Below are 230,015 nucleotides of genomic sequence, written 5' to 3' on the forward strand. Positions count from 1 at the left end.
AACCAGATAGAAAATCAACAAAAAACAGTAGAGTTAAACTACACACTAGATCTAATAGACCTAACTGACATTTAAGAACATTCCACCCAACTGCTGCAGAACACACATTTCTTTCATCAGCCCATGGAATATTCTCCAGAATGGACTATATTGTAGGCCACAAAACACAGTAAAAATTTTCTTGAAACAAATGAAAATGGAAATACAACATATCAAAATCTATGGAGTACTGTAAAAGCAACGTCAAGAGGGAAGTTTACAGCAACAAATACCTATGTCAAAAAAGCAGAAAGACTTCAAATAAGTAATCTAATGATGCACCTCAAGGAACTAAATAAGCAAGAACAAACCAAACACAAAACTAGTAGAAGGAAAGAAATAATAGAGACCAGAACATGAGTAAATAAAATTGAGACTAAAAAATACAGACGATCAAGAAAATGAAAAGTTGGTGTTTTGAAAAGATAAAAACCAACAAACCTTTAGCCAGATTAAGAAAAAAAGAGAGAAGACCCAAATAAATAGAATCAAAGAAAAAAAAGGAAACATAACAATGAGACCTCAAAAATACAAAAATGTTATGAGACTATATGCCAAGAAATCAGAAAAACAAGAAGAAATGAATAAATTCCTTCACACATACAATCTATGAAGATTGAACCATGCATGAAGAAATAGAAAACCTCAACAAACGAATAATGACTAATGTGATTGAAGCCATAATAAAAAATCTCCCATCAACTCTAGAACAAATAGACCTAACAGACATTTATAGAACATTCTACCCAAAAACTACACAATATACATTCTTCTCATCAGCACATACAATGTTTTCCAAGATAGATCATATGTTATGCCACAAAACAAGTCTCAGCACATTTTTTAAACTTGAAATCATAGGCCAGGTGTGGTGGCTCAGCCTGTAATCCTAGCATTCTGGGAGGCTGAGGTGGGATAATCGCTTGAGGTCAAGAGTTTGATACCAGCCTAAGCAAGAGTGAGACCCTGCCTCTACTAAAAAAAAATTGAAAGACATTAGCCAGACTACAAAAAAATAGAAAAAAAAAAAGTTAGCTGGGCATGGTAGTCCACACACCTATAGTCCCAGCTACTCAGGAGGCTGAGGCAAAAGGATCACTTGAGCTCAGGAGTTTGAGGTTGCTGTGACCTGGCTGATGCCATGGCACTCTAGCCCAGGCAACAGAGCGAGACTATGTCTCAAAAATAAATAAATAAGTAAAGTTGAGGTCATAGCATATGTCTTCTCAGACCCAGCGGAATACAACTAGAAATTAGTTCCAAAACTACACAAATACATGCAAATTAAACAACCTGCTGCTGAAAATCCTTGGGTCAATGATGAAATAAAGAAGAAAATCAAAAATATTTTTAATTAAATGACAAAAATGACACAAGTTATCAAAATCGTTATGATACAGTAAAAGCAGTGCTAAAAGGGAATTCATAGCACTAAATGCCTACAGCAAAAAGATGGAAAGGTCACAAATTAACAACCTAACATCACACCTCAAGGAACTAGGAAAAGAAGAGTAAATCAGGTCGGGCATGGTGGCTCACGCCTGTAATCCTAGCACTCTGGGAGGACGAGGCAGGAGGATCGCTCGAGGTCAGGAGTTCGAGACCAGCCTGAGCAAGAGTGAGACCCCGTCTCTACTAAAAATAGAAAGAAATTATATGGACAACTAAAATATATATATACAAAAAATTAGCCGGGCATGGTGGTGCATGCCTGTAGTCCTAGCTACTCGGGAGGCTGAGGCAGTAGGATCGCTTAAGCCCAGGAGTTTGAGGTTGCTGTGAGCTAGACTGATGCCACGGCACTCACTCTAGCCCGGGCAACAGAGTGAGACTCTGTCTCAAAAAAAAAAAAAAAAAAAGAAATTAGCTGGACAACTAAAAATATATAGAAAAAATTAGCCAGGCATGGTGGTGCATGCCTGTAGTCCCAGCTACTTGGGAGGCTGAGGCAGGAGGATTGCTTGAGCCCAGGAGTTTGAGGTTGCTGTGAGCTAGGGTGATGCCATGGCACTCTAGCCCGGGAAACAGAGCGAGACTCTGTCTCAAAAAAAAAAAAAAAAAAAAAAAGGAAGAGTAAATCAAACCCAAAGCTAGCAGAAGAAAAGAAATAATGAAGTGCTGAGCAGAACTAAACAAAATTGAAACCAAGAAAACAATACAGAGGATCAATGAAATGAAAAGTTGGTTCTTTGAAAAGATAAACGAAATCAGACCACTAGCTAGATTAACTAAGAATAAAAAAGAACGGATTCAAATAAGGTCAATCAGAAATGAAAAAGGAGACATTACAATTGATCCAATAGAAATACAAAAAAGTCTCATGTGAGACTACTATGAAAACGTCTATGCACACAAACTAGAAAATCCAGAGGAAATGGATCAATTTTTGGAAATACATAACATCCCAAACTTGAATCTGGAAGAAGTAGAAATCCTTAACAGACCAATAAAGAGTAGCAAGATTAAAACAGTAATTTTTAAAAATCTCCCAACCAAAAAAAGAAGCCCTGGACCAGATGGATTCACAGCCAAATCCTACCATACCAACAAAGAAGGACTGGCACCTATGTTACCATCCCATAACATCAAGAAGGAGAGAATCCTCATTAACTCATTCTAAAGCCAGTGTCACTCTGATACCAAAGCCAGGAAAGGATACAACAACAACAAACAAACAAAAAAAAAAACTACAGACCAACATCCCTCAGGAACTAAGATGCCAAAATTCTCAACAAAATACTAGCAAACCAAATCCAACAGCACATCAAAAAGATAATTCACCATGATTAAGTGGGTTTCACCTCAGGGATGTAAGGAAGGTTTAATATACACAAATCAATAAATGTGACTCACCACATAAACAGAATTAAAAATAGAAACCATACAATCATCTCATAGATGCAGAAAAAGCATTTGATAAAATTCAGCACCCCTTCATGATTAAAAAGCCCTCAACAAACTAGGCATATAAGAACCATACCTCAAAATAATGAAAGCCATATTTGATAAACTCACAGCCAACATCATACAGAATGGGGTAAAGTTGAAAGCATTCCCTCTAAGAACTGGAACAAGATAAGGATGCCCACTGTCACCCCTTCTAGTCAACATAATACTGGAAGACCTAGCCAGAGAAAGAAGAGAGAAAGAAATAAAGAGCACTCAAATCGGAAAAGATCAAACTATCTCTGTCTTGATATGATATGATTGTAGATCTAGAAAACCCTAAAGACTCCCACAAAAGACTCCTAGAATTAATAAATAAATTCAGTAAAATCTCAAAATTAATGTGCAAAAATCAGTAGCATTCCTATACACTAAAAACAATCAATCTGAGAGTCAAATCAAGAACTCAATACCATTTACAACAGCTGCAAAGAAAATAAAATACCTAGTAAGATACATAAGCAAGGAGGTGAACAATCTCTACAAGGAGAACTATAAAACATTGATGAAAGAAACCATAGACAACACAAAAAAATGAAAAAACATCCCACACTCATGGATCAAAACAATCAATATTGTTAAAATGTCCATACTGCCCAAAGTGATTTATAGATTCAGTGCAATTCCCATTAAAATTCTAATGTCATTTTTCTCAGAATTAGAAAAACCAATCCTAAATTTCATACACAAACAAAAAGGACCTGAATAGCCAAAGCAATCCTAAGCAAAAATAACAAATCTGGAGGCATCACATTACCTGACTTAAAATTACACTACAAGGCGATAATAACCAAAACAGCATGGTAGTGGTATAAAACTGGACACAGATCGACAGAACTGAATAGAGAAACCATGAATAAAACCATATACTTATAACTAACTGACTTTTGACAAAGCAGACAAAAACAAACTGGGGAAAGGACAACTTATTCAAGAAATGGTGCCAGGAAAATTGGAGGGTCATATGCAGAAAAAAGAAACTGGATCCCTGTCTCATATTATATACAAAAATTAACTCAAGATTAATTAAAATCCTAAATGTAAGACCTAAAACCAAAAAGGTTCTAGAATAAAATGTAGGAAAAACTCGTCTAGTCATTGGCCTAGGTAAAGAATTTATGACTAAGACCTCAAAAAGCAAACACAGCAACAACAAAAATAAATAAATGGGACTTAATTGAACTAAAAAAAATTCTGCACAGAAAAGGCAATAATCAACAGAATAAATAGACAGCCTACAGAACAGGAGAAAATATTTGCAAACTACACATCTGACAAAGAACTAATATCTAGAATCTACAAGGAATTCAAATAAATAAACAAGAAAAAAGCAAATAATCCCCATTAAAAAGTGGACAAAAGACATGAACAAATTTTTTTCAAAAGAAGATAAACAAACGCCCAACAAACATGAAAAAATGTTCAACATCACTAATCATCAGGGAAATGCAAATAAAAACCACAATGAGATACCACCTTATTCCTGTCAGAATGGCCATTATTTAAAAGTCCAGGCCAGGCGCGGTGGCTCACGCCTGTAATCCTAGCACTCTGGGAGGCCAAGGCAGGAGGATTGCTCGAGGTCAGGAGTTCGAGACCAGCCTGAGCAAGAGTGAGACCCCATCTCTACTAAAAAATAGAAAGAAATTAACCAGACAACTAAAAATATGTAGAAAAAATTAGCCGGGCATGGTGGCGCATGCCTGTAGTCCCAGCTACTCGGGAGACTGAGACAGAAGGATTGCTTGAGTCCAAGAGTTTGAGGTTGCTGTGAGCTAGGCTGCAGCCACGGCACTCTAGCCCGGGCAACAGAGTGAGACTCTGTCTCAAAAACAAAAAAAAAAGTCCAAAAACAATAGATGCTGGCACAGGACGCATATACATTGTTGGTGGGACTATAAATTAGTACAACCTCTATGGAGAACAGTATGGAGATCCCTCAAAGAACTAAAAGTAGACCTACCATTTGATCCAGCAATCCCACTACTGGATATCTACCCAAAGGAAAAGAAGTCATTATCTCAAAAAGACACCTGCACGCAAATGTTTATCACAGTGCAATTCATAATTGCAAAGATAGAGAATCAACCTAAATGCCCATCAACTGAGGAGAGAGTGTGTGTGTGTGTGTGTGTGTGTGTGTATCACTCAGCCATATATACTACTTAGCCATAAAAAGGAATGAAATAATGTCTTTGCTGCAACTTGGATAGAACTAGAGACCATAATCCTAAGTGAAGTATCTCAGGAATGTAAAAACAAATACTGTGTGTTCTCACTAAACAATGGATATATATGGTCACCCAAAGTGGAACAATGGACATCAGAAACTAAGAAGGGGGAAGGGTGGTAGGGCATGAGGGATCGAAAACTCCCTATTAGTACAATGTACATTATTTAAGCAATGGATACATTAAAATCCCTGATTTTATCACCACTATACAATTCATCCATGTAACAAAAAATACTTATAGCCTCTAAATTTTTAAAAGGAAAATTAGTGTCAAAAAATAAAGTTTTTTAATTCAAAAAATAAAAAGTGTCCCATCAAAGAAAAGCCCAGGACTTCTTGTATTCACTGATGAATTCTGCCAAACATTTGAAGAACAACTAATACCAATCCTACTCAAACTCTTTTAAAAAATTGAAGAAGAGAGAATACTTTCAAACTCATTTTAGGAGACCAGCACCTCCCTGATACAAAACTAGACAAGAACACAGCAAATGAAAAGAAAAGAAAAAGGAGAGGAGGGGAGGGGAGGGGAGGGGAGGGGAGGGGAGGGGGAAAAAGAAAGGAAGGGAATGAAAGGGGAGGGAAGAAAGGAAGGGGAAGGAAGAAGGGAGGGGAGAAGGAAGGAGGGAGGGAGGGAGGGAGGAAAAGAAAACTACAGGCCAATATCACAGATGCACATTGATGCAAAATTCCTCAACAAAATACTAGCGAACCAAATTCAACAACACATTAAAAAGATCATTCACCATGATCAAGTGGGATTCATCCCAGAGATGGTTCAACACATGCAAATCAATAAACATGGTACATCATATCAATAGAATCAAGAACAAAAGCCATACAATATTTCAACAGATGCTGAAAAACCATTTGATAAAATTCAATATCCCTTTTTAATAATAAAATAGGCATAGAAGGAACACACCTCAAAATAATATAGACCACATATGACAAACCCACAGCTAATATCATACTACATGGGGAAAAATTGAAGACTTTTCTTCTAAGGACTGGAACCAGACAAGGCTGCCCACTTCACCACTGTTATTCAACAAAGTACTGGGAGTCCTGGCCAGAGCACTCAGGCAAGAGAAAAAATAAAGTGCATCCAAATTGGAAACGAAAATGTCAAATTTGCCTTATTCACAGACAACATGATCTTACACCTAGAGAAACGTAAAGACTCCACCAAAAACCTGTTAGAGCTGATAAACAACTTCAATAAAGTTGCAGAAAACAAATCAACATACAAAAATCAATAGCATTTATATATACCAACTGCAAAAAATCTGAAAAAGAAATCAAGAAAGCAATCCCCCTTACACTAGCTACAAAAAAGATAAAATACTATGAATCGATCTAACCAAAGAAGTAAAAGATCTATACAAGGAAAACTACAAAACTCTGATGAAAGAAAGAGAGGACACCAAAAAAATGGAAAGAAATTCCATGCGCATGGATTGGAACAATTAATATAGTTCAAATGTCATTACTATCCAAAGCAATTTACAGATTCAATGCAATCCCTATCAAAATACCAGTGGCATTCTTCACAGAAATAGAAAAAAATCCTAAAAGGTATATGGAACCACAAAATATCCCAAATAGTCAAAGCAACCCTAAGCAAAAAGAGCAAAACTGGAGACATCAAACTACCTGGCAAAATATATAAGACTACAAAGCTATGGTAACCAAAACAGCATGGTACTGAGGTAAAAACAGACACAGACCAATGGAACAGAATACAGGACCCAGATAAAAATCCATGCATTTACAACTAACTCATGTTTGACAGAGGTCCCAAGAACATACAATGGGGAAAGCATAGTCTTTTCAATAAATCATGTTGGTAAAACCAGATAACTATATGCAGAAGGATGAAACTAGACCCTTATCTCTTACTATATACAAAAACCAAATTGAAATGGATTAAAGACTTATATATAAGACCTGAAATTATGAAATTACTAGAAGAAAACATTGGGAAAATGTTCCAAGGCATTGGGCAAAGATTTTTTGTGTAAGACCCCAAAATCACAGGCAACCAGAGCAAAAAATCAACATTTGGGATGATATCAAGCAAAAAAGCTTCTGCACAGCAAACAATCAACAAAGTGAAGAGACAGCCCATAGAATGGGAAAAAATATTTGCAACCTATCCATCTGACAAGTGATTAATAATTGGAATACACAAATTAAAAATGTTTAAAATGTAAAAAGGGCTAGCTAAACTAAAAATGAAACTACAACATATCAAAATTAGTGGGATATAGCTAATGCAGTGCTTCAAGGAAATATATGGCATTATATTACTATATTAGAAAAAATAAAGGTCTCAAATCAATAATCTAAGCCTTCATCTTAAGAAACTAGCGAAAGAAAAGCAAAGATAAAGCCAAAAGAAAAAAAAAGCCAAAGCAAACAACAGGAAGGAAATAATAAATAGAAAAGCAGAAACCAATTAAATTGAAAGCAAAAAAAATAATAATAATAGTTGAGAAAATCACTAAAACCAAAAGCTGGTTCTTTGAAAAGATCAATGAAATGTGTATAATACTAATCAGATTAACAAGGATTAAAGAAGATAAAAGACATAAATTATTTATATCGGAAATTAAAGAGGAAATATTACTACAGACCTCACAGACAGGATAAGGTTAAGAAAGGAATATACAAACAGCTCTATACAAATAAATTCCACAACATAGATAAAAATGTATCCATACCTTGAGTGACACAATCTACCAAAACTCACTCAAGAAAAAAATAGATAACCTGGCATTCTCCTATTATGAAAGAAATTAAATTTGTTGTTTAAAACATTCCAACAAAAAACATCAGGCCCAGATGGTTTCAGCAGCAAATTCCACCAAACAAACATTTATACAAGAAACAACAACAGTCTACATAATCTCTTCCAGAAGTTGAAAAAGAAGGAAACACTTCCAAACTCATTTTATGAGATGATTCATTACTCTGATGCAAAAAGAAAGACAGAAAAAGAGAGTATAAGAAAGAAAAACTATAGGCCAATATCCCTCATGACTATAAATACAAAAATTCACAATAGAAAATAATAAAATAGATTCTAGCAATATATAAAAAGAGCAATATATAACAACCAAGAAATGCAAGGCTGTTTCAATATTTTAAAAATCAGTCAATGTAATTCACAATATTAACAGACTAAAAAAGAAAAATCACTTAATTATATCAACATATGCAAGAAAGCATTTAACAACATGAATCCATGCTTATGTTAAAACTCAGAACTGTACACACACAAAAAAGCTAATTTTAATACATGTAAATTTAAAAAATAAAACTGAAGTTTTTTAAAAAAAAGGCCCCAACAAATTTCTAAAGATTAAATAATTCAGAGCATGTTCTCTGACCACAATGGATTTAAGTTAGAACTAAATTACATAAAGATATTTAGAAAATCTCCAACTATAAATTAAATGATACAATTTAAATAATCCTTCAGCCAAAGATATCAAAATAAAAATTTATAGCTTTAATTGCATAAATTATAAAATAAAAAGGCTGAAAATAATTACTTAAGCTTCAATCTCAAGTTAGAGAAAAGAAAATAAACTGAAAGAAAGTAGAAAATATAGCAGAAATCAATGCAAGAGAAAACACACATATAACTGGGAAATTAATAAAGTTGGAGTTGATTCTTTGAAAATATGGATAAAATTTTAAGCCCTAACAAGAGTGACCAAAAAGGAGAGAGACAAAAACCAAATTGTCAACATCAATAATTTAAAAGGGGACATCTTTACAGACACCACAGCTGTCAAAAACAAAAGTGGATACCATAAACAACATACCAATAAATTTGACAATTTGGATTAAATATGCAAATTCTTCAAATAATATACCTTGTCAAACTGACAGGAAAAGAATATAAAAAATCTGCGTAGTCCAGTAAAGAAATGGAATTCAGCTAACCCTCTAACAAAGAACAATCCCAGAACCAGGTGGCTTCACTTCTGAATTCTTCCAAATCGTTAAGGAAGAAAGGATTACTAACATTACCCAATTTATTTCAGAAAACAGAAAAAGAGGAAGCACTGCCTGACTCTTATTATGAGGCCAGTATAAACCTAACAAAGATATTACAGGAAATTTTTTAAATATATAGACTCCACCAGGTGCAGTGGCTCCCGCCTGTAATCCCAGCACTCTATGAGGCCGAGGTGGGAGGATCGCTTGAGCCCAGGAGTTTGAGGTTGCTGTGAGCTATTAATGTGATAACCCCACGGCATTCTAGCTGGAGCAACACAGTGAGACTCTGTCTCAAAAATAAATAAAATATAAGCAAACATTTTCATGAACATGCAAAAATACTGCGCAAGATTTTAACAAGTCAAATCCAGCAATAAATTTTAAAGAGGTAACATATAGTAATCAACCAGTAAGGGATGATATATAACAACCAATCAGGGTTTATTTCAAGAATGCAAAAGCATTTCAACATTAAAAAAAAAAATCGGATTGATTCCTGAAGAATGAACTCTGTTCTTTTCTTTGCCCAAAAGAAAAAGAAAAAGAAAAGTTTGCCTTTTTAAGGGGGCCTGGTGAGTCACGCCTACAAATGATAAAAATCTCAGTACACAGGTTTTTATGATGGTGTTTACTTCCCAACCTGATTCCAGTATAGCATCACGTAAAAGATAGAAGACCCTTAAACATGCCTTTCAGCTGATTCCTGGTCTTTTGGACAAAACCTAACTCAGCCAATTGTCAACTAAAGAATCCCTAAACCCACCTGTGACTTGTGAGGTCCCACTTCAAGATGTCCCACCCTTTTTAGGCCAAACCCATGCATGCCCTTCATGTATTGAGTCATGATTCTACCTGTAATTCCTGTCTCCCTGAAAATGTATAACAATCAAACTGTAACCCAACCACAGTGAGTCCACTTACTCAAGACTCTTGAGCATGGCTCTGGGTCATGGTCCTCAAATTTGGCTCAGAATAAATCTCTTCAAATTATTTGAGAGTTTGGATTTTTCCATCCACAATTTCTGGCTGCCCAACGTGGGGCTCAGAGAAGATTCAGGACACCCAAAGGAGTTGCCTGGACCCGCAGCTAAGGTACCAGCACGGGCCCATTGAGGCCCCCAGCCCCCCGACTTCAAGCGTCTCCTGGGGCGGAACCTGGTCAGTCCCCCTGAGACCCGGGCCTCCCACTTTTGGGTGATGGTCCACATTTATTCTGAGCTGTCGGTTCTCTTCCAAGAAAGTTGTTGTCTGGGATCCTAATTTGATTTGGAAGTGCACTCTAAAGAGCTTTCTCTGTTGCCTTTTTCCTCTCAAAATCAATCTCAATTGGCTGGTCTGCACGTTTGCGCAAGGAACCGAACTGTTTGTAGCTAAATGAGAGACCGAGTTCCTCAGCTCCGAAGAAGACAAACGGAATTTTACTCCTCCCAGCCAAAAGGCAGCCCTGGGTGACTGGGGCCTGAGTGGGAGTTGCCTGGGGCGAGTGGCCCCATAGGGAACCCCCCAACAAATTAATTGAAAGAAGGCTCCTCCAGGAAACGCATACAAGAGCTGATCACTCGGTGTCTTGAGCCCTCTCGGAGGTGCTAGACCCCTGAAGAGAGAAACTGAGACACGTGAGAGGGCTGGACGACTCAGTGGTGAGACATAAGGAGCCCCACCCACAATCAGCACACTCTGATCCACGACACCAAACCCCAAACCACAGTTCAGTTCCTTCTTCTAAAAAACAAAAACCAAAAAAAGGGAAACAAATCCTCTAAGATTGAGGAAAGGCAGGAAGAACGACCCGCTGCAGGCACCCCAGCCGGCTTCATGCTTGACAGTTATGGCGCCTCCACTCGAAAGTATTTGTGTGAATGGGAAGACCTTGTTAGGGACGACCTAGGTCTGAGGTTTCCAAAATGGGGAACTTTTGATATTCCCAAATTGGTTTTCTTGCGTGCTTGCTGAACTACAGAAATGAGGCTCCCAAATTGAGGAAAAGGAATGGGGGTCATCCTCTAGCTGGCACTTGGATTCAACCAAAAGGGGGGATCATGAACTTGCCTCCCTCCAGGAAGTTAATAAGAAAATACATGAGACTGTCTCGGAATTAAAGAAACTAGCAGAAGCCACTTCTGAAATCGGGAAGACGCCAAAAACTGTCTCTCCTTCTGCTCCTCCTAACCCTCTGTTCTCTGAATTTCCTTGTCCAGATGATTTCATTCTCCCCCTCCTTCCTCTATTCCCTCACCTTAAACTGCAAAAGGACCAGACATAGCTAGAAAAGAAGATAAATAGTAGTTGCTCCTTTTAAAATAAAACCCACTGAGAGAGGGGACCCTAATGTATTGTGTACACCCTGGAAAACAGAGTTGAAAACCCTGGTGTCCGGACCCTACTCAAGACCCCCTTGGATTTGCTGGGGAATTCCAGTTAACACTGAAGACTATGATCCAGGGTTCTCTGACCTGTATCAGCTAATTGAGTTACGGGTCCCCCAAAACAGAGCCAAAGAATGGTTCAAGATAGCAGGTTGGAAGCAGCCTTTAGAAGATTTTGACAAGGTAGATGCAAATGGGAGAGAACAATGCAGGGAGCTTTGCAGCCGCCTCTGTGAAAATTTACCCAGATTTTCCTCAAAGTTATAGATCGGGCAAGGGTGCAACAATGTAAAATACGCCCAAATGAAACTATGCCTGACTTTTGTATCAGGTTTGAAAAAAATATTCAAACAATATTCAGGAATACCTCCCGAAAACTTTGAGCCGGGTAAAAGTGACACTTTACTAAATTCTGGATTTGTACAGGCTTAGATGATGAATTAGTGACCTTAGTAAAGAGAAATAATGTTGCCTGGGCTTCTCTGCCCACTAGCAACCTGGTCACCCCCCTGACCAGCTGTCACAAACGATCCTTAAGAAGCAAAAGGAAACAGCCTCTAAGATTATGAGCTTACAGCGGAAGCAAGGTAGTAACCAAGTGGGAAGGTCACAGGGGTTCAGCCCTCTGCAGAGATCGCAACAGGCCAAAGAGGAAGCAGTTTGCTACTATTGCAAAAAGAAGGGGCATCTTAAAAGAGATTGCAAGAAATTTAAACAGGTGCTTGCACAAAAGGAGCTGAAGATCCCAAAGGAAGGCACCAAAGGAACTTTAAAATCAGAATAGGGATGCTCCGAGGGAGTAGAGAGGATTTTCCCCCTACTTCTAGCAAACACCCTAGGAGAAATAGAAACATCCGTAAGTGGGGAAGACACCAGAGCCCTTGTGGACCCTGGTGCTTACACTGTCGGTCCTCAACCCTAACTCGATTAAAAACCCTCTCCCTTGGAGTAAAACAAAAGTTCAGATGGCAGGGGTTTCAAACTCCCCAGTTACTGCTTTTATCCCCTCCGATTTCAATTAGTGGAACTTACAGGGCGGCACCTTTTCCTTACGGTGGACAGTGACCCCGTACACCAGCTGGGACGGGATTTCTTAGAGACCCGTAATGCCCACATCCCATTTACACAGAAGAGAGAAACGATTCTCGGTTTAGGAGACACAGAAGACTTACAAAACCCACAGGTAATGTCCTGCTTGCTGAGGCTAATGGAGAATTTGAACAGGGATTTAGAGCCTTTCTTATGCAAAATATCAGGTTCTCTGTGGGTAAACTCTTCCATGGATATCAGAATAATCAAGCCTGCAGTTCCTATGGAGATAACCGTAGAGTCTAACCCCTGCCAAACATTAAGCAACACCCCTTAGGCCTGAAGCCTTACTAGGAAGCAAACCAATCATTCAGGACTACTCAGATAAAGGACTGGGAACACCCTACACCAGCCCTCGCAACACACCCATCTCCCAGTCAGAAGACCAAATGGGAAAGGCTGGAGGTTCAGTAAGGACCTAAGAGCCATAAATAGAGACTCCTAGGCATCCTGTGGTCCTTAACCCCCGCACTTTACTGTCCAGTATTCCTGTCACCGCCAGCCACTTCTCTGTCACTGACTCACGCAGTGCTTTCTTCAGCATTCCTGTAGGCCAAACAGTCGATATCTTTTTGCGTTCACTTGGGAAAATCACCCGTATACGTGAAAATCGCCTGTATACTAGCCTCAGGGTTACTCTGAGAGTCCTACTTATTTTTCTCAAGTATTAAAGGCAGATTTGGACGATACTGTATTCCCAGTAGATCCACCCTAATTCAGTATGTGGATGACCTGCTGTTGTGTTCCCCGCCCCCCACCCGCCGAGCGCATGCAGAGGAGACACTGTATACCTGCTACAACAGCTGGCTCTGAAGGGACCCAAAGTGTCCAGAGATAAATTGCAGTTTTGTCTCCCCCAAGTTAAATACCTAGGACACATGATTTCTGCAAAAGGACTTCTAGTAAACCCCTGAGAGAATCTCTGCCATCATGACCTTTGCTCAAAACAAAAAAGCAATTAAGAGGGCTCTTAAGGCTAATAGGCTATTGCAGGAGCTGAATTCCAAATTACTCATTAGTGGCTCAGCCCTTATACAAAAAACTAAAGTGTCACCAACCAGACCCAACGTGCTGGAGGGAAGGGAAAAACAACACATAGAGAACTTAAAACAGGCTCTTACCCAGGCACCTGCTTTAGGACACCCCAGCTATAGCCTTCTCTCTTTCCTTTTTGTACATGAAATAAGTGGACATGCTCTTGGAGCCTTAACTCAAAAACACGGTGACAATCACAGGCCAATTGGTTATTTGCAGCCAGCAGTTAAAACCAATAGCAAAAGGACACCCCCTTGTATGAGAGCTATATCGGCTGTGCCATTTTAGGTAAGAATGTTGAAGAATTTGTCCTGGGGGCCCCCACTAACCGTTTACGCCCCCATTTTTGTGGAATCTCCCTAAATTCTCACCACACTCCACACTGTTCTGCCAGTCGCCTCCCCTCCTATGAGGTGCTTTCGCCTTCTGCCCCTAACATCACCTTGAGGCGTTGTGACACTCTTAACCCTGCTGCTCGCCTCCCTCTTCCAGGTGAACAAAAGCAAGAGCGTGACTGCAGTCTGCTAATGGTATCTTACTCTCCTGGAGCAGATTTGCAGGAAACGCCTATCAGGAATGCTGAATTCATCTGGTCCACAGGTGGTTCTTATTTAGGGGACGATCACGGGCATTATCAGGCAGGACACGCCCACTTGCACAGCAGACATAACAGAAAGAGCCTCGCTCCAAGGAGTGAAATCAGCCCAGGTGGCTGAACTAATGGTGTTAACTAGAGCTTGCATCCTGGCTGAAGGGAAGGTAGCCAGTGTATACACTGATAACTGCTATGCCTTTGGCGTAGCCCGGGATTTTGGCACCCCATGGAAACAGAGAGGGTTTCTCACCTCATCTGGGCAACCTATACGAAATGGGTGTCAAGTCTCAGAGTTATAGAAGTAATCCAGATGCCAAAGCAACTGGCAATCATAGAAATTCCTGGGCATTCCAAGGGTAACACCGAAGAAGCTAAGGGAAACATCTAGCCGATGCCGCAGACAAGAACACTGCCTTAGGAAGGATGGCCTATTGTATACGAGAAGGCACCTTCCGACCCACCAATACCCTCACGAACATTCTTTTACAGGACCAACAGGCATCGACCCCCTCGAGAGAAACAAATCTGGCAGCAAAAGGGAGGTGTATTCAACCCAAGGAGAGAGCTGTGGCTGGGTCCTAACGAGAAACCATAGTTCCCTGAGGTGCACAATCTCCTCTCCTTCTGTTCATTCACAAAGTGACTCTCTGGGCCCCTGAGAAAATGATGTCATGGGGAAAGCAACATGTCAGGAAACCACCTCCCACAATAGCCCAGAAGGTATGTACTCGATGTACTATACCTCCAAACACAGCCCTGGCAAGCTCTTACGTGGCTCCCAAGGCCATTTTCCTTTGCCTACAGGACCATTTGAAGTTTGGCAACTGGACTTTATCCAGATGCCGCCATCCCTACATTGTAAATACGTGTTTTTCTTGGTTTGCATGTTCTCTCACTGGGTAGAAACATTTCCTCACCGGAGGGCTACTGTCTTAACAGTGGGCAAAATACTGTGGAAAGAATCATTCCAGTTTGGAGAATCCCTCTGAGCTACACAGTGATCGTGGGACTCACTTTACTGGACAAATTATTCAATCCATTTGCAGAATCTGGCCTGTAATACAATATTTCCATTGTTGCCTATCATCCCCAGTTGTCTGGGTTGGTAGAACGGACAAATGGCACAATAAAAACTCAATTAGCTAAGTTAACCGAGGCTTTAACCTCCCCTGGCCAAAAGCTCTCCCACTGGTTTTGCTTAACCTTAGATCCACTCCCTTTGGAAAACACTGTCTGTCACCTTATGAAATAGCAACAGGGAGACCTATGAGGCTGGACAAGGGCTTATATGAGCCGGCCTCACTCAAGGGGAAATATTACATTGCTGTCAGGAACTACTTAAAACTCTAACGAATAACACAAGCTGGTAACAGAGTCTTTCCACAGCGAACTCCTGGGGGCCGAAGACTCCGAGGACTGTGGATTACAGCCAGGTGACTTTGTTTACTGAAAAAGGCACCGACTACAAGACACCTTACAACCTCACTGGAAAGGACCTTATCAGGTGCTCGTAACTAACTCTTGTGCTGCAAAATTAAAGGGAGTCGCCTCTTGGATTCACATCTCACATCTAAAACGAGCACCCAACCACACCTGGACGTCCAAACTAATCTCTGACACCTGCCTGCAATTTCAGAAAACCTCTGAGGCTCAACCGGCCTCCAAAGCAACAACTGAAGTAGAACGTTCTTCCAGAGACGTCAGACGGGGCCAGTCCTCATGAACCCTGAAATAACCCTCATTCTCACCTCACTTGCTATGGAGTATGTTGCTGCAAACCCTGAATGCCTTAACCAAGACCCCCAGGAGGTTGTTTGGAATCTGTGAAATCTCCCTTGCTATAACTTTCTAAATGGTTATGGTTATGACTTTCCTTATCAAAATTAGCAAAATGTTTTACTTGATCACCCTCCTTCCCATGATTTCCTCTCTCTGCCTACCCACACTCCTCTCTCTTCAAACCTGAAACTTCTCCTGGTCGGTACACTGTAAACCTCGCTAACTTCCCTGCCATAGGGTTCACATCGTTCGCTGTGACATAGACCGGGATGAAACGAAGGCCGCTGAATGGAACAGTTCCACTGTAAACACTCCTGCCGGTGCCCCCTTTGCAGGGACCTCTATTATAAGGCTCTCATCAAATATGATGCCCTGCAAGAATATTTGCCAAATAATACCTCGGGAGGATTTCTGAGGGGGTCTAATCAGGTAGAACATTTCATAACAATAGACATTGGTGATGACAAACTCAGACAGCTGCCTGGGTGTGGCGGGAGGAAGCTGGCGGCTCCCCGTGTAAACTGCACAGCGTGAGCCGCCCCAGCGCCCCCAGCCCTGTGCTAGTGGCTGATGCCCTCGTCCAGCACCAGCCGCACCGACGCTGCCCACAAGGAACTGTTGACGGGAGCCAGTGGTGGACGGAAGTCCCCGACAGTACAGATCCCACCCTCAGGCAAGGTTGCCTCTGGGAAGCCTTATGGCACCCCAGACAGAGGCACACTTAGGTGTGACCGCCACCCTCCTGACAGTTGTCTGGGACACCCAGCCGTTCTGGGTTGACTGCATTTATCCAAATGGCACTGGGGCCATCAGCATACAAGGGCAACAGCATTCCTGGCGGGTACACCAAAACTGGCCACCCGGGAGACTAAAACGGGACCTCACTGGAGGAACTGGAACAGGGCTAGGTGTATTGGGACAAGCGGAATTCACGGCTACTGAGGAGACGTCCCCCAGAGAAGGACGCCCTCTCGAAAGTGGGCCACTAGATGGAATGCTATTCCAAGAAGGAGGAAGGGACGGGAAGCTGCCCTGAAGGGCAACGCAGCTCTCTTCAAGTGGATACACAGACCAGACAAACCCTGAAGACATACGCCCGGCCCAAAGGTGGGGGCGGGCGCGTTCGCTGACCCAGCAAGGGCCCGTGGCTCTTCTCCCGGGTGGCATCGGGAGCAGCAGTGACACAGCGGCCGCAGCACTTAAGGCTCAAATGACCGTTGATAAGTAAACAACTTTGAGTGTGATTGAAGAGCATGGTGGTGCATGCAGGGGCCTCTTGGCTGGTCAGGCTGCTTACTGCCTCCTGATTCTGCCTGTCACTCTCCTGGACCCCTACTCTCTAGTACTTCTGTGACATTATTGCTGTATTATCATTATACGTTCCTTGTAAATGCTATGCCAGATACAGGAAAAGGAGAAAACCCCAATCAAAGGCCCGGATCATGAGCGCTCGCAGAATAGATCTGGTCCAGGATGTTTTTCAGACTGAGCCCTAGGCCTGACTCTCTCTGGCCACTTTAATAATTGGCTACTAAATCAGGTCAAGTCATGTCCTTCCCCTAAAGATAAAACCCACCAACTTCGAAATTCTTGTCGCCAACACTGGGACCAAATACGCAACTCTAGGAACAAGCCTTCCCAGCACCATGGGACCTCCTGCTGGCTGCTGGCCTGCACGTGCATGCCATGGGATCATCTTTGGCCAACAGGGGAACTGAGGACTGAACTCTGATCTTTTCTTTGCTCCCCTCAAAAAACCCAAAATTTTTCCTTTCTAAGGGGGCCTGGTGAGTCACATCTATAAATGGTAAAATCTCAGTACCCAGGTTTTTATGATGGTGTTTACTTCCCAACTTGATTCCAGTATAGCATCACATGAAAGACAGAAGACCCTTACACACTCCTTTCAGCTGATTCTTGGTCTTTTGGACAAAACCTAACTCTTTCAGCCAGTTGTCAACTAAAGAATCCCTAAACCCACCTGTGACTTGTGAGGCCCCACTTTGAGATGTCCTGTCCTTTTCAGGCCAAACCAACGCATGCCCTGCATGTATTGATTTATGATTCTACCTGTAATTCCTGTCCCCCTGAAAATGTATCACAGTCAAACTGTAACCCAACCACAGCAAGTCCACTTGCTCAAGACTCTTGGGCTTGGCTCTGGGTCGTGCTCCTCAAATTTGGCTCAGAATAAATCTCTTCAAATTATTTCAGAGTTTGGACTTCTCTGTAACGGTTAATTCTAAGTGTCAACTTAGCTGAGACACGGGGTGCTCAGACATTGAGCCAAACATTATTCTAGGTGTGTCTGTGAGGTTGTCCCTGGACGACATTAACATCTGAACCGGGAGGCTGAGCAAAGCAACTTGCCCTCCCCAGGGGGGGCTGTGCCCAGTCACTCGAAGACTTGACCAGAGCAAAAAGACTGAATAAGAGGGAACTGCTCCTGCCTGGCCGCTTGGGCTGAGACGCTGGTCTTTTCAGGCCTTCAGCCTGGGACCGAAACATCAGCTCTTCCTGGGTCTTGAGCCTGCTGGCTTTGGGACCGTCGGATCTCCTGCTCGGGCTCAGACTCAGACTAAGCTCCGCTTCTGCTCCCCCAGGTCTCCGGCTCCCCCAGGTCTTCAGCGCCCCCGGGTCTCCGGCTGGCCCGCGCAAATCTTGGGATTCCTTGGCCTCCACATGAGCCAGTTCCATACAATAATTCAATCTGTGTGTGTGTGTGTGTGTGTGTGTGTGTGTATTAGTAGCATACGAGAGCTGTCTGGAAAGTACCCAGCCATTGTTAATATAAGGAGAATGGTTTGCACGACATTGATGTGACCGGACAGCCAAGGAGAGTGGACTGGGATGCGCATGCGTGAACAATGACAACTCGGGTACCAGTCAGTGGGGCACTAGGTGCTGCTGAGTGAGCGAGTGCTCTGTGTGGCCGTTGCATTAAAATGACTGAGCGACCAGAGCAAGGAATCTGCATCACATTTTGCGTGAAGCTTGCACATTCCTCCACGCAACTCTCCGGATGATTCAGAAGGCTTTCGGGGATGAGGCAATGAATATGTATGGCTCAAATGAAAGTGCGGCACAGACGCTTCCAAGATGTTCGAGAATCTGTTGAAAGTGACCCGTGTTCTGGAAGGCCTGCAAGAAGCAGAGCACCAGAGAATGTTGAACGTGTGCGGGTCAGGTTAAGAGACCCTGGGGGAACTGTGTGAGGCCCAGGGTACCTACCTTGAAGGGGACTGAGACGTCATTGTCCTATGAACAACGTTTCTTGTATTTTGTATCTTCTTCAATAAATGTCTCTGTTTTTCACATTACATGGCTGGATACTTCCTGGACAGACTTTATATATTTTTATATATTTATATATATATAAAGTTTATATATATACAAAGTCTGTCCAGGAAGTATCCAGCCATGTGATATGAGAAATAGAGGCACTTATTGAAGAAATATATATATAATTAGTTCTGTTCCTCTGGAAAACCCCAACTAATTCGCCACATTAACAGGAAAAAAAGGAGAAAAATCCCATGATCACCTCAATAGATGCAGAAAAAGCATTTAACAACATTAATGATTAATCTTAGAAAACTAAGAATAAAATGACACTTACATAATCTGATAAAGAAATCTATAGAAGCCATCACACAAATTGGTAAAATATGGAAAGTTTTTCCCCAGACATCGAGAACAAGACCAGGATGTCCATCATCATCACTTCTATTCAACATTGTACTGAAGTTCCAGATTGAAAGGAAAAATATGTAACTGTTATTATTTGCAGATAACATAACGGTACATTAGAAAATCCAAATTAATCTACCAACAAATGATTTTAAGTACTGAGTGAATTTATAAAGGCTGCTGGATACAGGTCAGCATGCAAAAACCAATTGTATTTCTACATGCCAGCCACAAACAGAACATAAAATGTTAGAAATTTAGAAAAGCATTAAAATCATAAAACACCTAAGAACAAATGTAACGAAAAATACACAAGACTTCTACACTGAAAGCTACAAAACATTATTAAGGGGAATTAACACCTTAATAAATAGAAGAATATACCATGTTAATCATTGAAAGTCTCAATATTTTTAGATGTCAATTCTCCCAAAAATCATCTAAAGATTTAATACAATCACATCAAATTTCCAGGTGAAATCATTTTTGGTGGAAAGATAAACTAATTCTGAAATATATATGAACATGCAAAGGTCCAAGAATAGCCAAGGTGATCTTGAAGAAGGAGGCAGAGGATAATGAGGAGGAGAAGAAAACTGGACGTCATTAAGACACTGGATATTGGTACAAGGATAGAGAAATAAATCAACAAAAAGTTTATAGAGATTCACACATATGCAGTCACCTGAGTTACCACAAGGTGGCACCAGAGAGCACTGGAAGCCTGATAATCTTACCAATAAACAGTGCTGTTAATCGGGTATTTATATGGAAAAAAATTATTTTCACCCCCTAACTCAGACCATGCCCAACAATCAAGTCCACACAGATTGCAGATCTAAATGTTAACAATGAGACGGAAAATATTTTTTAAAAAAATAAATAAATGTTCTCAATTTCTTTCGTTTTCAGTTTACTTGGCTTCTCCTCTTGTATTTATTATTTCCTTCCCTCGGTTTGCTTTGGATTTCTTTTGCTCTTCTTTTCCTAGTTTCCTAATGTAGAAACTTAGATCACTGATGTGAGACCTTTCTTTGTTTCTAATATAGGACTTTAATGTTGGAGATGCATAGGGGGAAACTTACAGGGCTTGAAGTGCCACGATGTCTGAAAATCACTTTCAAATGGTTCAGGGAAACATGTGCATGTCTAAAAAGAGTGAGAGAAGACAAATGTGGCAAAATGTGGAAACAGGTTAACAATCATGAAGAATTACAAAGGGATATTTGAATATTCCACTTTTCTGCAGATTTGGACATTTTTGTCCAGTCCCAATCAGAACATGTGGAGTGTGCACCTGTCCCGTGCACCGTGGCCTGTGCTTACGTGTCCCATCCACAGCTGGTAGGTGAGCGCCCAGCACCCAGACCCAGCTGGGCACGGGGGAGCCGGGAGCTCCAAGCAGGACCGAGTTGGTGCTGGGGCTCAGTGGAGGGGCAGACGCAGGGCGTCCAACCCACAGCGCGGATGGCCCCACCTCCGTCCGACCTTCTCACCAGCATCCCCGAGGTCACACCAGATCCGCAATCCCCTGTCTGTGGTCTGAAAAAGGCTCTGAAAATCAAGAAGTGTTTCCTAAGTTTGGCAACAAAACACATTTTGCAACAAAACGTGACCTGACGTGACACTGTTCATAGTCATTATTGGCCCCATTTCATGCTAGTAGTCACATATTTGGCTGCCGAAATACCGAGTGTGACCCTGCTGGGGTGTAACTACACAGTCCCCACAGTCCCCGGCTGGGGCCTCAGTACGAACTTGCCCGGCTGAAAGGAGGACTCCCTGAAATGCACGATCTCATTTCATCTTACTGACCCTCTGGGGTAGCTGCTATTTTATCCCCATTTCACAGATGAGGGAACTGAGGCACAGAGCGGGTGAGTGGCATGCTCAAGCTCTCAGGCAGCCTGCTGGCCTGGACCAGGGGCTGGGCACGGGGAGCCCTGACTGGGGTCCGGCCCGCGCTGCGTGATGGGCGAGGGGGCGCAGCACCCGACGCCTCCCCTTGCAGGGCCTGAGCGGCTCCCGCACTGCGTGGGGCCTTCTGCAGAGAAACAGAACCAAGGGGGAGATGTGCGCACGTGTACACACACACACACACACACACGGCTTCTCATGGGAAGCGGCTCTTGTGATGACAGAGGCGGAAAAGTCCCGCCAATGGCCATCTGCAAGCTGGGGACCCAGAAGAGCCTGTCGTGTGCCTTAGCTGGAGCCCGAAGGCTCCAGGAGCAGAAGTGCTACATCGCAGGGCAAGAGAAGACGGTGTCCCCACCGGGAAGAGGGGGAAAGAGTGTGCCTTCCTCCGCCTCCCCGTTCCACTGCGGAGGCCCTCAGGGGCGAGTGCGGATCTCCTTTGCTCGGGGCGCCCGAAACACCCACACAGACACACCCGGAAATAACGCGTCACTGGCTGTCGGGGCGTCCCGGGGCCCAGCCAAGGCTGCACTTCAATTAACCGTCACGGTCACACTCATGCTGCACCTGCGATGCGCGCCGCTGTCCACACACGTCCACCTGAGGACAATTTACACGTGAGGAACAAAACGCAAAACCCTGCCCTGTCCCACTCCGTCCCTGTGTCCTTCCAGACCCTCCAGGCACAGCCAGAAGCACCCTTTAAAGGAAGCCCGGGTGCCAGGGTGCAAAATCTCTCTCCCTCTCCCGTGGGCACGTGCAGGCCCGGCGAGAGCGCTGGCCCAGGCCCAGGCGCTCAGCGGAGCAGCCACGGCACGTGTCCACACACAGACTCACACAGGCGCACGGCACCTTTATTCTAACAGCCAGAAGCTGGAGATGGCCCCCCAGTGTCCCCCAGTGGGTGCATAAATAAACTGTGGTGTTTTCTTACAACGGACAATAAACAGGAACAAAGGGAAACAACAGCGCCCGTGAATCTCGAAATCCGTGTACGAGAGAAAGAGTCAGACAGAAATGGGAACCTCCTGTATGATCCCTTCACATAAAATGGAACTTGTCGTTAGTGACAAAAGGCAGATCAGTGGTTGCCTTGGCCCGAGGGCATGGGAGGGACACCAGGAACTTTGGGGTGACAGAACGTTCTGGATCTTGATCGGTCTCGTGGTTTCATGGATGTGCACATCTGTCAAACCTCATCAAACTAGGCCAGTTTACTTTTCATAACTTGCACCTCAGTAAAGTTGATTTTTAAAAGTTTTCTATTTTAATTTTTTAAATTTTATATTACGCATGTGTAATGCAATGTCAGGGCTCAGTAAGTGCTCCAAAAAGATTAAAGCAGAGTAAGGGGGCAGACAGTGGCAGACAGGGGAAGAGGTGTTGGGACAGGTGGCCAGGGAAGGCCACGCTGAGGACAGGACGTCCGGCAGAGGCCACGAGGAAACGAGAACTGGCCCGCGTGCATCCCGGGATGCTGCGGCTCTGACAAGGGAGCAGCAGGAGCAAAGGCCCTGGGGTGACACAGATGAGACCGGTGAGTCGCGCTCTAGGACAGAAAGGCCCATGGTGCGGGAAAGCCATGACAGAAGGTCAGAGGGGTGTGAGGCGGCTCCAGGCCAGGTGGGCAAGGGGTCACCGGGGGGCTGAGGAGAACAGAGACACGACCACAGTGTACTTAAGAGAGTGGACCCGAAAGGGCAGGGTGGAGCATCCGGCGGGGGGAGGGGGGGGCCGGGGCTCCTCCCATCACCACCCCCCACCTCAACACAGCCCAGGCCTCTCTGCTCCATTCACCTCGGCCCCCCTCGGCCCTCCTGTCCCTGGCCATACCCACACCCTACCCCACACCAGCCACTAGACTTGGCTCCATGCTTGAGAATGTTGTGTGTCTTGCTCTGTTGCTAACTAGCCTTCCCAATGGGCTGGAAAATGAGGTCCTGGCTCCCCGAGACTCAGGACCCTTGTGATGAGTGAGAAAAGAGCTGCTGGCAGCTGCCAGCTGCTACAGGGAAGAGGCAGAAACTGCTTGTCACAGAGCCAACAGGAGACAATGAATCCAGGACCTGGACACATGCTTTAGTGCTGGGTCAAGCCACACCTGAAGTCAGTGCCTGAGCCAGCACAGTCCTTGTATTAAGCCAGTTTGAGTTGGTTCTGTCCCTTGCAACAGCAGGCACAAACTCCCAGGGGCCAGGCCTTGCAGCCTTGGTCAGACTGGGTTATTCTGGAAGAACGTCAGCTCCTGAGGAGTGGGCGACTTACCCCACTGTCCCAGCCAGGGCACCCCACTGAGGGGAGACCTCCGGTGCCCTTGTGGGGTTCACAGCCTTGGGGGCTGGGTCTGACCCCCCAACACACGCAGGGGAGTGGGGCAGGACCCTCCCAGCAGGGCCTGCTGTCACCTAGATGCCCTAATCACTTGTAGTCCCCAGTCCAGGAGGGACCAGCTTTTGTTAATCCCCGTCTAGGGACCAGGGACAGGAGCTAGTTCTGAAGAGTCCAGACCAGGGTGGAAGTGAAGAGACCTGTGCAGTCAAACCCTCCTCTTTTCCACGGAGACTGCCTGCTGCAGAAGCCAAGCGGCTGAAATGGTGGAGGAGGGTGCACGGCCAGTTAACACCGGCAGGGCCAGTGAGTTCTAGAGCCACGTGTGAAAAATTACCTGGCAGGGTGCAACCGAGGGTGTAATAACAGACTCTGACCACCAGATGGCGCTCAATAATCATCTTTGATTTTAAGGTACTCTAAGCAGCACAACGCTTATTTTTCTTTAATTTTCTTATTTTATTTTTTTAAATTGACAAATAACAATGTATATATTCATGGGTTACATAGTGATGTTTTGATACATATAATATATGGTGATCAGATCAGGGTAATTAGCATATCCATCATCTTAAAACATTTATTGTTTCTTTGCATTGGAACATTCAATATCCTCCTCCTGGCTATTTGAAACCCTATACTACTGTTAACTATAGTCATCTTACGGCCGTATAGGACACTAGAACTTAGTCCTTCTATATAGCTGTAATTTTGTATCCTTTAACAAATCTCTTCCTACCTCTCTCACCCCCTCCCCTTCCCAGCCTCTGGTATCCTCTGCTCTACATTTTACTTCTAAGAGATCAACATGTCTTAGCTTCCACCTATGAGTGAAAACATGGGGTGTTCCACTCTCTGTTCCTGGCTTATTTCACTTAACATAGTGTCCTCCAGTTCCATCTATGTTGTTGTGAATAACAGGATTTCATTCTTTTTTATGGCTGAATAGTATTCCATAGCATATATACAGCACATTTTCTTTATCCATCCATCTGTCATTGGATACCTATGCTGATTCCATATTTTGGCTATTGTAAATAGTGCTGCAATAAACATGGGAATGTCAATGTCTCTCTGATATAAGGATTTCCTTTCCTTTGGATAAATTCCCAGTAGTGGGATTATTGGATCACACAGTAGCTCTACCTGTGGATTTTTGAGGGACCACCAAACTGTTCTCCATGATGGCTGTACTAGTTTGCATTCCCACCAATAGTGGATCATAGCTCCCTTTTCTCTGCACTTGTTATTTTCTGTCTTTTTGATAAAAGTCATCCTAACTGGAGTGAGAGGATAACTCATTATGGTTTTGATTTGCATTTCCCTGATAATTAGTGATGTTCATCTTTTTCACATATTTTTTGGCCATTTATATGTCTTCTTTAGGGAAATCTATGTTCAGAACATTTGCTCATTTTATAATCAGATTTTTTTTTTTTTTTTTTGCTGTTGAGATGTTTCAGCTCCTTGTAGATTGATTATATAAAGATGTTGATTTTATTTGATATTAATTCCTTGTTGGATTTGTAGTTTGAAAATATTTTCTTCCATTCTGTATGTTGTCTTTTCACTCTGTTGACTGTTTTCTTTGCTGTGCAGAAGCTTTTCAGTTTGATATAATCCCATTTGTTTATTTTTGCTTTTGTTGCCTAAGCTTTTAAGGCCTTATTCATAAAAGATTTTCTGAGACCAATGTCCTAAAGCATTTCCCCTATGTTTTCTTCTAGTATTTCTATCCTTTCAGGTCTTACATTTAGGCACCGGACCCATTTTGAGTTTATTTTGTATATTATTCTTCTCCATATGGATATTCAGTTTTCCCAGGACCATTTATTGAAGAAACTGTCCTTTGCCCAGTGAGTTTTCATGCCACCTTTGTCCAAAACCAGTTGGCTGTAGATACGTGGATTAATTTCTGGGTTCTCTATTCTGTTCCATTGGTCTATGTGTCTGCTTTTATGCTAGCTAGTACCATGCTGTTTTGGTTACTACAGGTTTGTATATACTTTGAGGTCTGGTAGTGTGATGCCTTCCATTTTGTTCTTTTTGCTCAGGATTGCTTTGGCTGTGTGGTTCCATACCAATTTAGGATTTTTTGTTTTTTCTATTTTTCTGTGAAGATTTTCGTCAGTATTTTGATAGGGATTATATTCAGTCTGGAGATTGCCTTGGGTAGTATTGTCATTTTATTAATATTAATTCTTCTAGCTCATGAGGATGGAATATCATCCCATTTGTTTTATCCTCTTCAATTTCTTTCATCAGTGCTTTGTAGTTTTCCTTGTAGAGGTCTTTTTTTCACCTCCTTGGCTAAATTTATTCCTAGGTATTCTCTTTTTTTCTTTTTTTTTTTTTTCTTTTTCAGCTACTATAAATAGGATTGCTTCTTGATCTCTTTTTCAGCTAGTTCATTGTTCATGTATAGAAACATTACTGGGCTTTGTGTATTAATTTTGTATCCTGCAACTTCACTGAATTTGTCTATCAGTTCTAAGAATTTTTTGGTATAGTCTTTAGGTTTTTCTATATATAAGATCATGTCATCCACAAACAGGGACAATTTGACTTCTTCCTTTCCAATTTGGATGCCCTTTATTTTTTTTCTCTTGCCTAATTGCTCTGGCAAGGACTTCTAGAACTATGTTGAATAAGAGTGGTGAGTGTGGACATCCTTGCCTTGTTTCAGTTCTTAGAGGAAAAGCTTCATTCAGTAAGATGTTAGCTGTGGGCTTGTTGTATATGGCCTTTATAGTGTGGAGGTACTTTTCTTCACTACCTAATTTATTAAGAGTTTTTAATCATAAGTGGATGTTGAATTTTATCAAAAGCTTTTTCTGCATCTATTGAGACGATCATATGGTTTTTTGTCCTTCATTCTATTGATGTGATGTATGACATTTATTGATTTGCATATGTTAAACCATCCTTGCATTCCTGGGATAAATCCCACTTGATCGTGATATATTATCTTTTTGATGTGTTCTTGGACTCAATTTGCTAGTATTTTGCTGAGGATTTTTGTGTCTATATTCATCAGGGATATTGGCCAGTAATTTTCTTTTTCTTTTCTTTTTTTTTTTTTTTTTTTTTTTTTGCCCTTGACTGCATTTGGATTCAGGGTTATGCTGGCCTGATAGAATGAGTTTAGAAGTTCATACCTCTTCAATTTTTTGGAATAGTTTGAAAAGAATTGGTAATAATTTTTCTTTAATAGTTCAGTAGAATTTAGACATAAAGCCATCAGGTCCAGGACTTTTCTTTATTGGAAGACTTATTACTGATTAATCTCTTTACTTATTATTGGTATGTTCAGGTTTTCTATTTCTTCTTGGCTCAATCTTGGTATGCACGTGTCCAGAAATTTATCTATTTCCTCTAGGTTTTCAAATTTATTATTGGATAGCTGTTCATAGTAGCATCTAATGATTCTTTGTATTTCCGTCGTATCTGTTCTGACATTTCCTTTTTCATTTCTGATTTATTTATTTGGGTCTTCTCTCTTTTTTTTAAGTCTAGCTATTGGATTGTCTATTTTGTTTATCTTTTCAAAAAACCAATCTTTTGTTTCATAGATCTTTTGTGTTTTTTAGTCTCAATTTTGTTTATTTCTGCTGTGATCTTTATTATTTATTTTCCTCTACTAATTTTGGGCTTGGCTTGTTCTTGCTTTTCTGTTTCCTTGAGGTGCATCATTGAGTTATTTATTTGAAATCTTTCCAATTTTTGATGTAGATATTTATTGCTAAAAACTTACCTCTTGATACTGCTTTTGCTGTGTCCCATAGGTTTTGGTATGTTGTGTTTCTATTTTCATTTGTTCCAAGGAACTTTACTTTCATTCTTAATTTCTTCTTTCACCCATTGGTCATTCAGGAGCATGTTGCTTAATTTCCATGAATTTGTGTCATTTAGAATGTTTCTCTTATTGTTGATGTCTAGTTTTACTCCATTGTGGTCAGATAAGATACTCGATATGATTTCAATGTGTTTAAATTTTTTGAGACTTATATTGTGTCCTAATGTATGGTCAATCTTGGAGAATGTTCCATGTGCGGATGGAAAAAAATGTGTATTCTGTAGCTGTTGGGTAAAATGTTCTGTAAATGTCTATTAGGTTCATTTGGTATATTATGCAGTTTAATTTCAATGTTTCCTTATTGATTTTCTGTCCAGATGATCTGTCCAATGCTGAGAGTGGGGTGTTGAAGTCCCCAACTATTATTGTACTGGGGTCTATGTCTCCCTTTAGATCTAATAATATTTGCTGTATATATCTGGGTGCTCTGGTGTTGGGTGCATGTATATTTATAATTGTTATATTCTGTTGCTGAGTCAATCTCTTTGTTATCATATAATGTCCTTTGTCTCTTTTTACAGCTGTGTAGTTACTTTAGCTGTAATCCATACTAGTGGTGTTTGTGAGTTCCCCAGTGGCTTGGGCTGAAAGAGTTTGTGGTGATAATTGTGCAGCTTTGCCAAAGGTGGGCTCACTAGGCTGCTTCTCAGGCCTGGAGCATGTGCGTGCACACAGTGGATCAGCCCACCTGGAGCCGGGCTTGCTGGGGTTGGGCCTAGGGGGCTGTTACTCTGGCCAGGAGCACAGGCACATGGTTGCTCAGCCTGCCGGGGGCGTGCCCACGGCAGGGAGCCCACAGGGCTATTTCTCAAGCCCGGTATGCAGACACATGTCTGCTCAGTTGGCCTGGGGCCATGTTTGCTGGGTGAAGCCTACAGGGCTACTTCTGAGGCCCAGGATATAGTCATACAGCTTCCTGGCTACCCTGGGGGCATGTCTGCTGCAGACAGGCACACAGGGCTATTTCTCAGGCCCATGACGTGGGTGCAGGGCTTCTCAGGAGGCCTGTCTGCCAGGGGTGGCCCATAGGGCTGCTTCTCAGGCCTGGGACACCCGTGCATGGCTGCACGGCTGGCCTGGAGGTATTTCTGCCAGAGGCAGCCTGCAGAGCTCTTCCTCAGGCTTCGATTGTGGGTGCAAGGCCACTGGGCAGGCCTGGAGTTTGTCTGCAGGGGATGGGGCACCTCATAGCACAGAAAACACATTGATCGCTTAGCACGTGCAAGCCACCGTTGCAAGCACTTCCTTCACTTCATTCTCACAACCACCCATGAGGTATTAGTTGTTGCCATTATACAGATGAAGAATCTGAGGTTCAGAGGGTTTGAATAACTTGCCTGAGGTCACACAGCAGTGACTCCTAAAGGCAAAATCAAATCCAGGCCTTGTCTCCGGAGGCTGTACTCTGCACCTACTATGCTGCTTCCTGTTTGACCTATATGATACCACATGCATTTAAGTCTATGTTCTAGCACATTCTCTCCCTGTATAAGAGGCCACATTTTAACCTGAAATGCTAGAGCCGAGCATGATGCAGCCCAGAGGGAAGCCATGGTGTGTGTGGTGCACAGTAGCGCCACCTGGCTCCCTCAGCCCTACCTACGCTAGCGTGCTCCTGACCACCAGAGATGGCCATCCTGGGCCACCCCAAGCCATTGCGTGGCCCATTTCAAGGGGAGAACTTGCTAGAACTCCACCTCTGAGCCATTGAAAAGGTATGTCCCAGGGTGAACCCAGAGAGGGGGCTCAGCAAACACAGGGTATCATCCAGGTAACTCAGGAGGTCCCAGGGCAGATCCAGGGGCCACTGGAAGGTCACCAGCTGAGGGGGACTCACAGCACCCACCAAGGAGCCGTCCCTGTTCTCCCAAGTCTGGCAGCTTCATACGGTGCTGGAGACCCAGCCCCGAGAAGCCCCCTGCCATGCCGCACGCCACATCCCGCGGCTTTGCAGAGCCTCACCAAAGAGCAGCGCTTCGTAACTACCAGAGCGAGGAGGGAGGTGAGAAGGAGGGAGAGAGGAAGGATGGCAGGAGGGAGTCTCAGACAGAGGGTGGAAGGTACACAAACTCCAAGGTCCATTTGGGGACCTGCAAGTGGCTCCAAGGTGCTGGAATGGGACGTGGCAAGTGCTTGCTGGGGAGTGAGTCTGGGCGGGAAGGGCCACCCGGGGAAGCTTGGGAAGGAGTCTGGGCTTTGAGCTGGAGCAGTGTGTACTTGTCCGGCTCACAAGAGCGGACGGTTACATTTTCAGGAATTTTGCAGATCAGTTGTTAAGCACAGCCATTATTAAAAATTAAATTACATTCAGAGCAAAGGTAATATATACTCAAAACTTAATCATTTTCTTATTATTGTCCTCCCTGGTTGTCTAGTGGGGAGGATTGGGCACTCATATTCTTTTATGACACTTTATTATTTTCTTTGCCGTTGGAGCTATTTCCATCTGTTGTATCTGCATAATAGAAATCCTGCCTAACAATGTGCTGCTGTGGTCTCTTCCCCACTGCAGGTTCAGCGACGCCAGGCTGGTAGTTTGAAACCGCCCATGGTGGGAATGTTTACACCATGGAAATTGGCAGATGCTGCAAATCAGGGCTTTTTATCCAGAGTCAGCGGGTAAACACTTGCCCCTCAGGGCACCGCTGTCTGTAGGGAACACCATGGTCAGGTCGCACTTTTAAAGATCTTAAGGGCGGGGGAGCCACGAGACGAGCGAGTAGAGGAGGGGAATGACTGGAGTGATGCCGCTTAGCAGCCTGCACCGGGCGTGTCTGAATCCCAAGTACGTTAGAGGAGCCGCCGGCTGCTGCCCAGACGCCGGAGACTAAGCCAGCCCAATTTGGGTCCTCTTGGTGGGCACCAAGGAGCACAGTTTAGACAACGGGCTCAACTTTTACACCACGGGAAGATAACGAGGAAGATAATGTCCCACCGCCCTGGACCCCGCCTGCCCTGGCACGTCTATCTTCTGCTTCCAACTGCTGCCCCGCAGCTATGCGACCGTCTGGGGGAAAGTCCTCTCATGGGCGGATGCCTCCTGTCGCTGCCCAGGTGCAGGGCAGCGGGCGGGCCTGGGGCAGCCGTGCAGGTCAGCAGTCCCAAGCTGCCCTCCCTGGTACTTCACTATCAGCTGAGGGGGCTGCAGGGAAGTGGGCCAGGGCAGAGGGCGGGGGGCAGCAGGGCAGAAGATGAGGACTGAGGTTTGGGTGTGCAAAGTTTCCACGTCATTAGCCACGCTGCGTGGACAGCCGGAGGTGGCTGGGAGGGGCACACGGGGACATCGCTGGCGTGCAGGTGAGAGCTGCAGGTGGGCGAGTGCAGATAACGAGGAGGACTGAGGCTGGGGAGAAGACGCTGAGAATGAGGGGGCGCTGGGGGAAGCCAAGGGCCCCCCAGACAGCTCGCTCCCTGGCGGAGACGGCGTGCCAGACAGAAGGGAGGACCTACCTGGGGGAGGCCTAGCTGGGGCCGCCTGCCAGTGCCCTGCACTGAGGCTCCAAAAGCCTCAGGTCTCACCAACACGCAGCCCACATCCGAGTTCCTCCTGTACTGGAATGAGGTCTCCCTGGCCCCATAATCTGACACCAGCCCCAGCTGGCCAACACCAGCCTCCAGGACCATCCCCCGGCCTGCCAGGCCAGCTGAGGCTGCAAGAGAGAGAGATCAGGCGTGAGCAAGAAGGAGACAAAGGATATGTGGGCCCAGATGTACCCTAGATGAACTGGCCTGGTCACCTAGGTCTGCCTACAGCCCTCGGGGAGGGACAGTGACCCAGGCTGAGCTCCCCCGTGGGAAGGCCAGGCCAGCGTGTGGGACCTGTCCCCATCCCCGTCAGTCAGCACAGGGAGCCGGGAAGCAAGAAGGGGGACATGGGACCTTCTGTGCCCACTGACCACACCTGCAGCCAATGCGGCCCAGCCGGGGACTCAGCTTCCACCAATGCAATCAGCATTTGTGCCCCGTGGGAGGCATTGGGGGAGGGTGTAGACTCAGAGCCGAGCTCGGGTCGGGAAGACCTCCTCCCCAACGAACATCTCCGGGGGAACCCAAACACCAAAGAGACAAGCAGAGCCACCCGACCTGAGTGTGGGGCCCAGAGTCCACCTGCTCCGCCTTTGCCACACCAGGAGTACCAGGTGCACAGCCGGAGAGAATGCCGGGAGCCCGCTCGCTCCTTAAACCCACCCTGTGAGGCCAATATCATTGCCCCACTATACAGAAGAGGAGACTGAGGTTCAGAGAGGTCAACTAACACACACAGCTTATGGGGAGCAGCCTCATCAGTCTCCACTGGGCTTGTTTACCTGCAGCGACTGCATGGGGTGCCAGGCATGGGGCTGGGACAGGTACCCCGTGGGTCAGCTCTTAGCGGCTCATCTGGTCACTGGATTTCTGTCACCAGGATCTGCGTTGAGCCTTCTAGATGGGTATAAAATAAAACAAAATGGGTATGCAGCCAATCAAAAAGATGCCAGCAACTCAAAGGAGGGAGAGTCCTGTGGTCTGAATATCTGTGTCCCCCAAAATTCACACGTGGAAATCCTGCCAAAGGAGGTGCCTTTGGAAGGTGGTTAGGTCTTAAGGGCGGAACCCTCCTGAAGGAGAGATTTCCCTTAGAAAAGAGCCCCAGAGAGCTGCACACTCTACCACGTGACCCAGAAAGCCGCCCGCACCACACACCGGATCTGCCAGCAGCTTGATCCTGGACTCCCCCGACCCCAGAACTGAGAGAAACAAATTTCTGTTGCTGATAAGCAGCCTCCAAAAATGAGACTCTAACAGAACCCAGCCCGGCGTCCGCTCCTGGGCAGAATGCCCAGCCTGTGCCACCTCTTCGGCTGGCCTGCAAGAAGTCTCCGTGCCAATGAGGAAAAGTGCCCCTGGCGGTGGCAGGGCCTGCAGAGGGAAGGGCCAGCCCCACACAGGGCCCCCCGTGGGTGATCACCACCCAGTGTGCGATCTTTGCTTTACTGTCTGACTTCCCTTTTAGGCCGTGGGCCGGGCGGGCAGGGCCAGGTCTGCTTTGCCCAGGGCGGGCTCCCTGGACACCCAGAAAATGCCTCCTCATGGTGGCAGCACACAGCATCCAGGGGGAGACACAGACCAAAACAAGTGACACGGCATCAGATCATAGCCCAAAGGAGAGCGAGAACATCTGTGAGTCCGCACTGATGCCAATGAACAATTGAATAAATAAACAGGAAGAGACAAATCTCCCATGAAGCACAATTCCAAATAATTTCTGCAGAAACTATTCCAGCGTGAGCTGTGCAGGGTGACTGTCACCCGGGAGGGCAGTGTGGAAGGGGCAGGGGACGGCGTGGGAGACTTTTCGTTTTGACAGAAGAAACCTGACAAGCATCGTCCAGCCGGTGGTCAGAGCCGACATCTACAGTGGTCAGTCGTGGTGGTGATGCCTGTCCTGACAGGATCCTCCCAAATCCCATCGCCCCAGGCTGATCACGAGAAAAACAGGAGACAAACCCCGAAGGAAGGATTTCGCACAGAGCGCTGGACCAGTAATCCTCAAAGCGGTCAAGTTCACCATAAGGCAAGTCTGAGACCCCGTCACAGCCAGGAGGAGCCCACGGAGACCTGATGAGTGATGTCAGGCAGTGTCCTGCATGGGATCCTGGAACAGGAAAAGGACATTAGGGAGAAACTAAGGAAAGCGGAATCAAGTGTGGACTTAATGGATTGATACTGGCTCAGTGACTGTGGCGAATGTACCGCGCTGATGTACGATGTTAGTGACAGGGCAAATCCCGCGGGGCGCACGGGTACTCTCTGCACTGTCTTCACAATAATTCTGTAGCCATAAAACTGTCCTAAAAGAAAGGGTCTATTTAAAAGTTTAAATTAAAAAAATAAAATGGGGACTAGCCAGGTCCCTAAAGAATGTTGAAAAACCCAAGAAATACGTGTCTATTAAATCCCACATCAAAATACATTCTGGATTCCAGATGGATGTAAGATTCAAACATATATATATATATATATATATATGTAATTTTTTAAATGAAACCATAGAAATACTAAAAGAAAGTGGAGGTAAATGTTTATATAATCTTAAAATGAAGAAATTCTTCCTACAGATCACTCTGAAGGCAAAACCCGCAAGAGATAGCTTTGACCACATAAATGTAGTATTGTACTCTGGACAGTCAGTATGAAAGAACAATACAGACACCAGTAGAAACAGCAAATAATTGCCTCACACTCACTGTATTCTAGGCCCTGTTTCAAGCACTGTATTAACTCATTGAATCCCCACAACACACCTATAAGCTATTAATAGTATCCCTAATTATAGATGAAGAAACGAAGGCTCCGGTAGGTGAAGAAATGTGTCCAGAGTCACAGGGCAGGAAGTGGGGGGCAGCGCGGCTAGGTCTGTGCTCTTACTGCAAAAGTAACAGACACCGCACAGACGAGGAAACGTGGGATCATTTCGTGAACCACAAAGATTATATCTTTATGATGGTAATATACATGTGCACTCTTACCCAGAAGAAAAAGACAAACACCTCGGTAGAAAAACAGTCAAAGGAAGCAATTTGCAAGGGCAATCCGCAAAGGAAGTTATTCAGTCAAAGCCTGTAAAAAAAAAAAAAAAAAGTCCAACCTCACCAGTTGTCAAAGAGACTCAAATTGAAACAGCACTTTCCACCCTGTCGAGTGACTAAGGTCCCGCGGTGAGATTTGCAAGCCAGGTTCCCTGGGAAGCAGACTCAGAGGTGGAGTCAGCGCAGCGGGATGTATACGGGGAGAGGCCTCGGCGTCCAAACCTGCAGAGGGAAGGGAAGCAGGAACGGACAGAGGGAGAAGGAAAATTTCCACAAAGACCCAGTGACAGCCGTGGCGATCCCACGGGGTGACTGAGCAGGAGGGGCCCACGAGCCTTTTCCTGAGTTGGGCAGAGATGGCCCCACATTGATATGTCATTGGATGAGGAGGCCCGGAAGGGGCCATGACTTCGGACAGTGTGGCCCTTGGCAGCTGAGCAGTCCCTGAAGTGACAAGTCCTTCTTGGAAGAGGGATCTGGGTGGCTCAGCACAGTGATGATATAGAAAAATGCATATTAAAAGTCATTGATGGCCAGGTGCAGTGGCTCACACCTGTAATCCTAGCACTCTGGGAGGCCGAGGCGGGCGGATCGTTTGAGCTCAGGAGTTCAAGACCAGCCTTAGCAAGAGCGAGACTCTGTCTCTACTAAAAATAGAAAGAAATTAGCTGGACAACTAAAAATATATATAGAATAAACTAGCCAGGCATGGTGGTGCATGCCTGTAGTCCCAGCTACTCGGGAGGCTGAGGCAGGAGGATTGCTTGAGCTCAGGAGTTTGAGGTTGCTGTGAGTTAGGCCGATGCCACGGCACTCTAGCCTAGGCAACAGAGTGAGACTCTGTCTCAAAAAAAAAGTCATTGATGGCTGGGCACAGTGGCTCATGCCTGTAACCTAGCCCTCTGGGAGGCTGAGGCGGGAGGATCACTTGAGCTCAGGAGTTGGAGACCAGCCTGAGCAAGAGTGAAACCCTGTCTCTCCTAAAATTAGAAAAAAAAAATTAGCCGGGCGTGGTGGTGCACACCTGTAGTCCCAGCTACAGGCTGAGGCAGGAGGATCACTTGAGCCCAGGAGTTTGAGGTTGCTGTGAGCTAGGCTGACACCATGGCACTCTAGCCCAGGCAACAGAGTGAGACTCTGTCTCAAAAAAAAAAGTCATCGATGTTAGGGAAATTTGAATCAAAATGACAATGAGATACCAGCTCATGTCCCTTAGGATGGCTACTATCAAAAAAGCAGAAAATAGTAAGTGTTGGTGAGGATGTGGAGAAACTGGACCCCTTGTGCTCTGTTGGTGGGAATGTAAAGTGATGCAGCCACTGTGGAAAGCAGTATGGGGGTTCCTCAAAAACTTAAAAATAGAATTATTATATGATCCAGCAATTCCACTTCTGAGTAGATACCCAAAACAATTGAAAGCAGGGACTCAAAGAGGTATTTGTACACCCATGTTCATAGCAAAGTTATTCACAGTAGCTAAAATGTGGCAGGAACCCAAAGTATCTGTGGACGGATGAATTGATGAGCAAAACGTGGTCTATGAACACAATGGATGTTACTCAGCCTCACGGAAGAGGAAACTCTGCAATATGCTACACCAGGATGAGCCCAGAGAACATCATGTGGAATAAAATAATGCAGTCGCAAAAAGGAAAGTACTTTTTGATTCCACTTATATTAATGTAAGATACCCAGAGTCGTCAAAATCCTGGACAGAAAGTAGAATAATGGCTGTCAGGGTTGGGGGTATGGGGCATGGAGAGTTAGTGTTTAATGGGTATAGAGTTTCACTTTTACAAGATGAAAAGAGTTATGGAAATCACTGGTGGTGACGTTTGCACAATGTTATGAACTGTACACTTTAAAATGGTTAAGATGGCAAATTTTGTTATGTGCATTCTACTACAATAAAAAAATTGAAAAAATAAGTCATTGAGATGTGCAACCCATTTCCTCCAGAATCCATGACAGGGGTTCAAAAGGTGTTAGGGTTCTGAGTAATTCTGATGAGATCCCCATTCCTCCCTCCCCCGCCCCCACCCCCAGCTCTCACATCCCTCCACACCACTGCTTTGGAGACCACCAGGACCTGTCCAGTGATGCCCTACACCCAGAAGTCTGCTGCAGGAACCGGTGTGTACCAGCTTGCGAGAGCTCATTGTCCACTATTTAAGTATTCTGTCAGCCTGTTGTTAAACCATTGGTAGCTTGAAATGTACCGTGGTAGGAGTATTTACACCATGGAAATGGGCAAGTGCTACAAGTCAGGCCGAGAAGAGTGCTGTTAAGTCAGCACACAGTTCTCCTCGTTCACCGAAGATGCCCAGGACCCCCAGGTCATCCTTTTCCTCCAGCCCCAATCCCCATGAGGCTGTGCTTACCTCCTAACCCAATGCCATCCTCCCTCCCTCCTCCACCCAGAAGCCCTCGCTGTGCCCTCTGGAACTTGAAATGCACCGTTAGCAAAGACCCATTCCTGTGCCTCCGCTCCACCTTCTCTCTCCGACTGGAACCCGGCTCGGCAGCATCCTCCTGGTTCCCCATGGCTGCTTCCAGATTGTCATCCCTGCCACCCTCCCCCAACCCTCCAGCTTGGAAGCTCCTGCGCTCAAACTCTACCCTCTGCCCCCCTTCCTGGTTGCAGCTATCTGCAGACTTCGGTCTCCTCTGCCTTGTTCCTAGAAGACGTTCACTCCTGGCTCGTGTCCGCCTCTCTAAATCACTCCATCCTAATTCTAATCTCCACAGAGATGGTCCTCTCTGTTCCTCAACCTCCGGTTCTCCCAAGATCTCATCTTCCCCCTGCTCGGCCACTCTCTCTCTGTCATTCCCTGGACCTGTGCTGTTCAGTAGCATGGCCACGAGCCACTTGAAATGAGGCAGGTCCAAAATGAGATGCAGCGTCAGTGTAAATTACAGACCAGGTTCCGAAGTCTTAGTGCAGGAAAAAAGGTAAAATATTTCATTAATAATCTTGTAACACTGATAACATGTTAAGTTGACACTTAGGATGTATTGGGTTAAAGAAAATATATTATTTAAATTAATTTTGCTTGTTTCTTTTTACTCTCTTAATGTGGCTACTAAAAAATGTTATGTATATGGCTCGCATGTGTGGCTCATGTATTTCTACTGCACACAGCGCTGCTCTACACCTTGCCGTCACCAACCATCCTTTCGTGACCTCAGTTTCAGCTCTCCACTTCCTGATCGCCAGCTCTCAGCTTTCCAACTCGCTGCCACGGGCACCCCGAGCTCTTTCAGACGCAGTGGGACCTACAGTCCACTCATTGGTCTTTCCGCCTTGCAGAGGTCCCTGCTCTACTTTAATGTCCTCATGTCCCGTCCTCCTGTTTGGAGCCCACGGTCCGTCACTGCAGCCCATCTCTTAGCGCACATCTTCTGCTCCCTGGCCTCTCTCTCGTGTCACCATACTCACTCCAACCTGGCCAATTACAGCACCATGCTGTCACCTGTTACGCTGAACGGGGCTGAAGGAAAACACACAACCATGGTGGCTGGTCCCACTTTAACTCTTGAGTGCCAGACTCAAGCACTCCGTGAATGTGACTAGCAATCCTACTCCATTTCCATTCTGTTCTCAGACCCCAACCCCTGCCTCCCATTTCGAGTCATGGCACTCAGTGGCTGGCTTCGTGGCCTATTTCCCTGGGGAGTGGAGACCGTCGGGGAGACGCTGACGGGGTCCCCCCACATGGGCCCACCCGCCTGCCCCGCCCTACGTTGGCTGCGCCACAGGCCGACCCTTCCCTTGTGCGCTGGCTTCCCCCACTTCAGCCACTCCCACCACCGCCACCCGTTGTCTATTGGATCATTCCCATTAACTCCCCTTATAAAATTCAATTAATTAGTTAATTAATTAAAATGTTAAAAACTTGATCTCTCGCCCCCTTTCTGCCCCCCTTTACAGCAAGACTCTTGCAAGTATCAATTCTTGCTGTCCTTAATTCCTCTCTTCCCGCTTTCCTTTGAACCCATTGCAGTCAGGCTTTGCCTCCTACGGCCACATGGAACACTCCAGTGGCTCCCCTGTTTCAGCTGGACAAAAGCCAAAGACCTCACGGTGGCCCACAAGACCCTACCTGATCCGACACCCTTATCAGTCGCTCCCTGGCAGCCACCCTTCCGTGGGGCAGCCCGTGCCAACTACTCTGCAGCCAACATCAGGGGAAACCTGGAGAATGTGTGTGGACCCAAGGATCCCTTCTTCCTGGCTACCAAGAGAACCCCAGAATCCTACAGCTGACCCCCAAATGCCCTGACGCAATCTGGAAGAGAGGAGGGACAATGGGAGCAGTCAGGAACCTGATTGGTCAAGCATTTTCGCCTAACAATCATGAGTTTCTTAAAGAACCGGTTAAATTTTTGCATTAGACCTAGCTCACTAGACTGGACTCTTTTCCCCCACCTTATCCAGCCGAGGTTACCTCTCAAGCAAGGTCAAATTAATTAAGCAGTAAAACAAAGATGCTCTATTGTCTTTACACGTCTGATGTATTGTGAGTGATTTGGCGACCCTGCTACACGCACAGTGAAAAGGATGGCAGAATATAGACCAAAATATCCATAGCACTTACTAATGAGTGATGACATTAGAAGGGATTTTCTTCTTCATATTCTGTTATTTTCTGATTTTTTTGACAATGAATATGAACTAATTTTAGAATTGGAAGCGTATGTTCAATTTTAAAAGAAAACAAAAACTTTTACTCCCAAACAAGATGGAGCAATAGAGACTGGATTTACTCTTCTGCGGAAAATAACCAAAATAAACTGGACCAAATATGTGAAACAACAGCTCTCAGGACACTGGATACCAGGCAACAAAACACAATGATTTCTGAGACGGTGGAAACTAATGAAGTGAGCTCCACAATTACCCTAGCTTACTTCCTCGAGAGCAGCGTGATGCCAAAAAGACCCAGGGGAAGTTTGGGGTGCCAGTTCTGTTCACTTTCTTGACTGGTGAAGGTTCACACTTGGGGGATGATGCTGAGAGACCTGGGGGCTGCCTGCCCTCTGCAAAGCTCATGGTTGGGGGAGGTGGTCTGGAGGCAGGTTTGGGGAGATGGCAGCGGAGGGAATTGGGGCCCAGCCACTGTTTGGGTTAAAAGGCCAGAGTTACTTATTTCTAAGGGGCCCGAGCCCGAGCCTGTCCATGGATTAGGGCCAAACTCCCCTCCTTGCACCCTGTACATGCGTCTGCAGCTCCTGGTGACCTTTCACTTCCTCCCAGAGGCAGTGATCCAAAAGAACCAAAACCTGGTCCCTGGTGCTTTTAGCAATGGCTTAGACCAGGGGTTCTCTAACTTCGGGGCACAACTGCACGGAAGGAGGGGAAGCTTGCTAAACATGCAGGTGTCTGGTCCCCTCTCAGGCCTGTGGAAAAAAAGCTCTGGAGTAGACTCAGAAATCTATCTTCTAACAAGCTCTCCCATGAGATTTTAACACACACAAATGTTTCCACAACCCTTTCTTGGAACCTGCATGACCATGACCGTGTCACAGGGCTGTCCGTGAACACAAGGCAGAAACAGCCTTTCCCTTAAATCTCCCCAAATGGTGGCTTAGAGGAGCCAGAGGCAGCAATGCTAAACAATACACTGAAGAGTAGCCTTAATGGAGGCATTTCTGGCCTGAGTCACAGCCCAGGGGGGTGGCGGGAAAAGTGTGAAGCAAGGTGGGCTTCCCAGCACCCTCGTTGCACAGCAGGGACTGGTCAACCTCAGCCAGGCCAGAGCAGCTCTGGGGAGCTGGGGCCGCTGCCCACTCAGAACACCTGTATGGGCCGGGCGCGGTGGCTCACGCCTGTAATCCTAGCACTCTGGGAGGCCAAGGCGGGTGGATCGTTTGAGCTCAGGAGTTCGAGACCAGCCTGAGCACGAGCGAGACCTTGTCTCTACTAAAAAATAGAAAGAAATTAGCTGGACAACTGAAAATATATAGAAAAATTTAGCTGGGCATGGTGGCTCATGCCTGTAGTCCCAGCTACTCAGGAGGCTGAGGCAGGCGGATCGCTTGAGCCCAGGAGTTTGAGGTTGCTATGAGCTAGGCTGACGCCACGGCACTCTAGCCTGGGCAACAGAGTGAGCCTCTGTCTCAAAAAAGAAAAAAAAAGAACACCTGTATGGCAGAAGCATCACATTTTCTCCCCCTTCCTCATTTAAATGCTTTTGAGGAGTGGGAGGAAGCAGAGGCCGGAACCATAGCCTTTGCCCTCTGAAAGCAAAAGACCAGCAGCCTGGGGAGCGATGAGGCGGGTGTAGAAGCAGAGACTTCTAGTGGCTTTGACTCACCAGACGGTTCCCACTGACAGGCACCAGCTGCGACATTGGCAGTGGCCAGGACACAGCAAGGAGCACACAGAGAGTGGTGGACACCACCACTTCCTGTCCTGCACCCCACCTAGGTGGAAAGCGACACCCCCACTGCTTGGCCTCTGCACCCTGACGTTGCTCATCACACAGGAAGACCATGGTGTCACAGCAAGGCCTCAGACTTTGCATCCAACAGCTTTGTCATTTATGAGCTCAGAGGCGGATTTCCTGGGCAGCTAATGGAGCTCACCTGCAGAGCCCCTCTCCCAAGCCTTCAATCTCATTTTGTATTCACAATTTTGTACTCTTTTCCTTCAGGGGGCAGCCAAATTTAAAATCTGTAAGCCCCACAAGACCTGATCCACCCCCAAGAGGGCAGGAGACCCCCGACGGCTCAAGGATGATAATGACCACCTTGTAGGCTTATCCTAAGGACTACAAGACTGAGCAACATGCCACACACCCAGATGCAACCCTGTCACAGTGCCCTGACATCATCACCAGAGAGACGTGGCATCACCCTTGACCACGAGGACGTTGTCATTGGACTTCTCTCTGAAACTCCGGACTCTGGAGGTAAAAGCACGGTGCGGGACTCCCTTTGCCAGCACATCTTAGCAGCTTTTTGAGGCAAAGCATTTCAATATTTAGACACGGTGCTTTTCCGATGGGTGCTGAGATCTAAATAATAAAAACTCAGTCTGCAAAGAGAGAATAGAAACCAGCAGCAGCTTTATTATTTCGCAGACTGTCTGTCTCAGGTAAACATGCCTAATAATATCTGCTTAACTAATGCACAGCGCATCGTCCGCGAGGCCTGGGCTCAAGGATGTTCTGTGTTTCTATAGCATCCTACACCCACCCAGCTCAGAGAGCACGGCTGGAAGGCAGTGGGGCAGAGGTAATTGTCCAGCTGCTGACACGTGGCATGCAGAGTGACACGTGCGTGTTGAAGCATGCCACATGTGAGCAACTGGCCGAGGTCACCTGGTTTGCTTGCTCGGCTCACATCCTGCGAGCACCATGTACATTCTGTTCCAGTTGCTTATTGCTGCCCGATAGATCACCCAGAGCTAAGTGGCTCCAAATGGCATGGAGCATTTTGTAACAAGCATTGCATTCCTATTTCCCCTGGCTCTGGGCTGTCCTGGATCCAGATCTCCCAGCCGCGGGCAGTCAGTGGCTCGGGTTAGAGTCGCGGGAAGGCTCCCTCACCACACGGCTGGCCATGGTGATGCCTGCTGGCTGGGATCCCAGCTGGGGGTGCCAGCCTCAGTGTGTGCACTGGGCTCCCTCCTAGCATGGCGGATGGGTTCTGAGCCCCAGCGGCCTGAGAGAGGTGGGCAGAAGTGTATCACCATTTATGGCCTCACCTCAGCAGTCACACAGTGTCACTTCCATGTGATGGGCCTGCCCAGTTTCAAGGAAAGGGAACATAGTTCCCCCTTTCAACAGGAGCAGTATCACTGTCACGTCATGGAAAGAACATGCAGGATGGGAGGCCTTGCTTGGGCCACTTTAGAAAGTGAAATCCGCCACACATAGCTTCCAACTAAGAATAGTAAATCATTATGTTTTCCTTAAATTTAGTCTCTAAGGGGGCCTGCTAGGAGATTCTTTGTGAATCGAGTTGTCCTCACTGTGTTATGAACGTATGACGAATGAGCATGCATTTCTCGAATAATGGTAATCCACGATTCCAACTTTTCATTATTCAGATTAATCTTCCCACTTTCGCAGTGAAAGTGGGTATTCCGAATTTGGGGGCAGATTCATCCCCCAGGTAATTCTTGCTGCTCCTGAGGCTGAGTAGATTTGCTCCCCACGAGATGGCATTTCTCCGGACACCTGGGTTCGTTTTTCTACGTCTCTGTAAGCATAGGAAACAGACCACAGTTGAGAGCCACAGGCAGCAACTTGGGCTATTTGGGCGTCAAATCAGCAGAGACGTGGCGAGAAAGGAGAGGAGGCGTGTGCACAGCATGCTCTCGCGGTGAGGCCGCTCCGTGCTCCACTGAGCTGCCCCAGGTGTGGGAGAGCCACACAGCATGGCCCAGAGTGACAGTGAGTGTCCCGTAACCAGCACCAGGCTACGTGCCAAGGCCATTCACTCCCCACGGAAACTCGTGTGAGCTCATTTTTTTTTAGGCTAGTTTCTGGTCTTTCAGCAACAGGGCTGTGTCAGAATTCATGCATTTGTCTAAGTCGGATCCTCAGCACACCACGCTCACGGGTGTGTGAAGAGGTGTCATCACTGCAGGGAGGGATGGGTGCAGTGGGGCAGAGGGGAGAAGAGGCGCTAAGGGAGCCCAAGAAAGGTCCCTGAGCCAGGTGACAGAGAAGGAAGCCCAAGGAGAGTGAACCCCGGAGGGGGTGAGAGGCTCTGCGAAGCCCCGCAGCAGGGGTGGGGTTTGTGGACTCCAAGGACACTGCAGGTGGTGTTACCCAGGCTGGGATGGGGGAGGGGGAAGTGGCAGCCACATGGCCAGGCCTGAAGAGCCACGCCAGGGGGTGGAACTTCATCCTCGAGGCCCCGGGAGCTCTTGAAGTACCGTGATCAGATTTGGGTTTAACGGGTGGTCTGGCTGCTGGGGGCAGTGGGCCCAGGGGAGAAGGGCGTGGATTCGGGGAGGGTGCAATGACCCCTTCAGAAGCTGCAGGGTTCTGGGGTGAGGAGCCCCGGCAAGCATCACAGCTGGCGTGCTTAAATGCACCCACAAAGAAAGAAAAGATTCTTTTCATCTGAAGAAGTCAAGCCCTTTACCTGATCAGGCCCCCGAGTGGAGTGTCGTGGCGAGTGGCAAGAGCGTTGGAATGAGAGAGCAGTCACACCCCACCCTCAGGAACAGTAATCATCTCCTGCAGCCGCTCGCTTTGTGGGCTCCAGATTGACGGACAGCGCAAGTCGCTCTCAATTAACCCGACGGTGCCATACGCTGGCGCCTCATACCCTGTGGTCCACAGTGTACAGGCAATTAGTAATCAGCGTTATTTCTGTAAACCGATGGAATTCCTGAAAAACAACTCTTGTAATCACCACTCTCACACCCTTTTCTCTTTGAAAGCTAGAGCCCCTCCTTTGTTTTCCGGAGCACTTCCCAAGGTCACTTGGGGCCGGGCTGCAGCCCTCAACCTTGGCCCAAATAGACCCTCAACCTATATTATTAATAATTTTGCCTCAGTTTCTTCCTTTATGTCAACACCACAATCTAAATTTGAAATGCAATTCCTCTGCGCTATAAGATGTATCTGAATGATTTCTTTTAAATTTGCTTTTGAAATTATTTGGCTGCGAGTAACACATTTCATTCATTGCCTCTTAGCTGTGATTTATTGATAATCACTGCGCACATCCACAGGCTCACCCCACACCTTCGTGAGGCTGGGGCAAGAGGACAGCTGGAGGCGGATCCCACATCTGTAAGGGTCTCGCATGCGTGGCTGTGGACGTCCCAGCCCTCACGGCCAAGCTCCATCCATCCTGCCCCTTATGCAGCTCCCGCACCCAACGCCACCCCTCCCCACCCCACCTCAGGTCCAGGGGTGAGCATTCCAGAAGTGTGGTCTACCTGAGGGAACACCCAGGGAAGAGGTCTGCAGTCCCTGGAAAAAGGCTTAGGGTTTGTGGGTAAGGACCCCAGATACACCGTGTGAGTTCCAGGCAGGCCTGTGCCCTTGGCCCTCCCAGGGAAGTGGCTCTGCTGGAGGTGGTGGGCCGGAGTGGAGCCCTCAGAGGCGTGGAGCCCTGGGGATAGCCCCCAAATGCTCACAGTTAAGGGTGGTATTTTATCCTCAGGGATCCTTGCAAAGCAGAAAAATCTAACCCAGCAATTGTTTTCAAGGTAGCTGTATGTTAATACTCAATTTAACCAAGTAATAGAATTGACATAAAATCCGCTTGGCCCATATGTGTTTTCCCCACCCCTGACTTCTGTGGAGGCCCCTGAGATGCTCGGGTCGGTGCCTAGTGGATGCGGCTGCCTGGCGGGACCAGCTGGGAGGCTGATGCTGCTTCCCAGGAGAGGGCAGGGGCTGAGCAGCCGCCCTGGGGTTTTGCCCCATGCTGCTCAGAACTGCCGCTCCCCTGATGGGTCGCAAGCACTGGGCAGGAAGCTGCCGTGCCTCACGCTCTTCTGCCCGTGTCCCCGGGCTGCACATGGGTGCAGGAGAGTGGAGGGAAGAAGGAACCCTGTGGCTCCCGCCCTGGACCCCACTCGGGTGGCCGGGGGTGCTCCTGGCGGGCTGGGCGGGACCTCCCCCAGAGGCCCGTAGGCCAACCTGGACTCCGGGAAACACCCGGCTCACTTAGCTGGGCTTTCCTAGAGGGCCGCCCGGGATTCATTTCTCCCAGGGCTTTCATCACACTTGGAAAGTCCCTTCTGTCTCCTGTTTTAACACCTCTGGGAAAACTCTCAGCCGCCCAGAATCCTGACTTTGAACTTTGCCGAGACTTCCAGCACTAGAGATTCAGGGAGTGACCTCTTTTCCCAATATGCTCTGCCCCCACCCCCACCTTTGGACTCTTAGCCCATCCTCTTCCCCCTTCCCCTTTAGTTTACCTGCTCACCTCTCCCTCAACCCCAAATCACACGTTTGAGAACCTGACCACAAAGCATTTCAGCCTTGCAAAATACCGTTTCAACAGTCTTGATTTTGCCATGAGCTCATGGGAAGGGATCTTGAGCACTGACTGCATTGGCCCCACCTGGGGGCCTCCTCCCAGCGGCGCACGCCCCCTCCAGGCGCCTCCTCACGCTGCGCTGTTGTGGTCCCTTTGACCTGTCCGTCCCGTCCTCGTGGGGGGGGCCTCAGGAGACAGAGGAAGCCAAAGACTGCAGTGGGCCAGCCGAGTCCTGTGGCCGCAAACTCTCTTTAAACTCTCTTGGCCCGTGATACAAGGTAACCTCCCAGTTTTCATTAAATTATGTCCCACCAAAAACAATATGTTGAACTTCTAACCATCAGCACCTCAGAGCGTGGCCTTCTTTAGGTACGGGGTCTTTACAGAGGTTATCAAGGCACAGGCAGGCCATTAGAATGGCCCTGACACAATATGACTGGTGTCCCTATAAATGGGGACACTTTGGGAACAGAAACAGGCAGGCACAGAGGGAAGGTGTGATGGAGACACAGGGAGAAGACGGCCATCTACCGGCCGCACAACCCTCGGAAGGAGCCAACCTGCCAGCACCTCGACCTTGGACTTCCAGCCTCCAGAACTGGGAGACAATAAATGTCAGTGGCTTAAGGCCCTCAGTCCTAGCACCTTTCACAGCAGCTCTAGGAACAAATCCTGCCTGTTGACCTGCCGAGATGAGACAGCCCCGTGGACGTGCCGTGTGAGGGGCAAGTGCCACCGACTCCTTCCCGCCACGGGCGCTCGCTGAGCACCAGGAGCGTGGGGGGCCCGGGCCTGCGCGCTTTTGTAACGTCCTTCCTTTGCTTCCTTTGCTTCCAGGGGTTCTTCTGACAGCCACCTTGTGAGGAGAACCCATGTCAGACTGCGACGGTCCTCAGAGTCCCTGGCTAATCGTAAGCACATAGTAGGTACTCAGTAAATACCTAAAGCATTGATTTAATGTGGATTTGGAATAGTCACAAATTATTTGCTGTGCAAATCTCTGTGTGGGTGTGCTGAATATTGCATAGTCTTCAGCAACATCCAGAAAAACTCATCATAGTTTGAGCCCAAAATAACCTCATTTATTTCGCACCACAACAGGCTTGCCCTGCTCTGAAGGGAGTGGGACACTGGGCCTGAAGTGACGGCATTTTGTTTGCTTTTGTGGCCTCATCCCACCTTGCATGGGTGCAGGTCATGACTGTGGACAGTGTGGGGAGGGGAGGCTACATTTTCTGGGTGTAGCCAGCTGCGGATAAAAGGCATGGCCTGCAATGCATCATGCAGGTCACTTCAAACTGGCCTTCCGAGAGTTCTGCGTTATTTGAAAGGAAGGGGAGGAGAGAAAGGGGCAAGGGGGGAGGGGAAGGTTAACAGGAGGGGAAGGGCCGAGGGGAGAGGGAGAAAGAAAGGAAGGAGGAAAGAAAGAGAACATATTTGGGGTGAAATCAGTCCCTGCAATGTGTGGACATCGTGTGGTGCTGGGCAGAAGGGTTTTCAGCACGACAAGAACAAGAATGCCAAGTGCATAAATTATAATGCCGTCTTTTCCCTGCGAACAGTGAATAATTATAGATGCCAAGTGTCTCAGTGAAAATCTGCTGGGCATATGGCCCCTTTCTGCCTTCATGCCACTTTTCTTTGCTCTTCCAGGGTCCAAAGAAACCAGAGTGAATCAGCACCTGGCCACAATACACTGACCTCTGAGAAATGAGGGCGTGTTTTCAAGTTCCAGCCGGACACACTTCCGTGTTTGATTCAAAACACGTTTACTGAGAGCCTCAAATACACCACGTGCCATGGGAATACAGGAAGGGCCTGTCACACAAGGAGTGTACAGCCTAGCCTGACAGTCCAGCTCCACAATCGTTTATTGAGTGACTACTGTATACCAGGCACTGAGCTAGGGTGGGGGTGAAGGTGGGGGCACCAAGACAAATGTTCCAACCTACCTGTCCCCAGGGGGATTGTAGATTCATGGGGAGAGAGATTTACTAAACTGGAGGTTTAGTATGGTCACATTTGTGTCGATTAAAAAATATATCCGCATAAGAAAACTGGAAGAACATACACAAAATGAGAACAGTGGTTGTCTTTAGAGGACGGGATTGTGAATTTTTTAAACTTTTCTTTCTCTTGTTTGCCTGTGCTTGGTAATTTTCCAGCAGTGAATATTTTACTTTTAGAGTGAGTTAACTTTGGAAAAAAGTAACAAGCTCTTCCCCTTCACATCAAAGCTGATTCAAACAGTAGTTTGTGAAACTCGGTAGTACCATGCTGGTTGGTATCGTCTCAGCAGCAGAATGAGCCCAAAAGTGATGAGAACATGCAATTATCCAGGTCAACAAGAGCTACAATATGTAAGGGACAAAATAGCCCAAGCCAACTTTACGTCCAGCCGAGACCACTGCAAAAGCTGAAAACCAGCATCCCATGCTGCCCACACTCGCACATGTGGCCCCCACCCGTGAGCCAGAGCTTCCATGGCCTGAGTCAGATGTGGTTTATGCCTCAGGGCCTTTGAACCAGCTGGTCCTTAGGTTGCAACGCTCCTTCCCAATGTATTAAGGGGCTGAGTCCTTCATCGGGTCTCAGTTCAAATTCTGCCTTCTCAGAGAAACCTTCTCTGATCATTGTAGCTAAAGGAGCCAACACCCCTCCCAGACACTCCATAGAGTCTAATCCAGCACTGTCCACAGATGATGAGAATTCTCTATCTGTGCTGTCCAGTGCTCTAGCCACTAGCCACATGTGGCTACTGAACACTTGAAATATGGCTAGTCTTACTCAATAATTGAATTTTAAATTTTATTTCATTTCAATGAATTTTAATTTTAAAGTCCACATGGCTAGCGGCCACTGCATACGGACAGCCAGTGGTTAACTGGCCAACCGTTACCCATTCGCTTTTGTTTTTGTGGCATATCACTATCTGAAATGGTCTCACTCATCTGTTTGGTTACAAATCCACTGTTTGTCTCCCTTCCCCACCTTCCTGCATTGGAATGTAGGTTCTATATGGGAAGGGGCTTGTCTGCTCTAATCCCAATTCCAAAAACACACAATAGGAGTATAACAAATGGTGAATGAATAATAAAAGGCAGACTTTATAGACTATTATCTTTATTTTGGTAGTTAGATCTTGTATCACATAGCTATCACCAAACATGCTGCATAACAAAAACAGCCCAAAACTCAGTGACTTAAAAGAAGCATCTTTTAGGCCAGGTGCTGTGGCTCATGCCTGTAATTCTAGCACTGTGAGAGGCTGAGGCGAGAGGATTGCTTGAGGCCAGAAATTTGAGACCAGCCTGAGCAAGAGCAAGACCCCATCTCTACAAAAAATAGAAAACTTAGCTGGGCATGGTAGAGTGCACCTGTAGTCCCAGCTACTTGGGAGGATCACTTGAGCCCAGGAGTTCGAGGTTGCTATGAGCTATGATGATGCCACTGTACTCTAGTAGGGGTGACAGCATGACTCTGTCTCAAATAAAAAAAAAAGGAAAGAAACATCTTTTAATCTCCCAGAAGTGTGGGTTACCTGAGGGTGACCTGACGGTCGCTGGCTGAGGCTGGGATCACTTGCATATCGGCTGCTGCCTGGGGTGGCTTCATGGCTTCGTGGCTTCGTGGGGGTGGCCATGCTCCAAGGACCATCACCTGGGCGTGTTCTCCCCATGGTGATGGCAGAAGCACAAAGGCAGACGAAATCCCGTAGGCCTCTCAAAGCCCAGGCTTGAAACTGAAATGCCATCACTTCTGTGGGGAGTGGGCTCTGTGGCTAGTGAGTGCCCTGAGTAGGCTTTGGGGAGTTGAAAGAAGGTGGGGGGTGGGGGCGGGGGCATGCCGCTGCAGCGAGAACGTGGCCGAGAACACGGCGAGTGCTTATATACGGCTCAGAACGATAGTAGCAATATGCCATGGGAAAGCGTGATCACGTGGGTTCACATAGGAGATAACACCTTGGTTACACAACCGTGCTGACTCACGCCTCTCGGAAGGTCTGCGGAAGACATGCCAGCAATTACTTTGATTTGGCCTAGGAAACCTACTGCCTATACAAATGAATTTCCCTTACAACTTCTGCCTTGTTCCACTGGCCCATGAGAGTCCATGGCCGAACCCAAAGTCACGGGGCCCTGCAAAATCACACGGTAGAGGGCATGGATACAGTGGGAGGGAAGAATGGGGGCCTTTGATGCAATCTACCATTAGGGTTTTTGGTTGCCAGGATGGTAACTCTGAGTAGCTCAAGAAATTGACAGTCCATCGTGAAGGTGTGCAGAGGAGGGAGAGCCCAGGGCAGGGGCTACCACAGGGTCCCCTCTGGGGACCACGAGCTGGAGGGCAGGTGGGCTAAGCCAGCTCCAGGAGCCTCTGCATCTGGGACTATTTCCAACATGTCTGGGATTTCAGTTCCTCTCCCACCTGGCTTCTCTGTCTGCTCATCTCCACATCTCTCCTCTTATGCTCTGCCCCTCATAGCTTGGCCTTGATGTGGCCAGAGTGGCCTCTCCAGCCCCTGTACCTTCTGGTCCCTCTGCTCTAGCTTCCTTGGCTCTCTGCCACACTCTCTCCGACTCTCTCTATTACAATGGGTTCAGCACAACTTCTTCCACCTGGACCTATACTAAATGCTGCCCAGACCACAGATTGGCTCCCCTTATATTAAATTTCCTACCTCTGGGCCAATTATAATAGCTGTGGCTGCAGGATAAGGTGGCACCAAACGTCTCTGAGAACAAAGCAGAACCCATGGGGGACACGTCCAGCAGTCATGAGCCAGCAAAGCAAAAGAAATGCTGGTACCCGTCGTAAGGGTGAAATAACTCCCATCCAAAAGGCCAAGAAATGGCAGAGCATGGGCACTGGGTGTCTGCTGTTGTTTTGTTTGTCCTGCACCTCTTCCTTTGTAATTCCATGTAATTCACGGGACTGGGGGCTGCCAAACATGGCTCCCATTCCCCTCTCGCCCCCAGCTTTCTAGAGAGCCTCAACCCCAAGCTAGAGCACCCAGGGTGGAGTTGCTGGACTTGAGTCCTTCAGGGAGCAACACGCTGGAACAACTGCCCTGGACCTCCTACCACGGAGATCCTGGGCCTGCTCTCATCTCTGTCCTTGGCAAAGCCTGGCTGTTTGCACTCCCTGGCACTCTCCCAGCAAACCTCCAGTTTTCACTTAAGTTAACGTGGGTGGTTCCTGTTTCTTGGAACCAAAGAACTCCAAGCAAAATCATGTGGACGCTTGGGACAGAGATAACCTAGAATGAAAGATGGCAAAGGTTGGAGAGAGAAATCACACGTTAAACAGTCATATTTCTATCTTAAGGTGAATGGGCTATAAATTCTTCTTATATATCAGGTTTGCATTAGGACCACTTAGGTAGGAAAGAAATGTGCCAAGGGAGATTAGGATCACCCAGAGAAAACTTTCCCTTGCTTCACAGTTTCGACCAGGGCCAGCATCTGGAGGCAGCATTTAAAAAACTGAGGGCACTGTGTGCCTCCAGATGTGTTGCCCTGAGAACGACACAAGAATACATCACCTCCAGTTGACCAAAAGAAACATCAGACAACAAAAATGAGGAATGTTCTGTTAAAAAGGGGAGGGCGGGCTGATCTCTTTTAAAATGCCAATGTTATAAAAAACGAAGACAGGCTGTAGAAATGTTCCAGATGGAAGGAGGCTAAAGAGACATGAAAATTTAGTTAATACCTGAACTTAGGTTGGGTTCTCTACTGGAGAGCAAAAAAATGCTATAAAAGCTAGTATTAGGTCCACTGATGAAATTGGAATGTGGGCAGATTAGTTTTGTATCAATGTAAATTCATACATTGTGCTTATATAGGAGAATGGCCCTATTCTTAGAAAACACAAACTCAAAGTATTTAGGAAGTGGCCTGATAGAATCAACTACTCTCAAATGGCTCAGAAAAAAATTATGCACATAGATAGAAAGTGATCACACAAATGGGGCGAAATGTTAATAATAGAGAGACTTTGAAAAGTTCATGGAAAATGGAAATAAAAGATAAAATTTAAACTATTTCTTTCTGAGTGTTTTTTTTTTCAGTCTTTTTTTATTCTTATTTCAGCATATTGTGGGGGTACAAAAGTTTAGGTTACGTATATTGCCCTTGCCCCCCCCCCTGAGTCAGAGCTTCAAACGTGTCCATCCCCTAGACAGTGTGCATCGCACTCATTATGTAGGTATACACCCATCCCCTCCCCCACCACATCTGCCCGACACCCGATCAATGTTATTCCTAAATGTGCTCTTCGGTGATGATCAGTGAAACCAATTTGATGGTGAGTACATGTGGTGCTTATTTTTCCATTCTTGGGATACTTCACTTAGTAGAATGGGTTCCAACTCTTTCCAGGAAAATACAAGAGGTGCTGTATCACCATTGTTTCTTATAGCTGAGCAGTAGTACTCCATGGTATACATATACCACATTTTATTAATCCACTCAAAAAATATAAACTATTTCTTAACATAAGCTCCATCAAGGTCAAGACACTTTTGTAAGTGATGACACCAGTCCGTCCCTAAGGAACTGAGGGTCCCGGGAGTTTAACCCGGCCAGTGCAGACGCTTTCACCTTAGTCACTGAAGAACAGCAGGTGCCCTTTCAATATTTCTGAAGATCAGGAAACAAAAAGAAGTCAGAAGGAGCCAAATCAGGACTGTAAGATGATGCCTAATGATTTCCTATCAAAACTCTCATAAAATTGCCCTTGTTTGATGAGAGGAACACGCAGGAGCCCTGTGGCGGTAGAGAGGGACTCTCTGGCGAAGCTCTCCTGGGTGTTTTCGTGCTAAAGCTTTGGCTAATTTTCTCAAACCACTTTCGTAATAAGCCCTCCAGAAAGTCAAAAAGCAAAATGCCTTGAGCATCCCAAAAAGCTGTTGCATGAGCTTTGCTCTTGACAGATCCGCTTGTGCTGCGACTGGACGCGTCCAGCTCTCGCCAGCCGCTGCTGTGACGGTGGTTTGTCTTCAGGATCGTGCTGGGAAAGCCGCGTTTCACCTCCTGTTACAAGTCTTTGGAGAAACGCTTCAGCATCTTGATCTCGCTTGTTTAAAATTTCTGTCAAAAGCTCTGCTGTCATCTGCAGCTGATCTGGGAGCAACTTTAGCTGAGTTTGCTCAGCTTTAGTGTTTCAGTCAGAATTGTGTGAGCTGAACCAATTGGGATGCCTGTGGTGTTGGCTGTTGTTTTTTCTGCTCATGTCAGTCTTCTTCAATCAGAGCACGAACAAGATTAATTTTTTCCTTGCAAATTGATGTGGATGATCTGCCGGGGCGGACTTCATCTTCAGCATTGTCCTGTCACTTCTTAAAACGAGTTATCCATCTGTGAACCGCTGATTTCTTTGAGGGCATTGTCCCCGGAAGCTTTTCATAAAGCATCAGTGATTTCACCATTATTCCACCGAAGCTTCGCCATAAATCCGATATTTGTACTTGCTTCAATTTTAGTAGAATTCATGTTGCTCTGATAGGGCTTTTTTCAAAATGATGTCTTATCCTTCTTAGTGCCTCCAATGAGACCCCTGTTATGACATGTTATGACAAGTTAATATGAGTTTGTTTTGGTACAAAATAAATTTTAAATCCACGCATAGTTTTTTCATGATACGTATTTTCTATGAACTTTTTGAAGACTCCCCTGAGCATAGGGTGTATGAGTGTTCTTCATACTATTTTTATTTTTGCAACTTTTTGTAAATTGGAAAGTATTTCCAAATACAAATTTAAAGGAAAAAAGCTGAAGGTGTTTATAGAATGGCTTTGATGGATTAAAATATAACTAGCTTTTAATATTTGTATCTTGTTTTCAAGGTAAGTCACTGATCCACACAGGCACACACATACACACAGTAACCATTGATTAAATGGCAGCAGGTTTTATTGATATTGTTACTGTTCTTTGAGCAACTTATAACCACATGCCAGGCATTCTCATATATCTTTTAAGGCTTACAACGGTCTGAGGGCTGGCTATGATCATTTCCATCTCACATGTGAAGGCCAAGCTTTAGTATAGGCGTCTGTCACACCACAGTTCAGATGTGCTCTGGTGGACTCATCCCATGGCCCAAGGAAAACAACAGTGAGAAACACTTATTCCCTGAACTCTTTGTGAGACACTAGGAGCCCAAGGCAGAGAGGCAGCCCTGCCCTGAGACTGGGAAGCAGACCAATGCAGAGAGGGATGGGGTCCAGGACCCCACGGGCATCTGATGCCTGGGTGTCCACATGCTGTGGCCCAGGGTGCAGCTGCAGGCCACCATGACTGAGGAAGGCCCTGTGTGCCTTCCAGAAGCTTCTCAGAACTCAGAGGACCCAGAGAGGAGAGGTGGAAAAAGACAGGCAGGTACCAGATGGTACAGAGAGGGCAATAACAATGACCCCCTCCACCACCACTGTAGCTATTACCACGCACCAGACACAGGCCACTACAGGATTGGGGGCCCAGTGCAAAATGAGCGTGCAGGCCCTTTGTTTAAAAATCTTAAAATTTCAAGATGGTAATATCTAAACATTAAACAAAGTGTGGGACCCTTCTGAGCACAGTGCCCTGTGCCACTGCAGAGGTCACAGGCCCCTGGAGCTGACTCTGACCAGACACTGTGCTGGGAACTTAATATCATTTATTTCTCATCTTACAAAGCCCTTTGAGGGGGACAGTTTTATCTTGATTAAATTGATAAGGAAGATGAGCCTCAAGGTGATTAAGTGAACAAGACACAGCTGGCAGGGCTCAGTAAAGAAAAGATAGATAGATGATTGGATAGATGGATGGATGGATGGATAGATGAATGAAATGGATGAATGATGGATGGATGGATGGATGGATGCTTGGATAGATGAATGAATAAATGAATGATGGATGGATGGATGGATGAATGGATGGTTGGATAAATGAATGGATGAATGATGGATGGATGGATATATGGATGAATGGATGGATGAATGATGGATGAAGGGATGGATGAGTGAATGGATGGATGAGTGAATGGATGGATGGATGGGTGGATGAATGGATGGATGAATGATGGATGAATGGATGGATGAGTGAATGGATGGATGGATGGCTGGATGAATGGATGAATGGATGTATGTATGTATGGATGGATGGTTGGATAGATGAATGAATGGATGAATGATGGATGAATGGATGGATGAATGGATGTATAGATGAAAGTGGCAGACAGCTCTAGATTCAAAGCCAGTGTTCTTTTCACTAGACAAATTCACATGAGGGATGCCCCTGAGGACACTAGAAGGTAGTTGGGCCAGAGTCAGTGGAATGAGTCTGACAGTTTTTCTGATCTTGCTTTATGTCCAGGTTCACATGGTTCTGGAAAACCACAGAAACTCAGCCTGGCAAACTTGCTCAAGACGGCACAGTCAGCAAGTGGCAGAACCTGGATTTGTATAGGACCCTCTTCACTGATTTGCTGATCTTCCCATGAAATCACAGCTGCCAGGACCTGTAGACACCCCTACCTAGGAGCTCACCCATCTGTTGTTAGTCCTAAATTCATTTACTGTAAGTTAAAACTTATTTATAAGCCTGCAGAACATGCTATTACATACCCGAAATGGTAACAAATCTTCTTTATCTTTACATGTGGATTTGATATCTGGAAAAGCCAAAAGTAATGTGCCAATTTGGGTAAGGTAGAGGTTAATATCTGGGTTTGCTTGGGGGTTTTGTTGCTGTTCAAGAAGAAAATTAACTATTGCAATAAAGTAATAATGACAAACTATAGCAACAATGTCATCAAAACTTAACATTCCAAAAAGAAGTTATAAAAATATTCTGAGAAAAGCATATGGTTATAAAAGGTATATCACCTTCCAAAGTAAAGAACTATTCCTCTAAAAGGAAATCTGTTGGGATGTAAAATCATAACATTAATTCTAAAAAGGCAATTAGAATCAGTAATCAAAACCCTTACAACAATGAAAAGCCCAGGATGACTAGATGGCTTCACTGGTGAATTCTACCAAACATTTAAAGAAGAATTAACACCAATCTCCTTCAAACTCCTCCAAAAAATTGAAGAGGAGGAAACACTTCCTAGTTCATTCTATGAAGTTAGCATAATACCAAAGTCCGATAAAGACACTACAACAAAAGAAAACAACAGACCACTATCCTTGAAGAATATCAATTCAACAATCCCCAATAAAATACTAGCAAACAGATATCAATAGCACATTAAAAGGATTATACACCATGAACAGGTGATATTTATTCCTGGAATGCAAGAATGGTTCAACAAGCAAAAATCAATCAATGTAACATACCACATTACAGAATGAAGGGGGAAAAAAACACACGATCATTTCAATTGACACAGAAAAAGCATTTGATAAAATTCAACACACTTTCATGACAAAAACACTCAACAAACTTGGATGAGAAGGAAACTACTTCAACATAATAAAGGTTATATGTGAAAGCCAACAGCTAACATTATACCCAATGGTGAAAGACTGAAAGTTTTTCCTCTGATATAAGAAACAAAACAAAGATGCTCGTTTTTCCACTTTTATTCAACATAGTACTGGAAGTCCTTCCCAGAACAATTAAGGAAGGAAGGAAGGAAAGAGAGAGAGAGAGAGAGAGAAAGCAAGAAAGGAAAGCAAGAGAGAAAGCAAGCAAGCAAGAAAGAAAGAGAAAGAAATCAAGAAAAAGAAAGCAAGCAAACAAGAAAGAAAGAAAGAGGAGGGAAGAAGGAAGGAAGGAAGGAAGGAAAGAAAGAAGGAAAGGAAGGGTCCAGCACAGTGGCTCATGCCTGTAATCCTGGCACTCTGGGAGGCCAATGCAGGAGGATCGCTTGAGCTCAGGAGTTGGAGACCAGCCTGAGCAAGAGCAAGACCCCGTCTCTACTAAAAATAGAAAGAAATTATATGGACAGCTAAAAATATATATAGAAAAAATTAGCCGGGCATGGTGGTGCATGCCTGTAGTCCCAGCCACCTGGGAGGCTGAGGCAGGAGGATCGCTTGAGCCCAGGAGTTTGAGGTTGCTGTGAGCTAGGGTAATGCCACGGGACTCTAGCCCAGGCAAGAGAGTGAGACTCTGTCTCAAAAAAAAAAAAAAAAAAAAAGAAAAAGAAAGGAAGGAAAGAAAGGCATCCAAATTAGAAAGGAAGAAATAAAATTATTATATTTCTGTTTGCAGATGATAAGATTCCCCAAAAACAACCTGTGAGAACGAATCAATGAATTCAGCAAAGTTCCAGGATACAAAATCAACATGTAAAAATCAGTTGTGTTTCTTACACTAACAATGAACAATCTAAAAAGGAAATTAAAGAAGCAATTCCATTTACAATAGCATAAAAAAGAATAAAATATTAATTCCCAGAAATAAACTTAACCAAGGAAGCAAAAGACATATATGCTGAAAATTATAAAATGTTGCTGAAAGAAATTAACGAAGACAAATAAACATAAAGATATCCTGTGCTCATATATTTAGAAGGCTTAATATTGTTCTAGTGTCAATACTACCCAAGTGACCTACAGATTTAATGCAATCTATATCAAAATCCCAATGGTACCTTTTGCAGAAGAAAAATCCATCTTACAATTCATATGGAATTTCAAGGAATACTGAATACCCACAATGATCTTGAAAAAGAAGAACAAAGTTGAAGGCCTCAGACTTCCTGATTTTGAAATATATTACAAAGCTACAGAAATCAAAACAGTATGGTACTGGCATAAAGTTAGACAGGTAGACCAATGGGATAGATAGAGAGCCCAGAAATAAACTGTTGTATATATGGTCAAATAATTTTTGAAAAAGAGGCTAAGACCAATCAATGGGGAAAGGACAGTCTCTTCAACAAATGTTGCTGGGAAAATTAAATGTCCACATGCAAAAGAATGAAGTTGAACCCTCACTTTATGCCACATACAAAAATTGATTCAAAATGGATCAAAGATCTAAATGTAAGAGCTGAAACTATAAAACTGTTAGAAGAAAACATAGGGGGAATGCTTCATGACATTGGATTTAGCAATGATTTCTTGGATATGACACGAAAGCACAGGCAACAAAAGTAAAAATAGATAAGTTGGACTACATCAAAATTCAAAACATCTGTGCATCAAAGGACACAATTAATGGAGTAAAAAGGCAACCCATGGAATCGGAGAAAATATTTGCAAATCATATATCTAATTAGGGATTAATACTCAGAATATGTAAAGAATTCCTACAACACAACAACAAGAAAAAAAACCCAATTTAAAAATGAACTTGAATAGGCATTTCTCCAAAAAGGATATATCAATAGGCAACAAACATATGAAAAGATACTCAACATCACTAATCACTAGGGAAATGCAAATCAAAACCACAATAAGATAGCACCTCACACCGATTAGGACGGCTACTATGAAAAAATAATAACAAGTGTTAACGAGGATGTGGAGAAATTGAAACTGTGTACCCTGTTGGTGGGAATATAAAATGGTGCAGCCTCTGTGGAACATATTCATAGTAGAGTGGTTTTTAAAAAATTAAAAATAGAATTACCATATGATCCAACAATTCCACTTTTGAGTTTATACCCAACGGAATTGAAAGCTGGGTCTCAAAGCGATATTTGTACACCCATGTTCATAGCAGCATTATTTACAATAGCCAAGAGGTGGAAGCCCCCCAAGTCTCCATCTACAGATAAATATATAAACAATATGTTACAATACGTGGATATACATACAAATAGAATACTATTCTGCCTCAAAAAAGGAACTACCACATGGATGAACCTTGAGGACATTACACCAAGTGAACTAAGCCAGTCACAAAAAAAGAAATACTGTATAATTCCATTTATTTGAGGTACCTAGAGCAGTCAAAGTGCAGAGACAGAAAGTAGAATGGTGGCTTCCAGGGGCTGGGGAGGGGGCAATAGGGAGTTTTGTCCAGTGGGTATAGATTTCAGTTTGGGAAGATGAAAAAGTTCTAGAGATGGATGTTGGTGATGGTTGCACAAAAATGTGAATGTACTTAGTGCCTCAGAACTATACACTTAAAAATGGTTAAGATGGTAAATTTTATGTTACATGTATTTTGCCACAATTTTTTAAAATTTAAAGGCAGTCCCATTACTTCTCCATTATACCTCGGGTGCTGGTTCATGCAGAAAGGCAGTCTTTTCAGGTCTCCTGGGACGAAGCGGTACCGGAAGAGAATCCTGCCCACTGGAGCAGGAGGCTGCTCTCTTCTTCCGAAGATGTAGTCGAAGTTTCTCTTTCTCCGCATGAAGGGCAGGAAAGATAACAATGACGTGTGTGTGTTTAAAGTGCATTCAGCACACTGTAGAGTTCCCTCCAGATGGAGAATGTCTTCTTAAATGATGTCTGTGGGCATAGTTCTGGCATTCACAGCCATCATCTTCTGTAACACTCTTAGCCACCATACAGGGCGGGGCAGGCTGCCCAGGGTTTCTCAGCACGAGTGACCTTGGGCAGAGGATTCTTTGTTGTGGGGCTGTCCTGGGCAGTGGGGGATGGTCAGCGGCATCCCTGGCTTCTAATCACTAGATGCCAGTAGCATCCTCCCTGCAACCCAGTCTTGACAACCAAAAATGTCTCCTATTTGAGAACCACTTGTTGAAAAGGCTTGAGACACAGTCTACACACAAACCCATCATCTAATTCCAATCTCCCGTCCCACCATGATACCAGATTATTCTCCACTTGAGGCCCCCTCGACAGCCACTCCCCATCCTTCTCTGCCCTGCTCCCTGCCCTGGAGTAGGACGTCAGGCATGCCTCCCTGGGCTTCCTGGCCCTCTGGCTCCAGGTGGGTCAAGGACCAGGAGGCACTATTGAGGGTGAGGAGGGGAGAAGAGCACAGTTGGCCTGTTTCTCACCCACCTGGGCCTCCCTCCCTGCACACTGGGGGTCTGCCAATGCCCAATTCCCGCCGGCTCTGGCAGCACCTTTGCCTCCGTCCGCCAGTTAGACACAGCTCCCGCAGCACAGGCCCTCAGCCCTTTGCTTGGTCCTTGCATGCTTCTCTGCATAGACCTTCCAATAATTGATTTCCAGTTAAACCCTTCTGATGGGGCCATCTATTCCTGCCTTTAAAACCAATAACCCCAAACTTAAGACAAGACCTGAAAGTCAACACTTCAACATGCTGTGGCTAATTATCAATGCCTTCCATTCCAGCAAGCTCTCTGCCACTCCATTTGAATGCACCCTCCACTCTCGGCAACCTCCTAATCCTGCTCACTAATGCTCTTACCGTATTCTTCCCGCGCTACCTTGGGCTAGGTTATTTCTGTCCCATCTTATCCCCTCCACTGGACTTAGGGATTCGGGAGGAAAAAGAAAGGGATTGTCTTTTACTCTGTTCATATGAAAATGAATTATTTTTGTGTTGGGTCCCATTTTTCTTCAATACTTGGATACAAAATTTTTTTTTTTTTTTTTTTTTTTTTTTGAGACAGAGTCTCACTCTGTTGCCCAGGCTAGAGTGAGTGCCGTGGCGTCAGCCTAGCTCACAGCAACCTCAAACTCCTGGGCTCAAGCAATCCTCCTGCCTCAGCCTCCCGAGTAGCTGGGACTACAGGCATGCGCCACTATGCCCGGCTAATTTTTCTATATATATATTTTTAGTTGTCCATATAATTTTTTTTTCTATTTTTAGTAGAGACGGGGTCTCGCTCTTGCTCAGGCTGGTCTCGAACTCCTGACCTTGAGTGATCCGCCCGCCTCGGCCTCCCAGAGTGCTAGGATTACAGGCGTGAGCCACCGCGCCCGGCCACAAAATTTTTATTAAGGTATTTCTTAGAACTTTCTTTTGAACTTTCATAGATTGCTTTTAGAATGATCTACAGAATTTTCAGTTTTTAGGACTTTCACAAATTCCTACTTTGTGGTTTTCATAGGAAAAGTACTCTAGACCCATTACTGCAGCACTGGGTGGTGCTTATTCCCAGGTGTTGGGGACTGACCAGCTCATGGCATTTATCAAAGCTCTTCAGGGGCCAAGCAAGAGTCTTTGCTTAGTCTAACAGAGCTCTCTGGGTGCCCTTGGGCCTGACAGTAATAATTTTTGGATGTGTCCTTGGATTCCCCAGAACTGAACGGCATCGCACATCAAATCATTGTCCACTCGCTGGCAACGAGACTCACTGAGTACTCATTACGTGCCTGGCCCTGTGATCACCACTCTTGATATATGGATAATCAATTTCAATGTAATCCCACTGAAATGTACTCTCCACCCCAAATCTGCAGGCAAATTCGTAGTGGAGGGAGTACAGTGCACGAATAAATTCAAATTCAGTAAGAAATGTGCGTTTAATGACATTTTGGTGGAAATGAAGTGACAAAAGTTGTGTGGAGTACATGAGTTGAGCTTCTAGTGTGGGGGAGGCCTTGTGGATGGCCTGAAAGGAACTCACTGTCCACTCCAGGTAGCTCCTCTCCAGGAGAGGTAAAGAGGAGGGGCTAGGAGCCGGGGGGTCTGGAGGCACAGACAGAGAGGGTCCCCACAAGACTTGGGGGATATGACAGCCAAAGTAAGGTGGCACAAGGTCAGAGAACAAGAAGTCTGGGATGTTGCCCAAACCATGAGAAGCGTTGGAATCAGTTTCTTCAAACGCTAGGCACTGAGAAACACAACACCTGAGACATGATCACCACCCCTTCACTGCCCCTCGCAAGCTCAGCCAAAAATCTATTTGATCATTAAGTATGAAATGTCTGATTTTGAATCAAGAGTGTAGATTATTATATCTCAAACAAGAAGCAGTACAATTACTCAAAGTATGCTCCTAAACTATTGACACAGTTTTGCCATCTTAATGGCGGCTTGTTTGTGCCAGCAGTGAAGAAGTCTGGAGAGCGAGTGGTGATGAAATCACCAAAGGCATTTTCCACAGCTTGTTGAGAACTGAATATTTTTCCTTGCAAGGTTTAGTGAATACAGTGGATGACAGAGAGTTTCCAAGTCCAGCTTCTATAGTTTGATCAGCACTGTTTGTGCGACATGTGGTCGAGCGTTGTCTTGCAAGAGGATTGGCCTGTCTCTGTTGACCAATCTCAGCTGCTTAATCACAAGCACCCTCATCATTTGATCCAAATGGTTACAGTAGACATCCACTATAGTTGATTGACCAGGTTTCATGAAGCTATAGTGGATGAAACCAGCACTGGACCATCAAACAGACACCATTAGTTTTTTTTGATGAATATTTGGTTTTGGACTGTGCTTTGGCACTTCATCTTTATCTAACCATTGTGCAGAACACTTGTGATTGTCAAAAAGAATCCATTTTTCATCACAAGTAACAATACAGTGTAGACATGGTTCGCCTTTATGTCGTGACAGCAAAGAAAAGCAAGCTTCGAGTCGATTTCTCTTCTGACGCTCGTTTAATTCATGTGATACCCATCTATCCAGCTTCTTTACCTTGATGATTTGTTTCAAATGGTCCCATATTGTTGGAATAGAAACATCAAACCTTGCTGCTAATTCACGTGTAGGTTGAGATGGATTCACTTCCACTACAGCTTTCAGCTCATCATTATCCACCTTGGTCTCAGGTCACCCACATGGTTCATTTTCAAGATTAAAATCACCAGAACAGAACTTCTCAAACCATCAGCATACTGTGGGTTCATTAGCCCCTTCCCAAACACTTTAACATTTCAAGCTGTCTGCCCTGCATTGGTTCCACGACAGAACTCATATTCAGAAATAACTCCCAAACTTTTTACTTACTCATGGTTTCACAAAAATTGCTCTAAAAAAATGCAAAAGAAAATCACAAGCCAAAACATGCATTTGAAAGACTCAGGATGTGCCTTCACAATAAAACAAGAGGTGTCAAAGTGAAATGTCAGACATATTAACTGTCAAAACTTACTACTTAAGGAAATTGGACATTTCATACTTAATAACCTAATACGTATGCAAGATTGCTTTGATGGCCAGGGAGCCCAGCCGAGCAAGAAGGATATGAAGAGAGCTGAGCCCATAGGGCGGTGTCCTGAGAGCCTGGACAGAAGGCTTCCTGGGGCAGGGAGACCAAAGCTGCAGCCTGCCAGGCAGAGAGGCTTCACACCAGCCTCAGAGGAGACGTTGAGGGCAAGGCCAGCTGCGCCATAGGCGTCTTCATAGAGAGACAGTGGGAAGGGGTTTCTGAGGGAGGGGTGTAAGGGTGGGGGGTCTGAAGAAAAGTTTTGTGTGATATGAGCAATGCCTTTATGAACGCAGGTGGCACCATCACGGAAGATGTGCACACGCCCACACACATGCGCACACATGAGTATGAACACACGTACATGCACACCCACACACCGTCTCTTGATAACCTCTTCTGTCTTTTTCTTTCTTTTTTTTTTTTTCCTTTGCCAACAGCATTTCCAGAAGCAGAGATAACCTCTTCTGAATCCCTTCTTTTGAGAGCGGGAGCTATATCTATCCTTAGCATTCCTGTAAATGCCACAGCACGCAGTACATTGCACAGTACCCTGTGTCCTCTGAGTGGTCAGTAACTGTCCACTAAGATTGGTTATGGGATGGCCCTCTCTAATGTGAGCAAATGAAAACCAGCTCAAGGGCCAGCAGGGTACACGTGCAGATGTAGAGGTGACGTCCTTGAGGTAGATTTCTCCGGTTACTATGGTTTCAAGGCCACTGGGTGGTAACGAGGCAACTTTTCCGGTATCTTGTCCCTATGCTTTCCCTGAAACTCAAAATGACCTAATAAATACCTAACTTAACACACAACTAGACATCTATGCTGTATTTCCAGTTGCCAACTTGGACACCTGTACCTGCATTTTCCAGACATGGGTCGAACTCAACATGTCGAAAACTGAAATCACGTTCCCGTGCAAATTCGTTCTCCACTTGCACCCCCACCCTCACCATTCACTGTGTTGTCCAAAATACAAACATGAGCCTTTTGTCCTCTATTCTGCCTCTCTGCTGCCTCAGCCATCCTTCCTCCTGTCACTGCTGTGAGACGCTTCACCAGCAGGTACAGAAACCATCACTAGATCCTGACTGCTCTTTTTGCCTCCTGTTTTCTCCCCACCTTCAACCCCTTCTCCACACTCCTGCCACAGATGTCTTTTAGAATCCAAATGAGGGTACATCACTCTCCAGGTACATATCCACCAGTCATCCTGAAACACATTCGAAACGAAGTCCAATTCCTTGGCAAGCCATACCTGTCTTAACCCAGAGCCTCTGTTCCTCGGTCTCACCTCTGGCCATAACAAGACACCCTGTGCTGTGCTCTTTCATGTTTTCCAGCCTGATCACCCTCACCCCAGTCCTTGTAGACGTGCCGTGCCTCATGTCCTGTCCTTTTGACTGCTGGCTTCCTTCTGTTTCCATCCAAACAAGAGAATTGCTTGAAGACAAGGGTATTGCCTTGTTCCCCGCGAAATCTCTTGCACCATGCGTTGCACACAGCGAGTATCCAACAAATGTGCGTTGAGTGAATGAATGGTGTGTAGCACGGGATCAGGAGATGCAATTACAAGGATGCTGGTGGCACAGACTTACCTTGGAGAAGCCCCTCAGCCTCCTTAGAGGTTTATGGCCATAAACCAGAGGTTTCAGAGCTACTCCTTTTTGATACGGATTTATACAGGGTTGATTAAATTGATAGCATACATTTTATTTTGAAAGTGTTATTAAGTTAACTAGGTCATTGTTCCATCCCCCAATGTTTTATAACTATTTGTTTCAGAGAAACCGTTAACCCACTTAAAAGACTAATCAAAAAACCATTTCTTCTGCAAAAATAGCTGTTTGAGGTTGTCCTGGTTACCTGCAGATATTCGTCTAAGAGCACGCTGACACTGAGGCAGAACTTACTTTCAGGACCTCCCACAACACTCCTCACTTTAGATCTTTCTCTTTTTTTCTGTCTTTCAGCTATCCCATTGCAGAGCGCACAGAACAACCGAAAACGCCTTGGCCGGCAATTTTCAAGAGCAAAACCCGGGGCTAAGGGAACGCAGGGATTGTTAAGAACCCAGTTAACACGCAGTTCCCTAACCTCCGCGGGCGAGGCACCAATGCCCCTCGCACGTGAAGTCCGGTCGCTGCTCGGGTGCCGCCACCTGACGCGTCTCCGCGACCCCTGCCGCCCGCCGCCGTCTCCAGGCGACCCGGGCCCCAGCGGGCCGCGGAAGTGGCGTGTTAAAAAGTTCGGCTTTCTCCCTTGGAGAACTCCTCTCCCCGAGCTATTAGCGAGGTGAGAGAAACCGGTGACTCGGTCGTCACGCAGTGACCTCCCCACCCGCCTAGGATCAAGCCAAATTAAAGAACAATAAAATCCTATTGGCGCGGCGGGTCTTCGGGGGTGGGCCTAGCGGGAGGGGAGGGGCCTCGCGAGAGGGGAGGGGCCTCGCGGGAAGGCGGGCCGAGGGCGGGGCCTAGCGGGTCCCGCGAAAACGCCGCTCGCGTGGTCCGCGACTTCGGCTACAGAGGCGGCGGCGAGGCAGGGAGGCCGCCGTTCGCGCCCCGTCGGCTACAGAAGTTGTTGCCACAGATTGCCAATGTGCATTCTCTACGTTTCCTTCGTCTCCTGCTCTTTCTGTCGCGCACGTCCACAGCGGGCCACAGCCCTGTCGCCGCAAGTGCGGCCACCCCCCCCCAACCTCAGCTGGGCACACACGGCCACCCCGCCACCCTGCCACCCTCAGCCCCCGGCCAGCCCGAGAGTGACGCGAGCCGGAGCGTCGCGGCAGGGGTGCGTGAACAGACCGCGCGAAGCGGGCGGGAGGGCGGGAGAGCGTTGGGGCATGTGACGGCCCGTTGGCCAATGGCAGGGCGCCGTTGAGGGCGGCGGGGGCGGGGCCGGGCTTGGGGGCGGGGCGAGCGGTGGGAGGCGGGCCGGGGGCGGGGCGGCGGGCCGAAGGAGGGGCGGGCCGGGGCGGGTCGGGGGAGGGGCGCACAGACGCCGCCGCCGCTGCAGCCGCCGCCGCCGCCGCCGCGGCTGCCGCAGCCTGTGGGAGCCTGGAAAAGGGGAAGCGAGAGCGAGCGAACGACTCAGTCCCTGGGCGGCGGCAGCGGTGGCGGGGGCGGCAGCGGTGGCCGGGGGGGCGCGACGGCCGGGGCGGGGGCGCTGCTGCTGCTGGGGGCCAGCGGCGGCAGGGGCGGCGGCGGCCGGCACCAGCCATGCCGAATAAAAACAAGAAGGAGAAAGTGAGTCCCGGGCCCGGGCCGCGGGACGGCCGGGGGCGGGGGGGAGCGGGCGGCGGGAGGACTGCCCGGGAGGAGGGGCGCGGCGGGGCGCCGGCGTCCGGGTCGGGCCCTCGCCCTCCCGCCCCGACGCCGCGGGCTCCGGGCCCCCGAGGACGCCCGGGCCACACCGAGCGCCCCCGGGCCTCCCTCTCTCCCTCACGGCCGGTGGGGGCGGGGAGCGGCGGGATGCTACCGGAGCTGCGGGGGCGCAGGCCGGGGCCGCTGGGACCTGCCGGGCGGGCCGGGGCCAGGCGTGGAGGGAGGCGCGGCCGGGGGTGGGGGGCGTGGGCGGCCGCCCCCGAACAGCGCGCGCGGCGGGCCTGAGGGGCAGGTGCGGCGCCGAGGTGGTCGACCCAGCCTCGCAGTCGCCTGGGAAGGGGCTTCAGGGGTGGGTGCTGCAGACGCCTGGGGAGGACCTGGACGGGGAAAAGGGGGCGGGAGTGGACCCTGCTTAATGCTTATAAAAAAATTTTATGCTGCTCCAGAGAGAAGCTCCGGGGCTCCAAAATACTGTTGTTATCCTGGGTGGCGGCGGTGGTGATGCCTGTGTGCGAGTGTGCTGCGTTTGCATTGGGGGGGGGGGTTGTGTTTTTGCTTCAGGTGAAGCTCTGTAGCAAAATCCTCACTCATAGGGTTTAGGGTGGGAGGGAAGAGAAGGATGCGATGTGGATCTTTCCAAATACCAAGAGCACTGTGTAAAATTGGGTTTATCAGTTTCTGCTTAAAGTTTTCAACCCCAAATACAGAGGAAGAAAATGAGGAGAAGCTGAATTGTGGAGGGGGGAGCGTTGCAATATTGTATCTCTAAACAATATGATAGAGAATTTCTTGATGGTATTGATTAAAACTATCAGAAACTCTAGTTAAATTTATAAATCAGTTTATAACTGCATTTGGTTTATTTGATGTTTAGCAGTCTAAAAATTGAGAAGACTAATTGATTTTGTTTGATGTTTCCCAGGAAACACCAAAAGCAGGGAAAAGTGGGAAAAGTTCGAAAGAAGGACAAGACGCAGTAGAACCAGAGGTAACTGTCCTCAAATATTCACTTTGTTTTTCGTGAACACCTTTTAACTTAGATTAGAAACACTGAGGGTGATAAAACACAAGGTCCTCCAAAATGTTTTCTCTATTTGAGGTTTTTTTGTGGCATCTTTCATAACTTTCCATTTTAGTTATTTAGGAATTTACTATTGTGCTTAGGAAAAATGTTAATGATTTTATGAAAATTGTACTTGTCTGTGGAGCTAGTATTTTTAAATTTATTCCCCACACTTCAAACCTAACCGCCCTGCTGTGTATAACTGGTCTTGTTGGGTCTCTCACTGGAGTTCCTCCAGTTGCTTTTGCTCTAGGATCCTCCCCCACTTCCTTTGCACGCTGCCAGGTGGTTGGTTCTCTTTCTTCCATCACCCTGTTCTCCTTCATGCCACCTAGGCTGCTGGAATCCTGGATTAGCTCCCTGTTTCTGTTGATGTCTGGCCCCTTGGACTCTGCCCAATAATGTCGGCATTTTTTTTTTTTACCTAACTAGTTATGGTATTTTCGTACAATCTTCTATCATCTTTCACATTCTCTCTGTCTCTCTGCGTTGACCACCTGTGAATTTTTTTTTTGGTTCTTGACTTTGAGCCCACTTAAGGAACAACTGGAATGCTTAGTAAAGATTGCCTCTACTTCATGAAGTTGAAGTTATTCCTTGACACTGTTGTGCCTTCAGAGGATTTGCAGAGGCACCACTTTCCTTTGCCTTTGCTTCCTTGTGACTAATTGTCATTGAACTAGAGTACCTAGGGCCCAGGGTCCAGGAGCTGTATGGCAGAGCTGAAAGGTCTTTTTGAATCCGTGGGTAGCAGAGAGCTTAAGGGAGGTGTCAGGTCTCCAAAGCTGGAGCATTAAGGTCCCAGTCTTACCACAAATGACATTAATTTGTGTCAGACTCCTTCCTGTAAGCCAAATTAGTATGAGTTAAATTCTGTCTGGGGAACACAGTTAAGTGGGGATTATCTGCAGTAGACTTTTTTTTCCTAGCCCCAGGTTATCTTTTTCCTATCATTTGGTATATTCTAAGCCTCCCTCTTCTTCAGCAGGTGGTTTATTCCAGCAAATCTGTTGCCCTCCCCAAAGCAAAAAGCAGAAATGCAAAAGGTTCCTTAAATGTCAGTAGTTAGGATCATTTGTGCTAGTCTGTTTCTACCCTTTCTTTATAGCAAACAACCAAGTTTTACTATGGCATGCTTGGATTTAACTTGCTTCTGTGTCACCTTTGATTTAGATGGAGATGAAATTTATGAATAGTTGCTCTGCGGGGGTGTATGGTGTATGTTTTTTGGGGTTTGTTCATCTTTCATTAAAACTGCTAAGACTTCCTACTTCTCCCTAAACCTTTCTTGCTAACATACCTATATCCTCTTACCATTAGGGTCACAATGGAATACCAATGTGTATGTTTCATTTATTCCTCTTTTAGTGGAAAGAACTTGGCTGTGTGGACAGATAATGTTTAAATCAGAAAAGTCTATCAGTAATTCAAAGACACCAAAACCACTACTGTGTAAAATTCGTGTTTGTATGGTAGCTTGGGTTCCTAAACTGCCAGTTGCATAAGACTCTTGTGGTGTGGCCTACAGTGTCTTGAGTGTGATGCCCCACTTGTCTTTTTGTATTTTTTCTAGTGCTACTGTCTAAGAGCTGGAGTCACAGAGCTTGAAATTGCTACTGAAAAATACCGCTTCCTCATAAGGATACCAGAGGCAACATGGCATGTTAAGCATGACATTTGGCAGATCACTGTGTAAATTATTTTTCAGGAGTACAAATTGAGGCATTTCTGTTTGTCTGAATTTTGAGTTGACCCTTAACTTTTTTTATTGTTGTTTTTCTCCCCTCAGTCTTCAGCTTACTTGTTCAGCTTCTAGTTCCACCCACTTACCAAATATGATTGCCTCACACAGGTGAATTAAACCATTATTGCACACTTTTTCCTTTTCCTCTCTCTGTGTTACTCTTAACTTGAATATTTTAACCTGAATGGTTTAAATGGGTTTGATATTCCCATGCTGCTCGCAAGCCTTTCTAATGTCATATCACCTTCACAACCAGCAGTTGCTCCTGTTACCCTGTGAACTCACCTATGTTGGAACAGTTACCACGCCCGGGGCTTCACAGCCTTGACAGATGTACCGGGCAGGTACCCATCCAGGGCAGAGTAGCCAGAAGGTTTGAAATAATCCCGACAGAGAAACCTTTAAGAACTTGGCCTGGTTGACTTAATGTACTACCTCAAGTATGTGAAAGGTCTTCATAATAAAATCCTGGCTGGCTATCATCTAGCCTCAGAGGAAACATCAACACTGCGGCTTACCGTGCAGAGCACTTTTTGGTTCGAACGAGGGAACATTTGATGGCGTGGTTTTTTAGTAAGGAAGATGAAGTCCTGGAGTAAGGGACAGGATGGAGAATATTTCAGCCTGAAGGTTAGAAAATAAAAATGGTGATTCTTGCTTTGCCATAAATGATGTCACCTAACTTCTGTGATCCTATTTCCTCATCTGTAAATGACCTGAAGAGTTTAAGATTTGGCCATTGTTAGTGTATAGGACAGATTAGGCTTGACACTTCTTGAAAGAAATTTTCCGTGCAAGGTGTATGGCAGGATATCTTTCAATGTAACAGAATATTGTTAAAAGTCATAACTGCTGCTGTGCAACTTTTGCCTTATTCTAGAAATTTCTAGTCCTTGAACGACATGTATTGGTACATTTTTATCTTACTCTCTTTCAAATAGAATGTTTAAGTTTGACTTATTGCTTATGCACATGTGTCCTGCAAATAAAAGTTTTTCTGCCCAGTACTTACTGCTGGTTTATTTCATAGCACATCTTCAAGGAATGAGGCCACAAATGGGCTCTTGGGTTACTTGAAGTTGGAAAATTCTGTGAAGATTGACAGAACTCAGCATCTGTTTTCAGTGTAGCATTCAAATCTGTGGAAACACAAGTAGTAGGCACATTTTATGAGTATTTAGAATCTTAATAAATTGCTTGGAGATTCCTGAAGTCCATTTTGTAGGATCAGATCATAGGATGGTGGTGTTTCTTTTACATTTGTGTACTGTGTCCAAAATTACATTTTTAAAAGTGTTAATGCTTTTTGTAAAGTGATTTGTTTTAAGCACATTAAAGGTTGTTTGAGTATTGTTCTCATGGTCATGTGTTTTACATATCCTGCTTCAGCTTAGTTTTGTTTGAAAGTCTCTACAGCAACTCTTACATAATTTCTATTGCCGAAAAGAAAGCTGAACAATCCTCTCTCCGACTTGTTAGCTTATTTTGACACCTTCCACCTTTAGTGATAACTTCTTTTTTCTAATCTGTCCTTTGAGTTCCACTGCCACCACCCCCTGGTGTTCTAGAGCTGGGGATCCTGGGACTTGCCTTGGGTCACATAGGTGCTAGATGGAGGAGTAATTTTTTAGAAATTAAAACTGAAATTTTAAAAATACTTATCTAATAATAGCATATCCATTAAATGTCAACATAAATAACATTTTTATGAAAAATATCCTTTCAGAAAATAGTTTTTGACTTTCTGTTCACTGACTCTGCAGCAGGAGTTTTAACCTGAGGAAGTTGGAGGAGGACAGTGAAAGGTGCTTTGTTAGGCTGTGTCTCCATGGAGGAGAGTCCCTGACTTTGCTCCCACAGCAGACCAGAAGCCACTGTCTGTAAGCTCACTTCTGAGCCGCAGACTTGCCTCACTTTCCATCATTCTCGTCCCAACTATTTTGCATACAACCCTAGACTGAACTTCAGTGAGTCCCAAAGATGACCAGAGAAGTGCTTTAAAAATATTTTTGGAAATTTATATGTAATTATTATGTAGGATATGGAATTCCTTGCTTTTAATTGCCATGTCTTGGTTTACTTTTCTCCAAGCTGCCCCATGGTCTTTGCTGAAGGTCCAGGTGCATAGGAAAGATGGATGCGCTGCAGAGAGGACCATCAGCTGCAGATCACAGAGCTTTGGCGTGGGTGTGGTTAGGAGGCTGCCCTGAGCTTACTGCCCTTGGGGCATGAGGACGTAGTGGTTCTTCCTGAAGCTGCCCCGTCTCTAGCCCCCACTCTGTCCCAGGTTACAAAGCTGCACAGTTGGTAGACCCCAAATACCTCCCATGTGACCTCTACTGCTCTAGGCCAAGGGTCCCCATCTCATCTCAGCACTTGACATATGGGTCCACATATTTTGTGGTAGCACTATCCTGTGCTTTGTAGGATGTTCACCAGCATCCTTGGCCTCACTTACTAGATTTGGTATCCCTCCACCCGCTCTGGGTGTGACAACCAAAATGCCACCAGACATTGTGTAACGTCTCCTGGAGGACAAATTCACCCCCTGAGCCACTGCTCTGAAAAGACCCCTCCACAGAAATCGTATGTTTGCTTGCAAATCACACCTGGCACATACTTGTCTGAGCGTAGTATTGCCTTTAGAATGGCAGTGCTCAAGCAGAAGGGGGTCAGTCATTCCTTTACACTCTTCCAAATTATTGAAGACCCCCAAGAGCTTTTATTTAGGTGGGTTATATCTATCTACTGATATTTTTCATTTTAAAAAGTAAAATCTTTGAGATATTAATTCATCCAATAACACCTATTACATGTTAACAAAAATAACATTTGTATAAAACTATTTTTTAAAAATTTGCTGAGAAGAGTGGCATTGCTCTAAATTTTTGCAAATCTCTTAATGTCTGGCTCCATAGAAGGTAGCTGGCTATCTAGCCGTCTGCTCCTGCATGAAAGCTGTTTTGATTTCATATGAGTAGCCTGTGAAAAACACATAATGATGGTTAATAGGGCAGATTGTACCATAGTGTTATGAAAACAGTTTTGACCTTGTGGACCCCTGAAAGGGGCTAAGGGATCCCACCTGGGCTCCCTGGAACACACTTTGAGAACCACCGTTTTAGAATAATGCTCCCGTTCTTTGCTGGCTATCTGAATCCTTTCATATTTTTAGCTCCAACCCAAGTTCTTCTATTCTGAAATTTAAGTGAAGCTTTTTCTCACCATCTTGGACCATATTTTTTCCAACTTTTAAATTTGTATGGTAGTTCCTTACTATGCCAATTATTTGCTGTGCAGATGGTCATTTTACCATCTTGGACAATATTTGCTTACCTGCACCTTGCCTCCTTAACTAGATTAAGCCATTGAAGAAAGCCATTTAACTTGATTCTTCTTTGCCCTTGCCATATATATTAGGACCTAGAGTCTGGAAATATTTGGTCAGTGGATTTTAAAAGTGCTCAGGAAAAAAGCTTCAACTGAATTAGGTTGCTGATTTTTCTGATACTATAAATTAGCAAAAAAAAAAAAAAATCGTTAACTGGCTTATTTCCTTATCATTTTTTGATCCCGTAAGGGAATTTTAATGCAAAATTTTCATTGAGTACAATTTGTTTTAAATAAATAGCATTATACTAAAGTAGAAGATTATGGTACCTAATGTCTTTTTCTAATGTCTTATGAATGTTTTAAGAAGTAGAGGCCTGGTGCAGTGGCTCACACCTGTAATCCTAGCACTCTGGGAGGCCAAGGTGGGATGATCACTTGAGGTCAGGAGTTTGAGACCAGTAAGAGCAAGACCCCGTCTCTACCAAAAATAGAAAAAACTAGCCAGCATGGCGGTGTGCACCTATAGTCCCAGCTACTTGAGAGGCTGAGGCAGGAGGATTGCTTGAGCCCACGAGTTTGAGGTTGCTATGAGCTAGGCTGGCACTCTAGCCTGGCACTCTAGCCTGGACAACTAAGACTCTGGCTCCAAAAAAAAAAAGAAGTAGAGTATTTCTTTTTTTCTTAGTTCACTTTTACATAGTAGAAAAACGTATAGTCTCGTAAGATGTTAGGAAAAAGGTCAGTGGTAAAAAGTATGGTCCCATAAGATCTTATTTTAATTAAAGCATTTCAAAATAAGATTTCCATTTAAATACAGTGATGTGTCACTTAATGACGGGGATCTATTCTGAGAACCGTGTCATTAGACAATGTCATCTTTATGCAGACATCAAGGAGTGGACTTACACAAACCTAGACAATACAGCCTAGCCTACACACCTAGGCTGTATGTTATAGGCTGTTGTTCCCAGCCTACAAACCTGTACAGCATGTTACTGTACTGAATATTGCAGGCAGTTGTAGCACAATCGTTAGAATTTGTGTATGTAAACATAGAAGAGGTATAGTAAAAATATGGTATTATAATCCAATGGGACCACTGTCATTGACCAAAGCAGCATTATATGGCACAGACTGTATAACTTTTCCTTGTGATTGTTGATGCTTTATGTTTCTTTTCTTTTATTTATTTATTTATTTATTTGAGACAGAGTCTCACTCTGTTGCCCAGGCTAGAGTGCCGTGGCATCAGCCTAGCTCAAGGAGCCTCAAACTCCTGGGCTCAAGCAATCCTCCTGCCTTAGCCTCCCTGGTAGCTGGAACTACAGTCATGTGCCACCATGCCTGGCTCATTTTTTCTATATATATTTTTAGTTGTCCATATAATTTCTTTGTATTTTTAGTAGAGATGGGGTCTCGCTCTTGCTCAGGCTGGTCTCGAACTCCTGAGCTTAAACGATCCACCCGCTTTGGCCTCCCAGAGTGCTAGGATTACAGGCGTGAGCCACCACGCCCGGCCTATATTTCTTAATTTAAATTTACTTTGAGAATGTTTTCTCAGTAGAACATAAGTTACATATATTTTTTAATATTTTTTGTAAGTTATATAGATATATACAGATAATAGTTTTGTTTTGAATACCTCTTGTTCTGTGCTAGCACTTTGTTGAGGATTAGGGAGATAGAAAGAATAACGTAGCCCTAACCTGTTAGAACTTAGGTATTGGGTGTTCCTGTTCTTTGTGAAGTTCTTTGTTGCTTCTGGACATTGTACTTGGGAGTAACTTGGGCCCCCAGTCAGTCAAATCTTGTAGCTGCTGAATGGATGAGGGCCCATTTCACGTGAAGAGCCACCTGGAGCTTTGGGTGAGAAAATCAGATGCTTTAAAACATCTAAGTAGACACAGACCATTAAATTATGGAGTTTCAGAAAGTGCGTTGGACCTCAGGTATGTGTTGTAGTTAGAGCCAGCAGATGAGGTCAGTCAGCATTCCTCTCCCTCGTTGTTAAAAGATTTGTTACTCTGAGGCCGGGCGCAGTGGCTCACGCCTGTAATCTTAGCACTCTGGGAGGCTGAGGCGGGTGGATCGCTCAAGGTCAGGAGTTCGAGACCAGCCTGAGCAAGAGCAAGACCTCGTCTCTACTAAAAATAGAAAGAAATTATCTGGCCAACTAAAATATATATGGAAAAAATTAGCCGGGCATGGTGGCGCATGCCTGTAGTCCCAGCTACTTGGAAGGCTGAGGCAGTAGGATTGCTTAAGCCCAGGAGTTTGAGGTTGCTGTGAGCTAGGCTGACGCCATGGCACTCACTCTAGCCAGGGCAACAAAGCGAGACTCTGTCTCAAAAAAAAAAAAGCTTTGTTACTCTGTATGCAGTTCTAGAAAGAGTTCCTCAAGTGAATCATATGAAATCTACAGTTTTCAGGTTCATGAAAGAAGCTCAGAGTTCCTATGCTAACACAGCTGCAGGGTGGATGCAAACCTGTAGCCCTGCTGTATAATGGTGGAGAGGTTTCCACCTGCATTTGTGGAGGAGCTGAGTGAGTCAGTCTGCCACCAGCATGAATCGTGGTGATGTTTTCCTAAATCACAGGGAAAATTCATCTGGAAGATTTCAATTATAAAAATGGATTTCAATTATAAAAATGGTCTCCAGTGTTTCCTTAAACAGTGGGCACCTGTCAAAGGTCAGGGTATGGTGTCTGGTTTGGTACAACATTATAGCTAATTGTCTTGCATTTTCCTATCAGCATATTGTGTTAAGCAGAGACTTCCCAGTGCCTTGCTTCTTGGACAGGTTTGAGAACAACTGATGCAATGAATTAATGCCTCCCTGAGCCAAATGATATTGTCATCTTCTTTTTCTCCACCTGGGGGAGTGAGAGAACAAGCCTAGAAATTAAGCTCTCCAGAAAAAAAAATGATTTTAATTTGAGGACATTGGATTTTCCTTCAGTTTATGTATCTTTTTTTTTAAATAGAAAGTTTAGCATGGCCCTAAAGAAATTAGTTTCAGACACCCTTCAGCCTACAGGTATTAGCTGTGACCCAGTACTCGTTTTGCCCAGGAGTAATATCAAAATACCTGGGCTCTGAAGGGGTTAGGTCTGCCCTGGCCGGGATATTAGCTATTTGCCACATGTAGCTATTTTTAATTTAAATTTAAATTAATGAAAATTCAAATTTAATTATATAAAAAATTCAGTTTCTTGGTTGGACTAGCCACATTTCAAGTGCTCGGGAGCCATATGTGGCTGGTGGCTACTCTGCTGGCCAGCAGATGTAGAACATTTCCAGCTTCATAGAAAGTTCTGTTGGACAGAGCTGCCTTAGACCCAACAGTGTTTTCCACAGTAGTTCTAATGTGAGTGTATCTAACTTAATTTCACTTCCTTTGTTAGCTGTCACTCTTCTTAATATGAAATACCAAATTTAAGGTTAAATATAAAGGAAAAGAAGACATATAAATTGACAAAAGAGAAGGAAATAGATAAAACTAGGCAAAGGAAGGTGAGAAGAAAAGGGAGTATGGTGGTAAGACGGGAAGGAGGCCCTGCTCCCCACCTGTGGCATGGGGGCCTACACCTGACACACAGAAGGAAACTCCAGTCCCCGTGGAGTAGGGCCAAGAGAGACCCGAGAGGAGTCACAACCTTTTGTCCTTCCAGTCTTCATAGACATTTTCTCTTTACTCGTTTGTTTTTGGGTGAAAACACACATGGTTAAAAAATAAAGTAGTATAGAAATCGACAGTTTTCCCCTTCCCCTTCCATTCTCAGGCCTGCTCCACCATCCGCTGGTTATGAACCGCCCCACCGTCTGATGCAGGAAGCAGCGTCATGTGGCAGAGGCTGGGCTCTGGAGTCAGGTGCCCTTTCTGCCCCCTGGAGGGATCTTACTGCCTCTCAGTGTCATTTTCCTCCTTTATCTTGTCCATTCTGTTTGGCATTACAGGCTTCCGTCCAGGGCATGCCTTCATTCATGATCGTGTCGCGGGCACATTCTGAGATCCTGCCCTGTGCTAAGTGCCATCGTGGGTGCAGAGGCCCTGTACACACAGAGTTTGCCTTCAGTGAGGGCACAAAAGTGGAGCGCTGTGATGCAGGCATTTTTTTAAGGGGTGCTAGTGACATTGGATGTGAGAGCATCTTACACGTTGCAGAGCAATGGCCTTGGGCTCTCAACACCGTGGTGAAACCAAAACTGTGCTCCATGGTTCCAGATACCCCTGGTGGGGCAGGAACCTCTCCAGCAGCATCTCTGCTGCAGCCCAGGAGGCGGCTTTAGGCGGTTAGCGAGGGCCTCACCACGGAGATGGCGGGAAAGGTGAGACCTGAATGTCACGAAGGAGCTGGCAGTGCAAACCTCTAGGAAATGACGTTCATTCAGCCACAGGCAGCAGCTAGTGCAAAGCCCCCGTGGAGGACATGAGCTTAGTGTGCCCACCACCACCAGTTGACTGAAGAGAAGTGAGGGTGGGGAGAATGGGAGGGATGAAGTCAGGGGCTGGGCACAACAAGGTGGAGTAGGGTCTTGTAAGCAGCCATCAGCAAGGCTTGGGGTTTATAAAAATGAAGGGTGCTGGGAAGCCATTGGGGTGTTTTAAGCAGAGAAGTGAGATGATCTGACTTACACAGTTAAAAAGACCTCGCTAGCTCCTGTGTGGAGAACGGGGCAAGAGTGGAACAAGGACGCCGACCGGAAGACTTTGCTTCCCCGGATGAATGGTTGCTTGGTTCACACACACAAAGGTGGGCACCAGCACAGCCGTCTGTGGCTCTGGGCCTGGGTGGGCTTGTCAGCCGACTGCTGCTATGGAGCTCTTAGCTGGGAGCTGGTTCTTGTGGCGTATCACCCCCGATGACCAGAACGCAGAGAGCTTTGCTTTGAGGGGCTGGCTTCTGTATAGCAGCCTTAGTTTTTCCTAGACAGTTTGGTTTCTAAGAAAGGGGGCTATGGACAGATCAGACAAAAAAGTAATCTCCTCCCCTTCAGCCCCGTACCTCACTCCTGTCCTCTGCCTCACCCTGAGTCTCCAAGTCCATTGCCGCTGGGGATTCTGTTTGGCAGATCGACTGCCTTCTCCCTCCAGCTCCACAACCCCCTGCCCCTGGGTTTCCAGGTGGAAGTTGCATCTGTTGAATACTCCTATCCGGAGAAGCACCAGTGACTGCCTGTGCAGATCTTTTTATTATTGGAGGTCATGACTTCCCTAGGCCTTTGTTATCACTTGTAATGGGGGCTCTGGAGTGTGCCAATAAGTGTGAGTGCATGGTCGACCTTGCTCCAGGGACTCTCTCCTGTTCTTCCTTTGACTTGTTGGCCTAGCACAGGTGTTAGCAAATCTTTTTCTGTAAAAGGCCAGATAGTAAATATTCTTAGCTTTGCGGGCCATGGTCTCTGCTACAGCTACTCAATTGCTGTTGTAGCAAGAGACCAAATGTTTACAATAGGCATGGTTGTGTTCTAATAAAACTTTATTTACAAAATAGGCAGGGGGCCAGATGTAGCCCATGGGCTGTAGCTTCCCAGCTCTGGCCTAGTGGAATCTAAATCAGGTTTAGTACTGAGAGAAACTTTCGACAAGAGACTGGGCATGTTGCTACCTCGGTCGTCTCTGTCTTTAGGTCCTTATCTGAAACTAACAGCGGTTATGCTCTGTGAAAGAGGTGTCTCTTGTGTTTGACTCCATTCACCATCAGAAGTTACTGAGAGAACTGTGATTTGGCCCTGCCCAACTGAACAGTAAATGTCTTACATCTAGCTGTGAATTTTTAGAATCGCAGTGTTTGAGTGAAAGAAAAGAGCTGCTTCTTTAGTATAGTAATGCCATATATGGGAAAACATCTAGAAGTGAGGCTTTGACACAAATCCAGTTGCCTGTTTTGCTGTTTGAATGAAATACTTAAAGGTAAAGAGACTAACAAATATCCGTATATCTGCTGCTCAGATTTTTTTTTTTTACTCCAAAGTTATTGGGTCACTGTTGCCCGGCTGCCTCGCCAGTTGTGAGGCAGGAGCGACAGGGAGGACACTTGGACATAAAGGCTTGATGTGTCTCGTGTTAGAAAAGGGAAGGGGCACTTTTTCATGAGCACGAGGGATGCCCCTGGCATCTTGTTCTCTCTACTTTAGCAACTGCTGCCATGCTTGTTGGCTGCTGAGGAAGACTTGGGAGAGGGCCTTGTGCCCCTGAGGCAAGCAATGCCCTTTGCCCTGCACCTCCCTGTGGGCCTAGCAGGGGGACCAGGCTGGGGGCTGCGGCTCACCTACCTGGCTGGGCACCTGAGCCCCAAAGCGGTGGGGTCATAGGCCTGTCCGGGCAGTGCCTCGCCTCGCCACGTGGACTGGCCGCTTCATCTTCCCTCCTCTTAAGACACCCCCAGCCAGTGACTTCAGAATTCCAGAACCCCACACCGTCAGACACATTATTACCCGGGGCCCATGTGTCACTTCAGTAAAGAGTCCTTGGGAAGGAAGGGGAGGGGACAGCCTCCACTTTATTGGTGTAGCTTCCATTTGAAAGGCCAAAGAGCATCTCAAACAACATTTCAGCTCATGGGCCACCCACATTCTTCCTGGAAAACACAGCTGCTCATTGTGCAGCTACTCGGTGTGCAGCTACTTTGTAGACAGGTGGGGGACACACAGGGTCCTCAGGGACCACCGGCTTTCAGTGGCTTCCAAGTGAAGGGGAAAAATCAGCTATTTCGATGTGAGTTTGACAAACAATACAGAGTTTGATAAATAATTTCCCATCATTAAGCAGCTGAAGTAAATCGTAGGGCAACTATCACCTCACTGAATGAATAGATAGAAAGAAAATTACCTGTAGCCTCCATTCCAGAAGAGTGACAAAAAAGGTAGAATCAAGTCTTTTTTGGATTTTACCCAAGTCAGGTAGCTAAACAGTATCATACTTCTTTACAGAGATTTCTTATAATCTGAAGAGAGATATCCCGTTTTTGTTCTAGAAGTAAACACCTAAACTAAGGAAGCACACCTATTGTTTCTCACTTAATACTCAGCCAACATTTCAGAAGGAAACGTCATCCCCATTAGCAGTCACTCTTCACTGTCCCCTCCTGCAGCCCCTGGCAGCCACTAATCTAGTCTCTCTATGGGTTTGCCTACTGTGGATATTTCATATACATGAACTCATGCAATATGTGGCCCTCTGTGGCTGGCTTCTTGCACTTAACATAATGCTTTCAAAGTCCATCTGTGTTACGGCATGTGTTAATACTTCATTCCTTTTTATGGATGAGTAAGACTCTCTAGTTTGGATATATCACATTTTGTGTCATCACTTGAAATATGGGTTTTTTCCACATTTTGTCTGTTGTGAATAATGCTGCTATGGACATTTGTATACCAGTTTTTGTTTAAACATCTGTTTTCAGTTCTTTTCAGTGTATCCCTAAGAGTGAGATTGCTGGGTTGTAGGGTAGTTTTATGTTTAAGTTACTGAGGAACCACCAAACTGTTTTCCCCATCAGCTGCCCCATTTTAAATTCTCACCAGCAATGAACAAGGGTTTTAGTTTCTCCACATTCTCAGTAACACTTGTTACTTTTCATTTTTAAAAATTATAGGCCTCCTAGTGGGTGTGAAGTCGTATGCTGTTGTAGTTTTCATTTGCGTTGCCCTAATGGCTAAAGATATTGAGCATCTTTTCTTGTGCTTGTTGGCCATTTGTATACCTTCTTTGGTGAAATGTCTGTTCAAGTCCTTGCCCAATTTTTAATTTTGTTATCTTTCTGTTATTGAACTATTAGAGTTCTTTACATATTCTGCATACTAGACGCTTAGTAGATATATAATTTGCAGCATTTTCTCCCATTCTGTGGGTTATCTTTTCACTTTCTTGATGGTGTCCTTAGATACACAAAAGTGTTTAATTTTTATGAAGTCCAGTTTATCTATTTTCCTTCTAGTTGCTTGTACTTTTGGTGTCATATCTAAGAAACCAGTGTCAAATCCAAGGTCATGAAGATTTACCTTTGTATTCTTCTACGAGTTTTATGGTTTTAGCTCTTATATTTAGGTCTTTGATCCATTTTGAATTAATTTTTACAAGTGGTGTGAGGTAGGGGTCCAACTACATGCTTTTTCCACACCACTATCCAGGTGTCTTAATGCCATTTATTGAAGAAACTATTCTTTTCCCATGGAATGGTCTGGGCTCTCAGTTCTACTCCATTGATCTATACGTCTGTCCTTCTGCCCGTACCACTGTATCTTGATCAAAATGCTCTTTTGAAAGATCTTTAAAGGGATACAAAAATAGGTGTTGTCTGGGAGGACAGTAGTTTGGTATTGCTGGACCATAAAGTCTGTGTTTATGTTGGAAGCAGTTGCGTGAAGGCTGGGGTTAAGGAGCTGAGAGGCAACAGTATAAGGAAAAGTGAGCAAGCCCTTGAGCCTTTGCCTACACATGACGGGGAGAAGAGCCACAGTCCTTGCTCCCGAAAAGCTTAACGTCTCTCTGTAGAAGCAGACTTGTGATTCAAGGCCTGAGAGAAGTGTAAGGGAACTACCTTAAGAAGAATGTCAAGGAGAGGGCTGCATCTGACTGCGTGGGTGAGGAGTAGGGAAAACAAATAGAAGTGGCATTTGCGCTAGGATGTCCTTCAGAAGCTTCGTGCTTGGCGTAGGGGAGTGTCTTGGAAGGGGAAGAGGGCATTTTATGTTGAAGGAACAGGCACAGAAACAGGACATGGTCAAAAAACTTCTGAGAATCGGAGAGTAGCCTGGCATTCCTGAAATAGTGTGTGTGGAGAGATTAGTCCTGGAAAAGTAGCTTTAGGAGAGACAGTGGCTGGCCTTGAATACCATGCAAAGGAGTTTGAACTTTCTCCTATGGGCAGGAGGGAGCCACTGAAGTCTTTTGAGCAAGGGAGTAGTCTGATACAGGTTTAGAAAGGTAAATTTGATAACAGCATAAGAATATGATTGGGTGAAAGAGCAGGAAAGCTGTGTTCCACTTGTCTAGACTAAGCGTAATGAAGTGAAGCCAGAGAGAATTTAAAATTTGTTTTTATTATTTTTTTCTTCTGTGTATTTTCACATACATAGAAGGTAAGATAATAGCATGATGAACCCCAGGCCCCCACCACAGAGCTTTGACAGTCATCAGCACGAGGCCAGTGCTGTTTTATCTGGCCCTCACCTCCATACAGATGGCCCTCTCCTTACACTAGATTATCGTGCAGCAAATTTCAGCCCTCATGTTTTATTCCTAAGTCTCAAATATGTGGGAGCCTTCAATGAGGACTCTTTGGCAGAATCAAAACACTATTGCCACACCTAAAAAAATTAAGAATAATTTCGTACTATCAGCAGTAAGTGTTCAAATCTCTGCTTCTGCCTCCTCCCTTTTTTTAGTTGGTTTGGGTCCTGAATTGAACTGAGTCCTGATATCCAAATAATAACATCTGTTACACTGCACTGGATTTCTCTTCATCTGTATAGGTTTCTCCTCCCTTTTTTCTCCTTGCAGTTTAGTTGTTAAAGAAATCAAGTGGTTCACACTCAATTTGAAGAATGTGGTAGTAAACCAAGGGCAATTTTTCCTACCAGGGTACATTTGGCAATGTTTGGAGACATTTTTGGTTGTCATAGCTTGCAGTAGAAGGCTGCTTACATCTGGTAGGCAGAGGCCAGGGATGCTGTGAACATCCCACAGGGCACAGCACAGCCCCTGCAACAAAGGATTACCTGAGCCAAAATGTCAGCAGTGCTACATGGAGAAATCTGTTCTCGCTTCTCCTATATTCTGTGTTTTGCATATCACATCCCTATGGCTTAACATGTTCCCTTCTTCCTTGTATTTCCTATGAACTGGTGGTTAGACCTCAAGGCTTGATCAGATTCAGGCTGGACTTTTTGGAGGTAAAAATACTTCTTAAGTGGTGTAGCGCATGGTATCACATAATCTCTGGCACATAAATGGTGGCAGGTTGATCTATCCATTATAAAATTGCGGAAGGGAAGAATTTTGAAAGACACTGGAGAGTGGAATTGCTCAGGTGTGGGGTCTGAGGGAAGGGAAAGGCAAGTTTGGCTACAGCTCTCCTGCATGATCTCAGGTCGTCGCCCATACTCTGAACCCTGGTTTGCTGTCTGTAAGATGAGGATGCTGCGACTTTGTGGGAGTGCCTGCAGGATGGACTGAGGTCAGGAAATAGCTGCTCCCCAGCGCCCTGAGGACGGCCATGGCACAGAAGGGCACTAGACATATATTCTGCGGAGTGCATGGAGGGAGGCAGGGTCTGCCCGTGGGGGAGGAGTCTGTGTGCGCAGTGCTCCTTGGGGCGCCCACTCTGCATGTCTTGTTGGCCACTGGTGTTGGGGCTGAGGAGGAGCGTCTGTCAACAGCTGCTGTGTGTGCATATCTGGGTGCCCTGCTTTGCCCTCTGTTCAGTGATGCTTTCAGATCCTTCTCACTCTCCTCAAGCCTCAGCCCTTCTGTCACTTCCCTGCTTACGGACATCTTGGTAGCTGACCTCAGCCACCAGGTGATTCAGCCCACTTTGGGCCATCAGGTTAGCAGGTGTCCTGTGGCCATCAGACCCATCCTTTTCTTCCTCTGTTGTCACTGTAGTCCTGTCAGATCCTTGCCCTGTGCTCAGCTCTTCTGTCAGCAGTGTCCCTCCTGCCAGCATCCAGATGTCCCCAAACCTTCCCCATCTTCAGCAATCAGAGCCCCTTCTCTGAGCCTGCTCCTTCCTCTGGGACCCTAACTCTCTTCTTTTCTTCCCAACCAAATTTTTCAAAAGTGTTGGTGGTCCTCATGGTCTTCCTACTGAATCCCGTCACTTCTTCAGACACCACTCCACAAAACTGACTCACCCACCAGCCACCACAACCTCCTTGTTGTTCCATGACCTGGGAGACTCTTGGTCTTTGAGTGGCATCATGGCGTAGTTGGCTTCCTTCCTTCCTTCCTGAGAAACCTGCTTCCCTTGCTTCCAGGAAGGACCTGACATTCTCGCCTCCCCATGGCTTCCTCCTTCCTTCGCTGCTGGTGCTCCTGCTGCTCCTCAGCCCCTGTCCTCTCCTGCTCCTGCTCCTGCTCACCTCCTCTCTCCTTCCTCAGCTTCCTCTGCCAGGCATTCTGTTCAGTCCCAGGACTTCAGAAACCACTTAGATACCAAATGCCCATCTCCAGCTCAGATGGATTTCCCAAGTGCCCGCTGGGTGGCAGGCAGGACCCCTCCTAGGTGCTGAGACACAGTGGGGCAGACAGAGGAGGACGGGCCACACACAACTCTTCCTGTCTCCAGGGCAGGGTAGCACAGACAGTAACCAAGAAAGCAGATGCAGAAAAAGAAGTTCAGCTGCTGACTCACGTCATAGGAAAATAGAAGCACTTCTGGAAGGGTGGGGAGAGAGGTAGTTTTGGACTCCTCATCTTGTCATGCTGGAGTTGCTGTGCAGGTGCCTCGGACTCACCATATTCATACCGAACTTCTCCCTCCTCATATTTCTTTCCTATCTTAGTGACTCATGCCACCATCCACCTGTCTGCCGAAGCCAGAAGTCTGGGAGTTCTCACCAGTTCCCTCTTCTCCCCCATCCCACACATCCACTCTGTCATCCAGCACTCCTGATTTTACCCCTAAATATCTCTGCTCTGCCCCACTTTCTGCATTTACCTGCCGCTGTCCTGGTCCAAGCCACACGGTCTTCTCTTGTTTAGCCTACCAGACAGGACCTTCCAATGTCCCCTCCAGTGTGCAGTCCACACTGCACCTCACTGGTCTTTTAAAAAGGAAGATCTGTTCAGGATGTTGCTCTGCTCAGGCCGGGGGGGGGAGGGGGGGGGCGGGGGTTGAGAATTGGCAGGGTCCAAGGAGAGTAGCCAGTGGCATGGAGACTGTAGGTCTGGGGACAGCTTCTTACTTTCTCAGATAGTGGAAACCTTTCCTTGACATGTTTCCCTCCAGTGTACTGTGAATACCTATGGACTTGATTTCTGTTTTACAGGTTAGTCAGTTCACCAAATCCTAGTCTTATAAGCTTGGTTACGTAAGATGCACAGTTCATCCCTCAATTGTTTATCAAGGTCGTTGTTGTGCAGCACTGGGTTTGGTATTATAGAAAAATAAAAAGGAGATAGAAATTTTAATCTGCTGAACACATGTATATATAATTTAACATTTAAAACAGAGACACTTCCTAGAAGTAGCTCTTTGTGACTATGAAACAAATACCAGGGTTTTTCTAGGGGCATCGAGAGAGAGCTGAGCAGGAGAGTTTTCACTGGGTGGATTCCATGGAGGAGGTAAGTTATGGGTGGGGTTTTTAGGGCAGAAAGACCCATGCTTTCATGATCAGATGGAAAGAATGACAGACATCAAGGTCAGAGCCCAAGAAAGCACGTCTTGAGGAGGAAGCCACAGACTGCAGGAGGGAAGGGAACCCAGGCCCCTCACTCCCAAGTCACAGTTCTGTCTGTTGTTCCAGGCTGTCAGTCACCTTAGAAAACTCTTTCCAAGCATTCTTAACCACCTTATTAAAAAATAAATCAGCTCTTACTGCTTAGTGAAAATTTGATTCAAGAACGAGAACAAATCAGTTTGGGACTGGAGTGGGTATGTCTTGTTCTCCTTGGCCTCACGTAGTTGAACTAGGCATGATGGATTTGTGTCTCCAGGATGGAGTTTGGCAGCCTTTTAAAGAGCACATGTGCAGAAACAAACTCCTCTTGTTTGGGCAGAATGCCTAAAGGATCTTGATGGTCAACACTTAGCGGCACCAGCTGCCGGCCGTCACTGCTGGGCGATGGTGGCAGCATGCAGCTGTTTACTGTGTCTGTTGGTTGTTGCCCAGAGAGCCCTTCAGCTGGGGGGCCCAGAACACATTCCACGGGGTCCCATGGCACACTCATCTGCTTAGGCCTGTGTGGATAACAGGAACCCCGTGGCTCTGTTGCAGGTGCTATGTGCCCTTAGACCCTCCTCCACCGCTTCTGAGTGTTTCACAAGGCAGCATTGCAGGTCATCTGTGTGGTCGTTGGACAGCCCTAGTTGTTGCGATACAGTCTGGAAATGAGCACGCAAATCAGGAGCCTAGAGGCAAATGCAAGGAGAGAACAGCTAGAAAGTGGAGCATTTCTGGAGGCCCTAGGGGAAAGCACTTTTCTACAGCCGTCACTGATTTCTGAGGGCTGAGTGGTGAGCTAGCAGGGAAAACGTATCATTTATGGGGTATTCAACTGCGGCTTAAAAGAACAAACTTAATATCTTACAGTTGTATAGATGAGACATCTAAAATGGGGCTGAAATTAAGGTGTCAGCAGGGCCACGCTCCCTCTAGAGGCTATGGAGGAGACTCCATCTCCTGCCATTCGCACCTGCAGAGACTGCCTGCCTTCCTTGGCTCTTGGCTCCTTCCTGCGTCTTGAGAGCAGCGGTGTGGCATCTCCAGATCTCCCTCTGCCTCCGTCATCTCATTGCCTTCTCTTGTCTGAGCCTCCCACCCCTCTGTTCCCAGGCCCTGTGTGATTGCCTTGGGCTCACCTGGATCATCCAGGATGATCCAGTGATCCCCCATTTCAAGATCCTTAACTTAATCACACCTGCAAAGTCCCTTTTGCCAAGTAAGGTCACATATTCCCAGGTTCCAGGGATTAAGATGTGAACATCTTTGAGGGGGGTCAGCCTACCACATCAACCTTTGTGGTAAATATTTAGAAATCAAAAGTTTGACGGAAGCTATAAGAAATTAGGTATATCTATAAATCTCTCAAAGTCTAGCATTACTAGAGGTGGAACATAAGTGCCACACTCCAGCAACTCTAAGGAATGGTGTTGTCTACAGTAGAGTGCGGGGGACTGTCCCACATTATGTTTTTGCATATGGTTTTTCTATATTTTAGTTGGGCTATAAAATACAACCATTGTACATATTCATTTGTTTTTGTTTTTGTTTTTGAAGCCAATTTCCAGCAGGAAAAACAGCCTTGTTGCTGTCTCGTCTACAGTACCTTCTAAAATAAAAGTACCAATCTCTCAGCCCATAGCGAAGAAAGACAAACGGCAAAATTCTTCAAGGTTTAGTGCAAGCAGCAATAGAGAACTTCAAAAACTATCATCTTTAAAAGGTAATTTTTTTGTCTTTTAAAGGCTAAATTTTGGCTTTTGGGGGGAAGGAATAATGTTTTGATCATTTGACGGTTTCTTATATCTTGCTGTGTTTGTATTTTGCAGAATCATCATCTGTATTAGAGGTTTTTGTAGACTGAATGTCATTAACTTATTTATTCAACCAACATTTTAAATTCCAGAGCTATTTAAGATAAAAATGTAATAACTAATGTATTATTCGTATATACACTAAGAAAACAGGAAAAACTGGAAATCTTTTCATATTATATTAAGCTAGCCAGCTTTTTTCTAAAAATTGACTCTTATTTGTCTTAGAACTCTATCAATTCAGAAAGGAGTTATTACAAGTCAGTAATTGTAAAAATTATAGCAGAATTTCTTCATTTTTCTAACGTGTGAGAGGTAAGACCTATAGCTATAGCACTTTATGGACATTCTTCGTTACGAATCGTTTGAGGCTTACCTCTGTTCAGGGGTTCTTTATTTGAAATAAGTCAGGGAAAAGTGCTCTTTACTTTAAATTTCCCCCCAGATGGCACAGTTACCTGTTTCCATCTGAGAGTGTTTAATCCCTAAAAGTCTTCGTTTAGGGGATTTTGAGGTTGAGGTACTTTTAAAACCTTATCAAAGAAAACAGGATAAGGAAGCTAAAGTCAAATGTCAACCTCTTAAAACCTTTATATTTACTAAAATATAAGATTAGTATGCTAAACATCAGACATTTTTCATACATTAAATTTATAATAATGAGTGTTTTACAGTTAATTTGCATTGAGTATGAATTCAGTGAGAGCAGGAAGTTTGTCTCCTTTATAGCTTTATTCCCCGTGCCTTCCATGCTATAGGATATATAGCAGGAACTCGGGGCAGATGTGCAGGTGGAGGGGAGGGAAGGTTGGGTGGGTGGACTTATGGGTGAGGGGATGAATTTTCTGCCCTTCACTTGCTAGAAATCCAGGCTTCCCACTCACTCCATTTTACAGAGCTTGTATTTGGCTATTTGGTTTACCTTTGTGGTAGATCACATACACACAAAATCATTTTTGATGAGTCTTTCTCTTCCCAAATAGTCCATGCTTTCTGATGCTGTTCATTCACTTATCAAATATGTATTAGCCCCCATGAAAGTGTTTCTAGGTACTGGTGGTACAGAATTAAACAAAACCAAGCCCCTGCTCTCCTGGAGTGAACAGCCCAGCGGGGAGACAGTGAGGACAGGAATACGTACACGCCTCTTCCTTCTGTTGCCTTCAGGAAGCCCAATAATTTGGATGTCTGGGATGGAAAAAGCTTTGCATAACCATTCTTGACCTTCATGGGCCAAGCCTGTTCCAGCTGGAGCTTGGTTCTTGTCATGATACAGGCACGTTGGGCATGCACCCCGCCTCTTTCGTGTGCAGGACACAGCCCGTGGAAGTACTAGTGCAGGCCTGAGTACACTTCCTCTACCTCTTCTGAGGAGTCTGCACAAGCCTCTTTCTCCAGGCCATCTGTTCAACATCTGCTTTCTATTCTCAACTTCCTTTTCCTCCATTTCTCATTATATCTAGTAAGAATGGCATGCAACATACTCCCACTGACACTTTCCCTGTTCCCCAAAAGGGTAAATTCTACATAGTAAATCCACATGTCCTGGAGAATTTCACATTGATCAAGCTAATTCCCTTCACTGGTCTTGTTTGATAATTCTTTCTTGGCTTTTCTAAAATAGTGTTTCTGTATATATGCTAAAATAATTTCATCTAGTTCAGAAACAATAGGAATTGATTAGAATTACCTTAAAGTTATATTTTAATTTGGGGAAGATTGACAGTTTTATGATACTCTTTTTCTATCTAAGAAAATAGTATATTGCCTCCATTTTTCTGAGTCTTGTTTTCTTATAAGATTTTATGGCTTTCTTGTAAATTTCTAACTTTCCACTAAATTTATTCCTAAATACTTTATAGTTTTTGTCACTCTGATGACTGGGTTATAATTTTTCCATTTCTGCTTCTAATTGGTTCTAGCTATTCTCATGAAAAGATAATTGGTTTTTAAATATTACACCATCACCTTATCAAATTTTCTTATTAATCTTAGTAATTTTTTACTAGAATCTGCACATATAGTCCTGTCATTTGTAATTAGGTTCTTTTATCTCTCTTCCAATATTTATACCAATATATACTTGTTATTTTAATTTTATTATAACACTAGCTAGAACCAATAAAACATAGATAACAGAGGTGAAAGCATGCATTCCTGCTTTCTCTCATTTTAGGAACTGGCTTCAACACTTCTCATTTAATGGAAAAGTGGCTCTTGGTTTCTGATAAATGGTCCTTACCAGGCTGCTGGTGTTCCACAGTCCACACTAGCATGGGCCTCACCCATGCAGGCTGGTGGGTGCCATGCCAGTGTGTGATGGTTGTGCACTGCTGCTGAATTTTATCAAATGCTGTATGATTTTTCTCCTTAAGGCCTTAATATTATAATTGCTGTGGTGTTAGATTTTTTTCTCATTTTGAACTATCTTTGCTTTACTGGAATAGACCTCAATTTTGTCATGGTGAATTTTATACAGTGCCTAGTTTGATTTATTAATTTTCTTTAGAATCTTTGCTTCTGTATTTAACTGTAGAAGTGGTCTGTAGTTTTCTTCCTTTTTTGTACTACTGTATTTTATCAAATCTTTTTTTTTTTTTTTTGAAACAGAGTCTCGCTCTGTTGCCCGGGCTAGAGTGAGTGCCATGGTGTCCTCCTAGCTCATAGCAACCTCAAACTCCTGGGCTCAAGCAATCCTTCTGCCTCAGCCTCCCGAGTAGCTGGGACTATAGGCATGCGCCACCATGCCCTGCTAATTTTTTCTGTATATTTTTAGTTGTCCATATAATTTCTTTCTATTTTTAGTAGAGACAGGGTCTCACTCTCGCTCAGGCTAGTCTCGAACTCCTGAGCTCAAAGGATCCGCCCGCCTCGGCCTCCCAAGTGCTAGGATTACAGGCGTGAGCCACCACACCTGGCCTATCAAATCTTAAGATGCATTGACACTGGCACATTGTGATCTCTCCCAGGCGTGGTCTCCATAAGGTTTTCCTGCTGCTCTCCGACGCTGCCGTCTCATGACAGGGATTGTAAGATGCACCCAGATTTCAAAATAATAAAATGTGAATGTGCCCATGAAATAGCATTAAAAGAGTGACTTAGAACTCAGCTGGGCCTAATGCTTTTCTCTATGGTAAATCTGTAGCTTCTTCCATAGTGGATCCATTTAGACTATGTCATGTGTTACCTCATACATGATATTGTTTGGTGAACTTTTTAATCTCTTCCACATCTGTGGTGCTCATGTCTCTTTATGAATTCATGTATTCTTTTGACTATTTCGTTTGTGTTCAGTATCATTCATCTCCACTTTTATCTTTAATTATCCTATTTCTTTTATCCTTTTCTTCATTTAGTAAGTTGAATAGAGTTCACTTATTTTTAGTTTGCTTTTTAATAATGAAAGAATTTAAAGCCATGTATTCCTTCTGAGTATAACTTCAAGCCCATCCCTTGATTTTTTTTTTCCTAACCTTTCAAATCATAGATTTTTCTTTTTTAAAATTTTGTTGAGGCATAATTTACATAGCTTAAAATTTACCCATTGTAAGTGGAAATTTTGATTGTTTTAATAAATGTGTAGAACTGTGCAACCATCACTACAATCCCATTTTAGAATATTTCCAGAATCCTTCAAAAGTTACATCATGCCCATTAGCATCAATTCCTGCTCCCATCCCCAGCTGCAGGCAACCACTGGTCTGCTTGCTGTCTCTAGATTTGCTTTTTCTGGACAGTTCATGTAAGTAAAATTGTACAATATGTAGTCTTTCATATCTGGCTCTTTTGCCTGGTATAATGTATGTGAGGCTTATCCATGTTGATTACCTTGTTTCTTTTTAATGCTGAATAATATTCAATCATATGGATATTGTTTTATGTATCCATTCACCAGTTAATGGACATTGGGTTGTTTTTTAACTATTACAAATAATGCAACTGTGAACATTTACATGTAAGTCTTTGTGTGAACATATATTTTCATTTCTCTTGGGTAGATGCCTAGGAGTGGAATTGCCAGCTTGTATGGTAAGTTTATGTTTAGCTTTTAAGGAAACTGCCAAACTGTTTTCCAAAATAGTTGCACCATTTTACACTGCAGCCAGCAATGTATAAGGGCTCCAGTGTGTCCGCATTTTGGCCAATTTTATTATTGTCTGTCTTTCTGCTTATAGTCTTTCTTGGTGTCTCACTATGGTTTTCATTTGCATTGCCCCAGTGAATGGAGACATTAAGCATCTTTTCATGTGTCTATTAGCCGTTTGTATATCTTCTTTGATGAGACATCTATTCATATCTTTTGTCTATTTTTAAGTTAGTCATCGTCTTGTTATTGAATTGTAACCGTTCTTTATCCTGGATATGAGTCCTTTATTTTATCATAAAATATAATAAAAATAAATCATTATAAAGGTTTGAAATACAAAATACACCCACAGTTTTTTATTATTATAGCCAGAAGACATAAAATTACCGTCTTAAATTGCTATCAAAGTTTCTAAACACTTACTTTCAATTTCTGTTACCTCATTGATAATCTTCAGGTTTGTCTGTCTGTGTTAAGCCCTTCTGTTGAGCTTTTAATTTCAGATGTATTTTTTTCATTTCTGGAAGTTCTTTTTGGTTTTCTTTAATCTGCAGTGTCATTTTAAAATATTTTCCTATTCTATTGCACATGCTGTCAAACTTGTCATTTCTTTAAGTATAGTAATAGTAAGCACAGCTGTTTTATGGCCTGTGTCAGGTAGTACCAATATCTGAAGTCTTTGTTATGTTTTGTTCATGATGTCTTATTTCTTTGTGTACCTGATGATTTTTTTATTGTATGCTGGTCATTGTATTCAAATATTTGAAATAAATTGAAACCTAGAATGAAAGTATCATATTCAACAGGAATTTGTTTTTGTTTTGCCAGACACTGGGGGCAGTGCCAGTCTGGGAGTATCTTAAACCACAATACTGACTTGTTAAATTAGCCCAGCGTTCTGCAGAATATCCTACTTGTTGCCTGTGAGTCCTGTAAAGAAAACCTTTTTGGCTGAAATACATCAAAGGTGATGCCGTGTAACTCAGGAGATTGTGTCATTATTGTGGCAGATGGCATAATCTCTGGTTGCCTATCCGAAGGGGTGCTAAATCTTAAATTTTACCACTGAATTAAGGCGATGACAGATTGATCTCTCCACTGAACAATTACGTTTCCCTTTGCAATTCAGAAAGTACTAGTGATACTCTGCTGTGTATATTTTGGCATCCTGCCAGTGTCTATTCCCCTCAACCATATGCTGATGTTTTAAATACCAGTTGATAAGCCTTGCCTGAGTCAATAGTTTCGCTAGAGAGTTTAGCATTTAGCATTCTTTTGAAAGCAGTGATTTTCCTTCCCAACTGGAGATATTTGGTTATCCTAAAATATGGTTCCTACTGGAAAAGCAGGATAAGCTTAATTCTTTGTCTTTTGGTGACCAGTTTCCCTCACATGGTGACAACTTAAGCTTTTTTTCTGGCTTTCTCTTTAATAACATTATGGACTACTGTCATTGATTTAGGTGTGTTTTAATGTACTAAAATTATTACTCTTCTGGTGTTCAAATGCCTAATTTCAACCATTGAGTGTCCCTTGGACTAGCTGATAGTCTATGAGGCTTTTTACATAGCCTCATTTGTTTTTGCTTCCTTGATTTCTGACACAGTGAGGTATCCCCAAGGCTTACTTTGCATTTTCCTTGTCCCAAACTTGGAATCAGCATTTTTCAAAGAGCCCTGGTTCCTTTCATTAGGGAATGATATTAGAGACCAAAATCTAGGTAGTAGGAGTGCTCATTGCTACTGGACTGATTAACAGTTTTAAGTGCTTTCAATGGAGGGAGCTCAAATATAAATTATTTTAGTCATGCATTCATATTGATATTTTCAGTTCAATTTTAATATTATAGTGTTTTCACTTTTTTTCTTGTATTTTCAGAGTTTTATGTCTTTGTCTTACACTGAAAATCTTGATTTCTAACATCATTGATGTAATTATGGCTACATTTTACTAAAATAATTTGTGACAATACTGACATTATTACAAACAATTGGAACTTTAAATTGGCTCATCTCATTGCAGAAAAAGCTGTTGGCATTTTTATTTTACTTATTTATTTTTTTAGAGATGGGGTCTTGCTGTGTTGCCTGGGCAGTTCTTGAACTCCTGGACTCAAGCAATCCTCCTGTCTCAGCCTCCCAAGTCGCTGAGACTACAGGCATGCACCCTGTCGCCCGGCTACTGTTGGCATTTTATTGGGATCCCGTTACATTTTTAAAATATCTGAGGAAGGGTTGGCATCTTATGATGTGTGCTTCCTCTTATCTAAGAGTATGTTGTGTCTTCCTGTTTTCCAAGTCCAATTTCATGTCCTTTAGGGTGTTTTTAAGTTTTCTTCATGTGGGTTTTGCACATTTCTTATTAAGTTAATGCCCAGATAGTCTACCATTGTTGCTATTGTAAATAGGAGTCTTCTCTTCCATTGTGTTTTCCAAATAGTTATTAATTATTTATATGAAGGCTATGGATTTTGGGGTCTTGCTTTCATATCCTGCTCGCTTACCAAATTATCTTATGTTTGCAGTGGTTTTTCAGTTGATTCTTTTGGGTGTTTCAGGTATCTGATCAGATCATCTACACATAAAGATAATTTCAGCTCTTTGTTTTTCATTGTATACCTCTCATGTCTTTCTCTGGAGTTGACTGATATTTCCAGTAAAATGTTACGTAATAGTGGTAAGAGTACTACTTGTCTTGTTTCTGACATTAGTGGAAATGAGCAGCATGATTTTTAACAACCAGTTATTATTTCATTCCTTGAATACCCCAGTTTTTTTATCTATTATAAACAATGCTGCTAAGTAAATCTTCTGTTATCATTGTTGTTCACATCTTTGAACCTTTCCTTAAGCTGGATTCAAAGAAAGGAAATACTGGATCAAAAGAGTATGAGTTTTCAAAAACCTTTGCTGGCTGTTGTCCAGACACTTTCCAGAGAGGCGGCCCTGCGTCCACTCCTACCCTGAGTGTGTGTGATGCTCGTCCCCTTATACCTCTCCAGCACTGGCATCAATAAAAGCTTTAGTCGCTTGTTACATGGAAAACAGTATTTCATTTTTTAGTTTTTTTTTAACAGTGCAGTTGAATATATCTTCAGACCTGTTGATTGAAAGATTTTTCTGAATTAATTGCTTCATTTAACATTTTTGGTCTAGAAGGTAGAAGTGTTAAATGTTAAATGAAGAGACAAGCTTTTTAAAAGATACTTATGGGAGGAGTAAATTAATCATGGACTTTGTTTCTTGAAGCCATTCTCCCTGTTTTAGAAAGAATGGCCTGACAGAAGTCAAAGTTATAGTGGAATAATGTCATTTATCAACTCACGAGAGGTCTTGAGGCAGAGGACTTGCTAAGTACTTGGCCTTTTGTGAAAGAACTTGTTACATTATTATTTGGAAAATTTACTTGGATTTTTTAAAATTGGCTTTTGAATCGCAGTTAAATATTTTATATTTCTTGCTCTTCTTTTGTAAAAATGCACTATTTCACCCCCATTCAAAACAGTTTATTTTCTGGTAAAAGTGAAAATGTTGCCATAAAAGTGGGGTTTGGCTGCTTAAAAATGAATTACACAAGTATATAGGACCTTTGGCCTCTTGCTATTGAAGAATTATAAAGACATCGTGTGAGGAGGTCACCAGAGTGCCTGCTCTTACTCTAGTCGGCTTAGAAAGAACTGGACAGGGGATCTGTGCTTTCATTAGTCTTTGTTTCTCTCCCGTGCTTTGATTTTGTATCTTCCTGTGACTACCCACAATAATGAGAAGACACAGCCCCGGGCTTGGTAAGGCAGGTGCCAGTTCCCACCGGCCATCTGTACTGTTGAGAGTAAGGGGAGAGAGTCAGAACAATGACCAGGGGTGGCCCTTGCCCTCGGGGAGCTAGAGGCCCCAGAGCCACCATGGCATTCTAGCTCCAGCCCCTTGTAAGGAATTCTTGCTATTGAAGAATTATAAAGACATAGTGTGAGGAGGTCACCAGAGTGCCTGCTCTTACTCTAGTCGGCTTAGAAAGAGCCGTAAGGAATTGAGAGCTGGTCGCCTATCAGACAGCCTGAGCCTGGCCCCTCCAGCACACCCTTCTCTCCACTGCCTGGGAGCCACAAACGTGGCCTTGACGTCACTCTGGATTCAAGCTCAACTCTCTCTGGGGAGCACCAGGGTTTGGTTTCCAGCTGCTAGCTGTAATTTCACTTTAGTGTTTAGCTCAGACTTCCCCATACCTTGCCTGGATTTCCCCCAGCACCTTACATTCAGCTCATATATAATATCTCTTAATATCTCTCACTCACTCATATACACAGAGGCCACTCCCTGGACATACTCATCCTCTGTGCAGTCTAGCACCCTGCTGCTCCTGCCTTCTCAAGTATTTCCTGAACTTCCCTGGCTCAAGCCTTCCTTATCTTTTTTTTAAATTGTGGTGAAATGTACATAGCATAATATTTATTATTTTAACCATTCATAAGTGTACAATTCAGTGGTATTAAATACATTCATGATGCTGTATAACCTTCACTGCTATCTACACCCAAAATTTTTTCATCTTCCCCTAACAGAAACTCCATGAAACAGTAAGGCTTCCCTCTCCCGTCCCCCAACCCCCGGTAACCTCTATTCTACTTTCTGTATCTGTGGTTTTGCCTACTGTAGGAACCTCATTCAAATGGAATCATACAGTATTTGTTCTTCTGTATCTGGCTTATTTCACTAAACATAATGTCCTCGAGGTCCACCCATGTTGTAACATGTGCCATAACTTTGCTGAATGGTATTCCATGTGTGGACGGACCACAGTTTGCTTATCCATGCATCAGTGGTGGACACTGGGTTGCAGAACACACTGTACATCTTATACCACTCACTACTCACATTAACTCTTATGTGTGTTTCCCATTCTAGCATCTGCCAAGGATCCAGAAAACACACAGTACGTTCACTGAGGAAATGAAAAGCCCTCCGGGCTCCAGCCTGTCCTTTTCCTTCTCCCTCAGTTTCCACAGAGATGGAAACCACTCTCTCAGGGTGGCCAGAACCCATCCAGGCTCAAGGGTCCCTTCACCTCACTCCCCCTCAGACTTCGTGGAAAATGAAGTTTATGACTCACTTGACCAACTGCATGGGTTGGTAAGAGTGTAGGCAAATTAAACAAAACAATTAGCATGAAAGCACTCCGATGTATGCATGCTTTACGTACTTTGTGTTGGTTTCCTGTGTTCTCAGAAAAAGGAGTGTGAGCACTTGCTTTATTTATATGGTTTTCCAGCCTCGCTGCAGGGAGTAGAAAAGTAAGCCAAGGCCTCAGGACACAGCACTTAGGGTGGATTTCACTTCTTCTGTTCCACATCCCTATCCTGAGCTTCCCTGTGGACAAGCTCATCACTCAGAGGACTCACTCATGTTAACAGAGCACAAGTGCCTGTCCACTTGTCCTTGGTATTGACAAGCACAAGTTCCCTGGAAACCTTTGAACGTAGTTGGATATTAGGAATCTTTATCTGTCTCAGGGAAAAGTCTATTTTAACCTGTAAGTGAAGCCAAATTTTTTAGGTTAGATTTCTCACTCAACAAAGCATATATCATCCATGCTTACATAGTTTCCAATTTAAAAAAACAAATAGTGCTGGCCGGCACCCTGTCAGTGCACTGTGGTTATGATGCCACAGGTCTCTCGGTTCAAAAAACCAGCTTTTTGTTAATTACTGTAAAACTTCTTCACTAAAATACAAGCATATTTAATTTGCCTACAAAATTGCTGGAGGAGGTAAAAAATAAAAATAAAACCTTCAGTTGAATTTAGAAATGAAAATTTGAAAGTTTTATTTGGAATTACTATCTGGAAATAACATCAGTGGGATGTATTTACAGGCAGTTTGTTTTAAGTAAAGAATGAAACAGTGATGGGGGACCCAGACAATAAAGAATAATTCCTTTTCAAACCTTCATTTTTGTATAATGCAAAGATTACTGTGTTTATGGTATTTGGTGAGAGGCCTGTGGGTCTGTGTGCCCACGTTCAGTTGTGCAGGCACTCTGGACTGAACCAGCAAGGCACCCTTCCTTGGTACTGGCTCCAACCCTTCACCGTGCGGCCACGGCCTCAGGAAAGGTTCAAAGGTTCTGTGCTGTTGTGAGGCCAGCACAGAAGGCAGGTAGGCCTGACCACAGGTGGTGAAAGGTGTCCACTCCTGCGGCAAGTGTGTCGTGGGAAGCCTGGAAAGGGATCTGTATTCGGAGGAATGGGAATTGCTGTTCTCGAAGGGATGCGATGGTATATCCCTCTTAACTATGTGCTGCAGGGTAGCGGTGTGAAGAGTAGCAAGGGGGTTTTGTAAGATCAGAACTAGGTGCCATGCCCGATTCATTCATTCATTCAGTATATTTGATGGGTGCCAGGAATTATCTAGGGACTGGGCTGAGGGAGAGAGCCACAGAACCAGGAGGTAAGAGGAAGCCTGCTCGGAAGGGGTTAGTCTAAGTAGAAATCCCTTAAGTGGCTCTGCTGCAGCCCCACATTGCAGCTGGAGGGATCTGTCTGAAACGCTGTTGGTGGACAGCTCAGGTTTTTCGAGTGGGACGGTGCCCACTGCTTCCTGCATTTTGCGTGTGGTGGCCAGAGCTACATTTACTTGTATCCTGCCTCAGCTGGAGCTGCTCCCTCCTGGGCTGTCCACTTCAACTCCGTAGGGGGAGTGTCCTCCATACACGATGTTTACTCTTCTTAATGGGAGGAGGTGGGGATACATCCCGTTTTACAGGTGAGGAAAGATGCAGCCTGGGGTTATTCAAGGCAGCCTCTTTCCCTGTACTGAGCTGTCCTCCCTGCTCGGGGAGGTGATGAAAACATTAAAGCCTCTTCTGCGTTGCATTTGCCGAGAGCTTGTTTCATCAATGGAGAAAGTGCTCCGGAGACCACGTGAGCCCTGTAGCTTAGATGAGCATATAGACTCAGATGCAAAGGTAAAAATTTAGGCAACTCATAACTGATTGAGACAAGGAGTCAACATCCTCTAATCTGTGGGTTCAGTTTTTCATGCCTCATTTCAGCTAATTTCTGTTTGTGTATTTTTGCATACATGATCTCATTTATGTATCACAATAAATCTTTTCTATCAGATTTCCTCGGCTCCCATCACAGCCTTTTCTCTATTCTTAACCTATACCTGAGGCAGCACTCATTGAGGGATTCTCCCTGCTGTAATTTAACCTATATCTCTTTTTAAAAATTATTTTAAAACATTGTTATATTTAATTCTCATGAAAGTAATATGTGCTTGTTTTAGCAACACTGAAGGATATAAGGAAGTTTCAGAAATAATCACATGGATCAATCCCACTAGTATCCAGAAGAAAGGAAATCAGTATGTTGAAGAGATACCTGCACTCACATGTTTATTGCAGCACTATTCACAGCAGCCAAGATTTAGAATCAACCTAAGTGTCCATCAGCAGATGAATAAATAAAGAAAATGTGGTATATGTATACAGTGGAATATCATTCATCCATAAAAAAGAGTAAAATCCTGTCATTTGCAGCAACATGGATAAAACTGGAGGTCATTGTGTTAGGTGAAATAAGCCAGGCACAGAAAGACAAATACCACACGTTCTCACTCATGTGGGAGCTAAAAAAGTGGATATTGTGGAGGTAGAGAGCAGAATGGTGGTTACCAGAAACTGGGGAGGGGAAGGGAGAGAAGGGGATGAAGAGAAGTTGGTTAAGAGGTACAAAAATATAGTTGGATAGAAGGAGTAAGTTCTAGTATTTGAGAGCACAGTAGGGAAATATAGTTCACAGCAATTTGTTGTATATTTCCAAATAGCTAGAAGAGAAGAATTGTAATGTTCCCAATACAAAGAAAAGATAAATGAGGCCGGGCGCGGTGGCTCACGCCTGTAATCCCAACACTCTGGGAGGCCAAGGTGGGCGGATCATTTGAGCTCAGGAGTTCGAGACCAGCCTTAGCAAGAGCGAGACCCCATCTCTACTAAAAATAGAAAGAAATTATATGGACAGCTAAAAATATATATAGAAAAAATTAGCCGGGCATGGTGGTGCATGCCTGTAGTCCCAGCTACTCGGGAGGCTGAGACAGGAGGATCCCTTGAGCTCAGGAGTTTGAGGTTTCTGTGAGCTAGGCTGACGCCACGGCACTCACTCTAGCCTGGGCAACAGAGTGAGACTCTGTCTCAAAAAAAAAAAAAAAGATAAATGAAGTGATGGATATCCCAGTTATCCTGATTTGATCATTCTTTTCAGATTGTATACCTGTATCAAGATATCACTCGTACCCCAAAATGTGTACAACTATTATATATCAATAAAAAAGGAAAAATCCATAGCCATACCTCCCCATGATGACCACTGTTGATATTTTGGAAGTGATTCTTTTTATGATCATGCTATTTCTGAAAAGTTTTATACTGCTTTTTTCACTTATGTTTTCTTTATATAAATGTATAAGTATTTTTGGTGGATGGATGCATAATATTTCACTGGATGTATGGGATAATCCCTTTGACATTAAGGTAGTTTCCAGTATTTTAGAACCATAAATAAAGTATGATACTGTCAAAAAGAATAAAATAGTTAGAAATCAACTTATCAAGGAAGTAAAAGACTTGTACACTGAAAACTACAAAACTTTGCTGAAAGAAATTAAAGATGACACCAAAAAATGGAAAGACTTTTATGGATTGGAAGACTTAATATTAAGATGTCAGTACTATCCAAAGCAATCAACAGATTCAATGCAATCCCTATTAAAACTTTTACCATGTTTTTTTCCAGAAATAGAAAAATTCATCCTAAGATTCATAGTGAATCTCAAGGGATCAACATAGCCACACAATCTTGAAAAAGAAGACTAAAGTTAGAGGACTCACACTTTCTGATTTTAAAACTTACAACAAAGCTGCAGTAATCAAGACAGTATATCATTGGCATAAAGACAGACATATAGACCAATGGCATAGAATAGAAAGCCCAGAAATAAACCCTCACATAGATGGTCAAATGATTTTTGACAAGGGTGCCAAGACCATTCAGCGGGGAAAGACAGTCTTTTCAACAAATGGTGTTGGGAAAACTGGATAACCACATGCTAAAGAATGAAGTGGGTCACTTACTTCATACCACATACAAAAATTAAAATGGATCACCACGATCTAAACGAAAGAGCTAAAACTATAAAACTCTTAGAAGAAAACAGGGGGAAAGCTTCATGACGTTGGATTAGATGGTGATTTCTTGGATATGACACCAAAAGCACAGGCAACAAAAGTAAAAATAGGTATGAAGTGGACTACATCAAAATTTAAAACTTCTCTGCATCAGAGGATACAATCAGCAAAGTGAAAAGGCAAGTCACAGAAAGGGAGAACGTATTTGCAAATTGTGTATCGGATAAGGAGTTAACATCCAAAATATATACAGAACTCCTGCAGCAACAAAAATCTGATTTTTAAATTGTGTGAAGGATGTGAATGGACATTTTTCCGAAGTATATATACAAATGACCAATAAGCGTAGGAAAAGATGTTCAATGTCACTAATCATTAGAGAAGTGCAAATCAAAACTACAATGAAATACTTCACATTCGTTAGGATGGCTGCTATTTAAAAAATTACAAATGTTGGTGAGGTCATGGAGAAATTGGAACTATTGTGCTCTGTTGGTGGGAATGTAAAATGGTGCAGCCACTGGGGAAAACAGTGTGGCAGTTCTTCAAAAAATCAAAAACAAAACTACCATATGATCCAGCAATTTCACTTCTGGTTATACACCCGAAAGAATCGAAAGCAGGGATGTGAGCAGATGTTTGTGCACTTATGCTCATAGCGGCATTAGTCACAATAGCCAACAGGTGGAAGCAACCCAAGTGTCACCGACAGATGGATGGATAAACAGCTGTACTATATACCAATGGAATATTATTCAGCCTTAAAAGGGAAGTGAATTTTAACACTTGCTATAACATGGATGAATCTTGAGGGCGTTATGCTGAGTGAAATAAGCCAGTCACAAAAGGACAAATACTGTGTGATTCCACTTGTATTAGTATCTAGAGAAGTCAAATTCATAGAAACAGAAAGTAGAATGGTGGTTGCCAGGGGTTGGGGAGTTATTGTTTAATGGGCACAAAGTTTCAGTTTTGCAAGATGAGAAGAGTTCTGTGGATGGATGGTGGTAATGACTGTACAACAGTGTGAATGTACTTAATGCCACTCAACTATATGCTTAAAAATGGTTAAAATGATAAATTTTATGTGTGTTTCAGCACAATTTTTTAAATGATTATTTTAAGAAATGTGATGCTCATTTGTGGCACTTCTAGAATAGATTCCCAGAAGTAAAATTACTTAGACAAAGAATCTTGATACATAGTGCCAAATTATTTTCTGAAAGAATCAGAACAATTTATAGATTTTTTTTTTTGGCAAGGTTACATCATACTTGTACCAGTATTGAGTAATTACCATTTTAAAAAACGGTAATTTAAATTGCTGAGTGATAGGTTAAAAAATACTTTTTGATACAGTTATTGATTATGTATAGTTCTTTTGAGAAACAAATCATTTAAACACCAAGGTCTCAGTGTTTTTCTAATCAATTATAGTAATACTATTAACTCCTTGCATTTATAGTATTTATATTTCCTTTTACTTGTTTTTTGGAGGGAACATACAGACATTTGTAATTTTTTAATATAGGCAATATCCCTTAGGGATTTGTTCAGTGGTTTTTAAATGTCCTTTTTTAGCTTGAGAATTGATACTTTCCTTTTCTTCTAAAGGCTATGGGATTTGGAAGTGTAGTTTTTGGGTTTTTTTGTTTGTGTTTTTTTTTAGCTCACTGCTGCCTCCAACTCCTGGGCTCAAGTGATCCTCCCACCTCAGTCACCTTAGTGGTCGGGGCTACAGGCGCGCCCCACCACGCCTGGCTAATTTCTTAATTTTTTTGTAGAAATGGGGTCTCACTATGTTGCCCAGGCTGGTCTCAAACTCCTGGCCTCAAGTGATCCTCCCGCTTTAGCCTTCCAAAGTGCTGGGATTACAGGTGTTAGCCACCGTGCCTGACCTTGATTTTTTTTTTTTTATTTAACTGTTTAATCCATCTCAGATTTTGTTTTGGTGTGAGGTAAAAAGACTTAAATTGACTCTGTCTTACATGTGGTTAACCAGTTGGCTGCCCCAAGATTGCCAAGCAATTATCTAATTCTTTCCCTTTCCCTTGATTTGGCATTCATTCTTTATCATGGTGTTACATTTATGTAAATATGTTTATCGGTTTGAGAGCTATTGCTTCTGTTCCATTAACCTACCTCTTGTGCCCAATCACACTGACATTAATTCATACAGCTTTAGAGTTGGCAGGACTGGCCTTTCTCATTAGTGTTCTCATTCTTCTTGCTTTTTATTTTTCCAGGTGAACTTTAGAATTGTTTTGTCAAGCACCTAGGAAAATAAAGAGGCCCACCTGCATTTTCATTGAAAATGCTTTAAACCTGTAAATCAGTTTGGGGAAAAAGTAACATCAGCATGTTTACGGTATTTATATTTCCAATTCAGAAATATACCTTATCTTTGTTTGCCTTTTTTTGCTATATTATTTATACCTTAGAGTATGCTTTATCAGTGACAGCCACATCATATTTTTGGAGTTCTAAAGAACTACTTTATATGCATAAGGTTTCAAAAGAACATGGTGGAAAATCATTAATAGAGATCCTTTGATCTGAGATCATTAGGAAAAATACATCAGAAAGTGTCTTCACTTTTTCTTTGACTTCAATTCTGTATATTATATATAAACCTCCTTGGAGTCTTTCCGTCTATTCCAACTTATCAGTGTAGTCTTAGGATAGGCACATGGTCCCATCTCATCTCGTATGAAATATTAAATCACTGGCAGGCCTCTGTCTCTTGAAAGCCCAGATTTGCAATAAGAATCTCCTTACCAAGCCCCCAAACACTTCGTTCCTAATTGTGTCTGAGGCATCTGGCATCACTCCTTGCATTAGGAGGTGATGGTGAGTGTTAGCGCCATTGTCACCATCAGCATGGCTACATGGTGGTAGTCCGCTCCAGACAGACACAACCTAGGGGTCAGTGGCAAAGTGCCAGGAAGCGTGCAGCAGTGTCGAGATTCGTGTTGCCTGACTGACAGCACATGCTCTTTTTGTTGAACTATGTCTGCTATTTGGTAGCAGCAGACCAGAGCAGGGGTGAAACCAGCAGTGTGGTGAGGTGGTGAGAGGCTGATCAGGTGGCACCCCCTCACCATGGCTAGTGAGAAATGGTCTCATGCCAGCCATGGAATCCAGCAGTGTCTTTTGCCTCCAGGGAAAGGGGGGCAGGGGTGGGGTTTGCCTTGCTTTTATCTATTTATATATTTCAATGGCTATTAATGCACATAATAAAAACTAAATTCTTACTAGTGAGGGAGGATTTAGCCAGCACCCTAAATGGTTGTAGCAGTTCATTCATGTATTGGAATGTGTGGCGTGCTCAGCCCCAGATGTAACTGCTAACTCATTTGTGTCAGGTGTTTCTTACTATTTGAATTCTGTTTAGGAACTAAAGGGCTTTGTATTCTTATTCATGAGTGGGACAAATGAGTGGGGGTTGTGTGAGAAATTTATTTAAAAAGAGGGGCCATAGTTTGGACAGACTTTCTTACTTGTGTGAAGAAGTGAGAAATTTTTTTCAGTTCTACCTGCCAAAGAGATTTTTCTTATAGTTTATTCATTTCCTTTTGTAGCTACTGATAATACTTCTTTTTGTAGGAACTCATCTTACCTCCCTCTACCCCATGGGACCCTATGATACTCCAGTTCAAAAATGATGTTTTGTCTCCTTAGAATAGCTTTTTACATTAACCTTTTTTGATGATGGGAAATTAAGATCTGAGTAATCTGAGTAGCTTTTGGTAATAATCCCATAAAAATAAACGAAACATCTTTTAAACAAAATATCTACAACTTGAAAGTGTCTAGTATGTCAACATCTTTATGATACAAAAATAAACACACTGCATTTCATTTTATTCCTTTTTTCCTTTTACTCCCATGGCCAGGTGATATAAATACCTTCGTTTGTAGCACTTTCTAACTATTGAATATAAAGCAGTTTCATTTTTCTAAACTTAATTTTTCAGGAAAAAATAACTCTCCAGAGAAAACAGTGTTTGGGGATTACAAGTTCATAACTTGCCCTATTAATAGTAGGGGAAGTTGAACAAGAGTCCAAACTAATGAACTAGAATTGTATGATATTGGAATAGCCATTTGCTTTTAAAAACTGGGTTGCCAGAGTACTACCTATGATGCAGACATTAAAGTAATTAGAACTAGAAAGTAAAAGATGGACAGGAGGGTATAAAATACCATTGAATTTGGGGTACCAGTTAAGGAAATGCTAAAGTTAAAGTTCATAGAGACGTGTACGCACATGCTTTTTTTGGAAGCTCTCTCGGAATCATTTGTTTGCAGTCTCGCCAAGGTTATGGCCTCAGTCCTGTCCCCTAAGAGATGGGATCTTTGCCTGAAAGTTACTGAGAAATGAAGACTGCAGAAAGCCGGAAAATGTCCAAGCTTTTAGTGCACACTGACAGCCAAACAGAACGCTCTTTCCGTTTGCAGTTTTTTTTTTTTTTAGTGTCATTTTAAGTTGCAGCTTCTGGCCAATCAGCGAGCTCCATGCCTGCTGACATCACGAACCAGCCAGTTCCCTCCAGCTGCAGAGAGCTTCAGTTTGTCTTTTTTTTTTAAACTAAAATGGAGGCTGGTTTCTTGCCTTAAGGAGTCCATTGCCTTTCCCGCTGGAGTCTAGATGTTGACATGTAATAAAGCGGGCAGCAGGATGGTGGTGGATGCGGCCAACTCCAATGGGCCTTTCCAGCCCGTGGCCCTTCTCCATATTCGAGGTAAGTTATTGTGTGTTTCACTGAATCGGAACCTTCCGTGGGTAGTTAATAAATGGCTATTGTGCTTCAGATAAGAAAAGCAGGAAGTCCTTTCCAGCAGAATTCACTCCATTTCGCTGCAGACTTAACCAGAGGAGGTTGGGTGTGTCACTGCCGATTGGCATTTTACGAACTACTTACAGAATGTGAGGCTTGAGAGAGGCCTTGCATGCATAGTTCGAAGCTGGTTTTTCTGCTTTCTGCTCGCTCTCCCATCCCCCTTTCAAAGCTGTGCTGATGTCAAAGGATGTGAAGTCACTGGCCGGGGAAGGCATTGGGTGGGGTGGGAGGAGAGGCGGGCCCACCAAGCCTGGCCAAGTTGTGCGTACGCAGAGTTTCTGTTACATCTGTGCTGCTTAATGCTCCAAAGGTTTTACTGGGGACACATCTCTGAATTAAATATGAGTTGCAGTCAGAAAATATGCAGAATTGATTAGAAAAGAACTTTCCTTAAAAGAATTGTTTTCATTCTTGCCATGGAGCCTAAAACAGAAATATGCTCGTGTTTTGAAATATTGAAATCTATTGTGGGTCATAATTTTTGAAGTATTGGCTTTTTCGTGGAATATTAGGAAATATTTTGCATTTAAATAGGCTCTATATTGCCATTTGACTTTAAAATTAATAATTACAGTTTGTCTATCCTATGGTTTATACATATTCTGGGTTTAAAACTTAGCTTAAAAACACAGTTACTATAATGATTAATAGTAGTTATACGTTAAACTATAGATATAATGGTAGTAGCATACTTAGTTGATATTTTAAGATATTTGTTATAAGAAGTTTTGGTCATAATTGGGTGAAATAGAAAAATGGATTTTACGCTTCATCAAATCACTTTAAAATTTATAATATCACAGTTGTGCCCTAACAAAAGTTTTAACTTTCAGAATCTCCTTTAAGGACCTGTGTTAGGGGAGGGTGGAGGCAAGATTTCCGGGTGACTAATAGCCTCTATGACTAAAATGCCGGGCAAGATCTTTCAGATCCTAGGGTGTACCCAGGGAAGATAAAAGCACATGAATGCCCAGTCTGTCAGAGTGAAATGGGTGTTGCTTTTCTCTCCAAACTATCTTTAATGAAGTTGGTGGAAATCAACTTTCACAAATTGTAGGACAGGCTATGAATTTATTGTTTCTGTAATACACCCAATAAAAAGCCAAGGTTGACTACGGATAACATTTACATATTTTAGTTGCAGGAACCAAATGTGCAAGAATAAAATATAATTGCTTGGATTTAAGTTAGTTCTTAAACACCAACTAGTTAGCAATAAGATAATTTTATTGCATGTAAAATGTAAATTTTCATAGTTTTAAGATATCTTCTTATAAATAACAAATCATTTTGGTTTGTGAATTTTCTGGTTTTTATTAGACAGTTAATGTATTAGTCATTTTTTGAATTATGGATTTATTCTAAAATAGAATCTTTTAATTTTATATCTTAAACCACACTGGCTTTTTTTTTTTTTTAATTCCAAGACCTTATTATGGCCAGTGTAGATTTTTTTGCTGTTGGTTAGGTGGTTGGTTGTTTGCTACATAATTGTGAAGAGAAAAACTAGTGAAGTGTATTAACCTGAAAGAGACTTGGGTTTTTAAGAAGGGGTAACCTTTAGGACTTAAGACTAACTTCTAATTCAAACAGTGGAAGTAATTTTGAATTTCAAAACTTGGGCGGGCAGATCGTTTGAGACCAGCCTGAGCAAGACCGAGACCCCGTCTCTGCTAAAAATAGAAAGAAATTAGATGGACAACTAAAAATATATATAGAAAAAATTAGCTGGGCATGGTGGCGCATGCCTGTAGTCCCAGCTACTCGGGAGGCTGAGACAGGAGGATCGCTTGAGCCCAGGAGTTTGAGGTTGCTGTGAGCTAGGCTGACGCCACGGCACTCACTCTAGCCTGGGCAACAAAGTGAGACTCTGGCTCAAAAAAAAAAAAAAAAAAAAAAATCTTGGAGAACTGCTTCATTTACTCATAAGGACTTTTTGGAGCAAACATGTTAATGTGAGATTTAGCAAAATTTGTTTTATTTTCTAGGCTTTTATTCTTAGTTTAACATCCAGTTAGCATTTCTGTGTGCCAAGTGCTGAGGGTCATTAAAAATGACTAAGTTACAGCCTCTGCCGCAAAGGAGCTAATGGTTCCGTGGGAGAGACCCACCAAGGAGCTCAGGTACCGGAGGGACAGAGCAGGAACTCACGAGGAGGGTGCTCTGGAGAGAGCAGGCGCTGATGTCGAGATGCTGGGCAGGGGAAGGAACCAGAGCAGCTCCACCCTGGGCTGCCTGGCTCACTCGGATGGGGTGGGCTGCACTGTCCTTCCCACCTGCACAGAAGAGAAAGTAGCTTACCTGGGGGGTCACAAAGCCCGGAAGTGGTGGAGCCAGAATCCAAACCCAGACAGCTGTTTTGAATCTTTTTTTTTTTTTTTTTAACTTATTTTAAAATAGAAATTTTGGCTGTTTGAAGAACATTTTGCTACAGGATTACCGTAGTTTTTTCTTAATGTCCTATCGTCTGTTCGGTTCAGTGGCCTCTTTTTGTATAACAGTTTTGTGCCTGGGGTTCATTTCTTACTTGTTTTACTAGTATTTGTTGATCCGAACCACGTGCCAGGCAGGTCCTACCTTGGAGTGGGAGCAAGTGCTGTGGCTCAGCTTTCACAGCGTGTGCGGTCCACGGGGGTGGGGGCAGCCAGTAAACAGATGGGCGAACGCGATCACTCCACTGAGTGGTGGTCCCAGTCGATTTGACAGTTATTGTCTACCATAGTCTGGCATTTGTAATTTATATGGTGAATTAGTATTTCCTGAAAAGTTCAGGTGTGAAAGGGACATATTTTTTGAAACATAGTGTAAATCTTTCTGTCTGTACAAGGAGAGAGAGTCATCTGGAACTTGATGGCTGTAAATTTAGCTTGATGCCTTAAATTCTGTACGTCCAGTACTGCCCAAGAGAACTGTCCAGGAAGTGGAAATGTTCTCTGTGCTGTCCACTAAGGTGGCCACTGGCCACATAAGACTGTGGAGCACTTAAAATGTGCAACTGAGAAACTGAATTTTTAATGTTATTTTAAACTTAAATAGACACACGTCTGGTGGTTACTGTATTGGACAGTACGGATCCAAGCTGGAATTGGCAAACCTTTTTGGAGAAGGGCCAGATTGTAAATATTTTTGGCTTTGTGGGTGAAAGGAGCCATAGACAGTAAACAAATAGGCATAACTGTACTCCGGTAAGCCTTACTACAAAAACAGGTGACAGGCTGGATTTGGCCTATGGGCCATAGGTTACCAACCCTGTTCTAGACTATTCCCTGGATTTTTGGTTGCCTGTTAAGAATAATAAAACTTAATCAGCTGGAGTGCTTCCTCCTGCACTGTCAGGTGTGATGCTGGGAGGGGGCTTGGTACCATGCCCTTGTCCCCCCCTCCAGCTCTCCAGCTCACGCTTGCTTCAAGAGCTGGGTTTAAAGCAGTGACAGCCAGGCCAGCAAGATATTAGTGGCCAAAAAGGAAGTGAGCAGTCTTGCACTCTTCCAGCTGGCCTTTATTCTGGGTCTCAAGAAAGTTATTAACTGCTCTCATCTTGTTCTAATCATTAGTAAACTTACCCGGTTGATGAGCTACCTTTGAAAGTCTCAGAAGTAGCTCCAGCCTGGTGGGAAGCTGGAAAGCAAATCATTTTTTTTTTTATGTAAGCCATTTTTCCTGAGAAGTGGAGGTCAAATTATGGGAGAGTTTATTTTCTCACAGTACTTCCTGGGGCACCTTCGTGGAAGATCTTTACCTTTCCAATAAAAATTCAGAGAAAAATGTGGAAGTCAGGCCTTTCATTTCCTGCTGCACTAAATCTAGTGACTTGCCCTATATTAATAAAATTAATAACTATACACAGTGCATGTGGGCTACTAAATTTAGAACATGCCTACATGATGTGAAGTCAGTAAGTGCTGGTAAGGACGTGGTACCTGCTGTTACCTTTATTCCCAGAAACTAGGAAGGAAAAAATATCTGAATGATGACCAAACATAAAAGACCCTTCAAAAGATCAAACCAGTGATTTTTTTTCTCTCTGAGTAGTGCATCAGCTCAAAGCAAGATTTTTACTTCACAGACGTCTATTTACTGTGTAACTGTAGCTCTCTGTAAAGTTACTTTATAGAAATACACCCTTAAACCTTAATCTGTAGTGGTCCGGTATGTAATGTTGTTTCTTTTGTATTCCTGGTGGTGTGGAATGTAACCAAAGTAACAGATAACTCTCTAGGGGTGGGGGGTAGGGGAGTGTATCTGTAAAGTCCGTATACCTTTTTGTTAATTAGTCTTATTTACCCTTGAACTTGGGTATAATAATGTCTGCTTAAGAGGTTTTTGCCTTGCAGCAAAATGCATCTCCTAGAATTTTTTCATTAAAATATGTTAACTGTGTAGAGAAATGAGAGAAAATAAAGAGGTAAGGCATTAGTCAAGAAAAGGGTGTATGTTTTTAAACCCAGGAAAAGGACAGACAGAACAAAGACAAAGTGGTTTTGGTACATCATACTTCTAGTTCTGCATGTCAAATACAATTGCAAGGTTGTTCTTTTTTAATCCTACAGCCCTTTGCCAATTGTAACAAGCTTTTGTGAACACTCATTTTTTTGTTCCTCCCAGCACTCCTGCCTGACAGGTGAGCAAGACAAGTCCTCTTGTTTCTCCTCCCCAAGGTCACACAGCCTGGAGGGCCCAGTCCAGGGCTGCTGCCCACTCTGTGCCAGCTGCATGGTCCCGAAGCTGTGCTGGGGGCTATCCCAGAAGGGAAGCAGCATTTATTGAGCACCTTTAGTGTGCTGGGCCAGGGCCATGTCCTCTCTCTGTTCTCTCTTCGAATCTGCCCAGCACTGTGAGGCAGGATTATCCCCATTTTTTCCTGGAAGAGAAAGGGGACCCCTGTTGCCCAGGGCTGCAGAGAAGGTAGTGAGACATGGTTTGAGCCTCAGGCTGACAGCAAAGCTCATCTTCTTTCCTCTGCAAACATCAGAGTGTTGAGAGACAGTGGCAAAAGCTCCGATATCATGTGTACCTTTTGGTTTTTATTGTTTTCTGTACAGTATAATATATTTGAGTGTATGAAGTTGAAAATTCATTTCAGGTTTGAATAGGAGTGTTAAGGTTTACGCTCATTCATTCTTGGTGTCCCGGGAGAAAGTTGGTAATCTTCCTCGCTGTCCCATTTCACTTACCAAGTCTGCCAGGTACTAATTGTTGGCTTAGAATTCTTATCTCCTCCACAAAATCCCGAGTGTCCTGTTGAACTTGTTCTCTCTCATGACACCTAGATTATAAGCTTCAGTCAGTGTCAGTGGATTGAAAATAAAAAGTTATTCCTCTGAGTGATCGTTCAGATAATAGCTATCTGGTGTATTTCTTAATTAATTACTTGACCAATGGAATAGTACTTACCAAGCTCATGAGAAGCTGTGCAAGGTGACTGTTGGAAGAGTGGACACAGGTAACCACTCCACTCTGGGCCTTTCCCTTTCTGACCGGAAGTTTTACCAACAAGTGGAAAACTTTTTAAAATGGTGTTGTTTATCCCACTGATGTACTTTTTAAAAAGTCTTTTCTTTTTAGTCTTGGAAAGGCATTGGCTAAAGTGCACGGGGACAAACTAGTACTACTACAGTAAATAAAATCTGGTTTTATTTTAGGCCCTTGAATTATTCGTAAACCAAAAGCCCTTCTGTTTTTTAAAAATGACTAAAGAGATATAATGATTAAATACAGTGAGTGGATCTAGATCAGATCTTTGTTCTAAAAAATACAAAATCAAACCTATTGGAGACATTTTGGGGGCAGTTGGAGAAGTAGAGTACAGAATGATACTGGATGCTGCAGAATGGTGGTTAATTTTCTAGGTGCAGTAAAGGTGTTGTAATTTTGTGGGACTAATCTTATTCTTAGGGAATACAGACTGGAGTATTTACAAGTATCATGATCTCTGCAACTTCAAATGGTAAAGAGTAAAATAACTATAAAGCAAATGTGCTGAAGTATAAACAGTTGCTGAATCTAGGGAAGTAGATATACAAGTATTCATTGAAATTCTACATAGATTTAAACTTTTTCGTAATATTTGAGGAAAATATCTTTTTTAATAGGGCTATTTTGCTTTCTTATAATTTGCATATTTACTGGCGAGGGAAATATCTTTTAAAAGGTTCTGGTTTAGAAAAAGTGCAAAGGAAGTGTAATAACTTCGAAATTGTTTCCTAAGTAGTGGGCAGTGGTCTTTTGTGTCTCAGTTTTTGCCAGGCAGTGCTGGCCCTCTGGTTACCAACTCACGGTGGGCATAGCCTGTCTTACCAAACAGTGTTTTGGTAGTGTATATCTTTTTTGATGTTCATGGGCATTTTTACTGATCTTTTAGAGTGTGAGTGCTTTTAAGGCACACTGGAAGATAAAACCAAGGTTGCTTCTCAACTTGAAAAGCAGGGGCTTAGTGGTTAAGGGCAGGACCTGGAGCTGAACCCCACCCACCACGGGCCAGCTGACCCATCTTGGGCACACAATTCACTCTGTGCCTAGAAATGGAATATGAAATGGGAATGATAATATGACCGACCTCTTTGTGTGTTTTGAGAGTTAAATGAGTTCATACACGTTAAGTGCTTAAAATGGTGCCTGGAGTGTTGTAAGACTCTCAGAGTGTTAGTGGTGGTGGTGGTTATCCCTTTTGTAGGTCATATGTGGCACTTTGAAGCCCAGCAACTTAACCACAATCTATTTTATTTTCCTACAGCTGTATTACTTACATTTGTTCATTTTGAAGCTTATCTGTCCCTCTGTCTCTCTCATATACTGAGCCTTTTCGTCTCTTGCACTTTGCTTGGCATTTCACCACCTGAAAGAAATTAGCATCCTCAGTACTCCTGGAGTTTGTACCATGTTGTATAGTAGATTGTGCATAAACTTACCTACCAAGAGGATCCCAAGCACCATGTCCATGGCCATGTTCAGAGTAGACTTACTGGTCCCCATTCAGTCTCTCTTTGTTCTCATGGTCCAGTCTGTGAAGACTAGAGTGAAATAAGAAATTGGGATTTGTATACATGCCCTTTCCTCATTTTTTAACTCTTTTGAAGAAAAGAATTTTAACATAGCATTCATAAGAAATTTTATTTTTAAAAGTTAGAGATATCTGTGATTAATCCCAAATAGAGTCGCTTGATGTGTCATTTCCTTTTAGTTGTTTTTAAATGCAGATGTTGCTTTAATTAGATAGCATTTGAACCAAGTGGGGTCTCAACTGTAACCTTATATCTTATTTTAAATTTTAATGTTGTGGTATTTTTAATAAATTTGAGCTGTTAACATTGATTAGGTTTCTTTCAGTCTCTGTCATTGATGTATGTGAACTTGTTATATATAATGCAGCTGAATTTTTATCTGCTGGTTGTGTTACTCATGAGCAGTGTGTTCTAATTACACTATTTTAATTTATAAAATTATGAGAATAATAATATTTTACTCTAGGGAACAAGCCCAGTTATTCCTAAGTTGCTGATTCTTTATTCTTGGTAGACTTCAAGGAAGAGGCGGGGAGTGTACATACTTGTATATTTACATTTGTAGACAATTTCTGCACGTGTACAATTAGGAATGTTTTTTTCCCCCCAGCTTTATATCGTAGGTCAGGCTTATCAAGGGGTAGCTAACCACTTTCTGAGAACTCTGAAGCCATGAGATGCCCTTGGTCTTGGGGTGCTCTGTGGCCCCTGGAGTTGCAGAGCTACTTTCATGGGTTCTGCAAGGCCATGACTGTCTCATGCGAAGACCAAGATGTAGTCTGCCTCTTTCACCGTGTGGACGTTTGCCCTGGTGGTGCAGAGGCCGTGAGGGTAAAACGGCTCTTTCCACAGAGCAAGACAGTGGTGTCCAGCCAGCCAGACACCAGTCTGACCCAAGAATATCCTTGATGAAGAATGAAATTATTAGCTTCATTTAATCTCAGCTCTGTGTATACTTTTTAATTTTGTGTGATGAAATGCAAAGTTCACATAAAGCCCTTCTAGCATGTTGGAGTGCAGTGGCCGTCTTAAAGAAAAGCTGCCGTGCAGTTGTGAGCCAAAATAGCCACTTTTGCCAGGAACATCATTTCTACTTGACAGAACAAAAGGCAGGCAAACTGTGATTATTAAGATTTGAATATTTGGCACATATTTTTTCAAAAATCTGTGAAGTGAGTTTATCAATTCAAGAGAAACAACTGTGACACTATTTTTTGCCCATCATAAAATTTGAGCTTTCAAGCAAAATTTGAATTTTGGAAAACTTATACCTGCCAGTTGTGAGTGTGATCACTTCCAGTGCCACAGACTCTCCCACTGAGATAGGTGGTGATGTTAACAAATGAGGTTTCTTGACGTATGCGGTGGAAGATTTGCACAGCTCGTGCACCAGTGTGTTCCAAATGCCTAATAAATGATGCTACAAAACGTGCATGGGCAGTAGAGCCATTCCTAGTGTAAGACACAGCCGCTGCATGTTAATGTCACTGAAAAGGTCATCAAGATGGTTTCAGATGCCACATGGCACCTGAACTTTAAGAAACTGTCACTTGTTGAATCTTAGCGTTGATTCAAAGAAAAATACCACAATTTTTGGAAAAGGCTGTTGAAGTACCTCCCTTTTTCAACTAAACTTGTCTGTGTGAGCCTGCGGTAGTTTTTTTCCCCATATACTTCAACCAAAATATTAATCACAGCAAATTGAATACAGAGGCAGATAGGCAAATCTACCTGTCTTCTGTTAAGTCAGACATTAAAGATCATGTAAAGCTGTAAAGCAGTGCCATTTTCTCGCTAATTTTTTGAAAATAAAGTTATTTTCATAATGATGTAACTTAACATGAAATGAGCTTATTGCTATTGTAAATGAATTAATAAGTAAATATTTTTAAAATTCTTTAATATGGTCGGTATCAATGGATATAACCCCGTAATCAAAGCTCTTTGGGGTCTTTCCTACTTTCTAATAGTGTAAATGGGTCCTGACACCAAAAAAATGGAAAATCCTTGGCCTAGGAAATCTCTCTAGTATGGGTTGAATGTGTCTCTGACCCTGTTTTTACCAGGCTTCTGTGGTTTTTCTCTCTTCCCCTTGAGGGGGAAAAAGAATCACAAACTAGTCAATCAGTTTAACCATGTAACTGGTCCCTCGGGCCTAGTGAGAAGTGAGAGCATCTAGGACCCCGGCCCACCGGAGCCTCCCTTCTGCCTTGGTCAGTTTCCTTCTGGCTTTTCCACATCTTCTTTTAAGATCCATTTTCAATTAATTTACATGTGAGTATAGGTACCTTTACATTTTTTCTTAATTGCAAATAAAACTAAAATTTTCCCTGATCTTATCCCCCAAATTGGTCTGCTGTCCCCCACGTCTCAAAGTGACTGTCCTTGGGAATTTACTATATGTCATTTCAGACCTTTCTCTCTTTCTCTCTCCCCCCTCCTCTTTTCTCTTCTCTTCTCTCCTCTTCTCTTCTCCCTTGTGTTTATTTATTTATATAAATAATATAAATATGTATTTATTCACAAAGTATACAGTATTTTTTATTTCTTCATTTCTTAAGGAAAAAAAAAATGTAACATAACAGCAGTTTTCGAAACCAAAACCTTTTTATGAGTTTTTAGTATCTTGATAGCTCTCATACAATTCATGATGCTCTGAGCGGGTGTTACATCGGTCTATGCTGTATGGTACTCTGTGTACACACATTGCACACACTTAGCGTGGTCTCCCCTGTTTTTTTGTTAATTTGATTTAAACTTTCAGACTAGACAAGTATTTGGAAGGAGGAGGCCAGTGGGGCATCTGGCACGTCTGTGACTATCCCAGGGGCTGTTGCAGACACGCAGTCCCACAGCCTCACGCATGAGGTGCTCTGTGCTCATTTTACAGGTGTCAGAATGACCAAATGACCAAGCCAGAGTGAAACCTCACATTGTTCAATTTTAGAATGGAGTCCCTTCCTGCTCCACCAAAGCTGCTGGAAATGTGGGAATGCTTCTCAATTCTTGGACCTGGTCCTGAGGAGACATTTTACTTTAGAGAGCATCATTGGCCCTTTTAAAAATATTTTACTGTATGTTGAAAACATTGAAGTCTTGTTAATTTACTGAACACACACACACACACACACACACACACATCTCTTCCGAAGTTATTAGATCACATCATAAAGGAATCTGGAGCTATCAGATCCAGGTCTAAGGCCTAATAGTATCATTTACTGGGGTCCTGATTAAGTCACCATACCTTCCTGAATTTCCGAATATATTTGTTTAAGAATGCATTTGATTAAATTATTTTTGAGGGCATTGAAGAAAGGAGCTTGGATTGACATTCCAATCTAATATCCCTGGAGAGAAAAAAACGAGAATGAGCAAATTTCTCCTTTTATTTTATCGTTAGGAGAAATGCTCTGCCAGGGGAGAACTTGAGTACTGTCCAGTGGGGTTTGTTTTTTTTTTTTTTTTTTTCAAGAATCTAGTAAATTCAGCTACTTTTCCTTTACAATAAAGCCACAGATGACATTATATTGATAAGTGTTTTTATTACTCTGAAACAGTGGTTAACTTAAATTTAAGCCAAAGTTAAATTTATAATAGTCTGAAGTTTTTTACTTATTTTCCTCTCTTCCCTACTTGTTCCCCTTAAATCTCCATTCTCACTTTGTCTCATTTATATTCCAGATGAGGCCACCGGGTACTGACACTGACCTTTAGTAAGGCATGTAAACTTTCATGGGGGAGGGGAGTGGCTTCTCTTATTCAAATAGTGCAATGTCAGTGGCTATACATCATGCATTTTTTACTTCCAAATTTTATGCATTATTTAAATAACTTTCAAAATACTGATCTTGAATTTTTGCATTTCATTTTTGTGTGAGTTGGAGTTACCATTATCCAATTAAATGAACATAGACTAGCCAGCCTACATAGATTGGAAAAATATCTTTTGGTGGCGTGTGTGTGTATGTGCGTACATGTGTTTACATATTAACTTACAAAAACCAGTGCAGTCTTACAGTCTTGTTTAGTATAACATATGGGCTTAAACATTTGCTTATTTGAGCCTCTTCACCCTTTATTTTTAAAAAGGAGAGCCTTTAAGTGAAATGTAGGCTAAACTTGGAACCTCCAAAATAATTTTTAACACTACACTTCAGATTTAAATGTTCAAATAAATTAAGGAAAGTTTAAGAAGCATGTTCGGTAAAGAGTTCTTTGGCAGGAAACAGGGACTTATCAGCCAAGCTAATAGCCTTAACTATGGCATCCATAGTAACTAAAACACGCCGCCTCTGTAAATATTTATATCAGTTAGCAGTGCTGCAAAACCTGGGCAGAGCAACTCAAGCTAATGTAATTAAAGCACCAGCCACCAAGGTTTGATTTCTTTCTTATTATCTGGTACCCCAAGCATTACCACCATTCATCTCTTCTAGAGTTTTTCAAAATTGTTTAGTCTTAAGAAAAACAATTTTAAAAGACCAGTTTACTAGGAGCAATTTCGGTATCTCCGCCGCAGCATGATAGATACCCAAGTGAGAATGGGTAGGCTGTTATTGTTTGTCATTAGCACCCGGGAACCTTTTTAATCTTCAAAGCTCCTTGCAAGGGTTCATTAGCCAACATCCTCTTTCCTGTGAGGTAGTAAACAAATATTATTGGACCCATTTTTATAGTTGTGGAAACCAAAGCAGAGAGGTTCCCCAACTTGCCTGAGGTCCCAGCAGGAGTTGGTGACAGAGACAGCACAAGCACTTGAGTTTTGGGCTCACCTCTCTGAACGTGCATCGGAGCCTGCTCTTGCAAGTTTCCTTATCACACTTTCTGCTTCTGCTCTAAGTTTTTTATAGTGGTGTAGAGTGCCCTGCAGCCGAAACCAGGTTAGTTGATCTCATGGTGTCATCTAGAAAAACAAGAGATGCAGATTCTGGGTCATGAAGGTAAGGCTGTACCTTGGGGGTTTGTGGTTATGGGTGAAATTAACTCAGCTGAGCCTTAAGTTGTCTAGCTAGGCACAGTATCCACCCGCTCCGTAGTGTAGCCTGTAAGCTCCTGTTGAACATAGACTCCGTGACTGGCTTTCTGCCTGATTTAAGAATCTCGCACATCCTGAGAGATTCATGTTCAAGCTGCATTTTAAACATAGCTGCCATGAGTATTTCAGTGCCAAACATAAACTTACTATTGGTAAAGAGTCTCAATGAGTACTTCTTAGAATTTAATACAAAATTAGATATAATCTTTCTATTGGTAGTGATATAGTATGGAGCTCTTGGGAGGGCAGGGTGAGAGGCATTCTTTATCTGAAAACTGATTTTGTTTTAGTATAGGCATTTATCTAAGAGAAACAGTTGTAAAGCAGAAATATTTCTTGATGTATACAATTGAGGTGATATTTACATTGTAGTAAAAAAAAAAAAAAACCTATGGGCTCATGTTCCTGATTTTAATAAAGCTCTGCAAATATTTCCTTCCTCATTATTTGCTTTTAAATATTCTGTGTTTGTGTTGTTAATTTAAATGTTGGTAGTATAGCAAGCCTATGTCCTTTATTGTGCCAAATAAGGTTAAAATTAAGACTAAAAAATTTTAGTTAACTGAATTCATTTCAAACAGAAAGAAAACTTGATGGAATATACCTAACACAGAAAGAACAAAATTTAGTTTTGACTTTCTGCCTTATATCCACCTAAAGCTTTATATCACTCGTTAGACTAATACTTGATTCACGAGCTTGGTTGTTGGCCTGTGCTCTGTGCTAAGAATCAGCCGTGTTACAGGTGTGTAGATGTATGTCTGTACTGGCTTCAGGAGCAGAAGGCAGCTTGCTGGGGCTCAGCAAAATACTTTAGCTGAAGTTAAATAAACTAACTGGTGGCCTCAGAATGCAGTTGGGGAGATGGGGTGACTCAGCCCACTGGGGGGGTATGTTGAGGATGGGCGTGGCTATGTGGTGAGAGAAATCCTGGGAAAGGGCCTGTGTGGACCAACAAAAGGAGAGTGGCACAGAGCAGCTAAGTGGAAGACAGAGTGTAGGGTGACGTGCCAATCTTGGCATCACACAAGGGGAAGTTGGACTGAGAAGACCTATTATGGTCCCAGGATGAAACTCAAAGATAAAGAAACTGAAAGAGATACCTTTGGTGGGTGATAGGATAGGAGGGTTTTCCCCATGTGTTTGTGTGTGTGTGTGTGTGTGTGTGTATATGTGTAAATTGTGTGAATGTATCACCTATTCAAAAAAACTAAATATAAAGAATGCATAGCATCAAAAGTGGCACATATACTGGTGATCGCATCAAGGTGTTGCTATGATTTCAGCCAGTTCACTGGCTAGAAAACAGTTTTAAAAGGCCAAGATCATGGGTTGAGATTTGAGACTGGGCCAAAAGGTAACTTTCCTAGTCCTTATCATAGAGTACACACTCTCAGCCTCTGCCCAGCCTGTTGGAAGTGCACGCCCTCATTCTTGAGGCCAACAGAGCATAAGAATGTAGGTGGATTATGCAGATCAGTCATCACTCAACTTCCTAACCAGGGCCTCATTCAGATTATATCGTTCTGGTTTTACTGACCTTTCCTTTTTGCATTTCATTTAGTTGAATGAACCCGTTTTGCTGTATGTCAGATATTGTCACTGTGTGGTTAGCCATGTTCGTTTTTTGTAGGTGAGTGGTAAGGCTGTCAAAACCAGATCTGCTGAAAACCAGAACGTTCAGTGTCATCTTCATCACAGAAGGTTATCAGAAATTTCTGGGACAGGAAGGGAAATTTAAGAAGGAAGTTGGGGAAGGTAGGGCCTCATGGCTTTGGTTTTCCTGGTGGCACAAGAGAGGAGGCCTCTGTGGTGATTTGACGGAGAAGCCTGACTGGGAAGCATGAAGAATGAAGATTGGTGAAGGTGTGTGGTGGCCCGAAAGGTGTGGTCAAAGGTGGCAATCACGCCTGTCACAGCAGAGGCCTTGTGTACTCTGGGTACCAGGCCCTTTCACATGTGTGCTTTGCAAATATTTTTCCCATTCTGTGGGTTGTCTTTTTCACTCTCTTGATACGGTCATTTGCAACAAAAAGTTTTTAATTTGGATGAAGACCAGTTTATCCAACACCTGTGCTTTTGTTGTCATATCTAAGAAACCATTGTCAAATCCAAAGATTGAAGAGTTTTATATTAGCTCTTACATTTAAGTTTTTGATCCATTTTGAGTTAGTTTTTGTATATGGTATGAGATAAGGGTTCGACTTCATTTGCATGTGAATATCCAGTTTTCCCAGCACCATTTGTTTAAAAAACTGTCCTTTCCCCCCATTGAGTGGACTTGTCACACTTGTCAAAAATCAGTGGACCATAAATAGGAGGGTTTATGTCTGAATTCTCTATTCTTTTCCATTTGGTGTATATGTCTGTCCTTATGTCTGTGTTATACTGTATTGATGACTGTAGCTTTGTTGTAAGCTTCAAAATCAGGAAGTGTGAGTTCTCCAATTTTGTTTTTCTTTTTCAAAATTGCTTTAGTACTTTGAGTCTCTTGCATTTCCATATGAACTTTAGGATCAGCTTACCAGTGCTCTTGTTTCTTGCCCCTAATTCTGTAGCCCTCCCTGATGTATCGCCTAGATCAGGACAGTGCCACCTGGCATTGCCCCAGTAGCTCTGAGGGTGAGGAGAGAACCCATCCTCTCGGCAGTCTGGGCCTTAGCCTGAAATGGTTGACTAAGAGCCCCCAAAATGTTTAAATTTCTAAAGTCTCAGGTTTTATCATTAAAAGCTATTTGAATTTAGTATTCTGTTTTATAATTTTTACACTTTAGTGTAAAAATGTTTAACATTATTTAACTAAATGGAAAGCTGATATTCTAGGAAGTATGTTTATCCTAGGAGTTTATCCTGTGGCTTTATGTGCCCTTCAGAATGCATACCCCAGTTTATAAGGCCAACTTGGGGAGAAATCTGCCTACTAGAGTCCTCATGTTTGTAAAGGTGGTTTCCTTAACTGTCTGCCATCTGACCTCTCCTGACCAGCCAAGCAGAACTAAAGAGGGAGGGACAGCGTTTGTCTGCTGCCATGTCCCCCCATGAGGGCAAGGTGGCCTTACCTGACTCGTGTGTTGCTTTCTCTTAGAGAACTGCTGTCCTTTCATATTGATTCATGAGATAGATTGGGATCTCATCAATCTTGGCCATCAAAAAGATTTAACTCTTACAGAATGAAATCCATTCTGTTCCCTAAGTTATCTTTTTTGGGGAAATCAAGTTCTTGGCCAGACTCAGTTGTACTAAAGGTGGTGGTTCAGCATCAGTCCTTACCAAACACCTGTGCTGCTCTAAGACTTTTACCTGTCTAAGGCAAAAATAAGGTTGATGTCATGTGGGTTTTCCATAAAGTTAAATTTATTCAATTACAGGACTGTCGTTTATTCTAAGATTGTCCTTTTTGGTATTAAAAATGTCTTTTCTGGGTTTTTTTTTTTTACTTTTAATGATCTTATTTGTCAGGGTGAAAACCCAGTGTCAGTCCTCAAGATTCTTTGTGAAATGTTACTAGTCTGTGAAATCCTAACTCCAGAACATCATTTAAGACCACAAATCCCAGATTTTTACCTTGTTTACACTTGAACTTACCACATAATACTTCAAATGGTTTATGTAACGTAAAAGCCCATTTTTTTATTCCTTTCATATGAAATATTCAGAGTAGGCAGATCTATAGAGACAGAAAGCAGATGGAGATTGCTGGGTGGGGCGGAGAGACATGGGGAGCGATTACTTACAGGGTGCAGGTGTTCTTCTGGGGTGATGAAAAAGTTTTGAAACTGGGGGGATGGGGGTTGCACAACATTGTGAATGTACTAAATGCCACTAAAGTGTACGCTTTAAAATGGTTCATTGTTGTTATATGAATTTTACCTCAGTTTTTTTTGAAAAGCCCATTTTATTCAATGGTGTAATTGTACATAAGAAGACTGGAAGGTGTGGGGGGAGTGCTGTATTCAGATGGGACAAATCCAGGTGAGTGTTCTATGTGTGCTCACACACATGCGTACGTGTGCACATACACGGATGTGTTATTACTTTGTGTCTCTAAGTGTGATCGTTAAGAGCTGATTAGGTAGACAAACTTTTCTTCTGCGTTGGGACAGCAGAAAGATTTAACGCTCAGCTGGGACTCAAAGTTATTCTTTATCTCACCTCAGCGGTAGTTTTTTTTCAACCTTTCACACTGAAAAGTTGAAGTGTCAGAAATACCCTCAGGATAGATCTGAATACAGTGTCTCTTACTTTGAGTCCAGCGGTTTGTTCTTCGTAGTTAGTGGAACTCTGGCCATCACGCACTGAAGGCAAGCAGCTGCGTTCTGTCTGTAAACTTGAAATTGGAACATGGCATTTGCCCTCCTCTTCTCATTTCCTCCGCCCACAAGAAAGAAAGGAAAGGAAAAGAAAAAAAAAATGCATTATTTTTAGGTAAGAATTCTTATTGTGAGTTCTGAGCCCAGCATTGTTTTCACACTTTCTTTCTCTCCTGCTGTCTCCTTTGGTCTCCTAACCTGCAGAAGGAAACCACAGCCTGCAAAGGCGGGGTTAGGGCCCCCTGGACTGGCTGTTCTGGGGCAACCTGAACACTCATCACTGTTTAGGTTTCTTTGTTTCCTGAGATAATCGAGCTTGTTGCCTCAACTTCAGTTAAAGTACTGATTGTGCTTTACCTTTAACAGAACATTAAGATCAATAATTCAAAATAATAGTCCATGAAGTTGGATGTTCTTTAAGGAAGATGATTTTTCCCCTTAACCTTGACTCTGTGCTTGTAAATGTGTTGTGTTTTGTCAGTGTTCAGATGGTTTCCGTGCATTGACCCTGATCACAGAGGGAACAGGCAGTCTGAAGCACCTGATCATGCAGGGAAGGAACGAGACATCTAATTCAGCATGGTGGCATTTCCTGCTCCCAAGGCATCCTTAGGTGGTGCCTTTCAATTATATTTCTTTGAGTGAGCCACTTAGTCCCACTTTGGTTGTTTCTGTTGTTTTTGTTGTTGTCGTTTTTGCAGTATTTTTTGCAGTTACTCCTAGAAACTGAACACTCTTTTAGTGTCCACAGTGGCAAAAAAAAAAAAAAGTTTTCAGAAATTGTATGTATTTAGTCCTCTGTTACCAAAGTTAATTGCTTGGCTTTCTTGCCTAGTAAGAACTAGAAATGAAATCAGGACATGGATGGTATTTTCAGAACCTCAGGTTGTGTGAACTACTGTTTCTGTAAAGAAAACATCTGATTTATTTAAGCCTCTATTCAAGGCAGAAGTTCTTACTTAGATAGCTTTATGCCTGAAAGGAAAACTGAAGTATAATTCTTAAAAATGCCAAATTGTTCTCCCACTTGTTCTTCAAGACTCAATATGCTCTAGTCAATAGGGGAGAGAGAATTTCCAAATTCATTAATTCAGGTTCCTGTTACCGACTCATATTTTACATCCCCTATAAAGCTATATTTCAATGAGATCTTCAGTTATCACAAGTAGAGTTTTGTAGGATTTATGAGCTGTACACTGCTGTCTCCAAACAAGACACAAGGTTTCACTTAAACTAACAAAGGATGATCTAGCTCAGAATTGTAAACAAATTCTGAGTTGTGGTTTTGATAGTTGTGACCTGACTCAGTCCCACTTTGAGGCTAATAGCAGCAAGGATTGGTCCAAATCAGTATAAATCAGAGCAACACAAAATTCACCCAAGGTGTAGCAGCTGATGGAATAGGACTGGCTGTGGACAGCACCTGAAGTGGATATCGAGGCTGACTTTGGTCTCTGCTCTAAACATACCTCTGTGAAATGTATCCTGGACCATTCTAAGTACCATTCTAATAATGGTACGTAGTTACCTTTTAAGTGTGTCATTCTATTAAAAGACACCTGCAGCTTCTATTAAGGTGGGTCAAATATAAGATACTTCAGTTTAAAGATATAAAGGGAAAGTTCAATTCTGTATAGCAAGAAATAACAAAGACAAGCAAGAAAGCCTGCCCTCAGGGAATTTGCAGACTAAAAAGAACGTAAATATCTATAATAATAAGTGAAGTGAAAGTGTGACTAGAGGTCCATGGTGCTGCAGGGATGAGAGGATGAAGAGATTGCCTCCAGTTAGAGAGTGATAAATAAGTGTCACCATCAGCATGGCATGTGCAGGAGTTGGCCTTACCGTGTTTTCATTCAGCAAACATCTATGAGCACTTTTGTGTCCAATTCTGTCATACACCAGTGAAAAATTATAAACTAACAATCCACATGCAAATAACAACATTGAGTGTCACATGCAGAAATAGCAGCTGGGCAGGGATGTTAGCAGTGTACCTGGGGAGGAAAGAGGTGTGTTGGTTTTGGGGTTTTTCTGTTTTGTTATTTTGGGGTTTTGTTTGTTTTTTTTTTTTTTTACCATAAATGAAATGTGATCCTTCTTGATATGTTCATGTGTATGATATGTCGACATTGATATCTTAATGTATAAAACATGCTTATATTTTTATATGACACTTTTTGGCTATTTCTAGAAAAGACTTTGATACAGCTTAAACTACTAGAGATACATGCAACAGTATACTAAAGGGAAAAAAGTAACTAGAAGCCAATTAGGAGGACAAATTCAACTTTTCAACGGAGCTATTCAACAGTTTCAGAAAAATTTTTTACGCTATGAATTGGCCGATGGGCGTAGTGTCTTTTTAATCTTCCTTCTGTAATAGTTTGTGGTACTAAAACCATTGCAGGTGCCTAAAGGAAGATGCTTATCTGTTTGATGGACACACCACCTCATTGTAGTACACTCCTTTAGTAGTAAAAGAATTACAGTTGACCCTTGAACAACATAGGTATGAACTGCAAGGATCCACTTATGTGGATTTTTTTCAAGCAAATACACGGGATGTGAAACCTGCATATCCAGAGGGTGACTCTTCATATACACAGGCTCTGCAGGGCCTACTTCAGGAATTGAGTACACACAGGTTAGGGTATACATGAGAGTCCTGGAACCAGTCCCCAAATATACTGTAGTCCGTTATTACACTGGCTAAAGTTGAGTTTAATTTGTCCAAAGACATTCTTTTAGCAGCAATATTATGATGTAGATTTGAAGGCAAAACTTAAAAGGATCAATGGATAGCCTGGGATTGTAGAGACAGTCTTAACACTAGGCTCCTAAATAGTATTTCATTTGTAAAACCAAAGACTGGAATTAGCCAAGACTGAGAGAGATTGGTCTGTCTGTCCTCTCAATGAGAAGGAACAGAACAACAGAGGTAAAATGATTTTCCTGCTCCTCACTCAGGATAATAGTTGGAGATTTCAAATCCTGTACTTTGTGGAGTAGTAACAGTCAACATAGAAATCTATAAATTAGGCAAAATAGAGGATTTCTTGTTTTGTTCTTTCCTTTATACTATGGGCTAGCCCAGGATTCCTCCGAGTGTGATGAGTACCCAACACTGCTGATGGCACAAAAGGTGATTTTAATTGATTCTGAGTTGAACATTATTTTATTTATTCATTATGTATTGATGAGTCTGAAAATACTGAATTAGCTCACCAAATCTGTGATTTCTTGGGCCATTATTGCTTAGGACAGAGCTTAGTAAAAAGTGCATCATTTAAAGCAAAACACCAAATAAATAATAGCACAACTTACCCACAGATTGGTGAAAATCTTGCAGGTGTTTGTGCGTGACTGGGTTCGTTCTGAGAGACTGTTCTAAAGACGCCTTCCAGGCTCTTCCCCAGGGTTGCAGCAGCAGAGACTCACTCGTGCTTGCTCAGGTGAAGGCAGCAAAGGAGGGACTCCAAGCAGAGGAACCAGGGTGATGGGACGTCGGCGGCCTGAGGGGCGTGGTTCCAGCAGCACGACTGACCCCCTGCCCCCAGCTCCCACTTGTGTCATTTCTCTGCGCATCTCTGCGCTTTTGCTTGGTGACACAGTACATTTACCAGTTGTGTGACCTCAAGCAAGTTACTTAACTGGTGAGTAACTGTTCTTCATCTGTAAAATGGAAATAATAACAGTTTCTCCCTCACAGAATAGCCGTGGATATTCAATGAGATCAAGAATGTGAGCACTTGGCCCAGTATCTGTAACATACTGAACCAATAATGTTAGCACAGACGATGATTAGATCTGCCTGATTCTTCCCATGTTTCCATGTTCATATTCCAATTAGTGAAAACTGGTTGTTGGTAGCTTCAGTTTTTAGGAGAAAAACTTAAGACTTGACCAAAACATTGCCTGCTATCAAGTTGTTTATTCTTGCTCCAAGCTACCTGGGAGCCAGGTCCAGGTGTTAAAAACATGGGCACCTAGGTCTGCCCCTCGGCCAGCTGTGGCCAGTGGGCACTGGGTGCTGCTGTTAACACGGCCAGTGTCAGGGTTTTAATTCGAGTAAGCAAGGAGGTGGAGCTCCTCAGCCGTCCTGGTAATGAGGAGTCTTGCCCAATATGTCTTGGCCAGCTCGGTCTGATTTGGTCAGATGTTTTAAGAAGATAGAGTTACTGAAGAGTCCTAGACTCTTAAGTTTGGCAGAAGTTGTTAGAGGATCACAAAGTTGCTTAAAATGACTAATTTAATTATGTGGTTTGATAATTCTTCAGCAACTACCACCTTAGGTGAACCACTGTTCTTAATTTTGCATTCATTTCTGCTTCTAATCATCTAGACCCAAAAAGCTCCTCCTTTGGAGTTTTGCAAAGGATGCATTTCACTCAGTCTCTTTTTTGAGAGGACATAGAGAGGACGAGGACCCGAGTTTGGGTTCCACCTCTCCTATCCTAATCACCAACCCAATTAACTGTTCCAAAACTTTTCTCACAGCATTATAAGAATCAGGCAATGTGAAATTTTCTAATATGGCTAGGGCTAGGGGTTTTTACTTCCCACCTGTCTTTATTGAATCTAAAGTTTTAACGGGGTCTGTTTCTCTGGTGACCAAATGTGGTCCAGCCAGAACAGATTATATCCCGTGTGAAGAGTCACGTGAGAATCTGAGCAGGGTGCTCTGTGGTTACTTGGACCAGACACACGTCTGTGGAACTGAGAAGCCCTTTACTTGGGCCTGTTCTCCCGTCCCCACGCACAGGCCACTGGGGCCATGTGTGAGGTTAGAAGCAGTGACAGCCATACTGAGGATCAGCTGCAGGAGGAAGCGGCTTCTCAAGCTAAACAAAAAGCCTTCTCAAAAAATGGATATCAGACGATCCCCTTGATTTGGCATCTAAGCCTGAGTTATCCCACAGGCCGCCAGCAGGTTCACTGGGGCAGGCGTTTTCCTCTTCAGCTCAGGGGCTGTTTGGGCAGAAATGGTTCAGGAAGTTCTCCCAGACTCAGTCTCTGGAGGTGAAACTCACAGGCCCATCGCCAGTCCTGGCATCCGAGTCTTTTAAAATTATGAGGTCATGTGATGTGTGCTTGAAGCTCAAGGGCTGTCAAGTTGCTCGAGGACATTCATACTGAGGATTTATGCATTAAAATATTAATTTGGTCTTATCAGATCAAATTAGATTCTGGATGGGGATGAGAGAAGTGAATCTTCATTATATGCTGGGAAAGTGAGAAATCAGCCCTCTAATTGACTGCCACTACTCTTGCCTCGCCCAGGATGACTTTGCCAAAAAGCTATGAGAAAAAGGCCTCAAATCTTGAAGATTCACTTTGTTACATCCGGCTCATTTGTGAGCCTGTGATGATAAATAAAGCCTCAAAGAAAAGTTAGGTCTGACTGGATCTTCTGCTTTGCTTCCTCTGCTTGCCAGAGTGCGGGAGAAGCACTTCTCACTCCCAGGAGTGTATTCAGAGCACATCCACCGTAAGGGAGAAGGGGTTGGAGTCTCTGGTTGCAGCCCCTTGACCGCTTGACAACCCCAGCACTGGTGGGCTGGACGTTGGGCCGTTCCCCCAGCCCGGGCAGTCTAAGGAAGTGAAGCTGAGAGCCCCTTTGTGGCCGCAGCTTGGGGGGAGGTGGGCGAGGGAAGCGTAGAGGGTGCTGGTGTTGAGCTGGGCGGTGAGTTATGCCCAGGGACTGATGCAGCCTGAACTCCACAGTCACTTCCTGAGTAGTCAAGAGAATTAAGTAGTGGGAAAAGTTGACGATGACGTGGGTGTTTGGTTGGTGATAGTGTTATTCAGTCAGACTTGCAGTTAAGGCAATACCTCGGTTGATGCCAGCCTGCCTGCTGATCTGTGATACCGGCTAAGGGGACTCTGGCCCATGTCAAAGTGATATTAGGAACCATTGACTTCAATTCAGATTTTGTCACTGAGGAATTTAAAGGTCTTAGAAGAAATATTTTTGCTAAGTCTTCTGAGGTCTCCTGGGGGACAGACACAGTCTTCATCCTGACGAGGAATGTGAGACCTCTCTTCTCCCTGTACGGGGCAGGTAGCAGGTGGGACCGCCTTGCCAGTGTGACAGTGCCAGGGCAGAGGCAGCAGCTGGCCCCTCCCAGGCTGCTGCTTGTTCCCACAGGTCACCAGGAGGCTCTGAAGCTACCCTGCCTGGGCTCAGGCACTGGCTCTGTCACTTCTGAGCCATGTCACCTTAACCTCTGTGGATCTCTTTCCTCATTGGTGTAATGGGGTCCATCATGGCCCCTCAGCGCGTTGTTGGAGGAGTAATGGGTGTAGAAAAGTTACCATAACACCTAGTATGTAGAAAACAATGGTGAGCTATTATTATTCCTTAAAAGAATTAAAAGTGAAAATAGTCGGAAAAATTAATAAGATAAAATACAATGGGAAATTAAATTTTTTTAATTATTTAAGGAAATTCCTCAATTGGCAAGCAGCAATAAATAAGAAACTTATGCTTCCTGGCAGCTGAAGTGGACTGAAGTGAAGGCTGTGAAGCTGGACAGAGTTTTGGCTGAGCCGAGGCTGGGAGTCCCTGACCTTCAGTAACAGCCACCAAGGGAGAGGCGGGGAGAGCGAGCTGGCACTCAGGCCGGAACACAGCAGCCCCCAGAGCCTGAGCAAAGCCGCCAGCCTTCCTCCCCTCCCCTCCCCTCCTTTCTCTACTCCCGATCTGTCAGCCTGCAGACTAAAATCATGGCCACTGGAATCACACACACTGTTACAGCTAGTTTTTTTTTTTTTTTTAATTGTAAATGAGTCATTCTCTTATTTTGGAAATTTATATCTCATGCCAAGATCTGAAAATGGTTCTTTTTCAAAATAATGTTTAGACTAAATGAATTTTTTAAATATAATATCTCAGTTTTAAACATCTGGGGTTTTGCATGCATTTTTCTAGGCTAGCAAAACTTAAAGATTATTTCCATAATTTTAAAAGTTACATGTACCTTTATGTATGTATAACTCTGTATAACAAATTAAACAGTTCTTCTAACTTCAGCTTTAAATTCTAAAAGGGGGTGAGTATCATATAAAAGAGTATTAAAAATAAACAGGCAGTAAAGATGTTAGGCAGATGCAAAAGAAAAGCAGGGTACATGACGTTAATACTGGGCAATGTGGAATTCAAGGCACAGAAATAATAAATGAAATGGATTACTTCATCATGCTGAAGCAGATGGTCCATAGCATGACATAACTGTCATGGACTTATGTGGCCTAGATGATTTAGCATCAAAACATACCACGCAAGAACTACAGGGAATATAAGACAAAATTGGTAAACACAGTGGTGGTGGGAGATGTGCCTGACTTCTCGGCCCTTGGCAGGCCATGAGGTGGGTGCAGGTTATCGCCGTGACCCGGTAGAGACTTTTAAGTTTGATCGCTAGGAAATAGGTACTCATGGTATAAGTTTCTAAATTTAATACATAATAGTTTACAGAGAAAATTGCTCCAATTACCAAAAAGTTGAAGTAGGTAGAAACCATATTCTCTCATCAAAATGCAATAAAAATAGAAATAGACGCAGAGGTAGCGACCAGCCATCCCCAGGAGGCCCTCTGGGCAAAGAGGGAGTTGCCGGCCGGGCTGCCGCTCTGCTAGTTCCTTCTTCGCATCCACTGTTAGTCCCTGAGTTGTCCCCACAGACATCTAAAGCAGCCTGCAGCCATTCATTCAGGCGCAGCGCTCTGTTTTGTTTTTTTTTTTTTTCTTTCCTGAAATTATTTTGTTTATTGATTTTTTTTTTTTTTTTACTTGTCTTCCCCACTGAGGTGAAACATCCATAAAAGCAGGGACAGTATTTGTTTTGTTGAAAGCTTTATTCTCAACATCCAGAACACTAGGACTCGTAGACTTTGAACAAATATCGTTAAATGAGTAACAGCTGATAAAAACAGTAATAATGCATGTGATGCACCATTCTAAGCACTGTACGTTCATTATCTCACTCCTTACAATCCCCCTTTGAACAGGGTGCTGTCATCGTCCCCTTCCACAGATGGGGGCATCCTGGGGCATAGACTCAGTAGCTTGCCCCAGAATTGACAGCCGGCAAGTAGGAGGACTGAGCTTGAGCCCAGGCTGTCTGACTTGGCCTGTGCTCTCTTGTACAGAACCACCGTTGCGTACAAATGAGTGAAAAAATAAAATAAGGTGACGGCTTACAGAGTTAATGTGTAAACATCATTATTAAATAAGAATGAAAAGAAATTATTTAAATACTAAAAAGATAGAAAAGGACCAAAATAAATTGAAGAATTACTGTATTCTTTAAAGACAAAGCAGAAATGAATCAGTTGGCAGGGGAGGGAAGAAAGAATGAAACCCAAGAGCTAGTTTTGGAAGTGGGGCAGGCAGCAGAGTAAGGAGAAGGAAGATAAAATAGGTAGACCTCTCAGCAGCCTAGTGAGAAAAGGGAGAGAAATCGTAGTACGTAGTAAGTAGTAATGGCTCCAGGAAAATAAACATGAACATCTCAATAAATGCGAGGATAACATTTGGTAAAATTCAACTTCCGTTCCTGATTTGTGGTTTGTTTGATTGTTTTTTAGTTTTTTGAAATAATTTCAAAATTATAGAAAAGTCGCAAGAATGGTATAAAGAATTGTGTTTGTTGAGATTTCACCCACTTGTCAACATTTTGCCATGTTTGCTGTTGTTTCTCTCATACACTGTGTATATTTATGTTGTAATAAGCATGGGGGTTTTACCAGGCCCTCCCACCTTCAGGGCCCTGAGCTACTTGGTTGGTGTTTTCCTCCCTCCTTGTGTGTTTTCCTCCCTCCCAAACAGCCGTGCTTCCCATCGCCAGGTGCTCCGCAGCAGACAGAGCCCTGGGAAAGGAGAAGGCAGCCCCAGATCAGAGCTTTTCCCTTTGGGTTTCTGTCGTCCTTTCTTCCTGGTCTCGTAAGTCTTCACTATTTTTCAAGTTCATTGATACCTCTAAGCAGATTTTTTTAAAAGAATACTTTCTGAAGCCTTTCTTATTGCCCCAGTGGGAGGGTTGGCTGTAACCTACTCTGCCATTACCAGAAACAAAGTCTCTGGTAGTACAGAAAACCCACTCTCCTGAGTAGAGCCCTCCAGTTAGTGATCTCAGGTGGCAAAGGGGCCTGGAGGGCAGCCCTTGGACTTCCCACCAGTCTTCCTTCTCTTGGCCCTCTGGCACCCCTGCTCCACAGCACCTGTGGCCACCCTCATCTGAGCCTGGAGGGCTTTGCCAGCACACGCCAGGTTACCTCTCCTTCCCACAGCCGCACCAGTGTCCTGCCATCCCTCTCTCCTGGGTGCCCGGCCAGCCACCCGCCCCACCTGCTCTCCGCCTGGAGATCCCGTTGTCCTGAAGGTGTAAGCCCTTTACACAATTCAGTATCTCTTTAGGGAGGTTTTAGGAGGGAGCGGACTAGATCAATGTATTCCATGCTCCATCTGTAATCATAAAGTAAAGCATTTTTTGAGACGTAATTTTTTATAAAGAACACCATGAGAAGACTGATGGATTTATTGAGTTGTAGCACATATGTACAGTGCAATTTCAAACAACTAAAAAGGATGTTGATCTGCGTACTGCTGTGTAGGGCATCCTGGACATAGGAGTGAGTGAGACAGAGAACAGACGAGCGTGTGAAGCTTGACTCTCAGTGGTGTGTTTGTGGGATCCGGCGCACCTGCGAGCGCAGAGGGACCCCCCCACCCCGGGCAGGTGTGCGGCACAGTGCCCGCAGTGAAAGGGTTGTCCTTGCATACATTAATATTTGGATTCTTTTTATTTTACGAGGAACATGTATCATTGTTCTAAAGACAAAATTTTTCAAAAATAAGTAAACATGTTTGTATCATATGTTAGCAATTGAATACTAAGTTGCAGTTTCATTTAAAGATCAGAGAGAAAGATTTCATTTATAGGTGTGAGCCCTTAGGTTTTTATATGTTTCTCCCTCTACTATCCACCTTGTAAGTTACTTTCCTGGATTTAAAAATATATATATGTCACGCTGTTCTTTCCTCTGTTTCTGTTTAGAGACCCTGTTGTATTTTCCTTTTTTCTCCTCTCTAGGATTTGCTACTGGCACTTGAGTTCCTGAAAGAAGCATGCTTTCACGGTCTCATAGAGCCAGAATGAACTTTATTTTTCAAAGGTAGAAACTGAGGCCCAAAGGCTCAAGCAGCTGGTCATTGCTACAGCATCCCTGCTGCCCTAGTCTGCTTGCCACGTCTGGTTTTTATTTCTCTTCTTACCTATGTGAGCTTGCAGCACCACCACAATCCTTTGTAAACCTATCAAACTTTAAGGGTATTTTTCCATTCAAATCTAGTTATACCACAAACTGACAATACTAAGGTGTTGGTGAACTTATCAAGGAGACTGCCCCCGACCCCGTACCCTAGTGGGCGCATGTGTAATAATTGGAGTTGGGTTTCATTCAGCCCCTTTCAGCCAACATTCGAATAGCTCCTGTTGCTGTGCTTTGTCAGGACAGTCACATAATTGTGTTATGCAGAACCAGACACCGTCAAATTGAGATTCTGCCTTTCATTAGGTACAAATTGAGTTACTTAGTGCAGTACATTAGTGGCCTGCTTGGAAATGCCTGGAGAAGATGAAAAATGTTGCTTCCGTTACATTTTTGAAGGACGGGAGAGTAACAGCATTGAGTGGTAGATGCTGTTAAGTCACTTGGCTTATGCTTAACAGAGAACAAAAACAACTAACATTTACTGAGGACACACTCAATTTCAAGGATTACTCTGAGCACATCTCTTAATTCACAGCAACCCCAGTAGGCACAATTTTCCAGCTGAAACTAAGGCCCAAAAAGACCAACTTTTCTGTCCAGGATCACTAAGGCATTGTAGTAAAGGCTAGAGCTGGGATCCAACCCACATGTTTCAGCTTTTCACCCAAGTTCTTCCTGCCTTTATTCTGCTGCCTCCTGTCTTAGAGGCTTACCAAAATGAAGGGGCAACTGTGCTTCATGGTGGCCCCAAAGTGCCAGGACCTTAAGTTGTTTTAACTATAAAACTTGGACCACAAAGAACAAGAAGTACGTGTACGGAAACAGAATTTAGAAGACTACAGAGGGAGATTTCCCCAAATGGCACCACCTCAGATCACCAAATTCATCTACAATTTGAGGCTTCAGCACTGGAGGATGCAGGGGCAGCACACTGATGTCCAGACACTCTCCCACGCTGTGCCTCTGCACACCTAAGCTCACTACAGATGGTCAGACTTCACCTGAGGAAGTAGGGCGAGAGGACTGGGTTGCCCATGGTTAATATGGTGGTTTTTTGGTAACAAACCTTCCAGTCTCAAATATAAAGAGCAGCAGAGAGTAACACAAAGGATTGCCCGTGGTTCTTGGGAGGCCTGTTGAGCGGACCCCTTTGAGGCCAGCTGGGGCAGTGGGGCCAGTTCAGGGAGCTGGGCCCCCAGGGTGGGTGGACAGTGGGAGGCTGGCATCATGCAGGCCCCTACAGACCAGGCAGACTTCGTCTGGAAGGAGGAGCACACTCCTTCAGAGACCACTGAGATCACGGCTCCCCCTCCAAGCTTTCTGGCAGTGCTTGGCATCCCCTGGAAGTCAGCTCTGCCTGCAGTGTGCCACCTCTTGCCATTCCTCCTAGGGAGTCTGGCTTTTCTTCCCAGATGCAGGGACTGCTCACAGAGGCCCTCATACCAGCAGGTTTCCCTCTTGCCAAACCCTGCTGCATCAAGAAAACAGGAATTAAATGGAAGTGTACGTATATATGATTCTAAGCATAATCTCAGTTTCCTGTGCAATTTGGGATCAAATGTATAGAAAAGGATCGGCTAAGTGTCTTTCAACACTTACCTAAACACTAGAATGTTTCTCATTTTAACCAATAATAAAAATTTTGGATATTTAGGTAACATTCTTCTCTAGTGAAAAAAATGAACCTTCTAGCCAACTTCTTGATTAGCCCACTAACTGTATTACAGTTGTGTAATTTAAGGAGCACGAAGCCTTTGTAAAGTGGCAAATGGCACGTGTGTTCTAAACTCAAAGTTTCTTAGTACCTGTGCCCGCATTGACAAGGAATGACAGGGCGGGGTGCCAACAGGTGTTGATTTGCTCTCCTGGTTGGTGAGCTGCCACCGCAGTTTCCTAAAGAAATGGAAGCAACCCGGTTTTTGGCCCCCAGTGGTAGTGTACCTGTGTGCCCTCATCAGTGGACCTATCTAGACCTGCTGGTGACAAGGACGTGGGGGAGTGTTGTATTGGGGAGCTGTGTGTCACCACTAATTACCATCTGAGGGCACACCTGGCGTGGGGTGAGCATGGCACCGCGTGGCAGCATGCTTATTTTCTATCCCAGAATTATCCTCCAGGTCACAGATCTATGTCCACCACTCCCCCAGGTAAGCTTCAGCGCCCTGGAGAATTGGCGCTGTGGCGCCTGCTCATACCTGGCCCAGGTAGACAGACCTACCTCAGCCCAGGTCCCTGTAGGAAGAACCTTCCAGTTTTTCTCAGGGTATCTTATTATATCAAGCAGTTAATCTTTCTCTTTATATTAGTAATTTATCACTTCAGACAGTAACATAACAGGCTTAAGAAATGTAGGATTTAGTTTTCCGTATATTTAATGCTTCAGAATTTTTTTCCTACCCCTCCACACTGGGGATCCCATTCCAGTGGTGGCACCTGCCACCCAACTTGAGGGTCCCCTGTCTAGGAGGAGTACCCATCCCCCAGGGGATGCCCCACAGCTCCAGTCGGCTCCTCTCAGCAGGAAGCAGGCTGCTCCATGTGGACATCATGGGCTGTGAGCACCTGCGATGGTGGTGGCATATCAGCATCATTAGTTCACGTGACACAGTTGTTGAGCACCTGTCATTTGCTGGACACTGAGCTAAGGGCTGGGGAGACAGCAGAGGCTAGAAGGGATGGAGGTGGAGAGTGCTGCACCCCCCTCTTCTTCATGTCCTCTCCAAACAGCAGCCACAATGACAGCAACGAGGCCAAATTCAGTGTCAGGGACAGGAACGCGTCAGAAAGCCTCCGGGAAAGCTTGTCCAAGTCTCCAGGTAGGGCACAGGCCACTCTCCGCCATCATGAGCTCTGCTGGGCCCTGAAGGGACCCTTTGGAGACAGGAAGTACTGTCTGAGTCATTACCAACTGATAGCTCTGATGCTTTTAGCATCTTAGCAGTGATGAGTTGATAGCCAGGTGAGATGAGACTGGAACCCAGTGTAGGTTAATACCAGTACCAGATAACTAATCCAAATCTTAGCAGGTGGAGTGGTGGGCATGTGGTGGGTTTGGAGAGGCTGACAGCTCTCAGGAGTGGCCAGCGCACTCCAGCACTGGTTTCTGCCTGTCCCACCTCCCAGAGAGTGGATACGTACACCGTCCTGCCTTGGTGGTTCCTGGTGTCATGGTGCCTCTGTTACCACTTCATGGCCCTGGTTCCCAGGCTGCCTCTGTGAGACTGGAGCCCCAGGTGGCAGCCAAGGCTCTGCAGGTCCTGGCACACAGGTCCTCAAGGCTTGTTTGATTATGTCCTTTATTGATCCCTCTTGCTGCCAGCGCTGGGTGGACATCATGTGTGAAGGAGAAGCCCAAGATTCATAGCAAGAGAGCTTCTGTCCAAAAAGAAGCACTCGTACCTACTCTATTAGGTCATTAAATATGAAATATCTGATTTCGAATCAAAAGTGTAGTTTATTATATCTCAAACAAGAAGCAGTACAATTAATCAAAGTATGTGGCTAAACTGTCAACACAGTTTTGCCATCTTAATGTTAGCTTATTATGCCAGCAGCGAAGAAACCTGGAGAGTGAGTGGTGATGAAATCGTGAAAGGCATTTTCCACAGGTTGTTGAGAGTTGAATATTTTTCCTTGCAAGAAGTGGTCTAAAGCCTGGAAGAAGTGGTAGTCAGTTGGTGCAAGGTCTGGTGAATATGGTGGATGACAGAGAGTTTCCAAGTCCAGCTTCTGTAGTTTGAGCAGCGTTGTTTGTGCGACATGTGGTTGAGCATTGTCTTGCAAGAGGATTGACCTGTCTCTGTTGACCAATCTTGGCTGCTTAATCATAAGCACCCTCATCATTTCATCCAGTTGGTTGCAGTAGACATCCGCTGTAATTGATTGACCAGATTTCGTGAAGCTGTAGTGGATAATACCAGCGCTGGACCACCAAACAGATATCATTAGCGTTTTTTTTTTATGAGATGAAGTGCCTGTTTTGGCACTTCATCTTTATCCAGCCATTGTGCTGAACACTTGTGATTGTCAAAAAGAATCCATTTTTCATCATACTGTGTAGAAATGGTTCACCTTTATGTTGTGACAGCAAAGAAAGGTAAGCTTCAAGACAATTTCTCTTCTGATGCTGGTTTAATTCATGTGGTACCCATCTATCCAGCTTCTTTACCTTGCTGATTTGTTTCAATTGGTCCAATATTGTTGGATAATAATGTCAGATTTTCTGCTAATTCACACGGAGGTTGAGATGGATTTGCTTCCACTACAGCTTTCAGCTCATCATTGTCCACCTTGGTCTCAGGTCACCCACATGGCTCATTTTCAAGATTAAAATCACCAGAATGGGGTAGGCGTAGTGGCTCAGGCATGCATGTAATCCTAGCACTCTGGGAGGCTGAGGTAGGAGGATTTGCTTGAGGTCAGGAGTTCGAGACCAGCCTGAGCAAGAGGGAGACCCTGTCTCTACTAAAAATAGAAAAAATTAGTCAGGCATGGTGGCGTGAGCCTGTAGTCCCAGCTACTTGAGAGGCTGAGGCAGGAGGATCACTTGAGCCCAGGAATTTGAGGTTGCTGTGAGTTAGGCTGACATCACGGCACTCTGGCCCAGGCAACAGAGTGAGACTCTGTATCAAAAAAAAAAATCACTAGAATGGAACTTCTCAAACCATCAACATGCTGTGCCTTCATTAATTACATCCTTCCCAAACATTTTGTTGATATTTCAAGCTCTGCACTTCATTGGTTCCACCATGGAATTCATATTAAAAAACAACATAAGTTTTTGACTTTACTCATGGTTTCACAAAAATTGCTCTAAAAAAAATTTGAAAGATAATCATAAGCCAAAATGTGTGTTTGAAAGACTGAGGATGTACCGTCACAGTAAACATAAAAGAAGCAGTGTCAAAGTGAAATGTCAGAGATATAACTGTCAAACTTAGCACTTAAGGAAATCAGACATTCCATACTTAATAACCTATTAATAACAGAGACACAGAGAAGGGAGGTAGAGAACATAAAACAAAAACTGAAAAAAAAAAAAAGGTGTATTTTTTCCACAACTCTATACGGTTTTGTCCACTGGTAAAGATATTGAAAGTTCTGGATCTTCTTTGGCAAATATAATAACAGCTGTTACTTTTCCTGAGGTGGTACCTGCTCTTGTTCTTTAGGTAAATGAGCTGCTAAGTTGCTGGAGCTGTTGGCCACTAGGTGCAGTAATATTTAATATTTCACCAAAAATGCTGGTGTAAATGGATGATGAAGTGATATGGGCTCCACCAAAGGTGTCCATTTACTGATCTGTACTCTGAGTGTCCAGCCTTGTTCCCCAGGAGGCTGTCTAGAACTAGCCTCTTGAGTAGGGAATATGGCCTGTATCAGCAAATACTGCTGTGTTGGATTAATATCTTCATCCAAGGAGTTGTTTGACCTGTCTTAATCTTCCTCTATGAAAGCCAAATCTTCTAATTTAGCTAGTATCTATTGATTTCCTATTATGTATTGCCTGTACCAGGAGTCGGCACACGTTTCTGAATATACATGTGTGTCCACAAGAGATTTTATAGCTTAAGGAAACTGAGGCTTAAAACGATTTCATGCTTTACCGTGTTCTGATTTGGCAGAATCTAGACTAGAAGTCAAGTTTCTTCCATGTGACCTTCTCTGAAAAATCCACTTACCTTAATAGCTTTTCTGAGGAAACCAGTCTCTCCTGGCCTCTTATCTCGGTCTGACCTGGCTCCATGCCGGCGGCCCTCGACCCCACCCTGCCCTTCCCCACCCATTCCCTGGCAGAGGCTGCCAGTTCTCATAGGCAAAAAACATGAATGAACTAGAACTTGGCTTCAGCCACTACTTTTTGAAATGAAAACATCTGCCTTATTAAACTACACTGTAATTCCATGAGGAAGGGGTGGTGATTGGGGGTCAGTGGTAGCAAGTTTGGAGGAGAGTGAATATCACCGCTTTCTTCATATGCAAGTAACGGCAGGCTAAGCAATCAGAAAAGCCCAAAGAGAGGACCCCACATGTTTTAAGATAGTAGCAGCTCAGATTTGGGGGGAACCCCAGACTGTGCCCTGTGGCTAACAGATCTTTTTCTACAGGAAGGAGGATATAAACTTGGTAAATATGTGTAGCAAAGCTGAGTAAACCACAGATTTGGAATCTGTAAAGGGAACATTCATAGTGAGTGGATTGTAAGCTACAGGTTGTCTCTCCAACTGGGTGTAAAACGAGAATATCAATGTAGACACCACAGGCCAGCCTCACTTTACCAGATTTATATCCAAATTAGTTTAGCTGGCAGCACTTTGATCTTGCCCAAATTCCACCCACAGGGAATGGAAGAAGGACAGTTCAATATCCTAGTGACAGGAAAGACTGCTCACTGGTGATTTCTCATAGAACACCACCAAACAAAACATAGTTGCAGTTAGACAGCGTGCTCAAGCCAGTGACCACTTAGGATAGGGACAGCACCGTTCAAAGTCTTGTCTGCTTCATATGACCAGGTGGTTACTTCAACTTTATATGAGTAGTCCAGACAGAACATGAAGGGGGCGGGGGGCGGGGGGGCGAAGATTGGCTATATTTGAAAGAAATAATACCCATTTAGAAACCTGAGCAGAGACACAGTATGTATAGTGAAGTTAAATGAACATACCTCATCAAATCTAAGACACTATTGATTGTAGGTCAAGCTACTTCTTAAAAATTACCAAGAAAGAAAAAGTGAAAGATGTAATTTGATTTTAAGGACATTAATATGGAAAATGTACATATTGGAATGGGTAAAATAGGATACTTGCACTTTGAAATTAAGGAAGATTTATTGTAAACTTCAGGAGTCATCAACCAACTTAAGACAATTTAAGAGGGTTAATTCAATTTTGAAATTATGTAGGTGCCGAGGGTCAGGATAGAAGTTAGTCTTGTCACTTCACATATATAAAAGTGAATATTTCATTGTTATGTTTATCATGCTTTCAAGTTGTAGAAGTTTGGGTTCACAGAGTAAGAGATAATTGTTGCTAGAGGTGGCCGCCTGCCAGGCCGGCGCCCAGGGAAGCAGAGCTTGGGTAGGCGATTGCCTCGGGAGAGGACTGAGGACTGGGCGCGTAGGCTGTAGCTCAGGCCTTTCTCTTTTGAAGTAGATCTTCCTGCTTCTGGCATCTTAATTTCAGTTCATCTGCGCGTCTTCAGAACAGATCTTTCTTATTCCCAGATCAAGCTGTATCACTCATCTGCTTAAAAATCCTCTATGATTCAAATCTATCTTCGGTACTTCCAGATTTTTCTGTCAAGGTACCTCTGACTACAGGGATTCCAGAGAGGAGAAATGCTTATTGAGAGAAGAGGGTTTCTCTGAGGACCTGGGTTTTATGTAGATTATGTTCCGCTCTGATACATGTGGCATTATTTTGGTGTAAATATGTTTGAATTTATGGTACCTCTCAGTTAAATTGCCTGAATTTATTTCCCTCAGAAATTTTTTTCAGCAGATATCTGAGGTCCCACTATTTGCTAGCCAGTTTTAGATGCTGAGGATAAAACAGTAAACAAGACAAAGTCCTCCTCTATAAAAATTTACAATTAAGTATCCAGTGTGATTAATCTAGGGGTATGTAAAATGTAATCAAGTATTATCCTCATTCAAGGTGCCGTCTTTTTGAGGAAAATTGGTTTTCCAGGAGAATGCACCCTGTATAATCTGTCCTGTTAACATCAGGGCCCTCTGATTTGAGCAGTGAGCACCTCTAGAGACTCTTCCCCATGAAGGGGGCCCTTCAGTGCCTCCACCCCGGGCGTCAGCCTCTCCTTAACTGTGCAGCTCCTGTCTCCCTAAGCCTTCTTCCCCTGACACAATCAGTCACCTCCTCTGCGTCCCCATGGTGTCTCTGCTATAGCATGTCTCACTTCTCCCATATTTTGGTCATTTTTCTTTTAGATTAAGTATTGTGTTTTAATGTATCTCTGTCATCAATGCCTAGTCCAGTACCTGGCACATATGTGTTGGGTACGTTTTACCTTGACTTCCTGATGTCACAAGCTGTGTCCTCAAGGTTGGGGCCCACTCTGAGACCTTAGTTCTTATGTCCCAATTACTCCCACAGATGCTGAAGATCTGTGAAACAAGTCATACGGCAGTTTTTAGTTTATACATTTGGCATCATAATTGCTGATCTTTAAGAGAAAGAGAATCTTTCTATAAATAGGAAAAAATTAGAGATCACTTACATCTTTATACTGATTGGAAAAATTTTTCAATAAAAGATATTCAGACCTTACATTATTCCACATGAAACACTACATAGAAGAATGTTAGAAAACATGTTGAGATTTTGTGTATGTGCGTGTGCGTGTGTTTTCTGGTCCCAGGTAGACCTAGGTTGGTTTGGAGGTTGTCAGTCTTGACCCATCTAAAGCTGGGTTGGAAACAACCAACGTCTGCACACGCAGATTGCACGCCTGGAGTGGCCCTGGGGGAGCTACCCAGCTGGCAACAGTGGTCACCAGTGGGGAGAATAGGTGGAGGGTGGGGGTGTGGAGGACGGAGACTCTTTTTTTTTTTTTTTTTTTTTTTTTTGAGACAGAGTCTCACTCTGTCTCTCCTGCTGGAGTGCAGTGGTGTCATCATAGCTCACTGCAACCTCAAACTCCTGGGCTCAAGCAATCCTCCTGCCTCAGCCTCCCAAGTAGCTGGGACTACAGGCATGCATCACAACTCCCGGCTAATTTTTCTATTTTTAGTAGAGACGGAGTCTGGCCCTTGCTCAGGCTGTTCTCAAACTTCTGAGCTCAAGCAATCCTCCTGCCTCAGCCCCCCAGAGTGCTAGGATTACAGGTGTGAGCCACTCTACTCGGCTACTATGTGCTTTTAATTTTTCTTTTCTTTTTTTTTTTTTTGCCATATGCATGTATCTAGCCTTTTTTATTTGAATTATAATGCACCCACAGAAGCATACAAATCAAATGTAAAGTGTAATGAATGATTATAAAGCAAATATCCATGTAACCACCACCCAGACCAGGCACCCGGAAAAGCCGCCTGGAGGTCTTTTTTAGTTTTAGGGATGCCTATTTCTGTACTGTATATGAATGCAGTCATACTGACTAAATCCCTTTCATTTGCCTCTTTCATGCAACAGTATTTTTTAAGTCTTACTCATATTGTGTAGCTACATTTCATCTCCCTAGTTTTGGAATATTATATATGCTCCAGTGTATTTATCTAATCCACCACTGATGGACATTTGGGTTGTTTGCAGTGTAGACTGTTAGGACAGTGCTGCTTCAAGCATTCTTTTTCCTCTGTTGTGGAGCACGTGTGTATGAGTTTCATGAGGTGGTGAGCCCAGGAGTGCAGGTCTGGCACATGTGTCTTCAATGCCAGTTGACAATGCACAGCTCCTCGGCCCGTAAGGGGCCAGTGCACTCCAGCCACGGCACAGCTTCTCGCAGCAGTTTAGGGTTGGCCAGGCTCTTAGGGGTCTAGTGGTATCTTGTTGTGGTTTTAATTTGCATTTCTCTGGTTACCAATGAGAGTGATGATCCTTTCATATGAGATTAGCAATTTGGATATATTTTGTATGAACCTGGTTAAGGCTTTTGTCTATCTTTCTATTGGTACTCTAAATTTTCCTTTCCTTTTTTTTTTTTTTTTTTTTTTTGAGACAGAGTCTCACTCTGTTGCGCGGGCTGGAGTGCCATGGTGTTAGCCTAGCTCACAGCAACCTCAGACTCCTGGGCTTAAGCAATCCTCCTGCCTCAGCCTCCCAGGTAGCTGGGACTACAAGCATGTGCCACCATGCCCAGCTAATTTTTCTATATATATTTTTAGCTGTCCCTATAATTTCTTTCTATTTTTAGTAGAGACAGGGTCTCACTCTTGCTCAGGCTGGTCTCGAACTCCCGAGCTCAAACGATCCACCCGCCTCAGCCTCCCAGAGTGCTAGGATTGATTACAGGCGTGAGCCACTGCGCCCGGCCTAGTGATTACTGTTTTTTATGTCTAAAAAGGTCCTTCTCTATTTCTTTCCTTACATAAGACTTTATCCTATATTATTTTTTAAAGGTATTAGAGTTTTGCCTTTCAGATTTAAGTCTGAAACCCACCAGGACTTTATTGTTTATTGTGTATTCTTGTTCATCCTTTTATAGACAATACAGTGTGTGCCCAGCACCACATGTTGAAAGGCTGGCCTTTCTTCACTGTTCTGCAGTCCAGTTCTGTCACAAATCCAGTGTCCGTATATGCACAAGTCTGTCTCTGGGCTTTCTTCTCTGTGGTGACACAGAGCTTGGCTGTTTTCATTAATTAAGCTTTACAGGAAGTCTTAATTTCTGGAACAGCAAGTCCTCCCACCTCGTTCCTCCCCAAGAGTGTCTTGGGTAGTGTTGGTCCTTTACATTCCACAGATGTTTCAGAATCCACTTATCCAATTCCACAGAAGTGTCTCTTGGGATATGGATTAGGAGAGCATGGAATCTATGGGCCATTTCTTACTTGGGTAAATGTTATTCACAGACTCTTAGAGCAAGCGTCAAGCTCTGCAGGAACCTGTAAAAGCTCTGCCTGAGATTGGAGGAGGCGAAGGGGCTGCTCCCGTCAGCCCTGCTCGGGAGGTCCCAGCCAGCGCAGTCAGGCCAGAGAGAGAAGGGTGTCAGGACTTGCAGATGAAAGAAAAACCAAAGGGCTTAACAGATATATTATCAGAATTCATAGGAGTTAAGCAAGGTAGCTAAATATAAAAATCATACCCCAAAATCTTTTTTTCTGTATTGTAACAGCAGTTAAAAAATTAAATCTTCTTCAAGATACCATTTACGGTAGCGTCAAAACATAGCAATTACCTAAGAATAAATCGAAAAATATTTAGCACATATTAAGAAGAAAATTACAAAACTTTATTGAGAGACATTTAAGGAGAACTTGAGTAATTGGAGAACTATTCCATGAGTGTGGATTGTAAGGTTCAATATCACAGAGACTTCAGTTCTCCCCCAGTCTGTATGGGATATACAGAGGGCCGTGAATAGACAAAACGTGAAAAGGAGACAGTGACGGAATCTTAATTAGGTAGTAAGGCTTACAGGTCTCTAGGAACTCAGGCTCCACGGTGGCCGACAGAAGGGAGACCTACCTGCACGGACACACATCTACGACGTGGGAAACAGTGGAAGCAGCAGGGGAGATGGTCACGTGTAAAAATGGCATGTGAATTTTCTCTTTAAAAAACAAAATGATACTGCCGAGCTTTTGTTTTCTTAGTGGGAGAAACTTGTCATCTGCTAAGTTTCTTCTTATGAGACATAGAACCAAGCAGAATTTAGTATATATATTAATGAAGGATCCTAAATTTGCTCCAGATTGTTAGTACTTGAATTCAACTTTGTTCCCACTCATTTCGTACTCAGAATAAAAATATTTGAAAGACAAGACGGCTCCATAGCTAAGGACTGGCTCTTACCTTTGGAGAGTTTGCTCGTTTGTTTCTGTTTTGCATAAGATCTCACTTGTCTGTGGACTCACGACCTGCACGGCCCCTCATCAGATCCTGGGAGCAGCGTGCTTGGCCTGTGTCACCCGGTGACCTCTGTGTTTGCAAGTTGGGCTGCTTTTTGCTTAGCGAATGTTCCGTGAGTGACTGGGAAGTAGTTGCCACCCCCGTGTGCCTGCACCTTTGGAGGCATCTTTTGAGTTACCACTCTCTAGGCTGGCAGTTTTTCGGCTCTATCTCATTGTTCCATTGGGTAACATTTGTTTGGAAGAAGCCGTCATCTGTATACCAAAAAGTCCTGGTTCTGCTGTCTTTCTGCAGCTGCCATGCTGAAAGTTGGTCCTTTATTGTATCTTAGAGCATTTCTTTTAACCATTGAGATTTGCCATGTGGAAGTGGGCTGGCCTTTTTTTTAAATCATTTTCCTACCTACAGAGTTCACATGATGCCTCTCAACACACAGTGACAATTTGGTGATTTAGCCTTATCACATCATATTCTGTGGTTTGGTGGCTAAATGTATATGTCACAGCTCTCAGTCCCTTCTGTAATTGAGGCACACATTGCTAGCAACATCTGTGAAATTGGTTATGATATCATTAGCCATTTGGGGCTCATTTATAAAGCCTGCAGTGGCTCCTCACTGCCTAGAAGTGGTCTCCAAACTCTTGTTCGCACCTGCACAGCAATAAAACAGTCTCAAGCACACACCTCCACTGTGTATAAATTTGTATCTTAAATATTAATATATCTTATTCTTTGTAGAAGAGGAAAAATATAAGTAGACACTCTGCTGTTTTCTTCCTACATCCTAGTGGCTCATCTTGAGTAACCCCGGGGGGTTCACCGTCAACTCTAAAGATCGTGATCAGTGGAACAAGTCCACTTCCTTTGTAACTCTGGTGCCATGCAATGTAAAAATGCCACCCTCTCCCACTCTCGGGACCAGGGATGTGTATAAAGCTAGGAATGGGGTGCTCCCATCCTACTTTATTTTGTTGTTGTTGTTGTTGTTGTTTGTTTGTTTGTTTTCTTGAGACAGAGTCTTGCCTGGGCTAGAGTGAGTGCCATGGCGTCAGCCTTGCTCACAGAAACCTCAAACTCCTGGGCTTAAGCGATCCTACTGCCTCAGCCTCCCGAGTAGCTGGGACCAGAGGCATGCGCCACCATGCCCGGCTAATTTTTTTCTATATATATTTTAGTTGTCCATATAATTTCTTTCTATTTTTAGTAGAGACGGGGTCTCGCTCTTGCTCAGGCTGGTCTCGAACTCCTGACCTCGAGCGATCCACCAGCCTCGGCCTCCCAGAGTGCTAGGATTACAGGCGTGAGCCACCGCACCCGGCCCACATCCTACTTTAAAAGTAACCTTTGTTAAGGATTTTGTCACTGATTAATAACAGGCTTCCCTTTAGTAAATAAGTTTTTAAAACAATAATACATTCTTATCTCCACCTTCTTTCTGTTACAGGTGCCCTGTCCTCCACTCCTCTCCCACTACAAGTTTTGCATGAGTATGTTCATACATTTTGCTCCTGGTATTATTAAGAATTTATCTTGAGGCCAGGTGCAGTGGCTCATGCCTGTAATCCTAGCACGCTGGGAAGCCGTGGTGGTAGGATTGCTTGAAGCCAGGAGTTCAAGACCAGCCTGAGCAAGAGTGAAAATAGAAAAATTAGCCAGGCATGGTGGCACATGCCTGTATTCCCAACTACTCAGGAGACTGAGGCAGGAGGATCACTCAGGCCCAAGAATTGGAGGTTGTAGTGAGCTATGATGATGCCACTATACTCTAGCCTGGGCAACAGAGGGAGACTCTATCTCAAAAAAAAAAAAAAAAGAATTTATCTTGAAATAATTGAGAGCTATCTAAAAGTTGACTAACAAATTAATGAAAATAGTGGGGGAGCTGAAATTATACAAATATAAAAGTGTTTGTGATAATATTTATACCATTGAAAATCAGAATACATAAAGGTATAAAGCATATTCTTCCACCACCTCCACCTGTTTTTATTTTCCAATGGTACAGGCCTATTAACACAGCAGAAAATAAGATTTTTTAAATATATCGACCAGGAAGAGGCTAAATTATATTAAAAAAATATGGAAATATTTGATAGGACCTAAAGATGCAAGGTTTTTTTACTTTTATATTCAATTTGATTGTTGCAGTTTAAAAAAAAATGGTAAAATTGTAAAAATAGCCAAATGAGATTTTTTTTTTTTTTTTAAGAGGCGGAGTCACCCAGGCCGGAGTGCAGTGGCACTGTCATAGCTCACTGTAACCTCAAAATCCAGGGTTAAATCTATCCTCCCACCCTCATGCTCCAAAATAGCTGGGACTACAGACAGATGCCACCATACCTGGCTAATTTTTTAAAAAATTATTTTTATAGAGATGGGGTCTCGCTGTGTTCCCCAGGCTGGTCTTGAACTCCTGGGCTCAAGCAATCCTCCTGCCTTGGCCTCCCAAAGTGCTGGGATTATAGGCATGAGCCACTGCACCTGGCCCCAGATGAGATTCTTCAAAAAAGAGCTCATGAGATTATAATCACAAACCTATTTATAGACTATAAACAAAAATAGTACAGTAACACCTTAACTGTTTGGAACCCTGGAAGAATTGATACAATTCCAGATAGTTGAGATTTGCTTGCCTTTTAGAAGCATTTTGGATAAAAATTTTCTGAAAAACAATGTTTTACTCTGCTCTTCCTTCTGAATTGTAATAGATTTGTTTTTGTGTTTTGATGACAACGTAGTCTTTATTCTGAATATCAGTCATTGTCCTGTGTTTAAAAAGTGATGATGCCTTCGGGGCATTTTCAGGTGTGTGAGACTTATTCGACTCCATCCTGAATGATCCCAACATCCTTTTGAGTTTCAGTTCCCTAAACAAGGTGTATTTTACTCTTATATCTACTCTGCCGCTAAATAGCACCTCGGCCTCAGACAAGCTGTTTGAACTCTCAGTGTTTGTGTCCTCACCTCCAGATGAGTATAACAGTACCAGCTTGATACTGCTGTTAGTAGAATTCAGTGAGGACATGTTCTTAAAGGACTTAACTGGCCACTTCTTAGAAGCCAAGCTGTGAGTAGGTCCTGAATTAGGGGTGTCAGGGTGGCTCTTAGTTCTCCGTAATGTCAAGAGTGTGAGAATGCCAGACAGTTCCAAATATACAGGCTATGACTGCAGATAAGAGCCTAAATTAGAGTATGAACAAAGGTGTAGAATTGATGAGAATTGAAGGCAAGCAAGAAGATAATTCAGAAAATTAACCTTTCCATTGGAAAAGGCTGGGTATTTGAATGTTAAGAGTCCCGAACATTGTAACGAGGGTTGCTCACCTCAAATGATTGAACAGTCACTGGGTACTCAGAGTGTTTAGGAATCAAATTTTTGCTCTCATGGTCTCTTAAGTATCCTGTAAGCAGTAAACTCACTCCCATCACCCTGCTTGTGTGCTGCTTATCTCTGCATGCAGTGTAGGAAATCAGGAAACCAGAGTGTCCCATGAAATGGGTCAATTCAGATAGCGCTGTCTGTCTGTGTGCCTGCTACTTGCAAGGCTTGATGTTGGGCCTTAGGGGACACAGAGAACTAAAAGATGTAATCATGTGGTACGTTCCCTCCAAAAGCATCTAGTTGGGGGGGTAAGAAATACTAAGCAGATAGCTAATTGTTTACAGCCCGGGAAGTGCCAGACAACTTGCTCAGAGTGATGAATCTTATCTAACTAGGAAGTCAAGAGAGGCCTTGTAGAAGAAACCTAAGCAGGAAGTTGACAATTAGTAGGGCTAGGAAAGGACTAGAGGAGCACAGAGACAGCAGGAGTGGAATGAAAGGAAACCCCAGGGGCCACCCAGCCACTCCCTGGAGTAAGGCTGGCGTGGGCAGCAGGTCTTGGGACCCCTGACACTCCTAACAATTACATAGGACCCCAGAGAGCCTCTGTTGATGTGAGTACGGCTATAGATATTGACTGTATTCAAACAAACTACAGAAAATTTTTAAACATGTGTTTATTAAATTCATTACAATATAATAACCTGTTACATGTTAATAGAAATAACAGATTTTTATGAAAATAGCCATGTTTCCAAAACAAATTTAGCAAAAAAAGTGGCATTGTTTTATGTTTTTACAGATCTCTGTAATAATGTCCAGCTTAATGGGCGATCACTGGACTCTCTTGTCTGCTGTGCGCTTGGTCTGTTGCCGTATGTTGCTGTGGCTGACGTGCAGGAAGACATGGTTGGGAAAGGAAGGAGTATTGTAACAGTCTTTTCAGACAGTTGTGGACATATGCTTTGCTATTTCACCAAAACTTAACAAGTGGATAGTTTCTTTTTTTTTTTTTTTTTTTGTTGAGACAGAGTCTCACTTTGTTGCCCAGGCTAGAGTGAGTGCCGTGGCGTCAGCTTAGCTCACAGCAACCTCAGACTCCTCGGCTTAAGCGATCCTACTGCCTCAGCCTCCCGAGTAGCTGGGACTACAGGCATGTGCCACTATGCCCGGCTAATTTTTTCTATATAGATTTTTAGTTGTCCATATGATGTCTTTCTATTTTTAGTAGAGACGGGGTCTCGCTCTTGCTCAGGCTGGTCTCGAACTCCTGACCTCGAGCAATCCACCAGCCTCGGCCTCCCAGAGTGCTAGGATTACAGGCGTGAGCCACCGCGCCCGACCTACAAGTGGATAGTTTCTTAAAGGAATGTGCAATGTGGCCTCTGAAACCCTATTAGTGAGAGCTTTCTATACATTTTATTCCATGAAAATCCAGTGGTCCACCTTGCACTTCGAATGGCTCTTTTGCCCTTGAATGGTATTATAACACCATTTGTCAGTCATTTGGGAAATACTGGCTCACTGAGTTTTACAAATCTTCAACACATTTTGGTATTATCAATAAATCCCATTCATTAATATCACCACCGGTCTCATCTTCAGCCAAGAAAGCTGTCAAGTTCATACAGGCAGATAAAGGTTTTCCAAACTTCCCAGAATACTGGGCAGTCATACAGAGCTTTGAGTTCAGTCTCATCATTGCCAGCCCTGCTGTGATTATCTAAACCTGTTTCTTTATTTCTGTTGTTATTATAAAGACTGAATGGGGGGGAAAAAGTCTTTTGATATTTATAAATTTTTAGGATGATACCTGGCCCAGGTAAGCACTCACTAATAATAGTTATTGTTATCATTGCTGTTTCTAAATTACTATCATCATTAATATCATTAGTCATCATGTGATATGTGTTGAGTATGAACGAGAACGGAAGAAAATGTGCTTTGTCGAACACTAACATGGTGACTCTTTTTGAATGTTTGCAAGGAACAGTTAGTTTTGACAATCTTCAGACTAATGCCAGTTACTCAGTGCTTGTCAGCTGACCAGAGTGGACGACCACTGTGCCCTTTCCCTGTTGTAAGTCTAGAGCCAAAAGGAAGGATCCTTCCCTCTGGTCTTTTTTACCTTGGACTGTATACCTACCTTCTGTGGTGATCACATCGTGCAGATGTGCCCGTGCCTCTAACCCCAGCCTGGGGCCTCATTGTCTGCCTCTTGTTCCATTGCCCAGCACAGTGCCTGGTACGTGATTGTTGGTGCTCAGCATTTGTTAGAGGGAATTTATTTTGAACAATACTTGCAATGTGGTTTGAAAGAGTTAAAAAGCATAGAAACTTCATCATACTAAACATATGATCCAAGCAGCTATTTTTTTCTTTTCATTTTCTTCAAGTGATGTTTAACCTCTATTCACCCAACCCCATCTCTTTTTTCTTGAATCCCTATTAATTCAAAATAAAAATAGAATAAAGCTTAAAAAAGTGTTTCACGGTAACTTTGGATTAAGCATTTTTGCAATCAATATACTTTGCTTCCTGCTTTTCAGATGTTCCTCCTGCTGATCAAGAGAAGCTTTTTATCCAGAAATTACGTCAGTGTTGTGTCCTCTTTGACTTTGTTTCCGATCCACTAAGTGACCTAAAGTGGAAGGAAGTAAAAAGAGCTGCTTTAAGTGAAATGGTAGAATATATCACCCATAATCGGAATGTGATCACAGAGCCTATTTACCCAGAAGTAGTCCATATGGTAAGTCATTACAGTTGTTGTTTGTTTGTTTGTTTTGTTTCTGTGACAGGGTCTTGATCTTTTGACCAGGCTGCAGTGCAGTGGTGCAGTCCTAGCTCACTGCAACCTCAAACTCCTGTCTCCAGTGATCCTCCCACCCTGGCCTCCCACCGTGCTGGGATTACAGGTGTGCGCCACCGCACCCAGCCTTTAGTGATTACAGTTTAACTAATGTGTTCCAACACTGTTGACAAACAGGTCTCTGATAGTCTTAAGACAAGCTGAGACACCTGAGCCTAACACAACACTACCCAGTATAAACATCCTTCTGTTCCAAAATCTGTACTTGTGCCCTGAAGAATGAAAATTTCCTTTGTAATCAGCTGGATTACAGTGATGGATAATAGTAAGGGAACTCAGTTGCCATCTGGGGGCCAGTCTAAGTGGTTTATATTTATTAACTCATTTAATCCTCACAACTACCCTATGGGGTAAAAATGTTAGAACTTGTATTTATTTTATCCTCTTTAAACTTCTTTTTGTAGCATATTAAACATTAATATAATAGTGCCCTTATACAGTTTAGAAGTAAATATTTTGTCCCTATATGTTCAGGAAAATTCTAATGATGGAGTGGAGTTAAAATATTGATGGGACCAAGCTGATACCAGAACAGTCCATGTTAATTGGCTGAAGTGGCCTCCATCTGTCAGTGCTGGTGTCAGGACAGTATGTCCTGATTGGCTGAGACAGTCTGTCATCCTTCAGTTTGTTTTATTCAGCCCCCACCAAATCTGAGCCCTCAGAAGTCTCATACTTTACAGCCTAGTCCCAGGCATTTGCAGCTGTTCTTACTGTATCTCATTGTGACCCCCGTCAGCACCACCTGGAAACATTTCATGCAATGCTGTTTCCAAAACTCTTACTGTTTGACACCAAACTCCAGTTTTCTGTTGAGTTTTTTTTTTTTAATTGTTGATATTTTATCTGCCTTTGAAAGTAGTATACCTCATTTATTGGGAGTCATTATTTAATATAACATTTTAAATCCTGATTTTCATTGAACTGTTTCTTAAGTTACTGATTGTTTTTTCCAAAGCTATGTATTTCAGAATTGACTAAACTTGTTGACATAAGATACTTTATTTCTTACTTTAGTATGTTTGCTAAGTCCAGAATTTATCAGTATGGCCACTGTGACGGTGAGGGCCATGTGGGCTAATCTCCCCAGACTTGTGCCTGGATAGTTACAGGTATTAACTGAGCAGAAAATAAATACCCTAAAACCTTGCCCATTAAGACTAAGGGTACTTGGGGAATATCTTTTTTTCTTTCCTTAATTTCAACTCTCAATTACTTTGGAAGGCCACCCCAGCCCCAGAATCATAAAGAAAAGTCTCTGATATATTCTAGTACTTTCATAATTTTGTTCTTCACATTACATTTTATAATCCTCTTGAAACTTTTTTTTCCTGGTATAGGTGGGGACTAGAACTTCATTTTTTTTTTAATTGTCTTCTAAAATTGTTGAAAAATGTTTTGTCCCTATATCATGTATCGAATTCCATTCCCCCTTGATTTAAAATGCTTCTTTATTATGTGTTAATTTTATTTTCTTTTTAAGTTAAATTTATTTCTTGGTATATATTAAATTTATAAGTATATAAATTTATTATGTATTAAATTTACATGTATGGAAGGATTTTCTTTATTTTTAAGGAGTCTTGGCTGCCAGCAGTCTCTGATTCCCACTCTTTAACCTGAGAGGGAAGAGTCTTCAAAGAACGAGGAAGCTTCATTTGGCCTCGTTTGGGTCAAGTGCCCACCCTTGAACCAAGTGTGCTCCCAGCTGTTCGATTCGTCTCATTGTATTTCACAGTAGCAGTGTGCATCACCAGCACCACTTAGGGTACTTGAAAGCCCTTGACATTATTTTTTTAGATTAAATAAGCATTACTTCTCCTCTCTGTTATAACTGTTTCCTAACTAGATTCTCCTCCTGCTGTCTTAACTTTGTTTCCCATTCCTGAACATCAGGCCAGACCTCAAAGGGTTGCACAGTGTTCTCTCAAGCATTTAACAGATACTCACTGAGCATCCACTGCGGGCCAGGCACTTTTTTAGGTGAGGAAATAAGAATAGTAAACAAGATTTCTCACTCCTAAAGCTTTCATTTGCATATGGGAGACAAGCATAAAATTAAGCAACCAATAATACATCATTTTAGCTTATGGTAATACTATACAGAAAAGTAATCCAGGCTAAGTGGCTGGAGTTGCAAGACTGTGCCCATGTGGGCAAAAAAGTGCAGAGAGAAAACTTCTGTGTGATGAATTAGGTTGTCCCATGAAAATATGTGCCCATGAGATGCTTCTCTGTAGCCACTGAGAGAGCAAAGGACAGTCACTCTGTCCTTTCCACTCTGATTTGAGATAAGTGCAGAAGAGAACATTGCCTTTCCCTGTCCTTTATTTGTTTGGAGCTTTGGAGGTAGAATAGAGGGTAGGAACAGACTGGAATTTTTGTTTTATTTTTGTTTTGTTATAGAGTCAGAGGGCATTGATGAAAGGTACCATGAAAGAAGAAAGGGAGTATGTGGTGGGGGTGGTACTTGGCCATGGTTTATGACCCTCTCAGATGTAGAGTATAGGGAATTCAGGCAACCAGTAGTAGCAATGCCTGGACCCGGTGTGACAGGCAGAAAAGCCCCCGGCCTTGTTCATTCTGATGAGAAGCTCTGCAGCTCTGAGCCCCCTGGTAGGCTCCCCGCGTAAGCAGCACTTGCCTGTCCTGCCTGAAGTACTGCCTGTTCTTTTGTTTGTTTCTTTGTGGGGGTGGGGGGTTATGTGTAATTTGGCCATAGTATTCTTAGAGACATTAATTTACACTTACTTTGAAGAATCCAAAGCTCTGAAGATGTTGTACTACTAACGCCGCTACGTTTAAGCATATTGCCTATTTGACTCGACTGCTATATGGTTTTTTAACAGATTTCTTGAGATATTACTCACATACCTTACAATTCACCTATTTGAAATGTATAATTACATGGTTTTTAATATGAATATACGATTGTGCAACCATTATCACATCTAGTTTTAGAACACTTTCATACTCCTTTAAGACAGTGTCACTGTCATTCTTCCCTACACCATTACCCTTGCCCCGCACCCCTCCCCCCAAACCCTGAGCAACCACTGATATACTTTCTGTCTCTATAGATTTGCCTATTCTGGAGATTTCACATAAATGGAATTATATAATATGTAGTCTTCTCTGTCTGGCTTCTTTGACTTAGCATAATGTTTTCAAGGTTCATCCATGTTGTAGCCTGTATCAGCGTTTCATTCTTTTTTATATACCACATTTTATTTATCCATTCATCTATTGATGGACGTTGGATTGTTTCCATTTTTGGCTGTTAAGAATAATGCTGCTATGAACATTCACATACAAGTGTCTGTGTGGATGTATGTTTTCAGTTCTCTTGGATATATATACAGGAGTAGAGTTGCTGGGTCAGATGGTAATTTTAACATTTTGAAGAAGTGCCAGGGTGTTTTCAAGTGGCTGTACCATCCATCTTACATTCCTATCAGCTGTGTATGGAGGTTCTAATTTCTTCATGTTTTCAACACTTGTTATTATTTGTCATTTTTATTATAGCCATTCTAGCAGGTGTGAAGTGTATCTCACTGTGGTTTTGATTTGCATTTCCCTGACAACTAATTATGTTGAGCATCTTTTCACACGTGCTGTTTGTTTTTACACATCATAGACTTTAGACCTAGAATTTAACAGAACCTTACAGATCATCTAGCCTGACCCTTTTCTTTTCTAGATTAAAAAAAAAAAAACAAAAAAAAAAACCTTAAGAGAGATGAAGGTAAAAAGGAGCAATACCCAGGGGAGATAACTCTTGGCATTTAGTTTCTCAGGCCTAAATTATAGAAAATATTTCAGACATGTTTTAAATACAACCAACCAACTTTTTAAAATTAAATTATCCAGGCCGGGCGCGGTGGCTCACGCCTGTAATCCTAGCACTCTGGGAGGCCGAGGTGGGCGGATCGTTTGAGCTCAGGAGTTCGAGACCAGCCTGAGCAAGAGCGAGACCCCACCTCTACCAAAAAATAGAAAGAAATTATATGGACAGCTAAAAATATATATAGAAAAAATTAGCCGGGCATGGTGGCGCATGCCTGTAGTCCCAGCTACTCGGGAGGCTGAGACAGGAGGATCGCTTGAGCTCAGGAGTTTGAGGTTGCTGTGAGCTAGGCTGACGCCACGGCACTCACTCTAGCCTGGGCAACAGAGTGAGACTGTCAAAAAAAAAAAAAAAAAATTAAATTATCCAGTTAGTCTGTTTCTCAGGCATGGACATTTTTCTAATAGAATAGTGATAGCAAAATCAATTATCTGGCCGGGTGTGGTGGCTCTCACGCCTATAGTCCCAGCTACTCAGGCGGTTGAGTTAGGAGGATTGCTTGAGCCCAGGAGTTTGAGGTTGCACTGAGCTATGAGATGATGCCACTGCACTCTAGCTCAGGTGACAAAGTGAGACCGTTTCTCAAAAAAGGGGTGGGGGGGGCAGAAACTGCCTTGTTAACAGTCTTTAAGGAGTTAAGTTTTGGGGTTGGACCCTTTCAAAATCTGAAATGGACATATGTACCAATTTTTACATATGATTTCATAGGATTCACATCCCTTAGAGCCCATAATAGTAGACCCCCAAATTAAGAACTATAGATTCTTTTTTCTTATCTTCTAAATCAGTGTTCTCATCAACCACATCAGTGGGTCTCAGATTCCTGGTCCCTTTCAAAGGGTCTGTGAAGTCAAAACTACTTTCATAATAATACTGAGACTTTATTGGACTTTTTCACTGTGTTGACATTTGTACTGGTGATGCAAAATCGATAGTAGCTATAATTTCTGGCACCTTAGCAAGAAGCAAGGTGGTGGCACCAGACTGACCTAGTGTGTTTACAACCACATACCCACAGTAAAAAACACAAAGGGGCAGTTTCACTTAATGGTTTAGGTCAGCAGTCCCCAACCCCCAGTCCACAGCCCAGTACCAGTCCGAGACCATGGAACAATGAAACCAGTCCCTGCTGCCAAAAAAGTTGGGGACTGCTGGTTTTAGATGAAGCAATAGAATATATTGATTTTTATTATATCACAACCCTTGCGCACACATCCTTTTACTACTCTGTGTGATGCAATGTGAAGTTTGCTTAAAGCACTTTGGCTGCATGCTCATGTAGTTGTCAGGAGGGAAAACACTTGTGCAATTAGGTTGCATGCTGAATGTGCCGCTTTTTGCATGGAACATTGTTTTTACCCGAAAAATGACAGACAAACTGAGTTATTCAGACTTGAATATTTAGCAGGCATTTTCTCCAAAAAAATAAGCAAAATAAGAGTGTCACTTTAAGGAAAATAATGACAATATTTGTTGTCTGTGATAAAATTTCAACTTTCTAGGGACATTTTGAATAATTTGTATCCACCAGGGTGAGCTTCAGCTTCCCAGTGCTGCAGATTGAGCACCCACTGCTGAGCTCAGTGGTGATGTGTATAAATCAGACTTTTTAATAAATAGGATAAAACGAGTCACAACTTGGAAGAGCTGTGTAACTCAGTGAACCAGTATTTTCCAAGTGATCAATTAATGTTGTTACAAAATGCTTCGTGGGCAAGAGAGCCATTCAGAGTGCAAGGCCCACCACTGGATTTGAACGTGAGAGAAGTACAGACCCTCGTTGATAAGATCACAGCATCCACACAGGAGCTCACCTTTAATAAACTACCACTGGTCGAGTTTTGGTGTAGTATCAAAGTCCACCGGTATCTGAAGGGCTGTTAAATACTCCTCCCTTTTCAACCGCATGTCTGTGTGAGACCAGAGTTCTTCCTGTATTTCCACTAAAACACCGTTCTGAACACAGAAGCAGCTGTGACGGTCCAGCTGCTTTCTATTAAACCACACACACATTAAAGAGATTTGCAAAAGTATAAAGCAGTGCCACTCTTCTCAGTTTGTTTTTGTTTTGGGAAATATAGTTATTTTTGCCCTTTCGCGCCCTTCTTTTTGCTCTGCCTTTGCTGTGACAGTGGCTCTGGTCGTATGTATCAGTGTGACGTATGTATCATGCTCTGTAAACCTATATCTGTAAACCTATAATCCTATTTTTCTCTCCTCAATACACCTCATTTTCGAGCTTGCAAAAAAAAAAAGAAATATAGTTATTTTTCACAAATGTGTGTTATTTATATTAAGACATAATGGATTTAGTATTTTTTAAATTTCTCTGGTTAATTTCTAATACAGTCTGTATCAGTAGATATAACTCCATAAATAAAAGCTCTTTAGAGTCCTCAGTAATTTTTAGACATTTAATGGGGTCCTGAGGCCAAAAAAGTTCGAGGACTACTCTTCTGAAATGGTGCCACTCAAAGGCTGCAGCCTCAGCCCTGGAGGCTTGTTAGCAATGTAGGTTCTTGGGTCCCACCCAGACCTGCTGAATCACTCTTGGGGGATGGGCTGCAGTGCTCTGTGTTTTCACATATTCTCCAGGTCATTCTTAAGCGTCCCAAAAATTTAAGAATAACAGTTTTGAATAATCTTCCTACATTGCCTCATCTTTGGATTGCTCTTGCATTTCTTCCACTGAATTTAGTTAGCACAATGCCTTTTCCTAGGCTCAATAAATGTTCATTTGATAAGGAGTTTTCTGCATGGACTTGGGCGTTAAGACTAGTCTTAATAATCATAGGTGAATATAACCTGAAGATGAGAAAAGGAATTGGTTACATCAATAGTTGAATGAGTTGAATGGCTCAGAGGTACTTCACATCAAAATAGACCTCTCTAGAATTACCCAGATCTATTGTGCTGAATTATAATACTAAGAAGGCAGCCTGGTATACTCACTAACTCATTCAAGAAATGTGTATTAATATTGCCTACGTGCTGGATTTCAAGCACCGTGCTACCTCTAAGGGATAGGGTGTAAGACATTAATAATATAGACTCTACCCTTACAGAGTCCACCCTTACTTGTTTGAGAGATGAGACAAGACAGCAGGCAGGTCCAGTACAGAGGGCCGTATGCTACAACAGCAGTCAGCCTAGGGTCTGGAGAGAGCAAATGCATGGGCACCCTAACCCGTTGTCGGGGCACCCCAGAGAAGTGGTATCTACACTGGCAGCCAAGGCTCCAGTACTCACTGGCTCAGTGAAAGCAAAATAGAGGTGGAGAGGGGAGTGTGCCTAGCAGATGAAACAGCCCCTCCAAAGCCCAGAGACCAGAAAAAGTAAGGTGTGTTTGGGTTTGAGCAAAGCTTGGAGCTCCCCATTGGGTGGGGCTGGAGTCTAGATTCTGGGGAGCTTGATGGAACCTGAGAAATTGAGGTTGTGCCTGCAGGGCTGGGGCCACCCGGTTTGTTCTGGCTGCAGCATGAAGAATAGCTGGGAAGGGATATAAAAATGGAGGTGTAAGGTCAGGCGCAGTGGCTCACGCCTGTAATCCTAGCACTCTGGAAGGCTGAGGCAGGAGTATCACTTGAGGTCAGAAGTTCAAGACCAGCCTGAGCAAGACTGCAACCCTGTCTCTACAAAAAATAGAAAAATTAGCCAGATGTGGTCCCAGCTACACAGAGGGCTGAGGCAGGAGGGTCGCTTAAGCCCAGGAGTTGGAGGTTGCAGTGAGCTATGATGACACCACTGCACTCCAGCTGGGGCAACAGAGGGAGACTGTTTTAAAAAAAAAGAAAAGAAAAGAAAAAATGGAGGTGTGAAGGGACTGGTTTGGTGGCTGCTGGAGCATTTCAGGGGAGCAGTGGTGGAATGAGCCAAGTGGCTGTGAGGGCGAGAGAAATAGGCAAAGGCAAGAGACGGTGAGAAGGTACAAACGAGATTTGGTGGTAGATTTGATTGAGGTATCTGGGGAGAGGAGCCAAGACCCAGGTTTCAGACTTTGGCAAGGGGAGTGTTGATTCGAGGAAAAGAGCATGGGCCTTGGTGTAAGTCAGTCCTGGGTTTGAATCTTATCCATTATTCAGAGTTCTTTGGGTTACGAGTGGCAGACACCCAATTCACTATTGTTCACACTCACAGGTAAGTTAATCGGGCAGACACTGGGGCAGCTCACAGGCTCACTCCCCACTTACAAGGACAGCTTCTCTCTCATGTCCCATGTGCCCTGCTCTTTCTGTGCAACCTTCCTTCTCCCAGGCATCTCTCTATGATGGTGGCGTCCAGCCACAGAGGAAAGAGTGGCCCTTGCTGGCACTTGCCAGAACGTGTGATGCCAATGTGTCACTTGCCCATCCCTGAGCCCATTGCCATAGCTAGGGAGGTGGGGTACTATGACTGTGCCCCAGGCTGGGTCCTGTGCCCATGAAGCCACGTGGTGTTGGGGAGAAAGAATACCCCAAGAGAAGAGGAAGGATGTACTCTTCTGGGCAGAGGAAACAGTCGTGTCTATACCAACTTTCCATCTACCGATTGTGTTACTCTAGGCAAATGGCTTGGTTCTACAAGCTTCAGTTAGTGCAGTAGACAGATAGATGGCTGTAATGTCTTCTGCCTTGCAGAGCAGTTAGCATGAAAGAGGAAGCACATGGAAGCTGGATAGCCCCCATGACAAAGTTGTTGTTCAAGTATCCTCTACCTTCTCCGCTCACTGCCCTCAGAAGTGGGCCAGAAAGGACAGCATCCAAGCTTTTTTAGAACATTTACCCGGTGGATGCCTAAAGGCGTCCTCCTTGCTTCAGATCAGTATAGGTCTTACTTCTAATTCTTGCTCCTGACTCTGGATACCTTGAGATTATTTAACTTCTCTGCTTGCTTATTTAGAAAGTTATCATGCTGTGGAACTACTTCATAGAGAGTTGGTTAGATTAGTTTAAGTAGTGATTGGAGGATTAAAAATACATAGTCTGAAATGTTTCATGTTTATAACATATAAATAAATTCATAGAAATAAAATCATACTTGAAGAGAGAGCAAGTTGTGAAATCCCATACACAGTACAGGTACACAACTCTACAGTATCATTCACACCATAGACTGATTCATTGAAATTTTTGAAAATTTTAATGACCATATACCACATTTGTCATCAAAAATCAATAAAGTTATGTTTTTCTTTCTAAAAACAAAAAGAACTCCAAACTATCTGTATGTAATAGTAGTACTGGTCTTATGAGGGCTCATGTAGGGTTTCCAAGGAAAATGAGTTCATCACATTATTTTAGTCTGTACCATCTGTAAATGATTAGACATTGACTTGCAGGTTTTATCAGCGTGAGACTTTTTCTTAGGATCTCTTGTCTGGGTCCTTGGGGAAGGTTTCAAACCCCAGATCCCTAGGATGGTTGTCTTGTGCTTCACTTAAGGACTGATATTGGACACTTTCCTTCTTCCATTTTTATGTCTGATATTTATAGCATGTTCTGGAAAGCATTACTTGTTGTAAGGGCGATGATAGTTTGGAAATGGGAGAGGAAAGAATGTTTTGAATTAAACAGGATAGTATGTTAACCAATGGAATATCAAATAGCCTACAAATTTATTTCAAGTGAGGATTTAAATCATATGTTCCCCTTTTTGCTTAGTAGTTTTGCCAAAGTTACAATAACATAGGTCAGAGAACTGACATCGATGACAAGCTACAGGTAGGTTAAAAAATAAAGCACTTTATGAAACCCAGAGAATGATTTTTCTACTTTAAATATCAGTAAGCCATTTTTTAGGGATTTATTCTTATATTTTGAGAAGATTTTCCTTTGATGTTGTTAAATTGTAAAAGAAATGCATGCTTATTTGTATTCCTCAGGGAGTTGATAAATGCATATAGTCACGTAACCCCCACTACAATTAAAATATGCAACAGTTTCTTTATCCTCCCAAAATATGGCTTCATGTCCTACCTGTATAGTCAGAGCTTTCCCCTTACTCTCTGTCTCTGGCTGGCACTCATCCTTTCTCTAGCCCATCATTGTGTCTTTTCCAGAATGTCACATAAGCAGATTCAGACAATATGTAGCCTTTGAGTCTGGCTTCTTTCACTTAGCATAGGGCATTTGAGACTCACCCATGTTGTTGCATGTATCAGTAGTTTGTTACTATTGTTCAGTGTCATATCATTATGTAGAAGTACCACAGTTTTATCCATTTCCTAGTCGAGGGATACTTGGGCTGTCTCCAGTTTGGGGCAATAAAGCTGCTATAAATATTCATATACAAGTTTTGGACATAGTCTTCTATTTAACTTGGGTAAACATAAGAATGGGATTACTAGGTCTTATGGTATGTGTATGTTTAACTTTCTAAGAAACTGCCAAACTGTTTTCCAAAGTGGCTGCAGCATTTTTGCACTCCCACCAGCAGTGTATGAAGAGTTCTAGTTGCTCCACATCCTTGACAACATTTGGTGGTGTTAGTCCTTTTATGCCATTTTGGTTTTAATTTGCATTTCCCTAATGACTAATGATGCTAAACATTTTTTTTCTGTGCTTGTCATTTGTATATCTTCCTTGGTGAAGTGTCTATTGATATCTTTTGCCCATTTTTTAATTAAGAGGAGTTTTTTTAATTGTATTTGGAGACTTCTTTACTATATCTGGATACGGATTCTTTGCTGGATGTATGATTTGCAAATATTTTCTCTCAGTCTGTAGCTTGTGTTTTTATTTCCTGACAGTATCTTTTATAGAGCACAAGTTTTTAATTTAGCTGAAGTCCAATTTTTGTTTTGTTTCTTTTTTTTTTTTGAGACGGAGTCTCACTCTGTTGCCCAGGCTAGAGTCATCATAGTTCACTGTAACCCCAAACTCCTGGGCTCGAGCAACCTTCCTGCCTCAGCTTCCCAAGTAGCTGGGACTACAGGCGTGCACCACTATACCTGGCTAATTTTTCTATTTTTTGTAGAGACAGCATCTTGCTCTTGCTCAGGATGATCTAGTACTCCTGGCCTCAAGCAGTCCTCCTGCCTCAGCCTCCCAAAGTACTAGGATTACAGGCATGAGCCACTATACCCAGCCTTTGTTTCTTTTATCAGTGGTGGTTTTAGTGTCATATCTAAGAAGTCTTTGCCTAACCCAAGCTCACAAAGATTTTTATATTTTCTTCATAGTTTTATATTTAGGTCTATGATCCATTTTGACTTGAGGTTCCATTTTTGGCATATGGATGTCTGTGTTTTCTATTTGTTGAAAACTATTTGTTAAATAGACTGACCAATCTCCATTGAACTGCTTTTGTGCCTTTGCCCAAATTTAATTGATCAGTTTTGACTGGGCATGGTGTCTCACACCTGTAATCATAGCACTTAGGAAGGCCAGGAGTTTGGGGACCAGCCTGGGCAACACAGCAAGACCCCATCTCTATAATAATAATAATACAAATTGACCAGTTTTGTGAGTCTGTTTATAGGCTTTTATTCTGTTGCATTTATCTATGGATCTCTGTGGCTGCCAATACCATACTGTCTTCATTACTGTTGCTTTATAGTAAATTTCAAGATCATATTGTGTGTATCTTCCAACCTTGTTCTTTTTCAAAATTGTTTTGGCGGCCGGGCGTGGTGGCTCACGCCTGTAATCCTAGCACTCTGGGAGGCCGAGGCGGGTGGATTGCTCAAGGTCAGGAGTTCGAGACCAGCCTGAGCGAGACCTCGTCTCTACTAAAAATGGAAAGACATTATATGGACAACTAAAAATCTATATAGAAAAAATTAGCCGGGCATAGTGGCGCATGCCTGTAGTCCCAGCTACTCGGGAGGCTGAGGCAGTAGGATCGCTTAAGCCGAGGAGTCTGAGGTTGCTGTGAGCTAAGCTGACGCCACGGCACTCACTCTAGCCTGGACAACAAAGTGAGACTCTGTCTCAACAAAAAAAAAAAAAAAAAAAAAAAATTGTTTTGGCTATTCTAGTTATTTTACCTTCGCATGTAAATTTTAAATTCAGCTTGTAATTATCTACAAAATATTCTTAAGGGGTTTTGATGCAATTGGGTTAAATATGTAGATTTGGAGTGCATTGACATTTTAATAATATAAACCATGAACTGTCTCCTTATTTTGGTCTTCCTTTTTTCGTAGTTGTCAGCAGACAGATGCTATAGATATTTGTTTTGTTTTCTTTGAAACAGGGTCTGCCTCTGTTGCCCAGGCTAGAGTGTATATGTCATCATAGCTGACTGCAACATCGAACTCCTGGGCTCAAGCCATCCTCCCACTTCAGCCTCTCAAGTAGCTGGGACTACAGCTGCATACCACCACATCCATCTAATTTTTTAAATTTTTTATAGAGATGGAGTATCACTATGTTGCCCAGGCTGGTCTCAAATTCCTGGCCTCAAGCAATCCTCCTGCCTCGGCCTCCTGAAGTGCTGGGATTGTAGGTGTGAGCCACCATGCCCAGTTGCTATACATATTTTTAAGACTCAAAAATTAGTATTTTATTTTTTGGTGACATTATAAATAGGGCTGTTTATTTTCTATTTGTAATTGTTTATTGTCTTTTTTTCTTACAGTTCTATCAGGTTTTTCTTCATATTATTCAGTGCATAAGTATTTAGTATCTTCTTGTTGCGTTGACTGTTTTATCATTATAGAATGACTCTCCTTATTCTTGGTAACATTATTTGCTCTGAAATCTACTTTGTCTGATATTAATATAGTCACTCCAGCTCTACTAGTGTTAGCACGGTATGTCTTTTTCCTTCCTTTTGCTTTTAACCAATTTGTACCTTTATACTTAAAGTGGGTTTATTTTAAGCAGCTTATAGGTGGATCTTGCTCTTTCATTCAGACAGTCTATCTTTTGATTAGGGTTTTCAGACCATTTACTTTCAATGTGATTATTGATATAGTTGGGTTTAAATCTGCTACCTTGCAGTATATTTTGTCTGTTTGTCCCATCTGTTTTTTGTTTACCCTTCCTTTTTTTCTGCTTTCTTTTGGATCAATTGAACACTTTATGAACAGGACTGTCTTTAATATTTCTTGTAGTGCAGGTCTACTGATAATTATTTCAGCTTTTTTTTTTTTTTTTTTTTTTTGAGACAGAGTCTCACTCTGTTGCCCAGGCTAGAGTGAGTGCCGTGGCGTCAGCCTAGCTCACAGCAACCTCAAACTCCTGAGCTCAAGCGATCCTCCTGTCTCAGCCTCCCGAGTAGCTGGGACTACAGGCATGTGCCACCATGCCCGGCTAATTTTTTCTATATATATTTTTTAGCTGTCCATATAATTTCTTTCTATTTTTAGTAGAGGTGGGGTCTCGCTCTTGCTCAGGCTGATCTCGAACTCCTGAGCTCAAACGATCCGCCCACCTCGGCCTCCCAGAGAGCTAGGATTACAGGCGTGAGCCACCGCGCCGGGCCAATTATTTCAGCTTCTGTATGTCTGAAAAATTTTTCTTTTGCCTTTAGTTTTGAAAGATAAGCTTGCTGAGTGTAGAATCCACATCAACAGTTTTTTATCCTTTAAAATTTTTTAAATTCAGGCACAGTGGCTCACACCTATAATGCCAGCACTTTGGGAGGCCCAGGTGAGAGGATTGCTCAGGGCCAGGAGTTTGAGACCAGCCTAGGCAACATGGCAAGACCTTGTCTCTACAAAAATTTAAAAATTAGCTGAGTATGATGGTGCGCACTGAAGTAGGAGGGTCACTTGAGCCCAGGAGTTCGAGGGTACAGTGAACTATGATCACGCCACTGCGCTCCAGCCTGGGACACAGAACAAGACCCTAGCTCAAAAAAAAGAAAAAAAATTAAATGAATAAATAAAAATTTTGCTTGCCTGTTGTCTTGCTTGCATTATTTCTGATGAGAAATCTGCTGCCATTCTTTTCTTTGTTCCTTTGGGCATGATGTACCTTTTTTCCCCTTTGGGTGCTTTCAAGATTTTCTCTTTCATTTCTCTTTTTAAGCCATTGATTATATGTCGTGGCACAGTTTCCTTCATTTTCCTTGTGTTTAGAGTTTGTTTGTAGTTTTTATCAAATTGGGAAAACTGGTTAGCCATTATCTTTTCAAATATTGTTTTTTATCTCCTCCCCCATCTCCTGTCCTTTAGGGACCCTGATGACTGTATTAGGCTTCTTAGAGTTATCCCACAGCTCACTGGAGCTCTCATTCTTTTCATTCTTTTTTGTTCCCCCTCTGTTTCATTTGGATAGTTTTCTTTGCTGTCTTCAAGTTCTCTAATATTTTCTGCTGTGTCTCCACTGTTGTTAACTCCCATCCAGTAAATTTTTCATTTCACACATTGGTTTTTCTTTTTTAAGTAAGTAATCAGGTTTACTTTAAGCAAGTGGAGACCTTTGGATCAGATATTGTTGTTGTCATCTCTAGTGGTTTGATTTGTGTCTTTTTTTAATATCTTCCATGTCTCCACCTAACTTTTTGGACACATAGATAGAATACCATTTTGATATCCTCGTTTTTTTAATTCTAACATGTATCTTGGTTTCACATCAGTTCAAATGATTGTTTTTTTTTTCTTATAAATCATATTTTCCTGCTTCTTTGCATGTCTGGTAATTTTTAATTGGATGTCTGACATTGAATTTTGCCTTGTTGAGTTACATGTTTCTCCTAATATTCTCGAGAATTCTTTTTTTTTTTTTTTTTTTGAAACAGAGTCTCGCTTTGTTGCCCGGGCTAGAGTGAGTGCCGTGGCATCAGCCTAGCTCACAGCAACCTCAAACTCCTGGGCTTAAGCGATCCTACTGCCTCAGCCTCCGGAGTAGCTGGGACTACAGGCATGCGCCACCATGCCCAGCTAATTTTTTCTGTATATACTTTTAGTTGGCCAGATAATTTTTTTCTATTTTTAGTAGAGACAGGGTCTCGCTCTTGCTCGGGCTGATCTCGAACTCCTGACCTCGAGCGATCCACCCACCTTGGCCTCCCAGAGTGCTAGGATTACAGGTGTGAGCCACCGCACCCGGCCTTACTAATATTCTTGAGAATTCTTTGGGGCTGCAATTAAGTTACTTGGAAACAGTTTCATCCTTTTAGTTCTTGTCTTTTAAAATATTTTAGGCAGGACTAAAGTCATATTAATTCCAGGGCTAATTATTCCCCACTACAGAGATTAGATTTTTCTGATTATGAATCCACTGCCCCATGAATTATGAATTTTTCCAGTCTGATTAGTGGAAACAAGTCACTGTTCCCAGCCCTGAGCAACTACTGCTAATCCTTTCGGGGTAGTTCTTTTCCTAGCCTCTAATGATTTCCTCTCACAAATATGCTGATCCGTACTCTGCTGAATAGTTGGGAGGGACCTCTACAAATCTCTGGGGTTCTCCCTGTGTGCAGCTCTCTCCTCTGTGGGACTCTGCCTTGCAAATTCTAACCACCTTTGACTGCTGAGCTCCACTCAAGTTCTCTCTCTCTGCACTGCAACCTGGAAATCTATCAAGGCAGCAAGCTGGGGCATGTAGGGTTCACCTCATTTGTTCCCGTCTCTCATTATCCTTCATTGCCTGGAATCCAGTGTCTTGAAGACCATAATTTCATATATTTTTGTACAGGTTTTCAGTTGTTTCAGGCAGTAGGGTAAACCCTATTTCTGGTATCCATCTTGTTTGGAAGCATAAGCCTCTGCTTCATTCATAATAGATACTGAATAAACATTTCACTCCATCCACACAGGTGATCCAGCAATGATTATAAAAACTGTAGTGATCACAGATAATTTGCATAATTTATAATGCTATAATTTTCTACATCAGTTGGCAGTTAGGGGACATGGCGTGAAAATGGTTGTTTGTACACACATGACCGGGAAGCAGTAAGTGCGTTCACTCTGAAACGTCCCTTCTCAGTGTATTTATATCATGTGAGATGCAGAGTATATTGTTTTACTATTCTACAGCATTCCTAAATTTTTTCATACTTTACTGCAGAAAAATTAAAATCCGAATATGTGGTAAAACAAATATATTAGAACGTTAATGGTAAAATCTAGGTGATAGCTAGTCTTTTTGTGTTCCGTGCTATACTGCCTCCCTAGCTATTCACTATAATATTCTTTTGACTTTTGTGCATTGAAATTTTCATAATAAAATACGGGGAATACATTTTTCAGAATCCATATAAAATCCATATAAAATAAACTTTGGCCCAGAGAAAATAAGAAAAACTGCCAAATATAATGTTATCTTTGTATGACACTAATTGAATTGAGTTGTAAGTATTAAAAATTATTGCTTATCATGTATAAATAAATTTTCTTAAACTCAGAAACAAAAATTAAAAAATAAACTCATACACATTATAAATGACCATTATATTTTCATGCTTATCTGAAGTAAAGTAGTATTGTACATTTAGTTGTGAAATAGTCATAAAAATTAAGACATACATTGTTTGAAAAGTTGAGACTAAATTTCCTTTGTTAAGTATTCTATAAAGATTCATAGGCTTTTATTTCATGATATCTTAAACTGTTATTTAAGAACATACTTGATTACAAAAATAGCAAGTTATTCAAAATAAGAATTTTAAATGTAGTTCTTTTCTTAAATCTCATATTCTGGCATCTGTTTGGAGGTAAAATTGCATTCTTTGAAAGCAGCCTTTGCCGTGAAGAAAGCGGCAATGCAGGTTTGTGGAAAAGAAGGCTCTGCTCTCACCGCACATACTTGCTGGGTGCTCATTCTGTGCCAGGCAGCGTGATGGGTCCTGGGGTGTGGAGGAAGACATTAAACCAAGAATTCCCCAACCACCTCGTTATATTTGAGATAAATACTCCAAAGAAAATGTACAACATCGTAGAAGAGCTTAAAATTCGGGACCCAATTAGGACCGTAATTGCATTCCAGCTGAGACCTAAAGGTTTAATCAGACGGTTTTCACAGTTTTCAGATAATTATATGGTGTTACAGTTAATAAAGTGACTGATAGGTGCTTTTCCCAGAAGATCTCAGCAAGTATCCGAGGACCTACTAGGTGCCAGGCACTGTGGTAGGTGCTGGGATGCAGCGGTATGCAAAATGCAGGTTTAAATTCCCCGGGATGACAGCTGAGTTCTGGTAACATGAAAGCTACTTGAACTCACTTTACAAATGAGGAAGGGGACAGTTTTTCCTTCTAAGATTGCTACTAGGATTTTTACTATTCCACCTAAATGTTAAATTAAGTTCACTGAGTTCATCAAAACTTCAGTTAGGTTTATGTTTAAGATTGCGTTCAGTGTATAAATTGCTCTGCGAAGTTACATCTTTGCAACATGATGTCATCCCACACTGGAGAATGCACGTTTCCTCCACTAGTTCAGGTGTTTGGTGCCCTTTGTTAGAAGTTTATGCTTTCTCCAGTAAGGCCTTATAACTAGGCTGTTATTTAATTCCTGGGCACTTGATGGGTTTTGTGCCTGTATATGTGCGGTCTTCCTATCTGTTATATTTTTTGGTTGCTTATTGTTGATGGACATGTCATTGCTGTTAGTTTTTTATTTTTGTTTTTTTCATCTGGTGGCCTAGTTGTGATAGTCTATTGCCTGTGTTTGTTTTCCAGATATATCATTTGCAAACAAATGATAATTTTATATTTAAAATAAAATAATGTGGAGGGACTTGCCTCACCCTTTCCAGAAATGCTGGAACCTAATATTTCTATCACAGGAGGAAGAGTGTTCTGCAGTAACATAATTTGGCCTTTGGTGAATCCACCTGTTATAAATCCCGTTCACATGAATAAAACTGATATAATTAGTAATAGTAGAATAGCCCCTCTGGTTTCAAACGGAGAACTGTGAATGATCAAACCTTTCTTTCCTGTTGCCTTCAAAGTTATTAATAGATTATCAGTGTTGTTTTTTGGAGTGTATCCCCTCATATCTTCAAAATCTTTATATGTTACACTGTGCTGCAGTTATGTCACAGCAGAAATATTTTATTACTTCGCCCATTAGTAATGAATAATACAGGTATAGAGAGGCTGCATGATCTTGCTGAATTGTAAGAATTTTCTGTAAAGTTGCTTCTCAGACCATTTGGTTTGCATTTAATTCGATAAATTTAGCAATTTGGAGAACATCTGCGGGGCTGATTGAAGTACTGGAAGTGGAAATGTTAAGAAAGCTGTAAAAGCAGGTGTTTCCTAATGTTACACAGAGTCAGCCCCTGGCACAGATGGGGCTGCGTGAATCACATGCACACATACGTGCACGCTTTTGTGCGTGCCGTCATCATCCTGAGGAGGTCAGAGAAACCGTCACAAACGTGGGAGATGCTGGGTAATGGTTACTGTTTATGCAAGTGCTTTTCTGTGCATTTTATGTGATCCTCAGAACATCCCAGTGCTAGAAAAGGATTTACTCTTGTCAACAGATGAGAAAAGTCAAGACTCGGGTAGGCTTTTCAGTATAAGGTCCTGCTTCTAGGTAAGAAGAGGTTGTAGGGGAACCAGGCACAGTGGCACACCTGTAGTCTCAACTACTCGGGAGGCTGAGGTGGGATTATCACGTGAGGCTAGGAGCTCAAGGGCAGCCTGGACAACACAGTGAGACTCCATCTCTTAAAAAAAGAAGAGGAGAAGGAGGATGTGGTGTGACTCTGCTCCCACTATGCCATGCCACCTCTCTCTGTAGAACGTGGTTCCTGTCTCCGTGTCTGTGCCTCAGTGTGTGTGCTCGGGACTGCTATGTTTCAGCTAAGAGATTATTATGATTAAGATGAATCTGTGTGATCCAAATGAGACCTAAGACTTTTAGACCTCAAACTCCCTTTGGTGTTCATGGCATGATGTGGACAGAGATGGTTTCTGTGGCTTCCTCACACCGGCCCCCGCACATCCAGGTAGCACGGAGCTGACATTTGCGCCCTGACATCAGCACCGCACAGTTCTGTACCTGTGGCTCCTGCCCCTAATTTGGCCCCTGAAGCTTTTGTACTAAGAAATGTTGGCCAGGTTAGAAACGAAGAATAATTTGAGGTGTCAGATTGTTTGCCTTCTCATCCTCTTTTTCCCCAGATATTAGTTTTTAATATATTTAACCTCTTCTAGAGATGAGCACTAAATTATTATAATGTAATGTGGTAAGAAATGTAGGTGAAGTTATAAGTGCAAGATTTTTTTCTTACATGTAAGAAATAACTTATAATTGGTTAAAGTTGGCCAATAAAGAAACTTCTTGGATCTAAGCCAGTCATCAGTCAAGGATATCATCTTCATCTCCTCAGGCTGCCGTAACAAAATACCACAGACTGGGAGGCCTAACCACAGACGTTTATTTTCTCTCAGTTCTGGAGGCTGGAAAGTCTAAGGCCAAGGCTCGAGCAGGTTTGGTTCCCGACGAGGGCTCTCTTCCTGGCTTGCAGATGGCAGCTTTGTCCTCACATGGCCTTTCCTCTGAGCACGTGCACGCGTTGGCTCTGGTGTCTCTCTAAGGACGCTGATCCTGTGGGAACAGGGCTCCGCCCTTCTGACTTCATTTAACTTTAATTACTTCCTTTGAGGTCCCATCTCCAAACAAAGCCACACTGGGTGTTAAGACTTCAACATACGAACTTAGGGGGAGGCACAGTTAGTCCCTAACAGATCCTGAAAAAAGAGGACTTTTCATTTAGAGCAAGGTGGCATAGGTCACCTTTCAAGCTCCTGCCTTGGCACGTCGGAGTCAGTGAACGTGCAGGTGTTCAAGATGGCCGTAGCTCATGGGCCAGGGCTGCTCAGCCCTGTGCAGTGGGGCTGCAACCTGAAACCGTAATCCCTAACTTCACCGCTAGTAGAAAGAACCAGTGCATTAAGAAATCTCAACTAACTGGGTGTATCAGTCAGGGTTCTTCCAGAGAAACAGCAGAAGGGGGATTTGGGATTTCAAGGCATTGCCCTATGCAGGTGTGTGTCCAACTGCGCGAGTCTCGGTTCCACAGGACAGGCAACAGATGGGAGACTCGGCCGTTGCCAGCACGGTAGTGCAGGGGCGGCAGCTCTTCTTCCTCAGGGAATCTGCAGGCCTTTCAGCTGATTGAATGAGGCCCAGCCATGTTATCGAGGGTAATCTTTACTTAAAGTCAGTTCATAATCGATGTTAACCACATCTACAAGATACCTTTGCGGAGCACTCATATCAGAGTTGGACTGAATAGCTGGATGCTGTAGCCTCACTGCATTGGCACATGAGACTAGCCATCACACTGAGGATACGTTGTATTTTTTTTCAGCTATTGCCTTTAAACGTGATCTGTGAAATCACACCTTGCACCCCCTAAATACATCTTGGACAAAACTGCTTAACTTTTTAATCATCTGTGGTTACAGAAGCCCAATCTGGTTTAAAGCTTTAACCTCAGGCTCTCTCTCCGAGAGGCATCTGCACCTCTCCCTGAAGGCACCTGGCCAGTGAGGGACTTGAAGTGAGAAAGGAGGGGAAGCAGGGATGGCTCTGAGCACCTCTTGCCCACCCTCCTCTTGGGTTTTGAGCAGAACCCAGAGCAAGGCTGGGCACAGTGGCTCACGCCTGCAATCCTAGCACTCTGGGAGGCTGAGGCGGGAGGATCGCTTGAGCTCGGGAGTTCAAGACCAGCCTGAGCAAGAGAGAGACCCTGTCTCTACTAAAAATAGAAAAAATTAGTCGGGTGTTGTGGCTCCTGTAGTCCCAACTACTTGGGAGGCTGAGGCAGGAGGATCACTTGAGCCTAGGAGTTTGAGGTTGCTGTGAGCTAGGCTGACACTATGACAGTCTAGCCTGGGCGACACAGTAAGACTCTGTCTCAAAAAAAAAAAAAAAAAAAAAAAAGAACCCAGAGCAGAGGGAGGGGTGCTGCCTATGTGTCTGCCGTGGTGCTACCTGTGGCCTCTACAGTGGGGCAGCCTCTTCTTCCATGGTATGTCTGTGACTTTTGGACAGTGTTCAGCTTCACTGAAGATCCTTTCCCGGCGGCAGCCATCTCCCTTTCCCCCAAACCTCCAGCCTCCTCTCTGGGTGAGCTGGCCCCTCCTCTGACAGTTTCCTGGGTGGCCCCACGGCTCCAGCTCTGGCCTCTGAGTCCCTGACATGCAGCCCCAGGAACCTCAGCGGCAGTGACCTGTGGCTTCCTTCCAGGTATGCTGCACCACAGTTCCTGAGGGCCTTGATGTCACAGACTTCTCCTGAAAGTCTCCTACCGGATGTGGCCTGTGCTCACAGACACCTCTGCCACCCAGAGTCCGTGCCCGGGCTCTGCCTTCCTACGCTGCACTCTGTTCCCATTGGTACCAAGTGGAGCCTGTGGCTCTAACCCACCAAAACCATCTTTCTTGAAGGTGACCCTAGCTGGAAACTGCCCCCGGCCCCGATAATTTGGCTTTGGGGGAGAAAGTAAAAAACCCCAGTTCATGAATGTTACATTCCCCATAAGGGCTGAAGACAATTCCAACCTTCCTCTCCCCGCCCCCCCCCCCCATGCTTTCATCCCCAGGAAGGTATGGAGAGCACAGGGTGGCGGCTGGCGATGACAGGGCCAGTTCTGTTGCCTCTCTGCAAGCTCTGTGAAGAAATGGTGGCCCACTCAAAGTCGCTGTGCGTGGCCTTCCTTAGTGGTTTCCTTAGTGGCCTTTCCTTAGCATCTTCTGTTCTCATCTGTGGGCTTTGGGATCAGGCTGCCTAGAACAGTCTCCTCACTGCTCTCGTCCCCTGTCTGTTCCGAGTGCCAGTGACTGAGGAAGGGCCATCTACCTCTGAACCACCTGTTGTTTGAGAGGCCTCTTACAGGGCCCTGAACACACACCAGAGGAGAGGACTGAGCCCCAGAGAGCAAAAATTCCAGAGATTATACACCAGTGAGAGCCAGGTTGACACTCAGGGTTTTAGATTCCAAAGTTTTTTCTTACTCATTATGTCTTAGGAACATTACTCATATTTTTACTAAGAACTTTTGTTTCATTAATTGTTTCTGGATGTTCAACCTCTTTTCATCCTTCCTCTCCTGTCCTTCTGCATCCATTGCAGTTGCTCTTTGCATCAGGCCCTTTCTCAGACGGTGCAGAGTGTAAACGTTTGGTGCTCAGAGCTTTTATAGCTGATGGCTTCATGACGATGTTAAGCGTTGGAGTTCAGTATCAATAACAGTAAAGAAAGGAACAAAAGGGGTAACACTGAGTATTAGCTTGGTTTTTGCAAGACTGGATATCTGAGTGGCCAGGGTTTCCCTGGACTCTCTGTAGATATCTTCTCATTGTTGCGGTGGTGTCAGATTTAATCTTCCATGTCAGATGTTTTGATCTTTTGCTTTTAGAGTGGTGGGGCAGGGGCTTTTGTGGTGAGCTTGTTCACCAGAGCCGAGTTCTGTAACTGGCATGTGATGGCGTCAAAGATTTCATAAGGTAACTGATCAAATTTAGACCTGGTACAAAAGAAAAACAGGTGATAAATTGATGATACGGAAAAACTAAACTTTTAGGTTTATGTCATTGATCTATCAGTATATATAGTGCAAATTCAAACAGATAGGGAGAAACGTAGCCACAGTGCCTGGAGGCACAACTAGGCCATCTTCCAATGGTTCTCTCCGTGCTGAGCAGTCCTTCCCTGGAAATGATCCTGGCCACCCACGCAAAAGTTGCCCCATCTTGACTCTTGCTCTTCTCATCATTGCTGATTACAGAGGATCTCGGGCCCATCTCACGTGGGTCATCTCTGGGCCACGAGGCACGTGCTGTTTTCTTACCATTTTCAGTTGCCTGATCTCTGCTTTTCTCATCTTACCCTTTTCTTACTATCACCTGGAACATTCTCCTTGCTTTTACACTCAGTGGATATAAGACCTCAGAAGTCATTGCCATGCCATCAGCATTTGTTGGTGTTGGTTATCTTTTAAAGTTTGGCAGTTAAGAGTCCAAACAACTTTGGTGATCACCTGTCCAAGGTGCTCTGCCTCCTGCTAAAGTTTTGATGCAGACTCTCTTTGGGGACCCACGCTGCTTCTGTGTTTTGAGAATGGGAAGAAGCTATCCTTAGAATTACTTAAGACTTTTTAAAATTGACTCTGCAAATATTTCAAATGTCCTGGTTGTAATTATAGAACATGTGGATTTTAGTTTGCAGTTAACATGTTTCGAACATTACCACCTTCCTCCAATCCTACGGGAGCAGAATTTGACCCAGAGGAGGACGAACCAACGTTAGAAGCAGCGTGGCCTCATCTACAGGTACTGGGCTCTGGGAGAGCACAGGGTCAGAGGGCACGAGCTGCAAGTGGGGATGTTCCTGGGGTTCCGTGGAGCAGCTGCACTGGCCGGAGGCCTCGCTTCAGCTGGTGGCAGATAGGCCTCTCATCTTCAGTGCCACAGTCCTTGCAAACCTGTAAATACAAAGGAAATATTTCAGTAGAACAGAGAAAAGTTATCTTGTATATGTGTTTGGACACTTTACACGAATGACAAAGCTGTAGAATTGTCAGTATGTGTTCAATGGAAATGACCGCTTTGTTGATAGCTGCTGAATTCGGGCCTGGAGGACTCGGGCAGACATTGTCCCAGTTTTCAGTACTAAGATTTAACGTGTGCCCACCAGGCGCCCAGGCCCCCGTGCTGATGACTGCCTTTTTGCAGCACATTTGTAAGGTGGAAGGTGTTGGTGAAGAGGTCTGAGGCCAGAGTGAGCAGAGCACCTGTCAGAGGTGCTGATGAGAGGGCTGGGCCGCGCAGGATGGGGAAATGAGGCGGCCTGAAGGGGGTGGGACTAAACCGGGAGCCGACGGGAAGGCGGGTGGCTCAGTAGCCACATGGTCCCCACTCACAGCATCAGGGCTCCACATGAGACTCCTGACAGCAGGCCACACTGCCTGACCCAGCACACTCAGAGTGGCAAGGACCATCTCCCCTCATGGCCCCAGAGCTGCTGTCCCCTTGGCTCTGCCCCAGCACTACAGGACGCTCACAGGTGACAGGCTACAAATCCCACCCTGGAGTTTGGTCGTGGCCTGGCTTGTGACAGCTGTGCCCTGTGGTCTCTGGGCAGTGTAGTTTAAGTGTTGGTGACATCGGCCATGGAAATCATTTTCTTTAAATGTCATTTTAAGTATCTGTGGTTGTGACTAAATAAGATAATTACCATCACCAGTTATAATTAAATTAAGCCATGTAATTTAGCGCTGATTCTGTAGATGTGTGACTTTTTTTAAAGGCTAATATTCCCAGGCAAATAAAGATTCAATTCATGGTGTATTTTAATATCCATTTATTTGACTCATTGTTGTTTTTTTTCTCCTAGCTTGTTTATGAATTTTTCTTAAGATTTTTAGAGTCTCCAGATTTCCAGCCTAATATAGCGAAGAAATATATTGATCAGAAATTTGTATTGCAGGTAAGGTACAACTCAGTTGAAACTACAAAAGCCCTAACCTACAGAGCGGTAACACCAAGTCACTAAGTGTCTTTTTCTCCTTGAAGCTTTTAGAGCTCTTTGACAGTGAAGATCCTCGGGAGAGAGATTTTCTTAAAACCACCCTTCACAGAATCTATGGGAAGTTCTTAGGCTTGAGAGCATACATCAGAAAACAGATAAATAATATATTTTATAGGTAAGTCCGTATGTGGCTGACATTTTCTTTGTGCACGGTGATGTCCATTCCCACACTTGATCCCCCTCCTGGCCTGGCATTTCCTTTGACGGGGGACTGCGGCCCAGGGAGCTGGCTCTCAAGCAGCCTGTTCTTGTGTGCAGGTGGACCCCGTGTGTGGCTGGACTTGTCCCCACTCCCTTCCTGCCCTGCCCCCCAGCTGCTCCCCCGCACCCCTGGTGCCTCACCACACACACCTCCCGTTTCAGCTTCTGCTGAGATGTCCAATCACCCAGAAATACGGATGAATTGATTCTGTCCAAGCCAACCTCCACCTGTGCACTACTGCATTCTTCCCCATGGAATCTTAGGGAGAGCAGGAAGGGTGAGAAGTGATGCAATTAGTTTTTAGGAAACACCAGATCTGTGAGCCTAGATTAGAGGTTCTGAGACTCCCGCTATGCACCAGGGGAAGGGAACCCTGCTGGAAGCAGCAGGTCGAGGAGGACAGCTTCCGACATCGAACCCACCTCTGGGCCATGGGACCCCAGTGAGTGATCACAGAGGCCTGTAGCCGCCCCGAGGCCACCCTCTTCGTAGTCTAGCTCTGCTTGGCCCCAGGCCCCTGCCAGACCAGGGCTGTGCAGCTGGTACTCCCTCTGCCTGGGTGCCCTGTTCCACCAGCCCTTCTCTCAGCCTCCCAGGCTTCCCAAAATGTCCTTCCACCAGGGAGCCCACCTGACTAGGCACATGCATCTGGTCTCCCACGAGGGCAGCCACCATGTGGGCCGATTTGTCACATGCCCCAGCTCGTGGTGTCATCCAGTAAATGTTAATAGAGGAAACAGTTCATGTTTTTCTTCTCTGTCCCTGGAAAACTTACTAAATGAGCAATTTAGTCTACACACTTTGGCTTCTCAGGTTAGCTTGCCTCTCTAAGGCACCTGAGGGTGGTGCGAGGTGGTGACAGATACTAGCAGTGACAGAGGCAGTGTGAAGGTGTCCCTCTGTGAGATAAGAACATGGGTAGGTTTCCTGCAGCCCAGCTGCAGGGCCTCAGGGAGGATGAAGTGCGAGCCATTGCTGGAGAAAGGCCAGGTGTCCACTGTGACAAACACAGGCCTGGCGTCCTTTCTTAGTCATGATGACCGAGTAAGGGAGAAGAAGAGGGCCAGCCGAGACAGACAGGCAGGCAGCAGCTGAGCTCCCGGCCTCGTGCCCCAGCCGCTGCGCAGCCCTGTGCTCAGCTCCCTTGCCTGTGTCTTGGCAGCCGTCAGGCTCTGATTCCCGCCCTGATGCTCACACCTGGTAGGGCCCTTCGGTGTTGGAGCTCTTGTTCTGTGCGTGGCTTTCCTTTGAACTCCTTCCAAGTTCCCCACGTCCCATTTGTATAATGGAGCCCGGGGCCCTGGCTCACCAACTATAATCAGAGGGTGACGTCAGCATCCTGAGTGTTGGGTTTCTATTTTATGTTTCTTGCTATCATGCTTCCTTTTTAACAAGATTATTACTTGGCTGATACACTTACCTATGAAAATAAATACACATTATTTAAACAACACAGAATGGGTACAATTTAAATTCCAGTCTTTGGGGCCCAAAATTAAAGCTCTACCTAAAGTGTTTTTGTTTTCTTAATATTAATAGGTTTTGTTCAAATAGCAGAATCATGAATCTATTGAACACCTGTATTAAAGAAATAGCAAATGTTTTGTATCCTAAAGAACTTTAATTTAAAAACTAGAATACTTGGCCGGGCGCGGTGGCTCACGCCTGTAATCCTAGCACTCTGGGAGGCCGAGGCGGGTGGATTGCTCAAGGTCAGGAGTTCGAGACCAGCCTGAGCGAGACCCCGTCTCTACTAAAAATAGAAAGACATTATATGGACAACTAAAAATCTATATAGAAAAAATTAGCCGGGCGTAGTGGCGCATGCCTGTAGTCCCAGCTACTCGGGAGGCTGAGGCAGTAGGATCGCTTAAGCCGAGGAGTCTGAGGTTGCTGTGAGCTAAGCTGACGCCACGGCACTCACTCTAGCCTGGGCAACAAAGTGAGACTCTGTCTCAACAAAAAAAAAAAAAAAAAAAAACTAGAATACTTTATAATAGATTATTATTCAAAAGTTAGTACACATAATTTAGTTCAATTCTCACTAAAGGCTTGATGCTAGAGGATGGTATTTGTGTGTGTATGTTTTAGTAATCTCTCTATAATTATCTTGATACATGCAACCCAAAGCAAGCATGTTACCGAGATTCCATAATTGGTTTGGGTCCTCATTGTCAATACTGCTCCCTCCTCATTTCCTGTGAGGATAAAATAAGGAGAAAGATACTGAAGATGTGTTCAGCTCACTAAGTTCTATGTAGTACAGCTATGTCGTGTAAGACAAAATATTTTGAACGTATTTGGTTGAACTTACTGAAAATGTTAATATAAAGTTCCTGTTTCTTTCTATAGTTTCTCATCCTAGTCAGCTTTGTTTAGACGTGAGCCAAACAGTGCTTTAGATACCCCCCGACGCCGCTTTGGCCAGCAGTGGGACGGAAGGCGAGGTGGGCAAGGTGGGCAGCAGCTCCTTCTCTCTTGCTGCGTACCCAGCCACCCGCAGCTCAGTGGCTTCGCTCAGCCACGGTCTGCCATCCCTCACGTTCTGTCACCTCAGCTGGGCTCAGCAGGACAGTTCTGCTCTACATGATGTCTGCGAGGGCTGGAATGTCCACAGTGATTTCTTCCCTGATATGTGGGGTGGCCTGCTCGGGCTCCCTCACAGCACGTGGCCTCTGCTGCTTCTCAGAAGGAAGAGGCAGGAGCTGCCAGTCCTCTCAAGGGTTTGGCCCAGAACAGGACAAAATCACTTCACCCTTTATGTTGGGTGATCACGAGGACAGCCTGGATTCAGAGGGAGGGCACAGAACACATTATGCAGGAAGGATAGGAATTGATGACATCCATTTGAGAGACTTCTACAACAAGCAGGTTCCAGCTCAGTTTTTAGAGTGTCTAATTCCTTTTTTGCTGAAAGTGAAAAACACTCCTCCCTGCTCTGAACAGATATTTATGGCTTCTCTCCCATTTTGCACCTTCCTGTTTTATCTCCCTCTGGAAAAGTAAGGAGAAGAACTATCCTTATTCTTTCTTATACCTACTTTAAATCAGGTTAAAATAATTAGAAAGTAAATAATTAGAAAGTTAAAATAATTAGTAAGAATGTAGTAATGTTGATTGAGGAAAATGAAATGGCTTTTCACTAAAAGCCGTCCTCACATGAATGTCAAAGCTGGTGGAGATAGATCAGAAACAGTGCGAAGGGATTCGGGCGTGTTTGTCCTGAGAGGCCCAGAGCTGACCACCCAGGCTCCTTGGGAGCCTCAGTGACCTGCTGGCTGCACAGCTCTCCGGGGTACGTGTGAGGGGGAGCAGAAGACTGAAGTTGGGGGACTGCACCGTATACAAAGGTAGCCTTCAGGGTGAGTTTCACAAAGTAAAGTGCTTCTCCATGTAGTCGCACCACAGAGGGTTTAGGCTTAGTTACAGCTTCCAAGTTCTCAGGACAGGTGCGATCAGGAGGACATGGGACAAGAACACTTTGCCTTCTGTGTATTCGCACCACCAACATTCTTGTCACCCAGGTTGCCACATTCTATCACAGTCACTTCCCTGCTCACGTTCAGGCTGAAGCCAAATTCATATTTTGCTACTGCATTTCACTGCCCGGTGGTTCTGCTCCTGGTGCCGGGGCTGGGTCTCGGCCTGTCTGGGCTGGCCTTCCGGCCTGTCCTGCACCACGCCCACCTTCCCACCCCGCTGCTCCGGGTCACAGACCTTCGTTCTGGCCAAACAAGTTCCTCCCCGCTCCACACTCCGATTTTTTAGTATCTGTCAAAATCCTTCAGGGCCCAATTAAAACACCCACAATTGAGTAAATTTTGGTCATTTGGGAATATAGAAATGTTAAGGCCATTCTTGAGAAATATTTCACATCTGTAGAAGTTTGGCTTGTTCTTTACCTTAAGGCCACTATTCTATTTGTTTCAAACCACAGTGAAAAAAACATTTTTTTTTGAGAACAGGGTCTTGCTCTGTTGCCTAGCCTGGAGTGCAGTGGCATCATCATAGCTCACGGCAACCTCAGTCCTCCTGCCTCAGCTTCCCAAGTAGCTGAGACTATAGGCGCACGTCACCATGCCCAGCTATTTTTTTTTTTTTTTAATAGAGGCAGGGTCTCACTCTTGCTCAGGCTGGTCTCGAAGTCCTAGCCTCAAGCAGTCCTCCTGCCTTAGCCTCCCACAGTGCTGGGATTACGAGCATGAGCCGCCACACCTGGCCTACAATGAAAATTTTTTAAACTTTACGAATTTATTTTTGCCTTGGAGCTGTCTTTAAGCAAATAGTTTTCATCTGACAGGCAGGAACCTTTTTCAGACTTCTCTCTTACTTCCTGTAGAATACTCTGCGTGTATTGGTTCAGACCAATGCAAGGCAATCAAGGCCACAGGCAGGAGTGGCTTGTTTATACGGGAACCCTGGGGAGAGGACATGTCCTGTTCCTTCTCTCTGTCCCCAGTTTATTCAGCAGACGTGTTTAAGAATCAAACAGATGCCTGGCGTGGTCCTAACCCTGGGAGCACAGTAATGAGAAGTGATCCCATCTGGAGGGAGACAGGCCGACACGAGGGGTGGGGTGCATGGTCCAGGAGCTCCCCTAGAAGCAGGCACTCTGGGCAGAGGCTGCTCTGGGGAAGGGAACCAGGGCAGACTGGCGTTCCAGAAAGATTGCACCTGAGGCAGCGGAGAGAAAGCATAGGGGTGTCAGCAGGCAAGCAGGCAGGATGGTCTAGGGAAGTGTTCAGGAAATCACTTCTGCCCTTTGCAGGGACTGTGCAAATATTGTAGGCTTTAAAATGGAGTAAGACATACACTTATGTTGAAATGCGGTGAAAAAATAAAATGAATTAATGGATGGGTAGAGAGGTGAATAGACAGATGTACATGTGACTAAGCTAATAGAGCACAGTGGTAATGGTTGAATCTGGGTGGTTCAAATAGGGGTGTTTGTTGTAAAATTCTTTCAACTTTATTGGATGCTTGATAGTTTTCAAAATAAAATATTGAGAAGAAATCAGCAAGACCAAGCTCTCTGTTCTAAAGGTATTTGCATCTACAGGTTCTGAGGAGTGTCTTTGGTTCACTTGGTAATAGTGAGCAGCTGCCTGGGCCCCATGACGGTTTTCACAAATAGACGTGTTTGTCCTTGCCCGGCTATGTGACTTTCTCCTACAAGCATTGTTCTCTTATTCAGGGGAATTTAGTCTTTCCAGCTGTTATTTCAGTGTCTAATTCTGATTGACAAATTGTTTTTTCTAGGTTTATTTATGAAACAGAGCATCACAATGGCATAGCAGAATTACTGGAAATATTGGGAAGGTAAGTCTGTGTTAGTGGCATCAAATGACTATGGATGGAACTTATGCCACAATGATCCAGTTCATTCGGTTCAACTGCCCCAGTCCCCAAAGTGAGGCAGCCGAAACCATTCTCTAAAGTAACGTAAATGAGACTTCAGTTACGGAGGGGTTGGTGAGCTCGTGGATTAGAACACACCAAATGACTGATTCTCCCATTTTTATGTTTCTATATGTAGATCTACTTCATATACCTCAGTATCATTACTATGGAAACATAATTTAAATTATTTCCTCAAGAGCAATGTTAAAAATAGTTACACAAGAAGGTTTATATTAGACACTTTGTAAGAAGAATAGATGGTACATTTGGGATATTGAGTAAATGCTTTTTTTTTTTTACATTATAAACAACTTTTTTATTCTAATTATTCAAATAATACATACTAATTGAAGAAAGTTTAAAAATGAACCGCAAAGAAAAATAAAAAGAAAACATGTATTTTTGACATAATTGTAAGCATGTGTAATTTATATCTTGCTTTTTTCTTTATTCTTATTTCCGCATATTGTGGGGGTACAAAAGTTTAGGTTACGTATATAAAATGGCTTTGATTTTATGAATTTTTATATGTATCTTATAAGATAATTAACATTTGAAAACTTTCATCATCTTAATCTGAGTAAAGTTTTTGCTTGCTGTCATATTTTTAAATTGATAATGCATAGATTTTACAGTAGACCTCCTAACCCATTGTTTCCCAAACGGAATACCTCAGGGCTCCATGGCGAGCAGGCTTGGAAAAATGCTTTTCGCCTCTGCCTCTCCGGGGCTTTAGTGCACGTTAGCCGCTCAGCGTTCTGAGTAACCTGCAGGGAAGAAACTCAGTGCTCTTGTTAAATCTAGTGATTCCCTACAGCATTGGAACAAAGGATTCTTTCCTCGTGGCGTGCTATTATTATCTGGGTAATATGGTCCTGCCCAGTAGTTCTGAGAAAAACTGTCCTTGCTATTTAAGATGTAATTTGAAAAAAACGTTGGTCCTTATTGAAAATTTTGCTTTGATTAGTTTCGACAGACTCGGCTGGGGTTTCTCTCTCAGTGTAGCGTAGTATAGTGAGTGGTTAAGAGGCTGCCCCTTACCACTTGTATGACCTTGGGCAAGTTAATTCTCTAAAATGGGGAAAATAATCGATTTTCCCTCCCAGATGCTTGCGAGGAGGGGTTAAGCTACGTAAGGTGTTCAGCACAGCTTGCCACATAGCGTGGGTCAGGGCCCTTGCGCAGCCACCACTGCTAGGCTTATTTTTATTCTTCTAGAAGAGGGTCTTGCCTTGAGAGTTTCCCCATGTGAATGAGCAGATCATCCTTGAAGGGCCACTCCAGACCCCGCCTCCTGCAGCACCCAGTGCCCTGTGCTGAGTGACTAACGGAGGACCACCCTCGAAATCTGTCTGCTTCCACGGCTCTCTGTAACGTCTATTTGTGTTTGCCTAATTATAGAACTGAGTAAATAAACTAGTTGATGTTTGAGACAAAAACTTCAGTTTGGAGGCTCTAAGTCGGACCCTCTTCCCTTGCAGAAGAGAACAGCTTTCTGATTGATTTTTAACCAACACACCTGCTCTGCACACACTTGGACTCTGTTGCTAACACTAGAATAATGAGTCTGAATTACTGCAGGGATGCGTGACTTCCTAGAGATGGATGATGGAAGGTGCTGGGCGTAGGGGCACCTGGAGCTGGGGGTCCCACCTGAGCTGTCCAGTCTTCTTGGCCCTGTTTGAGCAAAAGATTTTGCCCTTGCTGTTGAGCCAGCTTCCTGCTGTTCCGGGCAATGCCCTATAAGCCCAGAATTTTAAAATTATCTTGTACTTACAAAGATAAAAATGACTGTGCCTCCTTAAAGGCATTTAATTTTATTTAAATTTTTGCTAATAACCTCTTTTTTCTGAAACACTTATGTACACATACACACACACACACACACACACACATATATATATATATATATATATTTTTTTTTTTTTTGAGAGAGTCTCACTATGTTGTCTGGGCTGCAATGCAGTGGTGCAATCTTAGCTCACTGTAGCCTCAAACTCCTAGGCCCAAGTGATCCTTCCTCCTCAGCCTCCTGAGTAGCTGGGACTACAGGCTCTTGGCTACATATATTTTGCCTGCTGGGTTTTCATGCTGAAAACAAAAACTGAAAGAAAAACAGCAAGATATTTGCTTAAAATGTAGGATTTATATATATTCAAGCCAAATAAATTTTCTTTTTCCAGTATAATTAATGGATTTGCCTTACCACTAAAAGAAGAGCACAAGATTTTCTTATTGAAGGTGTTACTACCTTTGCACAAAGTGAAATCTCTGAGTGTCTACCATCCCCAGGTAAGGGAGGTGCTGGCGGGCACAGCTATCATCATTTGAGCAGGATTGAACTCAAGATAGTGAATCCAGCCTTGAACCAAGAGTGTTTTCTTTTTTATATCATATTAGTGACTTCAGTAACAAGGTTCTGGCAATAACTGAAAGAATAAAGGGGTAAAGAAAGATCTCTTTTAAGAAATTCAGAGAAATATCAAGAATATAGAATTTTAAAATTAGTTTTAAGCATAGAGAAGGGAATACATAACTCTCTGAAAGGAGTCAAGAGGAAGATTTTCTGTAATGTGATCTAAAATCCAGTACCTTAAAGAAAAATAGCCTGTAGGTCCATGGCCTATGAAAAAGTTTAAAAAAAGAAAAAGCTGTGGATTTTTAAAACTGACAGAATATAACTACAGATATACTGAAAGATTGGTTAATAAGTGCTTGCTAATTGGTTAGTGGACTGGATTTATTTAGATTTGGTTTTCCTTCACTCTTATGTGTAGACAACTAAAGCTATGCTGATTGCAACACACTGAAGATTTATTTCAGAAAAACTCCCACCTTGGGCTGCAGGTGATATGTCCATTCGCTTCTAGCTGACACAGGCCTGGCACCAAGTCGTCACGCCATAGTATGTGCTCAGGAAGGCAGGCCCCACTTTGGCAGCTCAGCATGGGAAATTACAGACAGTGCATTCTTTAATGGATTCTCATGACAGTGGCTTCCTGAGAAATATTTTACTTATTTTCTCTGATTGCTATTAACTGGTAATATCTTTATATCCAGCCAGATTATCATATGAATGGTATAAAAGAAGTTAATAGTTCAGATATTTAATGAAACCAGATGTTAATTTGATTTTTCCCAGCTATTAGATTACGTTTCATCATAATCTCCAAAAGGACCACAAGAAAAATCCCCATCACACTGTGTTGACTTGGTGGTGGTGTCAGTCTGAAAGACTGTTTGCTAGATTTTTTTTTTGTTTTTTAGCTTTCTGATCTATCACCAATTAATAGGGAAAGAATTCTCGCATAGGTGCTGGGGCTCCCCCCGAGGTCCCCCCTCAGAGCCTCCAGTGAGGGTGGATGGCACACCTGGGGGCAGCTCGTCCATCACACCAGGCTTTTGTGCCATAAAAAGGTGTTAAACAGCAGGTCTAGAAGCACAGCAGCATTTCCATGTTGAAATGTTAACACTCTCCTTTTACTTTTTAGCTGGCGTACTGTGTAGTGCAGTTTTTAGAAAAGGACAGCACCCTCACCGAACCAGTAAGTTCACTCTCTGCGCTTAATTCTAGTGCTGACATCTTGTAAGATGTGTATATTTCACTAAATGTAAATATTGCAGTGCCTGCTTCATTCACCAAATTCTGCGCAAACAGCTTTTTCATCTTAAGTCACAATACTCGTAAACAGGCCCATTTCATTCATTTGTTACAGGTTTTCAGAGTATAGTCATTTTAATTGCAGGTTCCTTTAATGCAGTGATTATTTTATGTAATGAGATTGCCACTTTATTCCTTTTTGCACTTACTCCTTTGTGTACAAAGCACTTGAACAGTTGTAGCCACTAAATCATGGCTTGATTTGATGACATACTAAACTGACTTCGGTCAGAGGAATTATAGTAAGGGTTTGAAATACTCGTTGTACTAAAGAGGTTTTGCTATCTTGAAAATTCTTTCCAAGAGTGTTACTGTTTTGTGATCCTGAGTCACAAGTAAACATTAGATTGCTACCATTCAGTGTTTGGGTTTGTAATTTTCTTAACATTTATCTTTATTAAAAGTAAAAAGGCCAGCTGGGCACAGTGGCTCATGCCTATAATCCTAGAACTTTGGGAGGCCGAGGCTCAAGTGAGGAGGATCGCTTGAGCGCAAGAGTTAGGCTGCAGTGGGCTATGATCATGCCACTGCACTTCCTGGGTGATAGCAGGAGACCCTATCAATCAGTCTATCTATGAATACTACTGTAGCCATGGTTAACAAAGTCAGACATGTCAAACGCCAATTTAAGTATTTGAATAAACTTTTTTTGAACTTTATTAAGGTATAATTCATATACCATACAATTCGTCCATTTAAAGTGTACAATTTAAAGGGTTTTTTTGTATATTACTTAGGATTTTTCCTTAATTGTGGTAAAATTTATCATTTTAACCATTTTAAGTGTATAACTCAGTGGTATTAAATACATTTATAATGTAGTACAACCATCACCACTGTTTCCAAAGCTTTGTCATCATCCCAAACAAAAATTCTACCCATTAAATAGTAATTCCTTATTCCCCCTTCCCCCAGCCCCTGCTAACCTGTAATGTACTTTCTGTCTCTATGAATTTGACTCCTCTGGGAACCTCATATAAGTAGAATCATAAAATATTTGTCCTTTGTGTCTGGCTTATTTCACTTAGCATGTCTTGCAAGATTCATCCATGTTGTATTGTGTATCAGAACTTCATTCCTTATTATGGTTGAATAATATTCCATCATATGGATAGAACACCTTTTGTATATCCATTTATTCGTCAGTGGACACTTAGGTTGTTCCTACCTTTTAGCCATTGTGAATAATGCTGCTATTTGTATGTTGGTGTACAACTATCTGTTCGAGTCCCTGCTTTCAGTTCCTTTGGGCATATACCCAGAAGTGGAATTTCTGAATTCTATGTATTGTATGTTTAGCTTTTTGAGGAACCACCGCCATACTACAGTTTTACATTCCCACCAGCTATGTACAAATGTTCCAGTTTCTCTGGATCCTCACCAATGCTTGTTATTTTCCTTTTTTTTAAATTTAGAGTCATCTTAGTGGTATGAAGTAGTATCTTATTGTGGTTTTGATTTGCATTTCCCTAATAACTAATGATGTTGAGCATCTTTTCAGGTTCATATTGACCATTTGTATGTCTTCTTTGGAGAAATGTCTGTTTCTTTGCCCATTTTTAAAATTGGGTTGTTTTTTTTTTTATTGAGTAACAAAATAAGTAGTGTTAGGTGCAAGAAACAAGAGACAGTATGCCAGCCTCGCTTGGGTCCTTCCTCGTAAGTGTAGCCGTAGCGTGCAGCTGTGCAGACCCCGTGTGTTCAGTCCCTGTTCTTTCCTCCTAGCATCGCTTCATGCCTTGTTTCTTGCTGTGCAGATAATATAATGGTCCTATCCTGGCTTTAGAAAGCAGATTTGGTTTTCTGTATGTTAAAAACATTTAGACCCTCATCTTAGTAAATTTCTTCCTTTGCAACTCATATTTTATGAAAACACAAAGGCCATTTTGTCTTCCTTCAGCGTCGAAAGCATGTCGATGATAAGATGAAAGTGTAGACTCTGTGAATGCGTGCACCCGCTTGGTAGCGTTGAGGACACTGGTGTAAACATGCGTCTCTCAGGCCCACGCCGAAGGGACTCCTAAAGTCATGGTGTGTCTGTCTAGGCTCAGGAATTCATTGAAGTCCGATCTTAACAGACTAAGAAATAAAGGATATTTTTTTGTCCCCATTTGTAATTTGTAATTAATATTTTTCATTTGCAAATTTGTGTACACAGACTCAAAAGCTTTCTGAGCACTTTAAATACATTCACTACTATCGTGAGTAAAGGCTCCTCAGGTAACTTAGGGAAGTGAAGTTGTGTCCGTTTTCATTCGCCTGCCTTTAGGCTAATTGAGTTTTACTGCACGGCCTGGTGGCAACTCTGCTTTCTCCCTAATGTGCCAGGACAGAAGAGGGGGCCCCCAGGACTTGGGGCTGGGCTGCTGGCATGCCCACCCGGGCTGCTTGCCCTCTCCAGGAAGCCAGCAGGCCCTGGAGTTTCTTAAGGAAACCTAGGTCCTTGGAATGCACCCAGCAGCAAAGAGCCATTGTTGCCTGGGATTAGCATTCCCTGAGCAGACACCCTCCTCTGCAAAACACTGTCCTGCTCTAAAGCAGCTGAAATAACTGGGTATTGATCACAAATTGTTCCAGTGCTGTGAAAAGTAAATTCAGTTTGTGAATCTGATTCCAGAAGGAACACCTTTTCCAAAGAAATGGAATAGCCAAATCCACTGTATTTTATGGCCCCTTGTATTTCTCCTAATAAAATGCCATTTGGCAAGGAATGGTAGATTTATGAAGTGATTTGCACCTGCCATATCCTTAACAGTGGTGCCAATACAGTAGTATACTAGGAATGCAATAAATGTCTGTTACATAATTTTGAGCTAGAAGTAGGAGGAGAATCATTAAATGATGCATTTTAGAAATAATACCTTTTAAAGACAGTTGTGTTGTAGATTTTTACGAGACTTCAAAACTAGGAGCACTTTCTCTTTTTATAAATTTTGGAATTTTATAAATTATAATATCGTAAAAGATTGTCCAGGAGCCCAAATGTCAAAGCAGCAAAACAAAATTGTTGTAAATCAATGTTTTTTAAATGCCTACCTTGTTTTTTAACAACTGTAATGATTAAAAGGCCGGCTTGCTAAGCAGTGAATCGGTGTGACTAGTGAGTGAAGACAACCAGCCAGTACCAAAGAACTGACATTTGCAGCAATTGCACGGCAGTCTTGGTCCCAGCATGGCAGCTGGGTGGTGGCTCCGCCGTACTGCCGTGACGGTGCCAAACAACTGCTTTAGGGTAATAGGCTGCACTTGTACAGTGGTGTGTGCCAGTGTGTGTGCTGTATATGCACTTACATATAAATGCCTATTATGTATTTTTGTGCTTCTTTAAAACTAAGATAGCTAAACTCTAGAAATATTATTAATCTGCACTGAGTCAAATTCAATATTTTGTGCTGGTATGATCTACAGATTGCTTATTTTTTTAGTCTTTTTTTTTTTTTTAAAGCAATTGACTCTTACTGAAATGGTATCTAATCAGAAAGAGTGGGTCACATAAATTAAAATTGTGATTCTAAAGTATATAGAATTAAGCTGGGCGCAGTGGCACATACCTGTAGTCCCAGCTACTTGAGAGGCTGAGACAGGAGGAAAGCATATATTATAAAATTATACCTATTTTTCTAATTACAAAGAACCATGTACCGATTCCTGAGTTCACTGGTCACTGTCTCTTACCTTGACACTTCATGGGCATTATTCCATGTGTCTTTTCGCTTATAGGTGGTGATGGCACTTCTCAAATACTGGCCAAAGACTCACAGTCCAAAAGAAGTAATGTTTTTAAACGAATTAGAAGAGATTTTAGATGTAATTGAGCCATCAGAATTTGTGAAGATCATGGAGCCTCTTTTCCGGCAGTTAGCCAAGTGTGTCTCCAGCCCACACTTCCAGGTACGTGGGGACTGGGCAGGGAGAATTACGCCATTTCAAGATCTTCATTTAGGTAGTCTGATGGTGGAAACCTCTAGCTCTGAAATTCTCTCCCTTCATAAGCTCTTCATTTCTGACATTGTATAAACTCGTTTCCCCTTACCCTTTAAAAGAGATTTATATTTCTGATTTTTATCACTACCAAAGTCCAGAGTGAGGAGGCTGCATTAGCCAGAGTGGCCTTCTGCTTTCTTCTCCTAAGTTCCTGCTTAACCCTTAAGCCGGCCTCAGCTCACCAGCTCTCTGAGGCTGCCATCCCCAGGGGCCTCGCCAGCCTGTCTGCCTCCATCTGCCACCCATCCTTTTGCATTGTTGAGTGACGTTTATTGTGTACTCATCATGAACAAGGTAAAAATGAGCAAACCCTCCTGGTGTCTGGGGAGTGGGTGATACAGTGGAAGACGGAGACTGTGTGGCAGGGGTTGGGGGGTGGATTTGGGGAACACATCAGCGTTACCTCCCCCGACCCTGGGTGATCAGAAAAAGGCCACAAAGGTAAGGGGTCTTCCAAAGTGGGCCTTTCAGGATGGTTATGAAGGGGTCATTGACGGGGTTATTGAAACCAAAACCAATAAAATTCTGACAAGAAAGCACCGCAAGTGACCAAAAAGTAAGAAGTCTGTCTGGAGCGTGGGCAGCAGTTGTGAAGTGAGACGGGCTGAGTTGGGGTCAGGGAAGGAAATCTCTTCCGTGGCAGATAATAGAGTTCTTCTTATTTTAGAAATTTCTGCAAGTTCTCACATGCGGAATTAGAAAAGGAAAATAGTGGTTGTCAAGACTTACAGTGTGAGCAGTTTGCAGAAAGGAGTATGGCCTCCTAGAAGCCATAGCGCCAGCACCGCAGGGCACAGGCCAGAGCACCTGGCACCGGAGCGCCAGGAAGAGACTGAGGGTCGTTGGAAGCTTCCTGAAAACTGAGCCCCTTCCCCAAGTGCAGAAATAGCTATTGACAGAGGTAACGTTATACTTCCAAGAGAAGACAGGGATGAATGAAATCATCATGTGTCGTTTTAAATAAAAGCACGTGACAGGAACACAAGGAAGAGAATTCCAGGTGGGGCAGACAGAGTGTGAGAGGCTGTGTGGCCACAAGGAGCCAGGGGATGGGGCCGCTGTCCCACATGTGTGCGGAGGCCTTGCCTCCCACGGGCCACCCCAGCCAAGCACAGAGTGTGAAGGGGACACCAAGGCAGGCCGTGACGCCTGAGGGCGAGTTTGGCACCGGGACTCCCTACGGCCGTCAGCGGGAGGCTCCCCTCCCCGGCCTCCTGGCTCTGGCATCTTTATCCCCACGCAGGCTGAGCCCCTCTTGGCTTCTGCTTCAGAGCAGCACAGAGTCCTTTCCTGGATCTTTTCCAGACACATATACGTGAGGCCAGTTCATTCTTAACTTTTAGATTTTTTTTATCAAAAAAAAATTGCTGATGTTAGAAACGGGAAAAAAATTCAAAACGTAAACCATCAACCATCTTAAGCTTCTTCTGTTTTCTAATTAAGGCTTAAAATATTACCCACAAATATGTTTGTAGATAGATAGATAGATGCCTTTTAAAATACAGGGAATGGAACTCTTAAATAAGAATTAGTCTACAAGCCACCAGTGTGATTATGATCTTTTTTTTTTAATTCACACTTGTGTTCTTGTGTATGTCCATCCCTCCCACTTCAGCTAATTCACTCCTGTTCTGCAAAGTTGATCCCAGCTCACTGCCTCTGAGAAACCTTCCCTGATTCTTGAGCTTGGCACAGTTTCACCCGCCATTCTCTCTGCATCCCACCCGCACACACGGCGCCATGATCTCCGAATCTCTAGGCTGTAGGCTTCTGGCAGCAGAAATGTCAGCGCCCTCTGCTCAGAGCGTCTGAGTGCTGCTGTCAGATCTGTGCAAATGTAGGTGTGATGACGGCGTGCGGTTATGTAGGAGAAGCTCCTCTCCCAGGTCAGTGTGTGCTGTGACCGGGACAGGCCAGGTGCCCTGGCACTGCCGCAAACTCTAGGATGGTTCTGCAGAACGTGCACGTATGTGCTTGTTGATTATGGAGACAGCATATAGGTGTGAACTACTGTTGGATCTGGGTGGAGGGAGGTGGACACTCATCATACTAGACTTTCAGCTTTGTGTATGTGTGAAAGTTTTAATAATAAAAATGGGGGAACCCTCCAATGCCTTCCCATGAGTCAGGGCCAGCAGGCCTGGGCTCCATGATAAGCCTCAGTGACCTCGGTTCCTCCTATACTCACCTCACTCGTTCACTCCCCTGCTGTCTTCGCCATTGGTCCTCAACCACCATGCCGGCATCTCAGGACCTCCCTCTGGTCCCTGCTCAGAGGTCAACTCCTCTACGTTGCAGCCACACCTCCCCAGGCACACCACCACTGTCCCTCCCCCTTCCCTGCTGCCTTTCGCTGCATGAGTTTTCATTTCTAGTAAATTAAAGAATCATCCATCCTCTGTCCCCTTCCCTGCTAGAACAGAAGCTTCGTGAAGGCAAGGGTTTCTGTCTTGGTTTCACTGCTGAGTGAATGCTCGGTGCTTCAGCACGTCGCACACCTGGGGACCAAGAAACGTGGGGCAGGGAGGGAGTGAGTGGGGGTGCTGGAGAGATGGAATAAGCTCCTTTGATTGGGTCCTCAGGGTCTAGCCCGGTGTCTAGCACAAATGTTTATTGAATAAATGGAGAAATAAGTAACAGTGTTCTTGATTTCTTGATGTATAAGAAATTATCTGCTTTGTTGAGAGCTCATCAAGGTTACAAGCTAGAGTATTTTGAATTTATGGAAATAATCGTAACTTTCTGATCCAGTATGATTAGTTACTCTTTGTAGGTTCAACAGTAAGGACACCTGCCTAATGTTTCCAAGCACGGTCACCAGCACTGGGCGTGCACTTCTGTCTTTCAGGTGGCAGAGCGGGCACTGTATTACTGGAATAACGAGTACATCATGAGTTTGATCAGTGACAACGCAGCCAAGATTCTGCCCATCATGTTCCCATCCTTGTACCGCAACTCGAAGACCCATTGGAACAAGTAAGAACGAACTGGCTCTCGTCTTCTCTAGTCACTTTTAAATGTTGCATATTTTGCTGATGGTTCAATTAGAATAAAAGTCTAAATTTTAAATATTAGTTACAAAACAAAAATATTGATTTCTTTGTGGACTTACAAATCACTTAGCAGTGTGGATTGTATTTGTAGCCTTTTGTTTTACCTCCTTACCCTCATTTCACACCGTATAGAGGCACGTCTGTCTGCAGCCCCCTCGCTGCCGGTTTCGGTAGTGGCATTCTTGAGGCCTCTTCCTAAGCTCCCTCCAGAGCTGCGAAGCTCATGGGGTCGGCCCTGGCAGGAGCACAGTGGCCACCCCATTCCCAGGGTTGTCCTTTGAGCCCTGCTGACACACACTCTGGGTGAGGCCCTCTGTGAGACCCAAGGACCACCCCCCGTGTCACTACCCAAGTACGAAAAGGAAGAGCGGCGACCTAAACACAGCCCAAGGGGTTGCAAACACTTACTTCTACTTCTCTCCTTTGTATTTTTACTTAGGGAAGATGAATAAATCAATTTACTAAGCAACGCTCTTTTGAAACTTTAAAAGGAAATTTCCAGTGCAATGTGGGTGCCATATTATTTTTTAATACTGAATTTAATACTCCTGTTATTTAAATAAATATGAGCATCAATTTTTCTTTCTCCATCTTCTTTCATTTTTTTCCTTTGTGTATTATAATCATAACTCAGAATTTAAAGCAGGGAGAGCAGAGCTACCACGATATCTAGTCCTGCTCCTGCTCCCTTATTTTATAGACCTGGGAAGAGGAAAGTGAGACTTGGAGGGAATAAGGAGCCCGACTGACCTGCAGTCCCCGAGCTGGCGAGCAGCTCTCAGGTTCCAGTGCGGTGTTCTGACTCGCAGTGTCTGTCGCAGCACCCCTCCTGCACCCGTCCCTGCCTGCTCAAGGCTGCGGGGGTGCTGACCCCCCGCCCCCCAGAATCAAGCCCCAAGGCAGCAGGCAGACAGGCATTGGCCCGCCTGGAGCCCTGGAGCACTGAGCCAGGCCATAAGTACACGGAGTCCTCTGGGCGTTGGCCGTCCAGGAGGTGACTAGAGAATGGCAGACGGGCCACAGTCAGCCTGACCTTGGTTCATCTGGACCTAGGCAAGTTAGCCTCTAGGTCTTTCTCGGCCAGTTTTCTCATCTGAAAAATAGAGAAAATAAATTGCTTTGGTTTGCAGCAACCTTCACCTGGTTGTGAAGGTTAAGATAGAATTAATATATATAAAGTACCTGGCACATGCTTGAAGCAAACATTGGGTACGTGTTTGCCGTCACTCTGGGACTGCAGGACTAGCAGTGGTGCTGCTCTCGGTGGCCGCGGCAGCAGCTGGGACCATCATAGCAGTAGTACAGCGGTCATAGCTGTTAGCACAGTAGCGCCACTTTTTTTTTTTAATTGAACAGGACAGGTGATAACAAAGGCCCCCGGAGTTTCGCTGTATGTCCCGAGTATCATTTAGTATGACGTGAAAGCCAGTACAGTTAGTAACTGGCTTTCAGTTCCTGCCCATTGCAAAGAAAGAGTGTTCTTTTAAGTGTTTTCTAAATACAATTTAGGTTTTATTATAAAATGGATTAGGAAGTGGTTATGATTTGAGAGTGAAGCTTTTTGTTTTTTTTTTTAACTCTGTTGTATTGTTGCTCACAATTCTGTGGGTTGACCAAGCTCTGCTGGGCAGAGTTTTTCTGCTTATCTCCCTTGGGGGCTCTTACTGTGTTGCAATCAGATGGCGTCTGGGACCAGAGTCATCTAGAGGCTCAGCTGGGACAGTTTGGCCTCTCTCCCTCTCCATGTATGTCAGAGCCTCACAGCTAAGTTCTGATTAAGCTGTTTCATGCTAATTTTATTTTCTGCCTTTCAAAGCTCTACTTTGGCATTATTAAAATTAATTTTTCTGTCCTCAGTGAATTAAGATTGAGAGGAAACTGACATTTATAGGAAATAGTTATCCCATTATTGCCCTTTTTATAATCTTGTCTGAATTATTTTTGTTCAAGTTTCAACATTTTTTATTCAGCTTCCAAGCGAGGTGGCTCTTGGCTACTGTCAGCCAGGCTGTAGACCAGGCAGCCTGCTGTGCTGGCGTGAGGGCCGTCGAGAGGGACAAGCCCACAGGTCTGTGCGCTGACGCTGAGGAGAGAAAGTAAATGAATCACAACCAACAGGCTTGTCCTTTGGAGGCTCAGGGAGCTTGTGGAATGTGGGGCTGTGGCAGAGGTGGGGGAGGGGGACCCCGAGTTTCACCGTGAAGTTTTCTTTATAGGACGATACATGGCTTGATATACAATGCTCTGAAACTCTTCATGGAGATGAACCAAAAACTATTTGATGACTGCACTCAACAGTTTAAGGCAGAGAAACTGAAGTAAGTTGTTCCTTTCACAAGTTACTGTTTCCAGGAGGGTTTTCTTCCTTCATCCTAAATAAACCTCTTCCATTGTTTTGTCCTAAAAAGTGGATTTTTCACTGTAAAGCAAAACCAGTCCTCTTATACTTAGAAAGCACATTAAAACTATTATAAGAACTTATTACAGAACACATGTTTAAAGTTAGCTATTCTCTCCCTTATATTACTAGTTTAACCCTCTTTGCAAAAAGTGCATGTGAAGTCAAGAATTTAACATTCTGAATTTCTTCTTTTCTCAGGGGACACTCACAGGCTATAACACGTAGTAATTTTTCTTGTTTATAAGGCAGGAATTTGAATTATGAGAGAGCAAGAGTCTTCATTTCGGTGTAGCTTTATTCTAATTTAAGGATCTCCATGAATGTGAGCATTCTCTGGAATCTAGTCTGTCCTTTGCAAAATCAGGATCCTGCTCTCATGCCTTTGAGGACTTTAGAGCCCACATCTGTCCATGGATGGTCTAGGTGACAAGGTGCTCTGTCCCTAGACTGTGTAAGTAATAATATGATTAGTTATCAAAAGTCACTTTGAAGAGTTGAGTGTGGACTGTTGGCAGATTTTATTCTTTGCTTATCACTTAAAACTGGCTTAGATAGGCCGGGCCCAGTGGCTCACGCCTGTAAACCTAGCACTCTTGGAGGATCGCTTGAGCTCAGGAGGTCAAGACCAGCCTGAGCAAGAGCAAGACCCTGTCTCTACTAAAAATAGAAAAATTAGCCAAGCATCATGGCATGCACCTACAGTCCCAGCTCCTCAGGAGGCTGAGACAGGAGGATCACTGGAGCCCAGGAGTTTGAGGTTGCAATGAGCTACAATGACGCCACTGCACTCTACCCGGGGAGACAGTGAGATTCTCTGTCTCAAAAAAAAAAAAAAAAAAAAAAGCTGGCTATGATAAATAAGTTTTGAATGAATGTAATTCAAAATGCTGCAGTATATATAATACATATACACACAAATAAAACTTTTAGACAATATGTGTTTACCTATACGCCAGTCCGTATTTTAGGTTCTGGCATTACAGCAATGAATAAAACATACAAAAATGTAGCAAAGGGCCACAGCGAGATGGGCCAGCTGTTTCTTTAGGTCTACGAGCTGCAGGTTCTCATCTCAGAGCTCAACACAGTGTTCAGATTTGAAACATGTGAGCACCAGGGCTTTTCTGATGGCGGATCCTCCTCCCATAGAATACTATAGCTTTCTAAAAGGGACCTTAGAGATCATGCAGTACATTTTCTAGGTCCAAATGTACTTTTTGAATCCAAAAATCAGATCCAAGTTAAGTGATTTACTGAAGGTCATGTAACTCTAACAGTAGAATCAGCAGCCCAGGTCTCGTGCTTGTAAGGCTACTCCTTTTTAATGTTGTCAGAATTGGAATGCTGGCTCTTTTTACCTTGGTTTCTTTATGCTGTGGTATAGCCTCATTTTTCAGGGGATATATAAGCTTTTTTTTTTTTTTGAGACAGAGTCTCGCTCTGTTTCCCAGACTAGAGTGCCGTGGTGTCAGCCTAGCTCACAGCAACCTCAAACTTCTGGGCTCAAGCGATCCTCCTGCCTCAGCCTCCCGGGTAGCTGGGACTACAGGCATGCACCACCATGCCCGGCTAATTTTTTCTATATATTTTTAGTTGTCCAGCTAATTTCTTTCTATTTTTAGTAGAGACGGGGTCTCGCTCTTGCTCAGGCTGGTCTCAAACTCCTGAGCTCAACGATCCACCCACCTCAGCCTCCCTGAGTGCTAAGATTACAGGCGTGAGCCGCCTCACCCAGCCAATATATAACCTTTTCATCAGAATTACATAGGTCTTAGCCAGGTGCAGTGGCTCACGCCTGTAATCCCACCACTTTGGGAGGCTGAGTTGGGAGGATGGCTTGAGGCCAGGAGTTTGAGACCAGCCTGGGCAACATAGTGAGATCCCTGGTTTTTTGTTTTAAGTTATATAGGCCCTGTAAAGAAGCAGCTAACCAGAGGAAGAAGGATAGAAACATAAGATTTACTTTAATGAGATTTTTTTAAGAATTTAAATTCTTAGACATGTTAAATGTTTAGCCTTTTTATTAGTTTTTTTTTAATCTTTACCTCTAAATCATGCTTGGTTTTTGATTTCATTTTTCATGTTATGTACATTGTGATCAACACTATGAAGTATGTGGAATGAGACCAGAAAGTAACAAAGGAAACACGGGTGTTTGTGTTGCTGGACACATCTGTGCTTTTTCACCTTTAACATTTTCTTGAATATGAGTCATCTCTCTAATACAAATGACATTTTACTATTTTTCAGAGAGAAGCTAAAAATGAAAGAACGAGAAGAAGCATGGGTTAAAATAGAAAATCTAGCCAAAGCCAATCCCCAGGTACTAAAAAAGAGAGTAACATGAAAGTGTCCAGGGTGTTACTTGAATGGTTTTCTAAAATAGGAATATGTCTTCATCATGGGAGGGGAGAAATCAGTTTCACTAACATTGTATTTGAAAATGTCTGCAATAAAAAATACTTTTAACTTTGTAACCCTCCTCTTGTACAAGTACTTATTTTGCCCCATGATGTAATTTTACCACAGAATTGACTTTTTTCCTCTGCTTTTTAAATAAGATATGAATCTTATGAATATACTGTGGCAAAAAAAAAAAAAATGTAACCTCTATTTTGGACCAAGACTATACTTTGCTTTCCCTCTCAAATGTCATAGATACTGTAGCTCAAACGCTATTTCCCTTTCTTTTTAATATCAAATTAATTCCAAAAGAAAGGAAATTTGATTTGAAATAGATTAAGTATGTAGTTGATGTCCCTTTTCCTAATATTAGGTTTTATAGGCTCAGCCTTTTATTGTTAAGAGTTAGTTCTGCCATATTCGTGGCTGACTAGTCCTTCTCCCCGCCCTCGCCAGCAGGTGCCAGTGTGCTCCAGCCAGTGGGCACAAGTGGTCGTACCTTCTGGAGCTGCCGATAGTCATGGCAGCCAATTCTACAGTGGTCTGGGAGGGTTTCATAGTTGTGGTCTTTTGGTTTTATGTGCACCGATCTAAATGATTAGAGCATTATCCTTACATTTGTTTCTTTTTGTTTTGTGTGCTTCTGTGGTTATAACACTATCTCATAATGAAAATCATTTGTCTGAATCTTTGCCACACTAAGAATTCTCAGGCTTTCCTCAAATCCCCAGAAAAGAAATTATTTTACTAAACAATGTATTTTAGTGAGAGGTATGCATAAATAATTATGTAAGTGATATGTAGGTTTTTTAATTTCTCTGACAATTAATAAAAAGTGATACATGAATATAAAGTTTAAAGTATATGTTTTACCTCTATAACAGCATGTTGGTCTGTATTCCCTTTGATAAAACTATAATCAAGAAACTTAAACTGTAGGACAATTGAATGACATTCTTAATTGTATGTCCTTGATTCTATCTAAAACAAGTAAGCAACATTTTTCTAATAATATTCATATTCTTACATAGAAATGCTGTTCTAAGATTATTATCTGAAATTGTATAATACTTAATTGGGGTAGATAGCTACAGGTATTATACTTTAATGAATAGAATTTATGTTAAAAGTGAGGTTAAAGTACTGATGTTTGTTTTAAAACAGAGTAGAAGCTTGAATCTGGGGCAGGTTTAGATGGCTCAGCCCTGTCTGACATTGCCCCTGGGTGTCTTGCTTTGTTCTGAAGGGCCACATGCAGAGGGAGTGGACAGGCATCCCTTATGACATTGTCAAGGGCCCGAGCACCAACGACATCAACACATTTTTTATATATATGTATGTATGTATGTATGTATCTCAGAAGGTCTGAGTTATTTACTTAGAATATAGACACGACCTATTAAAAATGCATAAAACTTTTACATTACAATTGAAGAAGAGCTGGTTGTTGTATTGACAGACATGGCCTGGTTTCACTACTGTATTGTAAGCAATGTTCCTTCTGGAATATATATTGTTCTCCTTTCCCTTTTTCTGAACTTTTCCTGAGTTTTCTCGGGTAACTTTTAAAATTCTTTTTAGTCGCTTTCTTTAAAATTATCTATGATGATAACATAAATGTAGTGGGTTTGCACTGGAGCTTTGGTGACCTCCTGTGATCCTGCGATCTTAGTGCTGTCCTGAGCCCTCGTCTCTGTGTTGAAACCATCTGTGATTCATTCCCCACGGTCCTGTCCACACGTTCCAGTTCCATGGTACAGTGTCTCTCAAATGGAAAATACTTCATGGGTCAGTACTCAGAGCTGGAAACTACGGCCTCAGTACTTGCTTTTCATTCTCTCAAGAGAAAATCTTTTCTAAATTCTGATCACTGCTTGCCGTTACAATAGAAAGTAAACCATTTTGTGGATAATACACTTTGCTGCTTATTTCTATAATGAAAATAGTTGGGTTTTTGAAGCTTGGTTTTCCATCTCAAATCTGCCTTTTTGAGAATCAACTTACTGGGTGGGCACAGTGGCACACGCCTATGATCCCAGCTGCTCAAGAGGCTGACGTGAGAGGATCACATGAACCAAGGAGTTTGAGACCAGCCTGGGCGATTATAGCAAGACCCTGTCTCAAAAAATAGGAGAGAGAAAGACAGAGAGAGAATGGATTTAACTGGCTTTGTTTTTTTAAGTGATTCACAGTAGTTCGCTGCATGTTCACTGATGTCTGCCAAAAGTCTTCCTGATGCTGCCCTTGTTGTTTACAAAGCAAGTATTTCATCTAGTCACAGACAAGGATGCCTGTCCGAGTGAGGCAGTTGGGGGTTTGGGAAAGCTTTGGTGCCTTCAGGATTTTGTCTTGTCTGTTTTAGCAGTTGTGGCAGCTTCATTGGGTTTTTTTAATGTCACATGATTTAATTTTTTTTAAATCATGAACTACTGAAGATTTCTAATGTACATGTGTTTCTCCTGATGCACCAAAAGAGGCCATATACCGTTTTACTTCTGGATTCCCCCTGGCTTTCCTGGGGTCACGTGAGATGAAGTCACTGCTCATGTGAACCTTAAGTGTCACCATGCCTCGGTGTTTCTTTCCTTTGCAGCGACCAGAGCGATGCCACAGGAGCCTGGGCTTTGCGCTGCGCGTCTGCCTTTGCTTTGAGAAATGAGCTTAGATGAGGGAATGTGTGTTCTTTTACCCTATTACAAACTGCAGCCTCAGTGAAGGTTTTTATTCCTAGTAAGAATCCTTTCCTGCCAGTACCTGCTGCGGGACATTCATTTCCTCCTGCTTCAGGGGACTGTCCTTTGCCCTGAGTGCCAGGGAGCTGCGCTCTAAGTACAGGCTGTTGGTAGGTTCTGCGAAAAGTACTGTGGTTTGGTTTGTTGGTTTGGTTTTTTTTGTTTTTTGATTTTTTTTTTTTTTTTTTTTTTAGCAGTTAGAAGCTGAAATATTGGTTTAAAACAATCCCCTGCACCATCTCATGAGTGTTGCAGTCATTTGTGTTTCTAGATCTTCCCACCTGACTGGGAACCCCCTCGAGGGCAAGGCACTATGTGTGTCCTGAATTGTGGAAATTTCCAGAGGTACAGAGATAAGAACAAGATACAGCCCCTGGCCTCAAGGAGCTCAGGACCCGCGAGGGAGCCAGCGGGGACAGAGGGAGCTCAGTTCAGGTCATGCAGTGGTAACACACACCCGAGTGCTACAGTAGAGGTGCAGCGAACAGCTTGTTAGTTCACGTCTTTAAAAAGAAACGGTGTGGGTATGGGACGGCCACGGCGGAGGGGTGCCCAGGGCACCGGGGGTTTGCTGGGCCTCTTGGAGTCTGACTCGGCAGACATAACAGTGTGGATTTGGGGAAGGGGCCCGAGGCTGAGACAGAGAAGAGTGAGGAGGCTGCCAGCTGGGGCCTGGGCTGGCAACGGGCCGGTCTGGGTGTGGTCTGCGTGAAAGATGAAGCTGGAGAAGGTGGGACAAGTTTGGCCTTTATCCCAAAAAATGTGAGTCAATATTAAAGAGCCAGGAAGGGCAAAATGACCTGGTCAGCTTGCATTTTCAAAAGCACTTCTGGCAGCAGCATGGCTGGCGTGCTGGGAAGGGCTGGCGGGGCGGGGGCTCTGTAGAAACGTGTGGGGTGGCACTGGGCAGAGCTGCCGGAAGGAAGGAACCAAGTGGAGGGTGTGGCCTTCTCCTTCCCATAGTCCCCCCCACCCCAGCACACACTGGACACTTCCGATCAGGCTGTCTTGTTTAGCCATCACAGCAGCCCTCTGAGGTGATCTTACCCCCGCTACACTCAGACAAAAAGTCAGCAGGGCCAAGGGACTGGTGAGCCCTCTGCAGTGCAAACCAGAGCCTGCCTGGCCTGGGCCACAAGGACAGTGGAAGAGTCACAGGGCCACCCTGCAGGGAGCTGGACAGGGAGTGTGGGGAGCACACAGGTATGCCTGGGGAACCGGCAGCACCAGCCCAGGTGGGCAGAACAGAGATGGGGGCTGTCACACTAACCCAGGCTGTGTTTGTTTGGTAGAAAACAAAGACTTTGGGGATAGGATGAAAGGATTTAAGTTAGGAAAATGCTGAGTAAATGGCATAAAAGGAGTTGGGGCAGCTGCCCCAGTGAGGAAGATGATGGTGGAGTATGGGGAAAGACCCGGGAGGTTAGCAGGTTGTGCGAAGAATGGAAGGTTACAGGTGAAGGTTTCAGCAGTGAAACCGTTCCCAGTGACCAAACCCATGGCCTGCCCCCTGGCATTCGGTTGCCCATGTGGAGTCAGAGCATCAGAGACTACCAGGCCTGGTGTGAGCTGACTGTGCGTCAGGCGCTAGGGGACCCAGGAGGGCCTGGCAGCAACCTCTGGGGCCAGCGGAAGGCCAGAGTGCAACGTGGATTGCAGGAGAAACAGCTCTCTGGTTACAGAAGATGGCAGGGCCAACAGGGCTGCAATTGTAGGCGAGTGCGTCCCATCAAGTGGGCTTCGTGCTGGAGGGGGTTCTGGGGGAGGGCCGCAGGGGAGACTTGTCCCCTGGCCAGGATGAGCCCCCTCGGAGTTCAGAACCTGAGCGCCTAACAGAGAGTGATTGCACACTTTGCATTGCAGTACACAGTGTATAGTCAAGCGAGCACCATGAGCCTTCCGGTTGCAATGGAGACAGATGGGCCTTTATTTGAAGATGTGCAGATGCTGAGAAAGACAGTGAACGACGAGGCTCGTCAGGTAAAAGTGCACAGAGCTCAGCTGGGATGCGCCCCTTATAGATTTCACTTACAGTTCTAGCAGGAGACGTGATACGCCTCAGTGCCTTGTGTTTAAGCTAAAATTAAAAATTAAATTTTGATAATCTTATAGGAAATGTGTTGTCCATAGCTCTTAGTGATCAAATTACTAGGAATAATTTTAAGGATTAAGTATGTGCCTGGGATTTGTTTCTTCATTTACTTTAACAATAATAATCCCAATTCTTAACTATTCTTTAAATGTTAGCTTGAGCAAAATCAAAAGCTTCGCAGCAATATCTTACCACTAGCTTTTCCCTTCGCATCCCTCTGACTTCTGCTCTGGCCCAGAGATGCCCCTTTAGCTTTTCACAGCAGGTACTAACAACCCCCCTCCCAGGACACCAGATAGAGCCCTTGTCCTTGTCTTCTTTGTCATGGTCGTCCTCCTCCCCACCCCCCACTGTCTTTCTGTGCCTCTGTTGCAGGGCCAGGCTCTGTCTGAATACCTCTGGTGCTCTAGTGGTTTTGTTTCCATTGTTGTGGAAATACCTATTTAGTCACCACTGATTTAAAGAGAGCCTCCTGTTCCTCTTTTTACTAAACTGGGAATATATACTCCCTATTTCAAATAACATGTAAACAGACGTAGTCCCAAGTGGGTGTGGGGACATTGGCCTTTCTCACTTAGAAACTGTAATCCCCTTTGACCAGTGGAGGAATTCCTGAAAACATCCCGCTCCAAAGTTCTGAAGTGTAGAAAAGGAGAGAGGCTGAAGTTACCCCCATTACTGCACACTGCGTGCTGTATGCAGACAGTTTATGATTCTACTGCCATTGGGGGCTCAGTGACACAGGGAGGGGTTTTTTTTTTAAATCTGTTTGTGTTTGATTCAAGTAAATCCTGTCCCCACCTGATCAGACAGGATGAGACATCACCTAGAGCACAGGCTGCGCTGTCCCGGGCAGCCACCAGCCACACTTGGCTGCAGAGCACTGGGAGGGGGCACATCTGAACTGGGCTGTGCTGTCAGCGCAGGAAGCCCACGAGCGCGCCAGGACTTAGTGCGAAGGGAAGGATGTAAAAACATCTCATTCATTTGATTTCAACAATATTGATTATATGTTGAAATAATCACATTTTGGAAATGAAGGTTGAGTCACTCTTATCCAAAATGCTTGGGACCAGCAGTGTTTTGGAATTCAGGTTTTTACAGATTTTAGAATATTTGCATACATATACTTACTAGTCTGAGAAGCCCTGATCCAAAAAATTGAAATCCAAAATGTTCCAGTGAACATCTCCTTTGAGCATCATGTCAGCACTCAAAAACTTTGGGATTTTGGAGCATGTTGGATTTTAAATTTTTGGATTAGGGATGCTTAAGCTGTACTGGGCTAAAATATATTGTTAAAATGAATGGTCCCCCATTTGTTTTAACTTTTTTGATGTGACCACTAGAAGATTTGGAATTACATCGTGGCTGGCATTGTGCTTTGATTGGATGGCGCTGGCCAAGGTTTCTTCCTCATGGTGCTGTGCAAGGAAAGGGCTCTGGGTGCCAGCACCTGTGGTGGCCTTTGTTTTTGAGACAGAGTCTTGCTCTGTTGCCTGGGCTAGAGCGCTGTGGCGTCAGCCTACCTCACAGCAACCTCAAACTCCTGGGCTCAAGCGATCCTCCTGCCTCAGCCTCCCAAGCAGCTGGGACTATAGGCATGCGCCACCATGCCCACCTCATTTTTCTGTTTTTAGTAGAGACGGGGTTCTCGATTTTGCTCAGGCTGGTCTCAAACTCCTGAGCTCAAGTGATCCTCCCACCTCAGCCTCCCAGAGTGCTGTGATTACAGGCGTGAGCCACTGCGCCCAGCCACGGGTGGCCATATTTATTTGCCTCTTCCTGCCCACTTGCTTCCTCAACTTAGGTGAAGATGAAAAATGTGAATGAATACATCTTTTAGCTCATCAAAGCTTGAAAATACTAAAAATACAGTAGAAAAGCTCAGTGAACACTTGATGACCATCAATAACTAATTTTCTGCCTAATTCCATACTTTCCTCACAATATTCTTAGCAATAAGTAGATTTCATCAAAAATATGAAAATCCATGTATTTTTCTCTATTTGTAGGGGTGTTAATGTTCCTCCTAGATATTTTTTTAACTTAGGAATTTAAGGTTACCATTTTGATTTTATAGCTTCAAATTTGCTAAAGACATGTGAGCTGGCCTCAGTACTGGAAACAGAAGGAAATCAAAATCACTGTCTCTCCTGTGAGGAAGCCTGCCTTGGAAATTGTTGGTACACATTCATTTTTAAGACATTAGGCCAGACTGGGCACAGCGGCTCACACCTGTAATCCCAGCACTTTGGGAGGCCAGTGTGGGAAGACTGCATGAGGCCACAAGTTCGAGACTAACATAGGCAACATAGTGAGACCCCCATTTCTACAAAAAATTAAGAAATTAGCCGGGCCTGGTGGTGCATGGCTATAGTGCCAGGTACTCAGGAGGCTGAGGCAGGAGGATCGCTCAAGCTCAGGAGTTCCAGGCCCCAGTGAGCTGTGATCACACCACCGTACTCCAGACTGGGCAACAAGCAGAGACCCTATCTCAAAAAAAAAAATTAAAATTTTAAAAACAGATTTTTTAAAAAAGGCATTGGACCACATAAAATTGAAAAGGAAGTTGATGGTGTCCAAGCTAATTCTTACATATGAAATATTTTAGGGTTGGGGAATTTTTCTTTTTTAATACATCCTTTGACTAGGTCAAAATTAAAGCTAGGAAAAGAATAAACTGTGCCCAAAATGTAATGAACCCGAAGGTTATGGACATATTTACAATTTAGGTCATACTTTGTAGACCAAGAACTTGATTGAGAACACAAACCAAAGTAGCATTCTCCTTTTGAGTAAAGCTGCCTTTGAAAGTCAGTGCCAGTGTTTGTATGATACCCAGTGCCACGGAACCCTCCCCACTGGCTGATCTGTCCACTGCCCCTAGAAAGGGGCAGGCCCCTCCCCGATCACCTGTATAGTGATGGGAGGAGTCAGTCCTGTAGTCCTCTGCTCACTGAGTTCTAAATGCACTTGTAGACAGGATAGTTCTTAGAGAACTCCTAGAGCATGTTTGCTTCCTTGTTTGTCTTCACAATTCTTGAAATTAGGTTCTTGACTGAGTTTCCTGTGTAGTTGACTGGTCATTCCCCCACCTTACCTTTAGATTTCTACGGCTCATGTTCCTGGGGAGGGGGGGGCGCAGGGGAGGACAATGCCATTAGGATGTCTGTTCTTCCCAAATTAGCAGAATCTCAATTAAAATCCCAGCAAGCTCTTTTTTCCTCAAGAAATTGACAAGCTGATTCTAAAATTCATATGGAAAGTCTGAGGACCTAGAATAGCCAAAACAACTCTGAAAGAGAGCAAAGTTGGAAGGCTTAACGACACTACCCAATTTCAAGAGTTATACATTTCTGTGCATCAGTCCAATGTCACTGAATCAGTTGAATTCAGTTGATTCTCAACCTATCTAAATGAAGTGTAGTCTCTTAGGTGTAACATTTGAAAGGATAGACTCTACTTAATTTGAAAATGTTTAGAATTGTTTTCCTCAAATTCCCAGAAACACTGTGGTTAAAGCAAAAAGAAGGTACCAAGATACAGGAAAAATGTGCACAATTTGGTGACCAAATTGACATAAGTTATAGCTAAAAAATAAGCTTTTGGTTTTTATATTTAGTCATTTGAATAGTTTCCGTGCCCCTTTAATTTTATTTTCAGCTAACTTTATTTTTCCAAAATAATTTTACATTTCTTTAAAATGATTTCAGTGTTGGGTCAGGGTAGGTGTGAGAGGTAGACGATGGCAGGAGAAGAGCAGGGAGGAGACCCTGATCTGATGGATGTAGTGGGCTGGGATTTTGTGGAGAAATTCAACTGTGTGTTTACCTGTCAGAACCATTATGTGGGTTTCCTCTGAGAATCGGGTATAACCCTATACAGAGCATGGGAAGAAAACTAGTAAATTTCACATGAGTGACATTTATGTCAGAGACATTTAAAATGTTTACAATTCTCATTTTTAACAGTTGGTCGGGAGAAAAGCAGTGTCAGCCGTGCAAGTAAGGAAGGTGTAGAGAGACGGAAGGTGGGCAGTGCAGGTATTTCTAATTCACCGTGTAGCGCGCGGAGGGCTCTTCTCTAGGAAAGGTATCGACAAGTGAACGTGTGTACATGAAGTATTTTCCTTTTTTCCATGTCATTCCAGCTTGTGGCGGTCAAGACAAAGTTAAAGCAATTTGGTCCCTTAAGAAATGTTGGTGATTTCTGTCCCAAATTAAGCAGTAAAGTTTGAATTTATGCCTTTATCAGAGGAAAACTTGCACAGTCACGGATGCCCAGTCCCCGGTGTTCTTTTAGCATTTATGTTTATGTTTAGCCTCCCAGCCTGCCAGTGAGCTGCAGAACCCAGGCCCCGCCCCCCGCTTGCGTCTGCAGACGCCCCCAGCGGTGCTCGTCCACCTGCCCGTGTGCCCGCCCCGCCAGCATGTGCGCCCGCACCCCTCTCCTCCAGGCATCGCTCATCCAGGGCTCCGGCAGCATGACGTCTCACTCTTTCCTGCCTCCTGGTTTTCTCACTTTCTCCCCTTGCGGTTTGTAAAATTATCCTCTGCTTTACACTCTGGTTTAAAACACCTAAGCAGAGAGGCCCAGATGTGCCCGCCAGTTTCCTGTCCTTTCAGAAGTCCTTGGGTCACGTGTGTGTTCTCAGTTTGCATTCATTGGTTCCTGCTCCAACGTTTTGCTATTGCTTTTTTCTGTTAAAATGTTTCTTCTCTTTAGAGTGGGTATTTCAGCAATAGTTACATATATTTGAAGTATATAAAAATCTTGGTCTTACTTTGTTTTGTTTTACAGATCAACATAAAATTCAGGGCAGAATTTCCCCTCTGAGTTTCTCGTGGGTTAAAAGCAGACATGCTTTCCGTGCTAATGAACGCTTACAAGTACTGTGACCGGTGACCGTCCCTAGGGACCTGTGACCTTTACTGTCTCCGAATGTGGGTGGCTCTCCTAAAGCCATCTTACACTGGTTTTCAGGAGAAAAAAATCAAAAAGTCCTGCATTTACCATGAGTGAATGTTAATATTCAAATAACATTTCTAGAAATAATCCTAAAATGATGTCACACAAAATTCTTTTTAAACCTTGACATTATTGATGTTTTCATAGATATATTTACCAAGAACACTGCTAAGAAATACTTAGCTCTGCAAAACTTTTCATTTATGACTTCTGCAGGTCCTTGAATTTTTCATCAAAGCAAAGGAAAATGTATTTTACATACTGTACTGAAATCAGGCATCTGGAAACTACGAGAAGTTGTTACACTTAATGATTGACTTAAGACAAATTTTCTCTGGTAGATGTACCACAAAAGTAACTTTCTTTTAACACTGGCTTCTTTTTGATGGAGACACTGAATGGAAAGGAAGACTTGATTCTGGTTAAGGAAATTTTATTCAAAAAGTTTCTAACTAATTGGCAATCTTCTGGTATATACAGTCTTCTGGATGATTTAAATAGTGTGTTTTCTTTGAAACTACTGGTGTTAATGCAATGGGTCTAGTTTAAAACTGAATTATTTTACTACTGTTCATGGAAGTGGATGCTTTCGGTACGTCACCTCCCCATACCACATGTCCCTTTTATTGCGGACACGATTGTCTAAATTCTCCTGCAGAAATGGTGCTCACTTAATTTTTTTTTTTTTTTTTTTTTTTTTTTTTTGAGTGAAACCAAATTTTCCAAAACTTCAGGAAGACAATGGATTGGAGAAAGAAGTATCTTTTTTTTTTTTTTTTAATTTGATACAAGTTTTAGATCTCTTACTGGTTTTAAATCCAGTCTAAGTGTTTTTCTTCCATTCTTTTTCTTTACCTCCAAAGGAAATGTCTACTTTCTGAAATGTATCTGTAATAGATAAGGCCATAAAATGGCTTGGGTAACATTTTATGAAATAGGGTACTTATGAGATTTACTAGCAGTGAATTCTGCAAAATAGAGGTACTGAGTACTCCGTACAAACACCACACAGTTTAGAAGACCAAAATGCCGATATTATACACACAGTCCTTCACACTAATTGATGGTCTTTAATAGACAGATATTTTTGGTGGATTACCATGACAGGAAACATGCGCTTTCCTGCTGGCCAGTGAAGCATTAGCCTGCGGGTGCTGCCCGTGTGCCTCATAGTTATGCTTTGACTGCTAACGTAGAAGCGAGCTCGCTTTTCAGATCGCTCAGTCTGTAGCCAACTCCGTTGCCTTTTTAATTCCAGGCACAGAAAGATCCGAAGAAGGACCGTCCTCTTGCACGCCGCAAGTCCGAGCTGCCTCAGGATCCCCACACCAAGAAAGCCTTGGAAGCTCACTGCAGGGCCGACGAGCTGGTCTCCCCGGACGGACGCTAGCCTCCGGAGCGCCGCCGGCCGCCCGCCACTTCCTCTCTGGATTCTGTAGAAAACACACACTTTTTGTGCCATACCAGTCAGTTACACTCAAAGTCAAAGCTTTCTTCGACCCCGTTGTAGGCAATAACGTACGTCCGCCTCAGCTCGAGATTAGGAGTTCAAACAATGGTGACTTCTCAGACCCCGCTGGCAGAGCCGTGGGTTGATGACGGTGTCCTCACAGTGTCGTCACCACCCAGCGTAGTCCTAAATAAGACTGTTGCACAAAATCAGAGCTATAGGAAAGCACCCTGCTCCTCATCTTCATGTTCTACCCAAATGGAATTTGTGGTCCTTTAAAATGGGTGGTTCTATGATAATATCAATGTTTTTCAAATCAAAGGAACACTTTAAAAAATATTACCTATTTTTTAAGACTTTACAACCTTTGAAATTGTTTCCACGTGATTGTTACGCCAGCAGGTTTTGTTTGTTTATTTTTTAATCTCACTGAAATGGCTCTTTCCTTTCATGTTCTAACACACGTACTGGGAAAACTGACATGACAATCCTCGGCCGCTGGTACCTTTTAAGGTGTTTCTTTGAGTAATGACATGGGTGCCATGTCTCCTCCTGCGTGTACCTAAAGCCATATTTGCCGAGACTGTGGCACAGGACCGGGTTTCCAGGAGTAAGCTCATAGAACAAACTCATTTTAAACGAGCTTTCTCTGTCTACCTTAACTGAAATTGGAATTTAAAAATTATGTGTTCATATTTTTATTTGGGGATTTTTTTCATCTATTTATACATTGTTACCCTGCAATAAGACTTTCGAATTAATGTAATTACAGTCTCTAAGAATTCCACATTCTATAGAAAGTTAGAATGAGATCATTTGGAGCCAAGGCAATTCTTGCCCTAATGCAGACCGCAGCTGCCTTTGGGCCTAAAGTAACAAAAATGACATTGTACGTGCCGGGCACTGCCACTGCATTCACTTATCGCTGCCGTGTGGTTAGCTTAGAGGAAGCACCGGTGAGGGTGACGGGAAGTGAATCTCTTTCTGTTGAAAAGAGCACACGTTATCAGCACCTCAGAAGGAAACTACAGTGTCTGAGTTTTCATCGGTCTTCAAATGCTGCTATATATTCACAGACTTCCTTGCATGTACTGAGCTTTTGTTTTAGATGGAATAGCACGAGGAGAAAAATCTTTAAACTTAGTGCTTTGTCTGTTCTTTATTTCTCTCAGGGTGGCCAGTATTTTGACTTATTTATCCTGCTTGAAAGTTACTTGAGATGTGTACTGCTATTCTAAACCAGTGATTCTAGTTTCTTTTGTCTCTGGCATAAGATTATATAACTTAATGTTAAGCGTCTTAATGCATAAAGACAAAATGTGGCTTCTTTTAGGATCTGTTTTTTAATCAAGGTCTCGGGTATCCATTAAAAGATTGTGAAACGCAGACATTGTCCCTTGTGCAGCTGTGGTGCCTGCTGCCCACTGGTGTCATTTAAGTCCTTTGACAATGTTGATTTCCTTGTGTCTTGGAGGAAAATCTGGGGGGAGGGGTTTCTTGTGTTAAGAACAAGGCCAGTCCTCAGTCACAGGTCGCCCCAGCAGAAGTGGACGAGTCCACTTTGTGAGAAGAACACTTCCTGAGAAACTTGACAAGTATCCATTTTACCATTATGAAATCTATAATTTAAAAAAAGTTTAGATGCCTTCTCCTCTTGAGGGAAAAAGGGTGCTTTTTATTGTATAAAGCAGCGTCTTATGTATTTTGATATATACCATTGTTTGAACTTCCGTCTTTAGCTGATAGATTCTCAGATATCCTTGGTTTTGGATGTTCAGTATGTTTGAGAGAGAGGTTTCTGGGAAGCCTCTCTTTTTGCCCTCGGGAAGAAGCAAAATATCAATGTTTGGGTGATTGTGTAAAGCTCAATGTATAAGAACATCTTTTTGTCTAGGTTTTATTTCTGCTCTTTATTGAAGACAAACACTCACCAAAAAGGAAAAAAAAAAAGTTTTGAGAGAAACATTTTCTTTGGCAAGAGTATTACTTAATATTTTGGCCTATTAAAGTTTCCCTAGTTAGTACTCGGATTCCCTGTGCTAATTGTTCAACTTATGTATTATATAGATACACTGTTTATTCTGTACCGAACTGATTTCAAAAGTACTACATTGAAAATAAACTGGTGACTGTTTTTCTTCATAAAGTTCTGCGTTTGGCATCTTTACTCTTTCCAAAATGTATCTGTACATCAGAAATGTCACAATTCCGAGTGTCTTTTTAGTGTGGCTTTAGTATGGCTTCCTTTTAATATTGTACATACATTGTATCTTTGTTTTATGGTAATAAGTAATAAAAATGTAGACTTCATATTTTGTACAAAATGTCCTATGTACAGAATAAAAAAGTTCATAGAAACAGCAAAAATAGGTAAGTGGCACAATTATTTTTCTTTAGAAAATATCTGTAACTTTATGCTTTAGTGAAATGTTAAGTACCTACATATTTTTTAACATTTTGTAATTCAAAACTTTTTGTTTTGACATTGTTTATGAAGAGAAACTTCATACACTTGCCATTTAATATGCTCTTTTATCTAATTTAAAAAAAAATCTCTACAAAATGGTGTATTATATGGACTAAATAAAGAACGTGTGGATTTTATTGCTCATCATGAAACTAAATTTAGCCGTAGAGTTGGGCGAGCTGGTTCCAACCTTCTCAGGTCGCTGTTAGAGGACAGAGGCAGGCGTCCCTCGTCCGGCCACCCTGAGTGCCCGTGTGCGTCAGCTGCTACTCACGATTCTCAAAGCTAATTCTGTAAGCTAATTTTTTACTTTAATGGAAAAATGCAGAAGGGACTTTTTATAGACCACCTCTCATTTTTTGTTTTTCTGAGTAAGCACTTGTGAGTCAGAATACAATTTATAGAAATTGAATTATCTGAGCCCTAATTATGTTTTAAAAAATTCTTGAGGAATTAACATCTTGAAAATAGAGAATTGCTGAGAATATGAATTTGGGATCCTAGTTAATCCACCTCCTTAATGGAGAGATCATATCCTCACTGGTGCTGTCGCTGAAAAGTCCATGAGAATGCGACTAGAATAAAGTTTTGTGTCCTCACATCAGTGTTATACACCTCACCCTTGCACAGCTGCGCTTGATCACCAGTCCAGCAGGTGTGCGTGGGTGAGCGCTGTGGGTGGTCTCAGACTCCACTCCAAAACACGCAGAAGCCACTTGCGGGAGCTCCAGGCAGAGGGCAGGGGGCCTCCTGGGGTGTCTCAGCCTAAGTATCTGGGAACTTTGGATATGTTAAAGAACCACAGCTACTCAAATCGCCATTTCCTCCGACTAGACCTCTGCATTCCTTGTCTCCCACGTTGAAACTGGTGAGGCTGTAATGTCTAGTGACTTCCTACAGTACGAGAATTCTTGAGAGAACTTACCAAATAGAAGCATGCTACGATTTGAATCCAGCTACGTGCTGCTCTTATTTCAGGATAGCAAGAGGCCTAAAAGCAAAACTAAACTGGCTCTGTCTCCTTCCGTGAGAACCGGCGTGTCTCTGTAGCAGGAATGATGACTAGAACCAATATTGCTCACCACTACCTTTAAGCCAGGGGCTGTTGGGGGTGTCTCGAGTCCCTGGGTTAATTAATTCTCACAACCCACCAAAATACTTGCTATGATTATCCTCATTCACAAATAAGGAAGCTGAGGCACACACAGGTTAAGTCACTTGCTCAAGGTCATACAAGTGCAGAGTGGAGCCAGGCTTCGACACAAGCAGTGTGGCCCGAGATCTAAGAACCTCACCACCAGATTATACGGCAGAAATGCCTTCTTGGCAGCAGCATCACGGACGCCCGTGAGCACAAGCCAGGAGCTGGGGAGCACCTGCTCACTGCCACTCGGGCTGTGGGAAGACCCCGGGTCACCATGAGCACGTGATGGGCCCAGGTCTGCTCTTCTCGACTGTTACCATGTGGAGACACACACAGAACCTCAGAAATCACAGTCCTCAGAAGCTTTTGTTTTTATGTAAATTTAGATTTTATAATACTTTTAACTTTTTAAAAAAACATGCCAAATTTCAGCACTTTGGAGACCACCAACACATTAGCCTCTGTTATTAAATTTATGTTGCTAATATGAACCTATAAAATTATCAAAATTCAGCTCTTATTTAATATATGTGGTTTTACATAAGATTTTCTTTGGGGAAAAAATGGGTTCCTGCTGGGAGTTAGCTACGCTCCCAGCAAAAAATCGGTCCTTTAGGCAGGAGTCACCACAAAGGATAAGGAAATAATAGAATATAGAAATAAAAACACACAGAGACAAAATTACAGTTTTATAAAGAATAGATTTATGAAAGGGGGGGCTTGGGAGTCCCCACAGCATTCCCATGAGCTGTGAGGCCCAGAGTAAAGTTTCACGTGGGCATATATAGGTACGGTGATTGGTTGCCAGGGGTAACAGATTTACATAATAACAGGTAGTTCGTTTTAGGTTAAAAACCTCCCCAAAAGCTTCTAGAGATCCCTTAATTAACTCTATCTACATGAGCAAACAGTTACAAAATCTACAGGGTTCTCTGCCGGAGCCCAAGGCCCAAGGGTGGTTGTGAGCCGAAGCTAACGGGGGAGGCAGGTGAATGGACTCTCGGAAACTGTTCACCACAGATTTCTAATTAGAGGGTGTTTAGGTGCTTATGAAAATGGGTCCTCAATCAAGGAGTGATCCTAGAGTGAGCGTGTGCGTGCCCAGGGGTTGCAGCCAGAGCAGGGTCGCCTCCTACACACGGTGGAGCCTCGTGCAAACACAACACGGGGCCACACAGAGCCCACGGCATCCAGGCCAACTCGGGGCTGCGTCCAGGGGCTGGTCTTGAGCCGAGAGCAAATGGTAATGCATCTAGTAAGTGTTACTATCAAGTACATCGTTTTAAGGCTGTCAACCAGCTGGGGCGTTTTTCACCCACTGCAGAAAAGAGCCAATGCGCCGCCGAGACAGCAGGGAGCAGCTGGGAGAGTTTAACAGTCATTCGGGGGCAGCGGAACATGGAGACGGGAGAAATTTCTCAAATCCGCCTCCCCCAGAAGCTGCAGGCTGGGGGTTTTAGAGGAATTTGACGATCAGGGGGCTAGGGAATTGGCATTGCTGATTGGTTGGGTCAGGGGTGAAATCACGGGGATGTGGACCCTGCGTTCCTCAGCGGGTCCCAGGGCGGATTGAGTCAGTCCCACGGCTCGGGTCACTGACGCGGTCTGCGGCAGCGGCCCATAGGGATGCAGGGTCTGGAAAACATCTTAAAAGGCAGCCTTAGGTTCCACAATAGAGGTGTTATCTGTAGAAGCGATTAAGGGACGTTACACACCTGTGACCAGACTCCTAAGCAGTGAGCGATTATGGGGAAGCAGGCCAGGGGCAGAGCTGGGTGGTGGTAACTATGGCTGTGCCTTGCAAAGCTTAGACCTCTAGCAAAGTGTTAACCCCTGGGTTTCAGTTGATTTTACAGGGATGGTTTCAAGGCCACCTTTTTTCCGATGTCAGAGTCCAGATGATTCTATAGTGAAATTTTTTGCTAGGAAACCTAGAGGGTCGTTCTTGCAGAATTGTTTCTTCATGGGTTGCAAAAGGACTGGAATAAAAAGCCTGCCACATAGAGTGAAATAATTATTAAAGCCCCACAGGGCAGAGCAGGTTATATGAGACCGGCGAGAAGGGCAGAGATGAGGAACGGTCACCAGGAGCCCACCTGGGCCTCCTGAGACTCAGCAGAAGGGACGCTGCAAAGGTCAGAAGTCCCCAGCCACCCTCAGGTTGAGGAGTTCCCCAGAAGGACTCAGGTGAGTAAAGCTGTTATACTCAGGGTTACAACTGATGACAGTGAAAGGACACGGATGAAAGCCTGGGGCAAGGTCATGGGAAGGGACGGGGCTGAGGCTCAGAGCTGCCAGGTGTCCTCTCCCGGCGAGACTGTGGCGCGGTGATGGCTTCTCCCACGCACGGAGCATTGCCACCCAGGGAAACTCACCCAAGCCTTGGTGTCCAGAGTTTTGGGGGTTAAGCACGAATACATGGCTGACATTAGTGTCCAGCCCCTCCAGAAGTCGAGCCATGTGGGGTGGCCCCAGGCCCCAGCACAAATCACACTGTTAGCATAGACTGTGCAGCGTGGCCTCAGGCCTCCTCTTCATGGAGGGCAGTCCGGGGGCTTAGCAGTGACCTCCGGGGCCTGGACGAAGGCCAGACCTCTCCTGAGACAGGTTAATCCTTACTGAACCGCTGTCCACGCCACACGAGGAGCTTCAGCCCGGACAGGCTCGTCCGCTCGGCTGAGGCCAGGTAAGGGGGGTGCAGGGGTGCCCTGCACAAGACCCCTGCACAACATGGCAGGGAGGAGGAAGAGGAGGAGGAGGAGGAAAGAGGAGGAAGAAGAGGAGGAGGAGGAAGAGGAGGAAGAGGAGAAGAAAGAAGAAGGAAGAAGAACAAGAAGAAGAAGAAAGAAGAGGAGGAAGAGGAGGAGGAAGAAGAGGAAGAAAGAAGAGGAGGAAGAGGAGGAGGAAGAAGAAGAAGAAGGAAGAGGAGGAGGAAGAAGAAGAAAGAAGAAGGAGGAGGAGCAGCCTCAGCAATACCAAAGGAGATGTGGATCGAGGGAAGGTTGTTAACAGCTTTACTGAGGACTAATTGATGTACGACAAAACCTGTGCATGCTTAACGCATACAATTTGAGGAGTTTAGCTGGGCACAGAGGCTCACACCTGGAATCCCAGCACTTTGGGAGGCCAAGGCAGGAGAATCGCTCAAGCCCAGGAGTTCAAGGGCAGCCTGGGCAACATAGCGAGACCCTCATCTCTATTTTTAAAATAAATAAATAAGAAAATTTTAATTGGATGAGTTTGGACATAGGCATTGTCTTAGTCCATTTTTCTGCCATAACAAATTCCCTAGACGGGGTAGCACATGAAAGACATTTATTTCTCACAGTCTGGAGTCTGGGAAGTTCAAGATCAAGGTGCCAGCAGATTTGGTGTCTGGTGAGGCCCCTTCCTGGTTAATAGATGGCACCTTCTCACTGACTAACTGCCTCATTCGGATGAGTCTGGAGTAAAATTATATCACTGGAAGCTGACAAATCATTAGATTAGGACAAGATTAGTAAGTGACTAAAAGTGGATCGTAGGGGGAGAAAGAGGGGGGAGGAAGGGAGTTATTAGCTCATTTCAGTTCCATTTACAGTCGAGAATCAACAAATAGTATCTAAGAAAGCAGAAGATGATGTTACTATATAAACATATTAGTATAAAAGTCACTACCAGATCAAAGACACAAACCTCTCTACCAAGAAAAGCAAAGAAGCAGTCAATAGAGTAAAAGGCATATTCTATATAAAACAGTAAATAAAATGTAAAGCAATGTGACAGAACTGAGACCAATTATAATGGTCATAAAACAAATGTAAGTAGGTTTAACTTACCTATTGAAAGAAAAAAAACATCTTCAGATTGGCCACGGAAGGAAAATCCAGTTCTATGCTGTGCACACAACATGCATAAAACAAAATGATCCAGTAAAAGGACAGGAAAAGATAAGCCAAGCAAAGAAACATTTTTTAAGAAGCAAAGGTTGCAATTTTTACATTAAGTAAGGTAAAATTCAGGCCAAAAATAATATATGAGAAAGAAGAGGCCATGTTATGATGTTTGCAATGAGGATATGGCAGTTACTAGTATCTGTGCACCAGCTTCCGTGAGGAAACGAAAGGGACATACACAGGTAGATGCTAGCAACAGGAGCCTTAACATCTCTCAGACCCGACACCAACTGAACAAAATATTCAGAAACAAAGTACAAGATCTAAATGAAATAATAAGGTAGATCCTGAAGACACATATTAAACTCTAAACCCTAAAATATATAATACTTAGCTTAGTCTTTTCAAGTTTGCCTGCAGCATTTATGAAAACTGATTATATACTAGGTCACAAAAATCCAAAATTTCAAAAACAGAATAATACAACAGCACTCTGACTACAATGCAACAAAACTGTAAATTAAGAGCAAAAAAAAACTTCTTAAGGTCCTTCCACTTGGATGATTATTATTACTATTATTATTTTTTTTTTTTTTTAGAAACAGGGTCTTACTCTGTGGCCCAGGCTGGAGTGCAGTAGTGCAAACATAGCTCACTGCAGCCTCAGCCTCCCGCGTCGCTGGGATTACAGGTGTGAGCCACTGTGCCCGGCCCCAACATTGTTTTACTAATTCATCCGTGGGAACAAGGCCAGGTGGTGTTCAGGAAGGGGGCAGGTGTATGAAAGTCAGAGCACCGGGAGGGGCTGGCCTTAAACAGGAGCAACAGCAGATGACCCATTTTAACAGAAAGGAAAATTTTTTTATTTTTGTCTTTTTACCTTTATATTTGTCCTCTATTTTTTTTCCTTTTTATTTCAGCATATTACGGGGGTACAAATGTTTAGGTTATGTATATTGCCCTTGCCCCACCCGAGTCAGAGCTTCAAGCGTGTCCATCCCCAGACAGTGCGCACCACACCCATTAGGTGTGAATATACCCATCCCCTCCTCCCCCTCCCACCCGCCCGACACCCGATGAATGTTGTTACTATATGTTCACTTAAGTGTTGATCAGTTAAAACCAATCTGATGGGCCGGGCGCGGTGGCTCACTCTTATAATCAATCCTAGCACTCTGGGAGGCCGAGGTGGGCGGATTGTTTGAGCTAAGGACTTCAAGACCAGCCTGAGCAAGAGCGAGACCCCGTCTCTACTAAAAATAGAAAGAAATTATATGGACAGCTAAAAATATATATAGAAAAAATTAGCCGGGCATGGTGGCATGCACCTGTAGTTTCAGCTACTTAGGAGGCTGAGGGAGGAGGATCACCTGAGCCCAGGAGTTCAAGGCTCCAATGAACTATGATCATGCCACTGGGTGACAAAGTGAGACCCTGTCTCTAACTTTTAAAAAAAGTCCCCTATGCTGGGGGGGGTCCGCATCCGTGTGGCTTTCTAGCTTTGCAGCTTGCCCTCAGAATGCAGGTTCTAGGGAGACAGACTGGAGGTACGATTCCAGCTCCACCTGCATCTCAGCGCTGCCACATGTGAAGGCGAGATAATGATTCCTACCTTGTAGGAGTTTGGGAGGATCAAAGAAAGGATCATGTAAAGCAGGCAGAGGAAGCTCAGCAGATGCCATCCCCTGTAGTTATTATAATTGTCCTATCCCCATTTCACATTGAGAAAACAAAGGCTTTGAGAGGGAAAGGGATTCATCCACTGAAAATTAGCAGCCCTGATGGGACAAGAAGGAAATTCCAATCACAGTGGGGAGGATGGGAGAAAAAAGCATTTTATTTTATTGTTGACAGCTATGCAGATTCGGATGACACTTTGGAAGGGCAACTGGGTAGTGTTTAAAATGTTAAATATTCAAAATATTCAAAATGTCATATCTTTTGACTCTGCAATTCTGTTTCTAGGAATTTTTAGCCACCAGCAACATTTGCACAAGGGAATGGCAGCTATACGCTCAAGACTGCTCACTATAGCATCATTCGCCATATTGAAAAAGAGAAAGCATGGAGAAATTATTAAATAAATAAAAGTGCATCTTGAGAACTGCAGGACTCTCAGAACATAACAACTCCGTCCAAACCGCCGCACTAAGCGATGACCCAACTAGCACGGCTTCTAGCAGCAGCAGGACTTAGTATGACCACAGCCCCCCAATAAAATACCTGCCAGAGAAAGCTCAGTGATGCTGGGAGAATTTACTATTTGTTTTAGCCAACACCTGATGACAGGCCCCTGCCTTCCCTTAAAGTGTTTACTAAAAAGGGCTTACAAATATGAATCCTTCCCCTGTCCCACTGAGATGTGTGTATGCATCTCCTACAACTCAGGAGTGTCTTTCCCAAGGATCGGAATGCCATCTCTTTGAAATGTAATCATCAGGAAGGGAAAACTCCTCCATTCTCTGTGGGCGGACAGAATCCTAACTTCCACAGTTGCAAGCCAGCAGGCACAGCCAGCCTGATCACAACAATGACCAACCCTTTTTAACTTTTCACTTGAGCCCCTGCTCTTCCCTGGAAACCCCTCTCTCCCCAGTGTGCCCGCTGTGTCAGTTTCCTCCTTCCCTCCCTCTCATGCATCCGTTCCTTTCCATTGTCATAATCTTTCGCTCTCCCGGTTTTAACCACTTATAAGTGCTTCCCAACTGGGATATTGCTAAATTTGAATCAGAGGTGGAAGCATCTTAAAAATGGAGTCAACTTCTACTTTACAAATGGGCAAACTGAGGCCCAGAAAAGCTCCTGCACATGTTTAGAATTCCACATCCAGCCTTTGCTCAGGCTGTTCCCTGTCTGGTCTCTGCCTGCCCAACTCCCTCCTGCCCTTGCACCCCTCACACTCCCTGCCAGCAAGGTCTCCATGCTGCAGCCAGAGGGATCTTCAAAAAACATCCGTGTGATCCCTGCATGACCTTGTCTAGCAGCCCTTGAAGAATCAAAATGCTGGCCCAGCTACCTTCTCTACTCTCCTGTGACAGGCCCAACCTTACCCATGAGCCTTCCAACATGCTCTTCTGCCTCTTGCCCTGACCTAGCTATTGGCTGCTTATCCCAGAGTCTCAGATCTCTCTGGTGCCAGATCTGAGGTATTCACGACTTCTCTCTCATCTCCAATCCCAGTCTTCCTGGCTAGACTGTGGGTTCTGTGGGAACAATGCACAGGCCTGTCTTGTTCACTACCGTCTCCAGTGTCTGCCACTGTGCTCACCCCTCACTCAAAGGCTCAACCCATGTTTGATGTGTGAACCAAAACTTTAACCACCCCCAGCCAACTGAATGGACACCCTCTTGGCCAAGGGGACCCCCCTCCCCAAAAAAAACACCTTAAAGCTGAGTTGCTGGCCATGAGGCCATGAGAAGGGAGGTCAGACATGTCTAGTTATGCCCTGTCCCTTTTGCAGTTATTCTTTGTAATGAAATATATAAACTTATTAACAACCCTAAGGCCATATAAGACAAAGGTTAAACCACACCTGCAGGTCATCAATTTACTTAACAGATCACTTGAGTCTGGGTATATCTCTGATGGCTTGTCTCTGATTCACACTTCCTTAACTTAAAACATTCCAAGCCTTTAGACAAAGCTTCATTTCTTTAACCAATTACAAATCAAAGACTCTTTAAACCCACGTATAACCTATAAGCCACTACTTCAAGATGTCCTGCCTTCTCGGGTCAAACAAATGTATAACTTCCATGTATTGATTTATGATTCTATGGTTAATTCCTGTCTCCCTGAAATGTATAAAACCAAACTGTAACCCAACCACAGTGGGACCACTTGCTCAAGGCCTCTTGGGCATGGCTCTCCAGGCCACAGTAGCACATACTTAGCTCAGAATAAGCCTCTTTATTTCACAGAGGTTAGGTTCTTCTTCACTGACACATGGAAGACTGAATGAAAAAATGTTCAAGCAGAGAGATCATGATCCCAGTAGGGAGGCGTGCAATCAAAAGTTGTATGCAAATAATAGCAAGTATTCCTGTAAAGGCAGATTGAGGTGTCTGCAGCCGGTAACCGAAAGAAATAGGATATTCGCTTCTGTCTAATAAGCGCCTTTGGACATCTGCCCCAGGCCCTGTACTGACAAAGAGCACAAAGACCAACCAAGCAGGGTTCCCCAGCCCTGTGATGGTACTCAGCATTTAAGTCTGATGAGTCACGCACCGCACCCCCAAATCCAGAGAAGCACCCACACAGCCTACACACTGCATGTAATTTGAAGTGGCGGGGTGCGGGGGTGGGGTGTTGACCACAGCCCCCAGAAGCCAAGCCATGGGCCGCAGCTTAAGTATCCCTAGTACATCTGGAACGATAAAAATGAAATCAGTGCCTGGAGTGCAAGCCAGGCCGTGGCAGAAATGAGAAAGAAGCCGGGAGGTTCAGAGGCGGTTGCGAGGACAGGGCCTTAGAGGCAGGGAGGGGACGACGGTGGAAGGCCCTGCAGGCAACAGAGAGCCGGCAACAAACTTTCAGGGAGACCAAATCCCTAACTTCAAGGCCGGCTCAGAAAGATGACGCAAGCGACGCGCGCAGCTGCGCCAACAAGGGACTGCCCCGCCTGTGCCCGCTGCATTGTGGGGTCTAGAGGTACCTGACGGACGCCCAGTATCGCGAGAGAGCGAGATTCACGCCGAGCACAGAGACGAGGGCAGGGAGGGCCTGACACAGCATCCCTCCTCGGAGCAAGCGTCCCGCCCCCTGGCCGGCATGGGCCAATCAAAATGCGCCTCCTTCCGGGCCACTGGGATTGGTCCGAGGGCGCACATGATCTGAGAGGATTGCAGAGCACGTGACAGAACAGACCTGGGTCTCGTGATCAAGCGTGTGTTGTCGCAGAGCGGGGGTTTTAAATGAGGCGGAGAGACTGAGATTAAGCCCGGGATTCGGGACTGCAGCGAAACGGTGCGGCGAAGCTGGCGGGCTTCCTGCTGGACGGGACACGGGCGAGGCGGTTGCGTCACTTGCCAAGTAAAAGAGCCCGACCAGTACGTCTCGGTGTTCCTATCGGAGTGACTTGGAGTTATTCGCTCTTAGAGCCCCAGGTCCCTTGCATGTGAAATGGACACAGTGTTGCCAGCAGAACAAGGTTGCCCCGAGGCTCACGTGAGGCAGGGTGCCTGCAGTGCGCTGCCCAGTGCGAAGCGGGCGTTGGCCTCGCGGGACGGAGCGGCCCGGGCGGTGGGCACCCGCTCCATCTGCTCGGAAAGCTGGCCGTGGGGCGGGTTGGCAAGGGGAGCAGAGCCCCCGCCCCGCCAAGTGGGTATGTGGCGGGCCTGTACTCACTAGGTGTGGCCCACTTGCCTTCTGTCATCCTTGCAACAGAAGCGAGGGGACAAGGTGTCCGCGAGGCCTGTAGGTGAGGAGAGGCTTGGCTGAGCCCGCACAGCCTGGAGTGGGAGAACCAGGGCTGCACCCTGCTCGACCTACAGACCCTCCGCCCGGTGGCTCTTGCAGCTTGAGGAGCGGGAGTGGGCAAGCCAACTGGGAGCACCCACCCCTTTCATGCCCAGGGGACTCACCCAAGCCCTCACGACACCCCTTCCCCACTGCTTCCCGCCCAAGACAACGGGTGACCCTGGAGGATGGAGCCTGCGCTTGCCAGGCTCCCCTCTTCACAGCGTCAGAGCTACCTGGCTTCTTAATCCCTTTATGCTAGGGACAAGAGGGCCTTAGGCTAGAACCAGGAAAAGCTGCCAAGCAGAGGGGGAAACCTGAAGGCAGAACTGGAAGGAAGAGGAGGAGGAAATGGGCAAAGGCCTAAAGAGAAACAACCCTCACCTCTACGCTTAGTTCATTTAATTCAACAAATACCTATCGGACACCAACTGGGTGCCAGGCACTTTTCTAGGCACTGGGCATCTAGCATTAAACAAAAGAGGCAAAAATCCCTGCCCTCGGCCGGGCGCAGTGGCTCACGCCTGTAATCCTAGCACTCTGGGAGGCCGAGGAGGGAGGATGGCTCGAGGTCAGGAGTTCGAGACCAGCCTGAGCAAGAGTGAGACTCGTCTCTACTAAACATAGAAAGAAATTATCTGGACAGCTAAAATTATATATATAGAAAAAAATTAGCCCAGCATGGTGGCGCATGCCTGTAGTCCCAGCTACTTGGGAGGCTTAGGGAGAAGGATTTCTTAAGCCCAGGAGTTTGAGGTTGCTGTGAGCTAGGCTGATGCCCTGGCACTCTAGTCCAGGCAACAGAGCGAGACTCTGTCTCAAAAAATAAATAAATAAATAAATAAATCCCTGCCCTCATAAAACTTAGCTTCTAGTGTGTAGAGACAATAAACAAGATTTTTAAAAATCCATACTATGTTGAAGTAAATATGTGCTACAGGGAAGAACTAAAGCTGGGAAGAGGGGTAGGAATCATAGGAGGAGAGAAATTTACATAAGGGGGTAAGGAAGGCTTTACTGAGAAGGTGAGTTTGAAGTGAGGGAAGAGCATTGCAGACCAGGGCACAGCATATGCAAGGGCCTTGGGGCGGGAGCTGTTGATCATGCGCTGGAGTGAGTGTGGGTTTTCGCTGTAGGCAATGGCCAGAGAGGTCACAGGTGGCCACTAAAAGGACTCTGAGTGATGTAAAGCCACTGCAGGATTCTAAGGACTGCATTGTAACAGGCACACTCTGCTGCTCTGTTGAGACTGAACTCACACAGGCCAAGGCAAGAGCTGGGAGGCCAGTTAGGGGGATGTGGAGATAGCTCATTTCAGAGATAAGAGTGGCTCGGACCACAGTGGCTATTCTGAAGGTAGGATGGGATGGATATCAGGTCCAGATCACCAGCCACAGAACCACTGTGCCGCAAACCTAACTCTCTTCCTCTTCATAAAGGCACTTCCACTTCATTTCCACTTCAATCTTCCGTTCCACAGAGTGACAGAAACTCAATCTCAGTCATCCAGGATCCCACCCTTCAGTTCTGGGGGTTGCGGTGGCCAGTTGTGGTGGGTGGGGGTGGCACTGGTCCCCCCTGACCCCGTCCATCTGCACCGGCATCTGCAGAGGCCACCTCACTCCAGTCTGGTCCACGTAGGGCTTGTCCCACTCCCCAGCCCGCTTTGGAGCTGAGGAAACATGCAGCTGCTCTGAACCTGCCAGGTGGCTCAGGCCTCCTGCCCAGACAGTGCCTGGTAGCCGCCCCTCCATTCCCTGTGAGCTGGATACCCCGACCCCCACCCAGGACAAGAAGGCACTATGCCCTTTGCCCCCCAAACCCCAAACTGCGAGGTCTGTCTTCCTGCGCACTGTTCCCAGCTCAGCTCTCTGAGCTCCTGAGGCTGCCATGCAAGGTTGTGCAGGTGCTTAGGTGGCCAGTGGTGCAAAGTTGCCACGCTGTGTGTCCTGGCTTGGGGCTGTGGACAAAGGAGTGGACAGGCGCCTTTTCCTAATTTCCATAAAGGCAACTGCTGAGCCACCGTGGGCTTTGTGTGCTCACAAATTACAAGATCTTGTAACTCAGAATCACCTCTGAAAGGTCAAAGCGAAGATTTGACTCTTATTCTTCTATGTCATGTAACAATCCTTCCTAAATGGAACAGGCTAGCTGCCTGAATGAGCAGAGGTTTTAGAGGGGAAAGCACGCTGGTAAATAAATAAAATGTCATCCTCTTTATTTGCTGGGAAGTCCCTCTGAAAGGGAAGGAGTGCTGTACCCTACCACGGCACCCATCACTGGGCCCCAAGAGGCTCACCAGTGACAGTTTAGAGGTTTCAGGGGGGCCACTCCTGTCCCCAGTCCTGAAGGGGAGCTGTATTTCCGTCACCAGACCAGTGTCTGGAAACCTGGTCCTTCAGGTCTCAACAGGCCTGTGGTCTTCTGGGAGCATAATTAGGAAGCTGGAACTATCCGCCCAGAGATGTGATTATCACAGCCCGGGAGGCCACTTCAGAGCCCCTTTCCCTGAGTCTGGAAGCTGCCCGCCAACCCTGTCAGGACCAGGACGTCCGATCCTCAAGGTGAGTGGCCTGCTGACAGATGTGCCATTAGAACATCCCCCCACTTCGCTTTTTTTTTTTTAATAGGCGTCATTTTTTAGAACAGTTCTAGATTTACAGAAAAATTGAGTACCGTAGTCCCAGATACCATGCCCCCACAGTTTCTTTTATTCTTAACATCTTACATTCATATGATATATTTGCTACAATTAATGAAATAATATTGATACATTATTAACTAGAGTCCATAGTTTCTTCAGATTTTCTTAGCTTCTCCTTTTTCTGTTCCAGGATCCCATGCAGGACACCAGATCACATTTGGTGTCCACCTCACTGTTTAATTGCGAAGGTGCAGTATTGAGAGAGGAGGTTAAAGAAGCACATATTTGCTCAGTTTTTCCTTAGCTGTGTGTCTCTGAGTAAATGCTAGGGATGGCGGCAGCTGTGGGCGGCTGGATGTTGGCGTCTGCCTGACAGTGACAGCTGAGTGGGTGCTGGGTCCTTGCATAAGGTGGGACACTGGGGAGGGGCTTCACCTCCATCGTGTCTCTTCTCAGAACTGCCCCTCGGGTTGGGGGGATGGGGAGTTACTGATTAATGGGGAGAGAACTTCTGTTTGGGATGAAGAAAACATCTGGACATGGATGGTGGTGATGGTTGCACGACTTTACAAATGTACTGAATGCCACTGAATTATACACTTAAAATGGTGAATTTTTGTGTAATTATTTGTGTAAATTACAATTTTTTAAAGCTGAAGACATAAAGATGCAATCTAAACAAGACTTCTGCTTTTTGCTTTTCAATAAAAGACACCTGTATCTATTTTTAAAAACAAAACAAGGCCGGGCGCGGTGGCTCACGCCTGTAATCCTAGCACTCTGGGAGGCCGAGGCGGGTGGGTCACTTGAGGTCAGGAGTTCGAGACCAGCCTCAGCAAGAGCAAGACTCTGTCTCTACTAAAAATAGAAAGAAATTATCTGGCCACCTAAAAATATATATAGAAAAAATTAGCCACGCATGGTGTGGTGCATGCCTGTAGTCCCAGCTACTCAGGAGGCTGAGGCAGGAGGATCGCTTGAGCCCAGGAGTTTGAGGTTGCTGTGAGCTAGGCTGACGCCACGGCACTCACTCTAGCCTGGGCAACAGAGCAAGACTCTGTCTCAAAAAAAAAAAACAAAAAAAACCTGCCACTTGGAGGCCTTACATTTTTCGAGTAAGGTTCATCCTCAGATCCATCAGGGATCAGTGCCTACGGGGCTACAGCACCATCACCATTACTCTTACTAATAAAAATAAGGTTAACAAGAAACCTGGGGCCAAGTGTGGTGGCTCATGCCTGTAATCCCACCATTTTGGAAGGCCAAGGTGAGAGAATGGCTTGAGGCTAGGAATTAGAGACCAGCCTGGGCAACATAGCTAGACCCCCATTGCTACAAAAAAAAATTAGCTGGGCATGGTGGTGTGCACCTGTACTTGGGAGGCTGAGGCAGAAGGATCACTTTAGCCCAGGAGTTAGAAGTTGCAGTGAGCTGTGATCACACCAGTGCACTGCAGCCTGGGCAACAGAGCAAGACCCCATCTCATTTATTCCTCACCCAGCCCCAGGGGCAGGTACACTCATTAGCCTCATGTGAAAAAGGGGAATGTGGCATAGAGAGGTTAAGAGACTTGCAGAAGATCACACAGCTGGTAGCGGCAGCACCAGGATCCCTCCAGAACCAGGGTACTCTCTCACCACCCACTGCAGTGCCAACAAAGCACCCCAAACTCCTCCAAAGCCATCTTTTTTTTTTTTTTTGAGACAGAGTCTCACTCTGTTGCCCAGGCTAGAGTGAGTGCCGTGGCGTCAGCCTAGCTCACAGCAACCTCAAACTCCTGGGCTTAAGCGATCCTCCTGTCTCAGCCTCCCGAGTAGCTGGGACTACAGGCATGCGCCACCATGCCCGGCTAATTTTTTCTATATATATTTTTAGCTGTCCATATAATTTCTTTCTATTTTTAGTAGAGATGGGGTCTCGCTCTTGCTCAGGCTGGTCTCGAACTCCTGAGCTCAAACGATCCGCCCACCTCGGCCTCCCAGAGTGCTAGGATTACAGGCGTGAGCCACCGCGCCCGGCCTCCACTTTCTATTTTGAGAAAACGATTCACATTTCCCAGACTGTCCTATAGCTCAGGTTCTGCTGGAAATTAGATTTGGCCAATTAAACGCACCCACACAAGCCTGGGAAGGTGATCTTTCCAGAGATGAGGAGGACAAGTAGGCTCTGGCAGACGTGTGCATTGCCAGTGGTTGGACCCATGTCCCACTGCCTGATCACCTGCTGTGTGGTGTGGCTGACTGGACAGGAGCAGCAGTGGGGCCTTAAAGCACAGGTCCAGGGGCAGCCCCCGATCCCTGCCCATCTAGTCCTTCCAGTAGTTTTATAAGCACATAATTCCCTATGTTAAATCCCTTTCTACTAGAAATACCTAGAGTGGCTCATTTCCTGCCCTGAATGCTGAATGACCCAACAAGCCTTTTTTATATAAGGCCAAAGTCTTTTGTTTCAAAATGAGTCCACTGATCCAAATACCACATAATCCTTCACACAAAACGTGTTCACCCATGCTATATCATGTATAATTTTCAGCCTTGGTTTCTTTAAAGTGAAGTGAGAACTAAAGGACACTTCAGGAACAACCTGTGTGAAGAATCCTTCTAAATGTTTATGATTCCCCCAGTATCTTTAGTTGTCTGACTCAAATGTAATTAAACAGCATGTTTTAGTGACCTGCCTTTATCCAGTCTCTCCAAAGCTCTCAACTCAGTTTTCATGAAAACAACTCTTTTTATATTTCATTGATTCACAGGAAATTGAATTAAATTACATAATTACAACTGGCAAAAACTGGAAATAAACACAGTGGTTTGGTTTTGTTTTTGTTTTGTTTTTTTTTTTTTGAGACAGAGTCTCACTCTTTTGCCCAGGGGAGAGTGCTGTGGCGTCAGCCTCGCTCACAGCAATCTCAAATTCCAGGGCTCAAGCAATCCTCCTGCCTCAGCCTCCCAAGTAGCTGGGACTACAGGCATGTGCCACCATGCCCAGCTAATTTTTTTCCATATATATAATTTTAGCTGTCCAGATCATTTCTTTCTATTTTTAGTAGAGACAGGGTCTTGCTCTTGCTCAGAGCTGGTCTCGAACTCCTGACCTCGAGCAATCCTCCCGCCTCAGCCTCCCAGAGTGCTAGGATTACAGGCGTGAGCCACCATGCCCGGCCTATATTTCTAACATTGTATTGTTGAAATGTTTGAACATACAGTAGAGTCGAAAAAAAAAATTTTTTTTTTTTTTTTGAGACAGGATCTTGCTCCGTCTGCTGGGCTAGAGTGCAGTGGCATCATCACAGCTCACTGCAGCCTCAAACTCCTGGGCTCAGGCAATCCTCCTGCCTCAGCCTCTTGAGTAGCTGAGACTACAGGCGCACCACCATGATGCCTGGCTAATTTTTCTATTTTTAGTAGAGACGGGGTCTTGTTCTTGCTCAGGCTGCTCTCAAACTCCTGACCTCAAGCGATCCTCCCCCCTTGGCCTCCCAGAGCGCTGGGATTACAGGCGTGAGCCACCGCGCCTGGCCTGGAGTTGAAACAGTTCAACCCACAATGAGCAGCCTCCCGAATCCCCAGATATCCCATCAAGTGACTCCTCATGAGGATGCACCAAGAGCCTTGCATCTGTGTTGCCTCTTCTCAAAGTCTTGAGGAAATGAAGAAATGTACTGTGGCCCCACCCTAACTATGGATGGGGACACACTACAAAGGCCGGGGAGGAATTGGGCAGGTTTAGTGTGTGTGCAGCTTGAGGGGTGCTGAGTGCACATTTGTGACATCGGAGAAGTGAGATAAGGCAGTTCCTTTACAAACAGGCTTTGATGTGTTTGTTCACTTAGTCACTGAGCAATACACTTTTTAAAAGTTCTGTTCATTTAGAATCACCCTGTGATTCCCCCGGTGGACACAGAAGTACTCTATATGGATGTACTCTATAGAGTACACAGAAGTACTCTATATGGATGCCCAGATAGTGATCCCACACCCACAACAAGCACGGTGCAGTTCTAAGCACAGGTGTACGCTAAGATTTGGTGGCTACCCAGAGAAAGACCTCACCCTCATGGGACTACATGCTGGTTGTGGGACACTGACCATCAACAAGAAGCACAAGTATGTGTCACGCAGAGAAATGTGCTCTCAAGAAAAATAAAGCCAGGCAGGGGAGAGCAATGGGGGCGTCACTTTGGAGAAGGGATCCAACAGGCCCTCTCTTCTAAAGGGTAAGCTCAGGAGAGGTCTGCAAGGAGAGGAGGAGTGAGCCACTTAAGGTCCCGGAGGAAACACATTCTATTATGGAAAGACGGAAAGACCCCCAGTTGGGGCATGTCTGGTGGGATGTGGTCAGCAGCAACGAGGAGGTCAGCAGGGCCAGTGGGGAGAGAGAGAGGGGAGGGGTTTGGAGGGAGAGCCAAGGGCCAGATCACGCAGGGCTTCAGAGGACAAGCCAGGGACGTTTTCCCTCCAGGAGAGATGAGCAACCTTGGGAGCATTTGGGCACAGAACCGATGACTCTGGTCTATGTTTCCAAAGGCTGGTCCCTCTGTTGTACAGAGAACCGCCTGTGGGGATCTCTTGCAGCACCAGAGAGGTCTGAGACAGGGCAGCAGTAGTGCAGGTGGGGAGAGGTTGGATTTTGGAAATATTCTGATATTTCCATCAGACAGAAACAGGAAGGAATGAAAGGCATCGAGGGTAGCAAGGGCTTTGGCCTGAGCATCAGGGTGAGTGGTGGTGATGCTGGCTGAGACAGGAAATCTGGGGAAAGAAGAGGCTGAGGGGACTCAGGAGTTCAATTCTGGGACACATAACAGGTGGGACAAACAGAAGACAAATAGCAAGATGGAAGACTTGCACCCATCCACATCCATAATCAACCCCCCAAAAAGTGGAGATTGTCAGATACGATTTCTTTTTTTTTTTTTTTTTTTTTTGTTGAGACAGAGTCTCACTTTGTTGCCCAGGCTAGAGTGAGTGCCGTGGCGTCAGCTTAGCTCACAGCAACCTCAGACTCCTCGGCTTAAGCGATCCTACTGCCTCAGCCTCCCGAGTAGCTGGGACTACAGGCATGCGCCACTATGCCCGGCTAATTTTTTCTATATAGATTTTTAGTTGTCCATATAATGTCTTTCCATTTTTAGTAGAGACGGGGTCTCGCTCAGGCTGGTCTCGAACTCCTGACCTTGAGCAATCCACCCGCCTCGGCCTCCCAGAGTGCTAGGATTACAGGCGTGAGCCACCGCGCCCGGCCTAGATACGATTTCTTAAAAAAAAAAGCAAGAGTGGAGAATATGCTGCTTTCAAGAAACCTGCTTTAAATATAAAGGTACAAATAGATTAAAGAATGAGGCAGGGCACAGTGGCTCATGCCTGTAAGCCTAGCACTGTAGGGGGCTGAGGCAGGAGGATCACTGGAGCTCAGGAGTTCAAGATCAGCCTGAGCAAGAGTGAGACCCCATCTCTACCAAAAATATAAAAAATTAACCAGGTGTGGTCCATCTATAGTCCCAGCTATGGGGGGCAGGGGGGTGCTGAGGCAGTAGGATCGCTTGAGCCCAGGAGTTTGAGGTTGCCGTGAGCTATGATGATGCCACTGCACTCTACCCAGGGTGACAGAGGGAGACTCTATCTTCAAAAAAAGGTAAAGAATGGAAAAAGATATACTATGATAACACTGATCAAAAGAGAGCTGGAGTAGCTATGTGAATGTCAAAGTAGATTTTAGAGCAAATAATGTCACCAGAAATAAGGAGAAACATTTCAAAATGATAAAGAGGTCAATTCAGGACAAGGACACAACAGTGATATATATTTGTGTAGTTAATATCAAAGCTTCAAAATAGAGCAAAAATGTATTGACTTGCAAGGAGAAAAAGATAAATCCACAATTATAATCAGAGATTTCAACACCCCTCTCTCAATAATTGATAGAACAAGTGCATAGAAAACTAGTAGGGATGTAGAAGACTTGAACAACATTTTCAACCAACTTGGCCTAAGTGACATTTTTAGGACACTCCACCCAACAGCAGAACACACCTTCTGGAGCTGGGCGTCAGCAGGGGACAGCTGTATTGAATAGGGGGAAGCCTGAGGAAGGAGTGTCCCTAGCAAGGGAGAAGGAGCTGCGGTGACAAGGACCGGGAGCGCAGGGCTGCCAAGAGCAGGTGAAGGGAGCGAATACGGAGGGAGGCAGTGCCCGCTGCGCCAACGCTGTACAGGCCAGGCAAGGGAGGACCGAGAACTGGTCACTGGATCTGGCCACGTGGAGGCCACTCGTGACCACCTTGACGAGAGCACCTGCCCTGGAACGTGGGGGTGGGAAAGCTGAGCCGTCGTTCGAGGCAGTGCCCGTGCACTCTCATTTTCCAGGAGTTTTGCTGGAAAGGGCAGCAGAGTGATGGAGCGGTGCCAGCAGTGGGTGTGGCAGGGTTTCCTTTTTTTTTTTTTTTTTTTTTTCCTTTTTAAAGAAGGGACCCGATTAGGGTAGGTCGGACTCGGGCGGAAAGAATTCAGGAGGGAGAGAGGACATTTGGGAGAAAGGAGAGAAATTCAGAGGTGATATCCTTGAGAGGCGCGGGTCCAGAGCACCCAGGGAGCAGCGGTCTCGGCGGGGGACTCAGTCTTTGGTCAGAGAAGGGCCACCAGAGCAGAGGGGCCGGGGCAGTACTGGGGGTCTCAGAGGGCCAGCGGCAGGCAGCCCCCTAATCCGGCGGTCAGGAGAGCCTGGTGCGAATCGTCTGTCCAGTTAGAGAGGAGCTTCGCTGACGTCTGCCCCAGGGGCAGTGGCCTTCTGGTCACTGTTACTACGTGCTCTGTGACCCTGGACAAGCGACCCAAGTGACGTTGGGACGGAGAGCCTGGCAGTGCCACCAGGGTGGCCGGCACGCAGACTGCTCCACCGTGGTCTTACCCTGCGCCACCAGAGGGCGCCAGAAGACTGTCCTGTGCGCGCGGGGCGCGTCCCCTCCCGCCGCGCCGACGCCACCAGGAGCCGATTTGGTTCCAGCCTCGCCTTGAGGCTCACTTGACAAGAAACCGGGACAGAAAAGGGGGTGGTGTCCTGGAACGCGCGTCCCGGGAAAGTGTCGTGCAGCCCCGCGAACCCCGGGAGGCTCCAGCCCAGCCCTGCAGCAGCCCTGGCAGTCGGAGGGTGTGGTCTGGACTGAGCACCGGGAAGGTCCAAACCCAAACCGCTCCCTGTGCTCCCGCCGCTGCTGCCACCGCTAGCACCGTTCTTGGAGGCAAGGCAGTGGCTTCACACCCATTGACCAAGCGCCCGCTTTGGTCCAGGCCTGTTGGCACTGAGAATGCCGAGAAGTTAGAACTTCCCGCTCCCAGAAGTGGGGGAGATCAACCTACGGAATGAATGAATGAGTCAGCGGGCCCAACGTGGGATTCCCAAGGAGACAAGGATGCAGAGCCCGAAGGTGACAGGCCGGCAGGGGCTCCACTAAGGGGCTTGGTGCTGCCCAAGGGTTGCGAGAGGGAGCTGGAGAGGAAGGATGGGGGCGACACTGAGCACCACCTTGGAGGGGCCACCATGTCCGGTATTTTAAAGAGAGAGGTGGGGAATGGACACAGTCTCATCCACGTAGACAGTTCATCACCACTTTCTGATAAAATACAAGTGCCCTACCAGCCACTGTCATCCCACATCAACTTAGAAAGAACTCTTTGTCCAGAACTCCCTGCCCACTGCCAAATGCAAGCAGATTACCACCGACAGGAGAACGCTGAGGGGCCCAAACAAGCCAGGGCATGGGAGAGGCCAGGTTTTTGGTGGAGGGCCCCACTCCACCCAGGGTCAGCTTGGGGTGTGATGGGGCCAGAGTCCTGTGCCAGGAGGCAGAAGGGGCACCTTGAAAGAAGCTCCCTTCACCCTTCAGCCCTGGGGCAGCCTAGCCAGCCTCTGGGATAATGCACTTAGAGTGTGCATCACCCTGTGTACAGCAAGCACCCAATCAATGTTAACCGTTCTTCTTATTATATTTTAAATACAACAAACATCTTTAGAGAACAGAAAAGCAAGCACATTTGGTCAACGTATGAATCCTTGTAGACTGACTGTTCAGGTTCCCCCAATTTCCATCCCCTTAGAAATAATGAACACTTTTAGTTCTGAGCCTATCATATGGGGCTGCAAATCTGGAACCTGCTATCTTGTTCCCTTGGCTTCAGGCCAGGTTGCAGATGTTTGAGCCCTTCAGATGCCTGAGTGGTTGTCTCCCAGGCTGGTGCTGACTCACGGTGCAGCCAGCAGGCAGTCTGCGTCTCCGCCAAGTCCCTGCGGGTTTCTGAGCCTCGGATGGTGCATGGCCTATTTAGAGTTCACTGACCTATACCTAATATATTTCCCTCTCAGTCCCTGTTCCTACCCCTAAGGGATATATGAAGGGAAACCCTTAGTGTAGTGTTTAGCATGAAGTGAACATTCAGTGTTAGCTGTTGGTGGTGTGTTGTTATTATTCATTACTATGATGATCATAGCACAAACTCATTGCAATTGTTTATTTTTTTTCCCGGGAAGATCATTAGAACTGCTTGGGCATATCATACAAGGGTGGTCTGATGGAGGGCAGGAGGATGGGGTATTAAGCTGTCTCTTCTTCCATAAGTTCCTTAAAGACAAGAATCATATGATTAGTCTCCGTGTTCCAGCAGTCCCTGGGGTTGGGCACCCAGTAATTAAGCAAGGAATAAGCATATTGTATGTTTCACATTTTTCCTAAGATGACTTGGGAGAATCAAATCATACCATCATCATTCCACCAATCAGGACTCAGCTGACAGTGCACTTGGAGACTAAAAATCGCCTTTGGCTTCCCTCCCTCCACCCAGTTTAAGAAGTAAGTTATGAGTTTAAAAACTGTCAAAGGCCAATCACAACCCCTTGGAAGAAACTGCCATCTCTAAATTATAAATGTGGGCAGCTTGTACTCTGGCCCTTATGTAGTCTTGGTGTAGGGAAGTCCAGGTGAGTCAGAACGAGGGGGAGCCTTAGTGAGCAGGCAACCCAGGCCTTGTCTTGTAGGGACCCAGATGCTGAAGCCCACAGAATACCCGAAGCCCACAGCAGCTCTGGGCTGCTGGAGGAGCGTCGCTGTTGTAGGAAGATGCTCTCATGCAGGTCTCCCTCTTGGTCCTCAGAACCCGTGGGGGGAATGATTTTGTCAGTAGGAGCCAGGTCCCATCGCAGCTTGGTTTTGGGCGCCGCTCAGGTGTGTCATTCTCAGCTTAACCTCATGCTGTCCCTGCAGCCCTGCAGTCGGCGCCCAGCCAC

General features: G+C 43.9%; 1 protein-coding gene across 5 annotated transcripts; it reads left to right on the top strand.

Moving 5' to 3' along the window:
- Nucleotides 1–65,547: 65,547 nt before the first annotated feature.
- PPP2R5C (protein phosphatase 2 regulatory subunit B'gamma) lies at nt 65,548–205,162 on the top strand. Of its 5 annotated transcripts, XM_069489809.1 has the most exons (16): nt 65,548–65,643; nt 66,644–66,709; nt 85,810–85,975; nt 148,208–148,407; nt 171,434–171,544; nt 172,608–172,700; nt 172,787–172,917; nt 178,264–178,323; nt 180,588–180,696; nt 181,896–181,949; nt 185,786–185,956; nt 188,898–189,025; nt 191,319–191,420; nt 193,754–193,826; nt 198,502–198,618; nt 204,960–205,162. In XM_069489809.1, the coding sequence occupies exons 1-16, from the start codon at nt 65,617–65,619 to the stop codon at nt 205,089–205,091; spliced, it is 1,740 nt and encodes a 579-aa protein (XP_069345910.1). In that variant the 5' UTR covers nt 65,548–65,616; the 3' UTR covers nt 205,092–205,162. The 5 variants fall into 5 exon arrangements, with proteins under 5 accessions (XP_069345910.1, XP_069345919.1, XP_069345930.1 ...); XM_069489818.1 differs by lacking the exon at nt 198,502–198,618; XM_069489829.1 differs by lacking the exons at nt 65,548–65,643; nt 66,644–66,709; nt 85,810–85,975 and adding an exon at nt 103,927–104,080.
- Nucleotides 205,163–230,015: the final 24,853 nt, after the last annotated feature.

This window comes from Eulemur rufifrons, chromosome 2, assembly GCF_041146395.1.
Source record: "Eulemur rufifrons isolate Redbay chromosome 2, OSU_ERuf_1, whole genome shotgun sequence".
Lineage (NCBI taxonomy): Eukaryota > Metazoa > Chordata > Mammalia > Primates > Lemuridae > Eulemur > Eulemur rufifrons.

Coding starts and splice junctions, on each gene's coding strand:
- PPP2R5C (XM_069489809.1), top strand. CDS start 65,617: ATGCCGAATAAAAACAAGAAGGAGAAA. Junction 171,545..172,607: donor CAGCGTGGCCTCATCTACAG/GTACTGGGCTCT, acceptor TTTTTCTCCTAG/CTTGTTTATGAATTTTTCTT. Junction 181,950..185,785: donor ACAGCACCCTCACCGAACCA/GTAAGTTCACTC, acceptor TTTCGCTTATAG/GTGGTGATGGCACTTCTCAA.